The following is a 288,358-nucleotide window of genomic DNA, read 5'->3' as shown; positions in this document are numbered from 1 at the left end:
AAGAAATAAACTCTGATTATACGCACACAAAGCATTCGACAAAGACATAAATAGATTACTGGTAACGACAGAGACAAGAACAGAGAAGGAAAGGTATGTCTTTTGGCATCCTTGTCACTTAAGCATACTAAGATTATGAGAGCCTCACATATACACAAAGATAATAACTCCTACATGCTCACATGTCTCCTTATAAACAAATTTGCATATCCCAATTCACAGACCCTTTTTTTCTCCTGTGAGTTTTTTCTTCACCTGATTACTGAAAAATGATTGGTGATTTCATTCCCTTGTTTACCAGATTTTCACAGAGCCAGGTACTGTCCTAAGTCCTGGGGTTAGAGGTCCCTGCTCTCACTGAGCTTACATTCTACGTGGATCAACAGACAACAACCAAATAAATAAATAAGCACACGTCAGGTGGTAAACAATTCAATAGAGAAAAATTAAACAATGCAAATGGAATGTTGAGTGCTGGACGGTGGAAGAGGGGTGGAGAAAGCGTCTTATACAAGACAACATTTGAAAGCCCGAAGAACGCAGTGAGGGAGCAAGCCATGCACACATGGGGCAAGGAAACTTCCAGGCAAAAGGGATTACAAGTACAAAGGCTCTGAGGTCAAGTTTGCTTGGTGTGTTTGTGGAACAATGAAGAGGCCAGCATGGCACAAAGCAAGTGAGAGGAGGAGTGTTTGGGGATGAGGAAAAAGACGTTATGGCAGTAGGAGGGCAGCTGGGCACACAGGGCTTTATGGACAATTTCAAAGACGCTGGCTTTTACTCAAAATTAGAGTTTACTGACATGCTCTGACTTATGCTTTAAAAGAATCAACCAAGCAAGTGTAGAAAAGGGACTATAGGGGCGAAAACAAAGTGGTTATTTCAAAAGTCCAAGAGATGATGATTGTGACTTGGTCCAAGGTAGCAGCAATGAACAAGGTAATGGTAGTCCTATTTTGGGCAGATAATAAAGGTAGAATCAGCATCATTTACAACTGGATTCAATGTAGGGATGCAAAAAAAGAGAAGAGTCAAAGGGTTTGGGCTGAGTAATCAGAAGAATGGAGTGGTCATTCACTGATTTGGAAAAGACTAAGAGAGTTTAGGTGAGTAAACTTGGGAGTTTCTCTTGGGAAATGATAAGCTTGGAGCATTTCTTAGCTATCTAAATAGAGGTATTGGGTCGAGGAGTAGAGTTATCAAATTTAGCAAGTAAAATGCAGATGTCCGGTTAAATTTGAATTTCAGATACACAATGAATAATTTTAAATATAACCATGTCCCAAATGTTGTATCTACCTATGCTAAAAGATTATTCGTTGTATATCTGAAATGCAAATTTAACTGAGCATCCTGTATTTTATCTGGCAGTGCTAGTTTAAGAAGGCATTTGAGTTTCAAGTGTGGAGCTCAGGAAAGAGTTCTTGATGGGGATGCAAATTCAGGAATCATCATTACATAGATGGTACTTAAAAACTGAAGCTGCTTAAGATCACCTAGGGATGAGGAATGGATAGAAAAGAGACAAGATCTGAGAATATGCTTTGGGGCGGCATTCGTAAATAAATAGCACAGTGTGGTTATCAAGCTTCAAACCATCCCAGACTTCATTAGCTTTTGAATATGAGCCACAGAATTATTCACACCTGATGCTCTCAGAAGCAGACAGAGGCCATTTCCAAAGTGCATTTCTCCCAACGTATCTGGAATAACACTTCTCCACATGTTATCACTCTTATCACATGGTGAGCTTCTGTAAAAGACAGGGACAAATAAGCAAACTACTCAGTATCAAGATATAAAGGGAAGAAATCTCACGAGGTCCATCCTGGGTCACCACAGTAACATAGGTTCTGAAATTATATAATCTATTTTCAAATTTCATCTCCAAGATGAGCAAAATCAGTGTAAGAGAAGAAATATTAGGCCAGTGAAGGCCAGTGGAATATTTAAGTTTTAACGTCAGTGTTTCAAACTTTAAGAGAAAGAGCGTGAAGGTTTGTGTAGATCTCCGTTTTATTTCACTTAGAAATACTTCAGGTTTCTAAATGGAAGAACAAAGGGTCACTAGGAGATTAATGGGCAGTCAATTTGGAATAGATGCTAAGACTACTTGGCTACTTCACTCTCTTAGTGCCCTTATCTGCACTTATCTCATCCCTCTATGAGAAGTCATTTAAGTGGCTGGCCGGATTCTTCCATCTGTCCTTTTATAAGCTCATCAGAGTGATATAAGCTACAGGTCATAAACAAACCTGCCTTTGCTGTTGAACAAATCGTAACTTCTCTTGTTTCTGCCCTTCCTAATTGTGTGATCTGGGGCTTGTTAATTAACCTCTTAATTTTAGATTTCTCCATCTGCAAATGAGAGTACTAACAGTACCTGACATGCAAGAATTTTGTAAGGATTAAGTGAGGTAAGCATATTAATCTTTTAGTAGAGAATCTGCCATGTAAAAAGTGCTCAACGAATGTTTGATATCATTTGTATAACCGTTAATGCTATACAGGCAGTGTCTATGAGTGAAAACGGTGCAATGGTATTCAAAGCAACATCAACTGAGAAAAAAATTTTAAATGTAGTGTTCACATCTTCCATATCTAATTGCCGTCCAAGCCCCTTGCTTTGTAAAATGTAGTGAGTTCCTACACTACATTAATGGAATGGAATGACGGACTGGGGTCAACTGCTGCTGCCCTGACTGAGGTTATAGCTGCCACTCTGGAACGAGCCCACAACTTCAGGAGTCCACTATTGTTGGCGTGGTTCACTGACATATCTACAAATATCTACCCCACTAGGCATTGTAATACTGTCCTCTAACATGAATTTTGAGAACAGTTATAGAAAGAAATATAATTAATGAAAAAACCATATACTTTATAAACTTTAAACATGGAGATTACATATCACAGTTAAAGAAATTACCAAATTCTGTTTTCATCGTGAGAATATAGATACTACTTGGAGTAAGTGGTAAAGTAGGATTTGGAGGCAAAGACTCTGTAATTCCCAGACTTTGGGCTTCCCTACTCTCTGGGCATAACTTCTAACAGTCAGAAGCTCATTCCCAAAACAAAGTGATTTCCTAGAGAAAAGGCTTTGGGATCCTCCCAGTACCCCTTCTCCCATGCTACCCGGCCCAGGCCACAACCTAATCCCCGCTTTCCCTATCTCCTCCTCTTCATTCGTAAGGATGGTCTGCACAATTTTCTGTTTTCCGGAGCACTGAAATGGCACGAACACGTCCACCTGTAAAACAGCGACACAGTATTTCCTCACGACTGTATCATCTGTATCAAACTCCTGAGCTGTATCATCGGATGAATAATCACACTAGATTGCAGAAGAGGAAAACTTTATTACTTCACAATATCTATTAATAAGAACACATACGGATGTCATTTCTTTCTAGGGAAGCAGGATGGATATGGTTTGGTCCACATATTAAAAGGTAAACATGTATGTAGAAACACAATCATTTGAGATACTAGACTAAACTATATGAAATTGCTGGTAATTGACCACTTTTCCCTACAAATACAGCCATCTCATACAGTTCAACCTAATAGAAACATTACATTATTTTACTAAGTGCATATTGCCTTCAGAGGGAAAAAAAGTGCTGAATTATTGAACTAACATTTGTCATCACAAAAAGATACTGCAGGCAATCAGTGTGATTTTGAGGAACCCCAAACTTTTCCAAACACCTTTTCAATACTCAGAATGAAGAGACCTGAGAAAATATCATATGCCCATTTTGCAGGTGGAAAGGTTAAAGGTCCACTAAAATTAAACTGGCCAACCATAATGTAAAATGATCACCACCATGTTCCTCATCATTTAGTGTCCAGTTCTTGGCACACACACAAAAAATCTTTTAGAGAATGAGAAAACAGGAGGAAAACTGTTGCAGAGAAACAAAAGTTATGAAAGAAAAGGGAAGGTACCTAAGAGTTTAGAGGACTTCTCTTGTTTAGAGAAGGGTGAGGGGGTGTTGATGCACTAAACACAAACGCAGAAGTCAGTTATGGCAATCACTGACTAAAAGCAAGTTCTCACTTCCTTTAGAAGGCATCCAATTCATCTCAGTTCTTCTCTCACCAGATTCAAAATATGTGTTCCTAAGACACTGCTTCTCTATGGCTGTCACTTTTTCTCCCTTCAAAAGCTGTTCTTGCTGAGTAGATCTCAACCCTGTTACATAGTTTTTTTAAAAAATCCCAAAGACTGCTTTGAGGCAGGAAGAAAAGAAAATCAATGAGTCATCATGAAAAGAAGGACCGGGAGGCTCAGTTCAAAGGGACACTTTAAAGAGCCCTACTGTTTCTCACTCATGGGGATGGCCAAGATGTTCATGTACCATATGTGGGCCCCATCATATCATTTAAACTCATTCATACTGTGGGGCTTAAGGCAATATATTTCTACGAGATATTTCAGTTTTTAAAACATATTCCCAGCTATTATCACATCAACCCTATGAGATAGGTAGGAAAAGCAATGCTATCCCTCTGAATAGAAAAGTAGAAATTTTTTGCTAATAAGGAAATCAAGGCTCATGTATTTGCTCAAGACCTCAGAAGTATTGCAAGAACCATGACTAGAATCTAGGCCTTCTGATTGTTCAGTTTCAGAAAAAGCATACTCTGGATCTAGAGAGATCTGAGTGTCAGCTCTATAAACCAGTTTCCTCTGTAGTCATCTGAGTGTCAATTTTGTTAGCTATAAAATGTGAATAATAGTGTCTATTTCATGGGACCACGGGCTGTGCTCAAGGAATGTTGATTCTCTTTCCCTTGCCTGCCAAAGACAGAGAATGCAATGATGGGGAAAGTGAAGTAAAATGAGTGGATATTCAAAATGGTTAACCACGAAAAGCGGTAAAGGAAAAGAGTTTTCTGGGTCAAAGCTTGAAACTACAAGAATGTCTTTTAAAGTTTTGGTTCCTCCTAGACAGTGTTATCCAAATAGCTTCAACCTGAAACTGACGTTCTTAAGGTTGTTCATTTTCTCTGTTAAACATGAATAATATGCTTTAACCAGGGGATTAAATATACTTTAAAACCTAATTAAAAATGAAGATTACAATGTACTTCCCTTTATCCAAAGGAAATGAAATACACACGTTGCCCTAGAGGTTAATGTGAAAAAGAACTTGTTATCTTGATTATTTTACCTTTCTAAAACATTTCAATTCAAACCTAAATTGAATATTGGATTAGCCTGAATGAAGGGTGGTAATTTCTTGAAAAATATGTCATGGCCATCTCTGAATTATCCTTATTTACAGAGGGAACCAAAGAAACAAAATCCCTAGAACAGCAGATTGCCTTGAAGTATTTTCTTGTCATAAAGGAATACGTGTAATGTTGTATGATTTGAGGAAATACAAACTATTTCTTTATGAACATACATATCTTTGGGTTTGCTAAACACGGTAAACTATCAGTTTTGTGAAAATTAGTTCATCCGCTTAGCTAGTTGTCACCTCCACTCTAAGCAGGACAGTGAGAGAACAGGACATGGGAATAATAAATTTTGATGTGGCAACACTGAATTCAGTGGGAACCTTCATTTCTCACTGCTTCTGGACAGCATAAAAGTGCAAGGTAGAAGAAGAGAGGCCACCAATACCAAGAGTTCTCCATTACCTTTTGCCTGGATATGACACACTATTGAAATTTATAGGCTATTAACTGCTATTTTTCAAACACTTATTTATTCTTTTTTATTCAAGAAATATTTGGAGCGCTATTTGCCATGCACAGTGCAAAGGCTTAGGGGAAAAAAGGCTGATTGATTCATGGCTACTGTTCTCAAACAGTTTAGAATGTAGTGATACATAAACTTGTTTTAAAATAAGTTTACATTCCCTGAAACACATACAGTGGAAATGGCATTAATGAGTCACCAACTGAACATTAAAAACTAAATGTAAGCATGTCAAACTATAAGGCATCAGCTACACAGGTTATGGTGCATGCTGTAATGGAATGTGATGAAATGGTTTAAAAATAGAGTTCTTGAGTTCTATTTAAGAACCTAAGAAATTGCTCACAATATATTAAATGAAAAATCAGCTTTAAAATACTGCATCTGTTATACCTCAATACTTAATGGCTTAAAATAACAATATAGCACATCTTATAATCTTTTGGTTGGCTAAGGAGTCTTTCTGCTGGATTCTTCTGGGATCACTGATGCAGGAGTGCTAGGCAGTGCAGCTACAGGCTCACCAGGGGCCTGGCTTATCTGGGACATCTAGGATGACTGGACTTACCTATCTATAAATGCGGTCTTTTATCCTTAACGAGGCTTAGCTTCTAGTTGGATTATGCTTTCTGATGTCCCATTGCCCAGTGAAAGTCACAGGGCTAATCCCAAAGTTAATGCAGGAGGGGACTATATGAAGGCATATGTGTACATGGAGGAATGATTCATTGGGAGTCATAGTATATATAACCTACCGAAATTGTATGCACATTATAATCACATTCTAACACACATATCTCATATACACAGTCTGAAGGGGACATCCCAAAATATTAATTTATCTTTATAAGCAACGGTGAGGTTATAAGAATATTTTCTTTATTTTTTAATCTACATTTAAAAAATTTTCCTACAATGAGCATTCATAGGATGCATTATTTCTATTAAAGATTCAAAATTAGTGTAAATAAAATTATCTGTGGCTATTTTTCAACAATATAGAATTGGTTGAACCGTTAACATAGCTGAATGATACACACTGCAAAGCGAAAGCACCACTTCAAGACACTATCTTCCTTCTCTCCTTCATTCTTCTGGAAGGAAATCTGCCACACTGCCATTGCTATTTTTTCACAACTTTGCTAGATGTCACCCATCCATTTAGTTTGGAAGTGTTGAAAATTACATGAGTCATGTGTTATTCATCAAAAATTACGGTAATATTAGCATGCTTTCAGACAGTGATTTAAATACACGCATACCTGTAGTCAAGTCGAGTTATACTCACGAGGGTCACCCCGTTTTTTGATAATGCTCCCACCTCTGAAGCCCTGCTAATGTGCTTTCTGTCTTCTGATTGTCCTTATCCCTTTGTAGTCTATCATTTCCTCAAGGACCACTGTTCTGAAGCCTCACCTAACTTACCTAACTAGCTCAGCCCACACTGATATCTCCTCTTGCACAGTTTATTTGATCATCTGGTTATGTTCTGTTTTGCATTACCATTTAATGGCTTATCTTATGTTTGTACAGGCCCTCGATTAATGTTTGAAGTCTATGTGAAACTTTGATTATTTATGTGCCTTCAAATTTCAATTAGTTGAGCCTTTGGGTTTTCAAAGGTAAAGAGTGATTCCACCTTCCATCCTTCGCCTTGCAGCGGGAGAAAAAGGGGTACAGATTTCCTGCTTGTGAGCACTTGTCATTTCTCCTGAGCTGTGACACCACTTTTTGGTAAGGGAAGTTCCTTACAAGTGGAAAGTTCTGGTGTTTGAGCAGGTGTGCCCGCGTTTTGGAGATCTGTGAAGGGCATTTAGCGAGAAGGCATTTTAGTAAATGAAGAAATATCTCTGTAGCTTTTACTCATGACAAATTGAACAAACTCATTTTGAAGACCCTCTTGCCTTCCCCACTACCCACTTCCCGAGTGTCTTTTCTGTCATCTGGAGTTGAGAGAAGATGATTTGGGCAGAGAGAAGACTTACACGTTTATATTTCCTGGAGCCTGAGCGGAGGCAGATAGCTCTTGTTGCATCATGGAGATAAAAGGAAATGGGGTTGTTTCAAAAGCAGTAAAAGTTTCCTTTATAGTCTCCTCTTTTTTACACAAGTTGTTTAAATCTGAATATTTCCTAGCTTTCTGCAGTGATAAATGGGTTGAAAAAATGTTTATCTAATAAAGTCCACGCTATTAAATAAAGCAAATTTGTTTTGGAGAAAGGTGCATCATCGCTTTCTTCCACTGGTATCCAAAGCAGGATTTTAGGAGCTTTTCTTTCCTTTTTCCTTTTCTCTTATTCCTCCCTCCCTTCCTTCTTCTCTGCCACTCCTTTGGGGTTCGTTGTCCACAGCCGTCCCCTGATGCTGCCACAGGAACATGGTGAGGATCTCAACATCCTGGTGGTGATGCTCAGTGGTCTCTCCTTCTTAGACATGATCCTCTTTCCATGAGATTTGTATAGAGAGAAGACTGCTTATCCAAGCTCAAAAGGAGTTTGCCAGGTTTCAAGAGTGTAGCCTGTCTCCAGTTGAGTTTCGAGGCAGACAAAATTGTCTTCTGGGCTCCAGGCTCAGATGTCTGCTATGGTCCCTTTGTGATTCCCTAGACAGCCTGCCCCATATTCTGCTTCCTTTCAGCACCAAAGAGGGTATTCTTAGTGCAAATATAACATGCTAAGAAGTTGTGTCATGTCTTAAGTTATTTCAGACATTAGGAGAAAAGGAAGTTTGTCATCCATTCAGTGAAAGCACAGGAGAGGCTTCTTACCCACCTACATGCTACTTGTGGTCTGAGAGGAGTGTCTAATTTGAGAGTCTGAGAAAATGACTCTGAGAGTCATTTTCCCAACTAACTGTGCATTAATTCACTCTATGCATTAATCATACCCATATAGTGTAGAACAGGGGTCAACAGCCCTGGAATCAGATGCTTGGGTTCAAAGCCTGGTTCTACCACTTTTTAGCTGAGTGATCTTGGGCAAGTTCTTTTACTTCTATGTGCTTGAATTTCTTTTAATCTATGACCAAACCTACCTCATAAGTTTGTTGTGAGATTAAATGAGATAATGCATGAAAAGCAATTTGAACAGTGTTTACCACATTGCAAGCACTCAATGAATGTTATTATTATATTTGTATTCATTCCTTAGACTACCTGAGAGTGCCATCCTTATCAAACGTCTCTCCTATAGTATCTGACTTAGAAGGCCTTACTCCCTCCATGACCAGGGATGCTTAGACCAGTCTAAGAAATAAGAATAAATTTATAAAAGGAAACTAAAGATGATTATAAGAAGTTAATTAATGCAACACAATTTTATAGTATCATGGATGTGAAAGGAAATCAGAGATGGCCTGATCTAAAAATATCAATCATAATAACATGTGGAGTTTAAATATGCCTTCTGTCAACCCTAACACACACACACACACACACACACACACACACACACACACACACACACACACACACACACCCTATCCATCCTAACCTCCCACCTCCATCCTATTCAACATCTACCAAATCTCAAACATAAATTCTGATAAGATTCCTTGAAAGCCCCAACTATATGTTAGGCTCCAGTCTCTTAGATGATCTGATATATCTCTAACCTATTCCTTGTTCACTGGAGTCTACATATCCTGACTAACACGCTCAGCTTACAGAGGAGAAAAATGAGGCCAGGAGAGGAGAAATGGCTCTGCCAAAGAAAGACATGTTGCTAAGTATTGTGGACCAGCGCTTCTCTGGCTCTTGTCCCCACCCTGCCAGTTTTAGGGTCTCTAACTTCTTGTGATGTATGCTTCCCCAAATAATTTCTGGCAGCCCTTAGGGAACACCCCACATATGCTCAAAATCAAACTGTCCTTTCAGCCATTGCATGGTTTCTCTGTTCTTCTTTGCACTCTGTTGGCCACTCTTTGAATTACTAAGTCATGTTCCAAGCACTTCTGGGTCCATGGTGCCTCCAGCTACTATGGCATCTTCCAGTTCCCACTGCTGCTTCCGCTGAGCATTCTTGCTGGCACTCCTAATGATGTGCCATCTCCCATCCAGCACCACTGCCTCCCCCTGGGCACTGTACCCCCACTGATGCCCTGGGACCTATAAGGTGCCAAAGGTATGTGTGTCGTAGTATATCCTGTTACACAGAAAACCAAGGTAATGCAACTTGTAGAGCATCCTGCTCCCAAATTTCAGAACAACTCTTTCTTTCAATTTCTTACTTATGGCTCCTGTTTTCCTCCCTTGTGTCTCTCGCTGGGGTTGCATCTAAAATTGAGTAGAGGAGCAGGGCAAAAACACAGTAATGAATTCAGACAACTTTTGTTTCTACTTCAATTTGGCTTTCTGATTCTCCTATCCATTAGGACATAGCTTCTGAAACTGAATTCATAAGTAAAACACAATAACAAAAATAAGAACCAACACTCTTTGAAAACTTACTCTGTGTAGGGCATGGTGCTAACCACTTTACCCACATGAATGCATTTCATATTCACAACCACCCCATGACAAAGGTAATATTATCAACTCCCATTTATAGATGAAACCAAAAGATGTTTAGTCACTTGTGCAAAGGCTTATAACTGCTAACGGGCAGAGCAGATATTCTAGCCAAGTGTGGCTGCCTCCAGAATCCAAGATCCTAACCACTCTACTTTATGGCTAGGCTTCACACAGTTTGCAAACTCACTAAAATTATGTATATAAATTTTGCATTAGGTAATTTTTTCTGGTGAGAAATATGAAATTCTCAAAGGGTCAAAAAAGGTCCTAGCTTTATGTTGAGCTTTACTACAGGAAACCCTACAATCTCTTACAAAATGAGGTACTTGCTACATCTACCCCACTGGGTCACCAAACCTGCCCAGACACATCTGAACCTCAGTAGTAGATGTACTGCCACTGTGACTCCCACTGTGACTAGTTACAAGCGGCAGAGCCAAGACCATGTGTTTAGCTGTGTTGAGCTGATTCAAGCAATAAGATCACGTGCTTCTCGTCTTCCTACCTTCTAGACTGAAGGTCTTTCTGAAATCTTTCTGGGTGACTAAAGGCCCTGTGAAATCAGGGGGTTGAAGAGATGGAAACGAAAGAATCCAATCCATGGGAATGGAGAGAAGACTGGAAGCCCAGTTTGTGGGAGCCTCCATTCTAGGGGCTTACGGCAAGGACATCCCTCCCCACCTGTGTCTGCTCAGACAGCCCCGCGCAGTGACTTAGCACGCTGCAGCTGTGCAGATTTCCATCGCTGGTAAAACTGTGCCTGAGAGGTATTTGCTGATGATTGTCAACAATCAAATGAATTATAGATGATGTTGGTAAACAAAATGCTGCCTTGATGAATGAGTGTGGCTCTACTCTGACATGACTGCTAAGTCATTCAAAGCACTGATTAAACCCATTACTGTAAAATAATCACCATCCATTACCTTTAATGTCGTGAACTGACAACCTAGTTAAGGCAGCTGATAGTGTCAGCAAAGTGATTTGTTGTACTGCGTGTCCATCGACAATAAATCATGTCAATAAATCAATGAACGGTAGCATTAAAACAATATATTTTCATATTTCCTGACATTCAATTACAGAGTGTGTATACTGCCTTATCCTTAAACACAAACACCGATATGGAAGGATTCAGCATTCACCGACAACGAACACAGGATTAATTCTATTTTAGCCCAGACTGGAGGAGTTGTGTATAATTATGTATGTGTGTGTGTGTGTGTGTGTGTGTGTGTGTGTGTGTGTGCGTGTGTGAGTATGGACCTTCTTCAGCTACTTATCTACTTGATTCTGCCAGAATAACACATTACACAAGCATAAAGATGATACTAAGATGTTCCTTGCCCTGAACTCAGATAAGGAAAGGCAATAATATACAGAATAAAGAGCAGTGGACCAGGAATTAGGATGTCTGAAAACTCTACTTTTAAACCAACTGCTTGACCTTGCACAAGTCACTTAAACTTTCTGGGATTTAGTTTCTTCATGTCTAAAGTGGGGATGATACCTGCCTACTTCAGAGATTGACTATAACAATCAAGTGATGATATACTATATATGAGAATCTTTTTCAAAATCTAACACCTTCAAAATTTAGTCTTCATTTCCCTTATCCCTATTAGCTTTAAAATTCTCTCATCTTATATGTCAATGGCTCTTTCCAGGTCTAGAGGTCTTGTATGCAATTAAATATTAGCTAACTCGATTTTTAATACAGTAATATTTTATGTACTGAATCTTGCCTTTTCACTGACATGTTATCTAGCACTTAATTTTGTACCAAGCAATGTCCTTGAGACATTTGTCTCGAGAGGACAAAAGTGCAAAGAAGTTCACCATTTAATGATGGAAATAGAAGAGAAACAGGAAACTAACAGAATTTGCTTGAAAAATCATTATATGAAAGTTAGTTCCCCATACACCCAAATCACATTTTCTTTTAGCCATTGTGGTAGAGATTTTGAAAACTATAGTGTATACTTATGAGTCTTCAATGCAGTGTCACAAATAGTTGTTTCAGAAAACTATTAGATATAAGAGGCTGTGGAGGTTAGACATATACATATGATTCAGACCCTCAGAAGGGCCTGCTATTCTAACTGAGAGGAAAAATAAGTATACCAATAACTACAAGGCAGAATTTGTGAAAAGCAATCAAAAAGGTAACTACCAAGTTTCTTTATGATTAGAAGAAAGATAAATTACATCTGATTGGGCCAATAAGGAGAAGGACCAAGGCAGGTTGGCATTGTGATGATTCTGGAAGGATGAGTAAAATTTAAATGAGTAATGTGATGATGGGATGAAGGAATTGATTACGGAAAGTTCCCAATGGAGAGACAAGCCAAGGCAAATGTAAGGATATGGGAAAGCACAAAGTGGGGCAGGCATTGGTGAGTTCACCCACTATGGTTGATGTATTAATTGAGATGGGCTAGATTATGCTGTAGTAACAAATTAGGAGCTCAACATAACAACACACCAACACATCAAAGGTTTATTTCTTGCTCACACTGTATATCCATCAGAGGTCAGTGGGGATTCAGATGTTACCATTTTGTAGCTGTATGATCTGAAATATGCAGCTTTCTCTGTTGCTTCCGGAGAATAAAGACACATGTAGAACTCCCACCTCTTCTTCTACATTCTGGCACAGAAGTAACACATGTCTTTTCTGCTCACAGCCAATTAACTAGAACTAGCCATATGTCTTGCCTAACTGCAAAGAGCTGAAAAATGCAGGGGAAACTAGGTTATTTGGTGGGCATTACTATCCCTGTCATGGCTGGACTAGAAATATGTACAGTTGGGATTAAAACGTAAGATGGGAAATGTCCTTCCCTTTTAGCCATGAAGAGCAGGTTAAGGAATTTGCATGTACGTTAATAGGAACTGCGGTGACCACTGAAAGTGTATGATCAGGGGAGTGACCTGATGGGGTTTGGTTGAAGCCAGCTATTATCCTGGAATTGGTCTCCTGGAGAGGGAGAGTATTAAACCCTAAATTGGTGCCATGGCCATGACAATGGAAAGAAGAGGGCATATGTAAGAAAATTATGATGTAAAAATCTATTAGGTTTGGCCATTAACTGAATGTGGGGGTCAGAGGAGTAGGAAGTAAAAGAAGGAGAGAGCCAGTGGCTTGGATAATGGTGGTGCTTCATACAGATGGGCCAGAGGAGAAGCCACTGTGGAGACCCCATATCGGGGAGATAAAGGTTATCCTGATGAGAATCGGAGTGTTTAATTGAAGCACAACTATGGTAGAAGCCAGAGAAGTGAGTTGGTCTAGTGGGCCCTGAAATCCATTCAAAAATTGTCTCAAGATTTCTAATATGGTACTCTTCTACATCTTCACCACTATTACAGCCAGACAAATCAGCACTAAAAGACACCATGTGGAGACACCTTCAAGATGGCAGAGGAGTAAGATGTAGAGGTCACCTTCCTCCCCACAAATACAGCAGAAATACATCTACATGTGGAACAACTCCTACAGAACACCTACTAAACGCTGGCAGAAGACCTCAGACCTCCCAAAAGGCGAGAAACTCTCGACGTACCTGGGGAGGGCAAAAGAAAAAAGGAAAAACAGAGACAAAAGTATAGGGATGGGACCTGCACCAGTGGGAGGGAGCTGTGAAGGAGGAAAGCTTTCCACACACTAGGAAGACCCTTCGCAGGTGGAGATGGGGTGTGGCGGAGGGGGGAGCTTCGGAACCACGGAGGAGAGCACAGCCACAGGGGTGCGGAGGACAAAGCGGAGAGATTCCCGCACAGAGGATCGGAGCCGACCGGCACTCACCAGCCTGAGAGGCTTGTCTGCTCACCCGCCGGGGCAGGCGGGGCTGGGAGTTGAGGCTCGGGCTTCGGTCGGATCGGATTACAGGGAGAGGACTGGGGTTGGCAGCATGAACACAGCCTGAAGGGGGCTAGTGCGCCACAGGTAGCCGAGAGGGAGTCCAGGAAAAAGCCTGGAGCTGCCGAAGAGGCAAGAGACTTTTTCTTGCCTCTATGTTTCCTGGTGCGCGAGGAGAGGGGATGAAGAGCGCTGCTTAAAGGAGCTCCAGAGACGGGTGCAAGCCGCGGCTAAAAGGGTGGACCCCAAAGACAGGCATGAGACGTTAAGGCTGCTGCTGCCACCAAGAAGTCTGTGCGAGCACAGGTCACTATCCACACCCCCTTCCGGGGAGCCTGTGCAGCCCGCCACTGCCAGGGTCCCGTGATCCAGGGACAACTTCCCCGGGAGAATGCACGGCGTGCATCAGGCTGGTGCAACGTCACGCCAGGCTCTGCCGCCGCAGGCTCGCTCCGCATCCGTACCCCTCCCTCCCCCCAGCTGGAGCCCCCAAAGCAGCTGCTCCTTTAACCCCGTCCTGTCTGAGCGAAGAATAGATGCCCTCAGGCGACCTACATGCAGAGGCGGGGCCAAATCCAAAGCTGAACCCCAGGAGCTGTGAGAACAAAGAAGAGAAAGGAAAATCTCTCCCAGCAGCCTCAGGGGCAGCAGCTTAAATCTCCACAATCAACTTGATGTACCCTGCATCTGTGGAATACATGAATAGACAATGAATCATCCCAAACTGAGGTGGTGGACTTCGGGAGCAACTGTAGACTTGGGGTTTGCTTTCTGCATCTAATTGGTTTCTGATTTTATGTTTACCTTAGTTTAGTAATTAGTTTATTATCATTGGTAGGTTTGTTTATTGATTTGGTTGCTCTCTTCCTTTTTTTTATATAAGTATATTTTTTCCTTTTTCTCTTTTTGTGATCATGTATGTGTATGCTTCTTTGTGTGATTTTGTCAGTATAGCTTTGCTTTTACCATTTGTCCTAGGGTTCTGTCTGTCCATTTTTACTTTTTTTACTTTTTACTTTTTTTTTAAATAATTTTTTTCTTTTTTTTTTTTTTTGTGGTACGCGTGCCTGTTGCAGTTGTGGCCTCTCCCATTGCGGAGCACAGGCTCTGGATGCGCAGGCTCAGCAGCCATGGCTCACGGGCCCAGCCACTCCACAGCATGTGGGATCTTCCTGGACTGAGGCATGAACCTGTGTCCACTATAATGGCAGGCAGACTCTCAACAACTGCGCCACCAGGGCAGCCCAATTTTTAAATTTTTTTATTTCAATAACTTTATTTTATTTTATATATTTTTCTTTCATTCTTTCCTTCTTTTTTTCTCCCCTTTCTTCTGAGCCATGTGGCTGCCAGGGTCTTGGTGCTCCGGCCAGGCGACTGGCCTGTGCCTCTGAGGTGGGAGAGCCGAGTTCAGGACATTGGTCCATCAGAGACCTCACGACTCCATGTGATATCAGACGGTGAAAACTCTCCCAGAGATCTCTATCTGAATGCAAAGACCCAGCTCCACTCAACGACCAGCAAGCTCCAGTGCTGGACACCCTATGCCAAACAACTAGCAAGACAGGAACACAACCCCATCCATTAGCACAGAGGCTGCCTAAAATCATAACAAGGCCAAAGACACTGCAAAACACACCACCAGATGCAGTCCTGCCAACCAGAAAGAGAAGATCCAGCCTCATCCACCAGAACACAGGCATCAGTCCCCTCCACCAGGAAGCCTACACAACCCACTGAACCAACCTTACCCACTGGGGGCAGACACCAAAAACAACAGGAACTATGAACCTGCAGCCTGTGAAAAGGAGACCCCAAACACAGTAAGTTAAGCAAATAAGAAGGCAGAGAAACACACAGCAGATGAAGAAGGTAAAAACCCACCAGACCAAACAAATGAAGAGGAAATAGGCAGTCTACCTGAAAAAGAATTCAGAGTAATGATAGTGAAGATGATACAAAATCTTGGAAATAGAACAGAGAAAATACAAGAAATGTTAAACAGAGACCTAGAAGAACTAAAGAGCAAACAAACAGTGATGAACAACACAACAAATGAAATTAAAAACCTTCTAGAAGGAATCAATAGCAGAATAACTGAGGCAGAAGAATGGATAGTGACCTGGAAGATAAAATAGTGGAAGTAACTACTGCAGAGCAGAATAAAGAAAAAAGAATGCAAAGAATTGAAGACAGTCTCAGAGACCTCTGGGACAACATTAAACACACCAACATTCAAATTATAGGGTTCCCAGAAGAAGAAGAGAAAAAGAAAGGGACTGAGAAAACATTTTAAGAGATTATAGTTGAAAACTTCCCTATTATGGGAAAGGAAATAGTCAATCAGGCCCAGGAAGCACAGAGTGTCTCATACAGGATAAATCCAAGGAGAAACACGAGAAGACACATATTAATCAAACTATCAAAAATTACATACAAAGAAAAAATATTAAAAGCAGCAAGGGAAAAACAACAAATAATATACAAGGGAATCCCCGTAAGGTAAACAGCTGACCTTTCAGCAGAAGGGAGTGGCAGAACATATTTAAAGTGATGAAAGGGAAAAACCAACAACCAAGATTACTCTATCGAGCAAGGATCTCATTCAGATTTGACGAAGAAATTAAAATCTTTACAGACAAGCCTAAGTTAGGAGAATTCAGCACCAAAAACCAGCTTTACAACAAATTCTAAAGGAACTTCTGTAGGCAGGAAACACAAGAGAAGGAAAAGACCTAAAATAACAAAACCAAAACAATTAAGAAAAAGGTGACAGGAACATACATAATGCTAACTCCCTTAAGTGTAAATGGATTAAATGCTCCAACCAAAAGACATGGACTGGCTGAATGGATACAAAAATAAGACCCATACATAGGGTGTCTAAAAGAGACCCACTTTATACCAAGGGACACATACAGACTGAAAGTGAGGGGATGGAAAAAGACAGTCCATGCAAATGGAAGTCAAAAGAAGGCTGGAGTAGCAATTCTTATATCAAACAAAATAGGCCTTAAAATAAAGACTATTACAAGAGAAAAAGAAGGACAATACATAATGATCAAGGGATCAAGCCAAGAAGAAGATATAACAATTGTAAACATTTATGCACCCAACATAGGAGCACCTAAATACAAAAGGCAAATGCTAACATCCATAAAAGGGGAAATCAACAGTAACAGAATCATAGTAGGGGACTTTAACACCTCACTTTCACCAATGGACAGATCATCCAAGATGAAAATAAATAAGGAAACACAAGCTTTAAATGATACATTAAACAAGATGGACTTAATTGAAATTTATAGGACATTCCATCCAAAAACAACAGAATACACATTCTTCTCAAGTGCTCATGGAACATTCTCCGGGATAGATCATATCGTGGGTCACAAATCAAGCCTTGGTAAATTTAAGAAAATTGAAATTGTATCGAGTATCTTTCCCGACCACAATGCTATGAGACTAGATATCAATTACAGGAAATAATCTGTAAAAAACACAAACACATGGAGGCTAAACAATACACTACTAAATAACCAAGAGATCACTCAAGAAATCAAACAGGAAATCAAAAAATACCTAGAAACAAACAACAAATAAAACACGACAACCCACAGCCTATGGGATGCAGCAAAAGCAGTTCTAAGAGGGAAGTTTATAGCAATAGAATCCTACCTCAAGAAACAAGAAGCATCTCAAATAAACAACCCAACCTTACACCTAAAGCAATTAGAGAAAGAAGAACAAAAAACCCCCAAAGTTAGCGGAAGGAAAGAAATCATAAAGATCAGATCAGAAATAAATGAAAAAGAAATGAAGGAAACAATAGCAAAGATCAATAAAACTAAAAGCTGGTTCTTTGAGAATATAAAGAAAATTGATAAACCATTAGCCAGACTCATCAAGAAAAAGAGGGAGAAGACTCAAATCGATAGACTTAGAAATGAGAAAGGAAAATAACAACTGACACTGCAGAAACATAAAGGATCATGAGAGATTATTATAAGCAACTATATGCCAATAAAATGGACAACTTAGAAGAAATGGAGAAATTCTTAGAAAAGCACAACCTTCTGAGACTAAACCGGGAAGAAATAGAAAATATGAAGAGACCAATCAAAGGCACTGAAATTGAAACTGTGATTAAAAATCTTCCAACAAACAAAAGCCCAGGACCAGATGGCTTCACAGGCGAATTCTATCAAACATTTAGAGAAAAGCTAACAATAGGATACTTCTCAAACTCTTCGAAGATACAGCAGAGGGAGGAACACTCCCAAACTCATTCTACGAGGCCACTATTACCCTGATACCAAAACCAGACAAAGATGTCACAAAGAAATAGAATATCACTGATGAACATAGATGCAAAAATCCTCCAGAAAATTCTAGCAAACAGAATCCAACAGCACATTAAAAGAATCATACACCATGATCAAGTGGGGTTTATCCCAGGAATGCAAGGATTCTTCAATATACGCAAATCAATGTGATAAACCATATTAACAAATTGAAGAAGAAAAACCATATGATCATCTCAATAGATGCACAAAAAGCATTTGACAAAATTCAACACCCATTTATGATAAAAACCATCCAGAAAGCAGGCATAGAGGGAACTTACCTGAACATAATAAAGGCCATATATGACAAAACCACAGCCAACATTGTTCTCAATGGTGAAACAGTGAAACCATTTCCTCTAAGATCAGGAACAAGACAAGATTGTCCACTCTCACCACTATTATTCAACGTAGTTTTGGAAGTTTTAGCCACAGCAATCAGGGAAGAAAAAGAAATAAAAGGAATCCTAATCAGAAAAGAAGAAGTAAAGCTGTCACTGTTTACAGATGACATGATAGTAAACATAAAGAATCCTAAGGATGCCACCAGAAAACTACTAGAGCTAATCAATGAATTTGGTAAAGTAGCAGGATACAAAATTAATGCACCGAAATCTCTTGCATTCCTATACTCTAATGATGAAATATCTGAAAGAGAAATTAAGGAAACACTCCCATTTACCACTGCAACAAAAAAAATCAAATACCTAGGAATAAACCTACCTAAGGAGACAAAAGACCTGTATGCAGAATACTATAAGACAGTTATGAAAGAAATTAAAGATGAAACAAGCAGATGGAGAGATATACCATGTTCTTGAATTGGAAGACTCAATATTGTGAAAATGACTATACTACCCAAAGTAACCTACAGATTCAATTCAATCCCTATCAAAATACCAATGGCGTTTTTCACAGAACTAGAACAAAAAAGTTCACAATTTGTATGGAAACACAAAAGACCCCAAATAACCAAAGCAATCTTGAGAAAGGAAAACGGAGTTGGAGGAATCGGGCTCCTGGCCTCTAGACTATACTACAAAACTACACTAATCAAGACAGTATGGTACTGGCATAAAAACAGAAATACAGATCAATGGAACAGGATAGAAATCCCAGAGACAAACCCATGCACATATGGTCACCTTATTTTTGATAAAGGAGGGAAGAATATACAATGGAAAAAAGACAGCCTCTTCAATAAGTGGTGCTGGGAAAACTGGACAGCTACATGTAAAATAAGGAAATCAGAGCACTCCCTAACACCATACACAAAAATAAACGCAAAATGGATTAAAGACTTAAATGTAAGGCCAAACAGTGTAAAGCTCTTTGAGGAAAACACAGGCAGAACACTCTGACATAAATCACAGCAAGATCCTTTTTGACCCACCTCCTAGAGAAATGGAAATAAAGACAAATATAAACAAATGGGACCTAATGAAACTTAAAAGCTTTTGCACAGCAAAGGAAACCATAAACAAGATGAAAAGACAACCATTAGAATGGGAGAAAATACTTGCAAATGAAGCAACCGACAAAGGGCTAATCTCCAAAATTTACAAGCAGCTCATGCAGCTCAATATCAAAAAAACAAGCAACCCAATCCAAAAATGGGCAGAAGACCTAAATAGACATTTTTCCAAAGAAGATACAGATTGCCAACAAACACATGAAAGGATGCTCAACATCACTAATCATTAGAGAAATGCAAATCAAAACTACAATGAGGTATCACCTCACACCAGTCAGAATGGCCATCATCAAAAAATATAGAAACAATAAATGCTGGAGAGGGTGTGGAGAAAAGGGAAGCCTCTTGCACTGTTGGTGGGAATGTAAATTGATACAGCCACTATGGAGACCAGTATGGAGGTTCCTTAAAAAACTACAAACAGAACTACCGTATGACCCAGCAATCCCACTACTGGGCATATACCCGGAGAAAGCCATAAATCAAAAAGAGTCATGTACCACAATGTTAACTGCAGCTCTATTTACAATAGCCAGGACATGGAAGCAACCTAAGTGTCCATTGACAGATGAATGGATAAAGAAGATGTGGCACATACATACAGTGTAATATTACTCAGCCTTAAGAGGAAACAAAATTGAGTTGTTTGTAGTGAGGTAGATGGACCTATAGTCTGTCATACAGAGTGAAGTAAGTCAGAAAGAGAAAAACAATTACCATGTGCTAACACATATATGTGGAACCAAAAGAAAAAAAAATGTTTCTGAAGAACCTAGGGGCAGGACAGATATAAAGATGCAGACGTAGAGAATGGACTTGAGGACACAGGGAGTGAGAAGGGTAAGCTGGGATGAAGTGAGAGAGTGGCATGGACATATATACACTACCAAATGTAAAATAGATAGCTAGTGGGAAGGAGCCACATAGCACAGGAAGATCAGCTCGGTGCTTTGTGACCACCTAGAGGGGTGGGATAGGGAGGGTGGGAGGAATAGGCAAGAGGGAGGAGATGTGGGGATATATTTTTATGTATAGCTGATTCACTTTGTTATAAAGCAGAAACTAACACACCATTGTAAAACAATTATACTCAAAGATGTTAAAAAAAAAAGACACCACGTGTCTTATACACCAGCAAACACGGTGATTTTCAAAAAAAAATCTCACCACGCATAAATAATTACTATTAATAATTATAAATACAACTCTGTTTTTATCTATAGCAGAGTGGAATCGGGGTGCTCGCATTTGCCTCTTGTACTAACTAGGTGCTAGACCTCAGCGAAATGACTTCTTTACTCTCTGTTTCAATTTCCACATGGGATAAGTGTTGTTTGATAAAAAGCCATATTCTCTGTGAGGTCTTTCCTGGTCACTCCACCTAAATTTCAATTGTCACCCTCCTGCCAACATTGCATATGCTTTATTTTTTTCTCTTTGCCCTCTGATATGCTATTTTCCTGTATTATTCTTGTTTATAGTCTGTCTCCCCCACTAGAATGTAAGCTCCATGACAACAAAGATATTTGGTCATAAATACTCAGTACATAGAGGGCTCTCTCTAAATGTTTATAATAAAATGTATATTATTACCAGAGAAGAGCTTGTAATTGGACTTGGCAACACATTGAATACAGGAGCTGTTGTACTAGGCTTTTTGAACTCAAATCAAGCATATTTCCCTGACCCTCTTTATATTTTTACATCATCTTTTGTAATATATGCATAACATTCCACTATAGATGTCCCTTAAAGTTGCACTGCCATTTCCTATATCTTTGCTATCTGGATTATTTTCTTATTGTGGACCATACTCCAATAAATATCATTGCACGTATAATTTTGCATTCTTCTCACTCTTTTTACTGTATTTTTAAAAGAAGAATTCTTGGGTAAAAGGATATGAACAGGGCTTCCCTGGTGGCGCAGTGGTTGAGGGTCCGCCTGCCGATGCAGGGGACACGGGTTCGTGCCCTGGTCTGGGAGGATCCCACATGCCGCGGAGCAACTGGGCCCGTGAGCCATGGCCGCTGGGCCTGTGCATCCGGAGCCTGTGCTCCGCAACGGGAGAGGCCACAACAGTGAGAGGCCCGTGTACCGCAAACAAAAACAAACAAAAAAAAGGATATGAACAGTTTAACAACTTTTGCAATTGAATTGGTTTTTGCCAAATTGTCTTCCAGAAAGTCATTATCAATTTATATCCTTCTTAAACAGAGATAACCTCACAGTGATGAATAAGACTATGGGCCTCTGAGGTAGACTCCAGGTTGAAATCTTAGCTTAATAACCTCTGGTAATTGGCAACTTACAGAACCCCTCTAGGTCTTAATTTCCACATCTAAAAAATAGGTAAAATAATGCTATCTATTTCATACAGCTGTTCTGAAGATTAAATGTGAAAATTTACATAAAAATATAAAATGGGATCTGATACATATAATATGTATTAAATAAAATTTAACCATTGTTATTTCAGTGTATGGGATTATCTTTCCCCCAGATCCTTATCAACACTGGGTATTTTTCTTTCACGAGCTCAGTGTTTTTTTTTAATTGTTAGTTACATTAGATTCACTTCATCACTAGTGATGACGCACATTCTTATGGTTATTATTTCGTTTTTTTCCATTGGGATTGTCTCTTACTGACCTATAAGATTTCCTTAAGGAAATTAATCCTTTACCTGTCAAATGTATTATAAATGCTTTTCCAGACTGTGATTTGCCTTTTAATTTGGGGTTATTGATTTATTCACTTTACCAAATTTAAAAATTTTATGTTATCAAATCTATCAATATTTTCCCTTATGAGCTTTGTTTTGGGGACTATGCCTCAGCAATTCTCCTTTACCAAGTAAAATTATTCACTTATTTCTTCTAGTTCTCTCAGGCTTCTGTTATTTATGCTTAAAATTTCAGTCCATCTGGCATTTATTTTGGTTTAAGCTATGCAGTAAGCATCTAGATTTTTTCACATGCTAATTCAATTGATTGTGTCGATGGCGCATAGCTTCTATTCTTTGTTTTTTACTGATGAGCTAAAACAGAACCAAAAGTACCAGGAAGCAAAGGTTAACCAGATTAACTAAATCCAGATCATTAAGTCAATATTATGCAAGAAGCTAATTAATAGACTCTGAGCTTACTTCACTAGACTTATTAATAAAGTTTAATAAAGTGAATGGGCTTTGTAACAACTATTCTGATTGTGTTTCCTTTTTTGCTTCTGCCAAGCCTGCTCTTTGGGCTGAGGTTGCTATAAGACTACCACAGGCACTATAAGCATTACCTCTGCAAAAGTGGGCATTGAAACTCCACGTAGGAATGCTGGTCTCTCTGGAGAAAGCTGCAGAGAGAATTAGTAAATCTACATGAGACTACGCTGTAGACATATTCAAAGCAGAGTACTTCGAAAATTCAATTTTACCTCCCTAAGTCTCTCTTGTTATCTCAAGTAGTATAGGATGAACATTGCCCTATAATTATTGGAAATCAAAATTTGATGTTTCAAAATATAATTGATCTTAATTATTTTTTCTTCCAGCCTATAAAATCAAATCTTCCCAAAGATCCCTCCAAACTTATTGGTATTAACAATTCAACTAAAATAAATCAAGAAGACCTATTTAAAGCCTCTTTCAGGTTCTGTGGCTTAGTAAGCATCAGCTTTTTTCCTATGACTAGGATCTTAAGGGAACAGGACTGCAAAGTAGAATTTGATCATTGAAAGCTGTGATTGCATTGATCTAAATGGCCTCCCGTCCATTCCTCAACCCCCGGGACTCTGAATCAGACTCTTGAATGTCTTCTGTTAGCTCATAAAAGGAAAGCTTGATGACCAGCTGGTCTTGGAGGCAAAGGTTCAGGGCCCTCTTTTCTGAGCCCTCTCTAGAGATTCTGCTTTTGTTTGACCTCATCCCTCTGATTTTGAACTCGATTCTCTAACTGGACTTTGACACCTGATTCTGGCCCTTATTAAATTTGGTCTTTTTATTTTCATCTGTTCTTTTGTACTTGAAGTATTCTCACCTTTTTCAGGTGAAACTTGTTTGTCTAGGGTCCCTGTCATCTTTCAGGAAGATTCAGATGTTTATAAATTACATGACTTACTGTTTGGTATGGGTATTAAACGTATGATGCCCTTTTGGTGAGAAACTTTGCCATACCTGCTTACGTATGTAGGAGCTATAAACAAGGTTTATAAATCGTACTTTAATTAACAAAGCCGCCTCTCTTTTCATCATCTTTATTCTCTCCTCTACACTTTTATTCAGTATGTTCCCCTCTCCTGAAATAGCCAAACTTTTTCCTATTTTCTATTTTCAAATCCTAACAATCTTTCAGTCCCTACTCAAATCCTATCTCCTCCATGAAGCCTCTTTAAACTGCTCTGTTCTTTTTTTTTTCTTTTCTAGGACCTCAACTTTTACTGACCTTTAAATTTGTACTGAACCATTTATAAGTACATATCTTCTTGTCCAGTGGCATAATATCTGGCTCTTGTTTCTTCAGCTAGATTATGAGCCCCTTAAGAAAAGAGACTGGAGTGTTCTAATTCCCACAATGGCCAGCATAGTGTTAAGTGCCCTGTAAGTGCTCATAGGTGTCAACTGGTGGTCCAGCAGCTCCATTCCCACTGCACTGTAGCCTAATGGGAAGATGGAGTTTGTCTCTTCTCATTAGAATTAGCTCTAGGAGGTAATATTGCCCATGTGCTCATTTTGTGGCTGCTTTCTGTTCATCTTCCTTAAAACTCATACTTTTAAAAAACTTTTCCTCCAGCCTTCCTTACAATTTTATAGATGACTGTAGTTGACAGACATCTATTTATTTTTACTAGAAAATATTTACTAGTTAGATTTTAATATAAGGCCTTAAACTCATCATTTTGTAAATTGCCAAGTATTTTAACAATCAATCCTGAAAATTAGATAAGGGAAACATATTTTTTATCCTCAATATGTTGATGAGAAAATGGAGATATTAAATTTCCAAGTGGCTTCTCCAAGTTTATATATTTAGCAAGTAGCCTAAGTGAGACTAAAATGAAGTTCACCTGGCCTAGAGTAAGTGGTCTCCAGAATCAGACCAGTACCCATTCTACTAAGCTCCAGTGCCCGTCAATCACCATAAGGCCAAATTCCACTTAAAATCCACTCCACTTGAAAATGTATATAAAATTTAAACAGTAGCAATGTCTCAAATCTTATTAACCATTACTCTATCGTGTTTTACTGAAAGAGAATTCTAGAGTTCAAGGGTATGATTTGTTCATCTATTTTGCCCCCTATTCTTTCTCTCTCAGAACCAACTATTCCCTTAATTGAGTCAGTCTTTAAACTAGAAAATACTTTCATTTTTCTGTCAGAGATATTTCAGTTCCTTTTTAGTGAATTGGCCATGAGGACTGTGTCTGAAATTAGCTAGGGAGATACAGTGGCAACTGTACTATGGCTACTTGCAAAATGCAATTAAGCCCTGGGATGGTGGCCAAGAGCCCTGACAGGCAAAGACCTGAAACCAGGGGAGGGATTACATTGGAACCACATTAGTACCATCTAATTGCTGTTTTAACTTTCTCCTTTCAGCCATACTGGTTGTCCTGGTAGGGACTTGATGCTTCCAACACAAGAGCAAGAGCCAAAGTGAATTTATCATCAGATTGAATTTGATTTGTTTGAATTAGTCTGAGATCTGGCCATGAGAAATCGTTCCCTTTACACCTCTGATGTTGTTCCAGATGTTCCAGCTGCGTGTAGGTTGTCATGCTGCTGATTCAGCCCTGGCCCTGGCCCTGGGAAATGATAGCTGATCAACCTTTGGATGTCCATTCCCAAGTCAACCGTTAACAGATTTGCATGCATTCCAGAGATGGAAGCATTAGGGAAAAAAATACTTAGATATCATAGTGAGAGAGAAATGAGCATTTAAATTCCTTTTGGTGGTAAAGGAGATTTAAAATAGATATAAACAGTGTATAAAATGCAGTGGTTATTTGTAGGAAGAAAATCCCCTTTTTCCCAAATATCTTCTCTACTTTTACCTGCAATTCTGTATTAGTTACAGTAGAATGTATCATTCACTTCAGACTCTTTTAAAAGCAAGTTTCCTTAAAATGGGGAGCATGTCTGCTCTAACACGTCCATGTGAATGAGCAGGAGAACCGGTGTCAGCTTGGATGAGGTAAATAGACAAAGAAGAAATTGTACCAGCTGAGGCAAATCTTATGCTGTAGCTTCACATTTTTTTCCAGAGTGGAAAGCATTAATATGTAGCATCTTGAGACTCCAATACATCTTGTGAAGCCAACATTACTCAAAAGGTGTTGTCTTAACTGAGTTCACCAAATTATGTACACCAAGATCTTAAATGCAATAAACAGATACCCAACTCAAAGAATACATCCTTAGTTGAAATTAACGATGTTAAAATTCTCTCAGTAAAGAGATTTATTTCCTTCAGGTAACTCTGCAAATGCCTGCTATCTATTTCTCTTACTATTTGTATATCTATTAGCAAAAGGCTAGAGTTACATCTATATCTTTGTTCTGAGGGCTTGATCTAATAGCCTCAAAAATTTTAGCATTTAGTTATATAAGATAAATAAGTTCTGGATATCTATTATATAGCATAACACCTATATCTAACAATACTGTACTGTATACATAAAATATACATATATATGCTATATATATGTATATAAAATATACATATATATAGCATATATACATAAAATATGCTAAGAAGGTAGATCTTATGTTAACTGTTATAATAATAATAACAGTAGAGATGGGAGGAAATTTGGGGAGGTGATAAATATGTTCATGGCCTTGATGGTGGTGATGGTGATGGTTTCATGGGTGTATCTCAGGGGTCCCCAACCCCAGGCCACAAACCGCTACTGGTCTGCAGCCTGTTAGGAGCCAGGCCGCACAGCAGGAGGTGAGCGGCGGGCTATCAAAGCTTCATCTGCCGCTCCCCATTGCTCGCATTACCATCTGAACCGTCCCCAACCGCGCCCCCCCCCATGCAGAAAAATTGTCTCCCACGAAACCCGTCCCTGGTGCCAAAAAGGTTGGGGACCACTGGTGTATCTTATTCCAAAATTCATCAAGTTGTATACATTAAATATGTACAGCTTTTTATATCTCAATCATACCTCAATAAAGTGTTTTTTTAAAAACTCAGCATTCTGCATTTTGCCCATGCTAAAGAATTTTGCCTCTGCTGCAGAATCAGGAGGGGAAGAGTAACGTCAAGTTTAGAGTCCAGTTTTCAAAGGTATTATTCACATGGAAATATAGATACCAGGATACATATAGTATAACAACCTGAAACATTTTCTACGACAGCAACAGCTGTTGCCCTCTTTAGGCAACATTTAACTTCTAAGTCACTTGAGCAACGGGAACAGAAATGGAGATGAAAGAAAAAGCACTGCCTATACTCCTCCATCACCTCCAGCCTTTCCTGTATCAAGCACCCACACCATGGGCCACCACCATAGACCCTGATGTTGTCTTAAATAGGGCAAAGGAACCAAGAGGAGAAAAATGGAAAGTAGGGCCCTATTTAGAAGTGAAGCATGGAAGGAGATCCAGTGCTACACTGACACGCCGCTCTCAGCTGCTGGCCTTCAGCAGTCTATTCTGTTCTTTCCCAGCTGACACCCCTTTTCTCTCCACTGCCTTTAAAAACAACCCTCAATTTCAGAATGAAAAGGGGAACCAGACTGAGGTTCAAGCAATCACAGATTTAGTTCCAACCCTTCAACTCATTTGCAATGAAAACTTAGACAAGTAGGTCAGGTACTTGGATGTCATCTCTCCATCACCTAGAAAACAGGTGTGGTCATCTCCACGGCAGGGCCTCTAGGCAGACACTGCCCTGCTATCTGACCATGTCTCCACTCGTAGCTCTCCAACAGGATCGAAGAGTTTCACAAAGATGATGTTTGATCATCATATGTTTATCCTCAATGAGGACTTACTGAGAAGTCTCTGTGGGAATTTTTCCTAGGTTGGTGTTCTATGTTGGTACAATGAGAAACTGTTTACCTTTTGAATTTTGAAAAATGCAGGTAGCAATGCCTGAAATCTCACCATTAGAGCTTTCTTCCTTTGGATTAACCATTTCTCTGTTTTTCCTTAAAATAAAAAAACCCAACAATATGGATCAGAACAATCAGTCCTCAACTCTTTCTCCCCAGCCCTTGAGACCTGAATGTCCTGTACATCACCGTCACTGTGGCAGGGTGAATAATGCCCACTCCCCCACACACCAAAAATGTTCATGCCCTAATCCCAAGAACACAAATATGTTACCTTATCTGTCTAAAGAGGCTTTCCAGATGTGATTAAGTGGAAGATCTTGAAATGGAAAGATTACTTTGGATTACCCAGAGGGACCCAATGTAATCAAATGGGTCCTTTTAAGAGAGAGGTATAAGGGTCGAAGAAAAAAGTTTGAAAAATACAACACTGCTGACTTTGAAGTTGTAGGATAGAATCATAAGCCAAGCAATGCAGGCAGCCTATAAAAACTAGACAAGGAAACATATTCTTCGCTAGAGACTCTAGAAAAAAACACAGCCCTGCCGAAACCTTGATTTTAGGACTTGTGATGTCCAGAACCATAAGATTCTAAATTTGTGTTATTTTAAGCCACTAAATCTGTGGTAATTAGTTACAGCAGCAAGAGGAAACTAATATAGCCATCCAATTTATACTCTTTTATATGGATCTGTGTTGTGTTGGTCACTCCGTGCCATTATTTCTAATTAGGATGACTTCATTAATACTAATCACAGTCGCACATTATCCCATAACCAGCCATGCCTGGTCAGGTGGGTGGTACTTCTAAAGTGGGAGATTATGACAAGGTAAAAACCCTGGCTCCGGGGCCAGAACAACCTGGGTTTGAATCCTTTCTGTAAAATATTATAGCCCTGTGACCTTGAACAAGTATGGTATCACTCTGAAGCTAGCTTCTCTTCTGTGATAACGTTATACTAATTTCATAAGGTCAATGAGAGTATTAAGTAAGATAATTTACATAAAAGAACTTAACAGAAGTCCTGGTACATGGTAGGCACTCAACAAATGATGGCTATGTTTGTTATAAGAAGGGACAATTCACTGAATTTAGAGTGTTTAGCAAAGACTTGATAGAGGGAGTACCACCCAAGCTGGGCTTTGAGGATGTAGGTAGAAATGGATAGATCCTTTCAGAAGTGAAGGTATCACGTTGGGGATTACAAACTTTGGGGTAGAGACTTGGATTTGCCACTTATTAGCCATGTCATTTTAGGCAAGTTACTTCAGTTCTCTGACCCCAAACTTCTTCAGCTAAAATTTGAACAACAATACCCACCTCGTAGGATCATTGTAAGAATTAAATAGGATTATGTATGTGAAGCCTTAGGAAAAGCTCAGCTTGGAATGCCATCAGTGGGGTTAGGAGGATGACAGGGGCAAATTTGCAGGGCATGTTTTTGAAACAGATAAACTGGTAGAGTTTATCTACCAGCCTCTAGTGGAAACAGTGGACTGAAGGAGAAGAGCTGAGAAACCCAGATGGTAGACTGAAACCAGATTGTAAGGAGTCCTGCATTCCTGACTAAGATTTCCTGGACCAAAGGACCGAGAGTGATTTTTTATAAGAGAATCTAGCAAACATAAGCCACAGAGGGTACTATGTAACACTATAAATTTCTGTCAGTTTGCCCATAATGCAAATGACAGAGGAGCTTATAGAGAGGCATTTAGTGTTTTCAAAGTTTCTTAGCATGAACGACATGTATTTTCTCAGCATTTATTACAATGTATTCCATCATAAAAAGTGAGATAATAATGTAGAATCCCAATATGTAAATCACAGAATGGTTTTAAAATATGAATTTATATTATACTTCAAATGTAAACATTCATTAAGCAGATATGTACTAAGCACCTATCATTTAAACAGCTAGAGAAAAAGCAATGAGCAAATGACTCAATCACTATGTTTAAAAAGTCTAGTCTCATGGAAGAGATAGAGATGAATTAAATAATTATACATGTATGTAATATTTCATATGATATATAATCCCATAATAAATATGCATATTTATACATGTTACAAAAGAAAGTATAAAAGTCTGAAACATTCTGAAACAGGGCCTGAAACAGTCTGTTATGGACTGAATTGTGTCCCCCAAAATTTCTATGTTGAAAACCTAATACCTAATGTGATGGTATTTGGAGGTGAGGCCCATGGGAGATAATTAGATGAGGTCATGAATGGGAACCCTACTGACGGGATTAGGGTCCTTATAAGAAAAGATACCCGAGAGATTGCTCTCTTTCTCTACTATGTGCAGCTATCTGCAAGCTAGGGAGAGAGGCCTCACCAGAAACCTGATGCAGGCGCGCTGATCTTGGACTTCCAGCATCCAAGACTGTGAAAAAATAAATGTCTGTTGTTTAATCCACCCAGTCTATGGTATTTTGTTATAGCAATCCACGCCAACTAATAACAGCCTAGGGAGTTTGTATCCTTGTCATCCATTCCTCTCTCCCTCCCTGGGTAGATACTTATGAGGTAGGGCAGGATTTGCTCCACTCACAGGCTCTGGAATTGAACCCTGATTATTGTAAGTCAGGTGAAGGTCAACTCTCCTCCAGCCTGTAGCAAATGCCTCCTTCTCTCACTGACTCCACCCTCCCTTGGCAATCAACTTTCCATCACTAAGTTGTTTTCATGTTCATGTTGTTAATAGTGAACATGATACAATCTCCTTAATCACACAAGAACCATTTCTTCTCCTGCTCTGTACAGAGTATGGACTGTAGTCATTATCTATCTTTTGACTTGACTAGGATGACTGAGAATGTGAGAAGCCTCTTATTTGAGCTGAAATGAGGGAGAGTAAGTGTGGCATGAGATAACAAATATTGCTTAGAAGAATCAAGGAGGACTAGGAAAATAATGATTATAATAGGAGGAGGAGGAAGAAGGGGAAGAAGAAGAAGAAAAAGGAGGAGGAGGAGGAGGAGGAGGAGAAGGAGAAGATGAAGAAGACGAAGAAGAAGAAGGAGAAGAAGGAGAAGAAGAAGAAGAAGAGGAGGAGGAAGAGGAAGAGGAAGAAGAAGAAGAAGAAGAGGAAGAGGAGGAGGAGGAGAAGAAGGAGAAGAAGGAGAAGAAGGAGGAGAAGGAGAAGAAGGAGGAGAAGAAGAAGACAAAGAAGAAGAAGAAGAAGGAGAAGAAGGAGGAGAAGGAGAAGAAGGAGGAGAAGAAGAAGACAAAGAAGAAGAAGAAGAAGGAGAAGAAGGAGGAGAAGGAGAAGGAGAAAGAGAAGGAGGAGAAGGAGGAGAAGGAGAAGAAGAAGGAGAAGAAGGAGGAGAAGGAGAAGGAGAAGGAGAAAGAGAAGGAGGAGAAGGAGAAGGAGAAGAAGAAGGAGAAGAAGGAGAAGAAGAAGACGAAGAAGATGAAGGATAAGGGGGGAAGAAGAAAGAAGAAGAAGAAGAAGAAGAAGAAGAAGAAGAAGAAGAAGAAGAAGAAGAAGAAGAAGAAGAAGAAGAAGAAGGAGGAGGAGAAGAAGAAGGAGAGGAGGAGGGAGCAAAGTGGAGGAGGGGGAGGAGGAGGGAGGAGGGGGAGAGGGAAGGGGGATGGAAAGAGGAGGGGGAGGAGAAGAAGGAGGGAGAGGAGGAAGAGGGAGGGAGAGGAGGGGGAGGAGAATAGGAGAAGAGGCTATTGAACATCTAGGAAAAACGACCCCACTGTGGGTTAAACTGGACACTGGCTTTGAAAATTTATTGAGTCAGTGATTCCCCAGAGAAAAGCCAATTGTCACTATTGAGTTGATTCAATATCTCAAAGAAGAGCAAGTGCTTCAGACAAACGAAAGGCAAAATTACTGACTCTATTTTTATGACCTGCCAGTTTTGCAAAGTGAAAAGCTTGTGATGTCCTCACCTGGTCTGTAACTAAAGCCTCCTAATCGTCTTCCATCAGCCTCTTCCTTCTTCAGTCCATTCTCCACAAAGTAGCCAAAATGATATTTATAAACATAATTTGGACCACCCTCTTCTTAAAACCAATCAGTGACTTCCTTTTCATTTAAAATAAAACCCAAGTTCTTTAGCATGACTTACAAGGCACTGACAGTCTGATTCTTGCCCACCTCTCCAACCCTATAAACCTGCCACCTTCACTCCCAATGCACCTGCCAAAGTGGTCTTGTTTTCGTTTTTAAACATACTAATCTCACTCTCGCTGTTGGTCCCTGTGAAAGCTGAATGCTGAGCCCGCAATTCTCTTCTTTCACTTCTTCACTGGTCTGCCTCTTTCTCATGCATCAGATTTCAAGCATGCATGTCATCTCCTAAGAGAGGCCTTTCAATATGTATTCTGTCAAATAACTCTTTGCTATTTTCCTCACTCGCACTTTGCAACGTATGCATCTTCCCATGAGGAGCAGCGCTTGCCCTTTAGTTCGTACACATTGACGAGACCCAACCCACTGTCCTGCATGTAGGAGGCACTGAGGTAATCGCTGAACAAATGAATGAATGAGTGCATAGATGGGTGGATGGCAGCAGGCTAGTTTCCCTGTGGAGAAGGACGTGTGGGCCAGACAGCAAGTTTAAGAGGAGCTATATCTTTTTAAATTAAAGTTTAGACCCTTCAGGAAATTAAAATCAGCCTCTATTTGGCCAAGTGCAAATCTCCCCAAATACTGTACTCTTCCCTTCTCTGTGGAATCGTCAAATTTTAGGAGTCTGTACACTACATGTAGCCACCCACTCAACTTTTCAAGGTCTTTTTGTCTTCTTGTTCAATATAAGTTCATTCACTGCTCTATCTCTAGCCTCTAGACCTCTGCCCAGTATCCAGTAGGTACTTAATGAATATTTGTTGGATGAACAAGAGTAGAAATTCTTGAGGACAAGAACCATGCCAAACACCTCTTAGGCATTTTTTAAAATCAAGCAACAGGTCAATGAATGAGTTGACATCAATGGATTCAGGCACCAATATTTAGAAAAATAAACATATTAGAAATCTTTCTGGGGACTTCCCTGGTGGTGCAGTGGTTAAGAATCCACCTGCCAATGCAGGGGACACAGGTTTGAGCCCTGGTCCGGGAAGATCCCACATGCCGCGGAACAACTAAGTCCGTGCACCACAGCTACTAAGCCTCCACCCTAGAGCCCGTGAGCCACAACTACTGAGCCCATGTGCTGCAACTACTGAAGCCCATGCACCTAGAGCCCGCGCTCCGCAACAAGAGAAGCCACTGCAATGAGAAGCCCGAGCACCGCAATGAAGAGTAGCCTCCACTCTCCACAGCTAGAGAAAGCCCACGCGTAGCAACGAAGACCCAATACAGAAAAAAAAAAAAAATCTTTCTGAAATATAGGATGCATATTTTTGTCTTATTATATATAGGCCACTGAACACAATTTGACATTTTCTTGATATTTCAGGGTTATTATTCTGACCATCAATTATCGTTTGCTTCTGTCTCTGAGGATGTAGTTTGGTCCAACATTTGCAGGAAGGAAAGGAGGCACATGAGCAAATGTGGTGCCTCACAGTTCCCTTAAACTATCTATGCCAAGTGGCCTGGAGCATTCAAGATAGAAATCTTAAGATAACCAAACAAACAATTTCCATGGGAAAGATAAACTGATCCAAATGTGATCTCTCTAAAGGCAGTAACAAACATTTCAATTCTAGCATAGGATGGCTCTCACATTTTCTCTTTCACCATAAATACACTTAGGAAAGGAAGTTGCCAATCCTATCTTTGGGGCTTCCCACCTTAAATTCCAGAATAATTCTGAGACAGTGTGATGAAAGAGCACTGTCTTTAGTGTCAGACAGAGCTGAATCTGAATCTGAATCCCAGCTCTGCCACTTCTAGCCATGAAGGGAGATGTGAGGATGCATTATGTGATGTATATATGATACACATCTGACACACAAATAAATGCCTTATTAATGAGATTTTCTCACCTTATCTAGTTTGTCATCTGTTCTTCCAATGGCCTAACTGCCCTGTGACCCTCACTCTCCATCCACTTGCCTGGGGAAGGTACTCAGCTTTCTTCCCACCACCTTCTGGCATCTATCAAGAACCCTCCTATGGAAAGACTATGACTACTTTATCTGAAGGTACTGAGTTCTGAAAATTACTTACATTTTTTTCCTTCTGCAGGCATTTGCATTTGGAAAGGGGACAATTAATTCATCCACAGCAGTAACTCTTAAATAAGAGAATAGCTCACATCATACTTAAACTGGAAGTAGAGTTCGTTTAAGGTGTTGGTTTGTCCCTTGCTCTTAAAATCTCACCACTTGGGTAATGCTGTCTCTGCCTTCATGCAAGGCAAAGCCTTGTACCAAATATTTCAGTGTGTATGTTTAAAACTTGTGTGCTCATATCTCTGATATCTGAGATTTATATAAAAATTTTCTTCTTCCAATGCAATATGGTGGAGCACAGCCAATACATTTTCTACCTAGAAAGTAACGTAACTGCTGAGTCTTTATATAGATGTATCTCATTCTGACTTATGGAAGGATTTTGACTTTTCATACAGAGGGTTTTAACGAAGCAACTTTAAGCCCCTTTTAGATTTGAAATGATAAAAGCACTGGCAGGACTCCTGAGAGAGAGCACAGAGTTGCCATGTGAGCGTCTTTAATAGCAGAAACCTGCCCCTATCCAAAGAGAGCACTTTGTTCTTTATCAGGGTTTAGGGAAGAGACTGAAGTGCAAGCATGATGCAATTTTGAAAGATCCCACTGAAAGCAGACATTCCCATTTCCACCGGAAATGGGGATCTGTTTATCTGAAAGTCTGCGGGTGGCATGTTCTTCATTTCTGTGGCCATTAAAAGATGATTCCAGAGTGGAGGTTGACTTGAAGATCCTAAAGTTCTCCTTAACTAAAGAAAATCTCTCAACATAAACTGGTAGTAGCTAAGGAGATTCATTCATGTGGTGATTTTACACAATATATAAGTGCAAACTAACAATGTAGTAACTGCAATCTCAAGAAATAAATGTACACCCCAGGGTGAAAGGGAGGTGGGCTAATTTGTTTGGCTGCCTGTTTCTACTGCTTATAAGTTTATGTACACAGTCACTGAAACCACATAATTAGGCTGACTACACCACGTAAAAGCCCAAATCTCATCAATATTTTACTAAACACTGAAACAGAAATCAAGAAATGCACTGTTTGTTTAGGAAAGTAATGTGCTTGGCACCTTCAGAAATGACTCCAAATGACCCCCACCTCCCAGTATTCACATGCTTGTGTGATCCCTCTCCCCTTGTGTGGGGGCTGGATGAGATGCCCTGCTTCTCTCAAATAGAAAATGGAAAGGGTGGTGGACTGTCCCTTCCCAGATTAGATTATAAAAGACTATGTCTCCAAGATGGCCATCATACCATGTTGTGAGCTCCCCTGTTGAGAAACCCATGTGGCAAGGAACTGAGAGCAGCTTCCAGGTTGAACAACCCATGAGGAATTTAGGCCTTCAGTCCAACAGCCCATGAGGAACTGAATCCAAACAACAATCATGTGCTGGAAGCAGATCGTCCACTAGTTGAGCCTTCAAACGAGGCGGAAATACCCGTCGATACCTTGTAGTCTTGAGAGAGATTCTGAGACAGATGACTCTGCTAAGCCACACCAGATTCCTGACCTACAGAAACCACGGGATAACAAGCGTCGTTTTAAGCCACTAAGTTTTGAGGGAATTTGTTATGCTACAACAGATAATTAATTCAAGAACATTTTCCAAAAACATTTCAATATATAACATACAATTGAAGAGTAAAGTGTGGTACATTTATGCCATGTAAAAATAAGATAAGGTTAAAGACTATTTGATTACATGGGATTAATATCTATGTAGTTACATTTATGACCTCCAAATAAGACTAAACTAATGTCCTCAGAAGGGCAAGAATAGAGAAACCAGAGTATCAGGTAAATATCCAGAAATTACAGAACGCTTTTTACTAAAAGACACAGGAAAATCCTGATTGTAGTTTTAAGGAATTCTGTTCTTTATCAGCCAGTACCCGGGGAGGGAAAGAGAAACCACTCTTCATAGCCTATAGAGAGATTTAACGCAAGAAATTAGAAAGGTGTTGAAAGTTCTGGGGCAGCAAAAGAGGGAGGGTGATATTGACCAGAGATCAAGAAGCAGCCAGTGCCCTTGCAAGATCTGAAGGGGCTACACTTGCTGCTGGTACCACTGAATCCTGAACAAGAGCCATGACCCTACTGCTACCACTGCTGGTTCTTCTGCCTAAGTTTCAGCAGAAGCAGAATGGCTTCTACTGCCCTCCTGCCTCTAATCCTCCATGAAGGTCTCCCACTGACAGAACCTCCCTTGAGCCCAAAGTGGGTCTAGGAAATGTACCACCAGTAGAAAGGCGGGTATATGGCTATGTGCCAGTAAACAGTATCTGCCACACATATTAAAACAGTTTAAATATTTCCCTTTGAGTGATGCCATATATTTTTCAAGACTAAAACTACCACAAAAGAATACATGGTACAAAATTCCACGAGTGTTTTCCATTAGTTTTACAAATTAAGCCCCAGACTACCATTCTATTCATATGATGACAAGATAACTGGATGAATTTCATCATCTATGAAACTAAGGGATTCTCGATTTTAAAATGCCACGCAAACCTATAATAGGAATGGGTTTGTTTGTTTTTTGGGGTTTTTTTTTGCGGTACGCGGGGCTCTCACTGTTGTGGCCTTTCCCGTTGTGGAGCACAGGCTCTGGAGGCGCAGGCTCAGCGGCCATGGCTCACGGGTCCAGCCGCTCCGCGGCATGTGGGATCTTCCCGGACCGGGGCACGAACCCGTGTCCCCTGCATCGGCAGGCGGACTCTCAACCACTGCGCCACCAGGGAAGCCCAGGAATGGGTTTTTGACTGAACAACTTGGTTAATCTAGTCAAAATAGTTTATTCAGAAATGCCTTATATACAATACTTAAGAGCCTATGATGCCCATGTATAGCCTCATTTCATCGAGAAAGAGAAGGAAAAAAAGTGTAGAAGTTAGACATAAGTGCTCTAAGATCCAAACAGTTTCCTTGCCCTTGTTCATTCACAAAATTGTTTGGGATTCCAAATATGCAGCCCTGACATCTTCAGCCACACCAGACAATATTTAATGCCTTGAATATTTTGCACAACATTTTATCAAGCAATTACTTACTTTGGCCTTAACTTGATCAAGTTTTTCAGATACGCAGGTGAAGGGAGACTGGTTAGTAATTAATTTTCACCTGATTGTTACTCTAGCTTTCAGACCTACCTAAAGTTTTGTTTCTTCTATGCACTCTTACAAAATGCCTTTGCCCTACTGTCTAGAGAACATATTGTTTGAGAGCAAGGTCCATATTTTCACTTTAACAACTATGTACCAAGAACCAAGGTATTCCAAGCACTGTGGCAGGTGTCACCCCACATCTCTTTTTAGTTTCAACACCGTAAGCCTCACACTCTGCCTGGCCTGAAGCTAGTACTTAGTGCATAGATATCAAACAACTGAGCCGCTCAAGAAAAAGTACAGATTCAAGGGAACTCAGGGTTTTCCAATTAAACCACAGTCTGCCACCTATTATTGTAACAGTTATTTCCTATCTGCCTTCAGGATCCCCGGTAACTTGTCAATAGCATGGTTACTGCTGAAGAGAAAAACCTGGACGTCTTGCTTTAATGCTCAGATTTATATAGGTAATTGGATTTCTTCCTTCTTGAGGGAACACAATTAGAAAGATTCGTCTCTGGCTCTCTTTCTGAAAGAGCCTGGAGAATACTCAACCACAATTTCCACACTCCTTGTAGGATCCTTTGCTAAGCTGAACTAAGTGGTAGCATTGCAGCTGCTTCTGAAGGCCATTGTTGGGAAGGAAGTGTGGGTGTTGATATTTGCCTCTGAGAATCCATACTCCACAACAGTGTACTCTATGAGGCCCTGGAGTAGGAAAGGGCCTTTTGTATCGCCCGTACCCTTCAACTTGAGTTGTTCATCTGAATGAACAACCAAAGCGAATGCCAGTATCGATGGGGTAGAGCCTGAAAGGACAACACGCCTGGAGCCATAATGCAGTTGGATCGGGTGCCAGCGACAGACGGCAGATGGCAGAGCGAGCACAAGGGTTTACGCCTGCTCCCTTTCAAGACCTATTGAGAGGATAGAAAAGCAATTTTTTAGAAGTTTAGCTCATAAAGAAAAGAGATGAGGCAACAGCAACAACGCTGAGAAAGTTGGGAAGCAGAGGCACAAGGGCAAACCCCGAAAGCTGCATCTTGAATGAAATAAGGAATGCTGAGAAGCAACTTGATTTATGAACCCCAAGAAAGGCTCAGAAAGGGGCATCACCTATCACCTCTGGAAGTGGGGGTAAAAATGGGACTCCAAATGGGAGAATCAAAGTCTGTTTACAGAGCAGTTGGACCCTAAGATCCTCTGTCTGATTAACTGAACATTTCTATTCCATCAGAAGATTAGAGATGTATTCTCCTGAGAAGAAAACAGGGGGTCTTCAATCTAGAGGACAGAAAGCGCTGGTAAGAATAGGGATGCGATACCAAGAAAGGGGAGAAGATGTGAAAGCCTGCAGATAGAATCTTGAGATACCCATTCCGCATCCCTACCACCAGCAGCTCTCTTTCCTTACCAACACCTCAGAGTGCTGTCACTCTTGGAAATCTAACCAGGCCTAGAGGAAGTGTCTATACAACACTGATGATTCCCCACTATAACACCATGTAATGAAGCCCACAATTAACTAGTCTATGCAAACAGCCCTTCCATTATCTTAAATAAAAGCAGGGAGCCTAGAATCAGCAGAGAACTAAGAAAGAACTACTTGAAGAGCAGAAACCAAAACAAATAGAGAAAGAAACTTGGGAGAAAAAGAACAAAATAATAAAATACAAATAGATCATTAATAACCTCATAGAAATAATAACAATATGCTGTGCAAAAACAACATTTGGATAAAAAAAAAATCTCCTGGAAATTAAAACTACGATAGCATGCATTAAAAAATTCAGGAGGTGTGCAAAATGACAACAGGGAAAATGGGAGGTTTTTAAAAAAGAAGTTAGGTAAGGCACATGAGAGACTTAAATTCTCATTTTCCAAGGGAAAGTGTCAAAAGACAAGTACTAAAACTGAAAACTCAAGAAATACTAGTGTAAGCATGTTATATAGAGCCATGGAGGCAACCCAACAGATAAAATGATTGGAAACAGTTGTCTTTGGGAGATGAAAAAGGGAATGATGAGGGCAGAAGACTGCTATTTTTGGTAACAAACCTTGTATCATAACTCTTTAAAATGTTTCCATGTATAACTTTAATAAAACCAGCACTTATTTTTTCTAAACAGCACAGGCTTTGCATCTGGCTTTTAAAATGTTGGCTCTACCACTTTTAAGCCTTGGGCATGTCACTGAACTTTAATGCCTCTTTGTCTGTATACCAGAGAAATCATTTCTACCTCACAGAATTGTTATGAATGTCAACTATGATAGGGTATGTGAAGAGTTAATCAAATAGCCTAGTGAATATTAATGGCAGAATAAATGTCAGCTATTATTATTATTATTCCTTAAGTTAGCTTAAGTTAGAAGTGAATTTGTCAATTGCCTGAGGATTCTCTTATACCATCCTCATAATAACAGAGATGGAAGAGGTTTTGAAAGAAAATTATATTTCTAGGGTTGTCTCTGGCCTTTGAGATTAACGTTGGCCCACTAAAGGTTTCTATAAACTTACCCTTGGTACCTAATGTTACAACTATTAACTATCTTTTCTGTATCAGGACAGAAGCATGAAATGGAGAGATAATGAAGGAGGTAACATGGAAATCCCTGCTCCATGATAAATAAATAAATTTTCATGTTATTTTTTGATTACCCTCGTTAACCTAGTATGTTTTCCAGCTACCAAGGAATAAAAATAATAATATTTGTAGTTAGCAGAAGGGTACTCAAAAGATGTCCATGTCTTAATCCCTGGAATCTGCGAATATGTGTACTACATGGAAAGGGAAACTTTGCAAATGTAATTAAGAAACAGACTCACAGACTTAGAGAATGAATTTATGGTTACCAGCAGGGAAGGGGAGGGAGGAGGGATAGTTAGAGAGGTTGGGACTGACACGTACACACTGCTATATTTAAAATGCATAACCAACAAGGACCTACTGTATAGCACAGGGAACTCTGCTCAATATTATGTAACAACCTAAATGGGAAAAGAATTTGAAAAAGAATAGCTACATGTCTATGTATAACTGAATCACTTTGCTGTACACCTAAAATTAACACAACAGTCTTAATCAACTATACTCCAATATAAAATAAAAAGATAAAAAAAGATTACTAGGACTTCCCTGGTGGAGCAGTGGTTACGAATCTGCCTGCCAATGCAGGGGATACAGGTTCGAGCCCTGGTCCGGGAAGATCCCACATGCCGCGGAGCCTGTGCGCCACAGCTACTGAGCCTGCGCTCTAGAACCCACGAGCCACAACTACTGAACTCATGTGCCACAACTACTGAAGCCCGCACGCCTAGAGTCCGTGCTCCACAACGAGAGAAGCCGCCACAATGAGAAGCCCGCACACCGCAAGGAAGAGTAGCTCCCGCTCGCCGCAACTAGAGAAAGCCCATGTGCAGCAACGAAGACCCAAAACAGCCAAAAATAAATAAATGTATTAAAAAAGAAAATTTAAAAAACCCAAAAAAGATTACTAATCTTAAAGTAAAGAGATTTTTCTGGATTATCAAGGTGGCCAAGTCTAATCATATGAGCCCTTAGAAGCAGAGAGCTGCCTCTGGCTGGATGCAAGAGAGAAGTGGTCTGAGGGGAAGTCGGAGACATTAGAATCAGGAGAGGGACTCAACCTGCCATGTGTAGGGCCACTTGGAAAACATGAAGAAGGATGCAGGCAGCCTCCTGCTTTGAGTTTGGTCTTGTTGAAGCTCAGCAGAGGACCTGGTCATGCCCATCCAGACTTCTGACCAAGGAATTTACCAACTACTAAGTCTGTGGTAAATTCTATGGCAGCAAAGAGAACTGATGTGGTATTCAAACAGGTCATGCTTCTAGTAAAGTCTCATCTGACTCAGAATGGGTAAGCTGATCCACTGGATACAGCATATTTTCAGAAATTTTACAACATTAAAAAACAGTATATTGTAGCAGTTTGTGTTTGAAAAGGGGACCTTTATGATATAAATATTAAGTACTTTCATCAAGACATCAATGAGGCGTGACAGAATCTACATGACTCTGTGTATAAGATGGGTTTCAATAGCTGGATGAGAAGCCAGAAACCCATGACATTTCTCAGTATCAACTGTCTTTCAAAGGTGATTTGGTCATTCATTAACTTTACAAAGAGCTAAAGACACTAATATACACCATTAACTATAACTTGGCATTTTTTTTTTCTGTCATTGCTATTAAGACTATTTTTTAGCCTGCATTGAAAGGCAGTAAAACACATTATAGAAGATTACTTAATTCATATCTTAAAAAAAAGAAAGTTTATGTTGTTTTTGTATTGAAGTATAGATGACGTACAATGTTGTGGCGATCTCTGTTGTGCAGCAAAGGGACTCAGCTTTACACACACACACATTCTTTTTAAATATTCTTTTCCATTATGGTTTATCCCAGGAGATTGGGATACAGTAGGACCTGTGAGATACAGTAGGACCTTGCTGCTTATCCATTCTAAATGTAATAGTTTGCATCCACCAACCCCAAACTCCCAGTCCAGCCCATTTTCTCCCCACCTTCCCCTTGGCAACCAAGCTTGTTCTCTATGTCTCTGAGTATGTTTCTGTTTTGTAGATATGTTCATTTGTGCCATATTTTAGATTCTACGTATAATACATATTCTACATATAAGTGACATCACATGGTATTTGTCTTTCTGACTTACTTCACTTAGTATGATAATCTCTAGTTACATCCATGTTGCTGCAAATGGCATTACTTTGTTCTTTAAAAAAGAAAGTTGAAGTACAAAATGAATAGTAACACAAGGTGTTGAGTTTTGTGAATTAAGACCTTGTCAATTATGTTATAGCACTATATAAAATGTCCATATTCTGGGAAAGGTATCTAGGTTAGAAACTAGAAGAGGGAACAACAAAAAGAAAGATATGTTCCAAACAAGGTCTTGAGGCTGAGTGTAAATTGCAGACAATGAAAAATAATGGATGATCATATTAGGTAAGATTAGAACAGTGAGAGAAAGAAATGGCAGGACTCTGGAAGACGGCTACAACAGTGTCATTCATAGTTGTTGAAGCTCCTCAAATGCCCCCACAAAACCAGACAGATCATTAGAAAACCAAAAATCCCAAGACATCTTCTACTTCAAGATGAGGTAACAAGCCGGCATCCATGACATTGCGGCCGACTGATTTGTTACCTCGCAAACCAGGGAAAAGCTCAGTTCTTTACTACTTCTGATAATTTGGGAGATGACAATGGATAGTCACGGGAGAATGGCTTTCTGGAAGACTAAGTACAAAAGTCCTTGGGCTGGTTTCAAGGAGATGAGAAGATTCCCTAGGATCCAGTATTGAGTCTTCTTGCCAAGTGGTAGTCAGGGTTAAGAATCACAGGTATAGAAGTATGAAAGTATATGACATGCACAGAAATAGGTGAGTAGTCTGTTGTGGCAGAAACAAAGGATTGGAGAGAAGGTGAAGGAATGGAGGTAATGAGGTGTCAGTGAGGTAAGGAAGGATCAGACCCTGTAGGCCAGGGTTTCACCAATGGACCAAATCTGGCCTGCCATTTTTTTTGTGTGTGTGTGTGGCCCAGGCACTAAGAATGGTTTTCGCATTTTTACCTTGTTGAAAAGAATCAAAAGAAGGATACTACTTAATGTATCCTTCTTATGAAGGACTCTACTTTGTGTATCCTTCTCATGAAGGATACTATTACCTGTAAATTATATGAAACTCAAATATCAGTGTCCATAAGTAAGGTTTTATTGGTACACAGCAATGTCCATTTGTTTATTTATTATCTAAGTCTGCTTTTGCACTACAGTGCAAAGTTGAATAGTTGTGACAAAGACTATATTGTCCACAAAGCCTAAAATATTTACTGACTTTTTATAGGAAGAAAGTTTGCTAACCCCTGGTGCAGGTTCTCATATGCCATGTTTTCATAGTTGAACATTTCTCTTATGAACACCTAAATAAAATAGTCAAATAAGATCAGAATTGTAACTCTGACAGCAGTGTAGAGGATGAATTAGATGAAGAAGCAGCTGTACACCGATCAATCACTTAGAAATTATTGCAAGAAATAATTATTGCAAGAAATTACAGATGAAAAGAGAGTGCACTTGGAGAAGAGGGCAGGGCTAATGAAGAGAAGGCATGTGTTGTGAAACATTTACCATATAAAATTGACAACATCTGGTTGAGAAAGGGGAGGTAGAAGAGAGGGGAGGAAAAGATTGATATTTTAGTTCTGTTGGCTAGAATGACACTATTTGAAGAAGACAAAAGAGCAAAACTGAGGGTAGGAAAAGAAACAGAAAAGCAAATGAGTCTGGCATTGTGCATTAAAAACGTGGCATGCCTGCAAAGTAGCTAGGTATTCCTTGCCTCTGAACAGTTATAACATACCCTATGCCATTTATCTCATAAGACATTGCCTTGTGTTTTGAACATAACTAATCTTACTGTATTGTGATCACTCAAGGACACGGCCCACATTTTCATTTCATACCCTGGCACAATGTGTTGTGCATAATGGATAATCCACACAGATTCCTGAATGGGTGGATTAGACCGTAATTCCTTAAGGGCAAGAATATCTCGTAAACTGCTCCAGAGCCCCTCAGCACCCAAGACGTTACAGAGAACACAGCAGTCATGAATGAGTAGTTTGTGACAGATGTCAAGCAGATGAACCTTCCAACCTTCGGGAGGAGAATGTATCGGCCATCAGATCATCCCTTTGTCTTTAATTAGCCAAGGTTGGATAAGACCACTTTAGATGGAGATGCGGTCTAGTCGAGAACTCCTCTCTCAGCAGCTGCATGCTATAGAAGCAGAAAACTTGCTGTTTAGCCTTTCTATCCTCAAGGGACACAGAGAGACAATGGTTACTATTTAAAAGACAGGTATTGGGAAAATTGACAGTTCAGATGAATAAGAGAGCACTTTCGCAGTGAAAAGAATAAACAATGGGGCATTAGGAGGGCCATCAGGAGATGCCATCCCCAGAGGCTGAATAAACCCATCTGCCAGTGACATCATTCAAAACCACAGTCCAAACTGCAGATGTTTGGCAAATAGACTCTCACATCATTAGATGAAAGAGATAGGTAGTGACAGGCAAAATTGGATGAAGGCTACCTTGTTCTGTATAGTGTATGCCTGAGGGTCATTTCTGAGTGTGTAGATTACCATTTGAGAGCAAATCACTCACCAGTAGCTGCCAGGAAAAGAATAAAAGAAAACAAAGGGATGCTGAGTGAAGGCCAGATGGGTGCTTGGCTACATCAACGGCAGTGATGCCTAATGAGGCAAATGGCAGTCACATATGTAGCCATAGCCACAAAGAGTACGGTCTGCAACTAGGACAGAAGAGAGAAGGTCATAACGCAGAATAAGTCTGGTCTCATGGTGGACGTCCCCTAATTTAGACCTTTTCCTCTTCATCTCATAGCCACTACTGTCTCATTACAAATTAGGGTGCATTTTCGATGCATGGTACTTAATGGATACACAGGTAGTCTGAAAGGTATAAAAATATATTCCTTCCTTTTCCCCATCTAATATCTATAGATACTCAGCCAAAACAACCTTCTCACCAGCCTTCCATACCTCCAAGAACCCTAAATTATACTCGCTCTTTGGAATTAAAGACATTATGCCTCTAACAGCACTCTTAAAGAATAAATTTACCCTAGAACAGTGGCATTAATACTTTTTTAGGGCTACCTCAGCATAATGTGTCATGTGGAGCATCTCATCTAATGAAGACAACTGAGCAGGCCTAACGAAAAAATGGCCAGGCTCAGTAAGAGAAACTTCTGAGAGAGACAAAGAGAAAACTACTGACACTGGAAAAAAGAGAACCTCTTGAGTTAACCAGAGCCCACTGTAGGTATTCAAGTCATTGCATCTATGCATTGTCCAGAAGAGTTGTTATCAGCATGTACAATCTTTTTTTTTTTTTTTGCGGTACGCAGGCCTTTCCCGTTGCGGAGCACAGGCTCCGGACGCGCGGGCTCAGCGGCCATGGCTCACGGGCCCAGCCGCTCCGCAGCATGCAGGATCTTCCCGGACCAGGGCACGAACCCATGTCCCCTGCATCGGCAGGCGGACTCTCTACCACTGAGCCACCAGGGAAGCCCAACATTGTACAATCTTGTGTTGGAGCGGAGAGCAACTCTCCACAACAGTTTGGGCTATGACAGACCCTGACCCCATTTTTGTGCTTGTCAATTATCATGCAGAATTCACCCACTGAAAAATGAGATGAACTGTCCTTTATATTCCGAGAGTGACTTTTAACTGAAGAGTTCAAAGCACCGGCCAAATTTCTCACATCTTTCTCTAGAGAGCCAAAGCATATATGAAATTCTTTTTAACCTAGGATTTTTTTTAATGATTGTGAGCCATTCGAAAATAAGGTTTGTGAGATGCATCCTTGGAAATTGTTCATTGAAAAAGACAAGGTTCACAGAGACTTCCTGTGGAGGACTCAGCCATCAATGAAGCGGAACGTTGTGATTGACTGTATACTGTGGCCAAAGATGGGATAAACGCTGAGGGAAATGAAAGAAAAAGGAATCTATTTCTGCATCAAGGAGCGTGATATAGAGGAACGAGAAAGGAGACACACAAGCTTCTGAGTTAGGCAGATCTACATTTGAATACTGCCTTTATTGCTTTCTGTGTGATCTTGGGCAAATATTTTAACCTCTCCGAGGCTTAGTGTCCTCATCTGTAAGAATAAGTATGATACATTCTCTCTCAGGGTATTTGTAAAATTGCAGTTGGTACATGACAGCTGCCACATGACGCTTCCCTCCAAACTTTGATCTCTCACCTCAAACTGGGCAGACAGGGCTTCTAGAGGATGATACCAACTTGGTGGAGGCAGCTTCATATAATGGATAGAGGAAGGGGTCAGAGAACTTGGCTCCTAGACATGACTCTGCCACTACAAGAATAACAACTATTTCTATAGCAATTTTCAGCTTGTAAACATTAACATATATTCCCAGTGGATGTTCTAAAGTCAGTAACAATATGTCACTGAACCTCAGCTGTATCATCTGAAAAAATGAATGGAGGTGGTCACCCACGGTCTGTAAGCGTCCTTCCAACTCTCTGATATTTTGATTCTAATTTTCTCAATCTTATGACTAAGCTGCATAAAATAATTAATACTTAAAAATGGAGTACAATGAACACAGAAAGATTCTGGTGAACTTGGGAACCAAAAGTTTCACAGATCATTAAAACCTCGCATCACCTCCTGAAGCATGGTTAGGATGCGAACAGATGAGAAAAAGAAGAAAGGATGTCCCCAAGTGAGGGTGACAGCTGGAACCAAGGCAGGGAGTCAGAATTGAGGGAGATACACAAGGTAAAGAGAAGAATGACCTGAAGGAAGCAAACAAGAGCACTGAACTATAACATGAAGAAAGGGCAGAAAGACCAAGGTCAGCATTTAGATACACTGCAAAGCCAAACAAAGGTGAGATCAGCTCCAGCAGGAAACAGGAGCTATTGAAGTCCTTGTGTGATTTAGCCTCTCTCCTCACGGTTATCACCATTGTGAACGACCAGCATCTCTACATATGTTTCCAGTCTTTTGTCTTCCCAAGTAGATTCCTCCAGGGCTCACACCACAACTTATGCTTATCTCATAGAAGGCAGAGAGTAAAGACCCAGCTGTATATGTGGACTGGCCAACTGCACGAACCAAATATAATGCTTATGATGCTGTGATCCACATGATTTGACACCAGAATGGTATCATAGTCAAAAAACATGGTCCATGCAATCGAAACAATATGAACATAATTCAGCTCCAAACCTTATTTTTTCTCTAACACCCAACAAACACCATGAAAAGGACTTTAATGAACAGCAACGCTTGTTAAAGTCTCTTTCCTTCTTCAGTGTGTGAATTTCACCTGCTCTTGGGTCTCTCCTCCAAACCACCTAAAGCCACCCCCCAAAACCTCCTTGTAATCTCCCTCTGGTCCTTCCCACCCCCACCCCCAACTCATTATCCCCTAAGTCCTAGGATGAATCCACGGAGGAAGCAGAGAAATACTGAATAAGCTCACTTAGAATTTTTGATAGCTAGCAGGAGGAGGGAGATTTTATAGCTGTTCTCATATTCATCATTTTCACACAAATTTCCAGCATCTCTGTGTTGAGATAAATGGATCAGGTATGTTCGATACTGTGTGTCTCATCTAGACTATCCTGGAGATAAGCTTCCAACAGCCTAATTCCATAGACTTAACAAGGGAGAAGAGACACATTTCCTGGGTTGGCTCTAGAGAGGCGAGCATACTTGCTGTGTCTAGGCTGGCCCTGAATTCAGAAAATGACTGAGTAGGATTTGAGTAGAAAGAAAGAAAAAAAGGGCATTTGGTAGCCCAGATACCAATATAAACCACAGACTTCAAAGTTCCTCAGTGGAAACCACAGGTGACCCTTGAACAACATGGGTTTGAACTGTTCGGGTCCACTTTACATGGATCTTTTTCAAAAACTATACAGTCGGCCCTCTGTATCCTCACGTCCCACCGTTCCACATCCGCTGGCTCCCTATCAACACATTCAACCAGCCACAGATGGCACACCTAGTACACGATCTGCAGTTGGTTGAATCAGTGGATGAGGAACCCGCAGATAAGGAAAACCCACCGTGGAACCTGAACATCCACAAATTTTAGTATCCATGGTGGGCCCTGGAACCAATCCCTGGCAGGTACCAAGGGATGACTGTAATCTTCCCAGAACTCAGAAAGTTAACTTCCTCCAGCTGTTAGCTGCTCCCCCTGAAATCCCTTTATCAAACACTACTTGCCTCTTCTGTTGCTGCTGAACATGAGAGACAAGCCCCGGCTTTTCAAAAGTTTGATTTACACCATTTCACTTGTACGAAAGACCTCCATTAGTACCTGTTTTTGCTAAAATCCAAAGAGGATTTTCACTTTCATGAAAAGGCAAAAAGTGAAAATAAATAGCATTCACTATTTGTTTTGCTGAGAGCTGAACCAGGATAGAGGCATCGGCACCCTGAGCGGCAAGAATACAGCACCGCTGAGCTCCTTTCCCGGGAACTAGACTCAACATCAAGCCGCCACGGCTTTGAACTATGTCTTGTGAGCATCTGTGCTCTATCTCAATCTGTTCTGTGCATCTGTTAGCAAGATGTGTCCTGAGGTAATCATTTCTTTGCTTTACGCCATTTCAGTTTAGAAAGGTTGCATAGGAACGTTCTACTTTCAGGTAGCAAGGGAAACCTGTAATTGTTATCCCTAGGAGCCAAGGAGCCCTGCCTCTGGTGTCTTCGGGCAGAATTCCTGCAACTCTTCAAATAGCCCCAGAGGAAACCAAGAGCAAAGATTTACTCTCCAGGGCATGCAAGCATATTCTTCCAATATCTCTTTCCCTTTTTCCCCACTTAGCTCACGAGTCCCTTCCAATTAATTGAGGGCAGCCTGAACCCAATTTACATATTTCCACATTAACAAATCCTCGTCTACTTTTGATGAGCTTGTGCCCACCTACAAACCTCTCCCAAAGTGTATGATGAAACATCTAATTCTTGGGAGCTGTGTTTCTGCAAGTCAGAAAGATGCCCTACATACTTTTTTAAGCGATCAGTCTAAAAACAGCTTCAGCCAATTTAAACCACTTTTTATAAAATATCATTTGCATCAGGTCTGACAGCCCGCCGGCCACTTTTCCTCCCCATTATGATATGAAACAGCTGAGCTACCAACTCTGGGAAAAACTAACTTTCTGCTGGAAACTGCAAGTCGACAGTAATGATGGTCATAAGCCTGGAAGCCGGCCTTAGCCCACATTATGGGGCTCAGCCCTGGAAATTTAGGAAAAAATTAAATCAATCTGAAGAAGGGGAGGAAAGAGCTAATTTTTCTGTGTTACATAAGTGGAGGAAGAGATGCTGGCAGATCTGCACTCGGTGTGGCCTCAGCTAACTGGCCCAGCACTCCTTAGGGCTCATTATGGGCTCTGTGGGGGACAGGGCTTCCTTCAGGAAACACGGGTGCTGGTGGAGGCCTAACAAATGGTCAGCCTGCGGGATGAACCCCCAGACCTAGGAAACAGTCATTAACTAGAAAACACAGTTTAAAAGTTCCCTAGAATTACACTTTGTTATACAGCAGAAACTAAAGCACCACTGTAAAGCAATTATAGTCCAATAAAGACGTTTAAAAAAAGAACAAGTTCCCCAGAATTAAAAACATTGCCAGCCTAGGTCTGCAGCGTGTTTAGCTATGCTAGACTGCACATCCCAACTCTGAAGGGCGTGGGGGGCTGTACAATCTAGATAACTCCACCAAGGCAGGGGAAATGTGTTCTCTCTACCTCTCCCCAAATGGGTTTGGAAGATGCTTCTATTCAGAAGCTGGAACCCAAATGTAGGGGCAGAAATCCATAGTCCTCACTGTTCTGGGATTAAGGGTGTCGTATACCTGGGCATACATACCCCTGTCTAGTTGTAACAAGACCTGCCCCCGGTCAGTGGGCTGACTGATTCAGAGGAACAGAGACCTTGGTCAGGAGCAGTCCTAGATTTGTGAAAAAGATTAAGGACTCGGAGAGCTGCTTGAAACACTCGTCACTCACCTCAGGTTCTGCGCCTTGGCTGTTCTTGCTTTCCTGGGCGCTTTTTTTTTTTTTTTTCCCGGTACGCGTGCCTCTCACTGTGGTGGCCTCTCCCATTGCGGAGCACAGGCTCCGGACGCGCAGGCTCAGCGGCCATGGCTCACGGGCCCAGCCGCTCCGCGGCATGTGAGATCCTCCCGGACCGGGGCACGAACCCGTGGCCCCTGCAGCGGCAGGTGGACTCTCAACCACTGCGCCACCAGGGAAGCCCTCCCTCTACTTTTGATAACCCTCATTTTGCTCTGACCTTGACCACACCCCTCACCCCCGACCCCTCACCAAACAGACAAGGATTCAGATTATTCTCCCACATCCTAACCACTACTTGGGGGTTTATCATCTCTTCTTGTTGCTGTCAGCACATTCCAACTCTGCCTCACTTCATGACCAACACAGAACAGCATTCATTCGTTCACACATTCATTCATTCATTCAACAGTGTCTATGGAGCACTTGCTATGTGCCACGCACTGTTCTAGGGCTTGGAATACAGCCCTGAACAAAACAAAACCTCTCCCTTCTTGAAGCTGGTGTTCTGATAAGCAGGAGTTAGACACTGGTTTTGGATCTTTAAAAAATGCCACTTAAACTATTTCCCTTCATCTCTCAGTTTAGCCAGCAGCCCCCGCTCCCACTCCACTATTTCTATTCCCCCATAGTAAAAAGAAAAGTCATATTTTATGTATGATACTTTACACTTTTCTAGGGATTTTCAAATATTTTGGCAGGAGTCCCTTAAACAACATCATGAGGTACAGCATTTTTTTTAACTCTTAATTTTGACATAATTATAGATTTTCAGAAAAGTCACAAAGATAGTTCAGAGGATTCATGCATCTCCTTCACCTCACTTCTCCCAATGTTAACATCTTACATAACCAAGGTACATTTGTCAGAACTTTAAGGAACTAATTTTGGTGCAATATTCTTAACTAAACTACAAACTTAATTCAGATTTCACAAAACTTTCCACTAATATCTATTAATCCTTTTGCTGATTTCCTTTCCAAGAGCCCACGTTGCATTTAGCCTCTTTAAACATTTCCAATCTGTGACAGTTTGGAGGTTTTTCTTTATTTTTTTTTTATGATGGTGACACATTTGAGGAACACTGGCCAGGTGTTGGCAGAATATCCCTCAGGTTGTGTTTGTCCAGTGTTTTCTCACGATTAGGCTGCGGTTATGAGTTTTGTAGGGGTGGGGGGGAATACCAAAGAAGCAATGTGCCCTTTCCATTGCATCATATGAGGTACCCAATATCAACATAGTTGTTACTGGTGATGTTAACTTTGGTCATGCGGCTAAGGTGGGGTCTGCCAGGGCAAAGTGATATTTATTCCTTTCAAAGTATGCTGTTAGAAGTGAATCTGAGTCTAGCCAACATTCACGGACAGGGAAATTAGCCCCATTTCCTGTGAAGAGGAATATCAAATAATTTGTAGACATGTTAAAACCACCACAGTATTTGATAAATATTTTGGGGTGATACTTGGAGGCTGTTTCTCCTTAAAGTTTTATCCACCGTTTTTAGCATTTACTGGGGATTTTGCCTGCAGCAATTATCTAAAGGTGATTCTATTTTCCTAATTCCTTCCACATGTATTTTCTGAATTCCTCTGAATTGCTCCTTTCCCCTTATTTATTTATTTGACCATTAATTTATATCAGTATGGACTCATGGATATTTATTTCATTTATGCTCCTAGATCATCTTATAATTGTGAGGTACAGATTTTAATCCCCATTCCACAGATAAAGATTTTGAGATACAGAGCATTTTCATGACTCGCCAAGGATCACACAGTCACTCAGTTGCAAAGCAGGGTCTGTAATTCAAATTACCTCGCTCTCAGCTTGACGCTGCCTCTGGTTTCACCGGGTACACAACTTGCTACATAGCGTGCGTTTAAAATACTTGATGAACAAACAAATGAACAAATGAATGAATAAAGGAAATAGTAAACTTACAAATCCGTTTGATGATGACAGTTGATGGCCCATCATCTTATTCTCAGAGCACAGAGAAACAGCAAATGTGTAGCAGGGAGATATGAATACCAACCCCTCTGAAGGAACTTTATTCAACAGTAAAAAGTTTCATCTTCTTCACAAGGTGATTTTGTAGCGCCGGCATTTTGTCCAAGTGTTCAGAGTATATCATAGTTTCTTTTGGCCTGATTTGATTTTAGGAAAGAATGACAATATAATCCCTGTAAAGGGAAACCCAGCAGCTGGTTTCTTGATAATCTAGAATGATCCCAACGTGTTGACTTAACACTGTTCCCAGGAATCTATGAACTCCCCAAAGGCAGAAGTCATGTAAAATTTGCATATGAGCCCTCAATTAATGTTGCTGAATATGCTCTTGCTTTTTGTGGTGCCTCCCCGGGGAAAATCACATGACTGTTGTTGATCAGCCATAGATTTAGGGTTCTGAGTTATGGTGTTAAATGACAACTTCAAATCAATAAATAAACTGCACTGTTAACAAATCATGTCCTGGAAACAGTAGGATCAGTAGAAACGTCTGGCACCTTGCCCAACTTCTGGCACTCAGAAGGCACTAAATAAATATTCACACAATAAATGCATGAGGAACTGAAAATGAGTGGGCTGGAGTAGTTGGAGAAGACCTGTGCAGGAGGTGGAACTTGAACAGGACCAAGAAGGATGCTGTTGGCAGATGGAAAGGACTTATTGTACCAATACTGAATTCTGTTTCTTTTGTAGTTTCAGTCATGTCAGCTGGTAATAAGACTTTTCCCTTATCAGAACCCCTTGATGACTATAAGAGGAAGCCAATACCTTCTACCATCCGTACCTCAGTTCCAAGTTCTTAAAAGCTCTCTCGGTATGCACAATTGATCTATGACTCAAGAGGTGGCAAGAAAGCATTATATGACAATAATTACATCGTCCATGAGATTACATAACAATAATTCCATTTCCCCAGCCCAGTTGAAAGCAATCTTTCTAACCACACTCTACCTGAAATCAGCCAGTTCTGAATCCTGGTGCCTGATGATGGTAATGCTCCAGTTCCAGTGACTAATGTCTGTTTTCTCAGAAATCTCTACATACGTAAAAGAAACTGAACACAAACTAGCTTACACCAAAAGGGGCTTATTGTCCCCTTTAACTGAATGGGCTCATAGAAACGAGTACAGCTAAGAAGACAAGCGCAGCTCTGGTACCACTGAGAACTAAAACAAGGAGTTGACACTGATATGATCTTCTCTCAGTTCTAATTGTCTCAGATTTTATTCTCTCCTGCTACAGACAATGATTCTCCCTAAGGCAGGAGCATCAAATCTCAGCTCATCCTTTTCCTAGTTCATGAACTCAGAGGCAGGGCTCCCTTCTCTCTCCAGTTCAACCAGGCGCTATGAATACTACCAGAAAAGATAGGGAAATTGCTGGTCTTGATCACATGTCCATCCCAATGGCTGGTGAGGCTAGGTGCTCTGACAGGAAGCCCCACCAGGATCACAGAATATAGTGGGAGCACTTTCCCCAGAAAAGAGAGCATGAGTGCAGCCCGATCCCTCACCAAAGGCCCACAATTCTTTGCTGAGCTGGACAGAGCAGGCATGAACAGACATGTATACCCCACGTCCACAACCTTAACATCTGACATGTTCAGCTTTATGGAACTCCCAGTTTCTGATTTATCTGACCTTAAAGACTCATATCCCAAATTCCTTACTGCTGAGACAGAGAAGGAAGAGCAATGACAGTGCATTTTAAACTAACCATCTGGGAGCTAGCAAATGAAGAAGGGAAGTAATGACCTTTTCTTACTAAGAGCGACTTCCTGCCAGTATTCTATTTGGAAGACTGAAACATGAGCAAACAAAGGCAAGTATACAATCTGTCTTTTGAATCGGAAGATAAGAACTATAGACTGGCACTTCTGGGTAGTCTTCCTGGCTCAGATGGCCCCCACGGTATATGAGTAAGGCAGGCAAGAGAGTTAACCCTAGTTAAAAAGCTGCCATCACCCGTTTCTCTAACCTCTGAGGCCACATGTCAGACGGCCATCTGGAGGCCGTATTGGGTCATAAGGTGTGCTGGATGCATTTGGTTGGCTCTACAGTGGAACCAGAGAAATGAGACCCCACAGCTTTAGAAGGCTCCAAACACACGTGCTGTACCCCAGCATGGGGGGATGAGGAAGTAGGGGCAAAGGAGGCACAAACAGTGAGTAGACCACCCTGGTGAATGTGAGGAAGCTTATCTTCAGGAAAAATAGGAGAGGAACCTATAAAGGAACTCAGTCCTCCGTAAGCACAATAAGATACATTAGAGTAGCTTTTGAAGGTGAGTGTCAAAACTTGTGTAGCAGATAGGGACCAACCTCACATTGCAGGAGTTCATCTGGTACAAATGTTCCATTCATTCTAGCTAGTTCTACTGTGCCTCACAGGTTACTAACTTACTCTTTATGAGTTTTCACTGTGACTCACAAGCCACTTGCTTACCTACTGTCTATAATTAGTCTTATCTCTACCTTATATATTTGTTTCTTTTATTTTCTGTGTAGCAGAATTTTCTTAAATAAAAGGGAAACATGAAACTCATGATGGCTTCTGGGATCTCTTCCCACTGGAACATTCTGGAACCAGATGACTGGGGCAGAAGATGCACAAGTACACATGAAAGCAAGGCAAGGAAGCCAGGATAGGAGAACACTCTCTCTTCTGTTCTTCTGTCCCCAGGAGCCAGGAGATCCACTGCCAAAATATCCATCTCAATGCTGAGACGCTCTGTGACTCAGTGAACCACTGAGTGGCCTCTCTGGCCACTTTTTCTGATATATTGGCTACTTTTGTGACTGTGATAAATGGCCACGTCAACCACGATGGCCCTCTGGTGAGTATTAACCTCATTCTAATCACTTCAACAAGGTGGACCCTAGACAGAAAGGGTATGATGACCAGAGTTCCCAGTGGAAGTGCTTATCCAAAACTCTGCTAAAACTCTACAACTTCACAGAATCTTCTTCTAATGGTAAGACAGAGGAAGAGGATAAAAAGCATAAACTTCAGAATAGCCATTATGGAGCAATAGATTGTGGATTTTGCAACAACCTTTACAGGCTTGTGGTACACTCCCTGCCAGGCTATATTTGCATGAATAAAGCAAGGACTCAGCCACACACAGGTCAGTTGCCACAAAATAAATACTACAGCTCCTGAACTGGGGAGAGAAAACAGCCATCTCTGTTAGTCTCCCATAGTATTGGCTGCTGTAACATTATAATACAGTAAGCTTTTAAATCAACAAGAATTGTAAGAGTCATTGTTTGACTCCAGATGCTACATCATACCCCATGCTGAGCCACAGAGGGGTGCGTTGTACAGGAGCTGAGATTTGTCGGGATCTGTAGAAGAGAACAGAGAAGTGATTCAAGGTACAGCAGAGACAGAGTCACAGAACTGAGGGAAGATGCCAACAATCTAGTCTGGTCTCCCTGACCTCATGATCACAGAGCACATGGACAAGGCTATTTATCTTGCTCTTCCCCTGCCTCGGTGGATGGTAATTAGTTTTTGGGAAATACTATCAAGAAAGATTGTTCCACAGTTTTGTTTCCAACAATGTAACAGAAATCCTACAACACACTGTTACAGAAAATCTAAAAATGTTAGCCAAAGTATTTTTAAAGGACCTTTATAAATTAACAAATAAAACTAGAACAAAGTAAATGAATTCCTCTAACTTCAGAAAAAAATGAGAATGTGAGTCTGGGGAGATAAACCAGCACTATAGCTGTTACATACCCAAGACACATCCAGGAATCCATCTGGGCCAAAGCGTCAGCCGATGAGGGGGAAGGTTAACTAAGCCTATACATGTGCATCACAGAGCACTGGATCATTGATCATCCCACACCAAGTAAGGGCTCAGGAAGGGGTATATGTGGTGAATCAGAAGAAAAGCTACCCAGTAGAGTCAAAAAACAAGGATGCCCTTTGCTCTCGACCCCCTGAGATTCACATGAGTTTGGGTCTGAATTTACACTTTTTTTTGCAATTGAAAAAAAACACAACCTTACCATTTTAATTTAAATTAGACCTGGTTCTGTAGTAATGCCCTTAGATGCCTGAAGAATCAAAAGTACACCCCTTAGGAGGAACACACCTCAGCACAGGCCTCTTACGCTCTAACAGACAGTGAAAGTGAGTGGAAATACAAATAAAAGAAATCAGACATACAAAATAAAAATAAGAATAAATAGCAGGAGACTATCAAAAGTGAACAAACTAGTTTGATAAAGATTCAGATAGAACTTTTAGAATTGAAGAATATGATCACAGAAATAAAAAATGTAACTGAACGGTTAAACATTGAAAGAGACATGTTTAAAGAGAGGCTAAGTAACTGGAAGGTAGATATGATGAAACCGAACAGGATGAAGTACAGAGAGACAAAAAGACTGAAAACAGGAAAGAGAGGTTAAGAACATGGGGAAAGGAGCAACACATATCTAAGTATAGTGGTGGAAGGAAATAAAAGAGAAAATGGGGAATGGATAATATTTGAAGAGATAGTGTCCAGGGACTTCCCTGGTGGTCCAGTGGTAAAGAATCTGCCTTGCAATGCAGAGGACGTGGGTTCAATCCCTGGTCAGGGAACTAAGATCCCACTTGCTGCGGAGCAACTAAGCCTGTGCGCCACAACTACTGAGCTCACGCGCCTCAACTATAGAGCCTGCGTGCCACAAACTACAGAGCCCACCCCCCCAAGTCTGCAAGCCACAACTAGAGAAGAGAAAACCCCCACGCCACAACTAGAGAGAAGCCCATGCGCCACAGCAGAAGATCCTGCATGCCTCAACGAAGATCCCACGTGCCCCAACTAAGACCTGACACAGCCAAAAATAAATAAATTAATTAATAATAAATAAATCGAGCTGATCTCCCTGTGCTATGTGGCTGCTTCCCACTAGCTATCTATTTTACATTTGGTAGTGTACATATGTCCATGCCACTCTCTCACTTCATCCCAGTTTACCCTTCCCACTCCCCGTGTCTTCAAGTCCATTCTCTACGTCTGCATCTTTATTCCTGTCTTGTGATCACCTAGAGGGGTGGGATAGGGAGGGTGGGAGAGAGATGCAAGAGGGAGGCGATATGGGGATATATGTATATGTATAGCTGATTCACTTTGTTATAAAGCAGAAACTAACACACCATTGTAAAGCAATTATACTCCAATAAAGATGTTAAAAAAAAAGAGTTAATGTGTTCAAAATGCTATGAACCATACCTAGCACATAATAAATGTTCAAAAATTTTAAAAATTAATAATAATAAATAAATCTTTAAAGAAAAAAGAAAAAGAGAGATAGTGTCCAGAATTTCCCAAACTCTGGGAAAGACATGAACCCTCAAATCCAGGAAGTCATTCAACCCCAAGAAGAATAATACTAAAAAATCCATTTTTAGGTAGAGTGCAATCAAATTACACTAAAGGTAACGAAAAGTTCTTAAGTGTAACTACAGACTACAGAGAACAGATAGACTACATACCAAGAGCAATATTTAGATTGACACCTAACTTTTTTTTTTTTTTTTTTTTCGGTATGCGGGCCTCTCGCTGTTGTGGCCTCTCCCGTTGCAGAGCACAGGCTCCGGACGCGCAGGCTCAGCGGTCATGGCTCACGGGCCCAGCCGCCCCGCGGCATGTGGGATCTACCCGGACCGGGGCACGAACCCGTGTCCCCTGCATCGGCAGGCGGACTCTCAACCACTGTGCCACCAGGGAAGCCCACACCTAACTTTTTGATGGGGAAAATAAAAGCCAGAAAGTTGAAGAAGAGTATCTTCCAATATTTTCATATTGTGACAGAACTGTCATTTGTGTCCCATCTCAAACCTACATTTGTATCCCATTAAAAATTATCTTTTAATAACAAGAATGAAATAAAACTACTCCTATAAATAGTAAATGAAAGAGTTTGCAACCTACAGACCTACACTAAAGCTTATAAAGGATGCTACTGAAGACAAAAGAAAGGTGACCCTAAGGACAAACAGTGGGTAAATAAAATGCTAGGCATGTAGATTAAACTAAACAAATAATTCTTCTACAAAATAAGAAAAATAATTTAAAATACTGAAATAAATATTATTTTTAAAATAATAAAAATAGTGAGGTTAAAAATGAATAAGAACATTAAAAAGCTAAGCAATCATATCATGTAAGTTTGGAGTGTCTGTTTGCAATTGTAGCATTTGTTCATTCAACAATATTTGGTGAGCACTTACTATAAGCAGGAACTATCTGACCCACTAGGTAGGTAAGAGTGAATAAAACAGTGAAAAATTCTTGTCTCCATGAAATTTGCATGTTAGTATAGAAAAGCAGGCAATAAACAAACAGATAAAGTCAGAGGATAATAAATTCTCTACAGAAAAATATAGGAGAGCAAGTAAGTGAGCCAGAGAGCTGAGGGGGACTTCTCATCCCTTTGTATCTATCACACAGTCCATGGATCCTTCCTATTCATACATCTTATGATAAATAGAAAATTTTTCTAGGCTTTATAGTTTTGAAAGAGAGTAAAACTCCATTCAATTTAGACTTAAGTATATGAAGTGTGGATGTTAAATTTTTAAAAATGAAAAACCGAAGTAGAATATATGTCTTCCAAATAGTTTTAAAGAGGGTAGATAATGGAATTGGGGCAGTGGAGCTCAATTAATTCAGAAGAAACCAAGAGAGGAGGAAAATCCGAGACAGGAAGAGTGGGACAGATGGAAAGCTTAAAAATAAGCTGATAAAAATAAATCAAAATATTTCAGAAATTACAGTAAATGAGGATGGACTGAGCTCTCTGGGGAAATGGCATGAGCTGTCAGACTTGATTGCAAAGAAATCAAGCAATATATGCCCTTTAGATGAAGCAAGCCTCACACAGAAAGACAGAGAAATGTCGAGGATAAAGAGTTGAAATAAACATACTCAGCAAACATTAACCAAAGATATCTGGTATTTAGTATATCTGTATAATTCCAGTCAAAATAGGTTTTATACATATATGAGACCCGAGTTAAAAGAGTTCCTACCACAGTGAGAAAAGGTTTGGTTTTCCTGGGTGATGTAATAATTCTAAATTTGTATTGCCCCCAGACATCTTGAAATATGTAGAACAAAACTGAAACAACTATGAGGGAAAATGGCAAACCTACCGCTCTGCGGGAGGTATTAAATCCTTTCTTAGTGATTCACAGATCAAGCAGAACAAAAATCAGCAAGCATAAAGATTTGCATATTACTATTCCCAAGCTTCAATAATGAATATGCGAAGAATGCTGTGCCTAACACTTGATTTTCAGACACACGTGGAATATTCACAAACGTTAACAGAGACCACCACGTCATGGAGCTTATATTCTCCTGAAAGAAGACAGACGTTAAGTAAGTAAATAAAGTATATAGTATATTAGAGAATGATAAGTAGTAAGGAGAAAAAAATAAAACTGCAAATGAGGCAAGAGAGTAGAGGGGGATTAGAGTATCAATCTTAGGGAGGTGGGCCATGGCAAACCTCACTGAGAAAGAAACATTTGAGTAAAGACCAGGAGGTGATGGAGGGAACAATGTGGTCTCTGAAGGGAAAACATTCCAGGCAGATGGGACAGGAAGTGAAAAAGGCCTGAAGCTGACGTCTACCTATATTGTTCCAATAAGATGGACCAGTGTGGCTGGAGCCTAGAGCAGAATAAACCTGAGGGAGAGGAGTAGGAGATCAGGCCAGAGAGATAAGGGATGTCAGGCAGGGTAGGGCTTCATAGCTATTGTAAGAAATGTTCCATTTTACTATGAGTGAGAAAGGGCAATATTGGAAGAGGATTTGATCGGATCTGTATGTTAATAATAACACTCTATTATCTTGTGAATAGGCTGAAGGGACAAAACAACTTAGGAGGTTACTATAATAACTAAGTGAGAAATCACAGTGGCTTCGATCTTGGTGGTAGTTATAAAAATGGTGAGAAATGGCTAGTTTCTGGATTCATTTTGAGGGAAAGCCTAGGGGATGTGCTGACAGATTGGATGCAGAGTATTAGAGTCAAGCAAGATGCCAAGGTGTTTGGTCTGAACACCTGGAAGGATGGACTTGCCACTTCCTAAAGGGGAGAGCAGTGGGAGGGATAGAAGCTCAGATTTAGACACATCAACCTTTAGACGTCAAGTAGACATCCAGGAGAGATATCATATAGGCAGTTAGACACGAGTCTGGAGTTCAGAGGAGTGGTACAGGCTAGAGCTAAACACTTGACAGTCATCAGTAGATGGATGGTTTTTAAAGCCATGAGACTAGATGAGATCACGAAGAGGGTGAGTGTAGACAGAAAAGGGAAGAGGTCCAAGGATTGAGTTTGGGGGTCAACACACGCTGTGAGTTAGGAAACTAAGGAGGAGCTAACAATGCTGACTGAGGAGTGATCAGACATAAAGGAAGAAACCCAGAGTGACCAAGGGCATCAAATGCAGTTGATAGGTTAAGTAGGATAAGGACTGGATATAGGTACAAAAGTCTTAAACAGTAACAGCAAATTACATTCAGCAGTGTTTTAAAAATGAAACCATATAATGATCAAGTTGGATATATCACAGGGATGCAAGACTAATACTGCATTAAAAAATTTATTAGGGTATTTACCATATTAGCATTAAAAGAGGAAAATCAAGTGATCACATTAAGGGTGCAGACAAGTACTTAAAATTCAATTTATAATAAGTGTTTCCAGCAAACTCGTAGAAGACTGAATATCTCTTAACTTGATTAAAGGTGACCACTAAAAAATCTACAGCCATGATCCACTGGATATTCAAATACTGGAACAGTCTTTTAAAAATAAAAAGTAAGGGGCTTCCCTGGTGGCGCATTGGTTGAGAGTCCGCCTGCCAATGCCGGGGACATGGGTTCATGCCCCGGTCCGGGAAGATCCCACATGCCGCGGGGCGGCTGGGCCCGTGAGCCATGACCGCTGAGCCTGCGCATCTGGAGCCTGTGCTCCGCGACAGGAGAGGCCACAACAGTGAGAGGCCTGCATACCGCAAAAATAAATAAATAAATATATATATATATATATATATATATATATATATATATATATATATATAAAGTAAAGTAAGGGTGCTCACTAGTCAATATATTCTATTAAGCATTATACTGAAGGTCTTAATGATCTGAGCAAGTAAGAATAAAATGTCCAATGTATAAGGATTGGCACAGAAGACACAAAATCTTATTATTCAAGAATTATTATATAATTGTCTACAGTGAAAACCAAAAGCAGTCTACAGACAAAATGTTAGTACTTATGAGTTTTGAAATATAATTAGATAAAAGATTGATATATAATTAATTGTATTTCTATACAATAGAAACAATGAGAAAATGCTCTGTATATTAACAACAGTAATATAAAATATGCATTTTACCTAAAAATACAAATAACAAATGATGTGAAAATCATTTGTAGAAGGAAATTATAGAACTTGATTTAAAGTCATAAAAGAACTAAATAAATGATCTTTGAGGTCAATGATATACAACGATCTCGGATTAGAAGACTAAATATCATGAACACATATAAATTATCCCTAAGTTGACCTATAGTTTGAACGCAATTTTTTTTTTTTTTTTTTTGCGTTACGCTGGCCTCTCACTGTTGTGGCCTCTCCCGTTGCGGAGCACAGGCTCCGGAAGCGCAGGCTCAGTGGCCATGGCTCACGGGCCCAGCCGCTCCGCAGCATGTGGGATCTTCCCGGACCGGGGCACGAACCCATGTCCCCTGCATCGGCAGGCAGACTCTCAACCACTGCGCCACCAGGGAAGCCCTTGAACGCAATTTCATCAAAAGCCCAAGAAGTTTTTAAAAGAAATTCAACAATTTCTTATTGTTGAATCTGCTGATTCTAAAATCTATATAACAGACCAAAAGCCAAGAGGAGCCAACACTCATAAGAAAGGGAGGCCTTACTCAACCAGAGAAAAAGATTCATCATAAAGCTGCAATAAAAGTGAGAATCAGCTCAATGATAGACAAATACAATAGAACAGAAAAGAGAATCCAGAAATAGTGTTACATGTATGTTAATTTGCTTATATTGGTGGAGGTGGGGAAATGAGAAACCTTAATAAATGATGCTAGGAAAACTGGTTATCCATAAGGAAAAATTAAAATTCTATCTCCAAGGTCACATTACATACACCAATCAATGCCTACAGGATTGAAGACTTAGATGTAAAAGACACCATTTTGAAATACAATTCTATGATTTCTGGGTAGAGAAAAAAGAGCTGACCATAAAATGAAACTATTTTAATAGGTTTAAAAAATTTTAATGACTGCATTAAGAACTTTGATTTATCCAAAGATTCCAGGAAGAAACTAAAAATACAAGCCATAGTCTGTGAGAAAGAATAGAACAAAGATTATATTTTTAAATGCCTTCAAAAAATCAGCAAGAAAAAGGCAAACAACCCCACATAAGAATCTTCAAAAGATATGGACAGGCATTTCCCAGAAGAAGAAAAACGAATGACTAACAAATAGGTGGGAGAAATAGTCACACAAAATAGTAATCAGAGTAATCAAAATAAGACAATGAAATGTGATTTACAATCACCAATCTGACAAACATTTTAAAATCTGACAATACCAATTATGACAAAAATGTGGAGCAGTGAAGGATCGTACACATAGGATGGAAATTCAAATTAGTGTAACCTCTTGGAAGTACAATTGACATCATCTTGGAAAGCTGATGAGCATAACCCTCTGACCTAGAAGTTCCTAAGAATGCCCTAAGAATACTCCTAAGAATACCCTCATTATATCCTATAGCAGCACTGTCCAACAGAAATTTAATGCAAGCCACATACATAATTTTTTCCAATAGCCACGTTAAAAATAGTTTTCAAAAAAGGTAAACTTACTCTTAACAATAGATTTAATATATTTTATTGGACACAATATATCAGTTCAACATGAAACTAACATAAAAGATGTTAACTAGATATTTTACATTTTTCTACTAAATCTTAGGGCATGTATCAACTCAGACTAGCCACATTTCATGTGTTCAATAGCCAAGTGGATAGTGCCCGCCATACTGGACAGCATAACTCAGGGAGTCACGGCAAACATGTACGGCAATGTCTGTGTCCATGGCAGCCTTGCTCTCAACAGCAAAAACATGGAAACAGTCCCAATACTCATTGACAAGAGAATGGCTAATTTAGTTAGACCGCTCAGATAATGGAATACTATGCAGCAATAAAAATGAACGAACAGCAGCCACACAATATGAACGAATCTTAGAAACAAATGCTGAATGAGAAAAGCAAGTTTCATGGGAAGGTATACAGTATAATATCATTTTCATAAAGTCCCAAAGAAAGCAAAGCTAGACAATATGTTGTTTCGAGATACATACATATGTGGTAACATTATAAAGGAAAATAAGGGAATAAAAACAAACAAACAGTCAAAGACAGTAGTTACCTCTGAGGGAAGGCAGGGAAATGGAATTAGGAGAACTCACAGTCATTTCAAAGGTTTAGGTAAATTTTCATTCCTCATGGTGTCTTCATAAGTGGCCCTATTAGTATTCTGATTCACATCTCACATATGATATATTTATTATTTTGTATGTATTAAATTCTTCATAATAAAATGAGGGGAAAAAAATAAAGAGATTGGTCTGGAAAACACCAGATCACTTTTCCTATGGCCATTTCCCTCTTCCCCATCACACATTTTTCAACGTTTCTCTATAGCTGTGGAGAAAGGACAGAATGGCCGGAGTTAATGCATTTAAGTTGCAGTTTAAAAACAAATATTTGTCAAGTGTCAAGCACTGGACTAAAAACTTTATATCCAATATCTTATTTGATTAGCACAAAAACAGCTGGGTTGGCACTTTTATGGTCCCCATTTCACACATGAGGAAATAAAGCTTAAAGAGATGAAACGACTCACAGATGAAATCAGTTGCCCAAAGTCACATGGTCAAGTAGCCAAGACAGGATCTGAACTCAAATCTGATAAATATCAGAGCCTGAGCTCCTAACATGTGATGTCTGGACCGGCTATAACTGCTGGAGCCAGGGGCTAAGATGTCATGAACCTAGATTATGCGTAACAACTCACCACTGATTAAATAAATTACTGACACCACTATTTAAGAATTTTCTTTATGCTAGATGCTGGGTAAACATGCAGTCTTTAACTTCCACCTTGTTGCTAGATCCTCTTTTGCAGATGAAGAAACCGGGACTCAGAAAGTTACATGATTGACCGAAGGAAGCTCATACATTTAATTAATGGCAGTGCCAGAAAGCAAACCTAAGCTGTGGGTGCTTCCTAAATCTTAATAAATGCTAAAGACATGCAGGTAGGTGGTCATTACCTCAGTGAGTAGAATTTGCAGCTGGGCTGACACTGAGTGAGAGAGATGTTATATACTTCCACTTGTGATCATGGAGCCCTTTAAAATGAAAATGATGACATTTACATGGATCATGGCTATATGTGTAAACCACACCCTTGAGAAGGACATGCCTGAGGCAAGATAGGATGAGCACCTGTGTTACTTGTAAAGGTGGAGGGAGGTAGGAAGGGGAACCAAGCCAACAACAAGATGGCAGGAAGGAAGATGGGTAGTGATTCTAAAGATGACCATCCAGTTGATGACAGTGAAGGCCGAGGCAAAGCCTTGGATGGTTTGGGCAGATTTACTTTTTAAAAAGTATGCTTTGAAGCCTGATGCTACATATAGTGAATAATTCATGCTCTCTGGGATCACAGAAGGCTTTGAGATGCTCTAGGAAAAAGGAGGAGGAGGAAAAAAAGTGGTCCGGAGGGGTTTGTGGGTTTGGGAAGAGAGGGGGTATGTGTGCTACATGCTAATGCAACTCTAGCCAGGTGTCCGGATCAGCAAATCTTGCTGTAGATCATGTGATAAGGAATCAGGCTGGCTTTCTGTGGGAGCTGAACCAGCTCTGCAAATGATTTTTAAAAAATCATCATACAGTGAACATTCTGCGTGCTCTGCAAGGCTGAAACAGCCCCTTTTTTCTTCTCCTCCATAATCCTTACAGGTTTCTGCCTCCTTTCTCTCCAGGTCGGCTTAAGCCATTGGTATCTACCCAGCCTTCCTGCTTTGCAGGACAGTAGCTCTGAGGTATCTGGACCAAATCTGAAAAACTTGTGATCCAAAAACTGCAGGGGGAGTTAGAGTTGGAGGACCCCACTGGATGATCTAATCAGGATTGCTGTTAGGTCTTGGACTCATAGGTATATTTCAACAAACCTCCAGGCATGAAAAGAGAACAATGGTAGAAGATAACTGACACTACGAAATGCTCCCACCAGCCATCTCACGCCCACAGAAAGTCTCTAGTTTCCCTGATTAGGATTTGACGGAACCCACAGAGGATGACAGCCACAGAGGTCCCAGAAAACACAGTAGGTGAGGCTGGATGTCCCGTGAATGGCCACAACAGACATAATCTGAACAAAATCAAGAACCAAGACCAGAAAATCTATATAATGGGTCACATGCTAGGGGTGACTGTGAGAGCACAGGGCAGGCAGCCATGCTGAGCACATCAAGAAAGTTCTGGACGCAACAGTCAAAGCAACAACAGGTACTGAACCATGGTTTTCTTCCTCAGAGGTGACCGACACTTCAGGGCTGTTAGAGAGGGTGGGGCCTCCAGGTATTAAGGTCTCACCAGACTGACAGCTTCAGCTGCTCGCAAAGAGTGTGGTTGTACCAGACTGCTACTTGGGTGAAAACTACTCCCTCTGGGAGTTACTGAGGCTGCTCAGGCCCAGCACTCCTTAAAAGACATTGCTCTTGTTGACAGCAATGGCTCCTAGCAGCTACTGCTACAGCAATTCTTATCTACTTGAATGGCTCTGCCATCCCTTGGGTCCCTCAGACCAAAGTTTAAAAAATAATAATGATGGCCTTCCCTGGTGGTGCAGTGGTTGGGAGTCCGCCTGCCAATGCAGGGGACACGGGTTCGTGCCCCGGTCCGGGAAGATCCCACGTGCCGCGGAGCGGCTGGGCCCGTGAGCCATGGCCGCTGAGCCTGCGCGTCCAGAGCCTGTGCTCCGCAACGGGAGAGGCCACAACAGTGAGAAGCCCGCATACCGCAAAAAAAAAAAAAAAAAATAATGATGATGATAATGGCTAACTTTTTCTAAGCACTTACTATGTGCCCAAGATCATATACTGGGAAGCTATCATTTTGTTTATTCCTCACAATAACCCCATGATGAAGTGTTATTATTATACCTCTTTATTAAATCAGGAAAATGAAGCACAATTCAGTTCAATAACACGCTCAAGTTTACTGTTTTTAAGCAACAAAGCATAGATTTGAAGCCAGGTCTCCCTGATTACGAATGCTATGCTCTTAACCCCTATAACAATGTCTCCTAAATTTGAAGGATACACAGGCCCCTTTAAAGAAAAATAAAAATCTGGTGCACTTCCAGTATTGACTTAAATACTTTTATTACAATGTTATCAAAATGTGAATATAAAATTAGCTCTAAACTCATTCTAAAGTAATGAAACCAAAACCAAACATATATATTAGAAATATTTAATAACTAAACTATAAGACCCATAACATTCCAATTAAAAACATTAATTCAGTGTGATGAAGGATGTTCTGCTGAAACTAGATTGCCAGTGTGGGTTTTAATAGGAGAAAGATGAGCCTCAGGTCAGGTTCTGCATTTAATATAATTTTTGCATGTATTTTGGCTTCAGTAAATCAGATAATGCCTGTTAGCGTAAGTATGTTATTAATTATTTCAAGGCTTTGCTTGCTGGTTCACAATAAATAGACCTCACATGTTTCCAAAAAGCTGCCAACGAACAATCTTCAAGTGTCAATTTTAATTAAGTGTCATTTGATAACTCTGTAATGGTGTCTTGTTTACTTGAAAAGAGGGTTATGCTTGCAGCATTACTGACATTTTCATTGAATAAACCCTGATTGCCAGAAGCAGGTCTCATTTCCTGTGTCTGGCCATGCTTAAAGTGAATGAGTACGGATGGTATGGCTTGTTCAATGATGGGTTCTGTGGCGGCTATCCGCGTAATCAGGGGGAGGGCTTCCGTGTAATCAGGGGGAGGGCTGCGCAGGAGTATCCTGCTTTGAGTGTGATGTGCACTTAGGCCCTTGCACTCTGATGGCTCAGTTCTCCCACTGTATTTCTTCCTGTGATACTTTTATTAGTGCATCAATCTCTGAAGTCATTTGATCTTCACTTAGTCAAAATGAAATTTCTAAAAACAAATGCAAATGTCCACGTGGATATTATGTGGCAGTTCTTGGAATGACTGATGTTAAAATAATTCAGAATATGCCTGTTAATTTATTAGATTATCTTTGAAATGCCACACCGACTTTTAAAACTTCTTTTCTGAGATATTTGCCCATGCGTTCCAGTTTGAGAAACATGGACCAAGGCTGCTGATTTCCCAGCATTCCGTGCACAGAGAGGGGCGCAGCTCCTTGAAGAATTCTCTGCTATTAAAAAACCTTGGTCCTGGGGCTTCCCTGGTGGCGCAGTGGTTAAGAAGTGGTTAAGCGGTTAAGAAGCTGCCTGCCAACGTAGGTTCGACACAGGTTCGATCCCTGGTTCAGGAAGATCCCACATGCCGCAGAGCAACTAAGCCCGTGCACCACAACTACTGAGCCTGCGTGCTGCAACTACTGAAGCCCGTGCACCTAGAGCCCGCGCTCTGCAACAAGAGAAGCCGCCGCAATGAGAAGCCAGCGCACCACAACGAACAGTAGCCCTCTGCTTGCCGCAACTAGAGAAAGCCCGCGCGCAGCAACGAAGCCCCAGTCCAGCCAAACCAAAAAAAAAACAAAAAAAAACCCTTGGTCCTAGAGTCACCTTTCTACTGGACCCCAAACCCAGCCCCACATTCCTGTTTCTATATGCCCCACCCTCTGACAAAGAAACTCCTGTTTCCCAGCGCCCAGGTTTCCCCAGAAGAGGTACATCAGTAAGGAAAGCAATGGCCCTGAGCCCTGCATGGACTTGTCATGCTTTTCCTTGTAGGGAGAGAAGCCTCATCACCCTCTTTAGATTGATGAAGAAATTGTAGCAGAAAGAATTGACTGGTCTGACATCATTGAAGGAAGAAGTTACAGATCCAGAATGTGAACACATGATTCCTGGGCTCCGGGTTCCTACTGTTCTCATTAAAACACACGAGCTCATCTGACTAATAGACCTGCCCACTTTGCAGCAGCAGGGGACCCCCACATTATTAATATGACTAGAGAGGGAGGAGGGTACACAAGAACAAAGGAAGAATCAAGAGCCATTATGGGGGGGGAGGGGAGGGATGGATAGGGAGTTTGGGGTTAGCAGATGCAAACTATTATATACAGAATGGATAAACAACAAGATCCTACTGTAGAGCACAGGGAACTATAGTCAATATCCTGTGATAAACCATAATGGAAAAGAATATGAAAAAGAATTTATATGTATGTATAAATGAAGCAGTTTGCTGTACAGTAGAAATTAACACAACACTGTAAATCAACTATACTTCAATAAAATAAATTTTTTTAAAAGGAGCCAGTATGCATTTGTATTAAGATATAATACTGGAGCCTCTTATCTTACAAATAGCAACAACAATAACAGTAACAGTACTCCTTATGATGGAGAAGTTTAGGTTAACTTCTCTGCCCATTGCCACTTACTCTCTTTGCCATTGGTTTGAGATGCAATTATTAAAGGTGATTTTTTTTAATATCATAGGACTTTAAAATCCCCCCCCACCTTTTTTTTTTGGCCATGCCATGTTGCTCGCGAGATCTTAGTTCCCTGACCAGGGATTGAACCCAGCCTCACGGCAGTGAAAACACTGAGTCCTAACTGCCGGACTGCCAGGGAATTCCCTAAAATTCATTTATTAATTCAACAAATACTCATGTAATAGGGTACCCATAAAGACAAACTTTAAATGTTTTATTTTAATGGGAAAACTTCTATTTGGGTATTGTTAGAATCTTTTGAAACAGACTTCCTTGGTTTGGGAGAAATCAACAGGATAGACCCTTCAGTTACACACACAAAAGCAGATGTTGATGCCAACAATTGTTCTCAGAGAAAACCGTGGTTTCCCCACAAATGTGAATGCAGATGGCGTAGGCTGAAGTTTGCATATTTTGATTGAATTCGTTGTAAGGCAGACCGGGCCCCTAAAGATTTAGATAACTGTTCTAAATAAGATTAATAATTAATATTCCTTAAGTGGTATTATTTAAATGAGAATATCTCAGACTTGAGGAGATATATTGTTGATATATATTACAAAGGTAAACAAAGCATGGCCTCAGCCTTCAAGGTTCTTAAAATCTAGTGGTGGTCATGTGTGTGTATATGTTGGGAGGGTGAGGGGGTGATAGGCAGTTTGGGAGGGTTGCCTTTTAACAATAGGAGCTCAAAGTATGAAATGTCGTTTCCAGGTTTGTAATCTATTTGTATAAAAGGAAAGGATATGATGCCTCAAAATGTTCCCTCTCTGTAACAAGCCCTTGCTAACCTAGAGCAGTAGTTCCTCAGTCACAGACCCCTGGAAAGTAGGAATTGCTCCATGGGGACTGTGGTTCATCCCACTCCTTATAAAGTAAATGAATAGATTTACCAAAAGAAAGAAACAGCATTTTTTAAAAAAACATCAGGAGAAAGCAGAGGAAAAAATGAATCTCTGTGAACTGAATGCAAAAAGAAGCAAAGACAGTAACATATAATTAACTTCCTCTGCTAATAAGGAAGAGGAAGATTGTACTCTGGGTTTCAGCCTCTGTGGGCTTTTCCTATCAACATGGCGAAGTGGCTTTAACTTCCTCCTTGGGTCACCTGGGCTACAGCAGAGACTGATGGAGAATCACCCCATTCAGTTTGTCTCTCGAAGGAAGATGATGACTCAGAGAAATCTAAAACTGTGTTTTCTGACTGAAGAGGCAAAAACAAAGCAAGCGTCAGATTTAGTAAAAGCTATCTCACTTCCCACCTCTCTCTCTTCATCATCCAAGTTATTGACAAGTTATTGAAAGGTTTGAAATGGCCTACTACTGATAAGAATCAGAATTGACTTCTCTTGAGGGATAGTGGGGGGAGGTGTTTTCTAAGACCTTGCTCAGCACATTTTCTCTTATTTGTGGATGAGCTGGACCCTGTGAACCAGGAAAATTAGCTGATCACTAAGACTAAGGGGCTAAGACTGCTTTGTTCCCTTCATTGCCGAAGTTCACTATACACATAATGCAATTTTCTCCAGAGATTCTGTGTCCAGAAAGCTAGTGAAAGAATAATAATACAATAAGGTAGAACTACGCCACCTTATGGTTACCAATAACATATACTTGGTTTAAAAAAAAAGAATGGGCAATTTCCTGTCCTTCCGATTTCTTTGCAATGTTGACCACTTTCCTCTCTTAATGTCCTCCCCTCCGTTTGCTCCCATTCTTATTATCCTACAACCTCTCTGACCCTTCCTCAGCAGCTCCTTTCACAAATTTCTTCCTTCAGCCCATTATATGATGTTCCCTCTTTCTCTCTGGTCCCTCTTCCCCTGCATCAGTGAGCCCAGGCTGTTTTATTACATTTTTGTTTTACTTTGTTCTGATGCAATTGTCTCCTTGGTCCTCTTGCCTTTAGTCTTGCTTCTCTCCAATTCAGCTTCTATATAACTGCCAGAGAAATTTTCCAAAGTAAGTCTCCCCAAAGTTTTCCTTGTTTAAAAACACTCCAAGGGCTTCCCTGGTGGCGCAGTGGTTGAGAGTCCGCCTGCCGATGCAGGGGACGCAGGTTCGTGCCCCGGTCCGGGAAGATCCCACATGCCGCGGAGCGGCTGGGCCCGTGAGCCATGGCCGCTGAGCCTGCGCGTCCGGAGCCTGGGCTCCGCAACGGGAGAGGCCACAACAGTGAGAGGCCCGCGTACCGCAAAAAAAAAAAAAACAAAACACCCCAAGGTTCCCCATTATCCACAAACACAGACTCCTTGGCCAGAGGCACAAAATGATTTTATAATCTGGCTCCTGCCTAACCTCTCCAGATTTATCTCCCACTACACCTCTCAACGTGTATCGTATGATCCAGAATTATTTGCAGCTCCAAAATGTTCATGCCATCTCTATGGAGTGCCCTTCCCTTCTTTGCCCGTCCAGCCCCACCTCGAGGTAACCTCCCCTGACCATGCCTGCAGCACTGCCAATCTGTGTGAGACACCACTCCTTTCTGATCTTCCTTTGTGCCCACCACTTGCCTTTATTATAGCATCCTCTCATAGTGGTTTGAATAATATTCAGACAGGAAAACAGGGCCACTATAAGTAGTATGGAAATAAAGGCTTTATTATAGGAGTTAGACTGTATACAAGTACGCCAGGAGCTGGGGAAGAGATGATCTGGAAGGGGAAGTTGAAGGGTCAGAAAAAGTCATTAGCCAGGCTCCATGGAGCAAAGGGGTGGCAGCTCAAAGACAAATCCAAGAAGCCACCAAAGTGGGACCCCAAAAAGAGAGCTCATAGGGAAGTCTTTGGAAACTGCCCCCCTCTGGGGAAGAAGTTGCCTCTGCACAGCTGTAGGCTTGATGGGTCACCAGCCAAGAACCTGGTCGTGGGCCTGGAGCCACTGCATGAAGACAAGCTGGATGAGGAATGGAAGAGAGAATGGCTGGAGCCCAGCAGGTACCCGTGCCTCTGTCCATGGCCGTAGTTGACCACAAAGACCTGAGAGCAATGGATTCGTCTTCATTTGTGATGGCCAAACCACATGTAAGGATTTTTTCTTTTGGAAAAGGAGTCAGGCAAGGTTTTCCTGGGAAACACAGTTCCCAGATTTGGCCGAGTTGACCTCACATGGTCCAGCACACCTTACCTGTCTGTCTCTACTCTGGACTATGATATCAGAAGACAGGGAGTATGTTTCAATCCATTTTCAACTCTTCAGCATCAAGCACGGGGCCTAAGAGAAACTCAGCAGAGGTCTGGACAATGAATGAAAGGCACTAATATAGCTGAGAAGGCATTTGTGTTCAACCGTTATCAGAGTAGATGGTGCGAATGGTATCAGGCATTCTCGGGATCAAATCTCTCATGTGATAAGACTGAATTCCAGTGACTAAATAAATATAGAAGGACTCTACTGTGGAAGATAAATCTGATTATCTACATCAACATATGTACTTAAAATGTAGAGAAAATGGGGAAATGTTTTCTAAAATCACATTGGCTTTTTTCCTTTAATGTTATCAACATCTTCAGTTTTATTGCTTTGTTTTGGTTTTAGGGAGGTGATTCATTTTTTGTTTTCTGTTTTTAGTATTTAGGATACTGACAGTAATATACAGGGAAGGACTATATTATGCCGACAGATTTATCCTGAGGTTAATTATGTTCTCATTAGAACATCAAAAGAATTTGAAAGTACATCTCTTTTTTAAGTCTACTCCAAGAATACCAAAGTTCATACTCACCTGTCCTTCCCTCAGGGAAGGACAAACACATCTCCATCAAAAAAAAAAAAAGAGAGAGAAGGGAAAATTCAGAGTTGAGTGTGAATTTTGTGACTTTATTTTAATCCTACTGTACCCTGAAATTCCAAATTGTAAACTACCCTTCTGATAAAAACCAATGAACTGTTTAGGGAGATGGAGCCATGTGGGAGAAAAGAGTCACTAAGGGTTTTATTTGGTTGGTACCAAAATCGTGTTATGATATTTCTCTCCTTGTTTCCTCTCCCTGGCTCCTTGCAGGTCAATACTGTGTGCGATAACATGGTCAGAATCACTTGTTTATCTGGTACTATATTTCTGATCTTCTGAAGAATTTGGAGGAAAAAAAAGTTTTGAAATAAAATCAATATGTCCAGGTTTTTATTTGACTTTCAGAAGCAAAACTCTAGATCTCTGACTCCAAAAATCATCAACTCCTCCCTCCTGTCAGCGCTGTGGGGAGGTTTTATTCCCTCATTCTTGAAATGGAGGATGTGGTCTTATGTCAGGGATAATGTGAAACAGCAGAATAAAAATGGGACGTCGTCTTTGCATATAACTCTTACTAAAGATATTTTGACAAACTCTATAGCAAACATGGGTATATTGTAAAATAGAATATTTGCATACATATACATATTTGCATGCATTTATAATATAAAATGAGAGGCTCAAAGCAATGCTGACTTTATTGAGGATGTCTTTGGAAACCCACCCCTCCCCCCATTAGGAGTCGTTTGATGGAAATTATTGAGGAGCCTGGTCTCAGACCAAGCATTATTTGGGGTATTAGTGATGGAAAACACTCATGTTTTAGACAAAGGGAATTTTCTGTCATTCTCGGAAAGATTTAGGACTAGAAGCTACCGTCTAAATGGATACTGTCAAGTTAAGCCTAGAAGCATTTTTACATTTCTTTATTATCAGACATGATACAAGACAACATGTCATTTGATCAATGATGCTGTCACGAATCAGCACCCACTTGTCAGCCCAAAGAGAACAAACGACAAGAGGGTCAGGGATTAAAAAGAGCAGGATCCTGGGCTAGATGTCCACTGTCACAAGACGTTCCTAGATTTTTTTGGCTTAAAGCCATCTAGTCGGTCCTCCCTCCCTTCCTTCCTCCTTTCTTCCCTCCCTCTCCTCCTCTCCACTCCTTATCTCCCCACTTTTGGAGTCCCGGACCAGCAATATGTGACATTTTCCAGATTCTTGCAATGCCTTTGGTTAGCTGACCTATTAAGGGAAACCCCAGCATGCCTTGCTATAGTCCAATTTATAAATTGTAAGCAAAAATGTTCAAAGATCTTCAAGAATAAGAAGTTCTTTAACTCCTGTAAGTTAGAACAGTCCAGATTCATTAAGTTTGGCAGTAAGCACGAGGTCTCCACATAACAATGTCACTCTGACATGGTAAATCAGAGCTGCCTTGGCCTTGTCCAAGGTGGGTGAAGGTTGAGGGACTTAAGTTGTCCTAATTCATGCCCTAACATCAGACAGAAGATAACACTGCTGTAGTAGAAGAAGCTTACTTCCATTTCGCTGCTCCCTATTCTAAAGATGTTCTTGTCTGAATAATGTAGATCTTATTTCCATGGTAGCTCCATCCTTTGATCCAATATCGGTAGGGTGACCATAGCTTTGGGTGCCCAGGATAGCCCTGGCATAATTATTAGCAGATTTCCCTTTCACTCTCAAAATTGTCCTAGTTTACATGATAAATTAAATGGGTTCTTTAAAAACCTCACTCTAAAAGCTGCCATTAAAGCTGAGCTATGTCCTGCTGAGAGCCACAAAAATAAAAATAGAACATTAAGGTAGTAGGTAAGTTGGCCACAATGTGGTTGGAATGATTCAGCAGGGCTATCCCGCAGAAAAAAATGAGGGTCCACTGCCTTCCAGGGTCACCAAGGAGCAACAGAGGGAGGGGTTCCTCTTCCCTGGAAGGTGGCTGAGCACAGCCCAGCAGAAGTCACTGTGCCAGTCAGCCTGCCTGCCAACCATCCCCAGCCTGCTGCATCCGGCCCCGCCTCCCAGGCTGCCTTGCTTTCCAAGGCCCTGCTGCACCTAAGCAGAGGTGCTCTGACTTCAGAGGGATACCATTCATATTCCAATTCTAGGCTTATCAGTTGCCAGCCGTGTGACCCAGGGCAGATACACTTAACCTTTCTAAGCCTCAGTTTTTCCATCCACAAAATGAGAATAATCAGAGCTGCCTTGTAGCGTTGGTAGAAGGACCAGAGGTTATGCAAGTATTTAGCCTGGGGTCTAGTGCAAAGTTAGCACAAAATAAACATAAGCTGTGCTCTGCATTCTGCACATCTTATCTACACGGGACCCTATTTATATAGGCCCAGCTCCCGTCGATCCTGTGCATCAGCAATCCCCTGAGAACAGAGTCTCCATTTTCTACCTCAGCTTCGCTCACCGCACCCAAGGTTCCAGAGTGCAAGACACAAAGCAGGCCTTCCACACGTTCCTGATCAATTGACCAGCTGCCTCCCAAGCCCAGGGAATACTGATGGCTAGGTTCTGCCAGCTCTTTCCCTTACCCTAGAGGGCACTGAGACATCACAGCACCAGGGTTGCTGAGGTATCGACAGGGAAAGGGACATCATTGTGAGGCAGAGGCCCAGGGCCCTATGTGGAATCAAAATAAACTATCCTCTGAAAGCAGTGAAATTTCACTGCTTCTCTTTTCTTTAACCATGTCCATGAATAATGGAATGTCAGTATTACTTTTCTTCATTCCAAAGAACAGAAACAGAAAATAGACCCTGGGAGTTTAGCCTGCAATGCTGTGTTGCTGGCCGCTGACACTCATGCTTTCATAAACAGCGACCCTACTCTACCATGCCATTCTTTGGAATATGTCTGTATACTGCATATATATATGTACGTATATATTCATATTTAAGATATTTTGTTTAACTGGAGCTTTGGTGGAGAGGTCTAAGTGGGTGCAGGAAACAGCTAAGTCAGAAAACTGCCAAAACTATTTATCTTCACAGCTATGGAGACTCAGTTCAAAATCAGTGTTTCCTGGAGCACCGCAGCCTACATAGTTTGTAATTAGGTATAAGGCAATACTTTAATTCTTGGTTATATTCCTGTGAAGTAAAGAACATCATACGTTGTACAGTCACGTTGTCATAACCAAACGTTTAAGCTCCTCGAGGCAAGGGGCAGGATCCTAGACTTTGGTACGCACCAATTCCTAGGGCTAAATTTTTGGAAGATACCAGGTGTAGATTTATATTAATAATGGCTTCACTACAACCATTCCTGAAAACATTCATTGCCCTTGAATTTTTCATGAAACTTCCCAGGATCAAACCAGTGACTAGATGCAGTCACTACCCTGCTTTCCACCAGCCCCTGCCTGGTGTTGGAACATACGACGCATCTGACCCTTATATCAGTGCACCCCAATTCCCAAGTGTGCTCCCTTTCAATTTCAACTTACTCTGAAGCCTAGAAATGTTGGGGGTCAAAACACGGGACCAAAGATCATTTGCAATGACTAAGATGTGATTTGCATTCTCCCCATTGTGTTTTTAAAAGAGCCTGAGACATTCCACATCTATGAGAAATTAAACTAATGCAAGAATTTCAAACTCCGCTTTGTTTGTTCAAAAGTGGCACCAATTGGCCATCAGGCTCACAAACAGGCCTCCCCTTCACCTATCATTAGTCTTCATTGTAACATTTTTGTTTTGACCGTATACTTTGTTTGTTACCCAATCAGTCAAGGACACATTGGGAGGCTACATCATCTCTCTGCCCACAACAGGCTGGCCTTGAACTCCCCAAGTCCTGAGTGGGAGAAAGGGTCCAAGAAGGGGAGACAAGGGTCCGTGAAGGTCGGTGTTGCCCCTGGAGTAATGGTGATGACTGGCTCGGACAAGGTCAGGGGCACACAGGGTTAAACAATCATGCAGCCAAAGTTGTTCGCCTACCACCTCACCACATAAACCAAATGGAAAGTCGTCATGAAAAAGATTCTCTCCTCCAGTGATGAGCTGTTTACCTTTCCTTTTCATCACAACAGCCACAAGAAGAATAGCACACATTGACACCAGGCTCTGTCACAGTGCTTTCACATGTGAATCCCAGGCTGTCTTCACAACAGCCCTGTAGGTTAAGTGTTTACACTCCCATGTTGGAGGAGAAGGAACTGACTTGCAGATGATTAAAAATCTCCAGGGATGCCACAGGAGTGACAGAGTTATGGACAGAGCCCAGGTCTCCCAACTCCAGTGCACTGCTTCTTCCTTTCTTGACCTTAGGAATAGGTAATGTAGATGATCAGTTGTGTGATGTCCTAAAGGATGCTCCTCTGGACCACCACCCCAGCACTCTGGGTATTTTGTCAAAGTGCTTCTCCTCAGCCTCCACTGCTACTGTCCAATAAACTTACCGTCACCGGGTCAAGCACTAATCACTGGTACCCATCCTGATTCCCTGGTGTAGGACCGTCAGGTGCAGCTGTACAGGTCGTGCACTGCTCAACCCAAGAGGGTTCATTAACATTACGGCCTAAATGACTGTCTGTCTCAATATGAAAACGTGCCAGGTATGACTGGTGGGGCTGGTGTGCTAGGCTCCTATGTAATGCCCTACCAGGTTTACATGATCCCACCTAATTCTTATTAGAAATTATATGATAGAACAATAAAATGTCAATAAATAAAGCTTAATGTATAAAAAATAAGTATAATAGGAACTGTAATTAAGATTATAATATAATCTTAAATAATAAAGTGGATGCAAGGCTGCTACTTGAAAGACTTCGTGTCCAAAGATTATCACGTTTTACTGCATATTCATAAATGATACCTTTATGCTCTTGTCATATCACAAGGAATTTTTATTCCTGCCGTAAGTCTCATAGTATACCTCACTAAGGCCACTAATATTATAGCAAGTCTACATTAGATTCACATGAACAACTGAAATTACAGTATAACAATGTATAAAAGGAGAAAAGGAATTTAGTTTTTTTAAATAAATACAAACCTACCAGATACAAATTTCTGAATGGAAAATAAATATCTTTGGTCATTTGAAAACATCATAGTGTTAAAACGATCAGCTTACATTATTGTCTTTCTTGGGGTAGCAACATGGTTAGTTAATAATTGAACAAACTACCAAAGGCTGAAAACGAATCTCCAACATTATCATCGCCAGTATCTCTATTAGTTGGCCTAACTGGTACTTTGGAAAACATTAAGAAAAGAAGAAGCAAAAATTACCTAGCATAAACAGTGATGTCCTCTCTAACTGCTTAGATAACTGCAGTAAATATCGGCAGAAGTGGCTGCAATTATTTCCCCGTGTGTGCACGCCACTTTGCCATGTACCTTTGTGTTCCTCTCACCAAGGTGGAGTCTGTTTCCCAGCCCTTGAATCCGATCTAGCCTTGTGACTTGGCATGACCCATAGATTGCAACAGAAGTTATCTCCATCAACAGGACAGCTTTCTGCCCAATGAGCAGACACACAGATGTTCTCCCAGTGACCCCAGAGACCCTATCTTTACATGACTACATGAAATGAAAAGAAAATTGGTTTGGAAATTAATTTTTCAGATTTATAAGCCACTTCAAATTTCCCACCTGTGACAAACTTTCCTGGGTGAAGAACTGCACACAGTTGTGTGAGACCATCAGAGTCCACAGACTAAAAGCCGCCAGAAGAAACTGCACTTAGTCCTCCACTCCAATGGTGCAGACAGGCTACCTCACCCCTGAGATTCACGATCTCTGTGATCTGACAAACTTTAACTTATGAAATCAGGAAGCTAAAAGGGACCCTGATTTCCTAAGAGATAGATTCCTAAGAACACATTCTTAAGACGACAGCCATAACCATAATCATCATCACCCGATGCTTGCATTGTTCTTAATCTCTCAGAAATCTACAGGGAAATCTGAGCAACCTGATGGCAGTGCCGAATACAAGGTGTCCGCGGATGCAAGGAAGAACTGGCAAATGACCTCCAAAGAAAGCTCTTCTCGAAAGAGAATAAGTAAAAGAAAAGGCAAGGGAAGCTAATGACAGGATATAAAGAATGATGAGGGTTTGGTGGGAGATATACAGGGGAAGAAAAAGATCTGTATCCCACATAATTTTTCAGGACTAAACACTCAGAAATAAGGCATTTAATTCAGGTTTATCACCACTAATCTCCTGGTAAGCTCATTTAGAGCCTCATTTTCCATGTATTAGATTCCCTTTTATGTTAGAGAAGGGTTTTTCCCTTCAGTATCCAATATCAGAGCCAAACATTGCTGCCACAATTGCTATGCCCGATTCTGCGATCATTTGAGAAGACACAATTCCAAATAGCTGCTTCTGAGAGTATGTCTATATATGCACATCCTACAACACTTCCCATCCAGCCAGACTCTCATAAAGCTCACAGAACTCATGATGATGGTAAACAACCCCAAACAACACTCTAGGCTTCGGCCCCTGAGATATAGCAACCCATGTTGGAGATTATTCCAAAGTGAAGATCCAGATAAACTATCACACACTCAAAGCTATGTCAGGTAAGGAATGGCTTGAAGGAATCGGGGATCATCTAAACAAGTAAAAAGATGATTCAAGAGGTACAAAATAGCCAGTGATGTGCTAGAACCACCAGCTCTTACCAACTCATAAGAGCAGATAGACAAATGTTGAGGAATTTAGCAAGCTGGTTGACATCACATTGGTAGCTTGATATAAGCTATGGCAGGAGAATTTACACCGTGGAAATTAACAAACACTATAAACAAGGACTTTTTTCCCTGGAAGGCTGATTGTTAAACATTTACCAGCATTTCCCTGAAAATAGCTGTCTTCCATTATTTTGAGGCTTATCTTTGGAAAGAGATTATATTTGGTCATAAGCAAAGCTTCTCAAAGCTTTCCAATGCAGTATTGATAAAGGAAAATGAGAATACAAACTCCTTGGAGATCCATTAACATGTCCAAAGTGGCAGAGAATCTAAGCAAATATTGAACGTATAAAATAATGAAGATATATAATAATGACAGAACTAAAATACTGGACAGCAAAAAAATACATTTTATCTAGCCAGTGAGTAGGCTTAAAAGTTTAAAGTCCATGCACCTTTCAGGAAGAGATTTTAAATACTGATAAAATTAAACTTTTTAAATAAAAGGTATAAGCTAAAGTATGAGGTAAAAATTTCAGAGTAACCATTAAAATTAATAAGGAAAGTCTATAACATCCAAAATGGTAGACGGAACAAAATAGAATAAGAAAACAAAACAAAGCAATAAAAGAGACAAACACACAAGATTCAACGAATAAAAGACAAAAAAGGGAAAAAAATAGAGTATGTAAAATTAGAACAAAGTAGAAAGCAAGCTGCATGGCAGGAAAAAAGCATCCATATGGATCAATAATCAGAATAAATGTAAATTATTAAGGTCATCTGTTAAAAGAGATTGTAAGAATGTATTAAAACAAAAAATTCAGCTAAGTGGTTATAAAATTCTACCAGTGGTTATAAAAGACATGCCTAAAACATAAAGACACAGAAAGGTTGAAAGCACAAAGGCAGAAAAAATTATACTAGAAAAATATTTATCAAATGAAAAGGTGGTATCTCTATGCTAATATCGGACAGATAGATTTTAAGATAAAAGACAATACTATGTGTACAGTAAGATGCTACAAAATTAGAGAAGGTTTAAATCACCATGTATATATTCCATCTTAAAGGTGTATGCCCCAAGTATCATTTATATGTGAAGAAAAATATAGGGACAAATTGTGTCATTCTGATCATGTGAAATTTCAACAGAAATCCCTTCATTCGTTTAATTAAAACTTAAAATGTTAGTAAATACTGATATATAGACAATTTTAGGAAAATAATAATATACTGGATTTATGGGACAAATATAGAACCTGTCACAGGTAAACAGAGAATGCCGATCCTTCTCAAGCTCACACTGAATATTTACAAAATTTAACTGTATTAAGCCATAAAACACATATCAACATATTTGGGGGAAAAATCAATAGCACATTCTCTGACCATTATGCAACTTGAATCAGAGGTCAGTAACAAACAGATACATTTAAATATCTGTATTTTGTAGATTTCAAAACCATACATCTCAATTATCTGGGAGTTAAAGAAGAAATCATAGTGGAAAATTGAGGAATACTTAGGACTTAGCGATAATGAAAAATTTACTCATCAATATTTATGGGATACAGCTAAGGCAAATACTACAGGGAAATTTACAGATTAAGTATGTGTGTGTGTATATATATATATATATATACTTATATGTAAGTATACATATATATATTAGGAAGGAGGAAGGGCTGAAAAACAAATGAACTGACATCCAAATAAGAGGTTAAAAAAAAAAAAGAGCAAAAAGAAAACAGATGAGAAAACAATAGGAAAAACTGTGGAAAAGGAAAATAAAGATAGAATATGACTGGCAAAGGCAGAAGTCAGTCCGTGAGAGGATAATTAATAGAAAAAAATTTGGCAAGGTTGGCTAATACGAAGAAAATGGACAGAAATAAAGATCACTAGAAATAGTTTTTAAAAGATTTAAAAAGAGAATACTAAAAACCTTGATCACAATACATTTAAAAACTTGAATGAAATGGAAAATTCCTAGAAAACTTATAGTGTAAAATTTAAGAAACAGGAAGTTTGAATAGCCCAATAACAACTAAAGAAGTTGAATGAATATTTTTAAATCTACACACACACACACACACACACACACACACACACACACACACACCCCATAAGACCAGGCTTGGATGGTTTACAGGTAAGTAAATCCATAGTTTCAAGGAATAGATTATTCTAATCTGAAACAGTTTTTTCCTAAGAGCAAAATAAGAGGGATAATGGCCCAACTCAGTCTGTGAGGTAAATACACCCATGATACCAAACCATATAAGGACAACAAGAGAAAGGAAAATTAGAAATTACATTACTCATTACTAAATTACAAATTGCTTATGAACACAGACGCCAAAATTCTAAATAAAATACTGGAAGTCAAATCTGTTGGCTTATAAAATAACAGTAACTTTTAACAAAGTCTGTTAATCCTAGGAATATGATTTCAAAACTATCATTATCATTGTAACTCAGCAAATTAATAGGTTAGGGGTAAAACAAATGCAGAAAAGGCATTTGATGATATTCATTTCTATTCATGGTAAGAAAAAATTTCTTAGAAAACTTTTCTACAATCTTTAACCTGATATCTAACCTAGTAGGCATCAAAAGCCTATAAGAAATATCATTTTAAAGGTGAAAAATTAGAAAACATTTTCTCTAAAATCAGGGACATGACAAGAATGCTCATCATAACTTCTACTCATCATTGCACTGGGTATCCCAACCAGAGAAGAAAAAGAAAGGAAGAGAGAGAGAGGAGAGAGAGAGAAAGAGACAGAGAGAAGGAAGAGAGAATGAGGGAGGGAGAGGGGAGGGAAGGAGAGGGAGAGGGAAGAAGGAGGGAAGGAGAGGGAGAGGGAAGAAGGAGGAAGGAAGGAATTAGAAAAGAAGAAATTTTCTTACCACATGTCAAGACGATTTTAAAGTTCTAGTAATTAAGACAGTATAGCATTGGTGCATGTAAAAAGGATGATGGTCTATACATAAAAGAGCTTAAATGCAAACCTATGCAAAATAGTAGTTACTTGAGATGTGATAACTTTACAAATGAAAGAAAAAAAAGAGAGTCTATTCAAAAAGTGGTTCTGGGAAAATTGTTTATCCATGTGGATAAAAACCATATGCCATTGAATAATACCGAAATTGGGTTCTCGACACATACCACACATAAATATTAATACCTAATAAATTAAAGACTTAAATGTGCAGAGTAAAACTATAAAAGTTTTAGAAGAAAACACAGGAGAATATTTTTATGGCCTCAGAATAAAGAAAGATCACAGGAGAATGAAAACATAAATGGTAGTATATTTATATAATGGAATATTACGCAGTAGTGAAATTTTACAAATTACAGCTACATATAGAAATATGGAAGGTCCTTTAAAATGTCATAGTGTAAAATAGCAAGTAACCAAAAACTAGTTAAGAGAAATACAATTTGTATAAAACTCAAAAACAGGCAAAATTGAGCAATATACTGTTTGGAGATGCATACTTTGGTAATAAAATTAATTTTAAAAAACAAAGGAATAATAAACACAAAATTCAGATTAAGGGTCACTTCTAGGCATAGGAACATGAGAGGGATAAAGGAGAAACAACTACATAGATGCAATGTCATTGGCATCTATTTCTTCAGTCTACAACTGTTCTATTATCTTGCTTAATAATTTACATTTACGTTATATATGTCACTGTCAATCGTGAAGAGGACATAGTTTTAAAATCAACATCTCAGTTAAAAAAATTTGTAACTCATTTATGCTCAAATTTATGCTCGTTATATGAGGACTAATTTAGTTATAACTAGAGCTCTCCAACATCTCAGTGGGGATTTGTGGGGTAGGTGTACCGGTGAGAAGTTCGACTGGTAATGAGTTTTTTGGTCAGTGGAGTTAGTCAAACAGAGGTAAGTCAACCCCTTTAAATCAACGTGGATATTTTAAAGTAAACAAGCCTTAGTTAATTTATCGAATGAAGACCCTTCCACATCTGAAAGACTATGACTCCATGCATCAATTGGTGAATGAAATAATTTAACTGTTCATGTTAGCCAAAACTGCTGGCATATAGAGTCTATATAGATACTGCCTTGACCTTCCAGTCCCGGAGTTAGAATGAATCCGTTGCTCCCAGAAGAAGCCAGGGAACAACTTCACCCTAAAAGTCACTTGCTTCTGTTTTTCCCTTAATGAGTATTTAATCCATTCATCATATGTCATTATTCCTTGACGAGCTAGTAGAGAGGAAGAAAGGAGTGGGATCAATATATACTGCTTAGCATTTTCACATAACTCAATTTTATGCAACTAATTACTTAAAGATAGTGTTGAAGCTAATTTTAGCAAGTAATAAGCTTTAGGCAGGATCTTAGAGAATATTCTGCCTTTTAAACTTCATAGGTTCTGGAGTTGAAAGTTGAAGGCCCCTTTACTGACAGTGTGGCCAAACGTTCCTCAGATCCTCGCCATCTCCTTGATGGCGAGTGTCAACAAAAGCGCCACGATCGCCACCTACAGAGAACATTTAAAACTAAGTTAAAAGCATAGATTAAATAAATTCATTTGTGCCAGCTTCCAAAAGTCAAAGGCAATCTTCAGAGCCTGGAAATGAGAGAAGCCAGAAAGGCTATGCCATAGAGAGTGGACAGCTGGCATCTACTAAACCCCACTGAAAACACAGCCCATTCCATAGGTCGCTCAGAGGAGTCAGTTATCTCTGTGGACTCCCCTCTCAGAAGTGCCTTCTACCTAACACGATCTGCCTGGGGCTCACTAACCCACTGCCTGTCTTCCGAGCAACACCATTTTTGGTTAGTAATTCCAGCAAGGAAGAGGATCAATGAGTACAACCCAGAAGTTCTGGTTTTATATCAAGTGGACTAGAGGAAGACGCTGAGGCCAAGACTGGAAACAGGTCCCTGCCCTTCACCCAGTGACACTCTTAGTGATGTTTCACATTCCAGACTGTGTCGTTTTTGGAGAAAGTCAAAGTCGGTGACCAGTCATGTCACTGGTTTGAGACAAAAATAGTGACCAGGAAGGACATTTCTACAGTCAAATTAATATAAACTATTCCAGACATGCATCAAGGTTCTATTTGCCATCTTCCTTGGGTCAGGGTGTAATAAACTCAGTCAAGAAAGATAAGGGAGTAACTTATCTTGCTTCCCCTAAAATCAATGCTAGCACACAGGCGTTTTGCTATTTGTCTGGAAGTGACCGAAGGGTGGGGGGGAAAGCATCCCTGGGTGGGTCACGTGACCCTACCAGCTCCCAAGGCAGATCTCTTCTCACAAGGGCTCGGTGGGGAGCCTCTGAAACCTGTGCCGGTTTTTCTCTGCAGACGCAGGAAGAAAGCAGGTGGATAGATAAATAAACATGGCCTTGCTCCTGGTGGCCTTGCTCACATTCCTGAGCTTGGGCTCAGGATGTCATCATCGGATCTGCCACTGCTGTAACAGGGTTCTCCTCTGCCAGGAGAGCAAGGTGACAGAGATTCCCTCCGACCTCCCCAGGAATGCGGTTGAACTGTGAGTATCAGAGGCAGTGGGAACGACAGCGTGGCCGGTATTTGTGTGTTGCATGCTATTATTATTTTCACATTGGACTGATAACTGTTGGGCTAAAATATTTCGGCCCTGACCAAAGGCTTACATAAAACAAACTCCCCCCGGCCCAACACTCCCGCCCTGCAGTTCTCTAAGGATCGTAGTGAGACTTTGTCTCAGAATTGTCGGGGAAGGGCAGCACGGAGACCCAAATCCAAATGCAAAGGGAAGAGTTTTTCGCTGTTTTCAACACTTCTGCTCTTGGGTGCCATAGACTCTTTGGTGAAACCAGAAAAACAAAACTAAGAAAAATCAGAAACCTAGAAGAGTTAGGATTGGAGGGAGAAAGATGCCTTCGATTTAAGTGGAAAGCGCGGTGTGTTTCCTGAGGACACTGAATTCAAGAAGGCAAGAGTCACTACTGCTTTGGAGGTACCAGCAAGTAATCCCTGAACTGAGACTCTGCTTCCTGGGGAAAAAGGAATTGTAAGGGAGGGAAGGGGTGTGAAAAAAGGAAGAAAGAAAAGAGAAAAGGAGGCAGAGAGGGATGGAGAGAGACAGGATAATCTTTCATACCCCTGGGAAAATGTGATTCCCAACTTCAGATTTTTACTAAACTATTTTAATAGGAAGTAGACGGACTCTAGGAATTGGACAAGATCTTAGACATCATTTCACTCTATCTCTTTATTTTGCAATGGAGGAATCCGGGGTCTGGAGAGTAAAGAGAATTGCCCAAACTCTCACAATGAGGTGAGACAGAGCCTAAACTAGAAAGCAGGCCTTTTGCCTCACAGTCAACTATTCTTCCCTTAAAGTCCCATGTCCACTGCATTAGAGCAAGAGGAAAGCGGAACTGTTTAATTGTCCAATTACTATTGATACTTCCCCCGAGAACTGGCAAGTGGTGGCTGAGAGACTGTAGATCTGCTCAGTGGTTTTATCCCAAGGATTTGAAACAGAAGCTGCTATTCTGGAAGCCTGTTTTAATCTTGGTTCCCCAAAGCTATGCATGACTCTTATGTTACTGCAGAAGGTGGTCACCTTTTTGTTTACCAATTCCCTTACCTACACTCAAACACGATGGTGTTGCACTTCAGATTTTCATTCAGGGACAAACGGCCGCAAGACTGACTCGGTTCTGCTTGCTCCTTTTTCCCTTGACGTCACAAGCCCTCCATTCCTACCCAAAGGCAGCTGCAGCGGCAGGGAAAATACGTGACCAACTGTGTGTTTTGGCTGAACCGCCTCGGACAGCTACTCCCGATTATAAGGAAGAACGCACCTACGCAGAGTCTGCTTTGGTACTTGATCATAAACACAGGAGGAAGCCGGTGTACCTGAGCTCCTGTAAGAAGTCACCCATCCCTAAGCGGCTTTGAACAATTACTTAACCTCTTTTGAGCCTCAGGTTCCTAACTTCTAGAGGGTTTAATACGACCTGCTTAGTCGGATGGTGGTGAACGCTAAATGATACAGCCCCCCAACACACACACACACAATTTCTACCTCTCCTGGCCCTTCTCTTTTTTCAATGTTTCCCCATGGGCCAAGCAGTGCCAACCAGTCGCTAAAGCAGACAGCCTCTAACAGGACTTAATTTTACGGTGATACTCCTCTATCCAAAACTCCCTTCTGTGCTCGGCTGTCTGCTTTCTGGTATCTCTTCACTAGGAGAGAGAATTTTTTTCATTCTGCATAGAACAACAGGGAGTAGCCAGATGTGAGCCGCAGTCTGTGGAATGCCCACTTCTGATTTAGACTATAGCTGAGAGTGGCTAAATATTTCTGGCTTCAGTAGGGTTTAGGCAGCCTGAGACAACATAGCACCGTGAATAAAGTACTCAACTAGGTGAGCAGGGTCAGGAGTGGAGGGAATTCTCAGGTTATAGTCACAGGTGGGCCTTTAATTGATTACGACAAGTCAGAGATGGAAGAGTGTGGACGCCAGATTGCAAGAGACCTGGGTTCTAACCCAGACTATGACACTGCTTTTTGTTCTATCACGTGGGCTCTTGGCTGTATCATGGAAATTGCAATGTGTACCTTTTCCAGAGTTGCTGTGAGGATTAAATGGAGTATTAAAACATCCAGCACAATGCCTCGCAAGTGGCAGGGGAGGGGGGGGGGATTGCTGCTTTCGTCACCTGTAAAATACTAGAGAAAAAAACACCACAGAGGGCATTCAGGATGATCAAATGAATCAATAGGAATGAGAATGATTTGAAAAATGGATATAAAGCTCTTCATAACTTTGAGATAGTTTACAGCAACCCACTGATTTAAGAATGATCTCCTCCTCCTCCCAGTGGCCGGAGCTCTCCCTCTCCATGCCCTTACTTTCCGAGTAAGAAAATGTGTTCCTTTAGGCTTTCAATATTTTCCAAGAACTCAAGGAGCAGGTTTCATCCTGACCATGGGCAAAGGATTTTTGATTTCAGACTTAACTTAGAAACTCAGCTTTACCTGGGGGCAGTCAATGAATCTAGAAAGGCCCCTTTGATCTCGCTTAATTCTTCCTGGAGTTAGAATTTCTAAGAAGAATGTGAACACCCATTCAAAACTTGAAATTTTAAGTCTAAGTGACTGTGTGGATACAGGTATCTTTTTCTCCGGCAGGGTCAGATGGCCACAATACTAGAAGAAAAGACCCCACTGATGGCCACTCTTGGCGTAGGGAGATCTGTACTGAGATTATATTATAGGCTGCCTGTGTTGACCCCTCTCCTCACAGCAAGTTCCTGTATCTCATTGCCATCTCAACTGACCAGCACTTACTTCTAATTATCTAATTATATTTTTCCCTTTTATTTTCTTCCTTTGCTATATATTCCTTGTTTTGCTGTTTTGGTTTAGATCACTAGCCATATCCCATAACCATAGACTATTGTTTAGATAGGAACTAGTTTAGTCTTTCCTTAGTAGGTCCTTCGTTCAGAGGGACGTTATCAGTATTATGCCAAAAGGAAAGCCTTTCGCTATGCCAATAAGATTCTGTGGTCTCCAAGAGGAAAATAGATTTTTTGATGCTTGCAAACAATTTCAATTGTGGAAGTTTTTCTTTAAGAGCGTCTTCCAGGATTAATATTCTGAGAACAGTTTGAGAAAGGCTGGTTCGAAGTTGGTCTATCCAACCCCAGCCACCAGTACAGATCCCCTGTAAAGTCTGCACTTGCAGCCCAGTTCCCCTGACTCCCAGTTCAGTGCTCAATAACAGCTAAAGGTGGACCTCTGGCTGATTTTCATTGCTTTACGCCTGACAAGCAACTATTTAAGACCACCATGTGTCCTCATGAAGGAGATGGTTCTGAACTATGGACTAAAGCCACACAGAACTAGGTGTTACTCTTTCAGAGGTGTAGAAAGGGATGGATTACAAAACTACTAAAGCCACTGTTGACGTCTTCATTTGTTGAATATTGATAATTCAATTCACCTCATCATGTAGGTTTCATGTTTCCAATTGCCCACATCTAATGTTTTACAAACTCCCTTCATACTGCTACAAGAAGTAATTCTTTTTTTTCTTTGCCATCTTCTTTGTTTGGGATCTGAACATCTAAAGCCTGGATTAAATAATTATGTGCTAATCTACCTCCTTGCTACCCATCTCTCTCTTCTCCAAACCAGCCTGAACATCGCCATTCTAGGCTTCTCCATTAAACACCACTGCCACCATGTTACGATTCCCCAGTTCAAAATCATTCCGTGGCTCATCTTTCAGACTTTACCTCTCACCTTTCACCAACAGGAGCCATCTACTCCGCCAGGCTGATACAGACTTGCTCTCAAGCTCAGTTTGTGTCCCGAGATGTTTACGTCATACCACTTGCTTATGTAATCTTCAATTTCTTCTTTGTCTCTTGAAATCCAAGCTACTTATCATAAGCTTACTCAAAGGTTGCTTCCCTGAACACTACATTTTCATTTAATCTGAATCCCGGTGCCGTTCATTTTATAATCTTGCTTTGCCCTTAATTTTTCATATGTATCTTATTTCCACAACTGAAGTGAAAATTTCCTTTGTACTCCTTATTGTGCCTGGCTCAATGCAATGTAGTTTCTGGGGCCTCGATTACATGTAGAACAAATGGTACAATAAATAAGGGGGAATTGCATCTATTTATTTGCTCCGCTCCTCAGTATTGAAGAAAAGATTCTTATAAAAGATGATTATTGCTCTCTCTGTGGTGAACTACTATAGGATTTGATAGTTCCCTTGTTTTCTTCGCTTTTTTATGTGTTTATTTTGTTTTAAATGCCTGTATATCATTCTGGAATCCATTAATTTATTCAGAAAGAGAGATACATAGACTAGAAACAAAGTCTACTAAGTTAAAAGCTGAATATTCTATATTTTAGGCACGCCACTCAGTTCTCTTGACTTAATAATACCTGTCTCTCTATTTCTAAAAAGAATACTGAAAGGATGAGTGAAATTACCTAAACAAAATCACTGTAAACCAGACAAAAATGTTCAAAGAAATATAATTTTTGCCAATTAAGGTCAAATTCCAAAGCCTGAATGTTAGGTTTCTTGTGCTTCCCAGATGTGCTTTGATTATTGTAGTCTGCTTGGATATTAAAACCAAACACCCCACTGTGCAGGTTGCTCTGGGTGCCTATATCTGGAGACTCTTACTGTCTTGTTTAGATATTTCTTTGAAAGAGACAAACAGCACAGTTTTCATGCTAATGCATACATAATCTTTCCTCTCAAAACAAAACCCTGCACCTACTTTAGTGAGAAATGATACGTCTATGTCCAACATTTGGAATTTAATCGGACTGGGGTAAGGAAGGTTTCTATTTCCTGCAGAGGAATCAGAAAAAGGAACAGCTATAGAATGCAGTAACTTGAAAGGGGAAAAGTAAAAATTATATTGCAGCGGAAATAAATTCTTTAAAGTAGAAGATGAAATCTACTCTGGGAATTGGCTAAGAGCTGTAATTTACAGAGTCATTTCAGCTATTGAAAAGTAAGGGTTTGACAGTGTAGAACTGCACTACTTGGTGATGATAAAATCCCCTTGCTTACCTAAAGGTCAGTGCTGTCCTTCCTCCCCCAAGTCTTCTGCCAAAGAAGCCTAAGCTTCAGAAGCGGGAAATCTTGGCAGCAAATGGAAAATTCATTTAACGTTTGATTATCCTTCTCCAAAACCACTAACTAGGTTATCCAGTCACTGTGGTTGATTGGACTATTTATTTGTAAGCTGTTAGATTTAAACTCTCCAATTTAGCTTTATTTAGACTAGATTCTAGCTTATATATCCCATAAGGTCACCTAGGAAAGAGAGTAATTATTTTTAATTGCTTAGGATCTGATGACCATAATGAGAATTGGATGTTTCTTCTTAATCCGACCTCTCCCTGAAGTATCTCTGGGCATGTTTTGGGTCTCTGACCTGAACATGTCATTACCTTGTTCTTTCATATGGAATATGGCAACTGATCTGAAAGTCTTCAAGGGATGTTCAAAAACTCTTTTTGAGTAAAGCAACCAAACCCTTGCCATAGACCTGAAGTCAATTATGGTTTTAGTCTCAGGAGTGGCTAGCGTCTACTCTCTCTCATACCCTCTCCCAGAGTTGGCTCTCTATGCAGCTAGAGCCAACACACAGCCATCACAGAATCCTGTTATCACAAATCTGGAAAACATACAGCATGAGCCAACTTTTGTATCTCCTTGATGCTAAGACTGATGAAAACCTCTAAGAAATAGGAACCCTAAAAGTTCAGCTGTTTCAATGAATCAGAGAGATCAACTGAGGATATGGGAGAGAAAATTCATCAGTAGACTGGTGAAAGGTGGAAGTAAAACAGTGCTGGGGTTTCTTTCAATTTTAAAATGCTTTGATTTTACAAACATCTTCAGGCATCAAACTTCCCAAAACCAACAGGCTTTTTCTAGGTCTCCAGAGTCCAACATGTATGTAATTCCTAAATTTCTGTATTTCAGTTGTGGGATTTTGAAGGGGGGTGTGGTTCTTAGGCTTAATAGACAGTTCTGTTAAGTTCTGTTATTTATAAATGCAACACGGAAAACCTCCCCACAGACACATCTCTATGGTTACTTTCAGTTTGGGGTTTTAAACAAAGACTTTGTGAGGGATCCCAGCTCCAAAAATGACTTTGTAACTAGATAAACAGAGGCTGATTGGAGGTCATGGAACATTTCATACAGAACCTCCTGGAATAGAAGGGCATTGAAAAAATAAAAGGAGAGCCAGAGCCTTGAGCACTAGATTTCAGGAGTGGCCCCAGGATAAAATATCCTGTCCCTTCTAAGAAAGTCTCCTAAGTTTTGGTTCAGAAGATAGGATCACATCCCTAGAAGACAGGGTGCCTGTACTTGTGCTTCACTCATCAGCTCAGGGTAACAGCTTCTGAATCAGCCTCTATGCCTTCAGCCTTCTCCCCTCCCAACCCTCTGCTCTGAGTCCTGGCTCTGGTTTAATTCCTCTGTGGGCTCCAATGCCCAGATTCAGGACAAAAGTCCAAAGTCATAAGTTTGACATTAAGTTCCTCCATATTTTGTCCTCAAATTTAAGTCTCCTGTCTTCTCTCTCAGCTTCTAGCCTTTCTACGCTTTGCTCTATGGACTATTTCCTAATCCCCAGCTCCCAAACATACCTTATATTCCCCTACCTAAATACTATTATTTTCTCCAACCTGAAATGAATCCTACTCTAATAGAGTCAGCTTTTGAGACCAGGTAAAGATGCTCATTTTTCATGAAGTTGTCTTTCAACATCAAACATTTATTGATTATATTTGTGCAAGGCACTATACTGGACACTTGGGAGAAAAGAATCAATAGGGGAGGCAAGGGGCCTGTTCTCATGGAGCTGCTAAAAGAGAAGAGTATCAAACAAGAAACGACAATAATGCTTTTCCTCACTTTTACCCACAACAATAAAAATCCCCCTCAGAACCCGGAACGGTCACTGTCAAAACCACTCATTTGGGGCTTCCCTGGTGGCGCAGTGGTTGAGAGTCTGCCTGCCAATGCAGGGGACACGGGTTTGAGCCCTGGTCTGGGAGGATCCCACATGCCGCGGAGCAGCTGGACCTGTGAGCCACAATTGCTGAGCCTGCGCATCTGGAGCCTGTTCTTCACAACAGGAGAGGCCCCGATAGTGAGAGGCCCGCGTACCGCGATGAAGAGTGGCCCCCGCTTGCCACAGCTGGAGAAGGCCCTCGCACGGAAACGGAGACCCAACACAGCCATAAATAAATAAATAAATTTAAAAAAAAAAACCACTCATTTGACAATTAATTGCAAGTTGCCTTGTACAATCTGAAATCATAGATTGTGATAGCTGGAAGAAACAGATGCCTAATGAAGGTCAATGAGGAGACGTCTGCCTGCCTGATGCCGGAGAAAAAAATGGATGCGAAGACGGGTGTCTGCCTGTCCCATCTATAATAGATTTGCTCTTTTGACCACCTAGGGTTGATTTCAGGAACTGTGCAGGGCCACTTCCAGACACCTTATTTTTTTAAAAGGTCAGAAACTCCTATCTTTATTTTACAAGGAAAACACAGCCCTCAAATAAAACAGAACGACAAACGAACACCAGCAAATTTATGGTAAGGCTTAACTGGCAGATGTCCAAATATTTAAGTTTGACTAGAAATTTTCAAATTGGGCAAATACAAGGGTCTGGGTCCTTTGAGTTGGGATAGAGGAGAAGGGTACAGAAGGTGGAAAACAGCACCAAAAGTGGAAGCTTAGGCTGCACTGTTTTCTTTGCTACCCTCATAATTTCCCAAAGCTGCTTGCGCCCGTGAACACTATTAAGTGATATTGGGGAGACAGTGGGTAAAAGGAGCTTACGTGTCAATGCACAGTGTATGACAGCTTCCCTTCAGAGAAGCTGAACGTCATCTAATCTGGTAATCACACAGAGTTAGTCTTAACAAAGCCCAGATGTCTCTTCTGAAAATGATATACCTTAAAAACGTCTACATTGGCATAAGCAGGTCACTAATAAGAAATTCTTGAATGCTGTTGAATTTATAAGCAATTTCTCTTCCTTCTAAATTTCAAACTGTTTTTGCATGGCTATGTTTAGAATAGAAAAACAAATTGAATGCAAAAAAGAAAAAAAAAAAAAATGATCACTCTCCATCATCAGATCACAGCCTGAGCAAGTATCAACAGTCAGCCCCAAACCCTTGCCACTGCCATATGCCCACCAAGGCTAATTTCTGCTCAGGGCAGGAAGGAATTTAATTGGTGTTTCTTTTATGGGCAAGCAGTGTAGACTTTCCGTAAGTAAATATATTGGGGAGGGGGAGGGGGCGGGTGCAGCAGAAAATACAACAAGAAACACTCTTTTAATTTAGAAAACAAACTGGAAAGGCAATGAAAGCAAATATGAGATTTATGGTGAACAGCAAAGCGGTCATCTGGAATCCTGCACACAGTAGCAAAATTGTTTATCAGGCCCCTGATTGTGAAAATCGGCTGAGCTCCTTCAATAAGAACATACCGTCTTAGAATGGCATCTGACTCCCCCAAACAAATATTAGGCACAAGAGGAAAGAGAACAAACAGTTATGATAACCAGATAGGAAAATTACAAAGTAGCTCTGGAAGCAGAGCTATAGGGTAAGAAGAAACAAAACAAGAGCCACAGAAGTATAAATAAAAGGAGGGGCTGGGCCACTGAGTCGGGGAATCATTATGTCAATATCTAGGTCTTGCCTCTTGGGCTGGGCAAAGTCCCTGGAGAAGATTCTTCCAAGCTCCTACCTGGAGGGTGAAGCCCTACTGCCAGCATTCTGATGGCTGGGGAAAAGGGCTGGGGGTCTCAGCATCCAGCAGCCATAAGTGGTCTCTGCGATCTCCAGTTCAGAAACTCTCTATTCTACTCTCTTTAAAGAATAAACCTATCTGCCTATGTTTTCCTCTCGGAGTCTTATAGTTTCTGCTCCTATATTTAGGTCTTTAATCTGTTTTGAGTTTATTTTTGTATATGGTGTCAGAGAATGTTCTAATTTCTTTGTTTTACATGTAGTTTTCCAGTTTTCCCAGCACCACTTACTGAAGAGATTGTCTTTTCTCCATTGTATATTCTTGACTCCTTTGTTGAAGAGTAATTGGCCACAAGTTTATTGGTTTAGTTCTGGACTCTATTCTGTTCCATTGATCTATGTGTCTGTTTTTGTGCCAGTATCATATTGTTTTGATTACTGTAGCTTTGTAGTATAGTCTGAAGTCAGGGCACATGATTCCTTCAGCTCTGTTCTTCTTTCTCAAGATTGTTTTGGCTATTTGGAGTCTTCTGGGTTTCCATACAAATTTTTAACTTATTTTTTCTACTTCTGTAAAAAATGACATTGGTATTTTGAGAGGGATTACATTAAATCTGTAGATTGCCTTGGGTAGTGTCATTTTAACAATATCTTTTTATTACTGAGTTGTGAGAATTTGTGGTACATTCTAGATACAAGTCCCTTATCAGATGTATGATCTGCAAATATTTTGCCCCATTGTGTGAGTTGTATTTTCACCTTCTTGGTGGTGTCCTTTGAAGCACAAAGCTTTTTAATATTGATAAAATCCAGTGTATTTTTTGTTGTTGTGATATTTGGTTTTGGTTTCATATCCAAGAATTCCTTGCCAAATCCAAGGTCACAAAAATTTATTTCTATGTTTTCTTCTGAGACTTAAAGTTTTAGATCTTACATGTTGCTCTTTGATCCACTTTGAGTTAATTTTTGTATATGATGTCAGATAATTGTCCAAAATCATTTTTTGCATGTGGCTATCCAGTTGTCCCAACGCCATTTGTTGAAAAGACTATTTTTCCCCTACTGAATAGTCTTGGCACCTTTGTTGAAAATTATTTGTCCACAGAGATGTGAATTTATCTCTGGACTCTAAATTCTGTTCCATTGATCTATATATCTATCCTCGTATCAGTACCAAACTGTCTTGGTTATATGGAGAATGTTCCATGTGCACTTGAGAAGACTGTATAATCTCTTTTTGTTGGGTTGAGGGTTCTATACATGTCTCTTAGATCTAGTTGGTTTATAGCATTGTTCAAGTCTCCTATATATTTGTTGATCTTCTGTCTAGTTGTTCTATTATTGAAAGCAGGGTATTGAAGTCTTCAACTTTTATTGTCAAATAACCTATTTCTTAATTTCTGTCAGTTTTTGCTTAACGTATATGGTGCTCTGTTATTAGGTATATATATGTTTTTAACTGTTACATCTTCCTGATGGATAGAAACTGTTATCCTCATAAAACATTCCTCTTTATATCTAGCAACACTGTTTTGTTTTAAAGTCTCTTTTTTCTTGTATTGGTATAGCTACTCCAGATTTCCTGTGACGGGTATTAGTATAGCTGGTATTTGTATAGCTACTCCAGATTTCCTATGGCTGCTATTTGCATGATGTATATACTATTTCAATCCTTTTACTTTGAATCTATTTGTGCCTTTGAATTTAATGTGTGTCCTTTAGAAAATATATGGCTAGATCATATTTTTAGTCTAGTTTGATCATCTCTGTCTTATGACTGGATTGTTTGATCCATTCACATTTAATGTTATTACTGATATAGGTGGATTTACATTCGCCATTTTTGTTTTCATCTGACTTTGGTTTTATTTACATCTGACTTTTTGTTTTCTATATGTCTCATGTCTTTTTTCCTCCTCTATTCCTCATTTACTACTTTCTTTCACATCAAGTGAATCTTTTCTAATGTAGCTTTTAAATTTTTTAATGACTTTTTACTGTATTTTTGAGATTTTGTTTTTCTAGTGGTTGCTCTAAGGTTTATGATATGCATCTTACCAGAATCAGCTAGGTTAACGAGAAAGAGAGAGAGAGCGAGCAAGCGCAAGCGCAAGCGTATGGTGTGGAATGTGTTACCCCTATATAGCTCTACTCCTTAACAATTAAGAGAAGAAAAGAAAAAAGTCTGCAGTTATAGAGTCTTTTCTAATTACATAATTACCTTTACCAATGCTTTTTGTTTGTGTGGATTTGAATTACTATCAGGGGTCACTTGTTTCAGCCTGAAAAACTTCCTTTAACATTTCTTATAAGGCAGGTCTAATAGCAAGAAATTCTCTAAGCTTTCATTTACCTTGGAAAACCTTTATTTTGCCTTCATTTTTGAAACATGGGTTTCTGGTTATAGTGTTCTTGGTTAACAGGGTTTTTTTTTCTTTGAACACTATAAATATGTTATCTCAGCTCTACCTCTGGCCTCCATTGTTTCTGATGAGAAGTGAGCTGTTAACCTTGTTGAGGGTCCCTTGTAAGTAATGAGTCATTTTTCTCTTGCTGCTTTCAAGATTTTCTCCTTGTCTTTGATTTTCAGCATTTTTACTATATTGTGTCTGTTTATGGGTCTCTTTGTGTATATTCTACTGAAATAATGTTGAGCTTACTAGATGTTTTCAATAAATCTAGGAGGTTTTCAGCTATTATTTTTCCAAATATTTTTTCTTCCTTTTTCTTTCTCCTCTCCCCAATACTTCCATTATGCATATATTGGTGTGCTCAACTTTGTTGCATATTTCTCTGAGGTTCTCTTCATTTTTCTTCATTCTTTTTTTCTGTTTTTGGCTTGCATAATCACTATTGGTTTATTTTCAATTTTTCTATTTCTTTCTTCTGCAAGTTCAAATCTACTGTGATTTGAGACACTCGTGATTTTTTTAAATTTCATTTTATTTTTTAAAATAATTGCTATCTATTTATATTCTCTTTTTGATGCAATATTGCCAGCATATTTTCCTCTATTTCTTTAATCATGCTTTTCTTTACTTCTGTGAATATTCATAATGACTATGTTCAAATATATTTCTGTTAAATCTGACATCTGGTTATTCTCACAGGCAGTTTCTGTTGCCTGTTTTATTTTCCTGTTTCTTTGTATCCCTTTGATTTTCGGTTTGTTTGGTTTTTTTTTCTTTCTTTTTCTTCTTTTTGTTTTTTTGCTGGAAACAACCTTTCAGACAATCTATTGTAGCATTCTGGGTACTGGTTCCACCTCCATGACTTATTAGTGCTGTTTGATTGTTTGTTGTTTAGTGACTACTGGCTAGATTATTTTAGTGAAAGCATTTGATGTTGATTATCAAGAAGGCACAGCTTTGAATATGCCCACAGTCACCCTGGGAAGACAAGGTATTGGCAGGGCTCTCTTCCATTCTTTCCCTGACCACAGCCAGATGTTAAACTTTACTACTTGCAGGCAGATTATGCTACTACTTTCAACAATTCCCAGGGCACAAATTCCTCTATAAACTAATCCAGTCAAATTGTGGCTCCTTCAAAGAAATCATTTACGGGGTCAGTGTTTGATATCCATTCTGACCCCAGGGGGACTCCTTCCAGCTGTCTTAGTCCCCCGGTTCTCTCCTGCAAACTAATTGTCCTACGTTATATATCTATTAGATCCATGAATATCCCAATTGCCTTTACCATACCTTTGCTGTTCTTGAGAGTGCTCTCAGGCTTAAACGTCTCCATCCTCTGCTGCAAATGAAATCAGTTCCCTTGGGAAGAGAATACCAGATACGTATTTCACAGTCTGCTTCTCACTTCGGGCAAAATCTCAGCCAGGGCTCTGGAGCCAGGAGTGGATTCAAAGGCAAACTTCTCTCTGAGACCCTCATTCCAGGAGTTAAACACTTGAAGGAAGGTAGAGTAACAACCTGAGATGGTCTTAGCTTGATTCTTTTGGCTTGGAACCACCACCTCATGAGCCCTGGCAAGAGTTTTGGATCTCCAATATTCTCAGCAGGCCATACCCAAGATAGAGCCTCTGGTGCACAAGTGTGCCTTGGTAAAAAGAAAGGAGCCCCCACTTCCCAACCACACTTGCCCAGAATGCAGCCTCAGCAAACAAGCAGCTGGAGGCAGAATGAGAAATGCTGAAGTCCTGCTTCTCCTGGAAGAAAGCCCTCCACCTGGAAGCTGGGAAGAGACGAAACCCTGTGTTCTTGACTTCTTGCATTCTGGAGTAGAGTCTCCACTTCTCTGAGGTGGAAGGGGAGAGGGAGGCCGTAGTTTTGATTTAAGTAACACACTCTTGCCTCTTTTTAACTAGATTTTCATAGGTTTTCTTGAATAGATGTTTCCTCCTTTGCTCTTTGCCCTTAGGACCATTTCCAGAGGCTTTGAATAGTTTTCTTTCTTCTCTGGTTGGTTTGCTTTGTTTTTATAATTTTTACCAGGTTCACTACAGAGCTGGTCAGCTGAGCTCCTCACACAGTCATGCTGAAAATCAATCACACCACTATGTTCTTGATCAAGCAAAGCAAAGGGGGAGCTGGTTGTGACTGAAAGCAGAAAAGCAGTCAGGTACCCAGGATTATCCTCTCTGAAGTTCTTGGTGTGCCCTTGAACAAAGGAGGACAGTTGGGCAAGCCAGGAATAAATTTTTCACCCCATTTTTACTTTAATGTTTTTCATATACATTATTAGTTTTAAATAATTCAGTACACATGTCCTAAATGTTGGTCTGGTGAATAGTAATGGCTCTATCACCTACCAAATAAGGCCACTAACTGCTTTTTTGGCAGGCATAACAGTTTCTTAAACATTGTGATATGGTGAGCAAAACAAGTGGAAATGGAATTATATCTGAAAGGATGGTTTCCAGGGTTGTTCTAGTTTATTAGATCAAAAGAGAAAAACGGATTTCTTTTCTCCTGAGCAGGCTAGAGACAAAATGACCTTCTCCCTGTGCGTTGACAGTCCTGACCATTTGACTGAAGTAATTTCAGCAACAGGGAGCATGCAGTTGTACCAAATGGAAAACAAGCCAAAAGCAATATCAAAATCTTGAGTTCAGCATCCTCCCCGAAAAATCACTGAGACCCTAAACAAAGCGGTACATCATACACGACCTGCTACTACACGCATCACACTTTATTGAATACTTACTGTGTGTACAGCCATTTGCTGGGATATAAGAGCCAATTTTGCAGCCCTGACATATGACCCTTTTAATGTAGCTGAAGAGAGTAGACACACACAGAGACATAGAAAAAGAGAACAAGGCTTTTCAAGTGATCATGTGATAACACAATAAGGACAGAGAATTCAGGACAAAATTTGACTACTGTGGAAGTTCCTTGAAGGGAGAGGTACCTACACTTGCAATAAACAAACAAGGGTACTTCCTTGAATAGGTGACACATGTGGTGGATATTAAAAAAAAAAAAGATTTAAATATGTGACAGTGAGGGAAGATGCTTAGTAGATAGAAAGAACACCTGGAGAGCTAGTCCAACAGCAGCAAATCAAAGAAATAGCTTTTTCTCCGGAAGGAAATAGTATTGTTTCTGAATTATCAATTTCATTTCTCAAAATGTGCCAAGCGTAGCACTTGGGTGAGAGTGGGGGAAATTGGAGCATTTCCATTCCAGATCTCCAAATTCAAGAAAGATTATCTAGCAGGGAAAAAAAAATGTTCTGTTTTAATAATTAGTGGAGGTTTGGGTAGAAAGAACCAAGGCATGATTCAGAGAAATTTAGTGGAGTGTGTTAAATGGCTTTACAAATCTCTTTGACTGAATGCAGAACAGACTAGACCCAGCCTGATTTTGTAGTTAAGAAATACAAATTACTTAAGTCACTAGAAGTATTTTCAAATAGAATCAGTTTTTTACTCAATTATTTATTTCAATTGTCTAGCTGAGGTCGTATTACGCCTAGGAGATCTTTGGATCTAAAACCATATGTTTCTGAAATAAATAATTCTTTCAGAGAAACTTACTTAAACATTGGGCTAATTTACTCTTTCACACACTAAGCAAATAGACGCCAATTAGATCTAGATAACTTTTCCTAGAATTAACCTGAAATTAGCCATTTTGTTTGTTGATCCCCAACCCAACTGTTTTTCAAAAGAAAGGAAAAAAATGAATGAATAATTGAGCATAAGACAATAAATATCAAGAAAATGTTCCAAATATTCTGCCTCCCCATCTATTGTCTTCTTCTAACTCTGCTTTCAAGGTGAGCAGTCAAGATCAGCTACTGATGGAAGCCCATCTACTTTTTTTTTTTTTTTAACATCTTCATTGGAGTATAATTGCTTTGGAATGGTGTGTTAGTTTCTGCTGTATAACAAAGTGAATCCCCTATACGTATACATATATCCCCATATCTCCTCCCTCTTGTGTCTCCCTCCCACCCTCCCTATCCCACCCCTCTAGGTGGACACAAAGCACGGAGCTGATCTCCCTGTGCTATGTGGCTGCTTCCCACTAGCTATCTATTTTACATTTGAACCTAGGGGCAGGACAGGAATAAAGACGCGGACATAGATAATGGACTTGAGGACACGGGGAGGGGGAAAGGTAAACTGGGACAAAGTGAGAGAGTAGCATTGACATATATATACTACCATCTACTTTTGTTTTTGCATCACTCTTAAGTTGTCTCCCTTCCAATAATCATTATGGTGTAAGTGACACTCCAGGGGAAATGAATTCCTTTTAACTAAATACAAAATCCTCCCTCGAATCATAATTGGGACTTTGTTGATTCTGCTGTTGTCTGAACACTTTGACAGATAACCGACAGCCACCATCTTGTTTTCACCGAAGTTGAATAGCTTGTCTCCTGCAGCCTTTGGGGAAGATTTGCCAGCCTTTAGGAACTGCCCCCCTTGAGTAGGGAATAATTACAATTACTTAGATATCAGAATTGCATTTCCTAGAGACTGGCTCCATGTTGTTTTTCTCAAGATTGTTTAAAGGAAAACTCCTTTAAACTCCTAAAGGGATAGAGTCTTTTTCATTTTCTTTCTACTTAGAAAGATGTGACATCTACAGAAAGCATTTAGATTTGTAAGACCCTCAAAAACAAGGATGCCCATGCCCCTGTCTTAGGTCTGGCAAGTATCATGCATGTCTTAGACCTACCGCAAGCGATATTTCTGAATAAATGAAATGAATGGCTTGCACTGAGTTGAACTGATGAGTTAAATTGAATTGGATTGGATTGAAATGAATTGAATTGGACTTCTCTGCACTGACAGAGTAGCTATCACGAAAGCAGAAGGAAGGTAAGGATGTGCCATTCACTAGCTAATCAGGGCCAGAACTCAGCATGATCAGGGAGTCCAGGCCCTCCTGGCTGCTGAGGACCAGAGGTTAAGTGATTTCCCAAGGACAGATAGCAAAGTGGGAGCAGAGCAGAGACTCCAGACAAAACAACAGTAAAGACAAATAATTGGGCTTATGTGTACTGTGTAAGTAGAATGACAGGCACAGCTCTAAGTGTCTCACTGTAGCACCTTTTTTACTCCTCATAGCAACCCCTTGGGGCAAGCCCCACTATTACCCACACTTTCAGATAAATCAACTAGGCATAAAGCAATTAAGTAATTTGCCCAAGGGGCACATCCAGGATTTTTGGACTCAGGAAGCAAGACCCCAAGACACTGCTGTTAACCATTGCAAGACATCACGGGCAGGGAAGAAAAAGAGTTTATAACCACAGCTTAAATAAAAGTTTTAAGAAAGGATAATGACAACAATTTAAGGAAACGGAGAAACAGCAGAAAGGAGCAATTTTTTCCCCTCTGGAGGACGTGCAATTATAAACCTGTTCCAATCTCCTTAATGTAAACATTTTTAAGACATCCAGATTTCACATCTCTTGGACTTCCTGAAGTTTGACCCTGGTAGGATCTGCTGAACCATACTGTACAGAGTGTAGGTACGTCAGGGTTCTAATTTCTGGGAATGTCATAAAATAAAAGGTTTTTAAAAATAATACATAATCTCATATTTATATTTATCTATACTTTATAATCCAAAACATAGCCCCATAATGTTGAAAATGTTCAATTAATGTCTTGGGACACAGAGGCCCTCGTTAGTGCTGGACACCATGTTCATACTATCAGAATGCAGGAACACTGACATGGCGTCATCTCCCTGCCCTGCGTGCACCAAAAGGCATGTCCACTGCTGAATTTTCTGCTCCCATCAGTGAGGCGTGACTGAGTGCCTCCACTGAGCCCCGCACATAGAGGTGCTCTAATCATCCTAGAGAATCAGAACCACACACGTGATTCTAATTACTGTATTCTAGTTCTGAAGATCCCAGCTCTTTAGAGTCCCTTGGCTTCCACAAGTTTGTGCAAACCCATCCTTGGTCCCTCACCATGTCTCTGGCACCTTGACGGAAGTCGACAATTTTTCTGGTGAGCTCAGGAAACAGAGAGAAAGGACAGATGCCTCCCTGCGGGGCAGGCCTGCAGGCCATCTCTGAAACCCTCACGTTCCACCGTATGATAGGTGTATCACGGGGCAAGGAGGCCAAAGAGCATCGGGGAAGGATCCCGGGACTAGGCGTGAGAAACCCGGGATCTGGTTCTAATCCCAAGAGCACCTTCTTATTCAACCTAGGAAAGTCATCTAACAGCTAAGGGCCTCAGTTTACGCTCCTATAAAGTCACAGAACTGAACACGAGAATCCCTGAGGTCACCTCCCTCCCCACCAAACAGCAGGAAAATTTGAGCCCTGAGAATGAAGTCTGACTGAAATCATTCAACCCTTTAATAATCACACCAGCTTCATGACACGGTCACTGTCCTTCCCAGCCTACCACTTCCAGAGGCTCTGACAGCTTTGTCATATGTGATTCTAGGAATCTCACCTGTGCAGTGAAAGTCCTGCATTTTTTGCCAGCCTCTTTTTTCAGGCTTGTCATGATTAAGTGGCAGCAGGGAAAAGCTAAAGGACCAGGTGTCTTTTTATTGACAGCTTGCCCTGTAGACCCTGCCCCGAGAGGAGGAGAAGCAGAGGTTAACAGAGCCCATCAGCCATCCGCAGTCTCCTAGGCTTTAGGTCTGTCAGCAGCTGACATTGTATCCTCATCACTACAGCGAGTGGCACAACCCAGGAGTGAGGGCCATTTCAGTGGGTGTGTATGTGTGTGATAATTCCTGGCTTTCCTTTCCTAAGTCCAATATTTAAAACCAAGAGCCCTGGAAATTTGAGGCAGTGGATGGCCTTAAAATTCCTTAAAGAGGTGAAGGCTGGGGTGGAGGGGAGGCACAGTAACGATTATGAGACAGATGTAACCTTAAAGAAAACAGACCTTTATCTTCTTAAAAATCATTCCATAGTCTACAGATCGTGATTTGGATATTTAATTACATTCTTGTTTTCTGATGCTGCCCAGGCTAAACTTATGTCTGTCCCTAGCTCTTAGAATGTTACACTAAAAGCTTACACTTAAAAACAAAAAAGAGCTTCTGAATAATTACATTATATCTCAGGATTCGCTTTTTTAAATGCCTCCTAATAGCTAAGCAAGTTCCCTCTGGCTACGGACGTAAACCATGCACCCTCTTTTTTAGTGATGGTTCAGGGAGGACCCTCTCTCCCCTGAAGAAAACTGCTGCATCTGTTCATTTTCATCACCAACACTCTTCGCTTTGTCCTGCCCCTTGGCAAAGTCCTGGCGCTTCTACTCCATCTCCCCCTCTCCCTCCCCGCCCCCTCCCCCAGAAAGCAACTCTGGGTGGAGCTCCCTGACATCTGAACCTTGCTTGGAGGGCATGATTCCTTTTAAAACAGACTTTACGGCCATAATGTGTATAGAACATAGTGTTTATATGACTCAAGTAAGTAAGTCACTTGAATGCCTCATGCCCTGAATGTTTCTATCTCTAATCAAAACGTGGATAAAAGGAGGAAGGGAGGGAAGAAGGGGGAGAGGGAAGGAGGAAAGCGCTGAGGGAAATGAGGAGAGAGAAATACTACAGTTCTTAGAGAAAAGGATGCCAGTGGGCTAGGCAGATAGACCCCAACATAGCTACTACATCCTTTCATTTTATTTATCTATTTTTAAAACGAGTGATGGTTTTATTGGCAAAATTATAATATATAGGTAGTGTAGGAAGTTATTTCAGATGACAGATTTAGTTGTTTTCCTTACAGCTAAAAGCTGCAATTACCACATTAAAACTTTAATGAAGAATTATCTACATGTGGAGCTTTAGTCTCAGGCCTGGAGCAGCTGTGAAGTGAAAGTGACCACACCATTCTAGTCCTTGGACAGCAGTATATTGCCCTTCACCTTCCACCCTTGTCATCTTCCCAGCTTCCATTGTAGACAATTCCATTAGGAGTGGTACGAATACCTACTCCGTTTCTTGCCAAGATTCCAAAAGATGTACTTGTACAGTCCCCATTTGACACAGAGGCGCAGGAGAGATTTTCCGGACTCTGCCATGTCCCCTGGGCCGCCAGCTCTGTCTACATCCTTCGTTTTATAAACGTCGAAGTTGATATTCCAGAGGGCTGAGGCGACCTTCCCAAAGGCCCAGAGCCAGAATTTGGCAAAACCAAGAATGGCACCCAAGGTTTTGGACCTTGATCTTCAGCAGAAGTGAGACCTCTTCACCAGGAGGGACTTTGAAAGTGAGGTGGAGGATTGTAGGTTCAGTTGAGCAGGACAGAAAGCCATTGTAGGCCTGGGAGCAGGAGTGTGAAGTCATGTTTTTGGAGCCTTGGCTTGAAAGTAAGTGTTCAAGACAAACTGGAAAAGAGAGAAACTGGTGAAATGGAGACCAGAACAGAGGCCATTACAGTTATTCGGTCATGAGGTGAACAAGACTCTGGACCAGAATAAAAGTAGAAATGGAGAAGAAAGGGTGGATCCAGGAGAATTTTCCAAGGAAGAAGCAATCGGATTTTGTGGTGATGAGGGTTGAGAACAAGAGACAGTCAAAGACAAACCCGACTGTCGTAACCATGGAGGCTGGCTCGCTGTTTCACAAGCTGGTAGTCCCTCTGTGGCCCCATTCCTAGAGAAAGCCAGGGCCTTCCCCCACCCCTCCATTAGGAGGATGGCAGTTCCGTCAGCAACATCAGAAAGGCACCAGCTCATTCCGTTGCCAGCCAAGAACATGCACACATAGGTCTGTCAGTCTGTTCCCAGCTCTTTTTTTTCCATCTCGAAGGTACAAAGGAAAATGCTCAGAGCGTGCTTTAGGCAAAGCATATTTTATCCCAAAGCTGAGAAAGAAAAAAGCTCACCTTTCACGCCATCAGTGCCAGGATTCTGAAAGCACCAAGAAACGGATAAAAGAAAACAAGCTGCAGCAAGTGTTCTGATTCTTTAGTTAGGAGCAATTTGAAGTGGCATGCATGTCGCCTGGCTGAGCGGGCATCGGGGAGGAGAAGTACAAAAGGAGATTTGATTGAAGTGCTTTGGATGACAATTTTCTCAAATAAATAAATAAATCACTGGAAAAGCATCCCGTTCAAGAAAAAGTGGGCTCATTTTTGTCCTGAAGACACAGATCACGAAAGGATGAGGCAGAGAAGAGATGTTACCTTATGGGTATTTTTCTTAAGGGAAAAAGACCTCTGTTATTAAGAATGAAAGACTTGGGGATTTTGATGTGGTGGTCCTCAGTCTTCCTGTGATGGACTTTGATGCTGAAGTTTAGATAGCTATGCATGTAGCTCTGCCCCTGAGCTGCATTTTTCATATGCACTGAGGCACTCAGAATGACAACTTGAAGGCAAAGGAAGTTATTGAAGAGTCTACCACTGATACCCAGAACTCAGGGAACGTGTATGCAAAAGCTCTCACTGAATATCTGGAATATAGTAGATACCCCCCAAAAGATTAGTCCCTTCCTACACTGCTCTCAACTATAGTGATGCACAGGGCTAAGGCTTTTAGAGACATCAAAATAGCCCAGATTTCTGTTCCTAATGGTTCTTTTAATTCATAACAATAGCTAACATTTACAGAGTACCTGACGGTTTGCAAAGCACTCCGACAGGCATTATCTCATTTGATTCTCACAATGTGCGAGTATTTCAGTCCATTTGGGCTGCTATAACAAAATACCATAGACTCGGTGACTTGACAAACAACAGAAATGCATTTCTCACAGCTCTGGAGATGAAAAAGACCAAGTTCAAGGTGCGGGCAGATTCAGTGTATGATGGGAACCTACTTTTTGGTTCAGAGCACCTTCTCACTGCATCCTCGCATAGTAGAAGGGGCAAGGTATCTCTCTGGGGCCTCTTTTATAAGGGCACTGATCTCATTCATAAGGGCTCGAGCTACCCTCATGACCTAATCATCTTACAAAGGCCCTACCTCCTAATACCATCACCTTGGGGGTTAGAATTTTAGCATGCCAATTTAGGGGACACAAACATTCAGATTATAGCAGTAATACAGAGGTTATTATTCTGTACTGATGAGGAAACTGAATGATTTGCCCAGAAGTATACACTTTAAAATGAAAACAGAATCTGAATCCAAGGTTGCTGTGAAGACCAAAGGTAGGTTATGTAAATTACTCAGTCCGGTGTCTGTTACATAGATGCTGCTCAAAAAATAGTACCACCTATATACCACAACACACAAGAACTTCACCAGAACAGCTTGTCAAATACTTTAGCAATTCTTCCTTCAAAGGGTGACCATGCAAACAAAGTAGAATAATTTGGTTCATAATTACCCGCTGTCTGGAAGTCTCAAAAGGATTTCTAAGTCCTGCTAATTTATTAGGCAAAGAAGAAAAACCCAGATTCACCAGTGTCTTCCTGGAACATTGCAATGCATTTTGCTCTCATATTCTAATACTCAATTAACAAATACTGAGCATAACGTTGGTGTAGAACGTAGAAGGCGGAAGCACAATGGAAAGGAAACCAAGATTTACCCAGCACCTACTATACGTCAGCAACTGTGATTAGCCCAAAACAACCTCGCGAGACAGCTGGCACTAAAGCCTCTTGGTACACAAGACAGCGAGGCCCAGGAAGACTGTAAGATTTGTCCATGGTGTGACTGGTGCATCACTGAGCCAAGATTTGACCCCAGAAAGTGTGTCTGCCTCCTAGTCCATCCTATTTCAACTGTAGCACAGACCTCTTGATTCTAGAAATTGCTAGAATTCTACTGAGTGCTACTTAACCCCACCAAATTCTCTAGCTCTTTCAAGGACATAATGTTACATCACTGCATCTATATAATTCAAAGTGCCAGGTTCCCTGCTGACTTATGTTGAAGTGTCAGGTAACCACAAAGGGCCACCTGGTCCAAGGACAGAAAGCAGAATTCTTTAGTATCATCTTCAGAGGGCCACAGTACATTTCCCCCCAGTTTTGATTCACAAGGGATTCCACTATCATCCTGATTTAGAAGTTGAAATTCTACACCTAGAGCACGGCGCTGTAAGGGTTTCCTTCTTCACTGAGCCTCTGTATGTGTTGCCACAGCTGTGTGCTGTGATCATGTTCTCTCATTTAATCCTCACAGTGACCCCAGGATGTAGAGAATATTATTAGACCCAGTTTGAAGATGGGGAAACTGAGACTCAGAGAGGTTGCACGACATTCCGGCACACACAGCTTTAAGCCCTGAGTCTGGGCTCTTTGTTCACTTTTTACTTCTGTCCACTTTTTTGATGTTGAAAATCATCTCTTACCATCATAACAGCTGCAAAGGGAGGGTGCCCAAGGGCAATGTGTGTTACCTGGGATTTCAGTGGCAATCTATTATAAAAGTTTACATAATATTTGCACAAGAATCTGGGAAGATAATCCAGTGCTAACAGATTTGGTCAAACAAAACAAAACAAACCAGTGATTTTAAATGTGCCATTGGAAAAAAGGGAGGAAACTGTGCAGGTGTGAGGTAGGTAGAATTGATGGGTTAGAAAGGAACATTAAGGAAATGATTTAGGCTTCCAGCATGAAACTTACCGGAAAAAAAGAAGGTGATGGGAATGATAAAAAAAAAAAAAAAAAACCAAAATAAAAACAAAACAATTAAAAAAATAAAAAAACCAAAACCAAAACCAGAGGATGCTTCTTATCTGAATGTTTGGCCAAATTATGCATTATTTGCTTATGGAACATTTTCCAATATATCTAACCTAAATTTCCTCAAATTCCACCAGCATAGTAGAAACAAATCATATTGTAGTAACAGTAAATTATAAAGTATCTTATTTCTTGCCCAACTCCCTCACTCCCTTTACAAAGTCAGCTTTCACTTCGCCTGTAAAGGGTCCCTGAGATACACTGGCAATTTCTGGGGGAGGATCACATGTGGTCAGACGTGGTCCTCTGGTTCTGGCCAACTTGCCAACGTCCACTGCCCATGAAGTCACTCCATATGATGCCTCTCCAGTCCCACTGCTGCCACGATGAGAGCCATGGGGGTGAGGATCCACTGTCTCTCATGGGCAATAGCTCATTAGTTGCACTGAGAAGAGAGAACTCTTACTTCACTACGTCCCATTCAGCTGGCCGTGAACCAAAGCCTCCGGTGTTGGCCACTGTCCTTGACACACCCTAAGCCTGTCTCCATCTCCCCCAACTCCTCCACTGTCCCTCCACTCCTCACCCCTCCCGTGGAAAAAGTTCCCTCAACTTCCACCTAGAGTCCCTCCCTTCAGGGTGCTCAAACACCATCCACATTCTTGGGAGAGGTTAAAGATCTTCCTGAGTTTTCCCTGAGCTGACTGCTTCCAGGCATTCCACACACAAATCAGGTTCCTAGGGGCATCCTCTTCTCACTCAATCATCCATCAAATCAGCATTTTTAAAGAGATGTCCCAAAGCTACTGGCCACATCTACTCATCAACTAAATTCAAACACTTCCAAATCTCTAAATGTTCAAATCATCTGGATCCCATACATCTGTATGTCACCCTAGCTCTTAGTGAAAGGCTCAGCAATATTGCTAAGTGATGAAGTTGCGGTGCCACTTCATAGTTTCCTAAAATAATCCCATACCTTTCCTTTGCACTGGGTTTTTTCTCTCTCTCTCCCTTCGCCATAGTGGGTGAGTACTGCTGTGATACAAAACAGAGCCCATGGGAGTAGTCAATAAAAATGATAACATGGGATCAGGAGAAAAGCTGAGATGAAATAATTCACTTCTAAGAATGGTCAAGCAAAATAAACAGTGAAGGTGGCCATAGGGGCACATATGCAAAGAGATTTGAAGAACAGAATGAGAGCGAAGATGACGTACATCATCTCCTCGGTGGTATAGTCAGTCTAACTCATTGGTACACATTTATCAAGTGCTCAATAGCACTAAACCTTTTTTCTTCCTCTTCAGTTGCATTGCCCAGTGCTTCCAGATGCCCCAGTTATCTGGAATAAAGCTCTGCTCTTTAGAACTCTGGTTAGTCCTCAGCACAGGTAAACAGGAGCAGCTGCTAGTTTGTATGGTTCAGACTGAATTCCAGAAGAGCAGATGGTAAAATGATTACCCCCGTATAAACTAATTTTTCTTTGCTTCTACTCTGTCATCCGTGAACTATTATTATGCAGACACTCAGCAGAGCCAGAGAATGCCAAATCAAATGAAAGGTGTTAGCAGGTGTGTCCCATTCAATAGAGGAGTTCCTTCAATGACACCAATGACAGACCAGAGATGCAAAGGGGTGCGTGTAGTGGCGATAGAAGGGGTTGCTTTGTTTTGGAAACATCATCCTGGTAGCCTGGAAGGGTGAGTATTAAACATAGAAGCTGCATATGCCAGAGTTGCCCTCAGTGATTTTTCATCTAAAACCTGTGAACCTTTTTCTTGGCCTGATTGTGGGCAGGCAGCCTCCAAACTCTGACCAAGCCAACAATAACAATCCTAGCTAACACCAGTTGGGCGTTCACAAAGCACCAGGGCCATGTTTACCTAGCAGTAGTTGAAAAGAGAAAAGAACCCCTCTCCTTCCCAAGCTCTCCTTCCTCATGTGTTTCTCTTACTCCTAGAGCTAGTTGGACTGAAAATGACTCCATCCTTATCAGTCTCAGACAGAAATACAATAGGGCAGAGTGATTGTTCCTTTGTTTGCTTTTTGGCTTCTAATTGAAGTCAAAAAGCAGATATTGGGGAAGGAGGCCAGAATCTTGAACTAAGAACATTACTCTAAGACATACGGTAGCAAAATGTGGTCACATGAAAAGCTATTGGTGACACAATTGGAGGTTATAAAAAAATTCTAGGGCTTCCCTGGTGGCGCAGTGGTTGAGAGTCCACCTGCCGATGCAGCGGACACGGGTTCGTGCCCCAGTCTGGGAAGATCCCACATGCCGCGGAGCGGCTGGGCCCGTGAGCCATGGGCGCTGAGCCTGCGCGTCCGGAGCCTGTGCTCCGCAGCGGGAGGGACCACAACAGCGAGACGCCCGCGTATCGGGGGCGGCGGGGGGAAAAAAAAATTCTAGCTTGCTTTTCCAACTACCGCGTGTAGGCCCTGTGCTAAGAACTTTACATGAATTCACAACACCTCATTTAATCTTCACAACATGCTTATTAGGAAGCACTATTTTTATCCTCATTTTACAGAGAGGAAAACTCATGTTTAAAGGATACATAGCATATGAATAGCATAGCAAAGACTGAGACCCCGATCTGTCTAACGCTAAAGCCATGCCCTTAACCTCACCAGGTCGCTTCTGAGCCATGTGTTTGCTGGAGCCTTCGAACTCATCATGGTGTCCTGCCTCAATCTCATCCCTCCCACCCATCGCCACAGAGCAGCAGAGGGGACTTCCGAAACTCAAGTCTGACCATTTCAGAGCCCTGCTTAAACCCTCTCCGGGCTCCCTGTATACCCGAGATTCCCCAATACAGCTTGGCAAGAGCATTCCTGAGTTGACTCTTGCTCACACACAGCCTCAGTTCTTACACATTCCTCACGCTTCTGGTCTACCCACGATGATTTTTCCTGCAGTTCCTGGAAAATGCCAAGTTTCCTCTTCTTTGCAAGTCTCAGAACAAGAAGCTCCCCCTACCAAAATAGTCTTGTCCCTCCCTCCCCTGTTCTGATTACCTATTTTATTTTAATACAAATACACCTACAGGATTTGGTACAGATTCACCTCCTCTCAGAAGTCTTCAAGATCCCACAGGCTCCATAAGCTGCCCCTTTTTCAGGGGTCCTAGAGCCACCCCTGCACCTGTGTCACTGCACATATCACACCAAATCACTTTTCCTTCTAACCTCTAGATTGGGTCCTTGAGAGCAACAACTACCTTATTCATTGTCTTAGCCCCTGAAGTTGGCACCATGACTGACATAAACCAGGTCTTCCGTAAATCAACAGAGCAAGTGCGGAAACCTCAGTGCTAAAAGCCAGCTCTTACTAATGATGCAAGGAGGGCAGGAGATCCTGACAGAATGGTTTTGTTTCCCTTTTCATGATATAAGACAGCATGATTTAAGGGGGTTGTGTCTCTAGATCTGTGTCCTACTGGAATGCATGTGTTTCAAGTCCTAGTTTCAAGTCTCAGCTGTTACCAACAATTCCCCAAAGTGAGTCCTCATCAAGAGAAGCTTTTCCTTGTCATTTTCCTCTCATCTTCACAGCAACAGCCCCGTCTTTGCTTTCACCCCAGCACTTACCTCAAATTACAGTCATCGCATCCTTTAGATTTCACAGTCCACACAAACCGGGACCATTGTCAACCCGGTTCTTCCCTCTTTCCACTAACCTGGAACACTGTCTGGCACATAGAAGATGCTCAGTAAATACATGCTGAGTGAATGAATGATCTACCTCTTTGAACTTGGGGTGAGATAATGATGAATATCACTGGTGATTGGCATGTTTCCCATGTATAAAGTGCTGGGTTCAGAGTTGGTGTTCAGAACATGTCTGGAGGTATTAAGGAGGTGCATCTGGCTGCAGTAAACTCTCTCTGCTCTCACCCCTCCAGAGGTTCTGGTTGGGTCCCGTGAAGGGCCATGCCGTGGCCAAGTCTTTTTTCCATCTGCCCTTCTTCCTGTAAGCCAGGTGCTCTCCACTCACCACTCTGTGGTTGGAGGGGGCCGTCTGCTTCCTGTGTACCTCCTGTCCCCTAGAACTGGGCTTCCATTGGATCATTCTTTAAGAGCAGGAAGAAGGATGAACAAATTTGTCCACCAAATGACTTAAATCAAATTTTAGTCCTTTGTGTCTCAGCATTAGATAATGATACTTTTTCTGTATATCTGTATATCTTTCAAAGGATCCTTATTCCTTTGTGTCATATTGTTTTTACCACAATCAAAGGCCTGTTTGATCATTGTAACAGCATTCAGCTCTGAGCCCAGTATGCTTTTAATGCACCCTCCCCCCCATAAGATTTCTGCTTTGATTGGAATTCAGGGCATCTCAGCTTCCCCAAGGCAGAGTGAAAAACCATCCCAACTTCTTACTTCAATAATATAAAAGTATTATGATTGTTGCTATCATCTTTATTACCCTTTCCAAGACATCTTCACAAATATGGTCCCCTTTAAGTACTCTTTTTATTGTTTAGAGCTGTGGCAACCTAGACTCAGAAACAGTAACTCATTTACCCTAGGTCACATAGCTGTTAAGTATTGGAGCCAAAGTTTAAACATGGGACTCCAAGCTAATGTGCAAACCTGCTTGTTGATTCTTTTTTTCTCTGAAGCACTTCCCCAAAGGCAAGACTGTGATTTATAAACAAAGGAAAATAGAGCAGGCTGGTTCTGACGCATTATGTCCAAGCGATGCATTAAGAGAATATTGTCTTGGTCTAGAATGAACGTATGAGTCCACAGAGGCTCCCCAGGATGCAGAATTGATTGTTCTTCAATCACCATGTTTAGCATTTAGGTAACACTCGGCCCTGTGACGTGAGACTCAGCAAAGCTTCCATAAGTGCAGGTGTTTGTACTGGCAATGTGGTAATGCTAGGGTTACAAAGTTATTTGTTTGCACAGTGGTCTCTGCGCCACCCTCTGGTAACCAAGAAGGGAGGGAAAAAGATGGATTTGCTGGAAAGCAAGTCTGCAGCAAGGGAGGCATGAGAGCATAACAGCCCTGCTAACTGGAACGGCAGCATGCTTTGCTGCTGTGACCCGGGATCTGGGGAAATGAGCTCTTAACCAGCTCTGCCACAGCTCTAAGCCTTAATTAGTCTACCTTCTAAATGGGAGTAAAAGGCTCACTGAGACCACTCCCAGGTCACTTGAGAATGACAGGAGATTAATGGGTGGAAAACATTAAAGGCGTTTTGCATGTAATCAAGGGAAAGGCAGAATTTACTGCCAGTAAGTCTCGCACCTGTGTCAGGACCTGTGTACCTGAGCTCCGAGGGCTTCCTTGGAGGTCCTGGGGTCCTCTTCTGCACAGGTTTAGTTCAGAAACCACCTCCCACAAAATGTCACTGTCATATAGGAAACCAGCAGCCATGTCTCTAATGAAACTACTAGCTCAATTAAGACAAGTTGCTGGGGGTGGGAGTGGACCAAATGAACAAACTCATGTTCTCACAGGCCCTATTTAGTTATCCTCTAGTTAAAGGGGGAAAAAATACATTTAGGCAAAAGGAAAACAAATTTTTAAAAAGCTTGAATTGTTTTTGATTTCAATCTCATCTCCTAACCTGCTGAGTTAACATCAGCTCTCTCCCTGTCTGTGTGAATCCGCAGCTTCCCAGAACGTAAGGTGGGAATGCAGCGGGATGAACTGTTTTCACAAATAATCATCCTTTTAAATTCCGGCACTGACATAGTTTTCTGGAGAGAAGTCCTTTATGTGTTACGTTATGTGTCAGTAATAAACCAGCATAACCTGACAGATAATGATATGAATGTCCCCAGGCTATGTCTTATTTTGGTGATGTTTTTCCAGTGCAAGGCAACCACATAATAGAATTCTATATGTATGCAGGCAAAAATAAAAATAAAAATTCCGGCTCCGACGAGACAAGGACTCACAGAAGCTCAGAATGTAAACTTCTCAGGGCTCAGCCTCTTCTCTCCCCAACATCCCCCCACCTCGGGCCTTCCAGACTTGCACAGAGCCATAGACAGGCCATCTACAGATTTCCAACCCGTGCCTTGTCAGCAGAATAAGCAATGTGTTCAAATGGCTTAGCCCTGTCAGGCAGAACTGGCTCTGGGAGCTGTCAGCCTCACAGGCCTGGAGGCAGTGGCCTCCCCTCAAGGTCACCGGTAGCTAAGGCTGGTGATGAAGGGCACCCTGCCCTCAATGCCTCCATCCCCAACCCTTACATCACAGCTCCCAGAGTGCTGTCACGCCTCCCTCCTTCCTGCTGTTCCAACGTGGTCTACCAACCCTCCTATCTTCTTCTCCTCTCACATTCCTGGGGGCTTTTCTTTTCCTCTCCGATTGCTTTCTCTCAACAGGGCATTTGGGATTTGTCTCAGGAATAAAGGTTCTCAGGGCTGGATCCCTAATGGCCTATTTGGCATTAATGCAGCTTTCAAACACACAGCATGACCACCAGTTCATCCAAATACTTGGTGCAACTCGAAAACCTAAATAAAGCATGCTTCACAATAACAAAAGCTGGTAGGAGCAAGAAGGATTTACCATCTCCTTTACTTAGTTACTATGGGAAAGTTTCTCTCCCCAAAATAAAAACACAGTGGCAGCCAGCCTCTGCTTCTAGTGGTTTTGGGCGGGGGTCCTCTCACCTGGTGCTCTCGTACATATGCTCACCAAGGGGTCTCCGACTTCTACTTACAGATTCCAAAGACAGGGGCTTCTCTACCCTATCAATGCATCTTTATATGTTTAGCATTTTGTGTTGAAAATATTTAAATATTCAAACCTGTGCAGAAAGTGACATAATAACTCCAACGTCCCTAAGACTCAACTTCAACAATTATCAATAAATGGCCAACCTTGTTTCATCTAGGTCCCCCCACTCCCCCCAAATCCTCCTCTACTATATTATTTTAAAGAAAATCCCAGACTATTATTAATTACCCATATTTTCAGATGTATTTTATTGGAAAAAAGTGACATTTTCTCTTACCCAACTTTGCCTCCTTACTACGATACATATACATTATCCTGAAGTACCTTGGGCATACGGATTTGTAGTTTTGTGAACGGTAACGTAACGATTAGCAGGGGATTTTTCTCTTTGCTGGACTTGAGGACTCCAGTGGAAGCAGGCTCACACACCACCCAAGGCTTCAGCTCATTTTCTATGAGAAGTGACACCATGAAGTGAAGAGAATGTGTAAGAGTCTCCTCCCTGGATCCCTAGCACTCAACGCTGTGTTACCTTAAGTAAATTGCTTTATCCTTCGCTTCCTCCTCTATAAATTGGGAGTAATAGAACCTGCCCCCGTTACTTCACCAGGATGTGAGAAGCCCACGGGGAGAGCCACACGGACTCACTTTGTAAAGACAATGTACTGTTCAAGTGTAGGACGTAATTACTAAGAAGAAAAAAAGACACGTTGCAGAAGCCGAGCTCAGTGGGCGTGTGTACAGAATATGGAGAATTTCCCTGCCAGCTCTCCTGTTATGGCTCCTGGGGCCTTCTGTGCAAGCTCGTAATGGATGCTTGCTGAGGAGTCGTGGGGAGTGCCAGCTGCCAGACTGTGTTGGGAGAGGCCTCCCTGCTGACGATCTGGATCAATAAACCTGCCACCCTGGGCAGTGGCTGTCTCCTCCACTGCGTGGAGGGTTCAGACACAAAAGCCACCAGAAAAAGTGTGTTTGTCACCTTCTGCTCTTTCCCCTGGGAGAGAAGAGAAATCGTCTAATAATAATACTTGCCGCTGCCAGAGAGAGAGACAAAGTGACCAGCTGAGCAGCAAGGAGATGATGATTCTTTCAGCAAAAACTATGATCAGTCTGCATTTGAAGACCAAAGGCATTTTAAAGGCAAAACACTCAGGGGAGAAGAACGGTCAGTGGATTAAAACAAAAATTCCCCTCACCTGTTTTCTTCACAGGGCCGGCCAAAAAAGAACAGGAGGCAGAACAGGCACTGCGAAGGGATGACATAATGGTTGATTATACAATAGCCCTTTGTCTGTCAGAGAAGCATCCTGGGGCTGCCATTCTCTGTGACACTCAGAACAGGGGTTCTCCTGTGTTCTAATGATTGGATAAGGACAAGACAGTGACAAATAACTAATCTGGACAAAAACAAGTCCCTGGGGTCTTCTGCCTCCAGTTAAGCTACATGGCCAAAAGCCATATGTGATGCAGACTCGGAATCCCATTTCCTTCTTTTTTTTTAGTTAAAGAAATCACCATGTCTTCGTACGGGTAGACTCAACTGCTATTAACAAGCAACCTCCCCAAATCACAGTGGCTTAACATGACAAAAATTTCTCTCTCCTTCCAGCAAATTCTGGCTGGGTAGCTCTTTCGCTCAATTCCATTTCCAGAATTCCATACAGCCCCACCAGGATGCGGGGGCCTGGAAATGTTGTTCCTGGCTTGGCAGCCATTTCCCGGCAACCACTCCAGGCCATGGGAGGGTAGCACAAGGAAGTGGGCCTGGTGATTCTGACAAACCCTGGTATGTCTGGAAACTGTACAGAACTTAAATTGCTGGGAGGGAGGAACTGACTGAAAGGTGTTTATGATCACCTGCTTTGTGTGAAGATCTAAACCACCTGCTATAAGGGAGATCAAGGGAGAAAACAGGACCCTTGATCCTCAAGAGACTTAAAACCTAGTGAGGGTGACAAATGGGCAATCAACTAACAACTAACTAGATGTTAAACCTCCTCCCATTCCGTTTTCCTTGAATTGTGCCAGCTACTTTACTTTTATGGGATATTGACAAATGTCATATACTTGCCTGAAAATAAATGATTTACAAGACAAATACTCATCACAGAAACGTACACTGAAGAATTTAACGAGCAGAGGCAGTATATTAAGTGGTTAAGGATCAGCGTTAGGGACAGACCGCCTGTGTTCAAGTCTTGAGTCTGCTACTTCCTAAAGTGTATCTGCTTTGTGCTCAGTCTTCTCGCCTATAAAATGAGGGTGGAGATTGTCCCTACCTCATGGGTTATTGAAAGGATTAGATGGATTATAAAGGTAAAACACTTAGAACCGTGCTTTGCAGGGAGTAGGCACCAAGTTAATGTTGGCTGTTGTTACTGAGTAATGCTGTATTAAATATAAAGGGTGTAGACCACATGTAAACATGAGAATTCTTGAATGACTCGGTTTGCAACATGCAAATTCTGCTCCCAAATGCACTCTTCTTGGCATTCTCCTCCTGCAACTGTCCTGGCCTGCCTCTCAGGCACTCCTGCATGCTTTGCCACCTATATAGCCCACTGCCCTTATCCTAGACAGCCTCTTTTCCTTACTCCTTATCTCTGGTCCCACCTGAACAGATTTGTCCTGATTTCCCAGGAGAAGTGGAAACATTTTTTTTTTTTTTTTTTTTTTTACTGGATGATATTTTATCCTTTTCCTAACTTGAAATTTTAGTTTCATTTTCCTAATGTGGCAGAATGGCTTCCCCTATCCCCATCATGGTGGTGGGAAGGAGAAAGCCCTTAATTTCTAAGGGATTAGAGAGGCCTTCTCAGAAGAAGTGACACTGAGCTGTGTAGGTTTGTGTCAGGTGCAGGAAACTTTTTGTGACTGGTGGTTTTCTCTTTATTTGACTGGCTCTCAGTATGTCTGGTCTACATATCCAAAACTAGACTTGCCCCCTTCCCCCAACTGTCCTAATTGTCCCTTTGGTCCTGTCCTTTTGTTACCCACCTGGCACATATTAGGTTATAAATGTTTAGAGTAAATGTATCAATGACTTTTCAATGTCCTGCATCTATTTAAGCATCTAAGTTTTTCTGAGGTTAATTTGAGCTTTTATTTGCAAGTATAACTTAACTACAGTGGCTTGCAAACTCTTTTGACCTAAAAAATACATTTTACATCACAATCCAACAAACACACACACATACGTGTGTATATATATATGCGTGTATATATATATATGTGTGTGTCTATATACATATATATATCTGAAACAAAAGTGTTGCCAAACGTCCGCCTAACACGTCTGCCTAAGAACACTGAGTGTTCTTTTTTTTAAGACTTTTTTTTTTTTTTGGCAGTTTTAGGTTTCTAACAAAATTGACAGGAAGGTACAGAAATTTCCCATTTAAACCCCCTCCCCACACAAGGCATCTGGCTTTTGACTCTTTTAACTATCTCTGGTGTATATCCCCTCATCATCATTCTCACTATGACAGGTACCTTTACCTTTAGGTCATGATTTTTCCCTCCGTGCAAGGCCAGGCTCAGTGTTCTCAATAGCACACCCGACACTAGCCGTGCAGGTCTCCTTACCCTCCCTCTACAGTGTGCTTTGCTCTGTTCCACTTTCATTTCTGAAAACCCTTATGCTTAGCTTCTACACAATAGATTCTTGGCAGGAGAAATTACAGATGGGACATAGTCAACACTTAACGATCCTCCTCAGCCCTTTGCCTGCTTTATGACCAGATCCAAAGGTGCCAAGGTTCTAGGCTGGGTTTAGCCAAATAGAGCAGAGCAAGGGGTGAGGGAAGCAAAATGCATGTGAGACTTGGAAGCAAACACACTTTGGTATTGACAGGTACTGAAGTGTCCAGGTAAGGAATGTGTACTCAACATATAGCCCAATGTGCATTTCAAAGCTGCAGTGGGAGAGAAGAAAGAACTCCATCTCTGAAGGCAGAAATGCCTTGAATGAAACATATCTTTGCTGCTAAATAATTTTGTGAACTGGGCAAAGTCACCTAATCTCTCTCAGCCTCATTTTCCTCACCTGGAAAATAGGAGATCGTTGTTTTTACACTGTAGGACTACAAAGTAGGCGCATAAAACTCTCCACACTGTGTGCTTGTCACATAGTACATTTCCAATACAATTTAGTGATCACTAATAAGAATTCTGTGATTTAACATTGTCCATCAGCTTTCATCTGAAAATCAAACAATTTCTTTTGTAACATTATAGATGGATCAATTATTCTCCAATAAGTAACTGTTAAACACCTATTATTTTCAAGTCTCAAGATAAATGAAACACAGAGCCTACCCTCCTGGGGCTAATTATAATGGAGTAAAATAGGTCCACAAATGATCACAGCAGTTAAGATAAACGCCGTAAGATGGTATGTGCAAGGTCACAGGAGCGCGTCCAAATAAAGGCTTAGCAGAGCCTAAGGAGGTCAGAGACCAGAGACACCTGCCCAGAGGAAGTGATAGTGGAGACGAATTTTAAAGGAAGGGAAGAAATCCCCATGAGAACTAAAAAGGAAGGCCATTTTAAGCAGAGGAAACAGCAAGTGCAAAAAGCAGAGAAAAGAGTAGCATGGGGGCTTCCCTGGTGGCGCAGTGCTTGAGAGTCCGCCTACCGATGCAGGGGACACAGGTTCGTGCCCCGGTCCGGAAAGATCCCACATGCCGCAGAGCGGCTGGGCCCGTGAGCCATGGCCACTGGGCCTGCGCGTCCGGAGCCTGTGCTCCGCAACGGGAGAGGCCACAACAGTGAGAGGCCCGCGTACCACAAAAAAAAAAAAAAAGAGTAGCATGTTGCATTCAGGAAACAGCAGGCAGCTTGAGGACTGGGAGGAAAAGCGGAAGCCAGATCACACAGGGCTCATTCACAACCTTCCTGCTGAAGAGCCTGAACTTTATTCTATGGGTAGTAAGGCGTCCCTGAAAGGAAAGGATGGGGCAGGATTTACATTGCGAACGTTTTCTTTAGATGTTGTAGAACGTGGACTAGAGCAATGCTTTCCAATTTTGTTCACATCGTGGCACACACAGACTTAGGCAATGACGGGATGGTTCCAGCACTGCCTAAGGTGAGAGGCTATCCTGGTGCCACACAGCCGCCCAGGGGGCTGAAAGGGTCTGCACACATATAGCGTCCTTGTAGCCCACCAGTGTGACGTGGCACATGGGTTAGGAAGCTTTGGATTAGAGGAGAGGTTAGATCATCAGGCAAGAAATGTCTCAGGAAATAAACTACACTGAGGTTGTCTGGGCAAATCCTAATGAGCGAACTGTGGGTAATGGCCAGGGGCATAGATTGTGTGGCAAGAATGTTGCTCCATGCCCGTGGGCCTGGGGTTTGGTGGGGTTTAATAAAATGCCACTTTCCACGGCATCAAACCTCCTTAAGAGCCAGATGGGATGAAATATATCTTTCTTCTTCCTTAATAATTTCAATCTGTATGTCTGAAGAAAACCCCTGAATGGCTGGATCAGTCCCCAGCCAAACTGTAAAATAAGTGAGGTTTATCCCGGGAATCTTGTCTTCCTCACCTTCATCCTTCCCTATGCACCCACATTCCAACTGTAAGAGTTCTCTCTTTCCCTCCTCCTATCACACCTGGCTCTGCACCTCTGATGCAGTCACTCATCCAGAGCCCTAAGTGTATCACTGCACATCGCCTCCCTGGAGTAACTGCATGTCAGGTGGCATCTTATTAGTAAACATGAAGACTTGCTTCCTTTTCAAGCTATTTCAGGCCTTAAGGCTAAGGAAGAAGAGGTGGGCAGGTAGAGAGCCTTAGCTTCACACTCCTGAAACCACACTAGGAAGGTGTCTCTAAAAATACCTGTATGGTATTTAATAGTTACCAAATATTCCTTCATTTGGCCTTCCTAATAACCTGGTCAGAAGGCGAGCAGATGGTGATATGCCCATTTTACAGGGGAGAAAACTGAGATCTGGAGGGGTTCCAAGTGATGTGCTTAAGGCCACACAGTTCACTCTCTGGGTAAATTCTAGCTTGCTGAATGGCTGGGGGGAGGAGTACCCTCAGCTTGCCATGAACCTCTTCTGCATCAGTGTTCTTCAACTCCCATTTCCACTTGGAAGCAGACGAAACCAACCAGACCCCCACAGTGAATCGAGTACATCCAGACGGACCTCCTCGAAGAGTTTTGTTTGTCCGCCTGGTGGCCTTGGGTCCGGCAGCTCCCAGCTGGCTGGCAGGGGAGTGCAGCTCATGAGGACAGAGGTGCTTTGTCCCAAAAGACTGAATGTATCAGTGTTGAGACTGAGACGGAGCGTTTGGGGGGTGGGAACCAACAGGCACATTGTTAAGAGTTGGCTTGTAGAGGCTGATCTTTCTGAGAAAGCAGAAACTTTGTTTTCCTCATTTAAATCTTTTCTCTTTATTTTTTTCTCGGCCCCCTGACTTTTGAAGTTTAATTGTCAATTTCTGTTTTTCAAGCACAAAAGGGGAGGAATAAGGCATCTGGTCTCAGGAGGAATGGGGTGGCAGCAGGTAGTGGAGAAAGTGAAGGAGGGGAGCTTTCCAATGGAACATGATTGAGGTTATAAATACCAACAGCCCTCCCCCAGGACACCAAGGCAAAGAGGACACCACCCCTGCTCTTTCAATACAGGCTGGCTTTAGCTTTTCAAGGCCATCCCTGATATTCACATAAACCAGACTACATTGGTGAAAATAACACACAATCTTCATGCTCTGTGTTATGCTTCTTTGAGAAGAACAAAGTATGATTGGCCCCAAACCCTCATCCCCTGCCCTTGTCCTGTCCAGGATGGATGGCTTAAGCCCTTTTCCCCAAAGTCTTCGAACCTGTGGGGTTTTCTACTCAGAACAGATATTTCTGTTACCTGGATTCACTAAACTTTAATTCTGGAGTCCCAGTGCCAAACGCTTCTCACCCTCCACACGCCCCAAGCGGTTTTGGAAGGCTGGTCTCCTCTCCACCACCAATGTGCTCCATCTTCCCCCACCACCTGTACCTTGGGGCCAAGCAAAGCTGGACCAGCTGGACTGTCTGGGTGGGATGGGGTGACTGCTCCCTTCTCTCTACCCTGCTCCTTTGAGGACAATAGTCAGAGGTAGACAGGAACCAAAAGAAAGACCCACTGAAGCAACTCCCATCCTCCTCACGTTCATGGCATTCTCCGGTCCCCTTAGCACACGATGCCACCTACCCTCTGGAACACGATGCCTTTCTGCAAACTATTTTTCCCTTATTAACTATGCTAATCAACTTGCTTCTGTCAAGGTTACAGCTTGCAAAGAATGCAAAGACAAGACTGAATGAAACAGTTTCTCTTTCTTAAACTTTTCCTTTTTTTCTACGTAAAAGAAAAGCTTTGATGGATGTGAAAGAGCATGGAAGCAGAATGGCTCTCAAAGCAACCTTCCGTGGAGGATTGTTTTGAACCCTGACCAAGCAGAGTACCCTCGTGTTTTCACCATTTTTCTCCTTCACGGAGAATTCTGGCTCAGGTGGCCTCTCCACAGCACCACCTGCTCCTACTCAACGCGTAGCAATTCTCTGTCAGTGGGAAGGAAATGGCAGTGGCTGACGAGAAAGTCCCGGTGGGCCTGTTCATCTGATCAGCCTGCTGGGACTCTGGAGAACAGCAGTTGGCCAGCTTCTAGGACCACCCCTTGCTCCAAGAGGTCATTGGGCCCAGGGTCAGCATTTCGTAAAGATTAAACCTACTTTAATTTTCTTCCATGTGAGGGTTTGCTTAGACAATGACCTTTCCTACTGTCAAAAGAAAATTCAGAGAGCTTTACTTGATATGAATATTTTATTGAGCAAGAAACAAACTGTTCACGAACCGGGATACTGCAAACCTGAAACTGGTATTGACTCTCAGAAGCAGGATGTTATGTTACAGGGCGGCTTGTAAAGTAAAAATGAGGACTTTTACAGTGATTGGTTATTATAATGGAGGTCTCCAGACGACAGGGGAGGTTGAAAGTTATTATCACATATCATTTTAGGAAGGTGTCGTTAACTTTCATTTATGATTATCAGAGGCATTTGCAAGAAATAGCCTAAATTAAATTTTGCTTATATTCATGAAATATGCAAGACGGCTTCTCTTATGTGGCTTAACTGGTTTTGTCTGCCTGAGGGATCTCCAACCCTGGTCTCCATTTTTTTAATTTTAATAATTCTTCCCTTTTGGTCATTCTTTCTGCAAGCTGAGGGTGTGAACAAAGAGTATAGCATTACTCTCGGTACCGCTATTAATATAGTTGCTGGGACAGATGGTCATAAAGTCACTGTTTCCAATACTTGCACAGGCATCATAGACATGGGCAGTCAGATGACTGAGTTCTTCAAGCTGTCTAATCCTGATGGATTTCATTTGAAGTGTGAGTGGCTGCCAAAAGGCACTTAAAACCCTCGAAGAGGACACGATGCACTTGGGAGGTTAATACCATGACTATGCGTAGAATAATAAGCCAAGTACTGAAAAACTCCCCAGACTAGATATTCTTAGGAACTAAGATTTAACCAACTAAAAAAATCAAAGAAGTTATAATCAGATTCAAGTTTTTTTTTTTTTAAATAAATTTATTTATTTATTTTTGGCCGCGGGTTGGGTCTTCGTTGCTGCGTGCAGGCTTTCTCTAGTTGCCGCGAGCGGGAGCTACTCTTCCTTGTGGTGCGCGGGCTTCGCATTGCGGTGGCTTCTCTTATTGCGGAGCATGGCCTCTAGGAGCACGGGCTTCAGTAGTTGTAGCAGGTGGGCTAAGTAGTTGTGGCTCACGGGCTCTAGAGCGCAGGCTCAGTAGTTATGGCACACAGGCTTAGTTGCTCCACAGCATGTGGGATCTTCCTGCATCAGGGATTGAACCCATGTCCCCTGCATTGGCAGGCGGATTCTTAACCACTGCGTCACCAGGAAAGTCCCCAGATTCAAGTTTTACTTTTCAAAGCCAATCTGTGTTTTTTGGATAACGTGAATTAAGTTTCCATTTTTTTCCTGAGTTATTTACATAGACACAACATGACATATTAGCAATAATATATATCCTTTCTCATTCAGCCAGTAAATGGTCTAAGGTTATGCAACTGTCAAATACAATTCTGTCTTAAAAAATTCATAGATTCTTGTTGAAATTGTAGATAAGCAGATAAGATCTCTTTTAAGGAGGTTTAAATGCAGTCTTTTATCAGCGACTTCTTCAATAAATTAAAGACTCCATGTTCTAGCGTATGGGACATATTGTCTTCTTTTGGATGCAGATCACAGAAAGCTTTTTAGATTTGGTGGAAATAAGCCTTTGAGTATTGTATTAGTGCTTTATATTACTGAACCACATCATAATCATTTAGAGCAGGGGGATGTTTCATTTCAGGAGGTGGTGCTGCAGGCGAGCTTCCACCTGGGTTAGAACTCTACTGGTGTAAGGAATCGGGTATTTTATAAGAGGGATTCCTATAGAAACAAAAGAAAAATAAAGCTTAATAGTTGGAGCAAATTATAAACTCTGTTTCCAAGTCTAGAGAGCAGCCAGTCAAGAACTTTTCTAGATTTGAGCTCAAAGCATCTTTAGATAGTAGAATGGGAACGGCAGTTCCAATCGGATGGATTTTTCTGGTTTGCAGTTTGAATGTCTTTGATGATGTCACTGGGTGTCCTGTTGAACTGAGTGGCCCACAGAGAAGTACAACCACACAGAAGGTTGTACATACATGACCTGCTGTGATTTCTCTGAAGTTTACAGATAGATAACAAAACCTCAAAGACAATGAACACAACTAGAATCTGATAACAAGAGCACTTATAGTTTTCTACTCTTCTCTACTTTTTACTCTTCTTTTCTATAGTCATCTCATTTTTATCAAAGACAATCACGGTAAGACTAATTTGTCTGTAAACAAGTCTAGTCTCATTACAGTTGGCCTGATGATTTACATAGTGCATCAAGAATAGTGAGTCTATGCGATATTCTCAAATATGATATTCCAGCCAAAGCTTTATTAATATCCAAGGGGCTTTCCTGGCTCCATAAAGTCAACCTTTCCTTTTTCCATAACGTCAACCTTAGTTCTTTAAAAAGGGCTTTCCTTTTTCCATAAAGTCAACCTTAGTTCTTTAAAACTGTCTAGTAATAAGGAATTTAAGATTATATCTTTAAAAGTCTCTTTAGGCTAAGAAGCTAAGTTAAAGACTTGCCCAATTGTATCTTGTTATAAGGAATACAAATTCTTACTGAACTTATCTAAATACCCATATTGCCATGAAAATGAGAACACTCAATAAGAGTATTCTGGAGGGATCAGGTAAGGAGAAAAAGATAAGTGTTTTACTTTGCTTATAAAAGTATACTTTACCAAACAGGTATAAATTATGGATAGGCGAGAAAAAGGGAGAGAGAGAGAGACTGAGATTGGTGGGGGGAGGGGTGGGGCACAGGTTCTTTACAGCTAGAAAACAAAACATTGAAGAACCAGTAATGTTTCAAACGAAGTCATAAAAATTGTAATCACTTCCATAAGTTCATTCAGTTCCATGTAACTAATTCTTGTTTTGCTTGGTTAGCAGTTTTAAGAATCCATCGGTTTTTCAATTAGAATTTTAGAAATTCCTACATAGGTCAGTGTTATGATCTTAAAGTTATCAGAAACCTGTATTCTAGAGTACTTTTCAGGGTCTTTCCCATTAATCTCTTGCAATTTTAAATCATAGCTGCTTGCAAAAGCTTTCAGGAAAGCATGAAAGTAAAAGAGTAACTGTCTATAATTAAAATGACCACTGTTAAAGATACGGTGAGAGTTCATGATAATGCAATTGACAAAGGAATTTGGTTATTTTTGTGATATGCAATATTTTAAGAAAAAACTGGAATTATGACTGATTATATAGACTAAGGACACTGACAAATCTTACAGAATTTTGTATAGTTTGGGGAACATTAGTAATATATACGCATGCATATATAACCTAAAGAAGGTTAATCATCACTTTTATTTGACAATGTTTCCAATGTAATTGAATATATCAAATAAGCCTATTAATTTAATATTTCTCTTTTTCTAAGAAGAGAGAACAAATCTTTTGAGATCTTCCAAGGCCCCTCTGGAAAAACCGAAAAAAAGACTTCATTCAGACTTGATTTGGGGCAGTCTGTCAAAAATGTCAAAAGATTTAAAACACTTGATCAAACAGGATCATAGGCCACTGGGAAACAAAACTTAATCATTCAACCACAGTGACAATTAAAAGATTTCAAAACCAAATACAGAAGATCAAGTAACTGTTAAAAAAAACAACAAAACAAACCTCAACTCTTTTAACAGTGAAAAGACTGTTTTTCTAAACAATCAAAGACCTGATAAAGACTATGTGCACAGGAAATTATTTTGATAAGACAAAGGATCTTTGTTTCCTAGGCAGATCACAAAAAAAATCTTTTACAATCTCTTATTAAGAGCAGACTAATAGTTTAAGAAATTTTCTCATTTTAACAGAGAGAAAATTAAACTCAAGGGTTTTTTTTAATCAGTACCTTATGGAGCACATTTTAAAAACTCATAAATAAATCCATTGAATTTGTTAGCCTTGATCTCACAACAAATAATTTCCTTTCCACAAACCTTCTGCAACTTTCTATATCCATTTATATTTTGTCCGATTTCTTTTTTTTTCTTTTTCATTCTAGAACAACCAGCCATTTTACTTTAGGACAAAATTACTCCCTTTTTTCTTTAACAAAAACACATCCTATATTCCTTGCATGCTCTTCATTTAAAAACACATCCCCGGGGCTTCCCTGGTGGCGCAGTGGTTGAGAGTCCGCCTGCCGATGCAGGGGACACGGGTTCGTGCCCCGGCCGGGGGAGATCCCACGTGCCGCGGAGCGGCTGGGCCCGTGAGCCATGGCCGCTGAGCCTGCGCGTCCGGAGCCTGTGCTTCGCGACGGCAGAGGCCACAGCGGTGAGAGGCCCGCGTACCGCAAAAAAAAAAAATAAATAAATAAATAAAAACACATCCCCTTTTCCTGCCAGACTTTGTATACAAGGCTGTTTCCCTTCACTCTTAACTGTTTCTAGTAGTTTTATTTTTACATATTGATCATAAAATTTAACTATTAGTAACCTATATTTTCTAGTGAAAACTAGGAAGCAGGCAATTAGGAACTGTCTGTCATATATCAGCATCTTGTAGATTAGCAAATTTATGAATACATAATTATAAAAAAATTATAATTTTTAACACCTTTTCATAGTATAATTTTTTAATGTGGCAAAAGACATATTTATCAATAGACCCAGATATTTTTCATCTGTAAAAATTAACAAGCCAATGGTAGCTAAAGTTATGTTTAGCTATTTATGTTCTAGTATAGAAATGACCTATATTCAATGAATATCCATCATTTAACTTAATTTAGTATAAACGTTTATCTTATTTACATTTATTTAAATTACTTGTTTTTCTAAACAAGTATGCTTGGATTAGATGTTAAACAGCTAACCATCATCTTTAGTTATTTTTCTTGCTGACAAATTTTGTAACATAGAGATAGCATGAGCTTAATTGACTAGTAAATCTGGGTAGAAAAAGCAGTATGTTTGAATTATATTTTATGTTGCCAACTCTGAGAACATGCCTGTTTTAACTAAACCAACAAACTTAAATTAGCTTTTATTTATTGACTATTATCCTAGATCGTGTGAGCTTGGAAAACCTTTGGGCTAGCCTCTATATTTCTGAGAGTTTTAGGAATACTTTATATAATACCTAATTTAGGAATACTTAATTGGCTTATTTTTAAAACCAATTAAATAGAGCTTTTAAAAAATATCACATATACATAATATACATACATACATAGATGTACATAAACATACAGACAGATGCAAACAGGGATCTTACAGCTTTCATTTTAAAATTTTAAGCATGTATCTGGTACAATAACACAAAACTCAAAAGAAAAGCTGGATCCAAATTGTGTTCCTAGGAGACAGAATAAGTTAGTTACCTGCTAAGATGGCTAAAGTTTTTACCAAATATTTTTTATTTACATGCCGCAAGGACTCAGAGAAGTTATTTCTGGAGTCATTTTTCTGCATACCAATCAAAGAATGCATTCTATTGTCTCTGAGAGGTTAGGAATCCTCTCTTTTTAAGAGTTCCCCTAAGGTAGACTACCTTATCTAAGTGAAAGATTCCTCCAAATAGCCACTACAGTTCCAAATTATCCAAAAGTTCATCCATTTTCTACTAAATCCAAGATCCTGGTCAAAAGCTTAAACATAGATCAGGAGGAATTATCCAACCTGAAAAACAGAGAAAAGAAAGAAGAGAAATGAACAGAGTCTCAGGAACCTGTGGGTCAATTTCATAAGGTCTATTATTTGTATTATCTGAGTTCCAGGAGGAGAGGAAAAAGAAGCTGAAGCAGAAAATAGAATGGAAAAACTAGCTGAAAACGTCTCAATTTTGGTGAAATACATAAACCTACAGATTCAAGAAATTTAGCAAATCTCAAACAGGAAAGACTCAAAGAAATCCATGTCCAGAATAATATAATTTAACTGATGAAAACTAAAGAAAAAGAAAATTTACTGGGGACTTCCCTATTGGTCCAGTGGTAAAGAATCTGCCTTCCAATGCAGGGGATGCGGGTTCAATCCCTAGTCGGGGAACTAGGATCCCACATGCCGCGGGGCAACCAAGCCCTCGCACCACAACTACTGAGCTTGCGCACCTCAGCAAGAGAGCCCGAGTGCCACAAACTACAGAGCCCACGTGTCACAGCTAGAGAGAGAAAATCCACACACTATAACTAGAGAGAAGCCCATGAGCCACAACTAGAGAGAAGAGAAGACTGCGTGCCACAACTAGAGAGAAGCCCGCGGGCCACAATGAAGAGCCCGTGCTGCAGCAAAAGATCTCACTTGCCTCAACGAAAATCCCACAGCTAAGATCCAATGCAGCCAAAAAAGTAAAGGAAATAAATTAATTAATTAAAAAAAATAAAAGCGATAAAAAAAAGTAATGCTTTAAAAAAAATTTACTGAAAGCAGAAAAACAGCACGTTTCATATAAGGGAATAACAATTCAAATGAGTATGGATTTCTCATCAGAAAATATGGAAGCCGGAAAGAAGTACAACAGTTATTAGTATTAGTATTATTGTTATTATTATTATGCTGTATTGAGATAGATATTCACATACCATAAAATTCACTCTTTTAAAGTGAACAATTCAGTTATTTTTAGTATATTCACTAGGTTTTACAACCATCCCCACTATATAATTCCAGAATGTTTTCATCACAAAAAGACACTCCATATGCATTAGTAATCACCCAATCTTCTTCTCCCTCCATCCCTTGGAAAACACTAAAATACTTTTTGCCTCTATTTGCTTACTACAGGCAGTTCACGTAAACTAATCATGCAATATGTGGCCTATTATGTCTGCTCTTTTACTTAGCATAATGTTTTCAGAGTTCAACTATGTTATATCATCTATCAGTACTTCATTCCATTTTATAGCCAAGTAGCATTCCATTGTGTGGATATACCACATTTTATTTATCCATTCATCCACTGATGGACATTTGGGTTGTTTCCACTTTTGACTATTATGAATAATGTTGCTATGAACATTCATGTACTTGTTTTTTGTAGATATATGTTTTCCATTCTCTTGGGTATATACTGATACATAGGAATGGAATTGATGGATTATACGAGAGCTCTACAAACTTTCCGAAGAACCATCATAGCAATTCTTTCTAAGTACCTACGTCATTATACATTTGCACTAGCAATGTAAGAATATTCTAATGTATCCTCATCAACACATGTTATTTTCCATCTTTTTTATTACAGTGATCTAGTGGATGTGAAGTGGCATCTCAGTGTGGCTTCAATTTGCATTTCCCTAATGACTAAAGATGTAGAATACCTTTTCACACACTTATTGGCCATTTGTATATCTTTATTGAAGAAATATCTATTCAAGTCCCCTGCCTATTTTTAAATTGGATTATTTGTCTTATTGTTGAATTATATATATATATATATATATATATATATATATATATAGTAGATACAAGACCCTTATCATATATATGCTCTACAAATATTTTTCCCTATCTGTGGGATAACTCTTCACTTTCTTGACAGTGTCCTTTAAAGCACAAACATTTTTATTTTTGATGAATTACAACTTTATTTTTCTTTTGTCACTTTTGCTTTTGGTATCATATTTAATAAGGAAAGAACTAATCTAAGGACACAGGGATTTACTTCTGAGACTTTTAAAGTTTTCGCTCTTACATTTAGATCTTTGATCTATTTTGAGTTACTTTTGTATATGGTGTGCGGTAGTGGTTCAATTCCCTTCTTTTGCATATGGCTATTCAGTTGTGTCAATGCCATTCGTTGAAAAGGCTGTTCTTCCTCCCACTAAAATGCCTTGTCAAAAGTCAATTGCCCAAAAATCTGTGGGCTTACTTCTGGCCTCTCAGTTCTATTTCATTAATCTATATTTTTATCCTTTTGCCAGTACCACATGAACTTGCTTACTGTAATGTAGTTACTTTTTAAATCAGAAAGTGTAAGTCCTCCAACTTTGGTCTTTTTCATGATTATTTTGGCTATTCTGAGTCCCTTGCATTATCATATGGATTCTAGAATCATCTTGTTAATTTCTGTTTAAAAAAAAAAAGAGCAGAGATTTAATAGGCATTGCTTTAAATCTGTAGATTAATTTGGAGAGTATTTTCATATCAATAGTAATTCAGTCTTCCGTTCCATAAAACAGGATGTCTTTCCATTTATTTAGGTCTTCTTTAATTTCTTTCAACAATATTTTGTAGTTTTCAGAGTAGAAATTTAACACTGTTTTTATTAAGTTTATTTCTAAGTATTTTATTGTTTTTCATGCTATTGTAAATGGAATTGTTTTCTTCCTTCTGTTTTTGAATTCTTTATTGCAACTGTATAAAAATACAATTGATTTTTCTGCAACCTTGATGAACTTATCAGCTCTAATATTTTTTGTGGATTCCTTAGAATTTTCTGTATCACAACTAAACTATGATACAGAATTTTCTCATCAGAAAATTTCTCATACAGAATTCACCAGTGAAGACATCTTGTCCTGGGCTTTTCTATGTGAAAAGATTTTTTGCTTACTAATTCAGAGTATTGATTTATTGTATCCATTCAGATTTTCTGTTTATTCTTTAGTAGGTTTTGGTAGTTTGTGTCTTCCTAGGAACTTGTCCATTTAACCTAGGTTATCTAATTTGTTGGTATCCCATAAGCTTTAGTATGTTGTGTTTTTCTTTTCATTCATGGAACAACATTTTAAAGTTCTAAAAGAAAAACCCAGAATTCCATGTCCTATGAAAATAGCCTTAAAGGAAAGAGATAAAATAAAACATTATCAAAAGAAAGAAATCCAAGAGAATTTGTTGCTAGCAAAACTGCCCTAAAAGAAATTCTGAAGAAAGTTCTTCGGTTTGAAGGAAAGTGATTCCAAAAGTAAACTTAGAACATTAACAGCTAATAGTATATATTAAATAATATATATAATAGAGAGAGACACATATAAATAATAAAATATCTGAAATATGTAGATAAATACAACAAACTAACTTTATCTGATAGGTTTTTCAATATATGTAGATGAAATGCATATGACAAGTACAACACGAAAGAAAGTTAAAAGAACTATATGATGGTAAGGTTGCTACATTCATCTTGAAATCATAAAATATAAATTCTAAGTGGATTCTGAAATTTTAAGTGTGAATATTTTAATCCCTAGAGCAACCACTTAATATTTATATAAAGAAATATGGTCAAATAAAATTTGAAAAAAATTGAAATAATCCAAAAGAAGGAAGGAAAGGGGTAACAGAGTAAAAAAATAGAAGAAACAAATTAGAAAATGATAGACCTAAGTCTAAACATATTAATAATTTACCTTATGTGTAAATAACTTAAGCACCCAAATTAAAATAAAGACATTAAACTATACACTAAACGAAATCTACTTTAAATATAATGTTATAGGAAGGTTGAAAATAAAGGATGAATAAAGATATATCATGCAAACACTGATCAAAACAAAGTAGGAGTGGCTACATTAATATCAAACATCAGAGCAAAGAAATAGTAGACTTCAGAGCAAAGAAAACTACTAAGAATAAAAAGACACAATACATGATGACAAAAGGGTCAAGAAGACTTAATAATTTTAAATGTGTATGCACCTGACAACATTGCTTCAAAATATTTGAAGCAAAAATTGATACAACTGAAATGAGAAATGGACAAATCTACAGCTATATTTGGAGGCTTTAACATTCCTTTCTCAGTAATGAAAAGAGCAAGTAGGTATAACATCAGTAAGGATCTAGAAGAATGAACAACATCATCAGTCAAGTGGATCTAACTGACATTTCCAAACTCATTTTATGAGGCCAGCATTGCTCTGATATCAAAACTAGACAGAGATAGTGCAACAGAAGAAAACTAAGGACTAATACCCCCCATGAACACAGATGATAAACCTTCAACAACATATAAGCAAATCAAAACCAGCAACATATAATAAGAATTACACACAATGACCAAGTAGGGTTTATCCCAAGAATGCAAGACTTTTAATATTTGAAAATCAAGCAATGCAACCTGCAGACTGAAAAGACTAAAGAACAAAAACAACAAGATTATATAAATTAATGTAGAAAAAGCATTTGAAAATAATTCAATATCCACTCATAGTAAAACACTCAGAAAACCTGGAATAGAAGGTAACTTCCTACTTGATAAAGAGCATCAAGAAAAATAGCTACCACTAATATCATAATCATGAGAGGTGAAGGGCAAGAATGTCGATCAGGAATAAAGCAAGAATGTCCACTCTCACCACTTCCCTTTAACATAGTACTGGAAACCTTTCCAGTACAATATGGCAAGAAAGATAAATAAAAGGCATTCAGATTGGAAAATAAGAAATAAAATTGTTTCCATTAATAGATGATATGATTGTCTATATAGAAAGTCCATGCAATCTCAAAAAAATGGTCCCAGAAGTAATAAGTGAGTTTAGGAAAGCTGCAGGATGCAACAAGTAAAAATCATTTTATATTAAATTAACAATGAACAACAATTAGAAAATAAAATCCAATACCATTGACAATCAATTTAAAAAAAATGAACTTCTTAGTTATAAACCCTGTAAAATAAAGGATCTGTATCCTGATAGCTACAAAATGCTGATGAAAGAAACCAAAGAAGATCTAAATAAAAGAGATATACTCTGTTGTGTTTATAATTGGAAAAAGTAATATAGTTAAGATGTCAATTCTCCCCAAACTGATCTGTAGGTTAATATAATTTCATTCAAAATCCCAGCAGGTTTTTTATAAATACAGATTAGTTGATTTTAAAATTTATATGGAAAGGCAAAGGAATTAAAATAGCCAAAACAATTCTAAAACAGAATAAAGAGAATTCACATTATGAAATTTCAAAACTTACTATAAAACTAGCGTAATCAAGAAAATATGGCATTGGCAAAGGGATAGACGCAGATCAATGTAACAGATTAGAGAGTCCAATGATAAACCCACACAATTATGGCTGATTGATTTAAGTGCAAAAGTGATTCAATGGCAAAAGGATAGTCTTTTTAAACAAATACTGTTGGAACATATCCAAAAAAAGAAGCTTGACCTAAACCTCACCCCTTATACAAAAATTAACCACAAACCCAAAATGGATCATAAATCTAAATGTAAAATATAAAATTATAAAATTCTTAGAACACATTGGAGAAAATCTCTATGACCTGGAGTTAGGCAAAGAGTTTTTAGATATAACATTAAAAGTACTACCCATAAAAGAAACAACAGATAAATTGGACTTTATCAAAATTAAAAACTTTTGCTCTGTGTAACATACTATCAGGAGTATGAAAGACAAACTACAGAGTGGGAGAAAATATTTGTAAATCACATATCTAAGAAGGAACATGTATCCAGATTATGTTCTAAAAAAGGAAAACAGAACTCAGCAGAAAGGAAACAACAAAAAAAATGTCAGGGTAAAGATATGAACAGACACTTCACCAAAGAAGATATAAGGGACAAAAAGATGCACATAAAGAGATGCTCAACCTCAGTGGCCATTAAGGAAGTAATTAAAATCTCAATGTGATAAAACTGCACAGCTAAAATAAAAACAAAACAAAACTGATACTACCAAATGCTGACAAGAATGCAGCACACCTGGAACTGTCACATACAACTAGTGAGACTGCAAAATGGTAAAGCTGTTCTGCAAAATAACTTGGCAGTTTCCTATACAGTTAAATTTACATTTACCATATAACCCAGTAATTTCACTCCTAGGTATTTATCCTAGAAAAGTCAAAATGTATATTCATACAAAACCCTGCACATCAGTGTTTACAGTAGCTCTAGTCCTAATCGCTCAAAAATGGAAACAACCCAAAAAAAAAAAAAAAAAAAAAAAAAAAATGGAAACAACCCAAATGTCCTTCAACAAGTGAATAAGTAAACAAATTGTAGTATATACATACAATGAAATACTATTCAGCAACAAAAAGAAACAAACTATTGATATACAAGACAAACTTAACTGAAGAGTACTGATGGAAAAAAGCCAGTCTCAAAAGGTAATATACTGGGTCGTACCATTTATATAATATTTGAGAAAGGCAAAACTGTAGCAACAGAACACAGATCAGTGGTTACCAGGGCTTAAGACTTGTGGGGGAGGGGAGGGGAGGGGTGGGAATCAGTGTGACTTTAAAGGGGCAACACAGTGAGTTTTGTGGAGATGGGATGGAACTGTTCTGTATCCTGACTGTGGTGGTGAGGGTTACATGAATCTACTCATGTGTTAAAACTCTTAGAATTGTACACATACACTCAAACTGTATGTTAGTTTGAAAAAAACTAATTTACTTTGTTACGCTGCAGTGAGAACTAAAAAGTAAGAGCAGGGGCTTCCCTGGTGGCACAGTGGTTGAGGGTCCGTCTGCCGATGCAGCGGACAAGGGTTCGTGCCCCCGTCCGGGAGGATCCCACGTGCTGCGGGGCGTCTGGGCCCGTGGGCCACGGCCGCTGGGCCTGCGCATCCGGAGCCTGCGCTCCGCAACGGGAGAGGCCACAACAGTGAGGGGCCCGCGTACCTCAAGAAAAAAAAAAAAGTAAGAGCATGTGGTAAACAGCCTTGAACAATGGCTGTACATAGCAAGTCTTCACCAAATGTTACTTCACTTCCCCCATTTTTTATTCCTCTCAGCCAAGGCTAAGCCCCTTGCCATTGGTCAGTGTCCCCACGAGCTAGGATCCATGTGCTTTGCACAGCTTAGAATTAGAAAAGTCTGGTGGAGAGTGCATCCCACCAGCAATGACCCAGCTCTTCACCACGTTTTAGTCTTCAATTAGTACAAAGGCCTCGTTTAACAGGAACATTTATTTCTTAGATCAATGGGTGTTTTCAAAATTGGAAATGTCAAAAGCCAAGATAGAGATTTCATTCCTAGAGTAAACTGAAATACATCCCATGCTCAAAAAATTGGAGACATGACCCTCTTTGTTAAATGCAAGGTACCAATACTATTACATCATTGTTGCATTTGTCACACACAGTTAATCTAGAAATTATCATTTGTAGATTGTAATATTTTTAATGAAGTATAGAGTCCTTGTGTTTCTACTGGCCATTACTCTTTATTTCTACCAGTTAAGTCGTATAGACAAATAATGCTTTGCCTCTATTACAATGTAGGAACTATTTATTCAGGATCTGCTCTGTGCTAGCAGTTAGTATCTAGAGAAGCATCATGTGTGCTTAATAGTTAATGTTCTTCTGATGCAAAGCAGAGGTATTTATCTTGAGTTCCAGTAAAATCTCTGGTCCATATTCAAAAGAAACAATGTTAAATAATGCTTTCTTCTTATCCTCACAGAGGAAATTAAATTTTTCAGGGAATCTTTTTCTGTCAAAATACATGTTGGTCTTAAGGATTAGGTATAGATATCATCAGATTATTACCTTAACGATTAAATAAAGCATTCTTCAAAATCCTGTAATAAATAACATTTTTATTATCTGAGGAGTGATTTTGGATCCAGGGTTGCATTCTGAGCAATGTCTTGTTTGCTTTTCTCTGACTCTATTTTAAATAGTTTCATTCATTTGTTCTTGTCTCTAACAGAGTTCATTTGAACGTTCGACATTTGCATTTTACAGTCAGTAAAAGATAATTATTCAACGCATATGCTTTTTGATTAAATGTGTGAAACTCACAAATAGAAAACGGAAATTAGTTTTAAGTGCATTATGAAAGACTTAAACTTATCTTTGGTTCATGGAGCAGTGATGACTTTTTTTGGTGCTGTTCTTGTGGTTTCATTCTCAGTGACTGTCACAGTCAGGCAGAGCCCATAGATTCCAGAAGGAAGTTTATCCCTAGTTAATCCTCCTATATCTGAGCAGAAGTTGCCCCACACTGACCTTTACGTGCCAGTCGCCTTTCATTATTCCCTCTTGAGCTAAATGTTGTCAATAAAAATCACAGTTAAACCAGGTTGACATTAACCAAGGGGACCGAAAGAACTGCTTCAGAGGCTTAATATATTTGCCATTTTATCAAATGCTGTCTGAGACCCTGGCGAGTCATTAAAGTGGAATTCTGTTTATTCACTCCAACAGAGTAAGGGCAGCCCTGAATTCTATGCAGACCAAGACCCAGAATCTAGAGTAACAAAAATCCAGTTCTGAATTAATGTAGTAAGACTGGCCTTCAGAGGAATTTCTAATAAGATTTTCCCTTGCACCTTCTTGAGCCATCTTTGTGTTTTCCCAAATTCCCAGCACAACCTGAAATGACTGCGGTCCCCCCTTTGAATTAACTTAACCTGGTACTGCTTTTTAAAAAAACATCTAAGCTCCAGATCTGCTTTGATCTCATTCATCCCACTTGCCCCCATTAAAATCTTACCAGCCCTGGCCCCAATCTCTTATCCCTCTCATGTATATATGAATTCACATATACATATGTGAGCATGGGCTTTGGGGGCCAGACTTGACTTTGAAAATCAGATCTGCCACTGTGTCCTTGATCAACTTGCTACACCACTCTTAACTCAATGCTCTCATCTATAAATAGATACAAGTATAGTTACTTCATAAGGTGGTTTTTGAGGATTATATTAGATAATGCAAATGAAATATTCCATGCTGTGGACTAATCCACTTATTTATTTATTTATTAATTTTGGATGTGTTGGGTCTTCCTTGCTGCGCGCAGGCTTTCTCCAGTTGCGGTGAGCAGGGGCTACTCTTCATTGCGGTGCGCGGGCTTCTCATTGCAGTGGCTTCTACTGTTGCAGAGCACAGGCTCTAGGCACACGGGCTTCAGTAGTTGTGTCACACGGGCTCAGTAGTTGTGGTTCGCAGGCTCTAGAGCGCAGGCTCAGTAGTTGTGGCACACGGGCTTAGTTGTTCCGCGGCATGTGGGATCTTCCCAGACCAGGGTTTGAACCCGTGTCCCCTGCATCGGCGGGTGGATTCTTAACCACTGCACCACTAGGGAAGTCATGCAAATGAAATATTTAGCATAGTGCCTGACACAGCAAGCGCTAAAAATGCCCATTGTCATCATCACCATACACTCTGTACTATAATTATTAGATTATATATATATGTATATGTATATCACAATAGAATTAAAATTGGTAGGGCAAGAAATGTATCTTGCTCACCATTGCTTTTCCCAGAACTTTAGATAATGTGTGTCATTCGTAGTTGATCAGTAAATGAATAACTGTATATGGTAGCTCATTCGCTCTCTCTCCCACCCCCTCCTTCCCTGCCTCCCTCCTCTCTCTCTCTCTCTCCATCAATCCATAGGATATAATTTTTAAAGAACTGTTTCTTCTTTATAGTTGTTAATTTATACATCACTGACCTTCCTTTCATTCCAAGTAATTGCCCCATGACTGTACCTGCTTTTTTTCTCAAATTTTTTCTCGTTCCTTACTTCTCTGGCTAGAATATAAACTCATCAGAGAAGACACTTTGTCTTTGTTACCACTATGTCATCAGGGCCTAGAACAGTGTCAGACATATAAGTAGGAACACGATAAATATTTGTCAAAAGAACAAATGGACTTTCTCTGACTCTGACTTTCAAAATCTGCCCCTGGTCCTGTCCCTTGGACTCCCCTCTCTGGCTTGCTGTCTCACTTTCATTCAATGCCCTCCTTCTTTACTGTGAAATACATGACTCTTATTCATAGCACTATACACCCTCTGAGCTCAAGTCCTCTCCACCCTGATCCAGCCCCAGCCAAAAACTTAAGCTCCATTGACTGAAGAAGGAGGTCTCCAAGGGAACATGCACATGTCCTATGTATGTGCTGTTATTCCAGTGAATCATGGTGATGTCTAATTTAGGGTTTCCTACTGCTCCTAGATTATAAGGAACTGCTTAGATTACCCCTCAACCATGTACTGAGGGGAATTAGATTTGGGATAGGAGCAGCTTTGTAAACACCTTCCCCATCATGCCAACTCCCTAACTACTGATCAAGGCAGCTTGCTGCTGGTTCTTTGTGCTGTCCCTCCAAAGCAGGTGTTCCTAATGTTCACAGTGCATGAGAATCACCTAGGGAGCTTTTAAAATAAGGATTCCTGACTGCACCACCCACCCACAGGTGGGGCTCAGGCGTTTGTAAGTATGTAGAAAACAACAGCAACAAAAACAGCCCCAAGTGATTCTCATATGCACCCAAGGTTGAGAACCACTGGGTTCTAAAAGGTTCAAACCCATTCAGACTAGCTTTTCAAGTACCAGAAATCCCAAACACAAAGTCGTAGGGCACAAGACAGAAGAACAAGCCAGCAAGGAATCTGACCAACCGGTAGCTGATGCTGTGTCAGCCATCACTCAACTGTAGCCAACCGCAGTTATGTGGGAATGGAGCCCAGTGTTGCTAGATATTCTAAGTCTTCAAGAGAGGCCACAAATCTGCAATTTTAGATGAACTTTCACAATTTGAAGTGCTGGCAACCAATTCAAATTTCTTTAAAATACTGTGTGGGCTGAACAAAACATGTCTGGAGCCGGATTCAATTCATGGGCCAATAGTTTGCAGTTTTTACTTTCTACCAACTGCTCTCCCATATCCTAAGAAACCCTTTCTATATTCTTCACCAAGTCTGTATTAAATTCCTAGAAAGCTGGATTTCTTTTTCATCATTCATGTATGTTCTAGGTATTGTTTTGAACAAAACTGATTGGTATGGTTGGAATAACTTTAAAGGGCCAAAAATTCTGTGATTTAGAGATGCTCATACACCTAAAACTTAGAGCTATTGCCATTATGTACATCATCCCCCATCTACTAACATGCATTAATATTCAAAATACACAAAGCACTGATAAAATGAGGCCCTTTGGAATACAGACAAGGGGCATGGTTCCTGCTCTATGAGACCATTCCATATACTTAGGGAGACTGGACATACACCCATGGAATTTCAGTACATATACAACACAAGCCACGTATTAATGGTGAGGCCCTGGCTAGAGTTTCTATGTAGGAAGTAGTAGAACATTTCTCTGAAAAGTAGTGGAGGCAGACTGTGGAGTGCCTCAAATGGATGACAAATGAGTTAAGATTCCCAGAGGTACTGGCAAGCAATTGAAGGGGCTTTACGTGTCTTTAATCTTTGTTGGCTTTTTTTCTTTTGTTTTGTCTTGCTTTTGAGTAGGAGAGTGTTGAGGCAAGCAGTGTTAGAAGGAACACTCTGGTCTTAGATGAGACAGACTAGACAGTAGAGACCAGAGGAGGAAATCCTGTTAGTAGGTCACAGCCAAGGCTGTAGACATGAGGGGATGAGGGTCTTGCCTGAGTGGTGGCAGAGGGATGGGAAGGAAAGGGCAGGCTCAAGTGATTTTAACCTTGACTAGAGAAAAAGGAGGGCTAGCTATCATTCAGTAATCCCCTATGATGGGCTTCATTCTGTGTTGAGCACTTAATGTAAAATTATTTCTTTTGCTTTAAACAGAATGTGACTGAAATGGGAGAGCATTTGAGTATGATTCCACTACATAACCACAGTGTAAAATCTATCTTCTAGGGCTTTACAGATCATCGGGCCCATCCCCCTCACTTTACAGATTGGACCTGACTTTTCTCAGTTATTTGCATACTTTGTAGCAGAGCCAGAATGGAACCCAGATTTCTAATTTTTTACCCTAGTGGTCTTTTCTCTTCACCATGTTCCTTCTTCATCCCAAGCTTTCATATAAATGAGTTACAAATAAGGCATCAGATTCAGGTAAGATGACGAAAGTGCAAAGCTGATAAAATGAAAGTGAACAGGTGATAAAACGTGGTGTAGAGAATAATTCCAGGGCCACTCAGTGCAAACAAGGGAGGAGGGAGACAGGAAAAATAAAAGTCTCCAACACCTTGATATAAAGGTTATACAAAGGAGGAGATAAAGTCAGCAGTGATATACAGTTAGCAGGAGAGCCAACATCCCCTTTATCAGCCCAGCACAGATGTTGAGATAAGGGGACATAAGTGGAATAAAAAGGAAAGCAGATTCAAAAGAGATATTAGAAATCCCTGTTCACTGGAGATGGTAAAATTGAAGAATCACCACTCCAGGAAGGTTGGTGAGGGGAAATCCTGGAGACTCAGGGGACAGCGAGGTGTCCTGGGAGCTGGGTTTGGAGTGGCGCCCGCCTCATGCGTTTCTATCCTACAACCATAAATTTTCTCTCCTAAAGAAAACATCGTGGTATCGCGAGTTGACACAATGGCATGTGGCAGTGTCTACATGAGACAGATTATCTGGAACTTTAACTGAATAGAAGGTCAATGGAAACTGAACATCTGGGCAATCATTTCCCTTCCTTTAGCCAGCCATTCTGCTATTATGTAGATAATCCCCATGGCTGGGGCTCTGACTTGCAAACGTTTCTTCTACGTCAAACTGCACCAAAAGGAGAAGCCAAATTACCCTCTCTGTCCTAAATTGTTCATTGACAGTCCAGGGAATAAGAGCTAAATAACAGGGGAGGAAATAAGAGTAAGAATGCTTTCCATTCCTTCTCCCACTTAAGTTCATAATACTTTTTCTCTCACAGATAAAGTTCTACAGAGGAAGACTTGGGGAAGGTTTTCACCAACTCAGAAATCATAACATATTGATCAAGATGGATTCAACAGGGTACAACCAGAAGTAGCTCTCTTCTTTCCTACCACTGGCAGGCAAACCCTACTCTGTTGACTTATTTTCCCCCATCCCAGATGAAATTCGGGGCAGGTGCCACAGCTGTTCCAGTCTCATAAATGTCATGAAAGTCTAGTGTTGACTATTATTAAAGGTCCACTTTTTCATCCTATTTAAAACCTCCCTATTCCACTGTTTGGGCCCACTTCAGACTCAGAAACCTGTAACTGGTGAGGAAGGGGGTGTTTCTTCTCTCTTCCTTATTAATTCCTCCCCAACTTGCTGTTGTTTCTGGCCTTGCCTGGCTTGGGCCTAGGAGGTAGAGAGACTGGAGGGAAAGGAACTGGATCCAGCACTGATGGCACAGTGGCCACCTGGCTTTGGACCCCTCTGGGTGTGGCAGATATTCAAAGGCTAATTCTTATGACCTCCATCTGTGGTTCTGGGAGAGCAGTTCCTTCCTCTCACTGGCTTCCGGGAGTAGAAGCTCCAGACAGGTTTTCTTTTGGGGTCTGGTCACTATGTAGGCAAGTCCATTTTTTTGAGGATGAGAATCCAGCTCCCTTCAGCTGGGTATAGGTCCGGCTTCTGGGAAACCCACACTGTGGAACTGTGGGTTCTGTGGAACTGCAGCCCTCTCCCAAAGCAGCTGGCCACTTCTCACCTTTAGAGGTCAGACTTTAGTCCTAAGCCAGGCTCTATGTCTTCCAGATTTGTAGGAAATGAGTGACAACCCCTTTAAATAGTTCTCCTAATACCTCTGCTTTAATACATTTGGTTTAAGGTTAAGGACGAGAGTCTCCACCACACTATGGAAGAAGGATACAAAGAACACTGACACCTCTATCCCAAGAAACCCCATGAGAGGCTTTGCAACCCCCAATGAATCACTGGCATTTTCATACACAGCCAGAAGGTGGATGAAGGGCTAATGCTAGTTGAACCAATTTCTCTGTGTTTTACAGAGCACCTCAAATTACACATTACAAAGCACCCCACATCTAGGCAGTTAAGACTTATTGCCAAAATGCGAAGTTTTTTTTTTTTCTTTAAAAAAACCTTAAAGTCCAGTTATATAAGGAAGCCACCTCTTCCTACCTTCCCACCTCTTCCTACCTTCCCACCTCTTCCTTCCTACTATTGGCTGCCCCACTGGCTTCAAGACTCATGTGTAACAACATGAGAAATACAACCAATTAGGTGCCTAAATGATTTTGACAGCGGGGTAGTTATCTCCTGGGTCATGGTAAAAAGCCAGAGCAAGTTATTTAAACTCTCTTTTTTTCTGGATGATTTCCTCATTTAGTTCAATCCACCCCCTTAGATAGTTTTCCTGGACACATTCCCAGAAAGTTACTTAGGGTAGCAGTTTGACCTAAAGAGTGTGAAGCGCAAAAACTCTTGGCATTTTGAGGTCAGGATGATGATCAATTTCTTTTTGTATATCCTGGGCCAAGCTGTTCGCACTTTAATTTTTTAAACTTGTGTGAAATTCAAAGAACACAGAGCCCAGTGTCATTTAAACTTGGGCCACATCATAAAAAGGCAGCTTCCTCAAAAAGAATATTGGCTGTTTTCCAGGCTGCCAGAAAGCTTTTTATGGGATCTTTTAAACTATTCTCCTTTAATCCACAAAGAGGAATTAAATTTGGCCAAGGGTGAATGGACTGCCCAAGATATGGATTGCTTCTGACAGAGACAGAGTTCAAGGGAATCCTAAAGCTTCTCCATTCCAGGAAAAAAAAAAATAAACCCCACCCACCCCATTTATCATGGAAGAGACATTAAGTAACTTGCAATATAGTGAAGAAAATTTTCTTTTCAGAGCCATCTTGATGAACTGTGCATCTTTACAGAAATCGTTCAGGCACTTCATGCCCCCTTAACAGAGTGAAGTAAAGTTGCCATCTGACATGAAGGGTATGATGATACTTTTAAATAGCTCTCCCTGTTTAAAAACAAACAGATAAATAAATGATGCTTGGGATATGGCCTGGTGAGAATTTCAATCTTGAAAAACTAATTATGAAATATTTCAAGTATGAAGCGTAGAGAATGGTATCATAAACACTCATAAAGCACCGCTCAGCTTTGCCAACTCTTAACGTTTGGTCAAAATGGTTTAGATCTTTTTTAAAAATACAAAACATTTTAGATATAGTTGTGTTTCACTCCTTTTCTTCTTGTCACAGAGGTAAACACTATGCTGACTTTGGTGTTGTGATTCTCAGAATTTTCCTTTTGATAGATATGTATGCATCTCTAAACATGTTTTGCAATATAGGTTTTATTACTATTTGAGTATGGTGAGGCCAAAAGATTAGGAGAAAACTACCATTGAAAAGATAGTTTGTTATTCTCACAGCTCCCAGGAGAAGGGGGCACATGGGGAAGCACCAGGGTTGGTCATGAGGCAGAGGGAGCTGGAGGAAAACATTTTATTGTGGCTTCCAAGGGAAAAAAAATGGGTGAAACAGGGTAAACAGGTTTAGGATTGGCTAGTGTAAATAATTTCAGTGGACTCTGTGGTGTAGGAGCTTCCCTGGGATGATTAGGACAGAGGAATGGTGGCCCAGAGTGTAAGGGCCCCTTAAAGGAGGTGCTTGGGGGTATGGATTAGTTGGTTTGCATAAGAAAGGCACACTCTCAGGCCAGTTGTTTGCCATCTCTAGGAGTTAGCCCTAGGAGGAGTGGTCCCTCCAGAGTCAGCAAACCCCAAGATGTCAAAACATCAAAAATATGGAATGAAAAAACAAGATTCATAAAAAACAGTACACTGTTTTATTTTGTATGTTGTTAACCTCTATGAAAATCATATCATACTGCACATACTGTGCATATAATTGACTTTTTTTTTCTCAACATTATGCTTTGGGAATTTATCCAGATTGTTGTATGTAGCTCCAGTCAATTTGTTCCTTTTCACTGCTTTATAATTTGGCATTGTGTCAATATATCATAGTTTATTAATATTTATTCATCCCCTTGTTTATGAGCATTTGTCTCCAGTTTTCTACGATTACAAATGATGTTGCAGTGGTTAATCTTTTACCCGTCTCCAGGCGCACATGTGGCCAGGAGACATAGAATAACTGGATTCAAAGGCATTTGTTTCTTTGACTTTAATACATTTTGCCAAATGGCTACTGAAAGTACTTGTAGAAAATTACCCTTCAAGAGTGTAGAAAATGTCCTATTATTCCACTGCCTCACCAGCACTGTTATTGTGAGGTCTTCCTTTTATTGTTCGCCAATATGATGGTGTTTAAAGGTACCTAATTATTGCTTAAATTTGCATTTTCTTGATTACTAGTGAAGTTGAGCATCTTTGCATATGTTTATTGGCCATTTGCATTTTCTCCTATTTGAACTGCCTGTTCGTATCTTTTGCCTATCTTTCTACTGGGTTGTTTGTATTTTTCTCATAATTTTGTAAAGTTCTTTGTATTCTGGACGCTAACCCATGTTAGTTGTATGTGTTGCAAATATCCTTCTCCAACCTACAATATATCTTTGTTTTAGAGAAAATTTAAGTTTATTATTGTCCAATCTATCAGCTTTTCAATTTCTGTGTCCTTTTTAAAGGAAGTCTCCTCAATAGAATGTTATATTTTATTTAAAAATTTTAAAGTGTTGATTTTCCTCATTTAGATTTTTAATAAACCTGAAGCTAAGATTTTAATATGGTAATAAGCAAAGGTGTTATTTTTATCCACAAGGATAATCAATAGTTTCAGCATCCCTTATTGATTAATCCACATCTTCCTCCATACATTTTTTTTTTTTCTTTGTGGTACGCGGGCCTCTCACTGTTGTGGCCTCTCCCATTGCGGAGCACAGGCTCCAGACGCGCAGGCTCAGCAGCCATGGCTCGTGGGCCCAGCCACTCCGCGGCATGTGGGATCTTCCCGGACCGGGGCACGAACCCACGTCCCCTGCATCGGCAGGCAGACTCTCAACCACTGCGCCACCAGGGAAGCCCTATATATTTTTTTTTATCTTACTGTACAGGCTAGGGCATCTAGCACAATACTGAATGGAAGGTATAATAGTAGACATCCTTGCCTCATTCCTAACTTTAACTGGAATGTGTCTAATATTTCATCACTGAGCATGATATTTATTGTAGTGGTTGATAGATTTTACCCCTTATCAGATTAAGAATATTCCCCCCTTTTCTCATTTGTCAAAATGTTTTGGGTTTTTACCAAATATATTTTCTATGCCTATTAATAAAATCATGTGATTTTTCACTTTTAATTTCTTAATGTGGAAATTTCCTTTAATAGAGTTATCTAATATTTAGCAACCCTTGAAATCTGGGACAAAACCAAATGATAATGATACATTATTCGTTTAGCCTCCATTTGGATATACACTGTCACTACACTATTTCAGATTTTTTCCAATTACGTTAATAAGTGAGATTGGTCTAAATCTTTCCATTCTTTTATTGTCCTTGTCTATTTTATTACTGGTGTTACACCAGCCACATTAAATGGGTTGAAGAACATTCCATCTTTTGCTAGTCTCTGGAATAGTTTGTAAAAGATTGAGATTTTCCATCACTTTAAAGGGGTAGAATTTACTTCTAAAATCATACGATGCTGACCTTGTTTTTGGTGAATAGGTTTTAAACTACCAATCCAATTTGTTGATCATTATAGATCTGTTCAGTTTTCTACATCTTCATGAGTCAGTTTTAGTAAGTATATATTTCTAGGAAAATTATCCATACTGATTTTTTAAAATCTAATGTTATAAAATTGTTCTTAGGGCTCTCTGATTTAAAACATGTTTTATTTGTAAAACATTTTTCATGTCTCTCATTGTTTTATTGGGGTTTTTTTCCCCTTGGTTGATACGAACAGATTTCTTTTTAGTCTCTTAATCTTTCCAAAGAGTTAGCTTTTGATTTTGTTGATCCTCTCTAATGTATTTCTGCTCTTATCTTTATTATTGTTTCCTCTCTACTCTTCTAGGTTTCTTCTCTCAAGGCAAACAAATTTTGCAATGTGTTTAAAGTTAATCTGTTAGACTCTCATTTGCTTTATTTCTAAAATGAAAAATTAAAACTTAAACACTATATATCAAGTTTTAATGTCTACATGAGTGTTTATCTTCTCAAAACATCTCTATCAACAGCCCCTCATTTTACCTTTTTTTTTATTAAACTGCTTTTGAGTTTGCATTTTAAGTTCTAGCCAGAAATGGAATGAACATTGCTTTATAGTTTTCTGTTAACACAATTCTGTTGTTCTTTCACTACTTTCCTGTGTTAGCACATTAATTTTCCATCTTTTTTGTCTCCTTTTCTGGCATAATAATTTAAAGCTACAAATTTCTCTATAAGAAGCAGTTTAGCTGCATCTCATAAGTTTGATATGTTGCATTTTCATCATGATTCAATTCCAAATAATTTCCAATTATTAATGTAATTTCTCCTTTGACCCATGTATGATTTAAAAGAGTGTTTTGTTTGTTTGATTTGGTTTTGTTTTGGCTCTCCAAATGCGTGTGTACATGTGGCGGGGCGGTGGGGATAATTATCTCTTATTACTGACTTCTAAGTAATTCAAATGCATCATTGTCAAAGAAAATGATTTGTTTGATAACAATTTGCTTTCCTTTGTGACCCACTTCTTGGTCAACACTTTTTTAGTGTTCCTTATTAAATAGGTGAATTTTCCAACCATTATGAAAAACAAATCTATTCAATAAGGAGCATTAATTTCTTTGTTCACTATTCCTTCTTATTTTTGGAGACTTCCTACTGGATTAAATTATCTTATTTTCTAAGGGAATTCTTTTGCTTAAAACTTTGTTAATGGCTAATTAAATCTGTCTAAAAGTGTCTTTATTTTACCCTCACGTTTGAATGATTATTTCTGGGCACAGGATTCTAAACTGGCAGTTATTTTCTCTAATAATTTTGAAGATATTTTTACGAAGTTTTCTAATTGTTTTTTCTTTGAAGATAATATGTCTTTTTTTCTCTGATTGCATTTAAAATATTTTCTTTTTTGGCTCTACAGTTTTAATTCACAGGTATCCAGCAGTGGATTTGTTATCCTTCCTGGAACTTGTTGAGATTTCTGAATCTGAGGAGTTATGCCTTTCATAATTTCTGGAAATTATCCACATGTTATTTCATTGAAAGTTGCCTGTTCTCCATTTTCTGTATCTTTCTTTCTAGAATGCACATGTGATAGGTAGGTAGGCAGGTAGCTAGGTAGACAGACAAATGACACACAGAAACAGATCTTTGCATTCCATCATCCATGTTTCATCTTATGTACCAGTTGGGCATCAAAACACAAATTCCTTGTCTACCAAGTCCAGACAACCCTCTCCCCACTCCTCCCTTCTTCCCCACCCCGCCAAATACACTGACTTCAATTTAACCCTCTTAGAATTCTGTTTACATTCACAACTCAAGGTTCCATCTGGTTTTCAGTTGTTCTACTGTAGGACCCTAGGAATTTCTTATATTTTCTAATAAGCTCAGCTATGCAATTAAAACAATAGTGGTTATGTTTTATAGACAATGTCTGGGTGATCTTTGGTGGAAATATCTTCAGGTTATCTAATTTATAGCATTTCAGGAAATGGAAGTCAAGACTTTCAATCTTCAAAAACATTTAATTATATTAATTAGTTTGAACCACTTAATACAGGCACAGATGTTGAAATTTTTAGAAAATGTGCCTGCTACTAGAGTTGAACCAAAGAGAACTATCTAGTTGACCCGTTATTAAATAGAGTCAATTATCCAAGATTCTACTCTTTGCACATCTTATTAACTAATATTTACCCTAATATTTCAACTCCCTTGAAATCTTAGACTGATTGGGTAGTTTAAAGCAATTTTATTATTTGCTTTTACCAATTTGTTTTCATCATTCTTCTGTCTTGTGATAAATAGGAACAAAAGGAACTTGTCTATGTTAACTAAGATTGAGTACATTATGAGACTATGAACTGACCTTGACTCTTTTCAGACGAGTGTTCTAGAGGTTGATACTGTTCTAGAACCATTACACTCAATCCTAAATTAGATCCAATAGTTTCACAGAGACTATGCTTTTAGTATGATCGGATAGTTCTGAGACCCAGGCTCAAATTCACCCACTCCTTCCAATCTTCCTCTTATATATTTATGTACTTCAGGATATTTCACATTTCATTCCTGTATAACATCTATAGTTATTACATCAACTATATCCCACATCTGTTTCCTGGTGATTCCAAGGCTTCTGTTTTTGCCTTCCCATGTATATGAACTCCTCCAGAGCGAGAAAAGTGCACAGGATTCTCTCTCATGAATCCTCACCATGGAGCTGGTGCACATGGTGGCCAAAGGCAAACAAACAAAGTGGAAGAAAAGAACTGTTTGCCTGAACAATAACTTTATGTGAAATGGGAATTTCACGTATGATACCAATAAATAATAGGAATAAAAGCAATGAAAGTTTGTGAAACTATCCAAGTTCACAGTTCTGAATTCCTACTGACAGACTGCCTTGCAGAAGGAAGGATTAAAGTGGAAAGAAAACCAACTCCCTATTAACCAATTGCAAAGTAAGAGAAAGTGGGAGGGAGGAAAGGCAGAGGAAGAAATAGTATTCCCACTGTAGAGATTCCCAAAGAGTGGCTTGTAATGCTACCCTCAAGCCCTGAACTCTCAGACTTCAATAGCCATTCAAGAAATGTTTTTCTGGGGCTTCCCTGGTGGCGCAGTGGTTAAGAATCCCTCTGCCAATGCAGGGGACACGGGTTTGAGCCCTGGTCCGGGAAGATCCCACATGCCGCAGGGCGACTGGGCCCGTGAGCCACAACTACTGAGCCTGTGCGTCTGGAGCCTGTGCTCCACAACAAGAGAGGCCGCGACAGTGAGAGGCCGGCGCACCGCTATGAAGAGTGGCCCCCGCTCTCCACAACTAGAGAAAGCCCTTGCACAGAAACGAAGACCCAACACAGTCAAAAAAAAAAAAAAAAGAAATGTTTTTCTGAATATGTGTCATGTACCAGCCACTGTTCTAGGCATTTGGTATACAACAGTAGACAAATCAGACAAAAATTCCTCCCTTCACAGAGCTTGCATTCTAGCTATGGGTAAAAAATAAATAAGTATATGAATACATAAATAGATAATATAAAGTATAACATGTCAGAAGTACTATGAAGAAAGGGGTTAAGGGACTAAGTTGGGAAAATTGTCATTTTAAATAGGGTGGTTAGGGAAAGCCTCACTGAGAAAGTGACATGTGAGTAAGCAGCTGGACCAAAGAGCAAGCAACGAGGATATCTGAGAGAGGAATGCTCCAGGAAGAGAGAATTGCAAATGCAGAAATATTAGGCAAGAAGGAACCTGGCATGTACAAAGAATAGCAAGAGATTACTATGAAGAGAATGAGATAAGCAATGGTGTGAGCTGTCAAAATTGAGGTTAGAGGAGATACGGGAAGGGAGAGTGGGAAGATCCTATAGGGTCCTGCAGGCCATGATATATTGGGTTGGCCAAAATGTGACTTTGATTTTTAAGTAAAAATAAAAGACACACTTTTCATTTTCACCAGGAACTTTATTGAACAATGTATTCATCCTTTTGTTCCACTAGCTTCTGCCATTTTTCAGGCAACTTCATGATTCCATCTTCCCAAAACTTTTTATCTTTTTGAGCAAAGAACTGTTCCAGGTGCCTTTTACAGTCTTCCAGGGAATTGAAATTTTTCCATTAAGAGAATTTTGTAAAGGCTGAAATAAATGGAAATCCCAAGGTGCAATGTCTGGTGAATACAACAGATGAATCAACTTCCCAGCCAAGCTGTAACAGTTTTTGCCTGGTCATCAAATAAACGTGCGGTCTTGCATTATCCTGATGGAAGATTATGCATTTTCTGCTGACTAATTCCTGATGCTTTTCATTGAGTGCTGCTTTCAGTTGGTCTACTGGGAGCAGTAGCTGTTGGAATTAATTGTTTGGTTTTCTGGAAGGAGCTCATAATAGAGGACTCCCTTCCAATCCCACCATATACACAACATTACCTTCTTTGAATGAAGACTGGCCTTGATGCGGTTGGTGGTGGTTCATTTCGCTTGCCCCACGATCTCTTCTGTTCCACATTATTGTACAGTATCCACTTTTCATCGCCAGTCACAATTTGTTTTAAAAACGGAATGTTTTTGTTATGTTTAAGTAGAGAATCGCATGCAGAAATATGGTCAAGAAGGGTTTTTTTTCGCTTTATGTGGAACCCAGACAGCAAAGTGATCAACATAACCAAGCTGGTGCCAATGATTTTCAAGGCTTGATTTGGATATTTTGAGTATGTCGGCTATCTCCCTCATGGTATAACATTGATTGTTCTCAGTTAATGTCTCGATTTGATCGCTATCAACTTCAACTGGTCTACCCGACCGTGGAGCATCATCCAACGAGAAATCTCCAGCACAAAACTTCACAAACCACTGACATATTCCATCAGTCACAGCACCTTCTCCATACACTGCACAAATCTTTTTTTGTACTTCAGTCCCATTTTTACCTTTCTTGAAATAATAATGCATAATATGCCGACAATGTTGCTTTTTTTCTTCCATCTTCAATATCAAAATGGCCACACAAAAATTCACCAATTTTGATGTCTTTTTTTCATTGCACGCTGATATGACAGCTGTCACATACAATCTAACAAAATTGTTTTGAATGAAGTTAAAGACAATTAAGTGTTACTAGATCCATCTTACAGAAAAAAACGAATGAACCTTTTGGTCAACACAATACAAGAGGGTTTTTTTCCTGACTGAGATGAGGAGCCATTGGAAGGAATCTTGAGGCAGGTGTGAGGCAAATATTTCAAGCAGCAGAAAATGGCAAAAGATGAAGGTGGCTGAGGTTAAGACTTTTCTTAGATGGGAGAAATTAAGGCATGTCTGTATACTGATGGGAAGGAAATGTATGAAAGAAAGGTGGGAATTGCTGTAGTGGCTACCTTCACTACAAGACAAGGAAAGAGATATGGCAGGGGTCGGAGGGACTGTTTTTAGTCAGGACCCTGGACAGCTCACCCATGGTACCAGGAGGGAAGGCAAGGTATATAAAGCCCAGGTACAGTTGGGAGGATGGCTGGGAGCCATGTGAGAGCATGAGGAAGTTCTCTTCTACTGGTTTCATTTTCTCTGAAGTAAGAAGCAAGGTCAGCTAAGAAGGATAATAGGGAGGAGGTATTGGGAGTTGGAATGGAGAAAGAGAAGGGGCCTCACAGAGCTGTAGGAGTCAAATGGAGTAGTGGTGACAAGAAGGTTCATATCCTAGCTCTGCCACGTATTAGCCATGTGACCCTGGGTAAGTTTCCTAACCTCCTTAAACCTCAGTTTCCTCTTATACAAAATGGGGATAACAATACTGCCAACATCACTGCTTTGTGGTGTGGGTGGAAAGAGACCACGGAGAAGCAATCGTAAGCACTACTAAATGGCAAGCACTTGGTATATCTTGGCTGTTATCTGCTATTATACATTAGGCACTCGATGCCTTATCAATGAATGGGTAGGTTGTGATATTTTTTGTCCACTCTCTTTTCAGGAGGTTTGTTCTCACCAAGCTTCAAGTCATCCCAAAAGGAGCATTTTCGGGATTTGGGGACCTGGAGAAAATGTATGTACCTGAGCAGTGGGTGAATGCTTCACATGGGCTATGGGCAGCAACCTCAGACCACATCTAGCATGATTCTCTGTGCTTAGGAACCAGAATAACACACTAAGCGAAGGTTTTGCACCTTGTCCCACTGTCTTTCCTTACCACAGGTCCTAAACAGTAGTGTGAAATCTTCCAGCATGTGGCCACTGAAATCAGCATAAGGTGAATCCAAGCAATTCTCACTTTTTTGGTATAAGGTGTTGCTCCTAAAGTACCTGTGAGTGAAAGTTTTATAAATCAAAGCCTATTTTCTCTGCTGACATCCATTCTTTTTAAGAGATCCTCTCTATTAATTAACTATTCATAGAGTTAATTATTATTAACTCTGATTAATTTTAATTGACAGCAGGGCCTAACATTTGTGCTTTAGAGATTTTCTGGACTTCTTGTTCCTAAGCCATGCTGACAAGTGGTAAGTGATATATAAACATTCAAAAGTATTGGGAAAGTTTAGAGCGCTGAGGGCGATTTCCTTTGAAAAGAGGAGACTTTGTTAACGTGAACACTCGCTTTCTACTGGGCCAGTGTAATGTAGGGGTTTCCCCAAATAGGCTTTTCTCAAAGTAGGGTAGAGTAAGAAAAAACAGCAAATTCTTTCATGCTTAAAGTAACCCACTCTGCCTTTGAAGGTCCTTGATCCTATCCCCTAAGCTTTTAGGGATGGGAAAAGTGTTTTTCACCACAGCCAGAATCTAGAACTTAATGACAGTAAGTAAAGTAATATAGATGGATTACACAGAAAAGAATGTTTTTTTCATTATAAGAATAAAGCAACGCCCAACCCCCCCCCCCCCAGTTATATAAGCTTCTCCTCTAAGTCATTCAATTTTTGTCTTGGTTCTTTCACTGTACTTTTAAAAAGAACACTTGCCCAGGTCTGAGGAAGCGAGAAAGAAATCCATTAATGAAAGAAACACAAAGCAGAGAGAGTGGCAATGTGTTTGAGCAGTTATGCCAACTGCTTAGAGGAGGTTCGTCAGAATCCTGGGTCTGAGTGTTAATTTTAATATAAACTTACTGTGTAACCTTGATTAAATCACCTTATCTCTCAGAACCTTGGCTTCCTCACCTGTGTATTAAGGGAAGAGATTTTAAAGGGGGAGGTAGCTTATGTGATCTCTAATTTCTATGCGCAAGCATCTTCCAGTTGGATGAGAGCCCAGTTTAAGACCTGAGTCTTCAATGTTTACAATTCTGGAAGACATTCAACATGCATAGGAACTGGGAGATGGGGCACTCATCTGAGCAGAGCTCACCAAGGAAAACAGGGAAGGAACAGAGTTGGAGAGCTTTTGACTCAAGGTGTATTCCTGAATGGATCAGCCATTGCCCTGCCTGGAATTAAGAGACTAGGTGACTATTGGATAGGTCTCCCCCCACAAAAGTTCTGTAATTACATAGAAATAATTCTAAAGACAGGAATCCCAGGTACCACAAATAATTCACCTTAATAAATCCAATCCAGCAAATGTGACTGACCTCTCATTGAGTACTCAGGCTACCATGAGACCTTCCTTTGGCGATAGCTAGTTGACCTGAGCTGACAGAGCAATAATACCAGAAATAGAACAGCTGGTTCAGAAACTCAACTTCCTCAGACACAGGTTGTCCATTTCTACCTCACGCCTTTATTAGTCAGCCTGCACTGCCACAGATGCCAGAAAAATTAATCTTATGTTTTCAATACTTTTTATGTCCTAAGATTTCCAAAACATTCCAGAGCAGAGAACCCAGTATCAAACTGAACTCTGAACAGACTATTTGTACCCTTCAGTCCCTGTGCTCACCTTCATCCATTGTCTCACCTCCTATTCTTGGTCACTGATAAGCTCTCATCTCCTTTCCACATTTATGTTCTTCATTTATGTTCTTCCTCCAGTTCTTAACCAGTTTTCTGAACTTCATAAATATTGGCTTCCTCTTCAATATCTCCCTCTTCACAAATCACAAAATCCCTTTCACTCATTCTGCACATGTAGCCCAGTTTCACATATCCTTATTAAAAGGAAGGGGAGAAAGCTTTCTGGATAAATCCTGCTTTCCTTCCCTGCTACCGTCCTCTCTCTTCCCCATCACTGCCACTCTTTTGAAAAAGCAGCCCGTGTTCACTGCCTCTCTATCCTTTCCTTTCAATCGCTCCTCAGCCTGTCCTCTTGCTATTCAACCACAAATTCTCTAACACTAAATTACTCTGTCCAAGGTCCCAACAATACCGAAACTGTCAGAACTAACGACTTCTACTTTGTCCTCTTAGTTATTTAACCGATAGGTAGCGATTGATTACACTGACCGTTCATGCCATCCTTCTCCATACTCCTTCCCCTTTTAACGTCGGCGACACCACATCCTCCTGCCTGTCCTCTGAACCTTCCAGACTACTCCATAACCAGTTCTGTCCCTTTTCTTTTTCCTCAGTTGCTCCTCAAAAGTTCAGATATTCCAGGGTGCCAGTTTTGGCCATTTTCTTTTTTTATAGTCACATCCTCATTATTATTTATCCATGATATCTTACTACCAGGGCTCCTAAACCTTCATCTGCAAACCCCACCTCGCTTCTGAGGCCACAATCCTTGTTTTGAAATGGAGGGATTCCTCAATATCTACTCTTAAGTGAACCACAAGTGCCTCAAATTCAGCATATCCAGACAAACTCATTATCTTTACCCTTAAATTTCTCATCTTCCCATATTGCCCAGTGAATAACATCACCATCTGCCCAGATTCCCAAGCAAGAAAATTCAGTCTCCCTTGACTCATGTGCCTTCTCTCTTTCTTCTGTGCAGGTGCTCTTCCAGTTCTATTGACTCCCTCTCAAAACTATCTCTGGAACCCTGTCCTCATCTTACCCCTGCAGCTATGAGGTTTAAAGTCACTTGCATAGCCTGCTGCGTGAGGCTGCTCTGCCTGCCCCAGCTCCAATCTCCCACCACTCTGTTTCCAGACTGCTCTGCTCAAAGTCCCTTGCAGGGACTTTGGGTCCCTCTAGGGACCATCACTGCTATGGGTTTCAGTCTTAAGTCTCCGACACAGAAATCAAAGCTCATTATCTCCAGTCATACACAGTATACCCCACACTTTTGCCAGGTAGGAAGATTTGCCATTTCCCAAGCACTACCATTACCAGACATCGTATTGCTTATTTAGAATGTGATGGCTCGTTCTTTGGACAATGCCTGGCACGTAGACCAAAAAATAGGTGCAGGTGAAGGTATAAATGAACAAGTGAACAAATATACTTTCACACCGGTCTTATATAGATGCTGTCCTTCTGCCTACAATTCCACTTGGTAGAAGCCTGCTTTTCCCCCAAGAGGCAGAGCAAATGTTTACCCCCCAACCCCCGCACAGCCTTTCCAGAACTCTCCCAGTGCTTCCAATAGCGTATTTATCAGATTGCATTTGGAGTTGACACGTTTTTCCAGATCCTTAAGATTGTTCTTTCAGAGCAAGGTCAGAGTGTAACTTAACTTTGTATTAAGTACAACACCAAGTCCTGTTGTTTTATCTCCTGGCTTCACCTCTAATCTATCCACTCGTCTCCTTCTCCAGCTACCATTATCTTGTCCTGGAAAACGGCACCAGTCTTCTACTTGTGCCTCCCCATCCACCAGCAGGCTCTCCCCTCGCCCTCATCCATTCTCTACACAGCAACCAGAGCGACATTTTCTAAATTCATACCTAATCATGTCACCCTCAACACCTGGTACACCTGGGACACACGCACGCGCGCGCACGCTCTCTCTCTCCCTCTCTCTCTCTCCCTCCCCCTCCCCCTCCCCCTCCCCTCCCCCTCTCCCTCTCCCTCTCTCTCTCTCTCTCTCCATACCTTACTGCTGCTCTTAACATAAAAAAGAAACTACACTGCTCCCATTTTGTCCTTTGCTCTACTGGCTCTTCTTCAGTTCATAAGAGGTACCATGTTATGCAGCCCACCATGGGCCTTGCTTGCTCCTTCTGACTAGAGCTTCCTTTCCACTCTGCCCTCTTAATTTACTAAGTTCCTCCTCATTCTTCAGACCCTGACACCAGCATCACTTGCCCAGGAACGCTCCCCCTGACCTCCCCAACTAGGACAAAACCTCCTGCTAGTATAATACACTCTCATATCACCACTAGACTCTAGGTGGTGACTATCATTTTAACACTCTTACACTTACTTATGTATTACTTGAATTAATCTCTAACTCCCCTATTGGACTGTAAGTTCCACGAGCACAAGGACGTGATTGCTTTCACTCATTATTGGATCCCTGGTGTCTCACACAGAGTCAGGTACCCACAATAAATATCTGATAAATGCACAAATAAAAATGAACAAATATAAGTAGTTGGAGAGAGAAGATACCCAGATATAACAAGAAAATACTAAGTCTTAGGAATGATAATGATAACTGATGGAGGAGTTAACAGACATACAAACACTGGCTGAAACTCTGCTCTGATCTAGGTACTTACATGGCTATAGTTTAAAATCAAACCTAGGACAAAAATGTACAGGACAATACGTGCAAAATAAGTGATACAAACATTGTATTTGTTCGGACTCTTTCTGTTGTGTGAGGGCAAAAGAAAGTAAACCTCAAACAGGCTGAAGAAAAGAAGGGAGTTTAATGGCTCATTTAACTTGATGGTCAGCGAGAAGGAATGGCTTTAGAAACAGCTCTATTCAGGTTCAAGGTCCTTAGGACTCAGCCTCTCCCCCTCTCTCTGGTCTCCCTTCACTATGTTCATTCCAGCCCTGAGCCCCACCCTTGGTGGCAAGAAAGCCTTCAAACATCATCTCAGGTTCTATTCAGGGGGAATGTGCTGCCCTTTTTCTTGCTCAATCCCATAAAAGTCTGAAGATTTAGGTCTGACTTGCTTAGATCACACAACCATCCCTGGACCAACCACTGCAGCTAAGAGAACGTAATGTTCAAATTGGCTGTGGCCTGGGTAACGGGCTCCATACCTAGAGGTGAGAACACCTACCCCAACCACATGGATTTGGAATGGGGGGAGGGAGATCCACAAACAAAAACTGAGGCCACTGATGAAAAAAAAAAGTGGAGACTAGATGCTGGTAGTTGGGAGCAAACAATGAATGTCTAAAAAGAAAATTAGTCCTCTTCTCATCCAGAAGAGAGAGGGCTTTGTGACCTGGGTAGCTGGGGATTTGCTACGTTTGATTCTTCCCCCTTCCTCCTGTTAGAATAATTGGAAGAATCCAGTAACTCTGCCCCAATCCATGCTAATCCATCTTTCATTAATCCAGCTTAACCCACCCGCCTCTGCTTCTATAAGAAGTCAAGAGGGAACGGAGTCTTTTGGTAGAAGTGGAGCAGGAGATTCTCCAATAGAAATGAAATGACCACTGTCACACCTTAGCTTTCCTCAGCATCACTCTCTCAAACCTCCTGACTCTTCACTGTTTTGGGACTGACTGGGGGACAAGGAAATCATTAAACTCTCTGCAGTGTGAAGTGGCTTTTCAAAGTGCACTGTAAACTGTTTACCTTATCTTTAATTATCTTGGAGTCATATATCAGCTTGGTATAAAGTGTGAAGACTACACTAAATAGGGTGGGGGGGAGGAGGTGACAATGTAGTGATTTATGGTAACCAGAAAAGTTATGTATGGAAATGAGTGCAATTTAAAAACACATCTACGTGCTATTGTAACACTGGAGGGGGAAGAAAAGCCAGCGTATAATAAAATATCTTTGAAAATAGGAGATGATGAATATGTAAGTGAGACCAATCAACATCAGCTGAGATGTGGTATATGCAGATGAGACGGCAATGAGCCAAAATGTGAAACAGCTCCCAAACCATAAATATGAACCGTATAAAATTCATCTGAAATATTCATGATAACATAAGGACAAAAAGTATAATCAAGTGATTTATTCGCATATGAAAATGAGAATACTAGTCTGACACTCCAGCCTCCACCCCCAGATCACTGGGGGAAGAAAAGTTAATAGAGGGACTTGTAGAGGAAGACATTTATTGAATGAAAACAGTTGCAAGCACACTAAAAAAGCTGATATCCTCCAATTCTCAGTTCTTCGGGCTCACTCAGCACAGATAAAGGGAAAGGAAATAAGTCAGGTAACTAAAATACTAATGGCACCGGTGCTAGAAAATTTGGGTCCCAACGGGCTTTGCCTCCCTAACATTTCCTTAGGTCTGTTCCTACTCTGACTGTCTGTGATTCTGAGAGTTAATGGGCAAAGCAGCCTTGAGTCCCACTTACTGAAATAAAGCAAGAAGGAAAGGCTGATGATTCTACAGGCTCCTGATAAAAAACTGAAGGCCAGTGTTGGAGTGGCTGGACCTCCATATGGGAAGAGGGGATCTGAATCCCAGGGCAAAAAAAAAAAAAAAAAGTGACAATGAGGTTCAGGTTGTACTTTAGAATCCTCTGGGGAACTTCTAAAAACTTATTTTAAAAAATAATGCACAAGCTTGACTGTCATTTCCAGGGATTTTTTTCATTCTATCTGTCTAGGGTAGGGCCAAGGATTGATCATTTTTTAAAACTCCCTTGATGATGCTAACGTACGTTCACAGGTGAAAGCTACCGAGTGGATGATATTTAAGTCTGAATCCAATTCATAGAAAGAGTATTCACCACAACACGTATAGTGTACCTACATGGTGTGGTTGAAGGAGAACAAACAGAGGGGAGGTGATAGGAGATGAGGTCGTAGAAGCAGCTGGGGTAAGGTCATGGAGAACCTTATAGGCCACGGGGAAAAGTTTGAGTGTCATAGTGGGCGTGATGGAAATTACATGGGTTATTTTGAGCAACTAACTATCTGACTTGGATCTGTTACAGTTCACTTGCACACACAGATTTTGATTGACTAATATTTTGTTAAGAATTTTTGTGCCTATATTTGTAGAGATGTCAGCCTGTATATTTCTTTTCTTATAATTGCTCTGTTTTGTTTTGTTATACTGGTGCTATAAAATGAGTTGGGAAATGTCCCCTCATCCTCTGTGTCTTGAAAGAGTTGGTTACAATAAGGAAAGAATACTTTTTTTCCACAAACGGTGCTGAATCAACTCGGTATTCACATGGGGAAAAAAAAATAAACCTCAACCCTTACCTCATGTCATATACAAAATCTACCTCTGAACAGATCATAGTCTTAAATGTAAAAGCTAAAACTTTAAAACATCTAGAAGAAAATGTAGGAGAAAATCTTCACAATCTCGGGATAGGCAAACGTTTCTTAAATAGGACACAATAAGCATAAGATCAGATTTTATTTTGATGAAGTGAAAATAAAATCTCTGCTCTTCAAAAGAACAGCTATCAGGAAAATGAAAAACCAAGCCACAGGCGGGGAGAAAAATATTTCCAAAACACGCTTCTGAAAAAGGACTTGTATTAAGAATATATAAAGAACTCTTAAAAGTGAAAAATAAGTAGATAAACAATCCAATTGCAAATAGGGAAAAGATCTGAATGGATACTTCCCAAAGATACACAAATGGACAATAAGCACATAAAAAGATATCCAATATTAGTGGCCATTACAGAAATGAATTTTAAAACCTTAAAGGAATACCATTACATACCCATACCCACTAGAATAGCTAGAATTAAAGACTCACAATATAGGCATTGGTGAAACTGCGGAGTGACTGGAACTCTCGTATTTATCTGGTGAGACTGCAAAATAGTACAACCCTTTTGGGAAACAGTTTGACAGTTCCTTATAAAGTATTTATCCAAGAGAAATGAAAACATATGTCTACACAAAGACTTGTTCAAGAATGTTCATAACAGAGTTTATTCATAATAGCTCCAAACTAAAAACAATCCAAGTACTCATCACCAGGTCACTGGGTAAACAAATTATGTTCTATTCATACAACGGAGTGTGAATAAGTAATAAAAGGGAATAAACTACTGACGCAACCACATGGATGAGTCTCAAGCATTTCTACTACGGCAAAGAAGCGAAACACAAAAGAATATACCATACAGTAAATAATTCTATTTACATGAAACTTGAAGAAAGAATATCTAATCTATTGTGACAGGAAGCACATCAGTACTTGGGGCCAAGGGTGATGGTGGGGATTGTCTGGGAAGGGGTGCAAAGGAAATTTTAGGGCTGATGGAGATGTTCTATATCTTGATTGTGATGGTTGTTACAAAATATATGAATTTGTAAAAAAAACTCCTGGAAGAGTTAAAATGAGTGAACGGTATTATTTGTTAAATTACACTTCAATAAATGAAGCTGACTGTCTAAAATCAACAATTTTTCAGCACCTATTTGGGGCCAGGTGTTTTAAATACATTTCAGTTAATCTGCACTTTATAGACAGGGATACTGACATTCAGAAAAGGTAAGCAATCAACTAGCATCAGAGGGTTCTTTTGCAGGGAAGCTAGGACTTGAACCCAAGGTAATCTGGCTCTTTCGGCTACACAAGGCTTCCTTTTTGTTGGCGTCTACCATTTTCCAGAATCATTCTACTAAAGTAAAAAGCGACAAAGGGGAGGATTAAGGCTGTGAAAGCTTCCTTTGATGTCATTTAAAATTAGAAGAGAGGATTTCTGTGCCTAAACACTTGGAATTGCCATAAACCAGAACCTGGAGTCTAGAGGAGACGGTCATAGAGGAGAGGAAACCTCTCCTGGGACAGTCGCAGAGGAGAGGAAACCTCTTCTTGGAATATTTTTTTCACCTTCAAGTTTCAGTATACCAACTCATTTCTGGGCAAAGATCCTGCTGAGACTGGCTTTAGTTCAAGGCTTTGCAAACTGGGCTGCCTGTTAAGTTGCAAATTAACTTAGTCAGCAGTTGGGAAATGTAAAAGTTGGGTCAATTAAGTTGTCATTATTGACCCAGGTCAATCATGAGTTAGTGTCTAGAAGGTGAAAGTCCTTATCTCATTTCCTGTTCTCCATAAATATTCTGAAAATAAGTATTTTTGTTGTATTTACTGCTTCAACCAAGAACACAAGAAGCCATTTTCTTGTCACTTTTTGGGTTGATGTGGTTTTAGTATTTCCATTAAGTCTCCTTATTTTCAACTGTTTCTAGGTGGGTCCTCAAAATAAACTCTACAATATCTAATAGCTGACCAGATAAGAAAAGAGAATAATTTATTAGCTTTGCATTTATATACTTGGTTTTGTTTTGTTTTTTCGTTTGTTTTCACTTTGATTTCTTTCTATGTGTGCATGGTGGGGAGGAGTCTGATAAAGGAAACAGAGTTCCTGAGATCTAGTAATTTTATGGATGCCTTCAACCTTATATTCATTGCAACTGTCCACATCTCAGTCCCTTCTGTTTTATCCATGAAGGTAGAGTAGGGTTTCCTTTGCTGGAAGAGATTCCAAAAAAGGCAATACTGAAAGAACACAGATGAGAGCCCCATTGACTTAATCAGCTCAGGCTGCTGTAATAAAATACTGGATTGGGTGGCTTAAACAACAGACATTTAAATCTCACAGTTCTAAGAGTCCAAGATTAGAAGTCCAAGTGGAAGAACCCACTCCCTGCCTTTTCTCTGAATCTCCACATGGTTAAGAGAGAGCTCTGGTCTCTTTATCCCCTTATGTGGGCACCAATCCCATCATGAGAGCTCCACCTCCATGACCTTATCCAATTATTTCCCAAAGTCCCCATCTCCAAATTCCACCACACTGGGAATTAGGGCCTAAACATATGAATTTGGGGTGGGGGTGGGAGAGACATCAACACTCAGTCCATAGCCCCCACTGTGAACTAGCAAGCTTATAGTATGTATGTATAGTATGTATGTTGTAGATGCTCCCTTGCTTGGAAAGCACAGATATGCCCTCATTACCATCTTCCATCTCTAGGATCCTCCAGCCTCTTGGCTACTTGATGCTCTAAGGCATTCACGGTCCTGGTGACCTCTGCTCGCTGCCTTTAATTCAGCAGCTAAAGCTTACAGGTGGCAAGATTTCACAGCGTTTACTCAAGCCAGACTTTTGGCTTACCATCAAATACAATCTCCTTCCATTTCTTAATCAACAGCCAAGCAATGTCATCTTCTCTTTCTTCTAAGACTTCTGCTTGCCCTTCTGACCTTTCTTGACAAGGCAAGCTGTGGGAAAGACCTTCAAATGTGTTATGTTTGTCAGGGCTCACAGATATACCAGAAAATGAACTGGCCTTTTTGTTTTCTCTGCCAGTAACTCATTGTTTGTGTCTACTCAGAGAAGACACAATTAAGGTAGCATAACACTCAAGTGAAAAATAGCCTCGTGGCTCTGCCCTACAGACTCTTGCTAGGTTTTTTTTCTAATAGGGTAGTATTAAAATAAAAAGATGCAATCTAAACACAAGCTCCGATCGATGCACAAACTATTTATTTTTATTTCCTCATTTAGCCCATGCCCATCACAACCACATCCATCTGGGCTGTTTATGACTTAATAAGATGCCTTAAGCAGTAAAAGACTCGAATAGGACACACCCCCACCTGCCTGCCCACCACCCGTAACAAACAAACTACCTGAATCTTATACTCCAGAAACCTCTTCTGTGGTGCTCAGATCCACTCTGGCTAGAGCCTACACAGAAACTGAACGATCAGAGATGGGGTTTTACCGTTCAAACCATTCCAGAGGTTAAACAGGCAGAGAGAAAAAGCAGAAGAGTGAGGGACAAATGCCAGAGAAGCCTAAATGAATAAAGTGGAAGTTAACCACCCCAGTGGGTCTGAGATTCTGAGAGAGTCTGGGCACAGAGATAGCAATTGTTGATGTCAAGTGTTTCACAAACATGTAACTTGTGCCTGGATGCGAGCATGCTTTGAAAAGTTAAAAGTGCATACAAACGCAAGGTATGAATTATAAAGACAGCACATGTGCTCTGCTTCCCATTCATGGTGTCTCAGCTCAACTACAGACTGATTACAGATTTTGCCTTTCTCTCTTCTCATATTCCTCTCCAACGCACCTAGCATGGGACTGGGCACACTGGAAAAATAATGGCAGGCAACGTTTGTGAATTTGTCATCTCTGCCCCTGCGGTCCTTTCCCAACTTTTCAGAACCTCTTCCCCAAATCAGGCTCTCAGCACCTTTTTTATCTTGTTCTTCATTCTTCTTTCCCAGTAACGATAACAACATCTGCATAATGTAATGGCATTGAAATTCTAAGGAGTTCTGAATTAGATACTCCAAGACAATTTGCCTTTTTAAAAAGCCATGAAGTGGGTGATGCCATTTCCAAAGGATTGAATTGCTAATGGTGGGATTTTAGTCAATGTGGCACATGTGCTTAAGGAGATTCGCTTTAATACCTGAAGAATCATATCTAGACTGACTTACTTGTTTGCACTGCAAAGTCCATGTGTACATGAACAGAAATTTGAGGGGAAAATGAGCTTCCTGTAATCACAAACATTAGTGCCTTCAAGATTCCATCTACTGAGAATGGGCCCCCTCACGGTCTGACACCAGGTGGAGAACACAGGCTGGTGTCTGTTTTGTTTTTCCTTTACTGAATGTTAAAATTGTGGGGTTCTGGGCTTCCCTGGTGACGCAGTGGTTGAGAGTCCACCTGCCGATGCAGGGGACACGGGTTCGTGCCCCGGTCCGGGAAGATCCCACATGTCACCGAGCAGCTAGGCCTGTGAGCCATGGCCGCTGAGCCTGCGCGTCTGGAGCCTGTGCTCCACAATGGCAGAGGCCGCAACAGTGGGAGGCCCGCATACCACAAAAAAAATAAAAAATAAATTGGGGTTCCAGTCTTCATGTATTTGTTTAAGATGTGTCCCCTTATACTGTCTTCCCTGCTTCTCTTCATATGCACATATAACTTCTCAGTCCAATCAGATAAAACACTTAAGATGTGACCTTCCATTTAGTAAAGCAGACAGTTGCTTTGGGGGGAAAAGGGATGGTGGTTTACTGCAGCACCAAGTTCCATAACAATAACAACAAAAAAAAATCCTGCATCAAGGGTAAGTTCTTCACTAACTTCAAGGAAATGAGGCCAAATCAAAAATCACTGGCTGGAGCTTTTTAAAGAGAAGAGATTTATAGGCTTCAGTCAAGTACTCAAGACAAGTGCAGCCTGATGGATGACACCAGCTAATCCATCAAGTGATTTATCAGGGTTCACAGAGTAAATGATTGTGACTTCCATCACTCCCTGAACACCTGTGAGGATGAGGCCTGTAGAGCTAATATGCTTCCTCAAGCCGGGGACACCTCCTCTGACTAGTGTATATGCTGTTGTGTTTGGTCTATTCTATTTGTGAGCAACCTTGAGAGAGACCAGGCAAACTCAGAGAAGCATAATCCATCAATCAGCCAAAAATTCCACAAATTCTTCTTGAGTCACAAAATACATTAATTAGATGAGCAATGATTTGATGAAGCTTGTGTGCCAGTCACTGCTAGATATTCTGGGCAATAAAGATGAAGATACAAAGTTCCTGCTCTCCAGGAGTTCTCAAGGAGAACAGCAACAATCGGCTGTCATTTGTTGAGTGATTATTTTGCCAGAAACTGAGATAAGCCACTTTACATGCACTATCTTATTTAATTACCATAACCTCATCATCCCAATTTTACAGAAAGAAGACTGAAGTCAAAGGGGTTATGTGACTTGCCCAATGTCACACATCTAATAAAGGGTAGGGCTGGGATGGTGAAACCTGAAAACCAGGCTTTCTGACTCCCATGTTCACAAAGTAATCTATTATTCCGTGATATCTGTGAATGCAACAAAAGGAGTCCAGATAATAAATGATATAGGATAGTGATAATCTTGTTCTCTAATAGAGTGAAGTAGGAGTCACAGAGTCCTCGTCCATTTTATTCATAGTAGTAGTTTGAATAGCTTTGCATCGGTTTCCTATTTTACAACTTCAAAACTGCCTCATATACCTATTAGCTTATTTAATCTCACACACCAACCCTTCACTGGCAGCTGGGGCAAGAATTTGAGCCCACCTCACAGGTGAGGAAATGAAATTCAGAGAAGTTTGGTGACTGGTCTGAGATCAACACCTACGAAGTGATAGAGGTGGGATTTCTCAGATGCCACACGCCGTGCGTTTTCTCCATGTAATGCTTTGCTTTTTGCAATGCTGTCTCTCATTTATTAAAGAGAAATTACATCTTGAGAGTCTTACAGTCACATCAGTGTAGGATAGTAACAGAGTGTCCAAGTCAGAAGAAAAAAGTAACCCTTATATTTCTGCCAAGTACATAAACTTTGTATACAGGTGCTCAGCATTTCTCATACTTTCCACTCAGTCTTGAGCACTTGGCAGTGGGGGGGGCGGGGGGGAAGACGCCCTAGGAATGGATGGATGTCTGGTCCAAGAAGTGAAAATCCAAGTGCAAAACTGGCCTTTTTCATGCCAAAGAGGAAATGCTCTAATACGAAGGGTCCATTATTAAAAACTGGCCCATGCTATTTCATCAAAACATCATTTTTTAATGGAAATTTCCTAAGTCAGCTATATTTATTGGCTTTTCTTCTTCCTGTTTTTGCCTACTTCCCTTTGTCTCTCCTTGGAATTAACATTCTAGTAACATGTAGATTCAACCAGAACTTCCTAGGCAAGATACAGCATTTCATCTCTGTAAGAAAGGATTTTTCTTTTAGTTAAATGCAGTGAGCATTTTATGACCTTCTACTAAGTGTCTCCTACATCATGGCATCTCAAATCTTAATGTGTATACAAATCACCTGGGGAATCTAACTCTTATGGAGAGTCTGACTAAGGAGGTCTGGGTGGGACCCAAAATTCTGCAGTGCTAACCAGCTCCCAGGTGATACCAACATTGCTAGTCCGGTCTAGAAGGAGTTATAAGATCTAAAAAATACTAGTCCTGTGTAAGGAGGTGTATGGTGGAGGATTCAAGAGAAATGGACCACAATCCCTGCTCTAGTGTAGTTGTCGATAAAATACACATGAATCAATTAAAGAAAAGCGCAGAACAAATGCATAAACATGTGCTCCACTGCTATAACCAAATGACAGGTAATGGGAAAAAGTTTTCTTATTTTCTTTGTCATTGTCAGACCACATTTAATAGTAAAAACTGTCCTCATTTTTTTAGTATAATTAGTCACTCATGAAAGTACTGTCTCGGTGTCTGAATGTCCCTCTACCGGTACTCTGGAAACACTGCTGGACACTGAAAATTGCAATTCACTTACAACTATTTCAGGAGCAAACGCATTGTAAGGCTCATCTGGGCAAACTGAGCCTCAGCGCTCCTTCTTGTGGCAGAAGGATATGTATATCTCAGGCAAAAAGTAGGAGACTGAATACAGGCATTTATGTCCTTGCAGTCTGAAGTGAACACAGGTCAAAGGGAAAGTGTAGGTCAAGGTAGCACACGTTTCATTCAAGATCAAGTACAGCTAGAGTCGTGAGTGATACGGGTTTGGGGAAGAGAGATGGAGTAAGGCAGTGGGAATGCTGGAAAGAAACAAAGAGACCTTCTTTGTTCCTTATCCTTCCAGCCAAGGACAAGAAACATTCCTGGCACAATCAACGAAGCTCACAGGACACCTGGAGCAGAATGAAAGTTATGTTGGTCTTCATGAGTTCCAAGGGAAGAATGCCACAGAGCTAATCACTGGACTGAGATTGCCATTTAATGCCCTTCCACCACAAGCCATTCATCAAGTTTATAGCAGCAACAAGAGTTCATTACCATGTTCCTGTTTTGCAGATTCTTGAACAAGGTTATGCCTCCAATTTTAAGTGTGGTGTATATAAGTAACAAGGGAAGGTGGGAGGGTGAGAGGGTTTCTGAAGGGAATGGTAATAAGCAGAATAGGTGATCCTCACCAACTGGAAATGTGAATCTCCCCCACCTGCTTATGACTTTGTGCAATCAGAAAGAACACTTCACAAACTCTCAGATTCATTCTTTATTTATTTATTTATTTTTGCGGTACACGGGCCTCTCACTGTCGTGGCCTCTCCCGTTGCAGAGCACAGGCTCCGGACGCGCAGGCCCAGCGGCCATGGCTCATGGGCCCAGCCGCTCCGTGGCATGTGGGATCTTCCTGGACCAGGGCACGAACCCGCGTCCCCCGCATCAGCAGGCGGACTCTCAACCACTGCACCATCAGGGAAGCCCTCAGATTCATTCTTATTAGATGTTCCTAAGCTCCTCTTACCAATCTATCTATCCATTCATCTTTCAGTCAGTCTTCCATATTAGAAGCCGAAAGAGAATGCAGGATTTGGTTCTAGCTCCTAAGAAGTTTGTGATTTAGTTACAGAAATAAAAGGAATTCATGTGAAACAGGTCACAAACCAGAACACAAGCAACCTCTAAATGTTGCTGTCCAGATCTTGGGTGCTGAAAGCAGTTTGAAGCGATGGGAGTTAGATCAGTGTGTTGCAGAGAAGCCAGAAGAGGTTTTGTGGAGATTTCCATAATCAAAGGAGAGAGGGCAGGGCTTCCCTCGTGGCGCAGTGCTTAAGAATCCACCTGCCAATGCAGGGGACACGGATTCGAGTCCTGGTCCGGGAAGATCCCACATGCTGCGGAGCAACTAAGCCCGTGTGTCACAACTACTGAGCCCGTGCGCCTAGAGCCTGTGCTCCACAACAAGAGAAACCACCACAATGAGAAGCCCGCACACCACAAAGAAGAGTAGCCCCTGCTCGCCACAACTAGAGAAAAGCCCGCGTGCAGCAACAAAGACCCAATGCAGGCAAAAATAAAATTTAAAACCAAAAAAAGAAAAGAAATAAGAATGGCAAAGCTTATTAAAAAAAAAGAAAAAAAAAGAGGAGAGAGGCCAAGCGTTCTGAGTGGCAGATATTCATGAAACAAATTCAAAGTCATAATGGGGATCTGAGGTCTCCCTAAAGAGGTCTGCAGGCTCCCACAGTCCTTGTCTTTTGATCACATTATGCACAAAGGGCTCCCACTGAGCTCAGAAAGTTCAAACAGGAGTAGAAGAAAAGAAGATTCATGCACTGGGATAACTGTACCTGAATTCACCAGGATACTAAAAGATACTGTATCTTTTAATGCCCCACCCATGACTCTGTAGTCAAGATGCTAGGAGACTGTCCATCAATATCCAGATAGTGTAATGGTCGGTGTACAATAGACAGACTCAAATTACATCTAAAACTGTTTAGTCTCATTGATTTGGGGGAACTGTTGTTAAGAAGGCCAGCTCTCCATAGACAGATGTCCCTTAGGCTGTCCCTAAAATTCCTCAGTGCTCCCTAAACTTGGGCAGCAAGCAAGTCAGAAAGGGAAATATTCTGCTCCTGACCAGACGCAAGTGTTTTCCTGATCTCCTCTGGAGAAAGCCAAGTGAATGCTCACCATTGCCAAGCCCAGTTGTCTCCACTGCAGAAATATGAGAAGGTCTTAGTGTGCTTTTAAAAATGCTCTAAGAGCTGCTATATTCTGCTTTTTTTCCATAAACTGTTGTCAGTGTCAAGATGAAAAACAGGCGCCATCTGATCAGTGAGTTCATGGGTGACATAATACTATAGCTGGTCCCTGCCTCTTGGCAATCCTCTATTTGAACAATGCAAATGGTGGGATATGACTGAACTAAATATGCCGCTTCCTCAGTCCTTCCTCATTAACTCTGTCTTTTTAGTCCAAACCTGCTCTTGTTCCTGCTTCTGCCCCAGGAGTCTAGGGATGACCAACCCTAGGAATGTATTTGGCTCTTTCGAACTTAAGATGCCAAATTTAGAGCTATTAAAAAAAAAGAAATTGCTGTTCCAACATTCACTAATGTATGATTAAAAGCAAAACCACGCTTTTGAAGACTTCAAAAGATAGAGCAACAAACATATGTGTGGGTTCTGCAGCCATCCTATACAGAGGAGAAAATGTGGATGCAATGAATTTTTCTGTTCTTTTTCAAGAGCAGTGATAAATTTTGACCACCAACTTTTGTCAGATTGCCACAGTCCCCTTGTGAGACTTATACCACACACTGCTCTGACAATCCTATTTTCAGGTTCAGTGTTTCTCTGTTCTTGTTCTATCATCCCTTCTTTGGCATTCAGAACGTCTTCACTCCCCATCAACATCTAATCTCTCCTGATTCTCACTTCAAATAATTCTTAAACACAAGAGTAGACGATCACCTTTAAAGCCACGACTTAAATGCCCCAGACCTATGTCACCGGGTAAAACTGGGGAAGGTAGAGTTTCAAAAGCACCAGTTCTAGATTCTACAGTATAAAATATGATATGGAAGAATGGGCGCTTGCCTTGTCCATGTCTCTGGAAACATTTCCAAGATGAATTGCTATGTACGTGGTGGGAAGGTGGTGAAGGTACCTTAAGCCACTATCATTGCACCATTTCTCCCTCTTCACTTCTTAAAAGTAAGTGTTCCATGATGAGGGAGGAAGGAAGCTCCCTCCTAGGCTGAGAGAGTCTATTCCCTTCCCTTCAGGCAAGGATGTCAGGGGGTAGTCTCAAGGAAAAAATACATTTCTTGGTCTAGAACTCCTCAGACCAGACTCCTTTTCAATTCTAGAATATTCTATCACATTGTTTCCCAGCAACCCCAATCTTGGGTCTTCTTTAGAATAATCTAGTAATATTAAAAATATAAAATCCCCTAGGGCCATAAATCAAAGATAATGTGAGGACTGAAATAATTCTTCATGCAGCTTGGAAATCTTATAAGAGATAGGCACATTTCTCGAACGGAGACACGGTCTCGGTTCTGCCCATCCTAACTGCAAATTCCATTTTCTAGTACAACTCAGGATTTCTGCATGGCCGGAGGAGCTCCCTGACATGCCACCCTCAGAAGCTGGACTAAGCAAAAAGGCATGCTGTCTCTTTTCAGAAACAGCAGAGGCGTGCTCACTGTAGCATGTAAACATTTTTATACTGAGTGAATTCCATTTCTATCCATACTCATCACAAATGAGCACCACCAAAATGTTCAAATACATATTCACAACGTGCCTCTAGAATGCAGTGTACGAAAAAAAACCAGAGCTAAGCTCGAGGCACAGATCCATTTCATTTAATTAGAGTTTCAGATGAGCCTAAAAAAGGTCTGTATCTCCTTAAGTGTTCTGTTTCTGTCCGAGTATAGCTGTCTGGCATTGTCAGGTGGTTTGAAGTGAAAATGATTCCGAATTCAAAGCCTTTAAACCCTGAATGTTTGACTCGGGTAATATCATCACAGACAGACAATAAAAGAAACAATCTAGCCCACTCCTTTTCCAAATTTTGTACCAGTGTCCACTTTCCCTTTAAAGTAATTCAGAGTGAGAAACCATTTCCTCTGTATCAATGCCAGAGCCCTGACTTAACGCCACATTAGAAAATCCTGCATTAGTCTCAGTACATGCCCTAAGTGTGCCCCCTCCTTACTTTGATTCTCTCCTGTTTTATTTTCAAGTCCCTTTTATCATTTCTCCCCAGCCCAGCCATCCAACTTAGCTAACACTTACCTTGAAGGGCCCTCCCTGCCGGCCAAGTCAGGCTCCTCATGGCCCCATATCCATGCTATCTCCTTTCTTGCCTTCTCATCTCTACTCACACTGTTCCCCTACCTTCAGGGTTACCACTCCTCTCGCCACGTACAGAACAACTTAGCATGTATTCCTTCCTTCCATACATACTTACTGAGCACCTACTGTGTGCCAGACACTAGAGAGACAACACTGACCAAGGCAGAGATCCTTGCCCTTGCCCTGGAGTTTAGATTCTTGGAGTAAGAGACAGGAAATGAACAATAAATTGTTTTTAAGATCAAGTAACATATAGCGATGATAAGTTCTGAGCAGTGGTGGGTGGAGAAAAATTAGAGCAGGGTAAGGGGATCAGGAGTGTCTCTTCTAAGACTTACTCCCTGGTCTGTGGTCCAGTAATTCACAAGATGCTCAAATTCCACATTGGCCTTACCATGCCATAATATGTCTGTGGCCACCACTGCAACACGTCTGTGAGCCTATTCCTAGGATAAACCTAACTGCAATTGAATAGGAAAAACAAAGTAGGCAACAACATTTTTTTTTCAGGTAGCTCCCCAAACCACAATGTATATTATTTCACAAGGCACTGCCTTTGTCAACCCATAGACTCCCCCAAGTTGTGGAACAAGGAATGCTGTCCCTGATGCAATGGTTTTGGTTTTCACAATTAAGATAGGATTTTTTGTGTGTGATTATAAAAGTAATACATGCTTGCTATAGAAAAAAACAAACAATGCAGGAAGAATGATGATTCCACGTAATTCTACAATAACATATGTGCCCACTGTTAATACATTGGTGAGCAGCCTTTCACAATTTTTTCTCTGCTGACGCACATTTTTTTTAATTAAAATGAGATATTATGCATGCTCTTTTGTAACCTCCTTTTTTCACGTAACTGTATGTTGACAGAATGTTTTAGAGGAAACTGATGGATGATAAAGTGTTAAAAGACAGGGGTAAGAATCCCTAATTTAGGAAAATTAGAACTCATCTATGACTATGATAAGTGGAAGAGATCAGATACCAGCTCGGGAAAAAGTAGGAGCCTACAGGGAACATGTCACCTCTAGTTTGAATGAAAAGGCTTGCAGAATGCAGGAGAAAAACACTGAAGAGTCACATACGCAAGAAAAGTACTTTGTTAATCATTTTGGAAAGAAGATGAGAGAACAGATCATCGTGTGTGTGTGTGTGTGTGTGTGTGTGTGTGTGTGTGTGTGTGTGTGTTGCCCTGTGCCCACCTCCATGAAGGCTGAACCTGGAAAGCACCGTAGATAGAGAACTAAAAGGCATACGTTATCTTTATTGTCAATGGATAGTGAATATCATTACACGGAAATCAATGTAAAAGATGGCAGCTCTCTAGAAAACAAGCCCGGCTACACAAGAAAAAAGGAGACCTTGGACTCCCTTGAAAACTGACCAGAAAACAAGGATGTAAAAGGGCCCCTAGCAGCACCTGCAGCCTGGTTTCTCAGAGGTAAAGAATCAGCTGGCTGCAGCAACATGTGTAATTGTACTTGCTACAACAGAGTACTGTGGAAAAACTGCCATTCTGAGCCTATGCAGGTGTTAAAATTTGTTTCAGATTTACAATTGGGATATGCGTAGGGCTTCATGGAAATAGATTTGTGAGCTATCAGAGGACCTTTGGCATCCAGCACATACACACATATATACATGTATACACATCCAATAATAAAACCTTTCCTGTTAGTGCTTGAAATGTCACCATTACAACTTCTTTGGTCTCTATTTTTTCCTCTCTTCTATTCTAGAAGTTACGTTCTATTTTATAGTTATTTTATCATTTTTAAATATATTTATCAACTCCCCAAAGTTATCAACATCACTTTACCTGAACACAGCATCTCCCCTTGCAATTTTCCATGTCATTTCTGTCCAGCACTTTAGTTCTATCTAGATTTTAAATAGCCCCAAATTAGCACCACTTAAATTGAATAATTGACCAATATTACTATCATTTTGCCAGGAATTTTGCTCTTAAACTCTACTTGTTTCTTTTGGGTTCAATTTCCTTCCTGTTGACGAAAATTGTTCTTCATAATATAATTGTTCTTTATAACTTTCTGCATTGTTCGTTTTTTCTACTGTACTGTTTCAATCATAAAAAGTCCTATCTTAATTGTGGAAAACAAAATCAAATTGTCCATGTATGAGTAGTACGCTTTCTTCAGTCTTCGCGTATTTGAAAATGTCACCCCTGTCGCCTACTGAACTATTAATAATAATCTAGGTGAATTTATAACCCTGGGTCGACCAGAATTTACACTCAGCAAGTAACTCTATTATCTTCTGGTAAGTACTGTTGCTTATGTGAAGTGTGCTGTCAGTCTAGTTTTTGGCAGTCTATCTTTCCTCTCTGATAGCTTTTTTAAAAAATAAATTTATTTATTTTTGCTGTGTTGGGTCTTTGTTTCTGTGCGAGGGCTTTCTCTAGTTGCGGCGAGCGGGAGCCACTCTTCATCACAGTGCGCGAGCCTCTCACTATCGCGGCCTCTCTTGTTGCAGAGCACAGGCTCCAGAGGCGCAGGCTCAGTAGTTGTGGCTCATGGGCCCAGTTGCTCCGCGGCAATGTGGGATCTTCCCAGTCCAGGGCTCGAACCCGTGTCCCCTGCATTGGCAGGCAGATTCTCAACCACTGCGCCACCAGGGAAGCCCTCTGATAGCTTTTAAGATCTTCTTTCCCTTTGCTTATACTTTCACTATTGAGTGTAGATTTGTTTTTATTTTTTATGCTTGTGACTTAGTGGTTTCCTCAAACTAAGGCAGTCTTTCCTCAGCTCTGGAAAAGCTTTTATTATTATCTCTACCCTCTTTTTTATTCTTTCTTCTCTCCTTCTGGATCTCCTACTAGATCTATACTGGAAATTCTTATACTATATTTTGCATGCCTTATCTACTTTCCAATTCATTCATTTTGTTTTTCATTATAACTAGTCCATTATTAAATCCAATTAAGTTTTTAATTACCTGACTGTATGTTCTTACATCAATATTTTTCATTAATTCTTTTCTCAAGTCTGTCCTTTTTCACACTATCCTGTTTTATCTTGTGATTTCTGTATCTTCCTTTATCTGAGAATTTTAAAATATTTAATTTTAAATCTCTTTCAATCTCATTTTAATCCCCAATCAAGGAGGTATAGTCATTCTCTCTCACGTGGTATTTCCTCGTACGATTTGTAACATTTACTCTCAGCCCATGCATCTTAGGAGTGACGAGGTGTGGTCAGTGGGAGTCCCGTGCTCTAGTATGGAAACGTCTTCACAGTTTCTCATTTGCTGCTACTGAGCGTCCTCATTTTCTCCAGTTTGGGATGACTTTCCTAGTAATTTTTTTGGCTTGAAGTCACTGTAAATTCTCATCCAATGTAATCACGTGATGATGACCTGCTATTATAAATACCTGCAGGTGACTATTTCCACCCCAGCTGCTTCTTTGAGGTTCTCCCTGGTCACTTAATGGAATTCTAGAGTCCTCCATTTCACTAATGTGCAGCCTTTCCTGATTCTTGACTTTATGCAGGTAGGTCAGTTCTAGCTCCTCTCAGACAAAGACATATCTGAAATTTGGGCTCATCTTCCCAAGTGGGTGGTGAGGCTCCAAGACCCAGCCATTAACCTAATTATAATTTTTTCTTTGCCCTTTGGCTTCAATGTACACTTAACCATTCTGACCAGGTTAAGGACAGTGTTACTTACATAGTTTCTTGATTGGCTGTTTGACCTTTTTATCCAGTATTTCTATGTGCCTGGAGGTAGAGAGACCCTCATCCCAGACTTCCATATTAGCCCAAACTCCCAACACCACTGTTTCATGCTTTATGGTAGTAAATCACCTTCCCCTGGCTCTCCTTTGAAAATAGGAAGATGTCAGAAGGAGGTAACCAACATCTTAGTGGAAGATACAGTTTAGATTACCTTCTACCTTGACAAACTGGAGCTGCCTGATGGTACCGAGCATCTCGAGGAAGAAAGAATGATAGAAAGAGGGAAGACGTTGTAGAAACAAGGTGCTGAGGACACCAAAGGCAACTTTTCTCATACACATACACACACACACACACACACACACTTGTGAAGTCAAAGCTCCCATATAAATCAGATCTAAACATCAAAGGATGCATTCAGCAACAGAAAGTGAACAAGCTAATTCTTGTCATTCACATGTAAGAACAGCTGAGAATCCAAGACAAAGAACAGAAAAATATCTTAAATCTATGGGATGAGAAGGTGCGGTTGGGATAATAGAGCTGAGAACGATAACTGAGTGAGTCCAATCACAAACTGGGCAATCATATTACCATAGCAACTCCAAAGCTAGGTAACATTATGCCTGCATTAGTTATATGCTTTGCCTTTCGAAAATACATTTAACTATTCAAAGCACTTTCCTACCTACTGTTCATTTATCCATTTAGCACATGTTGCTAAGCTGATCCTCACACCATCCTAGAAAAGGGATGAAATAGGTATTATCATCTTCACATAAATCACAGGAACAGGCATACCCCATTTAAGTTATTAGCCCATGGGCCGATAGGCTAGTTAATAGGAAAAGTAGGTAGAGAACAGTTCTTCTGACTCCTACCTCTCACCCTGTCTAGCACGGGGCATTAAACTGGCTTTACCAGTTTATAGATGGGCACCGCCTGTGAAGAGAGGGAAGAGGAGTTGATCCAAAGGTTAGACAGAAGGGCATGTGGCATAATGGTTGCTCCCCTTCTGATCCTGACTTTCAAGTCGCTGCCATCCGTCTCCAGTGCCAAGCCCGTTCCAGCTTTCCCTTCCCACTAGCTCCAAGTGGTTATATGTATGAGGGCATTTGTGTTTTGGGACAAGCTGCAGTGAGAATCATAGTTAGACTCCCAGAATCGTAATAGAATCTGAAGTTCCAATGTTCAAGCAGGCTTTTGAGAAGCTGAGGTATCAAAGTAAAATAATGCAGAACTGATGGCTGGCAGCAAGAATACTTAGGAGGAGACTCTGTGCCTCTTTGAATAAATCTTTGGGGGACATTCACAGCTTCAACGTGGTACAATGTTTAAGTGAAGGGTGGATAGTAAATATACAAACAGACAATGAACATAAAGGATGACTGAAGGTGATGAAACAGAAACCAAAGATAACAAATTCCGTCTTGGTGGGAATAAATTTTAGATCCCCAAAGAGAAAGAAAATAATTTTTTTGAGCAGCAAGATGTCAAGCACTGTTTCCCTCATGACAATAATTAACCCTGTTGATTGTTCCATGTAATATAAATAATCATGGCTAAAGATGTTGGTTCATGTCCATAGCAGATAATCTAAAACATGTGGGAACCTTTCTTTTTGTTAGAATCTAGTATATATAGTATCTATATCTACCTGTCCACAAATTGATTATGGATGATGGAGAGAGAGAATAATGAGAGGGAGAGAAGTGGTGTTCACCTTTTCAAATGAAAGCTACACATTTGAAATTGCTGGTGATAGTCACCTCGAGCAGATGGCATCAAGTTATACATCTTGTGATCTAAGACGTATTTAAAATGCACTATTGTCTCAAATCTCTGTCCTACCGGCCAGCTGGTGTGCTTGGAACTCTCACCTTACTCATGGTTCGAAGATTGCAGTCCTTCATAAAAATGCAAAACTGATGCCTGGAAATATAAAGTACCAGCACCCACGCAAGTCTTGAGCAGCTAGGAAACAATCACCCTCTTGTGGTCTTCGATTCATAAGAGAGTTGGAAACAAATGATCTCTTGGGTCTCTCCTCTTACCAGGATTTATTCTGTAGTTCTAAAGTTCCATAATACGATAAACTCACAGGCAGATAAGTTTTGATAGAAGACTAGGAATCAGGGTGGATTCATAGCCTTAAATGCCACTCGGCACAGGAGGGGTGAAGGCATGGTTAAAACCAATATAGGCATCACCCTGACCTCCTCTGAGACCCAAAACGCTCTCCTGGTGGAAGGCAGGGAAGAGGATACTGCCAAAGAGTTACACCCCACAGCTTTGCCCCTTAGATGGGCATGATGTTAACGTACATCAAGTGTTCATTGCCCTTGTTCCCTTCTGTTCCTAGTAAAGACCCTTTGAAAATGAAAGGCAGTGTGAAATCAAATAAAGCACTGGAGAAAACTATGCCTACAGGGGAAAGTTGCACACAAGGACCTCCTCAGGGCCTCGTTAGGATATCTGCTCTCTCTCCTCTCCTGCAATTCTCGGTGATGCGTCTTTCCAGCAGCAAATCAGAACACAGTTTATCTGTAACACAGTCATCCCATGTTCTAAAAGAGCAACACTTTGTATAAAGCATAAAGCCTATGAAAACCAGCACCGGTGCTTAAAGACACAAACATGTCAAATGTGACAGCGGGTAGCCACCTGGGTCGGTAGAGGAAGCGGCACCACCTGCAGCATTACGTGAGAGGCACTGGCAGGGGTCACCTCCACAAAATACAATTTTTGACTAAAACACCTTCTCCGACTCATCCTTAATGCCTAAATTCTACCTCCCCGCAGCATTTTATATGTTAAATGTCACCCTCTCTCCAACCCCTCTATCTATTTCTCTGGAGGAGAGAAATGTTGGGCCTACAGTAACAGTTCTTGGGGTGAATTGATCGAGTTGGTTCTGAGTCACGAGTTTTATCTCAAAAACTGGTGTCTGGAGGAAAAGCATAATGGAAATGAGGGAAAGGAGTACAGAATGGGGCAGGGAGTGGGGGTCTGCTCAGAGAAAGATACCAGTCATAACAGCACTGAGAGTAATCGCTGTAATCGTTCCAAAAATGGGCTCATGTGTTTAAGGCTTTCCAGTTTGCCAGATGCTTTCACAGGCATCACGTCTGATTTGGATTGTATGAAGTAGATACAAGAGTTGTTTATTCACTTTACACATGAGGTTTGGAGAGTCAAGAGTCTCGTCCCAGGTCACACTACTGATAAGTAAGTGGAAGACTAAACCTAGACGCCAGCTGTGGATCCTGCACCCACTACCTCGCTTCGCTTCAAGTACCACAGAGACTCTCTGCTAGAGGAGAGAGGTACGGACGTGTCAACCACAGGATTAACAGGTTGGCTTTCCTTGACGACTCAGGGTTTCTTAGGGGTCAGGCGAAAACTGATAACCCAAGGCTTGACCTCACACCGCCTTCCAAGGGCTCCAGCTTTCATCCTTCCCATGTTAGAACTGCCTTCATTCCACTCAGTCCTCGGGCAGAGAATAGCTCGGGAAGGGGAGAGACAGACAGGGAGTATCAGGCAGGAAGTTACTCGCTCTAGGCTCTCCTGCTGGATAGCAAACATGCGAGCCCTCCAGAAGTCGGGTCTTCTCTCCTCCACACAAACGCTCCCAGGGTGTGTGGGTTTGCATTTGCTTTCTATGGTGTGGCCTTGTGCCCGAGAAGTGTCTACAGTTCAGCCACTAGAACAATCACCTCATTTCATCTTCTCCTTAAGTGAGTGAGGTCCTCATGTTAAACCACCTGCTATGAAATCTCGGTAGGGCACAGATGTGATTTTCAGGAGTTCCAGAAAGGAGCCAGAAGTACTTCTGCTATCTGCTCCTCTGGGCCTAACAGACACAATGACTGTTGCGCTTACGCTTTGCTCCCTATTAAAATGCAATGCTGTCCCCTGCAATCAAATTGTAATCAGTTACCAGATGCTGACGCTTTGGTATGAATGAGGTTTTCTTCTTTAAAGCAGAGATCAGTACAGGAAGAGGGGGAGAGGAAGCTACAGAAAGGGGCTTAAATGATGCAGGGTTCGAGGCCAGCGACACTTACCATGATGCCTGGAGCTACCCCAGTTCCACAGCCCCACTCCAGGCAAACTTAGCTGTGGACCCTCCCCTTTCCTCACAAACACCCTCGTTCCCGCTCTGGTCTGAAAACAGCTGCCCTGGTTTGCCTCTTCATTAAGTCCCCCTTCAGCTACTATTTATCCTCACTTTCAAGTCGGTGATTTTCAGTCTTTAGTTTTGTAAAGTGTTTGGGGACCAGAAAAAAGGAAAACCAAAACAACTAAACATCTCTCAGCCTCCCCCAGCTCTTGCTGGCAGGTTGGAAACTGTTGCTACTATGAGACGTCTCCTTAGGTTACACAAGCAGCAAGCAATAAGGAGCTCATACTCAACCCTGGGGAGACATTTTTCCAATCATTTTCTCATTTCCTCATCCCTGCACTTCCTCAGCTCTCTTTAAACACTGTGGGGCCTTCTCTGTCACTGACCTTGTCTAATCATATTGATTGTCAGCAATTGCCGTCTAACTGGAAAGCAAGTTGCTATGGTAATTCCTGCGTCTTAGGTCTTAGATTTAAAGACACAATGATCCTAAATGGAGGGAAGTTGCTTGTGGTTGGCGACAGAGGAAAAGGTAGTTAGATATACAAATTGTGAAATGAATATATTCAAATGGATTCTGAAATCTAAATCCGGATTTGATGTAATAAATTGGTACCAGAATTTCTACCAAAGGCACATTTGGTCAGAAGGTTTTTCTTTTCCTCCAGATATTTACACTTTTTTAGAAAAAAAGAAAGAAAGAAAATGTATCATGGGCAAGCAAGAAGGAGGTGGCTATTCATAGCTTAAAATTAGGTATGAGATCTGGGATGCTGCACTGGGTGCTTGAAAGAACATCAGCATGGGAGTTGGCAGACCCAGGTTTTACTTCTCTTTAACTTGCTGTGTGGCCTGAGGTAAATCACCTAACCTTTCTGTGCTTAATCATTCTTCACTGATAAACAAGATAACAGCTTTCGCGTCTCTCATTAATTTAGTCAATCAACAATCACTTGTTGAACAGGAAGCCTTGAAAATCAGTCACCATGGAGAAGACAACAGTGCAATTTCCTGTTGCATTAAAAGTTCCTTGAAGGCAGGAATTGTATTCTTTTGAATATGTCTGAAGAAAAGGTCTGCAAAGGAATTTAAGATTTGGTGCCCAATATACTAAAACACTGTGTAATACCTGTTCCCTCCAACTCAATACATTTGAAAGCCTGCTGAGTACGATGCCTGGGCCTAGCGCTATTGAAAGTTTGACAGGGGCCACAGCTCCAGACCTCAGGGGCCTGCAGCCATAAGCACAGCTAACGTGACTGTTAGTCCCACTATGACAAAGACACAAGGAGTGCAGGAGGGAAGCTCGGAGGAAGGCAACTGTCTTAATTCTGCAGCATTAGGGAAGGCGTCCTTGGAGAAAACTTTAAAGATTGCGCCTTAAAATTGGAAAGGGTTTCCTCCCTGCTCAACTACTCAAATGTGAGGGTAAAAATACATGTTGAATCAATACAAAGCAAAGGACTTCAAAGGCTGCAAATGTCATCTGTCCATTCAGCACACATTTCTGGTGTACCTGCTAGAGGCACAGGTGACAAGCTATGAAGACAACCAAGTCCTTGACTCTAAGGGATCTATAGTCACTAGACTAGACTTGAGAGAAAAATAACAACAATGATAATAAATAGCATTTCTTTTAACACTTACTAATATGTAATTATTTAATATTTAATCCTCACAAAGTTTTGCAAGATAAATACCACTGCCCTCATTTCACATATGAGAAAACTGAGGCTCAGAGAGGTTAAGTAACTTTGCCAGCTTCACACAGCTTGAATGGGTCTACAAGTACTTGTACGGGTCTACAGTGCTAGCTCTGTTGTCTGGCTCATAATATAGATATCCCCTCTCCTGGAACTCAGTTAGCCTTGACATTGTTTCTACAGCTCCAGCAAGGAGACCCATATAATGGAATTTGAGTGGATGAATGAAAAGGCACTCTTGTCATCATAGGTAAAGAACATCTCAGCCGAGACCAGCACAATTATTAACTACCCATGTAATTACAGCTTCTTGTGCCTTTGTTATTTTATCTGTTTGAAAAAAGGGGAGAGGAGGCATGTACAGGAAAGTAAATTCAGAAGATAACCACTGAAGTCCTTTCCTTCCTTTTCTGATACCCTGAAATTCTCATTTCAGTGGCATTACAAAAATAAGATTAAAAAACTTTTCCAAAAGATGTCTTCCTAAAAGGATCTCCATTACTTGAAATTATCTTGGGACCAGACAAATGCATATTTCACAATTAAATTACACACACGCATAGGAGAAGGAAGCGCCCCTCAGAAGCTGCTGGAGTGAGGAAGGAGATCTGGGTTGTCTTCTTCTGCCCCACCCAGCCAACGCCCTAGACCTTGACGGGAACAATTCCATCATTATTTGTTTTGCTACTCTCTAAGCTTTTGTTTAAACAAGGGTTTCCAAGGCACGGAAGAGGCCTGGACATATACTGAACGAGGCTGATGATCCCCAACATCTTGGGTGGCCTTAACCAACTGAACCGAAGATTCAGCTTGGAAAAGAATCCACTTTCCTCCTCACTTTCTAGAATGACCACAGATTTCTCCAGGCACGGCAGAGTTTCATAAAATAGGAAGCTCTTTTTAAAAACTTCCTTTCTTTTTCCTGACCATACAGGTCTCTTAGCTGTAAAAACAGGGACACTTTCAGGACCATCGGGAGGCAAAGGAGGCCCTGGAGTAGGGCCTTCAACCACCATTTGGGATGGGAGAGGGAAACCTACTGCTCAGAAACGGATATAAAATCCATTAAATAGGGGGTTGATGAAATTAGGCCCCTGAATTTCTAAATTCAAAGAAATTCAGAAAAGGTAGCAAAGGGCAGGGTGGATAACAGCTCTGCATGCAGGGTGCTTATGAGGGCCCTAGACTCAAGCACCTCGAAAGAGGAAAACAAGACAATCAAAGCGACTCAAATTCAGAAGGAGCCAAATGTGAGTTCCTTGTAGTTCCTTCACTGCAACCCATAAAGGAGACGCTCTTGTGCTGAGAGTAAGAATTAATGAGGTGGAAAATGGAGGGGCCTAAAAGCGAGAGTAATTATGAACTGCAGAGTGAAGACAGAGGCTGGAAGGAGGACGAAAGCCCGCTGGGGAAGGGCGAATTACGTTACAAGTGTGGCAAGGGTAGCAGAAAGGCGTGATAGAGCCCAGAGAAAATAATTAAGGAAGCTTTTGAGGGGCTGCTGGGCGACACAAGTGGACAGAAAAGCCTACAACAACTGCCTCCCTGCCCCCCCCCACCTCACACACACACACACACACACACACACACACACACACACAGATTTGAGTTTCTTTGGTAAAGAGGCTCGGGATGTATGACAAGGAAGAAATCAACACTGGCTTACAGGAAGATCAATGACGCCCTCTTTAAGCTGACAATAAAACAAACACTGTCTTCAGGAGTCTGATGGCTCAGGCGAGGGCACTTTCTCACCTTGTGCAGGGCTCAGGAAGGATGGCCCTTGGGGGCTACCGTCCCGTTGCTCCCTCCTGGGTCCGCCCACAGACCTGCTCGTAAGGGAACAGGTGCAGTTCCTTAATCAGGAGGCTTCATGGCTCCCTTGCCTTCAGCCCGGCTTTTTAGAAATGGAAGCTGGCTGTCATGGAGGACTGCCAACAATGTGGGTGGCTGCCTTTTAATAACAGAATCATAGATATAATTAAAATCACTGAATTTTAGGGCTAGAATGGACCCACGAGGTCATCTGGATCAACAGTGTTGTTTTATAGATGAGGAGCAAAGGCCCAGAGAAGGTAACTGATTTGACTCAAGGAAAGTGGTTAATTAGTGGCAGAGTCAGGACTAGAACTGAGGTCTCCTGACCCCACTGAAGTAATAAAAATAACAGTAAGCAGCACGACCTTTGCATAACACTATGTGCTTTTTTCTTCCCGCGTGACATGCATTATTCATGTGATCTTCAATAGCCCTGCCAACTACAAAGGATCGAGTGTAAAATGTACTGAGGGACAGAGGGCCTTAGCAACATCTTACAGAGGAAAATGGATCTCAGAGAGCTCCAGTGATTTGCCAAAGTGATGAAGGACTTGCTTTTGCCCACTAGGGAGACCTCACCTCACGCAGCTCTGCACTGCTGGAGGTTACAGAGCTGAGGGTTCAAATTTCTTAACCTGAACACCCTCCCAGGGTCTGTGTGCTAATGGATTTAGTAGTCCCCATTGTTAAAAAGTTGTTCTTTCTGGCATTTTTTTTCATGAAATAATTGAAAAAGAGAGAAAAAAAAAGCCAAGGGCCCATAATTCAATAAGGAGCAGCCAGCTGGTGTGTTCCCCACAAGAGGCCAAGCAATTCAATCACAGGGAGTAAATACTGTGTCACCAAGGAACAGGGGTCTCTGGCTAAACGAGGTCACATATAGACAGTTTTGAGGAGGGATTTTTTTGGTTGTTGTTTGTTTCCTCCCAGTTTGGCCAAGCGACACTTCTACAGGACTCCTAATTAGCCAGCCAACAAAAATGTACTCAACACCTACTGTATACACCCATTTTTCAGCAGATGGTAGATGCAAAACTCATACCTGCCCTGATGGGAGGAGCATTTGTTGAGCAAATACAGACAGGATGCTGGATGCTAGACTCCTACCTTAGGTATCAGAGTGGTTAGATGTCAACCACAAACTCCATAATGTCAGGGACCTTAAGAACAAGTTTCTTTCTTTCTCACCTCGTAGTCGGGTGGTACTTCTAAGCACTTGATTTAGGACCCCAAGCCACCAACAGCTTCTCCGTTTTCAATCCTGGCCCCCAGGGTTGTCCTGGCACCTTCAGCCAGGTTGGATGGGAGACAGAGCACAGAGGAGCACACGAGAGGGGTTACGGGCAAACCTGGCACAGCACACGTCACTTCTGCTCCCATTCCTTAGCGGAAGCCTTCTCCCCTCAAGGCTATACCTAACAGCAAGATTGCCAGGAAACATAGTCAAGCTGTGCCCCCAGAAATAAGAGGGGAAAATAGACTATGGTGGGCAGCTAGAAACCTATTCCGTGCCATATGTTATATCCATAATTCTCATAAAACCCTAAAAGGTAGCTATAATTACCCCCATTGAAATAAAACTCATAGAGGTTACCTGACCTGTCTAAGGTCACACAACTAGGCAATGATAAAGCTAGAATTTGAATCCAGGCCTATCTGGCTTCCAGGTTCATGCTGCCACTAACACGTGCATATGAACTTAGACATACAAGTCAGCAGGGCCCTGATAAGACAAGGCCATTAGTGAGATTACCCATGTAGAACATTTAGCACTATGCCCGCCTCACAGTAACTGTCTAATAAAGGTAATTATCACCATCATCTTTATTCCTGCAGCCTTGAGTTACACAGCTCAAACTTGCCGGGGTCCCAAACCTATAGACAATTTACCCATCCCTGTGGGTCAGAGACACCTCCAGCCCTCCCACCTCCCCTTCTTTGTCCTCTGCTAAAGCTGGCAGCCCGCACTGAAGCCAAGTGACCCAATCAACGTCCCCTCACTTATCACCTGCCCAACCCCTTATCTCCCATCACTTAGAATGTAATGAATTCCTGTTTAAATAATTTCTGACAGGAATACAGAGTAATAAAGAAATTACCTACCTTTTCTGACTTCTAATATCATTCTACCTCCAGAAAACCTCTTTCCCTTTACCTCCTGCTCTTTCTTCCTCCTTCCCTTTTTATCATCCTCTTTTAATTCCATTTACCTTCCCTACTCATGGCTCCCAAGCATAAATATTCACTACACTCCTGTATCCAGGCAGAGTAAACTCCAGGCCTTCACTTTTTTTCCTTTTCTTTTTTTTTTTTTAATCTTTGGCTGCATTGGGTCTTCGTTGCTGCGCATGGGCTTTCTCTAGTTTCAGCGAGCGGGGACTACTCTTCGTTGCGGTGCGCGGGCTTCTCATTGCAGTGGCTTCTCTTGTTGCAGAGCATGGGCTCTAGGCGCACAGGCTTCAGTAGTTGTGGCATGCGGGCTCAGTAGTTATGGCTTGCAGGCTCTAGAGTGCAGGCTCAGTAGTTGTGGTGCACGGGCTTAGTTGCTCCACGATGTGGGATCTTCCCGGACCAGGGCTTGAACCTGTGTCTCCTGCATTGGCAGGCGAATTCTTCACCACTGCGCCACCAGGGAAGCCCCAGGTCCTCACTTTCTACTCCACTCTTTTCCCCACTAGCCATTCCACTTTCTTGTTAAAAAATATATATATATATATTTTTTTTTCCTCTGTATATACATATATACATCCTTGAATCTACTCCAAATTTTTGAGTAAATCATTGGCCACTGGGACATTTAATTTGTTTGAAAAAAAAGATGATTCACGACCCACATCAGACCCAAATCCTGAGTCATCACATGACTGTTAAGTACCGCTGGTCCAGCGGAAATTGCAAAGAGCCATAATTACGATAATGATGGTGGGAAATGAAGGGATATTTGCAAGAAATACTAAAAAAAAAAAGAAAAAAAAAGTAATTGAGAAGATTTAGAATCTGTTAAATGTCGAAAAGGAGTCAGAGATGACCCCAAGATTTAAAGCTAGGGTTGGTCCAATGAACCAATAGGAATGACAATGCAGCTGGTGTCTGGGGTTGTGCCTGGGTGGGGGGATGTGATGGAGAATTGGGAGAGGAAAATAATAAGCCTGCTCCAGACTAGTTGTCCATCAAGGGTATGCAGAACATGGCTTTGGCCATTGCAGACATGGGTCTCCAGTCTAAGAGGGAAACTTGTTCTGATGACATGTGAGGCATCAACAGAGAGGTTCTAACAGGGAAATCTAAAGGGATACTAAGACAGAGCTTGAGAAATGCTGACATTTAGCGAGGGTGTGAGAGGGAAAATAAAAGGTGTTGAATGCCCACTGTTTGCCCTGCTCTGTGTTGGACATTCCTCTCATACTTTCTTCCACTTCTACTGACTGTGCATGCCCAACTTCCCATGCATGTTGCTTCTACCCAACTAAAGTGCAGACTCTGGGAAGGCAGGGGCACTGCTTTTTATTGTCTTACGTGTTTTGCCCTTGCATAGAGAATGCCCTAAAAAAGCACTTACCCTATGAGTCACTGCTTGGGACTTTGATTTATCTGTAGAAGTTGACTTAGCATGCTGACGTATTTTGCCTCATCAGAACTCAAGTACCCTGCAGCGTGGAGGAAGGGGGCAGTATCTAGTTGTTTTATAGGCATGTTGCTGAGCCAAAAGTTTATACTCTATTGGAAATTAAAACAATAACAACAAGATCTTCTGAAGTGGAAATAGTTTTCCGGGTCACTGGAAATATGGCCTATCTGATTTCTGCCATCTTTTTGAGGCCCCATGAATGGTGCGTTCATATCCTGGGTCGACTTCGCTCACTGGCTCTGTGGCACTGGGGAAATTACTTAACCTCTGTATGCCTCATTTTCCTCTTCTGTAAAGGGGTCAAGGATGGTACTTCCCTCAAAGGGTTGTTGTGAGGATTAAGCAACTTAACAAATGTAAAGTGCAGAAAAATCGCTTGGCACATAAGAAGTGCATAATAAACGTTAGCTATTATGTCTGTGAGTTTTAGTTCCTTTCCTCACCTGCTGAGCAAAGCAAGGGAAATATTCCAAAATATAGATTATTACTTAACATTTCAAATGAAGACAAAATTAAAAATGGACACAAGTTTGTTGTTGATGAATTTAAAAGTGAAGGGGTTGAATTCGAGTCACTGAGGGTGCTTTAATTTCTGTCTCATTTGGGGACATCTTTACAGCATCTTTAGCAAAGACGCACTTTGCCCAGGGAGAAGGAAGCAGATGGGACATGTCAGGAAAGGAAGGCACCTACCTGCTGCCACCTGGGGAAGTGAGAGGAGCCTATTGGCAATGTCCTTACCCCACCCTGACAACATGTTCCGCTATGTATTGACCGTCTCCCAAAGGGACCAGCTTCCTTTTTAGATTAGGACTTCAGTGGTGGAGACATGCTTGTTGGGGCACCTACGTGCTCTGCCTAATCTCCTTTGTTGGCCAAAAGACCAGATGGCAGGTCTCACTGTGGTTAAGACTCAGGATGGTATCTGGGATAATCCCATAGCCTGGCTTAAGAATTTAAATGATGTGCGGGCAGGGTCAAGAGAAGCATTCCTAGAACACTTGCTCACACCGTTTTCCCCAGTTCAGTGATCAGCGAGCCCAGTATTTCCCAGATGCAGAGGACTTCAGTCCTCAACTCCACAGAGAGACGGAAGCAGGCACAGCGATATTTGAGTTTACCACATGAGAGGCGTTGTGCTTTCACACATACCATCTTATTTAATACCTTTGACATCCCTGTGATATAGCAATTATTCCCATTTTACAGACAAGGAAACTGAAGCTCAGAGAGACTCTGCTGTAACTTGCCACAGTTGTACAGCTAGTAAGAAATGGAGGCAGGATTCAAACTCAGGTCTCTATTGTAAGGTCTCCAGATCTGATCTTAAGGGAATTCTAAATAAGGGTGGAAGTATATATTTGGAGAGATTTATGAAATTTACTGGAACGTATTTTCATGGACATTTTCACCCACCCTGTTCTGTATTTACTTATTTGGCACATTTCCAGAAGAATTAAGGGAGTAGACATATGGTAGAAATGCATATATATATTACATATATATTTTATATATAACATATATATTATATATAACGTATATAATATATATACACACACTTATGTGTGTATAATATATAAGCATGTATATAACACAATGTATAATACATATATAATTATGTATTATATATACTATATATGAAAGTATATTATTTGTATATCTGTAGTTATATTCAAATACAACATACCAACAATCCATTTTATTCTTTCTAGTAACTCAGACGTAGCCCATCAACTAAAGGCAGCACCCAGTTAAGGAAAGCCTAGAATACTAGACTCGCTGAGTTAAAGACAATTGATAAAACCCAGAACCCATTTTATTCGTCTTTAGAGCGAAGCCTAGTGCCTGAAATACCAAAGCTGCTTAATCAAAACTTGTTGAACACTTGTTGGATTAGCTCTTCACTCTTTTAAAAATTCACTCCTAGGCTCTGCGAAACCAGAAGCTCCCTTCTTGCGTTAATACACATTTTGATTTGCAAATACTCTGTTTACTGCGAATTTTCAAGAACACAGCTTTATTGTGCGAGAGCAAAGGTGGAAAATCTTTTATAATCTTTCGAAGATAATTCACTCATTCAGCAAACACTTGGCTGGGAGCAGAAATACTAAGATCAAAGGCAATGGCACCATCCTCCAGGAGTTCTTTACCTGGTGAAAGAGACAAACCAGAAAGCAAACCCAGCGTGGTCTGAGGGCTATGTGAGAGTGTGTGAGGGCGTCCCACAGGGGACTCAGGGAAGAGAAACAGTCAACTAAATTTAGCCTGAGGTTATTAAAGACAAAAGAAAGAAATCTGATTCAGTGAGTATGAAAAATATTTTAGGGCTTCCCTGGTGGCGCAGTGGTTGAGAGTCCGCCTGCCGATGCAGGGGACGCGGGTTCGTGCCCCGGTCCGGGAAGATCCCACATGCCGCGGAGCGGCTGGGCCCGTGAGCCATGGCCGCTGAGCCTGCGCGTCCGGAGCCTGTCCTCCGCAGCGGGAGAGGCCGCAACAGTGAGAGGCCCGCGTACCGCCAAAAAAAAAAAAAAGAAAGAAAGAAAAAAAATATTTTAATGCGGGTGAATGCCCAGTTAGGGAGGGATATGTCAGATTTACTGAAGGAAAATGCTCTAAGGAAGGTCAGGGGACAAGGGAAAAGAGGAGAAAACCTGGTTGGAGAATATCTCCTATATCAGAAAAAAAGCAAAGACAATGTTTCTGTGAGTGTTTGATTTCTTATTACATCCTGCTCTCCAATTCATACATGTCGTTGAAATTCTAGGGAGGTCCTGAATTGCTGGTAACAGTTCTTCAGTTTTTCCTAATCCCACAAACCTGCAGCATCTCTTCTCTGAATGAAACAGTCCCAGCATTTGGCAACTGAGTGTCAGGTGAAATGGTGGACAAATGAATATCACTCTAGGATACGTTGACATTTCAGGCTGGACCCAGCTGAATGCTACAAGCTCATTCTCTCCCTAAAGTCCCTCCTATTGACCCGACCCCCACCCACAAGTGTACTTGTATATGAATACCACTTCATTGGCCAGAACAATGCAATCTGGAGTAGAATTTGATTGTGGCTCTGAAACTCACTCCAGAGGGAATGTCCTGATAATCTCTAGCACTTCATGCAAGCACATCTCCCCTGCCTTCAAAGAAACGTGGAATTCCATGCACAGAAGAGATCTAACACCCAGTCAAATGCTTTAAGAACTCCTACAGGCACACCAGTCATCTCTCCCGTTTTCTCCTCTATGGGTGTTTTGTAAATTCAAGGACCTCATCTGTGAGCCAGAGAGGAGTTGGAAATGCTATGACCCGTAGGGGTAGAGCTAAAAGCATCCAGACTCTATTAGACATCCATACATAGACCAAATCCATGTATGTGTCCCTTGCCTGCTGTGTATTAAATGTAGAAAAATCCCTGGGACAAAAATCTAACTCACAGACAAGCTAGGTTTGGCCATCACATACCATACTTGGGCACGTTGGCTACAGAAAGGGGGCTGAAAGACTACAGAAGACAAACTTCATCTCCTTTGCAGCTTTTCAGATGCTGTTTCTGAACCTGAAGATGACTTCTTCTTCATCTACACATCCACCCACTAAGCATTTATTGAGTACCTATCACACGCCAACGTACCACTAGATGCTAGAGATAGAAAGATAGATGGATAAGATACCACCCAGGAACTCAAAGTCAGGTTAGGTAATTAGACAATGAGAACCCCCACAGAAAACAGCAATGACAAAACAACATGGTAATTGCTTTAACTGAGAAACGAAAGAAGTCTTGTGAGAATCTAGAGGACAGAAAAACTTCAATAAGAGAGTAAGGGAAGGGTTTCCAGAGGGGATAAAGGGTTTTTAAAATCAAGTACTTCACTCTTCCTCTATCATGCTTTTCATACCCACCACTGGGTGTGTGTTGGGGAGAAAGGCCTGTTAGGGTGTTACTACCATTCTTCTAAAGAACCTTGCAATCCAAAGTGTGGTCTCAAGACTAGCACCATCCCTATCACCCTGAGGCATTAAAAAGGCAGAACCTCAGACCCCACTCAAGATCTTCCCATTGAGAATCCGCATTTCAACACGATCCCCAGGTGATTCATATATGCATGAACAACTGAGAAGCATCGTCTGAGATGAGAGCCTCATCTCTGGAAATAAGCTTTCCACAGAATCAGGATCCCTCACCCAAAAAGAACAGCGTTCAATGCCTGCATTGGACAGTTCCCAAACTTTCTGGGCTCAGGATCTCTTTACATCTTAAAAGTTATTAAAGACACCAAACAGATTTTGCTTATGTAGCTTATAGCTACTGACACTTACCATTCTAGAAATTCAAACTGGGAAATATTTTGCTAGTCCATTTTAAAACAATAATAAATCTCTACATAATAACATAAATAACAGTTGTTATGCAAAATAACCATGTTCAAAAAAATATTAGGGAGAAGAGTACCATAGTTTTTTACATATTTTCAAAACATTTTAACATCTTGTTTAATAGAAGACAGATGGAGTCTCATATCTACTTCTGCATCCACACATCAACTAGCCCCTGGGCTCCACTGTATGCTCATAGAATGAGTGAAAAAATTATATTTTAGCACAATTATGAAAATAGTTTTGACCACAGAGACCACCAGAGACCATGCACATTAGAATCACCATTGCTTGGAGAATTAAAGGGAAAAATAAAATAAAATAAAATAACACCAGAGTTTCACCCCAGACTAAATAAATCCAACTCGCCGATGTGAACTCAGGCTTCGGAAGTTTTTTAAAGGTCCACCAGAAGATTCTAATGTGCCTCCAGAGTTGAGAAACTCTGATCCTCTGACCTAGTTCAGCTATGCACTTTATAGATTGTGGAGAGGGAATGGGAGGTTGCGGGGAGAACAGCCAGGAGGGAAGGAACCTCATCTAGAAGCTCCAGGATAGAGCTAGGATTTGAACACCACCTTCTGGCCAGACAATATAACCAACATCCTTCCATTAATTCTCTTAATTCAGAGTTCTCAAAACACAAACAAAATGGAATTTACTCTCCTTCTTTTGAATGAAAGACACTGTTTAAATAACTGTATTAAGGTATGTTTCATATACAATAAAATATATGCATTCATTTTAAACTTAAAGTTCAATAAGTTAGGACTTCCCTCGTGGCACAGTGGTTAAGAATCCGCCTGCCAATGCAGGGGACACGGGTTCGAGCCCTGTTCCGGGAAGATCCCACATGCCGCGGAGCAACTAAGCCCGTGCATCACAACTACTGAGCCCACGCACCTTGAGCCTGTGCTCCGCAACGAGAAGCCCACGCACCGCAATGAAGAGTAGCCAAGCTGGCCGCAACTAGAGAAAGCCGGTACACAGCAACAAAGACCCAACGCAGCCAAAAATAACTTAAAAAAAACAAAAAGTTCAATAAGTTAGACAAACTCATGTTCAGACCTCCCCAATCTTGATATAGAACATTTCCATCATCCCAGAAAGCTCTCTGCCTCTTCCCTGCCAGCAACCTCCATCCCAGGCCCCAGGTGATAATTACTCTGATTTCTATCACTGCATATTAGTTTTTCTTCTTCTAGACCCTCAGATAAATGGAATCAGACAGTATGCTTTCTTTCCTGTCTGCATTCTTTCACTCAGCATAATTTTTTAAAGATTCAACTATGTTGGTTCAGCTATTTGTTCCACTTTATGGATGAGTAATATCCCACTGTATGGATATTCCACAGTTCATCCATTGGGCTGTTCCCAGTTTGGGGCTATTACAAATAAAGTTGCTATGAACATCTCTGTACAACTCTTTGGGAGGGCATGAGTTTTTATTTCTTTTGAGTAAATATATAGGAGTGGAAATATTAGGCCCAGCGTGGCCCTGGGAGGCAGGGCATGTAGAAGAAACTATTCCAGCCCGGCAGTCAGCCACAGCTGGTTCTGCATACAGATGGGGCTGTTTATTAACATGGAGATTAAAACACTGACTTCACAGGCATGCTAAAGGGATCGGAGACAATGTATGTAGAGTGGCTGGTAAAGAGTAGATACCTAGTCAACGAGAGTAGAAATAACTAGAAGCAGAACTGGGTTGAACTGGAGCAAGATCCGTGAATTTTCCAGTGAGGTGTTTTTCCACTACTGCATGCTGTTCACCTCCCCCCAAGCCTCCTCTAGCCAAAGGTTCCCTCAGCCTCCACCCAACCCCAATACCCTCTCCTGTCCTTGAAGTTGAGGCCATAAAATATGAACTGCCTTCTGAAATAATTAATTTAGAAGTGTTTCTTGGCTAGTTTGTTTTAATAATTTTAAGTTCTCTTTGGAAAAAAAAAATCCATATAATGGAATGCTTGGTACATGAATTCAGTTAAGGCGAAATGTCCACCTTTTAGGCAGTATTAGACTGAGATATTACCGCAAGGGGGTGACCAAACCTACCAGGGCCTGTAAGTGAACCTGGAAATAGCTTTTGGACAATATGGGCCTATTTGCATTTAAACCCTCTCTGTCATCTAGTGCTTTCCTCCATGCTTATTTTCTACCTGTGCAACTCTTTCACTTGACTCCTTTAAGTGTTCAAATAAATGTCTCATTTTTCAAGGTCTACCACTCCTTTCCTACTCCTTCTCATTTCTGCACCTCCCAGTACTCTTTCCACTTGAAGGACAGAGGAGCAAAATAAATGCCCAATGGCCAACATGTCCTATTAAATACACACATGTACACACCACCCTCATCTATGTTCAACTATGAAAATTGTGAAGACCAATTCACTTTACCAAATGAATCACAAAGGAAGCTACCATAGAATAAGAGGTGCTTTTCTCTCACAAAATGTCTCTGCACTCACGGGGGAGTGTGAGAAACGACCCTGCCAACCTCTGAGTTGACAAGCCCCGGATGTTACCAGTTTCCCTCCCTGAGCTGACTGCACTCACAACCATACTTCCCCTCCCTCAACAGGCCCTCTACCTGCCCTGCCCTGCCCTCCAGGCTCTTCCCTTGATCAAGAGCCTTTCTATTGCTTCTCAGCTAAATCCCAGGCCAGCAGACAGCGCTTCATCTCAGCCAATTTGAGTGCATGCTGCCTATGAGATTTCCTGAGACGCTCTTAAAACTGCGTGAGAGTCTTCCTCAGGAGGCCTAATAATATCGTGTTTCACCTTTGAGCCACTTTATAAACATTAACTCATTAAGCCACCCTTCTCTCCTCATAAGCTCTGGGCTTCTGCAGAGGGGACTTCATCCTCCACTCCCCTCAAATTACTTCAGGAGGAAATAAGCTGGGATCTGAAGGATCTTTTCTGGGGATTTTAGGCCAAGACAACATTAATGCCAAAGGTCCTGGAATAACTAACGCCGCTTGGGTAATGGCATGGATGTTTCTTTAAAAGAGACTGAATTGAGGTTCTCATCTCCCAAAGCCAGATTAGCAGAATGAAGAACTTGCCTCCGTGGTCTAGGGCAGGGTCACTGAACTACTACAGCCCATGACACAAAATCCAGCCTGCCCCCTGCTTTTATGAATAAAGTCTGACTGGAACAGAGGCATGCTCATTGATTCACATGATATCTATGACCACTTTTACACGACAATATCAACTGAGTGGTTGCAACAGAGACCAAATGATCCACAAAGCCAAAAAAGAAAAAAAAAAAAATTACTGCCTGGTCCTGTAGAAGACGTTTGCTGACCCCTGGTCTAGGGAATGTAAAGTTTGTTCCCATCCCCCATATTCCCTAAATATCTTTAACCAAGTTTCTTTCCCTCTCTACATTTGTAGACTGAATAACCTCTGACCTGAATCACTGCCTTGGGTTTATCCTCTCATTGTTCTGCAAGTATTAACATCTCATTTGTTAGCTTTGCCTCATCATTACAGCTGCCTTTTTTGTGAGGAGGAACAGAGTTCTGTGTGTCTCATGAATCACTGTAGGCACAACAAGGCTCTATGCTGAGCTCTAAATCCACTTCTGGAGTGTAACGGAACTGACCTGAATTATATTTCTTTCTTTGCAGAGAGATCTCGCAGAATGATGTCTTGGAAGTGATAGAGGCAAATGTGTTCTCCAATCTGCCCAAACTACATGAAATGTAAGCAAGAACCTGTTTGCTCATGGCTGTTCTCGGCCATAGCTTTAAAGTTCACTTATATTCCTGGGAGGCCCTGGCTCTGCTCTGCCCCCAGACCCCTAGAATTTCATTTTAAGATGTCAAAGTCAGTCCAAAAGTCCAAAGTCATGTGTCTCTGCCTGGTGATCCAGGTCCCATTCCAGAGCTTGGTCTTATCCTGCTTCTTCCCTCCCAGAATTTCTTGCGTAGTAGACTCAAGAATCTAGCTCTGTGACTGCAAGTACGTCTACCTCATCCTCTCATTCAAATTTATTCCACAGTCAAAGCCCAGAATAAATCCCCCATGATGTAGCTGAAGATGGGCAGTCTTAGTCTGACTCCATATACCCACCATGAAACCTTGGCCAAGATACAAAATCATGCTAAGACTTAGTTTTCTTATCTGTAAGTGAGAATAATAAAATTGCATGCCTCACAGGATCCCTGTGATGAATAAATGAGATGATAAATGTTAAACAGATCTAACACATCAACCGGCACACAGTAAGATCATCACAATCCTTGGCCTCTTTACTACTCCAACCAAATTTACTTCCTCTTGTTGACATTCTAGTTTTACATACATGCCAATACTCACACAGATCCACCTCTGTTTCATACCAGTCTCTAATTACCATAGGTTATCAAAGCCAGAAGAGACTTCACAGACAATCTGGTGCAAAATTTTCCAAAGTATATTCTGTGTGTCATTAAACACTTGGAAAATTATTAAGGGCTCCAAAAAAGGAAAAAAGTCTATGGTCAAATAAGGTTAAGTTGGACAGATTCACTCAGAGCCTGTAATATGCGAATATACACTTGGAATCTCCAAGAAGGATATCATATTAAGAGTTTCTCAGCTAATGTCATTGGAAAGGTTTCTCTGTGAAGCATTGATTAATATCTCACGAAATTCTCATGGAGCACAGTTAGGAAAGCCAGTGACCCACTTCCCTAATTTTACAGGTGAGGAAAGAAAGACAGAGAGAAGTTGTGAGGCTTGTCTGGTCACCCAGCCAAATCCACAGCAGGATAAGGACTTGAACATAAATCTCCTGACTCCTTCATATCTTTTTGAACACTTTTTAAGCGCTTGTCAAGCATATATACATACCCACACACACATGCGTAATTCATATATGCATACATACATCCATATGAATTTGTTTAGGAATGACAGTCTGTCCATCTTGGCAGACCTCCTTCCTTTCTCTCCTACTCACTCCGCATCCCACTCTCATTCTTCCTCGTTGTCATTAAGCCTCTGCAACTGACGCCTTCCCTCCCTCCTCCCATTGCCCTCGTGCTCCTTCCTTCCTTCTCACTCTGCTTGGCCTTTCCTTACCCTAGTCGGGAAAAGAGATCTGACCAGGGTCTCAGAACCCACAGAGCATATCAGAGAAATGAACCAAAGGGCAGCTGGCCCTCCGGGCAAGGTCAAGCAGGCATCCCTCTATGCTCTTCAACGGGCAGTGGAGCTAATGGGATGGCTCTTTCATCTCTTCGCTGAATGGAGAGGTGCTCACCCCCATGTAGCACTGACCGTACTTAAAATGATTAATTACCTGGTACTTGGATCTGGGTAGCTACAGGTTACTGCAACATTAAGCTAATGAAACAGGGAGGAAGTAATTAACACAGAGCATCTCTGCAAATATACATTGATCTAGCAAGATGGGGAAAGGGCAGACTCTCTCTGTCGGAATCCAAATGTGAACATGCCCACCTCCAGAACTGCACTGTGTCCAGATCAGGACACAGTGCAGGTCAACCTGGGGCAGAAGCCATCACTTCCCATGAGCTGTGAGAGAGCAGCCTCAGAGTGAGCGTGAGGGGACTCACTGGCACATTCCCAGCTGCTGTCTGCTGGGACTGCACAGTGAAAGTCAGAGATGCCCCCTGGTTTTCCCCCAGTCTTTGTTTTCCTTTGCCCCTTCACTCTCCTTTTCTCTGATCTCCTTTGGCCCTTCAGCTTTTTTCCTTCCCCACCCTCTTTTGTTGTTTTCCATGCCCTTCTCTCTTGTCTCCCAACCGGACAAAAACTCGTTTCCCCCATTAGTCTTGTCCCTACCCTCTTAGCCTCCTCAGACCCTGGGAGATCCTTAATGGTTAAATACTCAACTGTGCTCAGTGGAAATGACTCACCCAGTCAGCACTTTGTCTCTGATGAATAGGTTCCAGGAAGACTTCAGTGATGAGAGTTATACGGGACAGGGTTAATATTTTGTTTGCGCGGTTTAGTATAGTAAAAGACACCGCGTGTATGCTCAATTTTTGTTGAAACGATGGATGGATGAATAGATGGATGGATGGGTGAATGACATTAACATACTCTTTGCATAATGTGAAAAACACCATAGCATTCCTTACCGTTGAGGTCACGTGCATGTTCTTTCCTCTTTTACAGTAGAATTGAAAAAGCCAACAACCTGCTATACATCGACCCTGATGCCTTCCAGAACCTTCCCAACCTCCGATATCTGTAAGAACTCCTGTGCCCGCTCTATGATCAAATTGTGCACTCATATTTTAGCAAAATATCCATTTGCAACTCTGGGGAACAACTGCTTTTAATCAAAGATGTGGGGCAGAAGTGGAAGTGGGGAGACACTTGCTGGTGGATTTTAGTTTAGTTTAATGAGTGAATTCCACTGACATAATTGCATTTTGTTTTCATTTACAAAAACAGACATCATAAGGAATGCCATTTGCATTAATGGGATTGTCACAAGGACCTCTTGCAGAACTCAGTCATAATTTAGTGTTAATGAGATACAGCCAAATTTTCTGCTAGCATTTAGCTTGTGACCTTGACCTCAAAGACATCGTCTCTCTTGTTCTGCATTTAAGCATTTTTTTCTTTGATAGATTACAGTGTTTTATATTAAAAGTTTTGGTTAATAATAGACATGGTATTTTTATCAGCAGAGAGATTCCTGGTGTTTGAGCTTTATCCCATGGGCCTGCCTCCATTTGCAAAAACTCTGCTTCTTCCACTCAAACAGCTTTCAGATTTGCTGAGGGCTTGTCAGAGCCCTGAGTGCTGTGATGGGGCCCCACAGAATAACAGATAAGAATTTGACCTATGGAGTCAAACTTTCTGGACCCATTTATTAGCTACTGATCACAGGCAAGAATTTAACCTCTTAAAGCCTGTTTCCTTGTCAAGAGAATGGAAATCATGGTGAATGTGTATCTGTTATCTATTAACATAATAATAATGCATAACCACCTACCCCCAAAAGACAGTTTTTAAGCAACAACGATGTATCATTTTTACCTGTCTGAGTTGATCACTGGAATGGTTCTGCTGAGCTGGACTCTGTTGGCCTAACCTCAGCTAAGCTCACACATGTATTTGAAGTTAGTTGGCAGGTGAAGTGGGTGCTGGCTGCTCTGGGTGGTCTCGGTTTGGGATGACAGCTCTCCACCAAGTGGTGTTCGTTTCCAGCCAACTCACACAGGCTTGTTCACATGGCTGTCCTGGGGTTCCAAGAGAGAGAGTAAGTTTGCAAGCCTCTTGAGACCTAAACCCTGAATTCGCACACCATTTCTTCTGTTGAATCTTATTAGCCAAAGCAATTCATGGGACCAGCTGAGGTTCAAGAGGTGGAGAACCAGACTCCACTACTTGATGGAAAAAGCTGCAAAGTCACAAGACAAGGTGTGTGGATACAGGGAAGGATAGGGAATTGAGGCCATCCTTGCAATCAATTTAAAGCATGTAGAAAGTTCTGCACAGTTCCTGTGACATCACAGTAAATGCTCAATAAAGATTAGCTACTAGTGATATTATGACTCTGTCCCTAACTTTTGATCCAGGAGACCTGGAGTTAGCAAGTAAAATAAGGAACACTGGGCCACTGTGGTTTAGCTCACTGAATGGAGGCTGACTGAGGGAATAAAAGATTTAACAGAACAAAGTCCCTACGACCTGGAACTTCTGCTCTCTGATAGGAGCCCCAGAAAGGATCTGAGAGAGAAACAAGGTCTTCCACTCCTGAGCTCATGTCAGAGGCAGGACCAGCTTCACTGGCACGCAACCAGGGCAGTCTCATGGGGCTCCATGCTCTAAAGGCACCCACGCTCAGAGGGCCTCGCCCCAGGTATAATACTCGGCTGTCGCCATCCTGAAACACTTAAACAGCTTTGAACGAGGAGCCCTGCATTTTCATTTTGCACTGCACCTCACAAATTATGTAGCCATTCATGCTCAGAGGTCAGGGTCATGACTGACTCAGGAGCCGTGGCTCTCTAAATGGACTTTGCTATACTCTCTGTAGAATCTAACCTGGGTTAGGTACATAGCAGTGGAGGAAATCTGAGGTAACAGAAAAGGCATGGGCCTTAGGATTGAAAAAAAAAATCTAGGACCTCATCCTGACTCCACCATTTACTCTTGGGCCAATCACTGGATTTCTGAGAGGTGCATAGCTTATAGGACTCTCAAGTGAGGTTTACATGGGAAAATATACTGTAAACTACAAACTGCTCAAAAACATTAATAAATGTACTAATTATTTGTAGGATCCTCTCTCTGGCCAACCAGTCAAAGTCTACAAGTCCACCCTCAGAAAAAGTCCAATAAGGGTTTAATACAGAGTTATGGTGGCCCCTAAGACCTTCAGCTTTCACCCAGAGTGTTTGGCACATGCCTTTACATTTAATGGAGCAGTATAGAAAAGAAAAAGAAAAAACTACATATGACGTCAGAAGGACTGGATTCCAGATGGGATGTTGTTATTCATTAGCTAGATAACCATTACCTTGTCTAAGCCTCATCTGTAAATTGGGTGGTTGTAAAAACTAAATAAGATTATGCCTGTAGAAACATTTTGCAAGTTGTTTTTAGTGTATAAACCATAAAGAACTATATAGACATAAAATTCTTAAAACTACCTATTACCCAGGTGGTTTCCTTCACCCCTTCTTCTTTTCTTCTTCCCCTCCCAATTGCCATTCCTCCCTTCCTTCTCCTCTCCCCTTCCTCTTAGAAAAAGTCTGAGTGGAATAGGGGCGGCCACAGAGCCTTCCATAGCAGAACAAAAGCACATTAGGATATGCAAAGGGACACCCCTATTCACAAACTGTCACATGTGGCTCATGAGAAGCGCTCCTGCAGAGGAGAGGTTCGAGAAGATAGGGACCCCCTCACTCACACATTCCACAGCTATGATGATAACAGCAGGTCTGAGAATGGGGGCCTGGGAGCACATGACCAAGGGACGAGCAATCACTGCAAAGTTTGAAATCAAGAGCTCCAGCATTTGACCCTCATATTAGCCTGCACCTTGTGGCCAGCAACATATGTTCTTATTAATAAGGACCCTCAGCCCTCCCTCTAGGGGATGAGGGCTGGGGAGGAACTTGGGAGGATGTGGGCGTGGAAGGCACAGCCCTAGACTGAAGGGGGAACTCTGGCAGAACAGAGGGGACAAGTCTCCGACTTTGACTCTGGAAATGTGTCACCTGTCATCAAGTCCGGCCTCCCCTTTGTGTCCTTTTCTCATTTCAAGGTGTTCAGTAATCCTCAGGCACACCTGGCTCCCCTATTAAGTCCAGACAAAGTTGGAGGTGACCACTTCCAGCCACATCTGTTCCTAAAAGGAGGTTATCGTTCTCAGAGTATCTGAAACATGCTTTCTAACTGGAGAAAGAAAAGAACTTGTAAGCAGTTTAGAGGAATTGTGTCACTGTTAAATGATCCTCCTCGACGGCTCTGAAAAATATATATACTTACATAATCCTACAGAGTATGAGGTCCTTTCACATCCACTGCCATGCTGATCCCCCTCGGGAAGTTGGGACGGAGAGCCGTCCATCTTAAGCCTTCGGACTTATTGCCCAGGGTGGGCTTTTCCCAGCTGCAAACTCCTCCCGGAATGCAGCACAGGGCGACCCTGGGAACTAGAGCAACTTTTCACTCCAAAGACACTACCAGCAAGACATCTATTCAGGTCTCTCAGACCATGGTCCTTTGAAGTGTTTTCCAAACTGCTAAGAGGAGTCACCTGAATTCAGAGTTGGTCCTCTAATCTAAAAGATGATTTCGTGGAAAAAAAGCCCAGTTAAGCTTCCTTCTTTTTCCATTCTTATTTGTGTCTGAGCAGCGGTCACGAACAGCTTCGCAATCCAGCAACCAGGTAGAGGTGGGTGGCAACGACTTCAGATATTCTTGGGAATGATGAACTACTTGCTTCAAGGCAAAGAGGAAACACAAAATGGATGAAGGAATCCAGAGGGGACCGGTAGGATGGAGTAGTTGTTTATTTCCTTAAGCCAGGTTAAATGTTTATCATCACAGCCAGCAGAGCAGGAAATTACAAGGGGTAGGGGTGAGCTGTCATTTGACTTGAGAACCCTAAGCGCTGCATACACACACACACACTTAGAAATGTTATTCTGAGATTCTCAGCGTTGATTCCATTTCATGCTGATCATTTGACGGCACAGAATTCAAGACAACTAGAAATCAGCGTTCTTCATTATTCCCTTCATCCTTCATTAAGGAACCTGAAATGGTTGGGGGGGGGGAGAAAAAAACTCATGAATAAAGAAATGTACTTTGACTAGAAGAATATACATCCAAGGATTCATCTGGGTGGATTTTTTCAAGTCAATATTGTATTTGCAAAGCAGTATTTCTTTCTTTACCACTCTGCCTTCCTGGAGCTGATCTTTTGCGTATGAAAGATTATCTGTTGATCTGTAAATAAGGTTTACACAATATTCTCTTGCCTTTGCATCCTGTCAGCGTAATTCTTAGGCAGCTGGATGTTGCTCTTTGCTACTCAATAAACCTTAATTCCATCTTGGCAAACGCTTCACACAGCTGGGTGGGCCCGCACCCTCAACTGACAACTATCTTCCTCTCACGTGGGGGACTCTTAGAGCTTCTTAGGGGGCCGTTCATGGCAGCCACGCCATCTGCCTTCTCCAGCCAGGGATGATTCCAGGAGAGTCTTCACTGGGACTCACCTCAGCATTTCTGGCTGTTTCTTCCCCCACCCCTCCCAAGTCCCTCTCTCTCTTTTCTGCATTCCTCTCTTTCATTTGCTTTGGTAGGAGTGATGAGAGTAGCTTCTTTGGTTACAAAAGTTAAGCCATTTGTTGGACATCGCATGGCAAAAGGGACAGAGGGCAGGGATTCAGGAGGTGGCACAGAATAACAAGGAAGCACAGAGGCTCCAGGGCCATCTGGCTGGGCTCAGGTCTCGGTTCCTACCCTTCTTAGTTGTGTGACCTTGGGTAACTGGCTTCATTTCTCTAGGTCTCAGTTTTCCTTTCTATAAATGAGGAATAACATTGCCTGCATCTCTGCATTGTATTAAATGAAGTACTGAAAAGAATGACTGACATTTTAAAAATTCTCAATAAATGTTAGCAATTCTTATTAAATTCCTGACTCTATCATTTACTAGCTAAGGGAACCTGTGTAAGGGACTCCATCTCTATGTATCTCAGTTCTCTCCTCTGCAAAAAGAAAAAAAAAAGAATACCTATCTCTGAGAGTCTTGTAAGGATTAATTTGACGACGATGATGATGATGTGTTGGTGGTGGTGATATCTCCTTCCGCTTCTAATATTTCTAAGGTTTTGAAGGCCTTGTTTCTTTTGGACAGAACCCACTGATCAGCATTCACACATGAAAATATATCATTTGTGTTTCTCAAAAGTAAAAGGCATCCTTCTTACCAAACTCCTGACAAATCCAGAAAGGTCCCTCCGAACAAGTGAAATTACATAATCCTGCATAATCCTAACCCTTCCTTTTGCTCATTTTCAACACTAGCGGTCCACAATACCTCATGCCATCCCCATCAACCAACTGGTTGGATAATGCTTCCTATTTTTATGTTGATTTACAATTTAACTCTTTTTATCATACTTCATTGCATTTGAACCTCACAACAATCCAAGGAGTAAGCAGGGCAGTAAAAGTACAAGCAATTACAGAAGCCAGCTGGCCATGCCTGTACTCCCTGGTCACAGAGCTCTTCGGACAGGAATGTGCAATGTCCCTGTGGACTGTTCCGATACTTTTGATGTTCAGCAACATTTGGTTCTCTGTGGTGGTCGGGAAAGAGCCATACTTGGGTTCATTTTTCAAAGTTACCGCAGCCACGCGCACAGTAGAAAGGATCGGTGCCTTCCCACTTCTCCTCCATCATTTCGGATGTGAAGTAGCCAGTCAGTAAGGACTCATTCATTCAGCCAATCATTCAACAATCATTTACTGAGGCCATACTATATCCCAGGCTTTATTGTGATGTTTCTTGGGTGTACAAAAGATGACAAGACAGATTAAGCCTCTGCCCTTATGGAACTTACATTCTAATTGGAGAGACAAATGATGTTGTATAATGTCCGTGGTGATAGTGATATGAAGAAAAATAAAGTAGGGAAAGTAGAGTGATGGTTTAAAAAGGGTGGTGGAGAAAATATAGAGGGGATGGCCTTGTGAGAGATAAAGGAGTCATCTACGGACAGCTCCCAAAACAAGGAGCTCAGTCTTCTGGGGAGAAAAGACTATCATTCATTAACACCTGAATATAATACATCTTTCAAGCTGTGTGGCACTGGCCATAGATAAGAGGACTGATCCAATGCCTTGGGTTGGACTAATCAAGGAAAGCTTCTTTCAAGGTAGGGAGAATTTAGCTGCAACTTGGGGGATGAATAAAATTTAGAAAGACAGAAAAGAAGGAATTTTCTGTGAAAGAAAGAGGTGAGTAAATGCATAGAACATAAAAGGGCCATGGAATAGGCAGAAGATGACGAGATACTGAGGCTCAATAAAAAGAAGGTGTACACTGAGAAGGAGTTTGACTATATCAGGATGGATTGGGTTTGGTGAGATTGGAAAACTAAATTTAAGCAAGGAGTTTAGGAGCAGAGAATAAGCTATAAGAGAGTCTTACCAACAAGCACCTACTGTATAGCACAGGGAACTATACTCAATATTTTGTAATGACCTATAAGGGAAAAGGATCTGAAAAAGAATAGATACATATGTGTATAAGTGAATCACTTTGCTGTACACCTGAAACTAACACAGCATTGTAAATCAACTATACTTCAATTGTTTTTAGAAAAAGAGCTTCTTGAGCAGCAGAGTGCCAGGATGACAATGATTTGGACTGTAGATTGACAGGTAACAGGGTATAGACTACACTCAAGGGAGACCTGCTAAGGACCAGTTGCCATAATGCAGGAGTACAGTAATGGTGGCACCTGGAGGAACAGAAAGGCACGGTTCAACGGGGGACACGTTTCCAAAACTGAACAACCGGCATATGATTTCCCTCTAGGTCGGACGACCCAAGTGAATGCAGTGAGTTTTGCCCACTCACCTCTAGTAACCCCCAAAGCCTCCCTTCCCCCTAGTGACTCCCACACAGAATCACCCTGCAGACCGTACTCATCCAGAATTCAGTCTGGACCAGAAATCACCTTACACAGTGGCTGTGAGTATTGGGAAGAAATTATTAGCCACCTCCCTGGCTGCCAGTGTTGTAAACGTCTAAGGATGTTGTCATGACTACAAGGATGTCTGGGCACAATGGAAATTACACAATTGCTTCTTTTATCGGTAATCTGTCTAGCAGAGCCAACTTTGCCTGCCATTGTCAACTCCAGGAGAAGATGGCCAGATTTTCCTTGTGGAACACTGGAGTTCAGCATGAGATTTCAGCCTGAGCATGTCGGCCCCAGGAGAGCGAGAACTTCCTCTTGTCTTGGGGCCTGCTTGTAACAATGGTGACATTTTCATGCTGCTAACCTCTGCTCTTCATTCCTCTGACCTGTTTAGTGCTTTGTGCACCAAGAAGCTCAGGCCTTCTCCATCAGCAAGGCAATTACTGCATCTATCAATTCACATCAGTATGTTCAGATTGATGGTCTTCTTCTCAAGGGAGGTGGCACATTTTTAAAAAGGAGCCTGGAAAAGGCAATGCGAAACCCAAGAATTGATAATGATAGACTCCCAGGCGTGAGGCTTCTGAGAGAGAAAGAGAGTCCAACAGGATCCACTCATATAGCATGTAGGTGACCACCTACTCCAGCCGCTTGCAGTCTCTGGATTATATTTTCACAGGATATACCTCTGATGAGGTAGGTATATCCTCACCTCGTTAATTCTGAGATAAGACCTCTGTCGTCACCAGATGTAAAGACAAGCCGAGAGAGGGTTCCGAGAGAAACAAGCCTCCGATTAGCTGCATGAAGCTCAGCCCTGCCCTCTTCCTCATGGCTAAGATCACCTTCACCTCCCCCCAGACAGTGATGGGCTGATCGCTTCAAGTCTCGGTTTCTTCACCTACAAAATGGAAATCATAAAATATGCTTCAAGAGGCTGATGAAAGAGGAGAAGGGACTGTACATCCTCTTAGATCTCTTCTAGCCCTCAGGTGCTTGGTGTCTGAACTGTGTTCTTCACAAATCTGGGGATCCCAGAGTCACTGTCCTGTCCTGAGTTCTGCATATTCAGATCCAGCACAAAGGGCCTTGTATGGAAGGAGAAAGTCCCTCTATAAGACAGGAAAATCCAGCCTCCTGCAGGCCACTCTGCTTCCCAGAACAGGCTCCTCTTCCCCAGGATTCAAGGAGACCCTTTATATGCTGAGATCCTTCAGAGGCATCCAACACTTAAACCGGCTGTAAATGACTCTCAAATGAAACACAGCAGAAGCTCTGCTTCTTAAGCTAAAGGGGACTCACAGAATGAGCCCTGCCACTTCGGCCCCTTACAAAATGAGCACAGCCAGCCTTAGTGGAGCCTCAGAGGTACTGGATGTGGCACCAGGCTTAAGAGGCAGACAACGCCCAGCAGCCACTGGAGCTGGCCTGGGAGGGCAAATCCCTGGCAGGGTTGGCCCCAGGCACAGGCAGAAGGAGAGACAGCTTAGCTGGCGATAATCTGAAGGGCGTCAAGTGAAGCCCCACCTCCGTGGAAAATAAACTTCTGTCTCTTCTTCCACCACTGCAGCCTCAATTCAATATAGGAAGGTTTCAAAGGTATTTTGGTCCTTTCTGACCCTTTTAGATTTGCAATTATCCCTGGGAGAGGCCACATATTAAGATATTGGAGCTAACACAAGAACCGTCAGCTACCGTCTCTGTCGGGATGGGGCAGCCCCTGGAAGCAGAGATGGGTCAGAGGAGGTTGGGCAGTGCCGTGGGCAACAGGGGGTGGGCAGGAGAGAGCGGAGGGCATCACGCAGTCAACTCTGGTTACCAGATTGTGTGCTCCTCCAGGATGGGGACCAGGTGGTCTTCACGGCCATACCCCCAGTACGTGGCACAAAAAAAGGCGTTCAGCTATTTATTTCTCCTTTTAGAGAACACTGGCTGTGATTTCTCACGCCAGACCTCTTGTGCACCTGGTTCTCGCCTCACTCTGTAACGCTTGTTGAGGGACCCATTTGTTCCTTGCTGCCCTCATTCATCTCATCTGCTTTATCTTTCACAGTGTGTGCTCTTAGGTTGTAAGCTAAGAACACAGGCATCTTCTAGCCACATGGCCCCGCTGCTCCCAAACCCTTGGCTTGTCCACCTGGGAAGATGTTGTCTTCCCGTGGGCATGGCTATAGGAGGCAGGCATTCCAGGGGGCTCCTCGGCCAGCCAGATCAGCTGGCTCAAGACTGGGGAGCAGTGAAGTGGCAGGAGAGGGCATCACCTGATTCAACTGCCCTCTAATCCAGAGCAAAGGCTGCATCTAGCTCATCTCTGAGCTTCTACAGAAGGGTGTGCACACAGCAGGTCCTTAATGAAAATGTGGACGGGCCTGGATTTGAATCTTTCTGTCTGGGCAGTGGAAGGGAAGCAGCTGCTGTTTTTAGAGAAGTATCTTGGGGCATTACAGAGTGTGAACACCGCAGTGACAAATGGTCTAAGGAAGAATATTTTCATCCCCAGCAGACATTACAAAAATGTTCTGCTGCGGTTTAATCATGAGGTCACCCACAGCAAACACCCCACAAATAATGTCTAGTTCAAGAGCGGCTGAGCTCCTCCCCCACCAGTTGGGATTCAAAGATAAAATTAGGCAGCCTCCCTCACAAAGCTCACCCAGCACAGTCTCTCTGGACAAGGGCCAAACCACAGGAGCCGCCTGGACACCAAGGAAAAGCTCTTCTCTTTATGGGAGACCCGCACGCTCAGGCTCCAGCCGTGGTCCTGCGTGTGTAAGCAAGTAACGAGACCTCTCTGGACCTCATGTAAGATGGAGAGGAAAGGGACAGCCCCATCTCCTTCAAAAGTTGTAAGGAAGAGAAAGGAAGGGAGAAGATGAGTCAGGGTGCAGGGACACTTTGAAAGTTCAAAATGGCAAACAAGTGCAAGCACTGCTGATTGGACAGGGCACTGCTGGCGGATATGGGGTGGGACACAGAAATCACAATTTAGAAAGCACTTTCACTTTATATTAATTTACATAGTCTTACAAAAGCCCTCTGAGATATTTACTGATGGTTCCATCTCACAGGTGGGAAACTTGAGGTTCAGAGATGCTGACTGAATTGCCCTAATTCCCCAAATGGGATTAAGAAAGGATCTTGGAGCAGGAGAGACAGGGAAACTGATACTAATTGAACATCTACTAGATGGCAGACCCTAAACTAGGTATTTTGTTCTCACAACTCATCTTCCAACCTTCCAAAACAGTGAGGTGTGTATTTTGCCCAATTTATAAATGAGGAATTTGAAACTCAGAGATCCTGTAGTTGGCAGAACTGAGATCTGAGGCCAGGAGTGTCTGACTCCATCCCGGTTCTCCCCACTTTCTGGAGCTCCGCGGCTGGGAAGGTGCGGAGTGTGGGTGAAGCCAATGTCAACGTACCCAGTGTTCTGAGCGCAAGAGTGACACCTGATTCCTGTTTGCCATTTGGAACTTGTGATCATCTATGCGGCTATGTTGAAGTGTACCTAAGAAATAGCTTTCTAAATAATGAATGCTTGAAATGAGTTGTGGGGAAGGGTGTGCAAACTGTTTAGAATATTAACTCTTTTGCGACTCCCCTGTGTAATTTAAAAATAACTGCTTGCCACAGATTGGCAGTCTGACTAAAGTTATTCGTACATTGGCATCCAAGAAGATCCCAAAAGATTACCTCTTAGGAACACTCTGTTAGCAGTGAATCTAACTTGGAGACATCTTTAGGTTTTAAAAGTCCTTATGTAGCCAGTGTGGTATCATGGAAAGATCACCAAGAGGCATGGGAGTCCGAGGGCCCAGGTTTCGATCCCATTTCTTCCACTTGCTAGCAAACAAGTTAACTGAAACTCTCTAAGCCTCAGTTTCCTTATCTAGAAAATGGAGCTAATAATAGTATCTTCTTCATGGAGTTGTGGGCAGGAATAAGTGACTCTGTACAGGCAAGGCCTGTATGATGGTGCCTGACATGTGGTAAGGTAATTGGAAAGCATTAACTATGATTCTTTCTGGTTTGAGCTTAGAAATTTGGGTGATTCATTTACCTTCTATGAGTGTTGCCTCCCTTATCTGTAAGACGGGAATCATAATTGTATTCACCTTAGAAACTCACAGTAAAGTCAAATGAGGTAATATGAAATAACTCTGTCACTTGAGCTACACAAATATAAGATAAGGTGATTTTCCAGCCTTTTCTTCCTAGAAGTCTGGGTCAGAACTGTGACCTGTGTAATCAGTTCCTAGGACTTCAGTTACTTCCCAAATACCAGTCCTCTGGTCTATTGCCACTTTAGGCAGCCTCTCACCCGGGTCCAAGTCAGACACTGGTCACTGTGTCCCCAAGCAGGAGGAGACAGTGATGAAAGTTGCCACGTGGTTTTCTTAAAGTCCTTCTCTCAACTGAAGTGACACAACAACAGCTCCCACCCTTCCCCAGGGTGGGGGGCTGGGAAGGGCAGATTCTCAGGCGTCTCCAGGAACCCTTCTCACAAGGTTCCTACACCGTTTTCACGCCCACTGTGCACGAGAGGTTAAGAGTTGTGTAACTGGTTTCTAGGAACCTGGACTATAGCATGTCTCATACCTCGGCATCTCAGGAAAAACTCCAACTCTGATATCCTGTTACACTGAGACCTGCCCTAGCCACGAAGGCATCGTGTTGCAGGCTCCAAATTGAAAGGACGAATAACAACAAAGTGAGAGCTGCTCAGTAACCCATCACAAACTTTGTTGTTTTCTACATTCAGGCCCATTTTGTCAAAGATTTCTCTTCAGTTTAGTCCTCCTTTGATTCATTTTGCCATCAGAGAACATGACTTCTTCTTACCCAGACAGGGTGTGTAGTAGAGAGGTTAACTGTTGGGCTAGGAGTAGGAATCTGATCCTGTGACTGACAGACCCTGTACAGCTGCAGGGGAGTTATTCAGAGACTCTTCCCTCTTTAGGTTGTACCAACCTTCCCTCTTTAGGTTGTACCCTGAAGGGGCCCATCCTAAAATGCCTGAAATGCCGGGAGAAATTGGATCAAAGTTCATTTGACAGAGTGTGCCTTTTCACCAGTGTGGTTCTGTAAACTTTCTGATTTATATCATGGTAGAGGAATACAGGGGGCTGACTAACAGAACACTCTGTCTAAGAGAGAGTTTGCCAACCATGTTCTAAATGGTAACAGCATTTTTGGAGAATTAGCATAAATCAGCCTAAATACTCTAGCTTCTAGCAGGGCTTCCAAGGTTGAACTAGGAAACACCACACTCAGGAGATACTCTACAATAAAGGAAGAATCCAGGGTCAATATGTTTGGGGAAAGACAGCACACTACTTCCTCCTCTTGGGCATTTACAATGAATAATATTGTGGTAAAGGCTCTGAGAATCCTGCAGGAAAGAAACTGTTTAACCTTATTAATCCAGCACTTCCTAGACTTATTTGATGACTGTGGCCTTTCATTTGTAAGCAAAGCATTTATAACCTTTGGAAACAGCATTTATGAAGAAATGCTCCAAGTTTCTCAGTTGGAAGTCACCTTAGAGGTCACAGAGTCCAACTCCCCTTTCCAATTCTACACCCCGTTCCAATGTGTGGGGTTTCCCCTCACACATCCAAGCAATTCTCAGACACCAGCTGGGTACCCTATGATTCAACAAGACTGTCCCCCTTCAGACACCAACTGCAAGTCCAGGTTGTCACCTGTGCTCCTGACCAAACAGCTACAGATTGGAGCTTTCAATGACCCCTCTTTGAGTTTGGTTAATTTGCTGGAAAGGCTCACAGAACTCAGGGAAACATTTTGCTTACTAGATTACCAGCTTATTACAAAAGGATACAACTTAGGAACAGCCAAATGGAAGAGATGCATAGGGCAAGGTATGGGGAAAGGATTCAGAGCTTCCATGCCTTCTCCAAGCCCACCTTGCTCCCCACCCAGAAGGTCTATGCCAGTAAGGGGAATGGAGACCAAATATATATTTTGTATCATAAATAACAATATCACACCCCTCATGAAGAAACCCAGCCACACAGACACATTTCCAAAGGTAGGGAACCAAGTGCTTTGCAGTACAATTCATTCTTCGGTCTGATCACACTAGGAGCACAAACTTTAGAGTCAGAAAGATGTGGATTCAACCTCTAGCTCTGCCCCCTTATGTGCATCTTTGTGAAAGTGGACCTCTCGGCTAAGCCTCCTCCACTCTGATATGAGGATGGTAATGATGCCCATCTCCTAAGGTGGAGGAGAGGAATAAATAAAATAATCAATGTTAAGTGCTTGGTGTGGTACCTGGTACATAGGAAGTGTTGAATAAATGTTGACCGTTATTATTATTAATCCTATACCTACTTTCCCAAGCAACACAGCACAAACCTATTACTATTTCCACCTGGAATCTCTTCAGAATCACAGGCTTCTCTTCCCAAGTAAAATATCCTACATAGTGAACAATACAGTCTTGATTCTTCACCCCATCAGCTAAAAAAAACACCAAAAAACAACAACAAAAACCCTATATCCCAAAATAAGTTTATTTATAAAGTAGATACATATATACACAAAAATTATATTTTAAAGTATGAAATAAAGGTGAATAAATCATATGTTTTACATGTACACCTTGCCTTATTATATACCATTTTATATGGCACAATAAACCTAGTTTGCTCTAATTATAACAGTATTTTAGAGAAAGCAATACCATAGGATGTGTTTCATTTTTTTTTTTTTTTTTTTTTGCGGTACGCGGGCCTCTCACTGCTGTGGCCTCTCCCATTGCGGAGCACAGGCTCTGGACGCGCAGCCCCAGCGGCCACGGCCCACGGGCCCAGCCGCTCCGTGGCACGTGGGATCCTCCCGGACCGGGGCACGAACCCGCGTCCCCTGCATCGGCAGGCGGACTCCCAACCACTGCGCCTCCAGGGAAGCCCCTGTTTCGTTATTTTTTAATCCTTAGTTTAATACTCAGAAAAGCAATTCACAGGTCACTTCAATAATAGATTTCAATGGCTGTCAAAGCTGAGAACAAAACCTCACTAAAACAAATAGGTCTAATGGAAGACCAGCCTATAGCTGCACTCTGAGTCACCCAGACTCCATGTTCAATCCTACTCTTTCATGCAAATATTTTTATGAAATTCAGCTAGTAAATTTTCTTCCCTAATGCCAATCAGATGTTCTTACAAATCTGAATGATGTTGTATTTTTATATTTCTAATCAAAGTGTTCAAAACCCAGTGAAAAAATACAAACAAGTTAGAAAATTGCATATCCTTGTTTTTAAAATATGCAATGTGAGAGTTTTCATAACTGATGACATGCATCATTTTTAGCAATAAATTAACTTCCATTTTTTCCCGAATTCTTTCCTTTGAAATGCTGTTGTATTCTTCCTCATTATTAATACATCACCTTTCCCTTAAAGAGATAAATCAAATATGTCTAATTTGAAAATATCTGCTTTGTAACATTATTTCTGATAGTCATTTGTCATCACAGAAAAACTCAACCAATTGGAACACTTGTACTTTCTTTTAATTTGTAAGTCATCTTGCATTTTGTCAACTCTTTGTAGTAATTTTCCTCGAGATGACCAACAAGCCTCTAGGTAATAGTATGATCAGGACCCAGACACTAAACAGAATCTGACAGGCAAGAAGGTTTATCCAGGCAGGTTTGTCCAAAGAAGAAGGAGGAAATTAAAGAAAGGGGGAAGGAGGAATCTGGGAAATTCAGCTGCGGCTTCCAGTGGTTGCAACAGGGCACAGAGAGCCTCAGGCAGCAGATAACAGACCAGCCTGCCCAGGCATCATGGAGGTCCCACAAGGACAACAAGGACCCAGACACGGAAACAGCATCTCAGTGCCCAAGAGAACTGGGGGAAAGCAAGGCATGGCCCAGGTTCTAGGGAAACCAGGAAATCAGACAAGGTCTCAGTTATAGCAATGGAATGTGACTGAACCATGACCAATAACAGTGCCTGGACACAGTGCTAAGGTTTCCTGTTAGGTAAATCATTTCCCTGAATAATAGATAAAGGATCTGAGTCCTACAGACTTCAACTAACTCCTTAAGGCCATACAGCTTAAAAAGTGGTACAGTCAGGACTTGAACCCAGATCCCCTAGCAACAGAGCTGCTAGTTTAAAGCTACGCTACTCGTCCTATCTGAGAATAGGACCAGAGCCCGATTGTTTAACCAGAATATTAGGTCAAAACAGAATCTGCAGCCAGGCTAATAAGGCTGAGATCTTCAAAATCCTGCCTTCGGGCTCATTAAATTCCCCCTGATTGCTAAGGAGTCTGGTTTCCATGGAGACTGAGGCACGTCTGATCTGAATATGAGTTAAATATTTCCAGCTTTGAAGACATGAGACTGGGGAGGCAGGAAACAAGGCTCTCCCACTGTCTCAGGTAATTCCTTACCCAAGCTCATTTTACAGAAAGAGAAACCGAGGCTCTGAAAAAGTAAGTGAACTGCTCAGCACCATCCAACTAGTGAGAGAGAAAGCACTTAAATCCAGGGTCCCTCATCTTAAGTCTAAGGCCCTTTTCATTGAACTACAGCTTATTACACACACTCCCATCTAACTCCAAGCTTACGTGATTTTACACCGAATCAAATCTTTATTTAATGATTTGGAAAGTATATGTTAGCATCTTTTCTAATGGTGTATGTAGAGATGCAAATTCCCAGTCAATAAGGATCTACAGTTAATAGAAAACTCAATTCAGTGAGCCTCAAAAGGTAAGGAGGCTTCTCATATATTAATTAAGTATAGTCCACGATTCTCCTTCTTATGTATCATTGGATAATTAACTTCTCCCAGAGTGGTCAGAAGGAAGAAGTACATTTTACCTAAGAGACAGGAAAATATAATTAAAAATGTAAAAAAGTAAGGGAGACAAAGACTTAAATTAGGTGCAAACAAAGCTTATATCACGGGAAATCAATTAGAAGATGGAAAAAGGAGTTCAAGTTCAAACCCTCAGTCTTGGTTTCTAGGAAATGTGCTTTGGCAAAAATAGTAAACCCCTAACCTAGACACACAACTGGCAGCGTCCCATTCTTAAATCAAATTTGCCTAAAATATCTCAGTGGGCCCTTAAGGCCATGGTATGGAATCTGTTTCTGCCTCCGTGTCCAAACTAAAAGAAAACTGGTTCGCACAGTCTCAGAATTCAGCATTCCCTGCCACAGTGGATTCTGAGTGGAATAAAGAATTGCATTCTTGGTTAGCATGTGTGATGGAGAGTGATATGTTGTTCTACCTGACTTTTCTCAGTTCAGTGAGTTATGCAGTAGGGTTTGTCCTGACCACTACTGTGAAGTCAGGGTTATGGGATGGTGAAAATATGGGCCACCTCTGCTCAGGGGGTCCCCAAGTCTTCTTACTTCCCATTACAGCACCTCAGAGTGGCTTCTAAACACTTAGGCATCAAGTCCTTTACCTGGTCTTAAAGATTCTTGAGATACTGCCTCCTCCTTCCCTTTCCATCCTCTTTTCCTCTGTGTCCCACCTCCTACAAACCTCCTGTGGTCTAAGCTACACACACTCACTTCCCTAGTTCAGGCCAGTAAGCTTTATACTCTCTCAGAAATCTTGTTTGCTCTCCTTCCTTGACTAATCCAACCCATTCTGCTCTCCCCTTCCCTGAACTCTTAAGACACTCACAGTCAGTAACATAGATTTTAGCACTAGACCTGTCTGAGTATTTCCACTATACTAGTCTTAACTCCTTAATTCACCTGCAAACCCTGAAGACATGGGTCTTTGGTGGTTTGGGCATGGTCTTTGGTGTCCTCTCTTGGATGGGATGGAGGTTGTATGAAGAGAAGATGTATAGCCCAATGCAAAACAAGTGAGCACACACACACTATAAATTTAAGAAAAAACAACCCACCAGCACTGTTGAAGATTCATGAAAGCACTAATGATGTTTAGGACAATGAGCCTTAGAGCTTTGCGGTCAACTGTTCATGAAAGCAAGTATAGTATCTAGTTAGGGAGCAGGACATAGTGGGACTGGTTCCCATCAATTGAAGGGGCCTCACTAAGTTCATCCTGGAAGGCGAAGTACCCATTTTCATCACTGTAACCTCAAGACTGGTGACGGTTAGGCGTGAAAGGTGTTAACACCAGCTCAGAATGTTGACTAGAGAGGCCTGTGAGCCAGTTACCTTTCTTTAGAAGATCCATTTGCAGAACTTAAATTTGCTGACATTTGGCCCTCAGGTCTTTACCTCTTCTTGAAGATAAACTGCGGTTGAGTGAATCAAAATAATTTCACAGCAAACAGTCATCTGACCAAAGCAAACCCATTGAGACATAGAGCTCCTAGCTGATTACCCACTTCCAGCCTCCAGCAGACATGAATTTGTTGATCAAAGGGGAAAAATGAATTGAAAACTAAGTGTTCATCCGAACTCCATTTCCTGAGTTACCTTGGGGTTATGGAGAGTTTCAGCTGTAGAGTTATTACCAATAATCCATCTCACTAGATGGTCACTAGATCTTTTTAAGTGCCTTAAACTCAGAACTACTGGAATAATCTTAGCCATTTTTGCTGTGTGTTTTCTCTTCTATAAAGACCAAAAATTTCAGTGTGCATCTATAGACACTTACAGATGTCCCATAAGTATAGTGGCTTTGGGAGCTCATACTATTGATATTAAATAACGTACTTGTACTCTTCTCATTGACAATCATAAATTCTTCCCTCCTTCAATTATATAAAATTCTTACTCATTCACTAACAGAAAAAGAGCCAAGTTGTTATCCATATAATGTCAAATCAGTTAGGTGTGATGAACACAGCTAGTGAATGATTCCTTTTCTGTGCTCACCTCTTGACAGCCCATAACACACTGCCTGGCCTGATACACATCAAGCACTATACATGCGCCAACCACTGTGAAAACGTTGAGTTTTCAGAAGAAACATGATTTCCATCATCATGTCGTTCACAATCTGGTTGAAGAGACAGACGTTGAATAGACACATGAACGCAAGATAATATACAATTGAGAATCTTGATGAGTGCTAATAAGGGAAAAGTGCTAAAAAGGAATATGATTATACTGGGAATAAATCGGAACCTTAATTTAGACTGGCAATCAGGGAGCTCTTCTCTGAAGAAACGACATTTGTAACTGAACCCTGAAGGATGAGTTGAGGTTGGCCAGGTGATGTGTGGGTGGTGAGCCTTCCAGATAGAGCATGTGCAAATGCCTGGATACAGGGAAGAACTTAGTGCATGTGAAGAATTGAAAGAAAGCCACTGGTGCTGAAGTGAATTGGGTGAATGGCATGAGTTGAGGGTTCAAGTGCAAGTAGGAAGGAGTATAAATTTTATTATAGGAAACAACTAAAGAAAAGCAAAGGACTAATGTCATCTTATTTACATTTTTTAAAAGAATGCTCTGTGTGCTGTATGGAGAATGGGTTTGAAAAGACAAGATTAAATGTGTGGAAAGGAGGAGACTATTGCAGAAATCTAGAGGAAAGATGATGGTGGCTTGTTCTAGAATGACGTCAGTCGAGATGGAAGAAACTGTATGGAAATGGAATCTAAGATGATGTTGAGATGGACTGGATGTTGGGGAATGGGGGTGACAAAGCCAAGTTTAATGTCACATTTCTAACAAATAACTGATAGATGGGAGTGCTGTTTATGAGGAAGAATTGAGAGGAGCAGTTTTGTGAAAGTGATGGTGGGAACTAGTTTAGTTTGCTATGTCAATGAGACATTCAGAAGAGGATATGTAAAGTAAACTTTAACTAGGATAAACTAGAGGGGTCAGAAGTCAAGTATAAATCTAGGAGTCGTCATCATATTGATACTACTTGAAGCCATGGGGAAAATGAGACCTTCCCAGCAAGACTATAGAGAAAAAAGGCAGAAGGCTCCAGAGTATGTCTAGAGGAGGGGGCGTCAACAACAAAAAACTTAAAAGGAGTAACAAAGAAAGAGGTGGAATAATAGAAAAGTGTGATTGGACAGAAACTAAGAGAAGAGAGAGTCTGGCAGAGAGTACTGAATTCTCCTGAAAGGTCTAAAAAATGAGAATTTAAATTGTTCATTAGATTCATTGTTTATGGGTTGGTACATTTGGGGCATGACAAAAGTAGTTTCAGTGGAGAGGTACAGAATGAAAACAAACTGGAGCATCCTCAACAAATTAAAGAGGAATAGAACATGAGAAAATGAAGATAGCATACGCAGACAACTCTTTCTAGAAACTTTACTGTAAAAGAAGGAAGAGAAACAAGGCTGGGCTGCAAGTGGAGACAGATTTGGAGTGAAGGCAAATGGCAACCATCAGTGAGTCTGTGTAAAATGTGAAATTCAGTACAAGTTAGTATCGGTCTCAGTCTAGGTGATCCAAAATATGTCTGAGCAAGGACTTAACAAGTGAGTATTTTATTTTACATTCAAACTGGAGAAAAGAGATTAGATGACTAAGAAGAAAAGAAGGAATGAGGGAAAGGCAACTCAAGAATGTATTATCGGCTGAATGCCACCAGGAAATCAAGGCCCAATTATGCTAGAGCCCATCTAAGCTGTCATTTAGAATACATTAAGAGTTGTTCACCCAAGGAGTGGAAGAGTTCACCACTAGAAGAGGTGGTGCACTATGGGGTGCTAACTCCCTTGTACCTCCCAATCTGCCCCATGCCTCAAAATAGTTGAGCAGATTCCCATAAGGGTCCTACTCAGAGGTGGTAGAGGAGCCGAGGATACAGAATGAGAGATACCCAGCATAACTGAGGGCCAGTGTCTGCTAAGTTAAATCCGTATGTAGATGGTTGCTATGGTAACCGCTAGAGTAAAAGATGGAGCAAGAGGATGTGAAGCAGGGCTCAGCGGTGTCTGATATAATATCTACCTTGATATTCACACACTCCACAGCCTTTCCAGTCTGGAAAGATGAAATGGCTTGCATCTAGTTCATGCCAGAGCTGGCATGTACATTCTCCTGATTCCTGGCCTCCAGACCTCCTTGCCTCTGTTTAAGAGTAATTACTCCAAGTATCCGTGATACCTGACAAGTAAATTCACTGCATAAGCGTTTTAATACATTCTTCGTGACAGAAGCAAGAAATGTTTTAGAACCAACAACCAATTAACCTAATATTTTATGAGCACATACTGTATTCCCAATCTGCACCAGTAGTATAGATTGTCAAAGAATATTAAGTATGGTCCTTGCTTTGATGTCTCATTAAAAGAATACTGCATAGACCCATGGGAAGAGATCTAAAAATAGTAGAAGGCTGGATATGATTATTTAACAAATGTAGAATAAGCCTGTGTCAAGCTAGCAGATATTTAGTTATGGCAATGTTTCTGTTGGAACTTCTCTGTGTAGAAACTCAGAGGTGGTGGAGAGCCATCATGGAAGTTATTTGCTTTGGTTAGAAACTTCAAACTCCAGATGTTAACAAAAGCTATCTCTGGGTAGTGAAACTAGAAGTGATTTTTACTGTCTGCTGTAGATGTTTCCATATTTTCCATAAGTTTCACAATACATATGTATTACTTTTATATTCAAAGAATATACTTTTTAAAATAACCAAAGGATGTTGAGCCACTAGAACTCTCATACATTGCTAGTGAGAGTGCAAAATGGTAGCGCCACTTTGGAAAACAGTTGGGCAGTTTCTAATAAAGTTAAACATACACTTACCATCGACCTAGTAATCCCACTCATACGTATTTACCCAAGAAAAGTAGAAATGTTCCCTCTCTCCCTCCCTCCCTCCCTCTGTCAGTCTCAGTCTCTGTCTCTGTCTCTCTGTCTCTCTCTCTCTCTCTCACACACACACACACACTATACACAAATTTTTAAAGCAGCTTTTTTATAATCACAAAAACTGGAAACAACCTACATGTCCTTCAACCTACGAATGAATAAACAAACTGTGGTATATCCTTACAATGGAAGACTAGTCTGCAATAAAAAACAGTGAACTACTGGGACTTCCCTGGTGGTCCACCAGGTAAGACTCCATCTCCCAATGCAGGGGGCCCAGGTTCGAACCCTGGTCAGGGTACTATATCCCACATGCATGCCGCAACTAAGACCCAGAGCAGCCAATATAAATTAAATAAATAAATATTCACAAAAAAAACCCAGTGAACTACTGATACGTACAATAACATGGAAGAATCTCAAATGCATTATACTGTATGAAAGAAGTTCCATAACATATGGTTGCACCGATATGACATTTTGGAAAAGGCAAAATTATAGAAATAGAAACTGATCAGTGGTTGGTAGGAATAGGAAGTAGAAGGAGAGGTAACTACAAAGGGCAACACAACATAACTTGGAGGGTTCTGGAACTTGGCTGTATCTTGAGTGTGCCAGTATTTAAACAGCTGTATATGCTTGTGTTCACTCAGGTCTCTACACAAAACAATTTATTTTTCACTGTGAAAATTTTTAAAGTAAATAACACAACAAATTCCTAACAAAAGCACGTTAACAGCTCTTTCCCACAAATAAACAAAGGCAGACGATCTCAAGGGCTAATGAAATAATCAAAGGAAGAACTGACCAGAATGGGTTCTGTGTGGATCACTTGGGAACCAAGAAGGAGCAAAACATCTAAGAACCATTACAGGTTCTCAGGGACCTGTAGGGAGAATGCACTGGCTTTCTGAAGACAGCAGCAGAGAACAAGACACTGAAGTCTCCTCTAGAATCATAAACCCAAAAGACACACGATCTTTCACAATGATGAGTGCACCGGTGAAGGTTCGTTAGGTTGCAGGCAACTAAGACCAACTTTGTCTTAGGTAAGGCACACAGAGAAAAGGGAAATGGGAGTGGGAAGGAACTGGAAGGATTCTGAGTAACCTACAGGAGCCCGGGAAATACTGAAGAACAGTGTGTCAGACAACTCTCATGGGTCAACTTGAAAATCTTTTTCACCACTGCTATGGAAGCTAGTTCCACCCAAATTTCAACCAGCTTAATGCAGCTTAATTTCAACTGTAGAGCAGCTACTCTGGCCTTGTGTACCTCTCATTTCTAGTCCTGGGGCTTCTTCTACACCACTGTAAGTGATGCCCAGTAGGAACTTGCTGGGTACCCACAAGTGTGCACGTCAGAGTGGACTTAACACCATGGGGATACCTTCCACCAACCGGAAATACTAGTCAGTGGATAAATGCCTCCCCTTTTCCCCCATTCAGAGCAATAGTTCTGATACCCATTTTGAAAATCTCCTAAGTCAAGTCCTTGGCATTAAAGACCAGTCACTAGTAGTGGTTGACAACTCAATACAGTACAATAACTCATTCTTGTACTGATTCCCTTTCTTCCATCTCTGTTTCATTCCACCTGTCCCAAACTCTCTGAACACATATTATCAAATATACTAAATGCAAGCCAGCTTTTATCTCAGGCTCTGCTTCCTGGGGAACCCAGGCCAAGACACACAGGCCTTGGAAATGATCCAATATAGCTCTGGAAATCTCAGCTGTAGAAATATGTGGACTTTCACTTGAGAGTGATGGTATGAGTGGACTCATCTGTAACCAACCTTCAACTTCTTCCCAGGAGAGGGTCTGATGAGCCCAGCTTAGGTCACATACATACTCTGAGGTCAAAGGATGTGGAACTCATGCCCTAATCTCAACAGAATCACTTGGAGAAGAGGCAGTTCTTCAAAGAGTATGTGGAAATTAGAAACAGGGGATGATTTAGGAAAATTCTGTTTTCTAGTTGCAAGCTGCTTTTGGATCATGTTAATTTGTCTTTTCTTAAGATAGCATTAACATTAAAAACACCAACATTCGAATTATAGGTGTCCCAGAAGAAGAAAAGAAAAAGAAAGGGACTGAGAAAATATTTGAAGAGATTATACTTGAAAACTTCCCTAATATGGGAAAGGAAATAGTTAATCAAGTCCAGGAAGCACAGAAAGTCCCATACAGGATAAATCCAAGGAGAAACACGACAAGACACATATTAATCAAACTGTCAAAAATTAAATACAAAGAAAACATATTAAAAGCAGCAAGGGAAACACAACAAATAACACACAAGGGAATCCCCATAAGAACAACAGCTGATCTTTCAGCAGAAACTCAGCAAGCCAGAAAGGAGTGGCAGGACACATTTAAAGAGATGAAGGAGAAAAACCTACAACCAAGATTACTCTACCCAGCAAGGATCTCTTCAGATTTGATGGAGAAATTAAAACCTTTACAGACAAGCAAAAGCTGAGACAGCTCAGGACCAACAAACCAGCTTTAAAACAAATGCTAAAGGAACTTCTCTAGGCAGGAAACACAAGAGAACGAAAAGACCTACAAAAACGAACCCAAAACAATTAAGAAAATGGGAATAGGAACATACATATCAATAATTACCTTAAATGTAAATGGACTAAATGCTCCCACCAAAAGACACAGATTGGCTGAATGGATACAAAACAAGACCTATATATATGCTGTATACAAGAGACCCACTTCAGACCTAGAGACACAGACAGACTGAAAGTAAGGGGATGGAAAAAGATATTCCATGCACATGGAAACCAAAAGAAAGCTGGAGTAGCAATTCTCATATCAGACAAAATTGACTTTAAAATAAAGACTATTACAAGAGACAAAGAAGGACACTACATAATGATCAAGGGATCAATCCAAGAAGAAGATATAACAATTGTAAATATTTATGCACCCAACACAGGAGCACCTCAATACGTAAGGCAAATGCTAACAGCCATAAAAGGGGAAATCAACAGTAACACAATCATAGTAGGGGAATTTAACACCCCACTTTCACCAATGGACAGACCATCCAAAATGAAAATAAACAAGGAAGCACAAGCTTTAAATGATACATTAAACAAGATGGACTTAATTGATATTTATAGGGCATTCCATCCAAAAACAACAGAATACACATTCTTCTCAAGTGCTCATGGAACATTCTCCAGGATAGATCATATCTTGGGTCACAAATCAAGCCTTGGTAAATTTAAGAAAATTGAAATCGTATCAAGTATCTTTTCCAACCACAATGCAATGAGACTAGATATCAAGTACAGGAAAAGATCTGTAAAAACTACAAACACATGGAGGCTAAACAATACACTACTTAATAACGAAGTGATCACTGAAGAAATCAAAGAGGAAATCAAAAACTACGTAGAAACAAATGACAATGGAGACACGATGACCCAAAACCTACGGGATGCAGCAAAAGCAGTTCTAAGAGGGAAGTTTATAGCAATACAATCCTACCTTAAGAAACAGGAAACATCTTGAATAAACAATCTAACCTTGCACCTAAAGCAATTAGACAAAAAAGAACAAAAAACCCCAAAGTTAGCAGAAGGAAAGAAATCATAAAGATCAGATCAGAAATAAATGGAAAAGAAATGAAGGAAATGATAGCAAAGATCAATAAAACTAAAAGCTGGTTCTTTGAGAAGATAAACAAAATTGATAAACCATTATCCAGACTCATCAAGAAAAAGAGGGAGAAGACTCAAATCAATAGAATTAGAAGTGAAAAAGGAGAAGTAACAACTGACACTGCAGAAATACAAAGGATCATGAGAGGTTACTCTCTCATGCAACTCTATGCCAACAAAATGGACAACCTGGAAGAAGTGTACAAATTCTTAGAAATGCACAACTGCCAAGAATGAACCAGGAAGAAACAGAAAATATGAACAGACCAATCACAAGCACTGAAATTGAAACTGTGATTAAAAATCTTCCAACAAACAAAAGCTCAGGACCAGAGGGCTTCACAGGTGAATTCTATCAAACATTTAGAGAAGAGCTAACACCTATCCTTCTCAAACTCTTCCAAAATATAGCAGGGGGAGGAACACTCCCAAACTCATTCTACAAGGCCACCATCATCCTGATACCAAAACCAGACAAAGATGTCACAAAGAAAGAAAACTACAGGCCAATATCACTGATGAACATAGATGCAAAAATCCTCAACAAAATACTAGCAAACAGAATCCAACAGCACATTAAAAGGACCATACACCATGATCAAGTGGGGTTTATTCCAGGAATGCAAGGATTCTTCAATATATGCAAATCAATCGATGTGATACACCATATTAACAAACCGAAAGAGAAAAACCATATGATCATCTCAATAGATGCAGAGAAAGCTTTCAACAAAATTCAACACCCATTTATGATAAAAACCCTCCAGAAAGTAGGCATAGAGGGAACTTTCCTCAACATAATAAAGGCCATATATGACAAACCCACAGCCAACATCATCCTCGATGGGGAAAAACTGAAACCATTTCCACTAAGATCAGGAACAAGACAAGGTTGCCCACTCTCACCACTCTTTTTTTTTTTTTTTCTTTACGCGGGCCTCTCACTGCTGTGGCCTCTCCCGTTGCAGAGCACAGGCTCCGGACGCGCAGGCTCAGCGGCCATGGCTCACGGGCCCAGCCGCTCCGCGGCATGTGGGATCTTCCCGGACCGGGGCACGAACCCGCGTCCCCTGCATCGGCAGGCGGACTCTCAACCACTGCGCCACCAGGGAAGCCCCTCACCACTCTTATTCAACATAGTTTTGGAAGTTTTAGCCACAGCAATCAGAGAAGAAAAAGAAATACAAGGAATCCTAATCAGAAGAGAAGAAGTAAAGCTGTCACTGTTTGCAGATGACATGATACTATACATAGAGAATCCTAAAGATGCCACCAGAAAACTACTAGAGCTAATCAATGAATTTGGTAAAGTAGCAGGATACAAAATTAATGCACAGAAATCTCTGGCATTCCTATACACTAATGATGAAAAATCTGAAAGTGAAATTAAGAAAACACTTCCATTTACCACTGCAACAAAAAGAATAAAATATCTAGGAATAAACCTACCTAAGGAGACAAAAGACCTGCATGCAGAAAATTATAAGACACTGATGAAAGAAATTAAAGATGATACAGGGGCTTCCCTGGTGGCGCAGTGGTTGAGGGTCTGCCTGCCGATGCAGGGGACGCGGGTTCGGGCCCCGGTCCGGGAGGATCCCACAGGCCGCGGAGCGGCTGGGCCCGTGAGCCATGGCCGCTGAGCCTTGCGCGTCCGGAGCCTGTGCTCCGCAACGGGAGAGGCCACAGCAGTAAGAGGCCTGCGTACCGCAAAAAAAAAAAAAAAAAAAAAAAAAAAAAAAGATGATACAAATAGATGGAGAGATATACCATGGTCTTGAATTGGAAGAATCAACATTGTGAAAATGACTCTACTACCCAAAGCAACCTACAGATTTAATCAAATCCCTACCAAATTACCACTGGCATTTTTCACAGAACTAGAACAAAAAATTTCACGATTTGTATGGAAACACAAAAGACCCCGAATAGCCAAAGCAATCTTGAGAACGAAAAATGGAGCTGGAGGAATCAGGCTCCCTGACTTCAGACTATACTACAAAGCTACAGTAATCAAGACAGTATGGTACTGGCACAAAAACAGAAATCTAGATCAACGGAACAGGATAGAAAGGCTAGAGATAAACCCACGCACATACGGTCACCTTATCTTTGATAAAGGAGGCAAGAATATACAGTGGAGAAAAGACAGCCCCTTCAATAAGTGGTGCTGCGAAAACTGGACAGGTACATGTAAAAGTATGAAATTAGAACACTCCCTAACATCACACACAAAAATAAGCTCAAAATGGATTAAAGACCTAAGTGTAAGGCCAGACACTATCAAACTCTTAGAGGAAAACATAGGTAGAACACTCTATGACATAAATCACAGCAAGATCCTTTTGACCCACCTCCTAGAGAAATGGAAATAAAAACAAAAATAAACAAATGGGACCTAATGAAACTTCAAAGCTTTTGCACAGCCAAGGAAACCATAAACAAGACCAAAAGACAACCCTCAGAATGGGAGAAAATATTTGCAAATGAAGCAACTGACAAAGGATTAATCTCCAAAATTTACAAGCAGCTCATGCAGCTCAATAACAAAAAAACAAACAACCCAATCCAAAAATGGGCAGAAGACCTAAATAGACATTTCTCCAAAGAAGATATACAGACTGCCAACAAACACATGAAAGAATGTTCAACATCATTAATCATTAGAGAAATGCAAATCAAAACTACAATGAGATATCATCTCACACCAGTCAGAATGGGCATCATCAAAAAAATCTAGAAACAATAAATGCTGGAGAGGGTGTGGAGAAACGGGAACACTCTTGCACTGCTGGTGGGAATGTGAATTGGTTCAGCCACTATGGAGAACAGTATGGAGGTTCCTTAAAACCTAAAAATAGAACTACCATATGACCCTGCAATCCCACTACTGGGCATATACCCTGAGAAAACCATAATTCAAAAAGAGTCATGTACCAAAATGTTCATTGCAGCTCTATTTACAATAGCCAGGACATGGAAGCAACCTAAGTGTCCATCGACAGATGAATGGATAAAGAAGATGTGGCACATGTACAATGGAATACTACTCAGCCATAAAAAGAAATGAAATTGAGTTATTTGTTGTGAGGTGGATGGACCTTGAGTCTGTCGTACAGAGTAAAGTAAGTCAGAAAGGAAAACAAATACCATATGCTAACACATATATATGGAATGTAAGAAAAAAAAAAAGGTCATGAAGAACCTAGGGGCAAGACTGGGATAAACACAGAGACCTACTAGAGAATAGACTTGAGGATATGGGGAGGGGGAAGGGTAAGCTGTGACAAAGTGAGAGAGTGGCATGGACATATATACACTACCAAACGTAAAATAGATAGCTAGTGGGAAGCAGCCATATAGCACAGGGAGATCAGCTTTGTGACCACCTAGAGGGGTGGGACAGGGAGGGTGGGAGGGAGGGAGACACAAGAGGAAAGAGATATGGGAACATATGTATATGTATAGCTGATTCACTTTGTTATAAAGCAGAAACTAACACACCATTGTAAAGCAATTATACTCCAATAAAGATGTTAATAAAAAAAAAAAAGGTATGCCTTGTGGTATACTAGCAGATCTTTGTGCCTGAAGTGTAAGTTTCCTTTCTCTAAGGTATCAGTAGCTTCCTATATCCTGGTTAGAGTCTTAAAATAGAAAACATTAGCATGATTCAAGTGTATTACGGGATTTTCTGGTAGGTTTTTCTGAAAGCTCAAAATTGATATTTTGAATTTGGAAAGCTTAGACTCTAGCAATTGTTAAAATAACCAGCTTCGTTTTTCACTCACTCTCAGTTTGTCTCTTTCTAGGTTAATATCCAACACAGGTATTAAGCACTTGCCAGCTGTTCACAAGATTCAATCTCTCCAAAAGGTGTTACTGTAAGTTTGAAGAGTGGTTACCAACTCTTTACTCGATAGCTGTCCTGCCCAACAGCCTCTGGGCCTGTAATATGCACTGTGTAGTCTACATCCTCCAAAGATGTTGCTCTGGGTGAGCAGAGGTAGGAAGGCAACCAGCAAGTGTCCTCGGTTTTACCTTAAGGCCAGCTAATCTCAGTTTGGAGAAAGTCAGCAGGCTCCTCAGTAAGACAGTTGTCAACAGAGCCAGCTTGTAGCAAATCAGGAAGTCTCCCCTTTCTTCACTATTTAGTACCTTACATACCTCCCTCCTGTAACCCCCTTTGTCTTCCACCATCATCTCCTCTTCCCTCCAGAATTCCCATGCTGCCCTAAGCATAAAGAAACCACCTGACAAACTCACAGTGAAGTGTTAATGACGATGTCTTTTGAAAGAGCAAGAGAAAAGGCAATGTATAATAGCAAGTTTATTTTCCATAGTGAAATTGTAGGAATCTGGACAGAGCCAAAAGGAAGAGGTAGGGAAGAGATGCAATGAGCTGAGGAAGGAAGGAGAGAGGGAGGGAGAGGGAAAACTAGAGAATATCCCCCATTTCTCAAATTGTTCCAAGCCATTTACTCTTTTTACATTTACATGTTAGATCAGACCCAACAGGGAAGCTTCAGAGGATGAGGGGTACAAACAGAAAACCGAGACTTTCTTCATCCTTTCAGTCAGGAGGAGAAAAACCAATGATAAAAATTTCTGTGACCCAAGGAGAACAGAGGAAGGAAACTAGCTTTGAGAAGGGGATTGAGATGGAGGAAGATGAAGGCCCAAGTAAGGTGGATGGAGAAGTTTGGTCTGGAGATGAAAGGTCAGCTTAAGTGACTTTGTCCTATTGATCAGGTACCAACTGTGGAGGCAAGGGTAACAAATGAGTCTGTTAGAACCTCAGCACAGTTGAATTAGCTAAGAAGACTTTCAGAGAGGGAAGAGGCTGCATGTCTGCAATTCCACTGTTAAGAAGAACTGATATACTAAAGGTAAATGAGATGCCATTCACTTCCCAAACATTGAGCTCATCAACCTTCAGAACAACAGCTATTCCAACATTACCTCAGCTAAAGACTACACCATGCCAAGTAGACTGCTTGTGGGGAGGTGACATGGAGTGGAGCTGACATAAATACCTAATTTGTCTGTACTTTCTTCTAGAGATATTCAAGATAATATAAACATCCACACAGTTGAAAGAAATTCTTTCATGGGGCTAAGCTTTGAAAGTATGATTCTGTAAGTAAAGGAAAAAACTCCAATGGAGGAACATTTGGTTTTTCATGTAATGATTTCTTTCTCATAATGGTATGCTCCTTTTTTTTGTTTGGGTAACTTTGGCATTTCACCTTTCCAGTTTCTCTCTGGTTCTGTGTTTTTCTCTCATTTCCCATCTTTACATTTCCAAATCACAACATGGAGACATGTTAATAATTTATGATTCTGTGGTGCAATTCAAGTATTTAAAATTGCTCTTTGAATGATGGTCTCCTGTGATGCAACATCTGTTCTGAGGGCCAGAACAACTCACGCATCAATAAAGCTAGTTATTGCCTGGCAAGGCTTTTGTTGCCCAAAGAAAAAGACCAAGAAGGAGTCTGAATCAAGAAGACATGGATATTCCCTCATAACCATGCCAAGCAGCTTCTGTTCAGCCCCACGCTGAGCATATAAGATGACTTCTCATTTTCTTGAAACAATCACGTTTTTTAATGACCTTGAGTTAATCTCTCTGACTTTTGGGAAAGTTTTTAAGTGCATTCTGCATTATTAACGGACTACCTTCTAATTGTTTGTGCCAGTAGCCTGCGTGGTAGTTTGCGTGCTTCCCGAGATGGCCAAGAAATAGGGCACTAGGGGTTACCCAAGTGTTTGTGGGATCCATGGAAGTTAGATGCATAGAATGACATTTGGGGAACTGGTAATTGCAATTACATCTGTAAGAAAAGTATTTTCTCTTTACATTTCACACATGTTGTGTTTTTTTAAAAATATACATGTGTTTCAATATGCTGATATGTACAAAAGGTAAGTTCTAGTCCAGAAAGAATTTTAGCCTTTCTCAAAACAATAATACGATTTAGAGACCCATCTGTACCAAAATAACAAAAAAAAGGAGCAAGGTGGTGGGAGGGGCAGAGATGAGAACATATTGCAGAATAAAGCTAAGCACAATATTTGATGTAAATTTATTACAGAGAACAACAGAAAAGGTTTGAAAGAGATTAGCAGAGAAATAGGATGTATGAAGGAAAAAAATAAAATCAAAGGCCTGTACTCAGAGTACATAGTAGTAGGACAAAATTGTAGGTAATACCTAATCCTCTCACTTAATATGCTCATGATATTTGGAATCTCTGTGTGTGTATGTGTTGGAAAGAGTTGATGGGGTGTGAGAAGTATGAGAGAAAGGGAAAGCAAAGGAAAAAAGCAGCATGAAATATGTGCAAAATAAAAGCAATTGTTCTAAGCATAAAGAAGGTATAATGTGATTTGACGCGAGGCTTGAAGGAAGAGTTAAATGAGGGAAGGAAGGTGGCTGAGAAAGGATGTTGGGTCGAAGATGGCCATTAAAAGACGAGTGGGATTTAGCCACAGCATTGGCAAAGGACGAGCAGAGGAAACAGAATCTTCAAGGCCAAGGAGGTTTAAAAAAAAAAAAAAAAAAGCTAAAAAGGAACTTTTGGAAAATAGTGAGTACCTGAGTAATACCGGCCTGGTGTGTTGCAGCAAAAGGACTCCTTGGCTACATAATGGAGGGAGGAGATTAGTGATAAACGTAATCAGTTGTACCTGGATGCTTGTGCTTCTTTAAATGTTGCTCTAGGGACTTCCCTGGTGGTGCAGTGGTTAAGAATCCGCCTGCCAATGCAGGGGACACAGGTTCGAGCCCTGGTCCGGGAAGATCCTACATGCCGCGGTATGTAGGTATGTAGTATAGGTTTCAATAGTAGACCTATACTACAAAAAAAAATTGTGCTCAATTATTACTATTATACTTTAAGTTTGGTCAATAAAGATTTCATGGCAATTGTTTTATAAGTACCTATATAAATTACCTATGTAACAATAATATTCTCATTTTGCTTCTTAACCCCACAAAACCTAAAATTTATTATTGGGCCTCCTACAGAAAAAGTTTGCTGACCCCTTTGATCCAAAACCCCCAGGATCCACCTCCCACAGGTTACGGGCAGCTGCTCCAGCAACTGTCACCCCCCCAGGAATAGGCTGACAAATCAGTCCGGAGGCTGGATGTGCTGGGGACACTTGGGTAGGCGTAGGGCAGGCAGGACTTGGGATGCACAGACACTTCTTGGCCATCGGAAGCCACCAATTGGTTGCTAATGTTTTGAAAGACTTGCATTACTCCTGTGTGGATTTTCAGCTAACTGGCTTTCCAGAGGAAGAAAAACACACGCGGTTGTCCTCCTGTGATTTTAAGTGTGTTGAGCTACCCACTGCAGCACCGGAAACCATCGATGTCCTGAACACACGGAAACTTCTCTGGGTCAGCTTTTGGAACAGTGTTATTTGTACACCTACTGAGCCTGACAAGGGAAAGGACCTGACAGCAAATCAAGAGCAACGGATCAGAGGCTCTTCAGGCTGAGCTCTCCCGACCTTGGATTTCATCCATCTAGGGGCACAGCAATGCAGAGCTGTCAGCCCAAGGTGTCCTTGAGCTCCCCTGTCCAGGCAAACCTGCTCACTGACCTTCTTGGCACAATCAGGATGACTGTTCCACATCCAGCCCCCCCTCTCCCAGAGCCTCCCCCCCGCGCCCACTCACACAACCTCACCCCGCCACGACCCACAGTCTCTATCACTGATTTCTCTTCCTTTCTGGCTTAACCCAGAGCCACCTCCACAAACCACCAATAACCAAGTCCCTGTAGGTCACGGGAGATGTGCAGTTGTCTGACAGCTTAATTAGATCACTTTTTGATGACAGCCAGGCCTGCTGCTGTGAATGAGCCTGAGTGAGAGGCTTAAGGCCATACAGAAAGGTGATACAACTTCTCTTATAAACACTTGCTCGATAACTGTATGATTTCTGTCCTTCAGGACAGGACAGATCTTTGTCTGCTCTCTCCATGGCATTGTCTCTGCACACAACTGATATGTGCAAAGACTTTCTGGGATCCAGGCTGCTATGCCTAAGTGTGCCTTCTCAAAATTAAATTTCATTTATTTCTCTGAATAATACATGCGCATAATGCAAACTTCCGATGTTACAAAAGGTTATACAGTGATAAATCAGTCTCCCTTCCACCCCAACCCCAAGCTTTAAGGGTGGTATTTTATTTATGCCACTGACCTGTGCTGTCTGACCCTGCCCCAGTGCTTCCAATTATGAAACCCATGTATTGTTTGCATCCGACAGTATTGGTTTTTTAATGGGTCTTTTATTTCAGATGGCTGAGTAAGAATGGGATTCAAGAAATACACAACTGTGCATTCAATGGAACCCAACTAGATGAGCTGTAAGTAGCCCTGACTATTCTTCCAGGTCATTTAGAGGGAAATGGCTCTTACAACAGTAATGTTTACATGGCTTTGTGTTTCCCTTCTTCTTCCCTCAACTCCATCCCCAGGAATCTAAGTGATAACAATAATTTGGAAGAATTGCCTAATGATGTTTTCCAGGGAGCCTCTGGACCAGTCATTCTGTGAGTAGCTTCCCCCACTTCCGTGTGCAAAAGATCAGCATCTTACGTTTTAGAAGTCAACTTTCTCCAATTCAGGGAAGCTTATGACCCAGGGCTGGCAATTAAGATCAAATTTTATTTGTGTCATCTGCAAAGATTTATAGGACAATTTAGGGCTGATCCACATTCTAAATTTCAGTAAAGTAGCAAGAGTAACAACAACAACTAACATTTAATGAGCACTTACCAAGTCCCAGCCAGTGTTTTAAAAACTTAAGATGAATTTTCTAATTTAATCCTTACAATAACCTCTGTGGTGGGAGCTATTAGTCCCATTTTAGAGAAGAAAAAACGGGCTTCCCTGGAGGGGTCAATTCATCCAAGGTCACAGAAATCTTAGAGCACAGATTCCACACCAAACTGGTCTAACTCATAGTACACTCTTAACCACTCTGCTATACATCTCTTCCCTGAAAGGGAAAGCACATCTCTCCTTCCTCACTCTCAGTGTCCAGGAGTTTCCCTCAAACCAGTGAGATATACACATACATTTATGCCTGGATCCTCTTTGTCTCGATTCCAGATCTCTTGGGATGTATCCAGTGCCTCTCAGCCTTGCATCAGCACCTCTCCTCCTATTACTGCTTCCTCATCTCCATTTCTCCCCCCAAGAGTGACTTTCCCCTATTCTCTTCTCATCAGCCCCTGCCCTTCCACAAGGGTCACCCACCTCTTCCCTGACAATCTCAGCCAACAGTGAATGCCTCCTTCTGTGATTCACACAGTCTTCATGGCTGCAGGGGCCCAAATCTGCAAGAGCTTTTTAAAAGTGTGTTTTCCTAGGCTCTCAAGCAAGACCCACTACATCTACTGTCAAATGTACTGTAGGAATAAGAAAGGAATCTGGAAGGAAGGAGTCAGATCCAAGAAGAAATAGTGAGCAAAGAAATAGATAAACATGTGACTAGACGTAAAGGTTTGTTAGATGATCCTCACATAGCCTGCCTAAGGCCAGCTGGGGCATTTGGGAGCCACTAGCCAGCACCTCTTACTTGGCAGTCAGTATATATATTATCTACCTATCTACGTACCATCTATCAACATCACTTCATTTTCACCAAAGAGCTTATCCAGTTGACCCTTGAACAACACAGGTTTGAACTGAGTCCACTTACATGTGGATATTTTTCAATAAATATATACTATCTGTGGTTGGTTGAATCCTCGATGTGGAATCATGGATAAGGAGGACAGGGCTATGAAACTTGGGCATCCGTGGATTCTGGTATCTGTGGTGGGTCCTGGAACCAATCCCCAACAGACACCAAGGGGCGACTGTATTCTCCTTCAGGCTGGAACCCAGGCATCTCTGGAATGAGATCCTGTATGGTGGCGCAGGAACTCCATAAATGGTTATTACTGATGATAAAGGATATGTTGTGACCTTATATGGGACTCTGTCTCTTTGAAGAAGTTCAAAGATTATTCCAGAATGCGTGGTTTCAGATAGGCAATATGTACAAACGAAGGGAGTGCCCACATGATTAAAGCACAGATGCCAGAGCAGACTACCGAAGTTTAAAACCAGTTCTTTCACCTCTCTAAACCTCGGTTTCCTCACCTAAAAAAGGGCAGAAACAAACAAACGGCAGAAACAATAATACCTATTTCCTAATACTGTTTGAAGCTTAATAATATTATATATGTGTGTATATATACATATTTATATTTTTATATTCACTCATTGATTCACTCAGATAGATCTTAAGCACCAGCCATGTGCTATGCACTGTATATAGTGCAAGGAACAAAAGTTTTTCCTCACAGAAAGCTTACATTCTCATAAGGGGGAGTCAGACAATAGAACTAAATATGCAACTTAATAATATCAGGTCACGATGTGCCCTATGAGGCACCAAGTAGGACACGGGTGTAACAAACGGGAAGCGCCAGGCATAGAGTCCCTGAGTTCCAATATACAGAGTCTTCAGAACTTGTAACGCTTAGTCAATGTTTCTTATTCTTAGAGTACCTGGGAGACAGACAGACTTAGAGAAAGTGCTTTTGATGCCTTTGACCAGCAGAATAGCAGTGTGTCAATTTCACTTAGCTAACAGTCCTGAGGGTTTTGAATGTGCCTAAACAGGCCCCTCTATCTGTTACGTAAGAACATACCTGTGATGGGGTAGGTCTTCATATGTGACCTGTACCAGGTACACTATAAAATCACAGCACCTTAACCACTGTCTGCTACTGAGAACACTCAAGCTGGACAGGATCCCCACCTAGCTCATTACCCAGCTGAGGAAACCAGAGACAGAAATGCGAAGTGACCTGCTATCGATCACACCGCTGCCGTTAAGTGGCAGAGCTTAAACCAGCAACTAGGTGTCTTGCCTTACACCCCATGTAGTCCCAACATACCATGTCACCAAAAGTACATAAACATGTCCAATCAAACATCTAAAAGGGCCCCTAAAATTACCTGTGAACTAAAATAGGGGGGAAGATAACTACAAACACCAGACCCCTGAGCCCAAGAACACCAGTAAGTGACACACACACACACACACACACACACACACACAGCATAGAAGAACGCCCCCTGCAGTTGACAAGCAGGTCCCAGGCTGAGGCACTGGGCGGTGTGTCTGATCAGTGTCCAGTGGAAAACACAAACATGAATCCACAGCCAGCCCTGCCACGAATGCCGGCAGGAAGGGATGCCGTCATCCCCAGCAGTTCTGCAGGGTCCTCGAGTTACAGGTCCACTTTCCACCCTTTTACCACAGAAACAGTGAATAAAATGGATAGAAAATCCAAAGGAATTACGAAGCACTTGCCATGACTTAAAAAGGTAGAGAGTGATAATACATTCCTACATCTTTTCATTTCAATGCATGAGGACATACGTGCAATGTCCTGGCCGAAAGCCCAGCCTGTAACTGCTGGTCTCCTTCTCCTCCCCTTAGGGGCAAGTGGGTTGATCAGCTTAACAACAAGCCTCCTTTTCTGGGGCTTTCAGGTTAGTCCGCAGATGTCTTACCAGCCTCTCTGGCTGCTAACCTGGGACTCTAGGGCCTATCCCATCCCCTACTTCTGCAAACCTGATGCGCCAACCCCCGCGAAACCCTGGCCTGAGAGCTGCTTGTTTAGCGTGTGCAGAGGACCAGCCCATGCTGGTGCTGTGGGTTCACGGGTTGCAGAAGGAGTGTGTGCAGACCACTCAGCCCACAGTAGATGCGGCTCAGGTTAGGGCTGTGACGGTGGCTCGGGTCAGATTCCCCTCCCAGAAAACCAGACTGTGATGTTGATATTTGCATGCAAAAGGTTTACTGGAGAGCGCTCTTGGAGTCTGTGGGGAGTGCTTGATGGACGCAGAAGCAGGCTAACAGGGAAGTTGAATTACAATGCATTTGCAACAGAAGCTTCCGCTGATCCTATGGGGAGCTCTGGCATTAAGATGCCCCTTCAAGGGCTTCCCTGGTGGCGCAGTGGTTGAGAGTCCGCCTGCCAATGCAGGGGACACCGGTCCCTGCCCCGGTCCGGGAAGATCCCACATGCCGCGGAGCGGATGGGCCCGTGAGCCATGGCCGCTGAGCCTGCGCGTCCGGAGCCTGTGCTCCGCAACGGGAGAGGCCACAACAGTGAGAGGCCCGCATACCGCAAAAAAAAAAAAAAAAAAAAAAAAAAAAAAATGCCCCTTCAAAATTGACTGAAGGTAAGGGGCCAGGCCTTTTCATCAACAGTCACTGGGTACAGGCTGGCCCTGAGGAAGAGCCAAGTCTCGGGTGAGTCAGGCGAGGGCAAATCCAGAGCAGAACTCGGCTACGGGCCACCTACGCTGTGAGCGGTCCTCAGCTGCCCTCAAGCCATGGTTCTAAATTTGACCTTGCATCAGAATCACCCGGCACGCTTGTAAAACCCTAGATGGCTGATCCCCACCCCCAGAATTTTTGATTCAGCAGGTCAGGGGTGGGCCTGAGAACCTGCACCTCTAACAACTTTGCAGGTGAAGCTGACGTTGCTGGTACAGAAAGCACACTGAGAATCACTGCCCTAGAACCAGTGCTGGGAATGGGGAAGCTTGGCCGGGTCTCCAGAATATCTCCTCCAAGAGCTAACTGTGGTGAAATCTCCCTCCCCAACAGGCTCAGTGTTTTGTCCCCAGGAGATATATGCAAGGGATTCTAAAAGAGTTAAGGGGAGGGCACTCAAACCAAACATAACTCCTTTCCTGAAGGCAAAAATTTTAGTTGAGTGCAAAACAGGGAGCCTCTGAACACCTGAGGGTGCAAGGATAAGATGTTCCACTGCAAAGAGAAATAGATGCAGAGAAAGCTAGGGGCACACAGACAATCTCCATTGAGCTTCCGAGGAGCAGTCTAGCATCCTGACTTCCCCCTCATGAGTCTTGACCTTGAACATCAGTAGCCATCTGAGTTTTCACGAGATATTCTGAACTCACTTAAGTTTTCTTTTTCTTCCTTCCTTCTTTTTTTTTTTTTTTTTTTAGCAATCAAGCAACTGTTTCCTTGGGAAACCATTTCCTGTGGGGAAAATTTAATGCATTGCCTTTGCAGTCTGGAGCCGGTACAATCATATTCTGATGGTTTATCAAATTGATGTGGCTATAGCTCAGATTCATTTGATAGTTCAGATTCAAACACTGAGGTATTTGTATAAGAATGATTCTCTTCCATTACCAGTGTACGCACAGTCCTATAGATAAGCAAATTGCCTTTTTATTCCGCCTGGGATCATAAAAGAGAGGTCTTCTAGCCATTTGTCAGTGTAGCATACACCAGAAATGTGCTCTCACTTATGGAAATGATTGACCTGTAACAATATCTTTGCTGGGAAAAGTAGAAATTGTTCAAATCAAATTTGTGGCACTGGCTATAACACACTTTATTAAATGGGGCACAGAGCACAGTTTAACTCTCCTGACTCAGTGTCTTATTACTGACTGCTGTTTCCCTTTCTACTTTGTATCTCAAAATCAAGAACCCTAACAATGTTGAAACAGTTCAGGATTACTAAATCTCTTCAGCCATTGTCTTATGAGTCTCCTTTGGTACTACGTTTCAAAACCAGCCAGAATGTAGCATGTGCTGAAATGTTAACCAAAGTGGCACCTTAAAAAGAAAGGCTGCCGGCATGAGACCAGCCTGAAAGACAAGGATTAAAAACACCAGCCCATGATTACCCCTTCCCCTGCTGATATAAATGTCTATGGACTTTTCTTAATCCGTGGAGATACCAGAGAAACATTTTTCTGCCAGTCCAAAATATGGAAGCCTTATGATAGTTTCCATGTTTGCTCACCCCAGCAAGTATGCAGTAAGCTTGAAGTAAACACTTCTACAAACACTTTTATTTCCCTATCACCCAGGAACCACTTCTGCTAAAGACTTGTGCTTTACCAAACTCTAAGTGACTCTGCATCTCTCTCCTACCAACCACTCCCTCCTTTCAACATCCACCAGCGGACGCTCGGGATCCCAGGACACTGACAAGACGCCATAGTCCCCCAGAAGCGAAGCCACCTAGTGAAAAAGACAGCAGCTCACATGTTTTGGAGCTGTAATGAGGAGGAAGCCGAAATACAAGCTAACTCCAGAACACTCAGCAGACAGAGAGGCACCAACGCTTCCCGAGCAGGCTTCCCCATCCAACACCTAGTCACTGGATTGCACGCAGGTCAACCCACACACACATTAGTCTATTTCGTCTTCAATCTGTGTCTATCTCCTTGTAAACTTTGCACAAGGATGCTCTCTTCCTTGATTCCTTTGATACTCTCAGTCACATATAATTGCCTGCTGCAGAAGCACCGTTTTGCTGAGCCCCCTTTAAATCCAGATTTCCTCAATCTGCCTTGCATCTTTCTCCCTTTAGAACTGCTCTTCTGTGAGACTTGCTTCAACTTCTCATTTTTTTTTTATGATGCTGAGGCATCTCTGCTAATCAGACAAGTATCCACTGAGTAGATTTCACGAACCCAGCTCTGTGCCAAATATTAATACCGTGTAGAACACAAAAGTATCTTAGTAATCCCTGCTCTCAGAGCATCTGAAACCTGGCTGAGGAAACAAAACCAATATACATGAAAAGCTGAATAGTATGAAACAGCAGAAGAGATAATACAAGGTACTAGAGTCTCTGTAAGTGCTAGAGGTCAGAAGACATCACAGCTGGCTGGGGTGATCTATCTAGTTCCTTTCCCAATCCTCCATCAGTGCCATTCCCCAGCCTATCTTTGAACAAAGCAACAATTTTCTGGGTGCTTACTATGTGAAAGGCACTGCTGAGAATGCAAGGAGCCCTCTGCCCTCCAGGAGAGAGAAAATGCAAATACAAACAGCTAGTATATAAAGCAAAAGACGGTACGTGAGAGAGGCAGAAAGTATACAGACTATAGTGCTACTGCACTCTTAATGGCATTCAAGGAAAAATACATCTACAGCTGTTAAAAATGATGGGGATGACAGAATCTCAGAGATGTCAATGCAAGTCTGTTTGGGTACTCTATTTCTGCATAAAAGCTATCCTTAAACTCAGTGCCTTAAAACAATCATTCCATTTTCCCCACAGTTTTATGTTTTAGAAGTTTGGGTGGCTTGTCTCTGATCCATGTGATGTCGGTTCAGGTGGCTGGGTCCGGGGGGTCTACTCCAAGTTGTACCCTTCACCCATATATCTGGTGCATCTGTCCTCCTTGGTACCTCTCTACAGACACACACACACACACACAGAGACACACACACACACACACACACACACACGGCACCTCGTCCTCCAGAACCCTCTGTGCATGGCTTAGACTTTTTCCAGCATGGCACTCTCAGGGCATCAGAGTTCTTTCACTACAGCTTAGGGCTCTATAAGACCAATTTAGAAGCTATCAGTGCTCTGAAAGGCAAGGTCCAGAACTGGTACAGCAACACTTTCATCATACTCTGCTATAGGCCAGAGACATCACAGTTCAGCCTGGATTCAAGGGAAGGGCAAACAGACCCTCTATGGAAGAGTATAAAGAATTTACAGTCATCTTTAATCGACTACAGAGTCAATGAGAGAATAGCATGGCACTGCACAGAATACAAAAATCTGTTTATTTTTGGAAATACTCAATTACTGTGATTTTTGTATATTTTAAAATCAAGGGGGGAAGGCATAACTAAGAAAGGATAGTCTGTTTTGTATCACTTGATTTTAGAAATATGAAAAATGTTGACGGCAGGTAATAAATGATTGCCCTGGTTTAAATTATTCCTGAAGCACTTTGTTTATACCTTCACCTCATTCCTTGGAGGAAGCCTTGAACTGCTTTAGACAAAACAGGCAATCTTTGCTCCCTTCCATATATGAGGGGAAAAAGACGACCCCATAGACCAGGCAAAACAAGAACTTCATCTCCGGGAACAGAGTATCAATAGCAGAACTGGTCAGAGGAGCTAATTGCCTGAAGAGAGAAACTAGAAAGGTTATTTTAGGGCAGAGAATACAGTTGAGAAGCTCTGCAACACTGGAAAGGCTAAGTGGAGAACAGGACAGGACACCTGGATCTTTCAGCAGCAGAGAGCGAAGACTCCTCACAAGGACACAGGTTCATGGATCAGACACTTATCTCCAGGGACCCCAGCTCTGAAGAATTAGAATACGTAGGCAAGAACTAGAAAAGAGACCTTGGAACACCGAGAACTTCTACCTCATGGTGATGGCAATGACTGTTGTGAGCAGTAGTTAAATTCCAGATCTATGTGGAAGGTAAAGCCAAGTTATTTTGCTGAGGGTTTGCATGTGGGGTGTGAGAGAAAGAGGAGTCAAGGATGACTTCCAAGTTTTTGCAGGAACAACTGGAAAGGCTGTAAGTAGAGCAGGTTTGGGGAGATATCGGGAGCTCAATTTTTAATGCCTAAAGCTTCACCTTCTTATTCGACATCCAAGTAGAGATTATAAGGAGGTAGCTGAAATATGAGTCCGGAGTTAGGAGAGAAAAGCAGCCTCAAGATAAAAATTGGGAGGGGGGAGGGGACATCAGCATATAAATGGTGTCTAAGTCATAAGACTAGAGGAGTTCACCTACAGGCTAAGTGAAAATGGAGGAAAGAAGGCTAGGCTCTGAGCCCATGGGTCGAAAAGTTGGAGTTCAGGAAGGAACCAGCAAAGAAGAAATGTCCAAAGAGTCAGGAGACAAAGACTAGATATAAAGAAAGTCACCAGGAAGATGCAAAAATTCTATATTTATATGTACCTAAAAAATTATCCTCAAAAATATGTAAAGCAAAAATTGACAAAACTTGAAGTAGTAGTATACCAATCCAAAATCATAGTCGGAGATTTTAGTGTACTTTTCTCAGGAGTGATAGAACAAGCAAGCGAAAAAATCAGCAAGCACACTGAAGTATTTGAATAGCATTGACAAATTTGATCTATTTGGCATCTAACAAGGAGGGCAACTAAGTAAAATTTACATAGGTTGTACATAAATGGTAATCCTTAACTCTGATCATGTAAATTTGTCTAAATATCAAGCAGGGCTTTAGCAGTCCTGAGATTATCGCTACTAGTCCTAGGACTTAAGGGCCCAGTGAGGATGTGGGAACTGGGACGACTGGTAGCTGCTGGATCCTCAGCAGATCTGTTTGATGACAGCTGCAATCACAGAGGAGCTGCTGCCTAGGTAAAGAAGGAATGAGAAATGCCTAAGTTCACCCTTCCACCCACCCTCCAGTCCCACCAGTGCCATCTGCTGAACCCAACTGAAAGCTGATTGACAAGGTGGTACCTGGGAAATGGAACCCTTGGAGGCCACCTCTCCTGCAATACAGAGCAGAACACAGAAAAGGGCACAGAACGGATATGAGAGAAGTGAGGCAAGACCAGCACATCATGTCCAATGCTTTGTACTTCATTGGAAGTGTAATGGGGAACAACTGACTGGTTATAGGCAGGAAGTCACAATTAATTGGCATTTTTAAAATATCACCCAACCTGCAGTGTAAAGATTGCGTTAGAGAGAGAGCTAGATGGCCACGATGATTAATTTTATGTGTCAAGTTGACTGGGCCATGGGATGCCCAGATAGCTGGTAAATATTATTTCTGAGTGTGCCTATGAGAGTGTTTTCAGAAGAGATTAGCATTGGAATCAATAGACTGAGTAATGAAGATTCATCCTCCCCGTGTGGGTGGGCATCATCTAACCAGTTGAGGGCCCTAATAGAACAAAAAGGCAGAGGAAGGGCAAATGTGCTTCTTTTCTTCCTGAGCTGGAACATCCATCTTCTCCTGGTCTTGTGCGTCAGGGGTCCTGGTTCTTGGGCCTTCAGACTCTGAGACTTAAACCAGTGGCTGTCCTGGTTCTCAGGTCTTTGTCTCTGACTGAATTATACCACAAACTTTCCTGGTTCTCCAGCTTGTAGATGGCATATCATGAGACTTGTCGGCCTCCAAAATCACATGAGCCAAATTCCGTAATAAATCTCCTCTTATATATCTCTATATATCCTAGTGGTTCTGTTTCTCTGAAGAACCTTAATACAATGGTCATGAGAAGAACAGTTATGAGACTGTTGCCTTTCTCTCTAGGCAGAGATTATGGTGACTTAGACTAAAGCTGTGGCAAAAAAAGTGGACCGATTTGTAACAAATGTAGAAGTTAGGCTTGTGAGAAGAAGAAAACTGAGTCCGAGGGAGGGAGGGGGAGGGGTGAAGGATGACTCCCAGGCTTCTATCCTGAACGACAGGGGGAGATGGAGGAATCATTTGCTAAGATAAGAAAAGCAAAAGGACGAACATATTTACAAGGAAGATGGTGAATTCAGTTTTGATATTTGCAAGTGATCAAAAGAGTGGGATCTGATGGACAGTGGATTATCTGGGCTTGGAGTTCAGAAGTAGTATCTGAACTGGGATATACATTGGGAAGCCATCAGCATATACCTGGTATCTGAAACCAAGGAAGTGGGTGAGATCACCTGGGAAGATTATGTACAGTCAGAAAGGGGCCTGAGCTTAGAGGAACTCCGATAGATAAAGGAAAAAGAAAAAATCAGAAATAAGTCAAAGTAGATGTCAGAAGAAATTGAAAAGAATGTGATGCCAAGAAAAAGACTGTCTCAGGAAGGAGGAGTGTTTTACGGGTGAAATGTAATTGAGAAATCAAGAAGGTTAGAACTAAGAGCAACTTCCAATGAAGAACTAAGGTTAGAACTTCTAATGAAGTACAAAGCGCTGGCTGTGATGTGCTGGTCATCATAGCTACCTTAGTGTGTATTGTTTCTCTAGGGACTGGGAAGAAACTGAGTTGGATTACGAAATGAGGAAATGGTGACGTCAAGTATGGACAACTAGTATAAGAAGTTTGATTGGGAAAGGGAAGTGACAATAAGGCAGCAGCTACGAGTAGGTTTCATTGAACAACAGGAAGCATTATAAACTTTTGAGCAAGAGAATGAATGGCACAATGAAAACCAGGCTTTGAGAAAGTAATTTTCACCAGACTGGGAGAACATACGGGGGAGCAGATATATATTCACACCCCCGAGTTTCATTGCTCCTAGTGCCCACTGCTTTGACTTACAGGAAATGCAGACATTAGAAGATTCTCCTTCACCGAGTATATCCAAGATGCTTGAAATGAATCCATCCTGGTCATCACTTGCTACCACTCCCATCAGAAGTACTCATTTATGGCCAACTTTCTGGGCCCAACAGGTCTAAGCCGATGCCATTTAAATCTCTTCACTCCCACCCCACTGGTCAGGTTGTTTTGAGGGTTTCAGCTGCCAACGGTGCTGCCAGAAAATGGCCCATGTTACTGGTGTTGCTGCCAGAAAGGATGGGACTCTGGAACCCTCCAGTGACAGGGACCTGGTTAAAATGACCATTTACACTGGTTTCCATATAGACCTCCTGGTTCACCAAGGCAGAGGCTCTCCGACAAAGCAAGAACAACTGCGTGTGTGTGTGTGTGTGTGAGATGTTTTCTGATAACAGCGGCCAGTCATCAAGTGCTGTCTGTTGGTCAGGAAGTTCTCTATGAACTTTAGCTCATTTAATTCTCACAACAACCCTCTGAGGTAGGTATGATTATCATTCCTGTTTTATAGCCGAGGAAACTGACACATGGAGAAATGAGATAACTTGACCAAGGTCACCAGTCTAATAGATAGAGGGGCAGGGTACACGAGCAGGCAAGTCTGGCTGTGGATGCCACGCGCACCACCACCACTCTCTATTGCCACTTTGACTTTGTGCTGAGGGTACCTCTGTTGCCCACCAGATACCTTTTCCCCTTATGGTATGTTCTCTTTGCATCCTTTGCTGAAATATGGCCACAGATGCCACCCCAGCTCACTGGATATATTTTTACATCTAGTTTTATGGTGAGGAGGAAATGATCTCACTTCCTTGGTCCTATGCAAATTCGTGGGTATCTATTCTATAGATAGACTGTGGAAGGGGAAAAGAGATACATTTAAGCCCCAGATCAGCCAGGATGCAAGTACGTCCAGGATACAGAGTGGCATGTTATCTATCTCCTCCTACCACAAATATAAGGGCCAAATGTCCCTTTAGCCAAATATTAATCTGACCAAGGCGTGCTGGATGAATTGGAGTCTCCCTCCTCACCCCGGTAAAAATATTACTACTGTAGCTGCTATGTTGACGGCTAACAGAGCAGAAAATGTTAGGTCCATAGTAATCAGGTTATGTTTACCTTTTCTCCTTACAGAGATATTTCAAGAACGAGGATCCATTCCCTGCCCAGCTATGGCTTAGGAAATCTTAAGAAGCTGCGGGCCAAGTCAACTCACAACTTAAAAAAGCTCCCCAGTCTGGAAGCTTTTGTCACACTCGTGGAGGCCAGCCTCACCTACCCCAGCCACTGCTGCATCTTTGCCAACTGGAGGCGGCAGATGTGAGTCTTCTCGTGTCCGCCCCCGAGCCCCACTTGGGCATTTCTCCAACGCAGACCTTGGTCCACAACTTCTACACCTGTGTGGCATGAAGAGGATCCCCTGGCAGAGGCACCCACGATGAAATCCCTTAGGCAGAGTCTAGATCAAAGCTTTAGTGTTCTCTCTGAAAATAGGCTCACAGGAGAGGGCTACCCACGTGGCAGGCTACCTACCAAATATTAAATGAGCTAACATAAAAAACACCAAGCAAGCCTGACTCGCAGCTGATGCTTAATAAATATTTGTTCCCTTTTCCCTTTGTCCTGACATGGATTTATCCTTCAAGTTCCAAACTCTGCACCCCATAAGTGTGCCAGGGACCATCAAAGTCAGCTTTGGAAGGGAGAAGCATAGATGCCGTAGCAAAGACTGACGCACACACCCGCAACACATCCCAGCAACTCGAAACCTCCCTAACCCATCTTTGGAGCTTAGCACCTCAGAGGGAGGACTAAGATTGTGACACCTGTTCACTTTGGCTTTCCAGGCTGCTCAGGTTCCCGGAGCCCCAAATTACAGAGGGTAGTCCAAACAAAGCCAAGTCCTAGTGGGTGACGGGTTAAAAAGTTGAGGTTCTGGAGAGAGTGGAGAGGGAGTACTTTAGAGATTACATGTTCAGGTATTTAAAGGATCCACTGGAGATATAGTTTATTGGGTATCAGGAATTCTCAAAGCTTTCTGCCTCTCCTAAACTCACTGATAAAATTCATACCACACTGTGGCACTCAATCAGATGACGCCTCATTCCCACTCTTGTACAGTAGCCCAGCACGAATACAGCTTCTGGGATACTCTTTCAACTGCTCAATGCAGTCGCTATTATTCAGCCTTAACATGCAGATGTGCCCCCTCCTCTAAAGCAAAGTGAAACAACCAAACAGTACACACCCTAAGTTAACTAGCAGCCCACACTCAGACCCATTTAAAGGATCTGCGGAAAAGGAGCCGCTCTTCAGAATTAGCATGCATCATTGGGGAACTCTCCAGAATCAGACACTCCTCACAGATTAGCTCAAGGGCCAGGGGATTTCTTCCTAATGACTAGAATTCTTAAGGGCTTGGGCTAAGGCAGCAAGGCCCGCCTCTTTTATATTCCAGGAAGAGATATTCCAGCCAGGGCAAGAAAGATACCCATTTCACTGCCAAAACCCTGGAACTAAATACCCCCCAGGAGAAATCTCAGAGGACGTTAAGACCACTGAAGGAGCTGTACATCATGTGTTGTCTGCCTCAGCGCCCACACCCCAGAGAAATATATCCTCTTCCTCTGTTGCTCAGACTCCCCTTCGTAGTGTAGATGTGGCCTCAGGGCTCTCCCGACTAGAAATCTCCGCGTCTGCCTTACACTGTACCGTGACTTGAAGGCTTCCCTGATCCCTCCAGACCACCAGGCTCTCACCCTCTCTAGGTCCCTATTGTAACTTACATCAGGGCTCGTCAGGTGCGGCAAAGGAGAGGCCCACGCCTCTTCTAGGAAGACATGCCAAAACGGGGTAACAAAAATAGCAATGGTGTTTAGTCTTTATGTTTAACAAATTCACAAACCCAAAGCAATATGGTTCTGCTATTCAGAAGATAACTGTAGGTGTGGTTAGGTAATGACATTTGAGTTTAAAGTTGTGTGATGAAATTGTTCCTCCAATCCCCGTTTGGAAATAATGCCCAAAGTGTAAATGTTAGGCCCTTGTGACTGTGACATTTTGGCCCATGGACCCCGTGGACCCTCATGGAACGACCTTATTAACCATGCCCCTCATCTGTCATTTAACCAGTTATGTCCATACTCAGCTTGCATTGATATTTTGCCCTAGTTTTGTTATTTATTGTATTTAGGCCTTTTCTTCCCGGCTAGATTTTAAACTGATGCACTGTGGCTTATTCATTGAGTACTCACATAGGGCCTAGACCTCAACATGAACTCAGTAAGTGACCACATCCTCTCTCTTCATATTGCTGATACTTGTCAAGGACTCACTGCCAGGCACTGTGATACTCTGCAGCTTTATCTCATTTAATTTTCACAAAGGTAAAAACACCATTTTTATTCCCTTCTCACAAAGGCAGAAACTGAGGCTCAGAGACAGTAAATAACTTGACAAACACCAAACAAACTCAGATCCAAACTCTCTGGTCTGTCTGTCTGCAAAGCTCAGGCTCTCGGCCACTCCGCCATGCATTTCCCAAGTATCTGTTCGTTGATTTATTGGGATCCAAGAGTACTACTTTTTAACCTCACCCCAAACTGAATTCCCAACTCTTTATAATACTTAGGATTTGCCGAGGTACTGCAGAGGCGTGATTTTATTTCCCCTGCTTCCATTTTTCTTTCTGTTCTTCTCTAAGAGACATACATTGTTTACCCTTCCCCCACTCATGTCACTGGGTCACTTCTGTTTCAGGAAAGGGAAGCATCTATATTTAAAATATGTTCGTAGCAGTATCAAAAATAAGCACCTTCACCGAAGCCAACATAAGCCCCGGGAAGTGAAGGCTGTGTCTGTCTAGATGGTCAGATCTGTTTCAGTGAACCGAATCACAGTCTGTTGGCACCAGGTTACTTACTTCCTGTTCCTAGAACTGGGCTGCCGCTAATCCAATGACAGGGTTTAGGAACTGGGAGTTAGAATAAGAAACAAAGTAATTCTCTTGTCCCCTCTTTGCCCATCTCTGAACTTGCCTCACCTTTCTTGTAAGACCTCTGACTACACCAAAAGATTTTCTGCACATTTTCAATTACACGTATGTTAACTGTTTAACCGCCTTAGTGTAAACTGTGACTGCTGTGAGAAGCTCTATCAGTCTCTAAAACAACAAATGACACATTATCCAGGAAAGAAAAAAAAAAAAGGAGTCCCTTGATCCAAGGGAAAATGACGTTCTGGCAATTCGGTTCACTTTCTGGAGGGGAGAGAAAGGAGAGGGTTCTCACTAACAGCCCCTTCTCCTAGAGGTTGATGTGGAAAAGTTCAGTCCGGGTCTGCTGGCACACTTGGCCAGCCCTCATCGTTTAGTACCTAATGGAATCTTCACCTCCTCCACGCCCCAGTCACTCTCTCGGTCTTATTGGGGAGGGGGGTCTTTGAAGAGTTTTAACGCTCACCTCCCCACTCACTTAAGAGATTACGTTAAGGCCCGGGAGAAATGCAATACCATTGCTGTGAGCTTGCCCTTCAGGGAGGGAGGAAGGGAATGGTGTGTGTGTGTGTGTGTGTGTGTGTGTGTGTGTGTGTGTGTGTCTGTGTGTGTGTGTGTCTGTGTGTACACACACGCATTTCCATCCAAAAGAAGACCCAATGTGAAACATTCCCATTCCTTAAGCTTTTGCTTCAAAACAGAACTAGTACCCTCTGGCTCTACATGCACTGTCCACTTGTCTGGATGGAACATTTATCATCTGGCTTTCATTCAAATCCCTTCTGCAAGTGCCTCTGTTCTCTTGACGAGGCCTCTTGTACATTGGGGTTTAAAGGGAAAGCTGAGACAGAAATGTGAGCCCGAGAAGAGGTAGCTCCTCAGGGAATGAGTTACAATCTTGGAATAAATTAGGCCCCCTTGCACCTGCACTTGCCCTTTTGGGCACTCACTAGCGAACTACTTAACGTGAGAGAGCCAGGATTACCTTGCAAATACATGCCTGAGGCTTGTTGTGGCCCCTGGGGAGTGAAATAATAAAAAATAAGCCCCTCACTAACATTTACAGGCAAATTAGCAGACCTCCTGGTAGCCTGAGTACCAAAGAGCCAGGGACAGGGCTGGCTGGGAACCAACTACAGCCTCTGATCTTCTAATTTATGTAGATAAAATAAACTCTTATTTGAGTCAGAGAACAGTCCAGATCTTCCAGGACTGGAGTTTATAGTAGAGGAAAGGGGGTATACCCTACTCAGGCATACGAAGAGAGAGCTGAATGGAGATGGGGAAGGGTGAGGGTAGAGTTGATATCGTCTGTAAATTATTTGCACTTAACAGCAAAGCTTAGCTAGTCCCAGGCGCCTTCCTCCCCACATTCAGGTTGTGGCCAGATGGTTTCCCCAGTGGACCATCCAACTCTAGGAATATATGCACGAGTTGTTCTGTTCATTTACAGTAAGCAGCATTAACCCTTGAGTTTAGCCTCAAGGGCAGACAAACTCTTAGAAGAAGAAAAAAAAAAAAACTCTCAGGAAGAAACCCCACTCTCTACCCCGTGTAAAGACAGTGATATATTTGCCAATCTGCATCCAACATATTGATTCTATTCCTTTTTGTATTTTTCTAGCTCTGACCTGGATCCAATTTGCAACACATCTATCTTAAGGCAAGAAGTCGATGATAGGACTCAGGCTAGGGGTCAGAGAGTCTCTCTGGCAGAAGACGATGAGTCCAGCTACGCCAAAGGATTTGACATGATGTACAGTGAATCTGACTATGACTTATGCAATGAAGTGGTTGACATCACTTGCTCCCCCGAGCCAGATGCATTCAATCCATGCGAAGATATCATGGGGTATGATATTCTCAGGGTCCTGATATGGTTCATTAGCATCCTGGCCATCACTGGGAACATCTTAGTGCTCTTAATACTGATCACCAGCCAATACAAACTCACAGTCCCCCGGTTCCTTATGTGCAACTTGGCCTTTGCCGACCTCTGCATTGGGATCTACCTGCTGCTCATAGCGTCAGTTGATGTCCACACCAAAAGCCAGTACCACAACTACGCCATTGACTGGCAAACTGGAGCAGGCTGTGACGCTGCCGGCTTCTTCACTGTCTTTGCCAGTGAGCTCTCAGTCTACACTCTGACAGCCATCACGCTGGAAAGATGGCACACCATCACCCATGCCATGCAGCTAGAACGCAAAGTACAGCTCCGCCATGCTACCAGCGTCATGCTGGTGGGCTGGATCTTTGCTTGTGCAGTCGCCCTCTTTCCCATCTTTGGCATCAGCAGCTACATGAAGGTGAGCATCTGCCTGCCTATGGATATTGACAGCCCCTTGTCACAACTGTATGTTATGTCCCTCCTTGTGCTCAACGTCCTGGCCTTTGTGGTCATCTGTGGCTGCTACACTCACATCTACCTCACGGTGAGAAACCCCAACATCACATCCTCCTCTAGTGACACCAAGATTGCCAAGCGCATGGCCATGCTCATCTTCACTGACTTCCTCTGCATGGCGCCCATCTCCTTCTTTGCCATCTCTGCCTCCCTCAAGGTGCCCCTCATCACTGTGTCCAAGTCAAAGATCCTCCTGGTCCTGTTCTACCCCATCAACTCCTGTGCCAACCCCTTCCTCTACGCTATCTTCACCAAGAACTTCCGCAGGGATTTCTTCATTCTGCTGAGCAAGTTTGGCTTCTATGAAATGCAAGCCCAGACCTATAGGACAGAAACCTCATCCACTGCCCACAACTTTCATCCAAGGAATGGCCACTGCCCTCCAGTTGCCAGGGTTACCAGTGGTTCCAATTACACACTTATCCCCCTAAGCCATTTAGCCCAGAACTAAAACACACTGTGCAAACGTTTCTGAGTGTTGAATGACAATTAAGTCTTGCCTTTGAAGAATATGCCATGGCATAGCTGACAGAGCACTTCTATGTGCTTCATCTAATTTAATCTTCCGGGCACATCCATAAGGTAAATTAGTCAGAAACTATTAAATCTATGTGATTCATTAGGAAGCTGAAGTGTTAATAACAACATTAATAATTAAAATAATGTAATGCTACATCACATTTGTTTTATCCTTTATAAATGTTCAAAGTGCTTTTGTTCGGGTCATCTCAGCCGATCCCTAGAAAAGTCCTATTAAACAGGCAGAACAGGAATTATTCTTGGAGTTTTATAGATGAGAAAAACAAGACTCGAAGGGTTACGTGACTTGCTCAAAATTGCTTGGCTTACAAGAGGCAGAGCCAAAATTAAGTGTTCTGACTCCCAGGGAACTTCCAAGAGAGGCCACACAACACTCATTCATTCATTCATTCATTCACTCAACGAATATCTACTGAGCACCGATGTGATGGCTTTGTAATGTGTCAACTTGAGTAGGCTGAACTACACTTGCCAGAATTCCCTTTCTTATATGCTTCCCATGTGGGCCACAGGGATGATTCTCAGGAATATAGGAGGGTGGAAGGGAAGCTGCAGCCATTTTCTCACTTACGCTTTGTCGCTCAGCTGCTGGTTCAGCTCACTTCTGTGATGCAACAGCTGGGCCTGCAATGGCTCCACTATCCCCTGAAATCTTCTTCAGGTTCTCTGCTTCCTAAGCCAAATATACATGTTTATTAGCTCCAGGATGAAGAACCCCAACTTCTGCAGAACACTTATCACCAAGGTCAGAAGCCACAATAACAGAAATGGAGCTCGGTTTGACCTTGTGGGGGTCCGTCTCGTGCCTGTGGCTTGGCTTCAAGCATGCTCGTGGTCTTCCCTTACGACTGCCTGCCCGATGGACTTCAAGCTCTAGCATCAGATGTAGAGACAACATCCTTACAGAGACCACTTAACCAATCCCCACCAGCATGTAAGCCAATTCCCTGTAACAAATATTTACCCCATATATACCTACATGCATGCATGACTGCTTTTGCTTCTTCAGTCAAACCCTGACAGAAGACACAACCTATATGGCGTGCATATGGATTATAATGTTAAAAACAGCAGCTTTGGAATCGGAGCCGAGATTTTATTCTTACTCCATGATAAGCCAGGACTCCTCCTCCCTAGGCTCAGTGTCTTCCTCTGTAAATGGGAGTTGATTATAACATCTAACTATTGGGCTTACTATAAGAATTGGAAAAGAAAATAGGTGTAAAGTGCCTGATGCTGTAATAGGCTTGTTGAATGTCAATTTACTTCTCTCCTCCCAGATCAATGCCTGGACTAGTGCCCAGTTCTCCCGACCATGATCTAGAACTCATTCCATCACATCATATTACTCCTGACACATAACTATACTTCCCCTATTTTCCCCCTTGACTCCATCTGGATAATCTGGATCATAGACACCAACCACAAATCCCCATCAAGCACTGTGCCATGACCAGCCCACAAAGCTCCGAGTCTCCTCGGAGAGTATCCTCTTTCCATGTCAAAGCCAATCCCTCCTTCTCTTGCCCCATTTCAAAAGTTGGTCCCAAATGCATTAACAGGGGAGTCCTTAGAGGGCTGAAGAAAAAGCAATCACCTCTGCTGATGTGACCTGGCACCATCTTGACCTATTATGAGCATTAGTGAGAAATGGAATAAGTACCGTAGAAATAGTACAGAGCTGAGCTGATCAGTACGGGAGCCATCAGCCACATGTAGCTACTGAGCACTTGAAATCTGGCAAGCCTGAACTGAGACATGCTGTAAGTAAAAGACACACTGCCTTTCAAATACTTAGTGCAGAGAAAAGAGAATTACAGTATCTCAAAAATCTTGATATTGATTACATCTTGGAACAATATTATTTTGGACATACTGAGACAAATATATTTTAAAATTAATTTCATCCATTTTTTTAATATCCTTTAATGAGGCTACTAGAATATTTAAAATTACCTAAGTGCCAGTAGTGGGATTGCTGGGTCATATGGTAGTTCTACTTTTAGTTTTTTAAGGAACCTCCATACTGAATGGATAAAGAAGATGTGGCACATATATACAATGGAATATTACTCAGCCATAAAAAGAAACGAAATTGAGTTATTTGTAGTGAGGTGGATGGACCTAGAGTCTGTCATACAGAGTGAAGTAAGCCAGAAAGAAAAAAACAAATACCATATGCTAACACATATATATGGAATCTTAAAAAAAAAAAAAAGGTTATGAAGAACCTACGGGCAGGACAGGAATAAAGACGCAGACCTAGAGAGTGGACTTGAGGACACGGGGATGGGGAAAGGCAAACTGGGACAAAGTGAGAGAGTGGCATGGACTTATATATACTACCAAATGTAAAACAGATAGCTAGTGGGAAGCAGCCGCATAGCACAGGGAGATCAGCTTGGTGCTTCGTAACCACCTAGAGGGGTGGGATAGGGAGGGTGGAAGGGAGATAGAAGAGAGAGGAGATATGGGGATGTATATATATGTATAGCTGACTCACTTTGTTATAAAGCAGAAACTAACACACCATTGTAAAGCAATGATACTCCAGTAAAAATAAATAAATAAAATAAAATTACCTAAGTTGATCATGTTTGTGGCTCATGTTATATGTCTATTGGAGAGCACAGGTCTAGAGTTATGTGAAAATGAAGCATTTTTATTTAGCTTTTTCCTCCCCAGGCCCCCATGCCACGCTGCCGCACTCTTGGGCTCTCCCAACTCCATCTGCAATCATTTTTCTTCCTTGTTTGTGGCCAGAGGGAATGTATTTCTGAATTTGGACTCAAAAGCAAGTAGCAGTTAAATGAAAAACAGGATACAGTGTTAATTATTTCACAGCATAGCTGCTGATGACCCAGTGGTTTAACAGACAGTGGTTCTGAGAGTCAAGAATATGTTCAAAGATAAACTTACACCAAGAGAAGCTCAGAAGACTTTTGTTGCATTACTCTGTCACTACACTTCCTGGTAAGAGAGAAGACTTTTCTCAAGTAAGCAAATATATTTATAGGTAGCTAAATTCAGTGTTTCTAAACCCTTCAGACAAGTCCTAAGGGAAAAACACTTTCTCTGTTTCCTGTATTTGAATGAAAAACAACTTGAGTCCAGTGTATCAGTTACTCTTGCCCCTAAACAATACAGGTAACACCTCTAGTCTGCACCTCCCAGGGTGATGCTTCAGTGTAAGTGGTGACCCAGGAAAATAAAAGAAAAAGGAAGGGGGGAAGGGAAAATGGAGAAAGGGGGATGGGGAAGGAGGAAAGGGGAAGGAAAGGAACAGAAAAACAAAAAAAGAAACACAACCAAAATAAATGCCAAAATGTTATCCCAAATTGTTCTTTTTCTAAAACTTTTATTTATAATCCTGAACACCATAGAGGGCCAATATCTCCCAGAGAATTCTTAAAGTACACATGTCTCCAGAGGTGATAGTCAAAATATTAACAACTGTTACAACCCAGGTACTGATCTCAGAATGAACCCTGGCTGTGAGCAATCCATTGGGCCATCCTGATACAAACTGGGTGAATGCCAGCCCTGCATGTTTACCTCCCACCCCCCAACCTCAACCTGGACCTGCTCCCACGTATCTTTCCTCAAACTTTAACCCACCATAAACTCCTTCAGTCCCATCCTGGCCAGCCTCTCATATCACCTTCCTCCTCAACGCCCCATTCCTCCTGATTCTCCTTCACTGAATCCCAAGAAGCTGTCAGACAGTATAGGATCCTCCTTGGAGGGGTCAGAGCAAAGAAACTGAATGAGTAAATCCAGAAGCTCTTAGGGAACAGAGTGAAATGATGAACTGGGTATACAGATTAATAAACAATTTTTATCTTGCCACATTCAGAAGCAATAATGGGAGGAGGGGTGATGGCACTGGAGACTGTATTTCACCACAGGGCTCCATATGTTAAATGTAAGGTACCCTTCAGACCCTGTTTCTGGAAGGGATACATGGAGGGTGGAATAAAACAAGAGGAAAAGCCCTTCTTGTGCTTGCATCAGCAAGATATAACAGATCATACCAGAAGTGATACTCTGCCTTATTTAGGCCAACATCATTTAGCATTCATGAGAAAATCAGCAAAACACCGCTGAAACTGATTTTTTTATTCTAGTGTGATAGCTGCAAGCTTTGGGTTTATGAAGTATTTCATTTTATTAGGAAAATTTATGGAGACAAGCAAAGAATGAAGTTTCCGACTCTGGATAGCGATCCAGATAGAGAGGGAAGAGAGCATTAGATAAACAGGACAAATACATAGAAAGTTGTGTCTGTTTAATATATAACATTAAAGAAACTAACCAGAAGTCAGCACAAAGTAAAGCCCAACCATGAGGTCATGCTTGCTGGTTCTCATCAAAATGTATTCATTCAGCTGCAAGCAGCAGAAATTCCAACTAAAAATACCTTAAGTAATGAGGCCAATTATATAAGATGCTCCAGACTTGGATGGGCAGCTTAATGGTCTCAAGGACCTAAGACCTATCCATGTTTTTGCCCCACCATCCTTGGAGTGTTCAGCCACGCTTCCCTCATGGTAGCAAGGTTGCTGTAGCAGTTCCAGACACCACAGGTAGGCATGAACAAATCCAGAAACAAAGAAGAGAGGTCTTTCCTCCATGCACCTTTCTTTTCAAGGGGAGAAAATTTCTCCCCAAAGGCCCTCAGCAAACATTCCTTCCTCCCCATTCCTGAAGATTGCTACCCTGGCTGTAAGGGAGGTGGGACAAGGAAGCTGTGCCATATTTAGCCTCTAGGACAGCAGGATGGCTCTGCCAGCCAGGGCGGCAGAGGAGGAGCTACAGCGGGAGGAATGATGGCAACCTCATTCTCCACCCTGAGTCAATTCAGATCCCCTCCCGCGGGATGAAGACCGTGAGGCTCCAGGTCAGATGCACATGGCACACTGACACCTCGCATTCTGTGTCCTCGTCCCTCTCTCCTCTCTCCCTCCACCTAGCCCCTCTCCTCCTCCCCATGTTAGTCTCTTCTACTCCTCCCTGGAACAAACTTTAAAAGTTTCTCAGATCTGAAAGCAACCTCTAGAGTCAGACATTGCCCAAGAAATGCCCTGTTTGAGGCAAGACGTAGAAAAGAAAAACATTGCCCAAGAAATGCCCTGTTTGAGGCAAGACGCAGAAAAGAAAAAGGAGAATAAAGAAAAAAAGTAACAAAAGAAACGCACTAGGATAGGAAGAAGGAAGACATGAGGAGAAGGAGAGAGACAAGGGCAGGACAAGTTAAACAAAGGAGCACTGTGGAAGGGAGCCAGGCCCAGACTGCATCTCTTTGGGCTAGAACTTGCCCATCTTGGGCTTAAAATGCTTACAACTTGTTGCAAAGGGTTCAACTCAAAACACTGAATGGCCTGAGTCTTAGATCCCAGTAGAAAGGCCCACTAGTCAGGCCATGGTGTTTAGACTTCCCAGGGCTCTATGTAACATGATCTGGATCCCCAAGATCTGGTTCAAAGGATTAGTAATGGAAAAATATTGCTGAAGGTCTTCAAGGCCTCCTCACTTCAGACATCAGTATAAGGACAGCTTGATCTTCTTCAGGACCCCAGGTCTTCATAATATTCTATTCTCTCCAATAGCATTACCCACAGCCTCTGCGTGTTCTGTTCTGGGATAGAAAAGTCTCAAAAATGCACTCAATCCCAAAGTCTGTAAGAGCACGATTTGTGTGCGCTTGCTTCCTTTTCTTCTGTTTTCTTTACAACACAGGGTTCCTTGAATCTTGACGCATTCTTCATAAACAAATACAAAGAGAGAATATTATAAAAATCATCTTCTTTTTAGTGATATTTTCCACATAATAAGATGCAAAGAGCATTTCTGGCTCTGCATTTAGAGAACTTTCAGGCAATTTTTTCCCCCATGTATCATTAGCTAGGGTCATTTAAACTTCCATGTATTAATGAGGTGCATAAAGATGAGGCTTGGGTAAAGAAGGTTTTAAGTTGTTTCGTAAACAGCATAAGCTGTACCACAGGGTTCCTAGTCTCCCAAAAATCAATCTACCAAATGGGGTTATATGTTTCTGTTTTCCTTTAGGTGGGGGAGAGGAGGAGGAAGAGAAGGAAGGAGAGGAAGGAAGAAAACTTGAAAAATACCAATAAGAATACACTGTCTCTGCCTATAAAGTGATGGGAATCCTTCACAGACCACATCCCTGCAGAAATTCTGACAAAATCCTCCTCTCCATTTATTCCAAATATAGCAGGGGGCTGCTTCCAGCCCAGGCTCCCCAATGCCACAGTCCATGGTAGTGCTTCCAGGAAACAGCCCTGGAAGAGCCCCATGCACCTTAAGCTAAAAGAACATTGGCTGTGGGTCAGTCAGGCTGGTGTGTTAATCCCTCTTTCCTAGGATGTCTGGAGTGCTTAAGGCAGCTTAGTTTGCTATGTATTTCAGTGAACAGCTTTAGATCAAAATTCAAGAGCCAATTTACTTGTGGGAGGGAATCTAATCGAAAGACATAACGGTTAGCATTTGGAATTGTGTAAATATTTGCTGTTGGGATAAATTACATCACTGGTGGCTACCTCCAGAAATCAAAAACTCTGAAGAAGCCCACACAGTTCTGTTTTGCATTCATTCACTCAAAGAGTATCTACTGAGCGCCTAGTGTAAGCCAGAATTTTCCAGTCACTGGAAGAACAGTGGTAAATAATCAAACAAAAATTCTGCCCTCATGGAGTTTACATTCTAGGAGAGGGAACAGAGGACATACAAGCGAAATAAGTAAAATGTACTGAATGCTGGACAGTGGTAAGTGCCCAGGACAAAGCACCGATCAAGGAAGCAGGATATGATATAAACTGTCAGGGAATAATTAAAGGCCTCCCTGAAAAGGTGACGTTTGACTAAAAACAGGAAGGAAGTGGAAAGTGAGACGTGAATATTGAGGGAAGGTTGGTCCAGGCAGAGGGAAGAGCAAGCACAAAAGCCCTCCAGCTACGATAAGCTCGTTGAGTTCCAGCAAAATAAGGTCAGTGTGGCCGGAGCAGAGAAAGGGGTGTGGGAGAGAGTAGTAAGGGACAAGGACAAAAACTACAGGGAGCCAGGTCATTGTGATAGCTTTACTTCTGGAAAGGTGAAGGTGAAGTGGCAGAAAAGTACTGGAAAGTTTGTAGTAAGTATTTATTGAGCTGTTGTGCGTGGATGGCCTGGCCTAGCCTTCGTTGAACACTAGGAGATCTTGAATTCAGCCACTTTCATTTCCTTTAACAGTTTGCTCCACCTCATCCTCCTTGGGCCCCCATCCTTCTGGTTTCCCCAGCCCACACTTTACATCCTCCACCACTGTCTCTCCATCCTCCCTGCTCCAAAGCTGCTCTCCTGCAGAGCTGTCATTTTGTAAAGGAGATGATAAATGGTTCACACCACAGTGATAATAATCTCTTAAATTTCAGTGAGTTTTACGCATTCGAGAAGACATTGACTTTCATTGGCTCATTAGGTCCTCAAAACATTTCTGTGAGGTAGGAAGTATTCTTTTGTTATAAAAAGAAGAAATCACCGTTCAGAGGTTTGGACATACTAAGGGAAGGCAGAGTAAGACTAGAATTCCAGTCTCCTGCTCTCCCACTCCTAGAATTACTTAAAAGTAGAGATATTGGAAACACCAGTCTCAGCATGAAATGAAGGGCAGTAGCCTAAATCAGACACTTCCGGCAGCAGGACCGGACCAACAGCTAACCAGCGACCACGTTCTCTCACAGCTGGTGTTCAGAGGTCACAGCGAAGCCTTGATGGTGTGAATTTAATCCAATGAACAAGGAAAACAGAATCACAAAGCAAAGCCCAGCACTCAAGTAGGATTTTTACTAATTCCCTGTACAACATTTTTCCTCCTGACTCCAAGCACAGGATCCCCCTGACTGGCAGGCAGCTGAGCTCAGCAAAAGCCAGAAGGAAAAACGATGAAGTCCATGAAGTGTACTCTAACCCAAGAGAGCCCTAAATCATGGGCCAAACTTGGCTGTGGGCCGAGGTAGTTAAGAAGGAATTTGAAAACTAAATTATTTCCTCAAGAAGGGAATAATCTTTACTTTAAGTGTATTTTTGTTCATCCCTAAAAGAGCCATTGTTTAAAGAGAATAAGACCATTCCATGGCCTGGGCCCTTTTCTTTGCCACAATCAGTCATCACAACAAAGCAATATGAGGACAGAAGTGCCCTTAGATCTGGGCAACTAGGTCCCTGCCCTGGACACCACTCTGGCCTTCTGCAGTCATGCCCCACCCAGAGCCAAGGGGTCTAGGAGTCCACAAGGCCAAGGGAACACGACCACCCAAGCCTACACTGAATGTGCTGATATTTAGGGCCCCCCAAATCTCCTGCCCAAATTGGTGAACCACACCCCCAGTGTGCATACCACAAGGCCTGAGGATCACAGTTCACAGGATGTTGATGGAGGTCAGAGGCACAGGCTGGGGCGGCCCCAGGCTGGATGGAATCAGGATGGGAGGAGAAGGGAGGAGCTAGGGTCCAATACCTCCATTGGCACCCTTACCTGAATACTGCAGATGTTAATGATGGGTCTGCATGAAGAACTGGAGATGGACTGATGCCCCCCATCCCTACTACTGAGAAAACTACCGAAGGTTTTCAAGGCTTTTTTTCCCCCTAGATAAAATATTTTTTATTTTTAGACACGCATTTTAATACAAAAATTCTTTAATATACAAACTACAATCACAACAGCTTCCACATAGTAATGGAGGGATGGGGTGTAATGGGAACATTGGCAAAGGGAAGGAAGGTTTTCAGCATCCCTACTACTTCCTTTGCCTACAAATACTCTTGTGGCCTGTGAGAGCCTGAGGTCTCACATCTGTGAGGGCAGATCAAGCATATAATCAATCCCAAAAAAAGTTGCAACAAATTCAAGATAGAAATTTTATCAAATATATTTGCTGACCACAATTGTATGAAACTAGAAATCAGTAACAGGAGAAAAGCTAGAAAGTTCACAAATACATTGAAGTTAAACAAAAATGCTCCTGAACATCCAATGGATTAAAGAAGAAATCAAAAGGGAAATAAAGAAATATCTTGAGGCAAATGAAAATGGAAATTCAACATACCAACACTTATGAGATGCAGCAAAAGCAGTTACGAGAGGAAAATTTATAGTGATAAATGCCTACATTAAGAAAAAAGAAAGCTCTCAAACAACCTAACTTTATATCTCAAGGAACTGAAAAAGGAAGAACTAACCCAAAGTTAGCAGAAGGAAGGAACTAAAGACCAGAGCAGATAAGTGAAAGACAGAACAGGAAAATAACAGAAAAGATTAACAAAACTAGAAGTTGGGGCTTCCCTGGTGGCGCAGTGGTTGAGAATCTGCCTGCCAATGCAGGGGACACGGGTTTGAGCCCTGGTCTGGGAAGATCCCACATGCCACGGAGCAACTAGGCCCGTGAGCCACAACTACTAAGCCTGCGCGTCTGGAGCTTGTGCTCCGCAACAAGAGAGGCCACGACAGTGAGAGGCCCGTGCACCATGATGAGGAGTGGCCCCCGCTCACCACAACTAGAGAAAGCCCACACACAAAAACAAAGACCCAACACGGCCAAAAATAACTAAATAAAATAAATTAAAAAAAAAAAAGTAAACGTTGGCTCTTTGAAAATTGGCAAACCTCTAGCTAGACTAAGCAACAAAAGAAAAGAGAGGACCCAAATAAATAAAATTACAACTGAAAGAGGAGACATTACAATTGATACCACAGAAAGACAAAGGATAATGAGACTATTATGAACAATTATACATCAACAAATAGGACAACCCAGAAGAAACAGATTAAATTACTAAAAAATACAACCACCAGACTGAATCACGATGAAATAAAAAATCTGAACAGACCAATAAGAAGACTGAATCAGTAATCAAAAACATCTCAACAAAGAGAAGCCCAGAACCAGATGGTTTTACTGGTGAATTATACCAAACACTTAAAGAAGAATCATTACCATAGTTCTCAAACTCTTCCAAAAAGCTGAACACTTCCAAATTCATCTTATGAGGCCAGCATTAGTCTGATACAAAGCCAGATAATGACACTACAAGAAACAAAAACTAAAGGCCAATATCCTTTATGAATGTAGATGCAAAAATTCTTAGTAAAATTCTAACAAACCGAATTCAACAGCATATTAAAAGGATCATATACCCTGATCAAGTGGTACTCATCCCTGGGATGCAAGGATGGTTAACATACATAAATCAATGAATGTAGTACATAATGTGAATAGATTGAAGAATAAAACTCATGATCATCTCAATAGATGCATTTAACAGAACTGAACATCCATTCATGATAAAAATGCTCAACAAATTGAGTATAGAAGGAACATACCTCAACATAATAAAGGTTATATATGACAAGCCCACAGCTAACATCATACTCAATGGTGAAAGGTTGAAAGCTTTTCCTCTAAGATAAGGAACAAGACATGGGTGCCTACCCCCAACACTTCTATTCAACATGTACTAGAAGTCTTAAGCCAGAGAAATCAGGCAAGAAAAAGAAATAAAAGGATTCAGGGGCTTCCCTGGTGGTGCAGTGGTTGAGAGTCCGCCTGCCGATGCGGGGGACGCGGGTTCATGCCCTGGTCCGGGAAGATCCCACATGCCGCGGAGCGGCTAGGCCCGTGAGCCATGGCCGCTGAGCCTGCACGTCCGGAGCCTGTGCTCTGCAATGGGAGAGGCCACAACAGTGAGACGCCCACGTACCGCCCCCCGAAAAAAAAAGAAAAAAAGAATTCAGAACTGGAAAACAGGAAGTAAAATTATCTCTGTGTGCAGACGACATGATTTTGTATATAGAAAACTCTAAAGACTCCACCAAAAGCCTGTTATATCTAATCAGTAAATTCAGTGAAACTACAGGATACAAAAATCAACATACAAAAATCAGGTGCACTTCTATATACTAACAATATATTATCTGAAAAAGAAAACAATCCCATTTACAATAGTGTTAAAAACAATAAAATATTTAGGAATAAATTTAACCTGAATTTATTGTACAGAATGATCTGTACAAAGAAAACTGCAAGACAGGTATGAAAAAAACTGAAGACACAAACAGAAAGATTGTTCATGGATTAGAATTAACGTTGTTAAAATTTCCATACTCCCCAAAGCCATCTAGAGAGTCAATGCAATCTCTATCAAGATTCCAACAGCATGTTTTTTACAGAAATAGAAAAAAAAATCCTAAAATTCATATGGAACCACAAAAAACCATGAATAGTCAAAGCAATCCTGAGAAAGAACAAAGGTGGACGCATCACACTTCCTGATTTCAAACTATATTACAAAGCTATAGTAATTAAAACAGTATGGTAATCATTTCTCAATAAATACATATACCAAATCATTATGTTGTATACCTTAAATTTATAATGTCAATTTTATCTCAATAAAGCTAGGAGGAAAAGGGAAAGAAGTTATCCAACATTACATGGCTGGCAAGTGGCAGAGCCAGGATTGATTCATCCCTCCCTTCCTCCCTCCCTCTTTCCCTTCCTTCAATGGTTATTGAGCTCCTAGTATGTTCTGAGTATTATGCCAGACTCCTGGATACAGACATAAACACAATAGCCAAGGTGGCCACTGCCCAGATGAAGATTGCCTTCTGCCTGGGAAGGCAGATAATGAACAACTAAGTCAAGAAAGAAGCAACATAAAGACAGACTGGTACAGTGCTATAAATAAATGAACAGAGGGATATAATCAGGAGGATCTGGGAAGGGGATGTATGCTGAGACAGGATGATAAAGGATCTGTCTAGTTGCAAACCACAGCTCTTTCCATGACTCCTTCCATCCCTTCAGTGTGCCTCTGCAGTTTATGTGACAATCCACTTTCATTCCACATGTTCAACAACTATCTCCAAGTCTAGCAAATATTTGCAAACCTGACCATTGCCAATGACTCTCGGAGTCTTTTCCTAAGATGCTGTAGAATTCATAAAATGCTTCTCACCCTCAACAGAATAAAAGGGAGGTCTGTGCCTGTATCGATGCATGACCAAAGATGAAGGATCATAAGAAGATTATTAGTGTATGCTTTGCTGTCTATGGATAATTAGTTAGGACACTATGATCTGCAGGCTGCAGGTGTGGTGGGAGTGCCCCACACATGATGTGATTTGAAGGGAAGTAAAGCTTACTCACCTCTTTCCCTCATCACCACCACCCTCTCCCCCACCAAATCCAGAGTCCCATCCCTACCAGTGTCCTGCAATACCTGAAATCCCCACCCTATCAATCAGATGCATTATGGTGGAAAGAGCAAGGAACAACATGCCCAAAGACCTAGTTTGAAGTTTAAACCCCTCAGTGGTTTTGTGACCTTAAGGAAATCACTAGGATTCTCAATTTCTGTCTAGGAGTCTCAGCTTCTGCAACTATAAATAAGGGGAAATATCCTATTTCTGGAAAGAATGTATGATTTAGAATGCATGAAAGAACACTGGAAACTACCCAAACATCATGAATATTGGCCCAGTTGAAATGTAAAAGTTTCTTGGGAAAAGTGTCTAACTCAGAGTGATTTAATTAACTGAGCTCCTGCTGCCTCTTATTGCTTTACTCTTAGAGAACAGGGCACACAAGGGCTTGCCTGATAGAGGAAGGAGAGTCAGGGTGCTGGGGAGACAGGGTAGACGCACGTAAAATGAGAACTTATTGGGCAGCCAGATGGGCAACATGAGAACTTTGGAGAGAGTGAATTAACCAAACTCAAGGCCTTCATACGTCCTCAGTGAGTTATGCAAACTCAAGACATCCTTGAGAAGAAACAGCTGGAAGGAAATGAAGGAGTGCTGAAGAACAACCCAGTCCATGTCACATGACTCAGACTCCTCCATTGCCAGGGCACAGCCCAGAAGACAGTGAGAGCCCAGCATGGGCCCTAGTGGGAGAGTCAGTCACAAAGGACCAACCAGGAAGGCAGGATTATCAACAGAAATCAATACTTAGTAAAACTCAGCTATAGCTTCAAAATGGACAGTTCTGTACTCTTTCTGCCAACATTGTTCAAGTATGAGGGCAAAGCAGACTTTCCAGACTACAATGACTGTGACAGTTGACCACCTTAAACCTGTGAGAGGAAGTAAATTCACAGGGAAATAGGGGGTGTAAGAAGTAGTGGTAAGCACAGAAACAACATATATGAGTCAATGTCATCAACTATTGAGTCTTTTAAGAACAACTGTTTTTTTGTTGCTTAAAAATCAATACCAAGTTGTTCAAACTGTATAGAGTATTAACTCCTTATGTCTTGGATAAGGAAAGAAAGAAAATAACTTTAGATGGAGAAAAAAATTTAGTAAACAATGTATGCTTACCAACTTCAATCCTCATAACCCCCAGTGGTCCACCGTGGGGATGGCAGCAATAAAATATTTTGCCACCAAAAAGAAAAAAAATGTATGCTTAAAACAAAAGGATAATCACTTAATGGAAACACAACAAAATAAAAATGGCAATATAACTTTTAGCTTGTAAAAGCTAAAACTATAAAGCTTTTAAATAAAACACAGAAAATTATCTTCATGACCTTAAAGTCAGCCAAGATTTCTTATACCCTAAAAGTGCTAATTATTAAAAAAAAAAAATGATCATTTGGATTTGATCAAAATTAAGACACATTAAGAAAATTAAAACACAAGCCAAAGGCTGAGAAAAAAATACCCTCAAACTATATATCTGACAAAGGATTGTACATTAAAAAACTACAAATGAACAATAAAAAGATAATCTAAGAAATAAGAGGATAACAAACACATCTACCATATGCCCCAACAACCCCATTCTTAGATATTTACACAAATTCGTTTAAAATACTTCAAAAAAAGATATGTACATAGCACCCTTATTCATAAAACCAAAAACGTTTCCAAACCCAAATGTCCATCAAGAGATGAATGGAGGGCTTCCCTGGTGGCGCAGTGGTTGAGAGTCCGCCTGCCGATGCAGGGGACACAGGTTTGTGCCCCAGTCCGGGAAGATCCCACATGCCGTGGAGCGGCTGGGCCCGTGAGCCATGGCCGCTGAGCCTGCGCGTCTGGAGCCTGTGCTCCGCAACGGGAGAGGCCACAACAGTGAGGCCCGCGTACCACAAAAAAAAAAAAAAAGGTTATTAAAAAAAAGGTGAATGCATATATAAACTTTGGTATATTTAAACAATGGAATATTATTCAGAATAAAAATGAATAAACTACTGATACATACCGCACACTGGTAAATCTCAAAAACATTATGTGAAATGAATGAAGCCAGGCACAAAGGAGTAAATACTGTATGATTCCATTTTTATAAAGTTCAAGAACAGGCAAGACTAACCTGTGGTGACAGAAGTCCAAAATGATTGTCTTGGGATGAGGCCTTGACTAGAAAGGGGAACATTCTATGGTGATGGACATAGTCTATGGTTTGTGTGGTGGTTACACAGATGTAAACAATTATCAAACCTACCATACTGAACACTTAAGATCTGTGCATTTTATTGTGTGTAAATTATACCTCAATTTTTTGACAATCCACAAAAGAAGTCTGATAGTGTTCCTTTAGTAGCAATTAGAAAACATAGCAGAGGAGGGGGAAAAAAACCCCTCATGATAGCAATGAAACCTATAAAGCATAGGAGTAAATATAAGAAAAGAAGTGTAAGACTTTCACAAAGAAAATTATAAAACTTATTGAGAATAGACCTAAGTGAAGATAAAATAATGTTCGCCAACGTGAACTTTTAATATTGCAAAGATATTATCCCCTCCCACCAAATGACTGTATAAATTCAATGCAATTTCAATGAAATTCCCAGCTTTAGTTCACAGGTAGAGATTCATGGAACTTTAGAAATCAACTTGGCTGTATCAAGTAAAGATGCACATATCATGAAACTTAGAATTTTGACTTCTAGAATATGTTCCAAGGAAAAGTCTTATCCTTATGCACAAAAAGACATGTACAAAAATGATCACTGCACCATTCTTTTAAAAACACCAATAAACATATAAGTTGCTTTTAATTACTGTTGAACTATTTCTTCATATTGGAGAACTGGTCTGAATAAAGTTGATTCTTTAGAATTTAATGATAAATCCTTTGTGGCATAGTTTCATGGCCAGTTTTTTTAAGTAATCTTTTTTACTCAAACTGATGTGCATTCTGGGTTTGTTCATTGCTTATTTACCTTTCTTCCTGAATTTAACCGCTTCCTCCCAGATTCACTTCATTTCTAGCTGGAATACATCCTTCACTTCTTTCAAAGTAAACCCTTGGTAGTAATTACTATGAGACAATGTATGCCCCCAAATATCTGTATTCCAGCCTCCCATTTAAATAATAATTTTGCTCACTATAAAACTCTAGTTTTATTGTCTTTTCTTCAACATTTTGAAGATATTAATTCACTGCTTTCCCATATCTGGTGTAGCTGCTGATTATACATATGGTCATACAAGGTATGTAAGTATAATCATACAAAGTCTGATTATAATCTGATTTTCTTGCTCCTTTTGGGTAATGTGCTTTTCTATTTTTGAAATCTTTCAGAATTTTCTCTTTTTCTTTATATTCTTTACTGTCACTGTGGAGTGTTTCTGTGTGAGGTCACCTCTCCTCTTCCACACACTGTGTCCTGTCAGTTCAGGATCTTCTGTGATTCTGTTGATGCAAATTTCCACTTCTACTTCAATCCTTCGTCTCTCTCAAACTGCCATCTTTCATCCTTTTCCAATGCCTTCTGAGAAAACTCCTCCCTCCAGTATTTCAGCCTACTAAAGTGTTCTTTGGCTGTATCCATTCCCATATACAGCCCATCCACTGAGTTCTTTATTTCAACAATTATATTTAGGTACCCAATATTTCCAACTGGTTTCTCTTCCTATTTGCTTCTCCTTTATTTTTTTCAATATTCTCCTTTATCTCTAAGGATATTTACTATGCTTAATTTTTAAATTATTGTTCATTCTATTTCCCCTGGTTTATCTTATTTGTTAAATTTCTTCATAGAACATTTACTCCTCACATATCTCACCATTTTTCCTTGTAAGCTCATCTGGTATTCCTTTAGGACTATCAACTGTTTTGCTAATACCTGAGAGAGATGTAAAAACTTAGGCTTTGCTTGTTTTCCAAGTGAATTAAAGGAAGATGATCTTCAAGGAAAAATATCTCAAAGTTTGCAACCTGAATTCAATCATTTTCTGACCACCACCAACAACCCGGCCTAGGGAACATCTCATCACCAGGCATGTTCTTGTAAGCACAGATAGTCTCTCGTATCACTGCCTAGCCCACAGGATGGAAGGAGAAGGCTCGATAAGGGAGCGCTCAGGGGGCACACAGGTATTGTGGCTACTGGCTTCTCACTTTGGCTCTGGGGTTGCCCTGGCACTACCCTGCCACTTCTGCCTGGTGCCACTGCTTTCCTGTCCACAAAGAAGGCAGGAAATGCATCACCAGAGTAATGTGGGGAAGAGAAAGGACACACTCAAAATCTCTGCCAGCCAATCCCTCAGATGTCCCTGGCCTTCTTCCGCTCCAGTCTGGCAACAAAACACATTCATCTCCCTAGGGTTCTCACAGTTTTTGCATTAGTTAATGAAAACGGCTGAGATCCACCAATCTTTTTTTCCTGTGACATCTCCACTGTTGGGTTCAGAGAAGAAAGCCAACACCATGCAAATACTGAGTGATAAGGGACCCCAGGTATATTGAGGCTATACAATAAAAACTTTGTCAAGAGAAGTTTTTTTAAAATACACTGAGACAAAGGTATTGATGACTGAGTACAGAGCTAGATTACATGCCAGCTCCCAGCTCAGGCTGCACAGCTTTCCTGACCATCCTCAAGCCAAAGAGAGAACTCTAGAAGCAATTTAATTTAATCAAAGCTCACCAGGGGCACTAGAGAGAGAACGTCTGACTACTTCCAACGATTGCCCAAAGGCAATAACTCCTGAGACGAATGAATACACGCTCACAGAAATATATCCTATAGGGCATAGTCTGTGACCTCATTTAATTCACCTTTACTTTTAACGTATCTTTTCACATTTTCATAGCTCTCTGTTCCTTTCCCTCTCTGATATCAAATACTCACCTATTCTAATTTTATTTATTCTGTTCCAATGAAAAGATATGAACAATGGCTGGGACAAAGAGTCCTTCAGGGTTTCATGGGTTCTCATATCAGAAAGGCTACAATCTGGTTCCTTCAATGAATTCTGGGTAAACACTAATTACTCTGAGACTGAGCAAGACACTCCCATGGCTCAATTACAGAAATTCTGGATTACAGAGGACAGAATCAAGCTCCCTTATTCTGCTAAAGTCAACTCAGTATCTGCACAGTATCCCATGGAAAACTGAGAAAGGCGGCCATGACTTGAGACTCCTGGGAATTTGCCCTGCTGGAGACATTATTTTCACCTAATGAAATAATATCAATTTAAAAGCCAAATCACTTCTGGATAAACAGTTAAAGTGTTCCTCATACAAAGTGCTTTGAATAAGCATGAAATAAAAATGCTGTCATTATGAATTATATTAATGGTGAGATTGAAAGTAAATCTTTAATATATTGAACATTACAAGACTTCCCCCAAGTCCCTCTACTGTAAAACAGGGACATGAGACCATCAATACAGGTCAATAACGATACAATTCCCAGTGATAATGAATCCCAGGAAATTTCTGATTTCTCCTCCTCTCTTTGGTTCTAGATCTAAGTAGACCCACACGCAGGCAGACACAGACAGACAGACAGACAGACAGACACACACACACACACACACACACACACACACACAAAACACCATTACAGAATGTTTTCCCCTCTCAGCCTTTGCCTTTATTTCCTTCTCTGTTCCCAACCTGTAGCCAAAACTCATACATATGGTTCTCCCAAGGAGAGAAATATCTACTAAGACTCCATCCACCTGACTAAAAAAAGAAAGTTAAAAATTGAGAAAAGTAGATAATGACCAACCAAGATCCTTTAGTCCCTTCCTTCTCCTTTCTAAGAAACACTGAACCTCAGGAGAAGGTCTTGGGGAAAACTGGCCCAGCCTCTGACAAATTAGGTATCATCATCTCCCATTTTACAGATGAAGCAACTGAGGCTCCTAGAAGTTAAATGACTTGCCAAATATACCACAAACAAGTGGCAACGGGTGAACTGGAATGCAGCTTTTGTACTTCCTAAAACAGTCTTCTCCCCATCGCCCAACACTGTAGGTTTTTAACCAGATGCTCAAGTATTCTCAATGCATCATCGCCTGTGCAAAGAGTTGGGAGGACAATGGCATTTCTCGACTTTTATTACTTCAAATCTCATCAACCATTTTATTTCACAACCTCTAAAAAGCTTCTCTATTTCACTGTGGTGGGTTTCAACCCCCTACAGTTGACTTTCTGCCACCCTTTGTTAACAGGCAATCTCCAGGCCAATGCAAGGTCACCATCTAGTGGTAAGAGCTACTAACTACAGGCTACACACCACATCTTGGCAGATCCTTGCACCCCTTTTGCCCTCTTCCCACGCCCACCTCTCACCCCGCCATTATTTCCATCAAACATACAGAAATAATTTACAGAGGAAATAAGGAATTTTTAACTATATAAAACAGAGTAATTTTTAAATGATTTTAAGATTTAGGCATTTACTAAGTCAATACACTTAGACTCATGTATAGGTAATGATCTACCCTGCCAGTGGACTGTTCTTAGCCTAGAGCTTGACATGCAAAGAAGCATCAAGAGAAGACTAGATACGGACCACATGGCAGATCATTATAGATGAACACAACTCGGGGTAAGTACTAGACTCTACTTCACTAAAGGACCTCAAAGCATCTTAGCAACTTCCTGAAAATTGAGCAAGCACTACTCAAGCAAAACAAGCTACTTCTAAAAATAACATGAATTCTGATTCTACGCTCAAACATCAAGTATTTTTTGAACACATGCTCTAGGCTTCAAAAATAACATGAATATGCTAGGTAAGTATTGAACAGTCCTCTAGCAAGCCTGCTTCTGCACACCATTCACTATTCCATAGAATCCGCTGTCTTCCTATTAAACAAATATTTTTAAGTGCTAAATTCTGTCATCTTTTTTCGGTCCTAAACATGAGCTTCTCTGAAACTTTTAGCACCCTTGACCAAGTGCTCTTCCTCAAACTCTCTATCTTTTAATTCCTTGACCTATATACTCTCTTGATGATATGCATACCTCTCTGATCACGCCTCTAGTTTTAGTCCCCCCACCACCACCATGCCTCTGAAGCTATGGATATCCCCCAAAGATCTAGCTTGGGACTCCTTTTATTCTTTTCACTTTATCCTGACAATCCATCACATTTGTGCCTTCAACTATCATGTCGGTATCTCCATTCCTGACTTTTCTTTTAAGCGCTAGTGTCACATTTTTAACTGCCTACTGGATATCTCCCCACTGGAATTTCAAACTCAACATGCCTAAATCAGAGAGCAGCAACTTACCCTCCAACTCCACTGCCCTTTATTCACCATTTCAATCCATCAGTCTCCATACTCTGTTGCTCTTTTAACTCCTTTTCCCAATGCATTCTCATCTAACCATCTCCAGGGGCAGTCAGGTCTGTATCTGCATTGATCTCTCCCCGTCCCTTTCTCCCTTCTCTCCCCAAGGCCACTACTCTGATTCAGGCCCTCATTCTCTTCCACTCTGACCACAGTTTTTCAACTATTATTTGTTCTCTGTATATTTGCTGAGAACCTATCACATACCAGGCATTTACCAGGCACTGGCAATATAGCAGGGACCAAATGAGATAGCAGACTTGCTCTGATGGGTTTTATTTGTTACTGTCGAGAAAGAGAAAACAAACAAATATAAGAAATGAGGAAAGGCACAAAGGAAAACTTCAACATTCTCATCCTTGTCTCCTTGATTCAACAGAACAAAATCTCCATCATCATCTCGAACCTTTAGTTTCTTAGTTATTCTGCTCTACCTTTCATATGTGACCTGTAATGAAACTCAGAGAAATTCCAATTTTTGCATAGTTGATGGCAAAAAGCAGAAAAGCAAAAGGAAATTGTTTCCGTAAATGTTAAACTCTTGCTTAACTTTAAAATCATTTTCATAAATTAAGAAACAACTTCTAAACTTTTGAGAGTTAATTAGGCAAAAAATTGTACGTGTGCTTTGCCATAGCAAAAAGTGTGAAACGAACAACTTTTGTTACTTGGAGGCAAAGTTAGTACTGTGTGCCTGCTTTGATCATTTAGTTGGAAACCTGAAAGTCTAAATTATGTTTATTGTCCTTACTAAAAGGTATTCCCATCAACTGATGCTAATTAAGCCTAAAAAGCAATCAAAAAGATTTGCGTTTGCTCATATCCTCAGTATTAACTTCTGATTTTTAAGGCCTTATACACTTGAGTGATTGATTTATTCATTTATTCTTTCTTTCGTTTAACAAACATTTATTACAGAATGCTTTAGAATGCTTACTACGTGCCAGACGTGGGACTGGTTTCTGGGGTAGAGAAATATGACATTGTGACTATCCTCAAGAAATTCACAATCTAGCATGACAAGAACTTTTGTGAAACAGTGAGAGAGGTGAGAGTTATAACAAAACTCAAAGTTCTGTGGGAAGAGAGGATGGTTAGGAGTCAAGCAAAGCCTCACCAAAAAAAGACAACTTAGGTTGGGTCTTGAGAGATGAGTGTTTTTCAGTTGAGATGGGGAAGAGTATTGCAGAGAGAAGGAAAAAGATGTACTCAGGGGTGTGACACAATAGAACATCCACTGGGGCAACTGCCAATACCTGACATAAGAGTCCCAACTTTACATAACAGAGGGGGAATAAACCAGTTATCAAACTTGAACGGAAATGTCAATACATTGTCATACTTGCACAAAATTGGCAGATGGTAGCCAGCTTCTGACATTAGCTTGCTTGACGTGTACTCAAATGACCTTGACCATGCTATATGGATAGAAACTTTCAGCCACTGACTCTGCCTTCAGTCATATCGCAATTCTTCCAAGAACTTAAATTAACATCTCATCAGCATGCCCAGCTTTCCCAAGGCAACCATGAATTTATTAAAAGCAAATTTAGTTCTGCCTGCTGGTTTGTGTTATCTAGTGTTTGGCTGTTTCTGTTGTTGCCACAGCAACAGGTGTACACAGAACAGGTGGTACTGCTAAAATATTGCTTTATGAAGTACTTTCTGGTATTATTTCCACCAGAAGAGTTAAAGAGGATATAATGAGCCACTGTCTCTGAGGAGGAACCAAAACAGAAGAAGAGGGACTAAGACAAGGGACTGGGTTCCAAAAAGGTTTCATGGACCACATCCCATGGCAAAGAACTAATAGCTCTCACTGGAAAAGTCTCTGAGGCAAACAGTGGGTTAACAATGCTAATAATGCAATGTGAACCTGACCCTCCCTAAGAAGGAGAGGGTACTCAGGCTTTCCAAGCTAACTGACCACGGACCACTTTTTCATCTAGAGGTGCAGGGACCATGAGACATACATCGAGTTAAATACTATTATAGCTTAAAAAAAAAAACTATATTAAGAAACTTAAATGCAACTAAGTGAAAGAAGCCAATCTGATAAGGCTACATACTATTTGATTCCAATTATATGATGCTCTGGAGAAGGCAAAACTATGGGGACAGTAAAGATCAGTGGTTTTCAGGGGCTTACGGGGTAGGGAGCAATGAACAGGCAGAGCACAGAGGATTTTTAGAGTGGTGAAACTATCTTGTATGATACTATAATGGTGGATACGTGTCATTGTACGTTAGTCCAAACCCATGGAATTATAACACCAGGAATGAACCCTAACACAAACTACAGACTTTAAGTGATACTGATGTGTCAGTGCAGGTTCATCCATTGTAACAAGTGTACCTCTCTGATGGGAGGTGTTGATGGCATGAAAGGCTATGTATGTGCAGAGTCAGGGGGTATATGGGAAAATTCTCTGTACTTGCTGCTCAGTTTTGCTGTGATGTAGCTGCTCTAAAAAACTGCCCTAAAAAATAAAGTCTATTTTTAAAAACGACATTATATCCTATGTAAGAAAACTATAAAATTAAAGAAATAGCCTCTCATGAAGCCATGATTCCCCAAGGTCCCTTCTCTATGTGTTGAAAACAGTGCTTCAGATGAACAGTTATTGAGTGGACCCTGTACTAGGTGCTGTGGTAGAAACAGGAGAAGCAGAAATCTTGGTCCCCAAGAGTTTGCATGATGGGGAGAGAGGAAAAATTACAGATAGATAGATAGGAAACAATTAGGAAAACATATTTAGCCAATATTTATCGGGTGCACTTCATGTGACAGGTATGATTATGATGGTAGGCTTAGGTGTTTAGTAATGAACTGTGGTCCTTCTCTTCATGGAGCTGACTGTCTACATGGAGAGAAAAATATTAAATCAGCAAAAACACAAACAAGAATGTGTTATGTAGCCTAACAAAAGCAACTTAATTTAGAATCTGCTTTAGACAACCTATTCTGAGGAAGTGACATTTGAGCTGTCATGTAACAGACTAGTCAATTGAAAAGGGACCAGTGTTCCCAGCAGAGGAATACTGTGTGTAAAATCCCTGAGATGGGACCAGCTTTCAGTTCCTGGAATTGAAAGGTGCCATTGCAAACAGGAGCCTATAGGAGAGGAAAATGGAGAAGTGGGCAGCGCACAGCAGGCAAGGCCCCGAGCACAGGTTAAGGAGCTTTTATTCCATTGGAAATGGGACGGCTTTGAAGGGTTTTAGGCAGAGAACTGACATAATCTGCTCAATGTTTTTTGTTTGTTTGTTTGTTTGTGTTTTTTTTTTTGTTTTTTTTTACGGTACGTGGGCCTCTCACTGCTGTGGCCTCTCCCGTTGCGGAGCACAGGCTCCGGACGCACAGGCTCAGCGGCCATGGCTCACGGGCCCAGCCGCTCTGCGGCATGTGGGATCTTCCCGGACCGGGGCACGAACCCGCGTCCCCTGCATCGGCAGGCGGACGCTCAACCACTGCGCCACCAGGGAAGCCCTGCTCAATGTTTTAACAGTGTTGGATTCTAGGGATAGCTCACTCATCAGGTTTGCTTCAAGTTGAGGGACTAATTCATTCTCTGATGAAATGGAAGTCCAGAGAAAGAGGGAGCCTACCTGGGTTGAAGTTTAAGTGCGACTGGGGAATGGAGTGGGTGGGCATGCATTTATTAAGAGCATTTATTAGGAAGCTTATCAGTTACAAGAAGCTTCTGTCAGTAGAGCAGTACCTGTATGTGTATGTGGGAGAGAGAGGGTGTAGGTTTTCCATTCACAGAGCTTGGTTTGAGCCAGTAGGAAAGGAAGAGCCTGTGAAAGGCCCCACTGATGCCTTAGCATGAGGACAGTGTGTTTATGCCCAAGCCTCTGCTATTGTAACACAATTTTTTCTGAGAGAGGTAATATCATCAGTAGTCACAAGCCACTGCCTTAGCCGGGAACCAGTTAATAGTCAAAATCTAGAGAGGTCCCAAGTGAATGAAACTCGGACAGGGGACAGAAACAGTGGCAATTTGGCACAAGCCTCCTCTCCTCAGCATCGGGGTTTTTTTTTAGCATATTTTTTAACATCTTTCTTGGAGTATAATTGCTTTACAATGGTGTGTTACTTTCATGCTTTATAACAAAGTGAATCAGTTATACATATGTTCCCATCTATCTCTTCCCTCTTGCATCTCCCTCCCTCCCACCCTCCCTATCCCGCCCCTCTAGGTGGTCACAAAGCACCGAGCTGATCTCCCGGTGCTATGCAGCTTGCTTCCCACTAGCTGTCTATTCTATATTTGGTAGTGTATATATGTCCATGCCACTCTCACTTCGTCCCAGCTTACCCTTCCCCCTCCCCGTGTCCTCAGGTCCATTCTCTACATCTGTGTCTTTATTCCTGCCCTGCCCCTAGGTTCTCCACAACCATTTTTTTTTTTTTAGATTCCATATATATGTTAGCATATGGTATTTGTTTTTCTCTTTCTGACTTACTTCACTCTGTATACAGACTCGAGGTCCAGCCACCTCACCACAAATAACTCAATTTCATTTCTTTTTATGGTTGAGTAATAATCCATTGTACATATGTGCCACATCTTCTTTATCCATTCATCTGTCAATGGATACTTAGATTGATTCCATGTCCCAGCTACTGTAAATAGAGCTGCAATGAACATTGTGGTACATGACTCTTTTTGAATTATGGTTTTCTCAGGGTATATGCCCAGTAGTGGGATTGCTGGGTCGTATGGTAGCTCTATTTTTAGATTTTTAAGGAACCTCCATATTGTTCTCCATAGTGGCTGTATCAATTTACATTTCCACCAACAGTGCAAGAGTGTTCCCTTTTCTCCACACCCTCTCCAGCATTTACTGTTTACAGATTGTTTGATGATGGCCTTTCTGACCGGTGTGAGATGATATCTCATTGTGGTTTTGATTTGCATTTCTCTAATGATTAGTGATGTTGAGCATTCTTTCATGTGTTTGTTGGCAATCTGTATATCTTCTTTGGAGAAATGTCTATTTAGGTCTTCTGCCCATTGTTGGATTGGGTTGTTTGTTTTTTTGATATTGAGCTGCAGGAGCTGCTTGTAAATTTTGGAGATTAATGCTTTGTCGGTTGCTTCGTTTGCAAATATTTTCTCCCATTCTGAGGCTTGTCTTTTCATCTTATGTTTCCCTTTGCTGTGCAAAAGCTTTGAAGTTTCATTAGGTCCCATTTGTTTATTTTTGTTTTTATTTCTATTTCTCTAGGAGGTGGGTCAAAAAGGATCTTGCTGTGATTTATGTCATAGAGTGTTCTTCCTATGTTTTCCTCTAAGAGTTTTATAGTGTTTGGCCTTACATTTAGGTCTTTAATCCATTTTGAGTTTATTTTTGTGTATGGTGTTAGGGAGTGTTCTAATTTCATTCTTTTACATGTAGCTGTCCAGTTTTCCCAGCACCACTTACTGAAGAGACTGTCTTTTCTCCATTGTATATCCTTGCCTCCTTTGTCATAGATTAGTTGACCAGGGCTTTCTATCCTGTTCCATTGATCTATATTTCTGTTTTTGTGCCAGTACTATACTGTCTCGACAAAGCTACAGTATAGCCTGAAGTCCAGGAGCCTGATTCCTCCAGCTCCATTTTCCTTTCTCAAGATTGCTTTGGCTATTCAAGGTCTCTTGTGTTTCCATACAAATTGTAAAATTTTTTGTTCTACTTCTGTGAAAAATGCCATTGGTAGTTTGATAGGGATTACACTGAATCTATGGATTGCATTGCGTAGTATAGCCATTTTCACAATGTTGATTCTTCCAATCCAAGAACATGGTATATCTCTCCATCTGTATCATCTTTAATTTCCTTCATCAGTGTCTTATAGTTTTCTGTATACAGGTCTTTTGTCTCCATAGGTAGGTTTATTCCTAGGTATTTTATTCTTTTTTTTACAATGGTAAATGGGTGTGTTTCCTTAATTTCTCTTTCAGACTTTTCATCATTAATGCATAGGAATGCCAGAGACTTCTGTGCATTGATTTTGTGTCCTGCTACTTTACCAAATTCATTGATTAGCTCTAGTAGTTTTCTGGTAACATCTTTAGAATTCTCTATGTATAGTATCATGTCATCTGCAAACAGTGACAGTTTTACTTCTTCATTTCCAATTTGTATTCCTTTTATTTCTTTTTATTCTCTGATTGCCATGGCTAGGACTTCCAAAACTATGTTGAATAATAGTGGCGAGAGTGGACATCCTTGTCTTGCTCCTGATCTTAGAGGAAATGCTTTCAATTTTTCACCATTGAGAATGATGTTTGCTGTGGATTTGTCATATATGGCCTTTATTATATTGAGATAGGTTCCCTCTATGCCTACTTTCTGGAGAGTTTTTATCATAAATGCGTGTTGAATTTCGTCAAAAGCTTTTTCTGCATCTATTGAGATGATCATATGGTTTTTATTCTTCAATTTTTTTAATATGGTGTATCATACTGATTGATTTGTATATATTGAAGAATCCTTGCATCCCTGGGATAAATCCCACTTGATCATGGTGTATGATCCTTTTAATGTGTTGTTGCATGTGTTGTTGTTTGCTAGTATTTTGTTGAGGATTTCTGCATCTATATTCATCAGTGATATTGCTCTGTAATTTTCTTTTTTTGTAGTATCTTTGTCTGGTTTTGGTATCAGGGTGATGCTGGCCTCATAGAATGAGTTTGGGAGTGTTTCTCCCTCTGCAATTTTTTGGAAGAGCTTGAGAAGGATGGGTGTTAGCTCTTCTCTAAATGTTTGATAGAATTCACCTGTGAAGCTGTCTGGTCCTGGACTTTGGTTTGCTGGAAGATTTTAAATCAGTTTCAACTTCATTACTTGTGACTGGTCTGTTCATATTTTCTCTTTCTTCCTGGTTCAGTCTTGCAAGGTTATACCTTTCTAAGAATTTGTCCATTTCTTGCAGGTTGTCCATTTTATTGGCATAGAGTTGCTTGTAGTGGCCTCTTAGGGTGCTTTGTATTTCTGCAGTGTCCACTGTAACTTCTCCTGTTTCATTTCTAATTTTATTGATCTGAATCCTCTCCCTCTTTTTCTTGATGAGGCTGGATAAAGGTTTATCAATTTTATCTTCTCAAAGAACCAGCTTTTACTTTTATTGATCTTTGCTACTATTTCCTTTGTTTCTATTTCATTTATTTCTGCTCTGATCTTTATGATTTCTTTCCTTATACTAATTTTGGGTTTTGTTTGTTCTTCTTTCTCTAGCTCCATTAGGTGTAAGGGTAGATTGTTTATTTGCGATTTTTCTTGTTTCTTGAGGTAGTCTTGTATTGCTATAAACTTCCGTCTTAGAACTGCTTTTGCTGCACCCCATAGGTTTTGGATCGTCATGTTTTCATTGTAATTTGTCTCTAGGTATTTTTTGACTTCCTCTTTGATTTCTTCAGTGCTCTCTTGGTTAGTTAGTAACGTATTCTTTAGCCTCCATGTGTTTGTGTTTTTTACATTTTTCTCCCTGTAATTGATTTCTAATCTCATAGCACTGTGGTCAGAAAAGATGCTTGATATAATTTCAATTTTCTTAAATTTACCAATCCATGATTTCTGACCCAAGATGTGATCTATCCTGAAGAACGTTCCATGTGCCCTTGAGAAGAAAGTGCAACCTGCCATTTTTGGATGGAATGTCCTATAAATATCAATTAAATCGGGCTTCCCTGGTGGCACGGTGGTTGAGAATCTGCCTGCCAATGCAGAGGACACGGGTTTGAGCCATGGTCTGGGAAGATCCCACATGCCACGGAGCAACTAGGCCCGTGAGCCACAACTACTGAGCCTGCGCGTCTGAAGCCTGTGCTCCGCAACGAGAGGCCGCGATAGTGAGAGGCCCGCGCACCATGATAAAGAGTGGCCCTCATCTGCTGCAACTAGAGAAAGCCCTCGCACAGAAACAAAGACCCAACACAGCCAAAAATAAATAAATAAATAAATATTTTTTTAAAAAAAACCCTATGTATAAATATCAATTAAATCTATCTGGTCTATTGTGTCATTTAAAGCTTGTGTTTCCTTATTAATTTTCTGTTTGGATGATCTGTCCATTGGTGTAAGTGAGGTGTTAAAGTTCCTCACTATTTTTGTGTTACTGTTGATTTCCTCTTTTATAGCTGTTAGCAGTTGCCTTATGTATTGAGGTGCTCCTATGTTGGGTGCATATATAATTGTTATATCTTCTTCTTGGATTGATCCCTTGATCATGATGTAGTGTCCTTCCTTGTCTCTTGTAATATTCTTTAAAGTTTATTTTATCTGATCTGAGTATTGCTACTCCAGCTTTCTTTTGATTTCCATTAGCATAGAATATCTTTTTCTATCCCCTCATTTTCAGTCTGCATGTGTCCCTAGGTCTAAAGTGGGTCTCTTGTAGACAGCATACAGATGGGTCTTGTTTTTGTATCCATTCAGTGAGCCTGTGTCCTTTGGTTGGAGCATTTAATCCATTCATGGTTAAGGTAATTATCAATATGTATATCTGTACTACCATTTTCTTAATTGTTATGGGTTTATTTTTGTAGGTCCTTTCCTTCTCTTTGGTTTCCCACTTAGAGAAGTTCCTTTAGCATTTGTTGTACAGATGGTTTAGTGGTGCTGAATTCTCTTAGCTTTTGCTTGTCTTTTGATTTCTCTGTCGAATCTGAATGAGATCCTTGCTGGGTAGAGTAATCTTGGTTGTAGTTTCTTCCCTTTCATCACTTTAAATATATCGTGTCACTCCCTTCTGGCTTGTAGAGTTTCTGCTGAGAAATCAGCTGTTAACCTTATGGGAGTTCCCTTGTATGTTTGTCATTTTTCCCTTGTTGCTTTCAATAATTTTTCTTTGTCTTTAATTTTTGTCAGTTTGATTACTATGTGTCTTGGCGTGTTTCTCCTTGGGTTCATGCTGCCTGGGACCCTCTGTGCTTCCTGGACTTGGGTGACTATTTCCTTTCCCATGTTAGGCAAGTTTTCGACTATAATCTCCTCAAATATTTTCTCTGGTCCTTTTTCTCTCTCTTCTCCTTCTGCGACCCCTATAATGCAAATGTTGGTGCATTTAATGTTGTCCCAGAGGTCTCTTAGGCTGTCTTCATTTCTTTTCATTCTTTATTCTGTTCCGTGGCAGTGAATTCCACCATTCCGTCTTCCAGGTCACTTATCCGTTCTTCTGCCTCAGTTATTCTGCTATTGATTCCTTCTAGTATATTTTTCATTTCAGTTATGGTACTGTTCATCTCTGTTTGTTCTTTAATTCTTCTAGGTCTTTGTTAAACATTTCTTTCATCTTCTTGATCTTTGCCTCCATTCTGTTTCTGAGGTCCTGGATCATCTTCACTATCATTATTCTGAATTCTTTTTCTGGAAGGTTGTCTATCTCCACTTCATTTAATTGTTTTTCTGGGGTTTTATCTTGTTTCTTCATCTGGTACCAAATCCCCTGCCTTTTCATTTTGTCTATCTTTCTGTGGATGTGGCTTTCCTTCCACAGGGTGCAGAATTGTAGCTCTTCTTGCTTCTGCTGTCTACCCGCTGGTGGACAAAAGTTTAATGGCATGTATACATGGGAAAGACTCACCAAAATGACCAAAACCCTCACCTCAAATATCATGTTCAGCTAAAGACAAAAGGGAATATTGGGGATAGTGGTTTGGAACCTCAAAGGGGAGGAAGGTAATTCACATGGAGATGGAAAATCAAATGTTTGATAAACAAATATTTGCTGGGCCTTGCAGAGATTGGGACACAGAATGGACTCTGATCTCTAGGCTCCACTAAGTTTACCACTACCACCACACTTAGCCCATATTCTTTTCAGATATCACTAATGATAGCTCTATTCCAGGAACAGGCCCTCTATCTAAATTCTTTTAGGCAGTAAGGTCACAGTTTCTTCCTGAGTCTTTTGGGCCTTGATTGTTTTCAGCTCAGAACAATCTGTATGCTAAAAAGACACATTTTAGTGTGGCAAGTTTTGTTCCCCAACACAGAGAAACAAAATTGTGAGGAATTGATAGGACAAAGAAACTTAGGCTTTGGGCGCTTAATTAGTAAGGAATTTAAGTGAAGTTTGGGCTTGGGATAGTAAATTAAAGAAGTAAGAAGGGGTGTTTTTGTTTGTTTGTTTTTTGTTTTGTTTTGTTTTTAAATACAGGTTTCTCATCCCCTAATTCCCTATCTCTGGTGATAAGGGTGTCCTTCTATCCCCTGGCACAGGGAAGGCACCTTTCACATGGGAGAGTTCCTATTTTCAGGGAGAGAGAGGAGGGTCAAAGTGTCTCCCTTGCATTGGCCATTTCTTAAGGAACTTTAATTCAAAATAATCAATATACCCTTGAGGCATATTTGAGGTCAGCCTCCCCTCAGCTCCAACAGCTGTCACCCTAGGAGGAAGAGCCAGAAAACTGTCTGGGAGGTTTTGTTCAAAGAACTACAAAGAACTACTGTGAGAATTGTTAAATAGAAAAACCACAGGCCCAAAATAGTATCAGTTATGCTAAAAGCCTATGATACCAAACTGAGATTTAATACCCAACCTCACTGTGGTTTCAACCTTCCCCAGAAATATAAACTTAATCGACCAGTTTGGAAGTAATCTGCCACGTGAGCCCTTTCCATCCCCCAGAGGAAGAAGGGGCAATCTGCATGATAAAACCTGTACCATTCTCTTCCCCCCACAAAAAAAAATATGTCCTGGCCTAAAAATAATCCTCTCTTTTCTTTTGCTAATAGCTTCCCTGCCCCACCTTTCTTCCTATAAAAACCTCCCATTTTGTATAACCCCCTCAGAGAACCCTTCTAGTTGCTAGATGGAATGCTGCCTGATTCATGAATCATTGACTAAAACCATTTAGATATTTAAATTAACTCTGTTCAGTTTTGATTTTTAACAGAATCAAATGAGAAGAAGAATGGCTAATAGTTCAGTACTGATTAGAACGCATCCTTAGTGCTTTGCCTTGCCCGTGGAAATCTGCAAGAGGACTGAAGGGGCAGGCTTGAAGGGATTCATGGCTGTCCTTGCAAACTCAAGCAGGAAAAAGAGCCCCTGGATGACACACTGGGGGCGGGGGGGGGGGGGGGGGGGGGGGGGGTGGGGGTGGGGTGGGGGGGGGGGTGGGGGCGGGTTTCCAGGGGCCTTTCCTCTCAAAATCACATTCCAAAGATTACTGTCTTTTCATCTTCTTCTAAGACCAGATCTAGGATGATTTTATAGGAAAAGTTGACTCAATGAGAAAAAAAATTTTTTTTTTCACACACACCCACTGTATTTTATTTTTACAAGAGATAAATAGACTGACACCAAGCATTATAAATGGATGACCACAACAAAAGCAACAATGATTGCAATTACCAAACACAAAAACACTCTCATACTATGTCATAATATTGACATTCAGTCCAGTAGTCCTCCACTATAACACTCCTTTACTTTGCAGTGAAAATTGATTTGTATGTTCTTTGCCTCTGAGTCTTTGTGGGATTTTTTTTTTAATTCAAACAGAAAGTCACCAAAATTATAATCATCCTCAGTCCCATGTAATTTTTTTTCATCTTGATCTTTTGTTAGCACTTTTATGAGTTCATCAGTTTTCCATTAGAGTTCTGAAAATGCTTATTCATTCAGTTCAGCAGTATAGTCAGTTACCAGAAACCTGTACTTGACAGAGTCTTTTCCATGAATTCCTTGAATATGAACCCCTTTTATAGGAACACATTTGCAAAAGCATCAGAGTACACCCAGAACTGTCTGTAAATGACAAAAGACTTAAAAATGACCACAGTTAAAGATTTGATGAAAGTTCATAATAATGCAATTGACAAGGAAATTTAGTTATTTCTGAGATATACATTTTAAAGTAATAACTAGAATTATGACTTATAACATTATACCAGAACATATAAGATTTTTAGAAATTTCAAGTAATGTCTGAAACATTTATATTAACATATTTCCATACAAATAACCCAATGAAAGTTTAGTATTAGTTGTTTTCTTTGTTCTTTTTTTTATACTGCAGGTTCTTATTAGTCATCAATTTTATACACCTCAGTGTATACGTCAATCCCATCGCCCAATTCAGCACACCACCATCCCCACCCAACCGCAGTTTTCCCCCCTAATATTTTATCTATCATATGCCACCAAGACCAAAGTCTAAACTTTATTTCTCAATTTCTCCCCAAAATACTAATTCTAACAATGATCTGCAGTCTGTCTTCCACCATGTGACAATAAAAAGATAAAGAAGATGTATTTTTTTCTAAAGGCAGACATCAGAGGCCTGATTGTTATACCTTATAATTAAGATTTTTTTTTTTAAATGAGGAATACCGTGCAACAATTTAAATGCCACTTGAAGTGGGGGAACAGATCAGAGTAAGAGACTGATCTGGCCACAGAAGTGTTGGGAATCCCTTCTTTTGAGTCAGCCATGCCATGGGACATTCCCAGTCACTGCCAGATGCCATCTTTCCCTGTGTCCCTTACAGGGCAACTTTGAAATGGTTTCAACATGATGGCAAAGAATCAACATTTCCCTCTTATTTTCCTAAAAAAATATACAAAATCATCCAAAAGTGGCAAGAACAAAAAGAAACAAAGTCCATTTTCAACAACTGGTAGACAGTTAAAACCTCAGTTCCCCACCTTCACCCCCACGCCCAAAAATACAAGAGCTTTAAACAACCACTGTAAGTGAGAAGGGGCCATGTAGGAAGAAGCAGGAAAAAAGAAAAAAAAAGATTCTGCAAAGGAAGACTCAGCCACAGCTACCCTAAAGTATGAGACAACATATACTTCTTGAAGGTGAGGGGTACACCATGAGGGGTACACACCATGATGTAAATGTTAGTTTGTAATAGGAAGGACAGGAATATACAAACTGGGATGCACTAGTGAGATACCAGAAACAGAGGCTGGGATAAATGGCATGTTTTCAGTCTGTGTCTGTGGCATCAGAGGAGAAGACAGTCATACATATAATAGTAATAGTAAATAAATAATAAATAAAGAGCAACAAACCTGACTCTCTTCACTAGATGAAGAGAAGTCTAAATAAACTCACACACAAAACCCTGGATCACCAAACAAAAACAAAAAACAAAAAAATTTAATCTAAATAGCCTTGGCTCCTCCCTTATATAACATTTAGTAGACCAAGAATAACTTGCCTCCTTTAAAGCTGAATAATTTTTTTGAAAGCATAGGATTTACACAAAGATAATATAAGAATTTTTAAATGAAGAAAAAAATCAAGAAAAGCAAATGGGTATGGAGAACACAGAACAGTGTTGTCATGGAGAAAATGAAACTGTGATGGAAATTTAAAATACCTAGTAAAACAATTCCTCCTATTAAACGGGAGTATAAAGCACAGATGCAAGAGCTCAGGGAATGCATAGCACAAGAAAAGGAGATTAAATATGGACTGGCAGCATTCAGGAATGAAGTAGAACAAGTAGAAATAAAGCAATCACAAAAAGAAAGGCAAAATCAGAAGGAGCAAAAGGAAAACTAAACACCAGTGAACACTGTATGAGACATAAAAAAAGACACAGGAAAAGTGGACGTTTAAAAGGACTTGAGAGATGATTGATATGAAGATAAAGGGTAGTCAAAGTAAGCATAATTAGAATGCCAAGGAAGAAAGTGTAAATAATGGAAGAAATAAAAATTGAGACTGAATATACAATTGGACAATATTCGGACCACATGTAAGAATACAATTATGCTTCACTTTCTGCAGCCCAGGAAACGGAACAATTCTCCTAGTAGCAAGTAGCCCAAAATGGGCTGATCAGGACCTGATCAGTACTGCCAGCCTCCTTAATTCTGCCCACACTTCCATTTAGAAATAATCAGAGAAAGCCAAATATGCTCCCCAAACCAGTCACATAGGATACCCCGCTTACCGTTAGACTGCCTAAAGTTTCCCCACGCCCAAATCTTCCTCCAGTCAGGGCACACCTGAAGTCTACCCTTTTGGCCACCATAAAGCTTTCCCACTCCTCTGCCTACTTTGAGTTTCTGTCAAACACAAATGATATTTACTGACTTCCTTGTATAGTAAGCTCTGAATAAATAGCCTTGGTTTGTTGTTGCTTGGGTGCTCTGAGTTTATTTCCACAATACTGTAAGATATAATTTTTAAAAACTTGAACCTACCTATTGAAAGGGCACATCATATATTAGAGATAAATGACATTGAACGGCCCGTACCAAGACATATCCTAATAAATATTCCAGATATTAAAACCGAGCAGGACCCTGTGGGGCTCCTGGGTACAGAAGCCTTTCTGTCCGGCCTCCATGACCTTCCCTGAGTTCCAAAGGGCAGGTTCAAACAGCTGCTAATCAGAGGAAGGAGTGGATGCAGAGACAAGGGAGGAGCAGCCAAGAAACAATAGTGCAGCCTCGGGGCAGGGTCCTGGTTCTGCCTCAAGGGATACATGTAACAGTATCTTTGAGCTCTTTACAGCACCAAAACCCCCAACAAATGGAGTTAGCATTCTTCATTCCAGAAAAGACCACCTGATTAAAGGAACCAGAGAAGCTCATCAAGAGATTACCTGAGACCAGATTAAAGGAGTGCAGGCCCTGCACATATCCTAATCTTATTAGCAACCCCACCCTTGAACCATTGCTATAAAACTCTTTACCAAATCCTCCTGGGTTGGGACACACAGTTTCCAGGGCAACAGCCCACTGTGTCCCCCTTTGCCTGGCAAAGCAATAAAGCTATTGTTTTCTACTTCACCCAAAACTCTGTCTCTGAGATTTGATTAGGCACTGCTGCACAGAGGCCAAGTTTTCTGCATCAATATCAAAGATGAAGAAGGAACCTTTTGGGTGGCTAGAAAAAAGAGTCACAAAGTTCAAAGGGAAAAACAAGCTCGGCCTTGGACCTCTTCACAGCAAATTCAGTAGTGGAAAAAAGAGTGGCATAACACCTATGAAATCCACAAAAAAAAGAGAGACTCAAAGATTTTTAAGTTTAAATAAAACTGATTTACATTAAATAAAACAGATAGGATCATTGGCATAAACCCTTCTTAAGGAAATTAGTAGAAGCTAAACTTCATCCAACTAAGACATTACTGAAAAAATGATGGAAAAAGGACTTGTGGAGAGCAGTTTACTCTATCTAAATGCATTGCTAAGACTAAAACAAATGTGAGTATAAGGTAACAGAGCAAAAGGTAAATTTTATATGTCCTGACAATGTGGAATTGTAACAAAAACTGACAGAAGAAGGAAGAAAGAAGATGAGAGGTAGGTAGATACAATGATTCTGCTGAGAATAAAGGATATTATTTAAGCATAAAAAAAAATCAAGTGACAAAGACCAAATTATACAAAACAGTACAAACTCAGACATAAGAAAGATAATATAAATGGAGTATCAGGAGGTGGAGCAGAGAAAAGAGGAAAAGATAATACATTAATTCTATCCATTGGCCATCAGAAAATTAATAGATCCTATGTAAAGAAACAGAGGATTGAGGTATTTTATATTTATCATATCAATAAATGTGAATGGGCTAAATTTATCTCTTTAGAGAAAAAATACATTCAGATTGGATCACAACATATAGTTCAAGTCTCTGTTGAATATAGAGTCTCAGAAAAGATGAAAATAATAGAATAGACAAAAATATACTAGGCAAACGCATCGCAGGAGAGCAAACTTTGCCACCCCAACATGTGTCATTGGCGTAATATTTAAAGGTGGTTATTTTCTAAGAAACAGCAGACATGGGAGAAACTCTGAAAACCAAGCAGGAGTTGCCCTTTTGTAAGAAACATTTACATTTATAAGGGAAATCTCCATTTGTACGGGTGTCTCCTTGGCTGTACTAAGAGGATGACCAAATCTCTAGAAACTCTTATCAGTGGAGAAGGCAATGACTTAAACCTGCATCACATCCTGTTCTTTGTTTACTGTGTTTTCCTGTAACCTCCAAAACTGACTCTCCCCACTCTCAACATTCATTTTGGTCTTTAGCTGATGATGGTATTTAAGGTGAGGGCTTTGGTCATTTTGGCAAGTTACTCGGTTTTTCTGGGTCCCTACCATGTATATGTTATTAAACTTTTGTTTGATTTTCTCCTGCTAATCTGTCTCATGTAAATTTAATTCTTAGAGCAGCCAGAAGAACTAGAAGGGTAGAGGAAAATTTCTTCCTCCCCAATAGCATATAAAAATTTTTTTTAAAAAATCATCATCTGAATGTTATACAAAAGTTGGATTCAGGTCAAAAAGTATTTAACAAGGCAAAGAAGGATATTTTATATTGCCGAAGGGTGCAAATCTCAAAGAAGATAAAAGAGTATGAACATCTACGAACTCTAGAGTAATACTCATAAAACAAAATGTCTAGGTGATTCAAAGAGAAGTAGAGAAAAAACACATCAGCCTTAGGATACTCTAATCTCAGTCCATGACAAATAAGGAAATAAAAAACAAGGTTATAAAAGACAACATAATTAATAAAGTAAATATGACTGATTATATGGTAAGAAAGAAATTGAGGATGATACAAAAGAATGGAAAGATATCCATGTTCTTGGATTGGAAGAATATTGTTAAAATGGCCATACTACCCAAAGCAATCTACTGATCTAATGCAATCTCTATCAAAATACCCATGACATTTTTCACAGGAGTAGAACAAATCATCCTAAAATCTATATGGAACCACAAAAGACCCCAAATCGCCAAAGCAATCTTGAGAAAAAAAAGAACAAAGCTGAAGGTATCACACTCCCTGACTTCAGACTATACTACAAAGTAATCAAAACAGCATGGTACTGGCAAAAAAAAGACAAATATCAATGGAATAAAGAGCCCAGAAATAAACCCACGCACTTAACAGTGAAGTAGTCTTCGACAAGAGGCAAGAATATACAATGGAGAAAAGACAGTCTCTTCAATAAGTGGTGCTGGGAAAACTGGACAGCTATAGTACATGTAAAAGAATGAAATTAGAACATTTTCTCACACCACACACAAGAGTAAACTCAAAATGGATTAAAAACCTACATGTAGGACCTGAAACCATAAAACTCCTAGAAGAGAACGTAGGCAGAACACTGACATAAATTGCAGCAATATTTTTTTGGATCTGTCTCCTAAGGCAAAAGAAAGAAAAGCAAAAATAAACAAATGGGACCTAATTAAACTTAAATGCTTTTGCACATCAAAGGAAACCATCGACAAAACAAAAAGACAACTTACTGAACCGGAGAAAATATTTGCAAATGACATGACAAATAAGGGGTTAATATCCAAAATATACAAACGGCTTATACACCTCAATATCAAAAAAACAAACGACCCAATTAAAAATGGGTGGGAGACCTGAACAGACATTTTTCCAAAGAAGACATACAGATGGCCAACAGGCATATGGAACACTGCTCAACATTGCAAATTATTAGAGAAACGCAAATCAAAACCACAATGAGATATCAACTCACACCTCTCAAAAAGGCTATTATCAAAAAGTCTACAAATAACAAATGTTGGTAAGGACATGAAGAAAAGGGAACTCCAGTACACTGTTGGTGGGAATGTAAATTGGCGCAGCCACAATGGAAAACAGTATGGAGGTTCCTCAAAAAACTAAAAATAGAACTACCATATGATTCAGCAATTCTACTCCCAGGTACATATCCATTGAAAACGAAAACACTGATACGAAAGATAGATACACCCCAATGTTCAGCGCAGCATTATTTACAATAGCCAAGATATGAAAGCAACCTGTGTCTATCAAAAGATGAATAGATAAAAGAAGATATGGTGTATAAATATATACAATGGAATATTACTCAGCCATGAAAAAAGAATGAAATTCTGCTATTTGCAACAATGTGGATGGACCTATAGGGTATTATGCTAAATGAAATAAGTCAGAAAAAGCCAAATACTCTTTTATCATTTATATGTGGAATATAAAAAATAAAACAAACGAGTGTGTGTAACAAAAAAGCAGCAGACTCTCACACATATAGAGAACAAGCTAGTGGCAACCTGTGGGGGGAGGGAAGGGCGCAGGGGCAAGATAGGGATAGGGAATTATGAGATACATACTAGTATGCATAAAGTAAATTAGCAGTGAGGATATACTGTACAAGACAGGGAAATATATTATTTTGTAATAACTTTAAATGGAGTCTAATCTATAAAAATATCAAATCACTATGTTGTACACCTGAAACTAATATAATATTGTAAATCAATTATACTTCAATAAAAATTTTTTAAGAATGTTCATAGCAGTATTATTCATAATAACCATCAAATGATGGATAAATTTTGATGTATTCACACAATATCAAAATTAGTGAATTACAGCTACATGCAACAATATATATGAATCTCATACTTGAATCTTCCTTAGAGTAGCCAAACACAAAACTATACTTACTATATGATTCCATTTATATAAAAACAAGCAAAACTAATTTAAGGTATTAGAAATCAGAATAGTGGTTGCTTTGAGGAATTTGGAGAGGGGAGTGGTCAGGGGCAAACAAAAGGTGTTCCTGGAGTACTGGTTGCATGAGTGTTCACTTTTAGTAACTTAATTGAGCTACAATCTTTGATGTGTACATTTTTCAACACGCTTGTTACAATTCAACTAGGATAAAAATTCAATCAAAATTATTTTAAGTATCTTTATTGTGTTATGCCACTAGAATTGTGGAGCTTGTTATAGCAACAAGAACTATACTAATACAGAACCTTAGAGATCATCAACATTCATTCGATAGATAAGGGAACTGTGGCCTAGAAAATTAAGGGACTTACCCAATGTCAGAGCTAGTGACAAACTCTGATCTGTTAGACTACAAATCTAGTATGTCATCTTTTTTCTCCTTTTTCACTATGTCTCGCTGCCTCAACTAATGTAAGTACCAGTTAACACTCTCATCCACTGGGCTTCCAATTAATAAACCACAATAATAGGAAATGATTTGCACTCACTTGGCAAACAATTTCATATGATAGTGCCTACCCTAAATTTGCTCCTGAAAGTACCCAAATGTCTGCCTGCAAACCTTGGTCATTAAGTTTGGCATATAACACACTATGAAAAATAATACTTTTCCCAAGATCAAAAACTTCATTCGCTAATCCCGGGTGCTTGACTACCCAAAAGCTATATGTTTATTTTGTAATTTTTTTTCACCTATTAGCATGAAGATGGGCTAGATTATTGTGATTAAGCCAAATTATCCCCTATAATGTCTCTAAAAAGGTGGTACGAAAGAAAGACCTCTTTGAAACAAACACATCTGGACCAAAAAAAAAAAAAAAAAAAAAATCAAACGTGTGAACAAAGAAAATCATGTTTCAGCTGCCGAGAAATGTAAACCATATAATCCTAAGAACCTGTAAAGAGACCCTGGTAGCATTGCTAGGTATTTCTCTCCCAGTGAAAATCTCAGCCAGACCTAGGCAGCTGTCCAAGGTTTTTAAATTAAGTGAGACACCCACTGATGGCTGAGAGATGGCAAGAAAGAACCCAGTCCACCCACCCACCATCTTCCCCAGCTGGGGTTGGTGTTCTGAGATATGGGAGCCATGTGCAGAGTCATCCCGGTGAGAGCTGGTCTTACCACAAGGAAAGCTCAGCAGAACTGGTTTGTGGTATAATGATGAGGCCAGACTTCCCCATCTCCATTTTTGGTCACCTTCTGTTTTCTTGTACCTTGCTGTTATGGACTGAATTGTATCCCCCTAAAATCCAAAGGTTGAAGCCCTAACCCCCAATATAACTATATTCGGAGATAGGGCCTCTAGGGACGTAATTAAGGTTAAAAAATATCATAAGGGTGGTGCCCTGATCCAATAGGACTAGTGCCCTTATAAGAGGAGCAAGAGCCAACAGAGATCTTTCTCTCCCTCCTCATGCACAGAGGAAAGACCATGTGAGGACAGCTGTCTGCAAACCTCAAAGGGAGCGCTCATCAGAAATCAAATCAGCTGGCACCTTGATCATGGACTTCTAGTCTCCCGAACTGTGAGAAGGTAAATGTCTGTTGTTTAAGTCACCAGCCTATGGTATTTTGTTGTAGCAGCCTGAGCAGACTGATACACTTACTAGTTGGACAACTGTGGTGCTGCCAGATCATGTGCAGGCAAAATTCTCCTTTGGTGGCATTTACATTTTCAGAGGGAGTGCTTAGAGACCCAAAAGTCTTCAAAATCCACAAAGCTTGATCCCTAAGGGTGAAATTCCAGGCACCATGACAGATCTTGCAGGGAGTTAGGTGTAGGAAATGAACTGGCAAGTCTGGATGGGGACAGATCAGAGAACCTTAAATGTCCAGCTAAGAAGTGTAGAATTTATTTCAGAGACAATGATGAGTCACTGAAAGTTTTTGAGAAGCTTCACTTCAGGATGATAACTCTGCCAGCAGTGCAAAAGATTTTTATTATTACTATTAATTTCACTGACTTTTATAATAGCTAGCTTTTATTGAGCACTTACTCTTTGCCAAGCACTCTATATGCATTACCTCTATTTAATTAAGTGTGAGAAAGACTTTGAAATGGACCAAAAAGATTACAGGATTTTTTCAATAGAAAATTGGGCATGAGCTGGGTTATGATTTCTTTTTTTACCTATTCTACAACTCTGTGATATGTAGAAAACTAATAACAATGCAAATAAATTTGTCAGTTGAAATGCAAATGAAATGTGCCCAGTGGAATGCAATTGATTACTGCCTTGTGGATAAACTCAGTTTGCACCTATTTTTAAATTCATTTCGGCATTCCTTATTGCCTATATCACATGTGGTTCTTTGAATTCTCCTTTAAGCCAGTAGTATCATCTTACTGCTTTCCTTTTAAATTAATGAGTTATACACAATCTTTGACAGGTGTTCATTTTATATTTGTATGTCATGATTTTACTTTTTAATAATTCTTACAACAACTCTATAAAATTGGTATATTATTATCACCAGCTTATAAAGAAACCAAGGCTTCAAGAAGGAAAGTAGTAAATTGATACAGCCACTATGGAGAACAGTATGGAGGTGCCTTAAAAAAACTAAGAATAGAACTACCATTTGACCCAGCAATCCCACTACTGGGCATATCCCCTGAGAAAACCATAATTCAAAAAGAGTCATGTACCACAATGTTCATTGCAGCTCTATTTACAATGGCCAGAACATGGAAGCAACCTAGGTGTCCATCGACAGATGAATGGATAAAGAAGATGTGGCACATATATACAATGGAATATTACTCAGCCATAAAAAGAAACGAAACTGCATGATTCGTAGTGAGGCAGATAGACCTAGAGTCTGTCATACAGAGTGAAGTAAGTCAGAAAGAGAAAAACAAATACCATATGCTGACACATATATATGGAATCTAAAAAACAAAAACAAAAAAATAGTTCTGAAGAACCAAAGGGCAGGACAGGAATAAAGACACAGATGTAGAGAATAGGCTTGAGGTCACGAGGAGGGGGACGGGTAAGCTGGGACGAAGTAAGAGAGTGGCATGGACATATATACGCTACCAAACGTAAAACAGATAGCTAGTGGGAAGCAGCCGCATGGCACAGGGAGATCAGCTCGGTGCTTTGTGACCACCTAGAGGGGTCGGAAAGGGAGGGTGGGAGGGAGACGCAAGAGGGAGGAGATATGGGGATGTATGTATATGTATAGCTGATTCACTTTGTTATAAAGCAGAAACTAACACACCATTGTAAAGCAATTATACTCCAATAAAGATGTTAAAAAAATAAAATAAAAAATAAAAGAAGGAAAGTAACCCGCCAAGGTCACACAGTGACCTTGAAACTAGGATTGGGATGGAAGACTACTTGCCTTACCAGATCACAAGATTACCATCCTCTCATGCCTAGAGCTTGCGTCTGAAGTCCTCCCATCACCTCTCTGCTGAGGAAAAAGTCCCCCTCCTATATCATATTGTTCCACTGCCCACAATATTCCCACCATCAGCTGAGCCATCTGACCAAGTAATCTCTGTAAACAAGTAATGGAAAATAGCAAGGACTGATGTGTGGTAACTGGGATTTAGAAAGAAAGAGTCTCCATCTTTTCTGCATATCCTGTCAGTCATCACCTCTGGGGCATGAGTAGGTGGAGGATGGCTGTAGGACAGGAGGAAGGCACAGCAAAGGTGACCACTTACTCTGTCTGCTAATAGACTAACACTGTCAACCACCACAACGAGAAGCTGTACTTCTCTGCTTCTGATAATGGCATTGGAAGCATTATAGATATTGTTCATGACGTCACGTGATTCCTAATCACTCACTTTGACATACCCATGGTACCGTGGGTTTATGAAAGAAGTACTGTCAGCCTTACAAAATGAAATCATATGATGACAATGATAATTCCTTAAAAGAATATAGTAATGTATGTTTTAAGCCCTTTCATATCTATTATTAGGAAATAGCCTTAGGAAATAGGCCAAATTTATATTCTCACCTCCATTTCACAGATGAAGAAATTAAGTTCCATACCCGTGAAGTGACTTGCCCAAAGTCGGCCAGTAAAATATTGCAAAAACTGGATTCCTCTCCTTAATCCAGATCAGGTCTCTCTTCACTCCCCCAGACTGCCCCTCTCGCCTCTTTCTTCCCCTTCACACACACACCTGGGCTCACATACACACACAGCGTTAACCTTGGCCCACGTCAGCAGGCCAGTACACCAGCTGTCCTTCACCACCAACCCTGCTGCTCTAGGCTAATTCCCCCTCCTCCTTTGGGGCTCAATTTGCAAGTCCCTTCTTCCATTGTCCTGGACTAGATTGGTTGTCCCCTCCCACTTGCTCCCAAGGTACCCTACACTTCCCCCATGAGAGCATTTGTCACACTTCAATGTAATTGCCTCTTTACTTGTCTGTCACCTAGGAAATTGGCAGCTCTGTAGAGGCAGAAACTTCAGTGGCACACTGAAGATAAGCAATAAATGCCTACTGAGTA

The 288,358-nt window shown here is 41.0% G+C and overlaps 1 protein-coding gene across 3 annotated transcripts; it reads left to right on the top strand.

Moving 5' to 3' along the window:
* Positions 1-84,416: 84,416 nt before the first annotated feature.
* FSHR (follicle stimulating hormone receptor) lies at positions 84,417-248,854 on the top strand. Of its 3 annotated transcripts, XM_032652718.1 has the most exons (11): positions 84,417-84,689; positions 151,109-151,180; positions 192,701-192,775; positions 195,201-195,275; positions 223,469-223,540; positions 224,718-224,795; positions 227,975-228,043; positions 228,155-228,229; positions 239,954-240,139; positions 244,438-245,507; positions 248,446-248,854. In XM_032652718.1, exons 1-11 carry the CDS (start codon positions 84,538-84,540, stop codon positions 248,538-248,540), a joined length of 2,019 nt encoding a protein of 672 aa, XP_032508609.1. In that variant the 5' UTR covers positions 84,417-84,537; the 3' UTR covers positions 248,541-248,854. The 3 variants fall into 3 exon arrangements, with proteins under 3 accessions (XP_032508609.1, XP_032508608.1, XP_032508610.1); XM_032652717.1 differs by lacking the exon at positions 248,446-248,854 and having other exon boundaries at positions 244,438-246,256; XM_032652719.1 differs by lacking the exons at positions 224,718-224,795; positions 248,446-248,854 and having other exon boundaries at positions 84,440-84,689; positions 244,438-246,256.
* Positions 248,855-288,358: the final 39,504 nt, after the last annotated feature.

Source organism: Phocoena sinus, chromosome 13 (assembly GCF_008692025.1).
Source record: "Phocoena sinus isolate mPhoSin1 chromosome 13, mPhoSin1.pri, whole genome shotgun sequence".
NCBI classification, from domain to species: Eukaryota; Metazoa; Chordata; class Mammalia; order Artiodactyla; family Phocoenidae; genus Phocoena; species Phocoena sinus.
This window is presented reverse-complemented; position numbering and strand designations above follow the sequence as displayed.

What these genes read in the sequence shown, in the direction of transcription:
- FSHR (XM_032652717.1), top strand. Translation starts at nt 84,538, where the DNA reads ATGGCCTTGCTCCTGGTGGCCTTGCTCACATTCCTGAGCTTGGGCTCA. An exon ending in CTGCCCAAACTACATGAAAT is followed by an intron (nt 192,776 to 195,200) that starts GTAAGCAAGAAC and finishes CCTCTTTTACAG; the next exon opens with TAGAATTGAAAAAGCCAACA. An exon ending in AGCTTTGAAAGTATGATTCT is followed by an intron (nt 224,796 to 227,974) that starts GTAAGTAAAGGA and finishes CTTTTATTTCAG; the next exon opens with ATGGCTGAGTAAGAATGGGA.